General features: G+C 47.9%; 14 protein-coding genes across 25 annotated transcripts; 9 read left to right on the top strand and 5 right to left on the bottom strand.

The window, feature by feature from the left end:
* Nucleotides 1-2,240: 2,240 nt before the first annotated feature.
* Nucleotides 2,241-68,272, top strand: bcar1 (BCAR1 scaffold protein, Cas family member). Of its 3 annotated transcripts, none has more exons than XM_072698612.1 (7): nucleotides 2,241-2,717; nucleotides 43,734-44,354; nucleotides 58,159-58,302; nucleotides 61,089-61,202; nucleotides 61,296-62,477; nucleotides 64,046-64,135; nucleotides 65,861-68,272. In XM_072698612.1, the coding sequence occupies exons 1-7, from the start codon at nucleotides 2,706-2,708 to the stop codon at nucleotides 66,368-66,370; spliced, it is 2,673 nt and encodes an 890-aa protein (XP_072554713.1). In that variant the 5' UTR covers nucleotides 2,241-2,705; the 3' UTR covers nucleotides 66,371-68,272. The 3 variants fall into 3 exon arrangements, with proteins under 3 accessions (XP_072554713.1, XP_072554712.1, XP_072554711.1); XM_072698611.1 differs by lacking the exon at nucleotides 2,241-2,717 and adding an exon at nucleotides 32,537-33,149; XM_072698610.1 differs by lacking the exon at nucleotides 2,241-2,717 and adding an exon at nucleotides 33,310-34,057.
* A 1,357-nt stretch (nucleotides 68,273-69,629) lies between these two features.
* Nucleotides 69,630-71,278, bottom strand: LOC111851941 (leukotriene B4 receptor 1-like). Its single transcript, XM_023827326.2, has one exon. The coding sequence runs from the start codon at nucleotides 71,235-71,237 to the stop codon at nucleotides 70,209-70,211; it is 1,029 nt and encodes a 342-aa protein (XP_023683094.1). The 5' UTR covers nucleotides 71,238-71,278; the 3' UTR covers nucleotides 69,630-70,208.
* Nucleotides 71,279-79,648: 8,370 nt separating this feature from the next.
* Nucleotides 79,649-81,157, top strand: LOC111851829 (leukotriene B4 receptor 1-like). The gene has a single exon (XM_023827090.2). It carries the CDS (start codon nucleotides 79,679-79,681, stop codon nucleotides 80,591-80,593), a length of 915 nt encoding a protein of 304 aa, XP_023682858.2. The 5' UTR covers nucleotides 79,649-79,678; the 3' UTR covers nucleotides 80,594-81,157.
* Nucleotides 81,158-87,511: 6,354 nt separating this feature from the next.
* Nucleotides 87,512-89,083, top strand: LOC140578286 (leukotriene B4 receptor 1-like). The gene has a single exon (XM_072698712.1). The coding sequence runs from the start codon at nucleotides 87,573-87,575 to the stop codon at nucleotides 88,461-88,463; it is 891 nt and encodes a 296-aa protein (XP_072554813.1). The 5' UTR covers nucleotides 87,512-87,572; the 3' UTR covers nucleotides 88,464-89,083.
* Nucleotides 89,084-91,693: 2,610 nt separating this feature from the next.
* nudt21 (nudix hydrolase 21) lies at nucleotides 91,694-94,832 on the top strand. The gene is made up of 7 exons (XM_023827044.2): nucleotides 91,694-92,001; nucleotides 92,152-92,352; nucleotides 92,719-92,782; nucleotides 92,999-93,088; nucleotides 93,553-93,628; nucleotides 94,086-94,200; nucleotides 94,491-94,832. The coding sequence occupies exons 1-7, from the start codon at nucleotides 91,883-91,885 to the stop codon at nucleotides 94,510-94,512; spliced, it is 687 nt and encodes a 228-aa protein (XP_023682812.1). The 5' UTR covers nucleotides 91,694-91,882; the 3' UTR covers nucleotides 94,513-94,832.
* A 368-nt stretch (nucleotides 94,833-95,200) lies between these two features.
* On the top strand, nucleotides 95,201-100,516 carry ogfod1 (2-oxoglutarate and iron-dependent oxygenase domain containing 1). The gene is made up of 13 exons (XM_023827051.2): nucleotides 95,201-95,423; nucleotides 95,623-95,768; nucleotides 95,935-95,981; nucleotides 96,545-96,645; nucleotides 97,170-97,286; nucleotides 97,404-97,495; nucleotides 97,795-97,923; nucleotides 98,426-98,539; nucleotides 98,638-98,717; nucleotides 98,918-99,168; nucleotides 99,256-99,384; nucleotides 100,067-100,125; nucleotides 100,217-100,516. The coding sequence occupies exons 1-13, from the start codon at nucleotides 95,267-95,269 to the stop codon at nucleotides 100,376-100,378; spliced, it is 1,584 nt and encodes a 527-aa protein (XP_023682819.2). The 5' UTR covers nucleotides 95,201-95,266; the 3' UTR covers nucleotides 100,379-100,516.
* Nucleotides 100,517-102,459: 1,943 nt separating this feature from the next.
* On the bottom strand, nucleotides 102,460-112,085 carry hsf4 (heat shock transcription factor 4). Its single transcript, XM_072698609.1, has 13 exons — nucleotides 111,775-112,085; nucleotides 110,117-110,225; nucleotides 109,772-109,899; nucleotides 109,403-109,527; nucleotides 107,900-107,975; nucleotides 107,454-107,521; nucleotides 106,152-106,251; nucleotides 105,819-105,937; nucleotides 105,421-105,594; nucleotides 105,045-105,150; nucleotides 104,878-104,943; nucleotides 104,313-104,400; nucleotides 102,460-103,451 (listed from the first exon to the last, which is right to left on the bottom strand). The coding sequence occupies exons 1-13, from the start codon at nucleotides 112,000-112,002 to the stop codon at nucleotides 103,294-103,296; spliced, it is 1,545 nt and encodes a 514-aa protein (XP_072554710.1). The 5' UTR covers nucleotides 112,003-112,085; the 3' UTR covers nucleotides 102,460-103,293.
* Nucleotides 112,086-113,137: 1,052 nt separating this feature from the next.
* On the bottom strand, nucleotides 113,138-137,208 carry fbxl8 (F-box and leucine-rich repeat protein 8). 5 transcript variants are annotated; one of them, XM_023827235.2, is made up of 3 exons: nucleotides 116,849-116,937; nucleotides 115,874-116,148; nucleotides 113,138-114,656 (listed from the first exon to the last, which is right to left on the bottom strand). In XM_023827235.2, exons 2-3 carry the CDS (start codon nucleotides 116,038-116,040, stop codon nucleotides 113,672-113,674), a joined length of 1,152 nt encoding a protein of 383 aa, XP_023683003.2. In that variant the 5' UTR covers nucleotides 116,041-116,148; nucleotides 116,849-116,937; the 3' UTR covers nucleotides 113,138-113,671. The 5 variants fall into 5 exon arrangements, 4 of the variants coding, with proteins under 4 accessions (XP_023683003.2, XP_023683005.2, XP_072554708.1 ...); XM_023827237.2 differs by lacking the exons at nucleotides 115,874-116,148; nucleotides 116,849-116,937 and adding an exon at nucleotides 136,863-137,208; XM_072698607.1 differs by lacking the exons at nucleotides 115,874-116,148; nucleotides 116,849-116,937 and adding an exon at nucleotides 136,863-137,208 and having other exon boundaries at nucleotides 113,138-114,653.
* On the top strand, nucleotides 116,517-122,363 carry tradd (tnfrsf1a-associated via death domain). 3 transcript variants are annotated; one of them, XM_023827238.2, is made up of 6 exons: nucleotides 116,517-116,601; nucleotides 117,669-117,755; nucleotides 117,866-118,016; nucleotides 119,199-119,479; nucleotides 120,697-120,859; nucleotides 121,627-122,363. In XM_023827238.2, the coding sequence occupies exons 2-6, from the start codon at nucleotides 117,735-117,737 to the stop codon at nucleotides 121,923-121,925; spliced, it is 915 nt and encodes a 304-aa protein (XP_023683006.1). In that variant the 5' UTR covers nucleotides 116,517-116,601; nucleotides 117,669-117,734; the 3' UTR covers nucleotides 121,926-122,363. The 3 variants fall into 3 exon arrangements, with proteins under 3 accessions (XP_023683006.1, XP_072554709.1, XP_023683008.1); XM_072698608.1 differs by having other exon boundaries at nucleotides 116,556-116,601; nucleotides 117,654-117,755; XM_023827240.2 differs by lacking the exon at nucleotides 116,517-116,601 and adding an exon at nucleotides 117,045-117,248.
* A 3,901-nt stretch (nucleotides 137,209-141,109) lies between the features above and the next one.
* gnao1a (guanine nucleotide binding protein (G protein), alpha activating activity polypeptide O, a) lies at nucleotides 141,110-216,036 on the top strand. The gene is made up of 8 exons (XM_023827283.2): nucleotides 141,110-141,687; nucleotides 141,911-141,953; nucleotides 161,320-161,461; nucleotides 201,326-201,486; nucleotides 203,196-203,324; nucleotides 204,298-204,427; nucleotides 211,313-211,466; nucleotides 212,896-216,036. The coding sequence occupies exons 1-8, from the start codon at nucleotides 141,570-141,572 to the stop codon at nucleotides 213,081-213,083; spliced, it is 1,065 nt and encodes a 354-aa protein (XP_023683051.1). The 5' UTR covers nucleotides 141,110-141,569; the 3' UTR covers nucleotides 213,084-216,036.
* Nucleotides 216,037-223,347: 7,311 nt separating this feature from the next.
* cbfb (core-binding factor subunit beta) lies at nucleotides 223,348-246,600 on the top strand. Of its 2 annotated transcripts, XM_023827278.2 has the most exons (7): nucleotides 223,348-223,904; nucleotides 224,532-224,618; nucleotides 226,269-226,385; nucleotides 240,886-241,002; nucleotides 242,402-242,497; nucleotides 242,988-243,035; nucleotides 246,507-246,596. In XM_023827278.2, the coding sequence occupies exons 1-6, from the start codon at nucleotides 223,827-223,829 to the stop codon at nucleotides 243,015-243,017; spliced, it is 525 nt and encodes a 174-aa protein (XP_023683046.1). In that variant the 5' UTR covers nucleotides 223,348-223,826; the 3' UTR covers nucleotides 243,018-243,035; nucleotides 246,507-246,596. The 2 variants fall into 2 exon arrangements, with proteins under 2 accessions (XP_023683046.1, XP_023683044.1); XM_023827276.2 differs by lacking the exon at nucleotides 242,988-243,035 and having other exon boundaries at nucleotides 223,352-223,904; nucleotides 246,507-246,600.
* A 3,144-nt stretch (nucleotides 246,601-249,744) lies between these two features.
* On the top strand, nucleotides 249,745-258,977 carry phaf1 (phagosome assembly factor 1). 2 transcript variants are annotated; one of them, XM_023827107.2, is made up of 16 exons: nucleotides 249,745-250,773; nucleotides 251,154-251,236; nucleotides 251,388-251,471; nucleotides 251,847-251,890; nucleotides 252,134-252,213; nucleotides 252,543-252,637; nucleotides 253,033-253,097; nucleotides 253,205-253,317; nucleotides 253,405-253,538; nucleotides 253,648-253,731; nucleotides 254,358-254,440; nucleotides 254,555-254,598; nucleotides 254,692-254,741; nucleotides 254,963-255,021; nucleotides 255,717-255,789; nucleotides 256,257-258,977. In XM_023827107.2, exons 1-16 carry the CDS (start codon nucleotides 250,710-250,712, stop codon nucleotides 256,344-256,346), a joined length of 1,245 nt encoding a protein of 414 aa, XP_023682875.2. In that variant the 5' UTR covers nucleotides 249,745-250,709; the 3' UTR covers nucleotides 256,347-258,977. The 2 variants fall into 2 exon arrangements, with proteins under 2 accessions (XP_023682875.2, XP_072554707.1); XM_072698606.1 differs by lacking the exon at nucleotides 249,745-250,773 and adding an exon at nucleotides 250,830-251,003.
* A 487-nt stretch (nucleotides 258,978-259,464) lies between these two features.
* On the bottom strand, nucleotides 259,465-262,759 carry b3gnt9 (UDP-GlcNAc:betaGal beta-1,3-N-acetylglucosaminyltransferase 9). Its single transcript, XM_023827265.2, has one exon. It carries the CDS (start codon nucleotides 261,183-261,185, stop codon nucleotides 259,881-259,883), a length of 1,305 nt encoding a protein of 434 aa, XP_023683033.2. The 5' UTR covers nucleotides 261,186-262,759; the 3' UTR covers nucleotides 259,465-259,880.
* Nucleotides 262,760-262,958: 199 nt separating this feature from the next.
* On the bottom strand, nucleotides 262,959-275,370 carry bbs2 (Bardet-Biedl syndrome 2). Of its 2 annotated transcripts, none has more exons than XM_023827279.2 (18): nucleotides 273,778-275,370; nucleotides 272,776-272,904; nucleotides 272,000-272,230; nucleotides 271,738-271,863; nucleotides 271,514-271,576; nucleotides 271,365-271,442; nucleotides 271,146-271,250; nucleotides 268,199-268,285; nucleotides 267,787-267,922; nucleotides 267,562-267,701; nucleotides 267,313-267,457; nucleotides 266,534-266,705; nucleotides 265,632-265,761; nucleotides 265,252-265,371; nucleotides 264,899-265,057; nucleotides 264,655-264,767; nucleotides 264,028-264,176; nucleotides 262,959-263,641 (listed from the first exon to the last, which is right to left on the bottom strand). In XM_023827279.2, the coding sequence occupies exons 2-18, from the start codon at nucleotides 272,890-272,892 to the stop codon at nucleotides 263,535-263,537; spliced, it is 2,178 nt and encodes a 725-aa protein (XP_023683047.1). In that variant the 5' UTR covers nucleotides 272,893-272,904; nucleotides 273,778-275,370; the 3' UTR covers nucleotides 262,959-263,534. The 2 variants fall into 2 exon arrangements, with proteins under 2 accessions (XP_023683047.1, XP_023683048.1); XM_023827280.2 differs by having other exon boundaries at nucleotides 272,776-272,901.
* Between the last annotated feature and the right edge of the window lie 510 nt (nucleotides 275,371-275,880).

Below are 275,880 nucleotides of genomic sequence, written 5' to 3'. Positions count from 1 at the left end.
CATGAACATGGCTTTAACTGTGCTGCATTGTACTGAAGCTCCTTTTAATTCATTTTTTTTGTGGTTGGGGGGGGGGGTCAGTCTTCTGAATCTGGGATGGTAGGTGACTCTACACACTCTGCTACTTTAGGTGTGAGGTGTAGTTGCGTGGCTGTAACACCACCCATGCCCATGTGCCGGCCAGGCTGGGCCCCACCACCTCTATAACACCTGCTGTCGCCTATCTGAGGCTCTTCTGCGTTAATGGACGAGCAGCCTGAAGCTCTGAAAGCTGCTGTCACCCACATACTAGCACAAAGGATCCTGCTGCCGCAGATCTCCGCTTCCTCCCTTCTGTTTTGTTTTTTCCTGTTTCCTCTCTCCGATGATATTGTCACCCCGATGATCCCCCCCCCCCCCCCGGTGTTGTCTGCACTCTGTTTTTCAGGAGACCATTCACTCCCCACTCTCTCGTTCTCCTGCCTGCTCCGCTGCTGTCTGCACCCCTTCATTGTTTGTTAAATCAATAACTGGCTTACGGCTTTACTTTATTAAAGGAGAAACGCAGGAGCGAAAGTAAGAGAGAACGCTCCCTTTAACGTTTCTGTAGTGACCGTATCCTGTGTTTTTTTTTTTTTGGAAAGGGGGAAAAAATAGATTAAAAGCAATCAGAGCAAGTCTTGAAGAAAGGAAGCGCTGGAACTCGATTCTCATTGATCAAATCAGGCTACCCTGTGAAGTCCAACGTCACACACTGTGTGTGTGTGTGTGTGTGTGTGTGTGTGTGTGTGTGTATGTATGTGTGTGTGTTTGTCTGCAATCTGGAGCGGAAACAGCCTTTGAAGGAAGCTGGAAAACAAAATCTATTGTTTGCACAGTGAGATGTTTTTCTTCTTCTGCTCAGACCAAAGGGTTGGGGTGACTTTGGTGGGGGCCAGAGTTCTTAAGGCAGAGAGCAGTGACTGAGTAACCCATCGCACGCGGTACCTCCAGACTCGAAGCTGTTTCCGAGCCGACACACCCTCCCGCCGGACCAAGGCTGATTTATGAAGGGTGAAGAGCAGACGCTTTCATTTCAGTCTGTCCAACGCAGTCATAAGAACCAAAGTGACAACTGAAAGTGTCTCAGACTTGCTTAACCTCCCGCTGTTAGAGTGATGTGCTCTGCTGTGCACATTCCCCCGGCTGCCTGACACTGCTTAAGTGCTCATCAGTCTTAGAGCATCAGCACTGTCTGCACCCCCCCCCCCCCCCCATGTTTGTGTTAACACTGCAAGTCCTTATTAAGTTCTCTGCTAGGTGAGTGCTGCACTCTGTGCCTTGATTACGGGTCTCTCCGCTTTGCCAGTGGGTTTTAGGGTGTGGTGTCAGCACGCATTAACTGTAGGCTATATCAGGTACCAGCACGCAGTGAGCCTGGACCCAAATGATTCAACCCCCCTGCCCGGGCACATGATGGGGGGTGTGCAGCTCTGTGGGTTCGCCGTCTGTTCCTGTTTCTGGAAGGTCATGGGTTTGAATCCCGTGGCCCACAGAGAACATGGATCATCGTTTGGCCCCTGCGCAAGGCCCTTAACTGCAATTGATGAATTGCACTTTGTGCTCTTTAAGTGTTTGGTGTCAAGAATTAGGAGGAAGTACTGCAATTCACGTTTGAGGTTGTAGGATTTTGGATGTAAGTGGCAGAGTAAAGAGCTAAACATGGAAAATACTGCGATATAAAGTGTGGGAAAGTCATTTACTTGAGCTAAGATGACATCTGATAAGCTTTCATGCGCACAGGTTAGCCTGAAGCTACATGTATCGCTGTCAAATTAATAGTGGTTGGCACCCGAGTTTGTGTCTGCTTTTCCATGCCAAAGAATTCACCGACTTGCTTCACTGCAACTTGCATAATCCCTTTCCCTTTAAATACCGAGCCCGCGGTTAACTCCGTTACTTAACATAGTAACCGATACGGGGAAGTAATGGTCTCCTCCTTTAGCTGCTCCTCGTATTCCCTGACTTTGTAACAGCCCAATGCAGCTGTGATTGCTGGGAACTGTTAGCTGATGTTTCTTACCTAGGTGTAGCTTATTAGGATTAAATGTAACTGATACAGTAGCCGAACAGCGCCTCGGGGCCCTCTGATTGGAGGCCCGATTACGGCCGGTCGGCGTGCTCTCCGCCGACATAAAGGCGCGTTCCCTTTAATTCCAGGCTCCGCTGTGTTTTCCAAGCGCCTGCGCTCCCCTCTGGCTGGCCATCCCTTTAAAGCCAACTTGCTGATACCAGCGCGAGCGCAGCCCTCCGCTTAGTTCTGCAGCTGCGTGACATTTACAGCCGCAAGTCTGCGAAGGTTTTTCGGATGCAGTTTGCATAAAGGATTCTGCTCGCTTTGTTTCGTGGGAGAGATTTAAAAAAAGTATTTAACAGCCGAATAAGGTGGCATTTACAAGAAGGAAGAAGTAAGGGGTACCAGTAAATGCCACCTTCATGTGCTGGACTCACTGGGCTGCATTTTAAAGACTGATTCAAGGTGCTTTAAAAATATTCCAAGTCATTATAGTTATACGAGAAAAAGATTTTTTTTTCTTCTGTTTGGATACAGATTTCAAATCATGGAGTAGATACAGATACAGTGGGACTGCGTGCTTGAGAAGAGAATAGCGGTTTTCAGTCGAAAAACGTGAAGCCTTCTGCTCCCATTAATCATAACGCAGAGCGGAAAAAAATCACAGCGCAAGATGTCTGTCCCGGTGAGTAGGTTATAAATTCACCTTCTAATTGTAGCACGTTTATTAATAAGGGCCATTGCTTACTGCATGTTGGGACGTACAGATGTGGGGGTCCAGCCGAGCGTCTGCGCTGGGGTGACTGATTTGGCATGTTGAAAGCTCCCGAGTGTGTTGCGGTAAAGTGTGTGCCCGCCTTCTTCCATCATGCCGTGGGGATACTCTGGTGTCCTTTCCGCTGTGCTTCTGACTTGTCCTAGACAGTTTAAACACCCTGCCTTGGGTCCGGGCAAGGCACAACTCTGCGTGCAGATGTTACCTGGCAAGCTGTCAAAAAGACCCTGGGTGTAGACAGCACACTGGGTGTAGACAGCACACTGGTGTAGACAGCACACTGAAAGGCTCGAGTGCCACTACGTATGTTTATATTCCAGAAGGTGCGATTCACGCTGCGGTCCTTTCACGCTACGTGGTCCACGCAAAATATCCGGACCCTTATTTTTTCAGTGAGAAATTTCTTTCCGGCTGCCTAGCGCGACATGGTGGCTTAATGCTTCCTCGCAAATCGGATCTAGGGTTGTGTGGTCGTTTTGTGGAGAGCCATAGGTTTACCAAGAGATCTGATTAATAGGACATGAGCACCAGCACAGTTTACGACCGAATTCCAATCTTAACTTACTAAACAGTTAATTCTTTTAAAATAGTCATTATGGGGCTTATGCAAGGGTTAAAATGTTATGTAATATATGAATAGCTGACGATTGCTTAATACTTAATGTGATAATTATGATGGGGCGGTAGACCCTTTAATTACACTGAGCTCATTAGTATTAAAAAAAATCTTTAAATAACATTAAGAACTTAAAAACGTATTTTCTATCCTTCTTCTTCGGAGTCCGTAGTACCTGGTTTTTGGTGTGCTTTCTGTTTCTGGGACAGGTGTGCAGGAGGGATGAGCTCACAGCACCGCGTTTTCGATGTGAGGTGTTACTCAGTATTTTCAGTAGTGGCGCTGAAAGTGGTTGCGTGGCCGCTTAACGAGCAAATCGGGACAGGAACATGACGCTCCGGTCCGGCCACGTAAGGTATTACAGCACTGATCGTTTAAAAGGGGGTGTCTGATTTCAGGGCATCGGAGCTCTCGCTGCTACACAAATAGCAATCGAGAGGTTTTGTGTAAGGAACTGGGCTACGCGGTATTTCTTAGTATTATTTTCGCCGTAGATTTTCTGCACTTAAGTCAATGTCGACGGGATAAGGGATCCGTACGTATGTGTAAATTCAGCGTCGTGTCTATTTAACATCCGACCTGTCTTGAATGTATCATCACCGAACTTTAATTCTGCCAATCGCGCTGTACAGACTAGGCTTCATGAATTGCTTCTTGGGCAGAAATGTGCGGTAAACCAGCGTGGTTCTCTGCTAGCGTGGTTGTTTCATTTGAGCTGCGGATTGCAGGATAACAAAGCGTAAATCATGCTGAGGAGACACTTTCATGCTGTGCGATTAGATGGCATTTAGACCATGGGGTAGTTCGGGCGGGGATGGTGCTGTCTTCCTCTGATGTTTGGCTGAGTGCAACAGGTATGGAGCAGGCTAGCCAGCTGTCCAACTGGCCCCATGGTGCCACAGGGTCAGGGGCGTAAATTATGGGGGTGGGGTTGTAATTCCCCCCCCAATAATCATGTCTCCCCCTAAATGGGTGGAGACCTCAACGCTCCCCAGTGTTCAAACCAAAGTTATGCCCTTGCACAGGATTACCTACTATATTGCCACAGGCTTTCGTGAACAGCACTTTATTCTTGCCTGTGCTGCATGATTAAACTGGGGCATCCCTGGTCACATGTGTAGTAGATGGGTGGGGACTGTGTGGAGGAAGATTCTGATTCATCTCTGGTTTGGTACCAGTCATGGGCTGAGGGGAAAAGATGGCCCTCCTCGCAGAGCAAGCTTGATGATTGCAGCTCGTAGGAGCCTACAGTGATATGAGTCTCCTGCCGCTGTCTGCCAAAACAAATGAGTGCTAGTCACAACATCAGCGTGAAAAGATGGAGCCTAAAAGATAATAAGCAAAGGTGGAGCCTTTGCTTGTGGGGGTGGGTGGGGTTCAGGGTCCATGATTGTGTGAGGAAACTGCAGCCTGACCTTGTGACCGCTGGAGCCCCCCAGTGTATCCGGAGACTACAACCAGACCTTGGAGGTCTTGGAGAGCAGAGCAGCAGCAAGAGCAGAGAGTACAGCCTGCTGGCCTTTATCACTGTGCTGCTGGGACGGGCCCCTGTTTCCGGTGCCCAGAGACGCTGAACTGCTCTGGCACCAAAGGGGATGATTCATTGTGTCTCAGCACTGGACCGAGGCATTCTGGGAATAAAATTCACCTCTGAGGCATTCGCCTAAGGAGATAAGAACAAAGGGAATCTGGAGCGGAGCCTCCTGCTTGAGCTGTTGTGGTATATACTGTACGCCTGCACTAATATGGTGCGTGTGTGTGGTGACAGTGCAGTGACAGTGCAGTGACCTGCTCCAGAGGCTCTCTGAGTGCTGATGGTGGCGTCACTCCCAGATTAAAGCACCAGCCACAGCTAGACCTGGCCGCTGGCTCCAGAGGTCCAGTGTTTCTGCAGAAGTGTTCGGTTCCCTCACTGGGCAGCTGCAGGAGCCTGAGCCGGTCACTGGCAGAGAGCTCTAATATAGACCTTGCATGTGGCTGACGTTTGGTAGTTGCCATTGATGATGCCCCACATAGGTATTCGTAATTGTTGCTGAGGTAGGTCTTTTGCATCTCAATATCCCCATTCTGGACTGTTTGTATAGGTTGCCACAGTAACTATATGTCATCATCCTCGCTCCCGTAAACATGTCAGTCGCTGTTGATTGCCCATTCGCTGTTGATTGCCCATTTCCTGACTCAGGCGAGACACTCCCTGCACACACAAACACACAACATTTAGCCTCTTCATTTTTTGTGCTTAATGAGCGCAGCTTCCTTAATTGAGCTACGGCTAAGTAGTGAAATCTAAATCGATGCTCTTTAAGTTTAAGACATGCGGCTGTTATTGTGATATATAATCATAATCTTAGTCTGAAATGTTTAATGTGAGGATTTGCGAATGCAAAGAGTCGCCTGACTCGTGTTGCCTGCCTGTCCTCTCAGCCTGCTAACATGCATCAGCATACAGTAGCAGAATAATAAAACCGCCGGACTTCCATCGAGGGGCATGTCCGATAATTATCTTTCTTTTCTCCGTCCCTCATGGCTTCTGAGGCCCCCCGTGCTGTCAATCTGCCTGATGCCTTCCCCATTGTAGCAATCTTCTCTGGTGCCTTTTCTGTCTCTCTGTCTGTCTCCCTTATCTCTGAAGTCCGCTTAGAAATGTTGGAGGACTTTGAGCTATTTTGAAACACATGAATGAACAATGGGCTCTGTGGGGATGAAGCTTTAGAGCTTTGAGTCCTGCAGCGGAGAAGAGGAAGAGGACAGCGGGCATCTGAACTGTGCCGGCCGTTCACTCTGGGTACACACAATGGACAACGGGACAGGGCTCTCACGCCGGGGCCGTCGGGGGCAGAGTCGTGCCTTTGTGTCCCCAACAGTGGCGGGCATTTCTGTGTGAGCAGCAAGGAATTTCCTCCTTGGGGCGTGGGAGTTGCTGTGTCTACGTGTGTGTGAGAGAGAACCAGGATGTGCCTGCTTTGTATGTGGGAGGGCGACTCTATAAATGTGCAGAATGAAGAAGGAGTTCCAGTCTCGAAAATGCAGCTTCCCTCCTTCCCAGAACCGATGCATGAAGCTGTATAATGTGGCAATTTGGGCATGATGCAGGTATTCCTGCGTGCTGGGAATGTTATCCAGTCAGTTCAGGAGGTTTTCTGGAGGAGAGGGACTTGCAGACCTTGATCCCCTTCAGGAAGGACTCATCTCAGTCTCCACACCCCCCCCCCCCGCCCCCACCTCTCCCCAGAGGCACCGCAGGTGATTACAAACCTCACTGCCCAACTGAGTACCCTGCTCCACACTGGCCCCCATATTGAACCAGGATATCCTCTCGCTGTTTCCATGGCAGCACTGTTTGATTGCATCTGTATACTTTAAGGGAGTTTTGCAGGAAGTCTCCAGCGGAGGCAGTTATTGGTGGTCCCGCACACTCACAGATAGGTCCCACACACTCACAGGTGGGTCCCGCACACTCAGACAGGTCCCACACACTCAGACAGGTCCCGCACACTCACAGATAGGTCCCACACACTCACAGGTGGGTCCCGCACACTCAGACAGGTCCCGCACACTCAGACAGGTCCCGCACACTCACAGATAGGTCCCACACACTCACAGGTAGGTCCCGCACACTCACAGGAAGGTCCCGCACACTCAGACAGGTCCCGCACACTCAGACAGGTCCCGCACACTCAGACAGGTCCCGCACACTCACAGGTAGGTCCCGCACACTCACAGGTAGGTCCCGCACACTCACAGGTATGTCCCGCACACTGAGACAGGTCCCTCACTGTCACAGATAGGTCCTGCACACTCACAGGTAGGTCCCGCACACACACAGAAAATTAGCGAGGTGGCATTGCCGGACTGCGGTGAGGATAATTATCCTGCCCTGTACTTACTGCATGCACTGTCCCCTCATTAATTTCCACCATCCAAATGCGCCTCTCTGTGCCCTGATGCCATTAACGGCCGCTTATCCGTCACCGCTCTGCCACCCTGACACACGTGGCACGGGGACGAGGGCAGTCGGTGGCTTGCCTCGTTACCGTGGCGATGTAGCAGCGGGTCCTACAGCTGGCACTGCGTCTGTGCGGCTGCGCCATGCGTCACGTTGGCAGCAGGGAAGCACATGCAGGAGCCAAACGACATAACGTTTACATCTGGTCACATGACTGATGCCGCTGTCCACGGCAGCTTTCTGCTTCAGCTACACTTACACACCGGCGTGGCCCACATTCATTTCTTTGCTATTACCGCTTTTTCATTTATCCTGTAACATTACATCCTGTTGTGGAAAAAAAATGTCCTACAAATTTGGCTTGGACAGTATCTCATTTGTCACACTGTCTGGACACTTCAGTATACAGTATTTTGATGGTATTTCCAAAAACAACGCTATCCTGGTAAGTTGGGTCCCCCGCAATAAATTCCTTACTACCATTGCATGTTCGAACGGCTCTCGCAAAGCTGGATTTAATGAAAACAAGGAAAACTATATACATGTAATGGGAATTTTACGAGTACTCAATCATAAAGCAAAAGAAGGAAATTTGGGGCAATGTTTAATGGATGATTTAATGATGGCTGACATTCTTTTGTGCTGTATTTCAACCCCCCCCCCTCGAAGCTGCCAGCTGTCAACGGCTCTGTAGAAACAGCTAATCATGCTACACAAGTCTGGTTTGGATGTTGGGTTAAAACAAAACAGTCTTTTTTTGGTCTTCATGGTTGTTTGATGTAGAATGTGGTCTCAGCTTTTGGTCCCGGTTGTGGTCTGTCTCTGTACCGTGTCTGGAAGTTATAGTATGTCACTCACCTGGGCAGGTCCTCAGTGCTGTAATTGCTGTAGAATTTCCGTCAGATAACCGGTGGGTGGTGTACACCCCCCCCCCTTCCCGCCAGCCCTTCACAGCCCCCACGGCTGCCATGGCTCTGCCTTCCCCCCATGTTATCAAACTGACCGGAGATTAAATGGAAATGTGTCATTCCTGCAGCTGGTGGCAGCGCTAATACCACATCACTCCATCTCAGCCTCTTTGTCATGGGAGGCCGGTGATCATGTGATCAGGGGGTGGGGGCAGGACCTTTCACGGCAAACGCTGGGATTATAGTCAGCACAACATGGCGGCGATGTCCAGATGATGTTGCTGCTTCTATCGATCTTCAGGCCTGACCTTTGTGGGTTCATCCAGCCTCATTGATGCTGCATTCAGAATTAGGCTTCCGCAAAGAGACACAGTGACGTCTTTGATTATCTGGCTAGTTGGGGGGAAATGCTTTATGGGCAACAAATAATGGATTTTTTTTCAAGGAACCCGTTATCTCATATGATATATAATTTCCTCAGTCACTTGCCCATTGATGCGCACGAGAAATTCACCTTCCGGTTAAGACCCTAAACGAAATTTTCAGGATACTTATTAGCTGGGATCTCATAACACAAGTAACTCAGGCTGTGTCTGTCTGATGGTTGGACCTGGTTCTCCTCCATAAATAGGGCGTTTCATTCCCAGTGTCAGACAGGGTGGTGTCTATACAGAACTCCCCACCTGGAGAAGAGGCTCGTGTTTATGTATACACAGTACGGGTGGGGGGTGATGTTAATAAACGCTGTTTACCCTGTAGCAATATTTTCCCTGCTCTGATTTCCATTTTGTCTAGTCACTGTTGCTGGTTGCTGGCCACTTTTAAGCACAAATAGTGTTCTGCTTTAATATCCTCAGGCCTGTGGATTTCATAATGCAGTGACACACAGTTTGGTAAACCGCACACTTAATGTGTGTGAAGGGCTGAACGTTAATGTGATGCTTTGAGATGCTGTAGGACTGTGACGTTTTTGTTCTTTCCTCTGTTCTAAGACCAAAGACACATGCACGCTGAGAGCATGGTCTTAATGGTTTTCTTGCCTTATCCGTCATGCAGGTAATTGCTGTTATGGTTCCACAGGTTGCAGATGACTTCATGGACACACTTATTCCCCTCTAGACGGCCTTCAGAACCAGTGCTGTAGGTGGTTCATAAACTGATTATTTTTTTTTAATTAGGCGATTGCCCACTGTAATGGATTAATAACTGCAGTAGTTCAGCAGCTGGCTAACTTTAGGCTCGATTTACTTAGGAAAAATGTATTGAGGGCAGAATGAAAAATTATTAGTTCAGAGAGATAACCAATCATATTGTAGAGGAGGCGGGACCAAGACATCTGATTGGTTGGTCCCGCTTCCTCTAGTTGCCTGGACCACCTCCTCCAAAATCTGATTGATGATCTCTCTGAACCAATCATTTTTTGTTCTGCCCTCAGAACATTTTTGTTAAAGTAAAACTTCCATGAGCTAACTTAAGCTGTTTGTTAAGTCTACTGGTTGGTTAACTGTACTTGGTAAAGACCTAAGGAGCATAGGACAAGTAGAGACCCAAGTCAGCTGATGCCCTGTATCCCTTTATATATCCAGTATCTGAGACTGGGGTTGGACCTGGCTGAACTCATTAACTGTGACAGGTTGAGTAGATGAAACGTGAGGAGATATTCTAACTCTCTAACTCTCATGTCTGTTGAGGTGTGACTTTGGATCAAGGGTGGAGAATCCAGGGATGGCGACACACACAATGTAGGTCCATCAACACACACAGCTCCATTTCATCTAGGTTTGAAGGTTCTCAATTATTTTTAGGCTTGACAATAGGCACGCAGCCCTCCTGGCCGGGCGTACCTCGCTGTCCACCGCCCAGCGCCTGCTTGGAGACCACAGGCTGACCTTTCCTGGAAACTCGGCGTCATGCCTCCCTTGCCTCGGTCGTTTGCATCTCAATCCGCTTGGCTACCATCCCTGGGAGCTGCAGCTGAATTGGTTCTGAACTATGAGGGCAAGCAATTTATTCCTCATTCAGAGTAGATAGCACCTCTTATGAGAACGCAGAGCGACTGGGAGGGCGGACGTAAACAGTGATGGACGGCGGTGTTTAGAGGGAGCACACTATAGGCTGCAGGAAACAAAAATTACGGCGCCTGTTTCCGAGAGAGTGTGCATGTGCAGAGAAGTGGTGTGACTGCGAGGGGGCCAGTCTGTGCCAAATGGACCGAGACCAAGCTCATATTGTGGAGGCAATATAGGTGGTAGAGGAGTACAGGAGATGCTGGTAAAGTAAAGGAATTGGGGGAGGTGTTTTCACAGTACAGGATTCAGCAAGGTGTTTGTGGAGTACGGGATTCAGAGGAGGTCTTTCTGGAGTATAGGATTCAGCAAGGTTTTTGTGTAGTACAGGATTCAGAGGAGTTGTTTGTGTAGTATGGGATTCAGAGGAGGTGTTTCAGTATTGGTGCCAAAACAAATCTGATGGCCACGCCCAAGGTGTTCATGGGGGGTAGGGATGTGGTGACAGTGTGTGTCAACCGGGGAGGTAGGGATGTGGTGACAGTGTGTGTCAACCGGGGGGGTAGGGATGTGGTGACAGTGTGTGTCAACCGGGGGGGTAGGGATGTGGTGACAGTAAAAATTGTCAACCTGTAGCCACGCCCCTGGTTAGTAGGCTAATTGTTTTGTGGATCTTTGAGCATCTTGTGGGGGGCACAGGGAATAATTTGGGGGAGCCCCTCCACCTCCCCATGGTGCAGATACTGAGGTGTTGGTAGAGTACAGGAATCACTATAGGTGTTTGTAAAGCAGCTTCTGTACGGTACAGGAGGTGTTGGTATAATATGATCGCAGGAGGTGATACAGTCTAGGAATGAGGAATCACGAGGTGCTATAATGTACGTCAGTTTTGGGGGGGCGGGGTGTTTGGCCAGAGATGCCCCAGTTTGAATAACTCCAGTGCCAGCTGTCCCAGTGCGTGCTTCTTCTGGGAGTGCTGTGAAGAGCAGCTCGTCCTGGGGGATGTCATTGTCACACTGAGCGCGAGCAGATTACGCGTCATATGCTAGCCCATAGCGTGGGCTGGAAGGGGGGAGGAGGTCGTGGCAAAAAGGGACGAAATTGCTTGATGTGGGGGGGCAGGGGGTGGAGGGGGGTGGGGGGTGCGACTAGGATGCCAGGCTAAGCTGTGCTACAGCCCGCTTCTCTGTCCGCCTCCATCTTCGTACGTGTGTGATGTGCACCCAGCTGCACGACCTGGATGCGCGTGTCAGAGCACATGCAAGCGTGTGGCATGCACTCCAATGCATTGTAAGTAACATGCAAGCGTGTGGCATGCGCTCCCATGCATTGTAACATGCAAGCGTGTGGCATGCGCTCCCATGCATTGTAACTAACATGCAAGCGTGTGGCATGCGCTCCCATGCATTGTAACATGCAAGCGTGTGGCATGCGCTCCGATGCATTGTAACATGCAAGCGTGTGGCATGCGCTCCGATGCATTGTAACTAACATGCAAGCGTGTGGCATGCGCTCCGATGCATTGTAAGTAAGATGCAAGCATGTGGCATGCGCTCCCATGCATTGTAAGTAACATGCAAGCGTGTGGCATGCGCTCCGATGCATTGTAAGTAAGATGCAAGCATGTGGCATGCGCTCCCATGCATTGTAAGTAACATGCAAGCGTGTGGCATGCGCTCCCATGCATTGTAAGTAGGGACGTCTATCTGCAATGTCCTCTCATCTTTGGGGCTATGGTAAAAATAAACTGACCTGAATTAGGTGTGATACACAGTGTGACTGAGCTTACCTCTTACAGCTACAGCAGAAGGTCCCTTGCACCTCACTTGGCAGACATGACAGTCCTCTTTCGCCTGCATTCTTACTACGGATAAATGCTGAATTCTCAAATCTGATTGGTCAGAAGGCTGTTAATTAATTTTCTTTAACAACACGTGACGCAGTGTCAGCCAGGCGTATCATGGTAGTAAATCAATGCATGCTTATCATCTTCATCACTAGCTAATGCTACTTAGCATTCCAGATGCAGAACACAGTTTAAAGTCAGAATCTGAACGGAAATGTTAAATCATTGGCAGAAGAATGTACTTCATTAATAAATGCTTTTCGGGCTCGTAAATGTGAAAATACTGCCTTTAGGTGCAAACGTGTAAGCAATATATCTAGTAACCTTGGTATAAGTGGGTTAATGCACTCCAAGCCGCTACTTCACGCCGGGCTCGTCGTGCTGTGACCCTTACATAACAGCTGTCCCACAGCTTAGGCCCAGACCAGTGCCATCCCAGTAAACGCTCTGACCGGTGTGACAATCCCACCTTCAGTCTAGCGGTGGTGCCCTGCCACGCTGAGCTCCCGCCGCCAATGAGCTTTTATTGGAAAATCGAAGGCGGAAAGTGGCCTGCTGGACCTGCTGGGCCGCGGAGATCTCAGCGCCGTGACCTTCGGTAAAGTGCCCGGCGTTTATCTGGGCGGCAGCGGCTGCCCCACACTCCTCCCCCCGGCTGACAGGATGTCAGGATGTCGCTGCCCTGCCTGCCTTCCTGTTCGCCCATCATTCCTGTTGCCATGGCTCTTTATATGAGCTGGGCGGGGCCCCATGCCCTCGAAATGGGTGAGCAGTACGTGTGCCAGAGGAAGTCAGATGGCCCTAATGTTAGTGTACATGGGGGGGGGGGGGATCGGGGCGAGAGCGTTTCCACGACGTGAAAGTGTCAAAGCCACCCTTCACCTGAGGAACACAAACAGAATAAGGAAACTGAGACGTGGCCTTCAGCTCCACCTAAAATCAGTTTTCAGTGCTTTATCACTTTAAATACACTCTGAAAACAATAGAATGAAATTAATACAATAACAGACTCCTGACTTTGAATTGTCCTGATCAGTTCACATGGGACGGCAGATCATGAAGCATGTACTCAGAGGAGGGGGAGATGTGGAACATGCAGGCTAGGTGGAGCACCTTGGGGACACGGGGATATAGGCAGAGGGCGAGGGTTCGAGTCTGTGGCCCCGTATATGCTTGAATGATTCACCATCATTCACATTTTTAAAAATGAGATACGGTGGCCCTGCAGGAACACGGTGGCCTCGCACCTCTGGGGCTGTGGGTCTGGATCCTGGCCCAGCGGTGCGTGACTCTGGGTATCCCTCAGCGCTTGAGTGAGCGCCAGGATGTCTCCTGTCTCCTGGTACAGCCTGCGAATCACTGGGGCGGGGGGGTGTCCTCGAAAACGAGAGGCCCGGTCAAGGCCCGAAAGCCTCTGGGTGGATATCATCCGGTGCATGTTTTTCCAGACGATCCCATGTTTGGTCACAGGGTGGCGCCGAAGGGGAGGGCGGCAGCGGAGAGTGTGCTGACCCCGGGCCGGGGGGGCCGGGCCGCTGCTGCTGCACCCAGGTCTGCGGTCTGCCTGCTCTCTGATGCTGCCCCGGACCAGGGGCTGAGGTTCAGCTGCCTGCATCATTGTTTCTGGCCTCCTGCTGGTTCGCCTGTTTCCTCTCCTGCTCCTCCTGTAGATTTCTGCAGTGTCCTACATGTTCTTCCTCTCTCACCGCTGGAGGGGAAAAACAGACAAAATGGCCACCATAAACGTTCATCACAGTGCATTCTGCTCGATCCTCTTCAAAACGTGTTAGAATTTCTGCAGTATGTCTGACATGTTTATGATCTCGGATGCCCCAGATATGGATTGAATTTACCAAACTCAACCTCTCAAAATGAACAAACATGTGAGGTTGTGGACAGACTTTACAACAGAAAAATACTGTTTGTCGGACACCACATGTCACACGCCACCAGTTATACTCCACCTTTCATACACCATCTGTCATACACCACTCATCATACACCATCTGTCATACACCACTCATCATACACCATCTGTCATGCAGTCTGTCATACACCATGCATCATACATAACACATCATACACCGTCTGTCATGCAGTCTGTCATACACCACTCATCATACACCATCTGTCATACACCACTCATCATACACCATCTGTCATACACCACTCATAATACACCATCCATCATACACCACTCATCATACACCATCTGTCATACAGTCTGTCATACACCACGCATCATACATAACACATCATACACCACTCATCATACATCGTCCGTCATACGCAGCCTCTCATATACCAATCATCATACACCGTCTGTCATGCAGTCTGTCATACACCACTCATCATACACCATCTGTCATGCAGTCTGTCATACACCACTCATCATACACCATCTGTCATGCAGTCTGTCATACACCACTCATCATACACCATCTGTCATGCAGTCTGTCATACACCACGCATCATACATAACACATCATACACCACTCATCATACACCGTCCGTCATACGCAGCCTCTCATATACCAATCATCATACACCACATATCATACATCACTCATCATATACCACTCATGATACAGTCCCCATCATACATGTTAAACACTTTATCTCTGGTTCAGCCCATGAGGAGTCTCTATTTAGATTTTTGTTCCTGATTCGTGGCGCTCGCCTCTTGTTTTGCTCATATCCGTTCGGCTGGACAAGATAAACTGCCCCAGCACAGACGTCAGAGACGCTCTGACTGCTTTTCATGGACGACGAGTGAAAACAAAAGCACCACAAAAAGAAAGCAGCCAGATAGGTCAGCAGAAAGTGTCTGGAATGTTCTGTCCTGTACATAAATACATACGTCCTGCTGTCAGGCCATACTGTGCCATATCGTGCCATCTCATGCCATATATGAACATACCATGACATATCAAACCATACCGGGCCATACTATTCCATACCATGTCATATCGAGCCAAACTGTGAAGGTCCTGTCACCATGCCAGGCGTGACACCATGTGACACAACACAGAGGCCTTTTCTAAGGACCACAGTCAGCTTTCAGCCAGACATCCATGATTCAGCAAAATGACCCGTTTAGCACTGGGCAATTCAACAAAATGTCCTCTTTGGGCCAGTGTTTTTCGTTAAATAAAGCTGATTTTGTTGCTGGCTGCTGTCCGTGACGTTACGCTCCTCTGTAGCCAGCAAATGAAAAACCCACATTGAGGTACAGCCAGGGATTGGTGTAGCAGGGCTACTTTTAATTTAGGTAATGCATCTAAATGTAGCTCATGTTTATGCATGACTTTGTATTAAGATACTTTTTATCTGACAGTATTTGGACATTATGATGTGGGGTTTGTGCTACAGTAGAAGCGGAATGGTAAGTAGGGTAGCCCTGTTCTGGTCCCACTCTTCCTGTGAATAAATCACCATATTATAACCAGCATCCTGGCCTACTTCCTGAAAGTGGTAGAAAAAACAAATAAATGCATCCTTTCCCCGTTCTTGCTTTGGTTCGATTTTGTTCAGCATGGTGATGGAATCGTGCGGCCCCTTCTGTTTCGCGGTAAAGCCGCTCGTTTGCAAACGTAACCTCTTTGCTAATTTTGCACGTGTGACAGAGCTGCAGGCTTGAGCATGCCGCTGCATCCCTGAGGAAGGTCTCCGCTTTTGTCTGCGTTTCTCCTGATATCTGCAGACAACAGGCCGAGATGAGATTTCCCGATGAAGGGAGGTAGGGAAGAAACTGCAGGGAGATCGGGGGGGGGGGGGGTGTGGTGTCTCTGCGGCCCAGGGATGCTCTGGGGTTCTGGGCAGGGGACAGACCAACAGTCACTGTCTAGCTTTAGGACATTCTGCCGTGGCCCTCTCCAAGGTGACCTAAAACACACTGTTCCACAGGTTTGGAGCCATTGGGTTCTTCCTGTGTTTTAGAAATGGCAAAGAGCCACTTTGAAAGTTCTGGTAAAGATGGCTGCTCTCCGGAACGAAACCAACTAAGCTGAGGAATGAACACTTCTGCCTTCCTGAAGCATATTTGTATTCATATGAGATGTGATTTACATTTATGCTGTCTATGATTGATGTGATGTATTAACGAAACACATTTAAACAGGGTGCAGGCTCCCTTCGGAATTTACAATTCATATGACTCTGTTTGAGTCCGGTTGTTATATTAAATTCTTCCCCTCAGGTGAGCCACCCTGACCCAGTGAGAGGTGTCATCCTGCAGCTGAGCCGGGCTGTGGGACGGTAACGGGGCGACCCGAGCAGACTCCGAACGGCCTGCGTTTGAGGGGGGCGGCGCTGCAGAGGTCGGCTCTACAGCGGCGCTCCCCGATGCCTCAGGTCCACTGGGGGGGGGGGTGAGCCAGTCTGCGAGGCGCGCGGCTCATTGAGGGAGCTGTTTACCTGCGGCAGACGCCGGGTGGGTTTCGCACGAGCAGCAGGAGGGTCTGTACAGCAGTTCGGAGGCGACAGTCATGGTGTCCCAATGCTTGCCGGCCATCGGAGCTCTGATTGGTCGGCTGAAGTACGAATGTTTTTCTTCTGCTGCTGTGTGCTCAGTGGCCTGTTTAATCGCACTGTTACGCACGTTCGTCACACGCTGTGTTAAGATAGCAGCACCCCCGCCCTCCCTGGGATCACACGCAGCTGCCATTTTCATTCCTGCGTGGGGAGGCACGGCTTTTGGTTAGCAGGTGGCTAAACAAGCACGCTAATTGAAGCGTTGGCGAGGAGCATCATTAAGGCACTTAACGAGCGATGACATCAGCATAGCCGGCATGCGGTCTGGCGTGGGGTGAAGCGGTTTCGCTGAGGCTTTGCCAGAACTTGCGATTAGGGGACTCTGGGAAATGTGACAGGGGTGTTGGCTGGTGAATGTTTGTGGGGGGGCGCTGGCGCAGAAGCAGGCGAGTCAGATCTGCACGGTTTTTGAAGGATGACAGAGGCTTCTATGCCTTCTATCTCCCCCGCTCGCTCTGCACGCCAGACGATGTGTCCTCTGCTGTCCGTCACGCCGCTGAACTATGGGCCCTGAGCATTGTGGGTAACTTCATGATGACCATGCCCAAGAGATACAGGAAGATAGGGGTCTCAGCCAATCAGAGGAAGGGAATGAGGCCTGTATGCGCGCTGTCTTTCCCCGTCTTGTTCTTTGTTCGTTATAAGCCCGTAATGATAGCTGGGCCGGTACAGTCTGGCTGACTTGTCAACAACAGACCTGTGTGACAGGCTGGGTGGGGCAGGGAGACTCTATTGTCAATGCTTACATTTAAACAAAGTCACGCGAACGATGTTCTGCCTCGTTACCACAGTAGGTAGTGTGTCTCATTCTGGGAGTGGTGTGCTGCTTGGTGATACAGCATGATGGCCTGTAATCGCAAGGTCGCGTGTTTGAATCCTCTGGTCAGCAGAGTAATTTCACAGTGGGGCCCCTTAACCCCAGCGGCTCCCGGGACTGACTGACCCAGTGTTATGTTATTTTGGATAATAGCATCTGCTAACTAAATAAAACATAAGTCAATATGCGTACACAGAAGCAGCAGGTGCATATGGCAGCTTGCCATGTGTTTATATGTATCATTGGATTTGGGAACAGAATAGTGTGTAAACTGTATGTCCAGTTTGTTGTGACTTTTTGGTTAATGAAGTACCTTGTGGATTCCAAGCCTCATATTTTATTCCTCTGTCTGTCATCTTTAGCCAATTGCAACCTCTAGTACAGGAGAAGGTTGTAACCAGTGTGCGAAATACCCGTCAATATTTGGGGGGGGGGGGGGGGCCCATCTCCCTATTGTTGCACGATACCGATGTTGAGACCCCCTTAAAATTTTGCTTTTGAGGCTTTCAGGGGGTCTCATGGGTTAATCGAGGGTTTCGAACTCAGACTCCCTGTATTTCACACACTGGTTATAATTTGTGTGTTCTTCTTCTGGGATTTGAACCCACAACTCCTGCATTTTAACATAGTGCTCTACCTGTTGAGCTACAGGAGTCTTAATGGGTCTGGCTGGTCTCACCATCTCCACGAAAGAAAAGAGGCTTTGGAACCCGCAGCTGATGGAAGTAAGGGGCGCTGTAGTAACTAGCTGTAGTAACTAGCCCTCCACTGTTCTGGCATCCCCTCCAGGCCCTGCGAGTTGCTTAATTCCTTGAACCCCTTGAAGCCTTGTTTCTCCCATCAGCTCTCCAATTTTAACGTCTTGATGATAGGGGCAAGTAGCTCAGGAAAACAGATTTTGTCTTTATGCACTTTCAGTGGGGGTCTCTAGGTTTGAGCCAGTGTGTGTGTGTGTGTGTGTGTGTGTGTTTGTGTGTGTGTGTGTGTGTGTGTGTGTGTGTGTGTGTGTGTGTGTGTGTGTGCAGATCCGGTTTATATTACATTTTGCGGCCCAAATGTCCCCCACAATGCACTAAAAACCTGTTTTTTGATGTTGTGGGGACCATTTTACCATTTTTCAGGTCCCCACAAAGATCCGTGAATGTAATCAAAAAACTAAAAATGCAAATGTCCTATTTTATTTGGTTACTTATGGTTTGGATAAGGTTAAGGCTGGGTAGGGGTTAAAGTCTTCATGTTGGGATTAGAATTTTCCCCATAGAAATCAATGGAGAGTCCCCACAAAGATGTAATTACAGACCTGTGTGTGTGTGTGTGTGTGTGTGTGTGTGTGGGACAGTACAGAACTTATATAAGGGAAAAACCTGCGTACATTCATCATCCTCAGGCATTATATATATATGTGGCAGCCTAAAGGGCCACAATCATGCGCATTCACACAAACAGCAGCTCTGATTGGCCGCGGGCCGCTGTGATCGTGGCTCGAGCGTGTCGGGGACTTGGGCAGTTTGTGCTGTTTGGAGTGATTTGAGTGTTTGACGGCCATGGAGAGGCAGCAATGTGCCTCGTCCATAAGTTCACAGTTCACCGTTCATGTTGGCATTATACTCCTAATTTGCGGAAAATGTCTTCCAGTCCGTTCCTATGTTACAGCCTCCATGTTGAGCCGATTAACCGGCACTTTCTCTGTGATGATGGTGCCCAGCAGAATGCAGGAAGTCGGCAGGGGATCGACTGGGACCATCAGCTGGTCCTTACGTCACGGTGACGATTCCTGCTGCTGCGGGTGGGTCGTCTTGGTGGGAGTCTGCCGCACTGTCAGCTCTTCTCTTTCCCTGCGATGGACGACCTTGGTGGTCCTGATAAGCCCAGGTGATCTTCTGGTGCCCCCAAGTCCAGTTTGATGGCTGATGGATATAGGGGTGCAGTACGCGTGCCGTTGGGGCTCTGTGCCACCCACCTTGCAGCCTCCATCCCTGGCAGGTCATTTTTAAGCCTCCCCCCCCCTCCACACGAGGGTGGTCCGTTTTTCTGTGGGAGAATCACTAATGACCTGATGTGAAATAGCTCTCAGATTGCTGTGGGGTCCCAGGCGTTCCCAGTACTCCTATCTGATCGGCAGACTCCGGAAGCTGAGCCGCCAGTGCCCTTCGGAAACCCCGGCGGTCCCACGCTCACATTCGAGCCCCGCCTACACCGTTGGCTCCGGATGGAGAACGCCAAGCCCGACGTTCCGTGTCAGGTGATTACGTTATACTAGCATAATGGCTTCCGTCTGTCGACTCGGCCCAGCAAGGAACCTGAGCTGTTATTATTGTGATTGTTATTTTTGGTGTGACATTGAGGTCTTATTTTCCAATTAACCTACTCTACTTCTGAGCAGCTCTCTCAAACTCGAACTCCGTGATGGTCCTTCGGGGAAACCGCGTTCCAGTTCTGGTTGTGCGCTCACTGCTCGGCGCACAATCGGCGACCCTGATCCGAGGTGTCGTGCATGTCTCCGTGTGCTTGGCTGCTCTGCTGCAGGAGGCCAACAGAGGGTGATCTGGAGAAGTTCACTTCCCTCTGCTAAATGGATGTTCTCATTGGGAGTTTGCAATTATTACCTACTGCACAAGCACATAAATAATAGTAATAGGAGAAATTAGGCTATGACACTGGCAGTGGGCAGGATTTCCACACACTGCCAATCACTGCTTGGTTTTACCCAACAGGAGCCAAGAGAGTAACTGCTGAGAAGCAGATTACACCCAGCATTTAAAGTAACATTTATATAAACATTACTTTCCCCATAAAGGTATAAAATATCAGGAACAGAGAGCAACAAACAGCCCATGATTTTAGCTGACAGTTAAACACTCAGCAGCTGATGCTTTTGGCCGGCTGTCAGAGGGTGGGAGACTCTAAACTGGCAATAGGGAGTGCACTGGCTCTTATATTTGACTTCAGGAACTCCAAGGTGTCCTACATTGCCATGTGACCTCAGAGTCACCCCCCCCCCCCCACACACACACACCCTTTCCTTAACTCCCGCTCTGGTCTGTACGCTTTCCTTATCTGTTTACTCATTCTTATATTGCACTGTTTGTCCTGCACATTCTTGTGTTGTCTCGCACCGCCGTCTGTCCTGTGCCCTGTAGCCCTACTCCGCAACTATAACAAAAGAATGTCACCGTGTTCCTTCTGAACACGTAACAAAAAAACCTGAAACTTGAAACTACACTAAACACTGTCCCTTCCCTTCTCTGTTGCCTTGAATGCAGTGTCTGTCCATCGAGTGCCACTGCTGCAGGTTTGTGTTTCAACAGGAGGGACACCAATATTGTGGGAGTTTTGTGTGTTTTTATTAGGGCAGGGGGTTCAGGACTGATTGGGTCCAATGCTGAAACCAAAGCTAGACTCTTGGTACATACCTGACATCCACTCTTTGCAGAATCAGATTATTCCCTGCCTTGTCCGTTTAGCTTCCGCGATGGACTCCCCCAGCCATGAACAGGGTCAGTGGCTACAGAAAATGGATGGATGGGTAGTTTTTTTAATGATTGTTGAGATATTTTCAGCTTATCACTAAGGCAGTGCTGGCAGAGACGTGATGAAGCCCGTCGGCATGGAGAGAACTGAAGCACTTGCATGATTATCATGTGTATACGTTGTAATGACAGGATGAGGATGGAAAAATGCAGAGCGTACTGCTGGGAGCCCCTTATCTAGAGCTGGACTGGACGGGTCAGAGCTGTTGGGTGTGGGTCTCCTTGGTAACTCGGCGGTGCGGGATGAACACGGAGCCCCACAGGAGATTAAACATGCCAGGGCCGGGCTCAAGCCAGGTCTATAAACCCCACCCCCAGCATTTTCATCCCCCCCAGCTCTATGAGTCAGTCACTCCATGTAGACTGTAACTGTGAGAGACAAGCGGGGATTTTAAGATCATGGCCTCGAGGGACGTGTAGCTTTGAATCACCTCTGCCGCTGGAGTCGTGTTTGGCTCCATGACATCACCCTCTGGATGGAAGGCGATGTTGTTACCGTGGCTACCTGATACCCACCTTGTTAACTGACCATAAAAAAATGTCTATGCTCTTAGAACATCTGCTTAGGGGAAGATGATCTTATGTTCTGGGGAAAAAATAAATATTTACTCAGCTCAATAATCCTAAAAAGTTTTAATAAAAAGTATTATTAGAAATATTTGTTTAACTTGCTCTCCAATCTTTACCACAAATGGAAGCACAACATTTTAGATCTTTATCATTTGTTTATGGATTTAATCCTGCTGCAAGTATCGCGTTACGCTAGGTGAACCGTACCATTAGAAAGGAAATGAGTTTTAAATGGTCAGCACTTAAACTGCCGCGGGTTTGTTTTGGATTTGCGGGCAGTGTGTCCCACCTGAGGGCGTCGTCCTGTGGCACGAGCCCCCGTGATTCAGTGTGACACAGGCAGAGGAAGTGATTCTCGTCCTTCCTCAGCCCAGTCACGTGGGACGCTGGAGAGAATCTTAGCTGCTTGTTTCATCTTAGGCTTTAGACTGGTGTTATTTGCTGGATGGGCTTTTTGATAGATATGAAAACTACCGAAATACACAAGGAAATGACAATGACGTCGTCATTCTTCATTTAAACGGCCTTGCTGGAGAGAGAAAGAGAGAGAGAGTTATGAAAATGCATGAAAAATATACACAAAACAGTGAATGTTCTGCCTTCTTGCCATACCTGTCCTGACAGGAACATTGGTGTCATACGACAACATATCCTGCCAGCTGTTCTAACACCTGCCAGATTTTTCTGGAAGCTCTACAAAAGAACAGATTTGACCAGTCAGAAATGGCCAGAAAAGGTTCTCCCAGTAACCTGCTCCCTTTAGCCCCTGGATCTGGCTGTAATGGGTGCCACCTCCCCTCCTGTAGAGGGAGCTGGTTTGGCTTTGTGATGACGTGATGCGGAGAGGTGGTGAGGGATGGTGTGAAGGGGGGAGTCCGTGGAGGCGTGGAGCAAACATCCGTGGGTGCGGTGGGGGGAAATGTGTCCTGACTGCAGGGCTTTAACCCCTCAGGAGAGCAGTGCCCTGCCTGTGACCTTCCCAAGACCACAAACCCGGTTCCTCCCAGGTGGTTCCGGAGGCACACACACACAGCTCTTTCCACTACGTTTCGCTGCGATTAAGTGGGAGAGGGGGTACTTTGGCAGGAAACGGGGGGGCTGCGGCTCGCGGGAACTGGGCCAGCTGGGTCACTGCGTCCGTTCCTGAAACCCAAATAGTGGGAGTGACTTGCACTGCACAGGAGGAGCAGAACACTCGCCCAGGGCTTAAGGAGCTGCCTGCGCAGATGCTCCGCTCCGGGCTGCCCTGGGTGCGAGCAGCCCCCGCCCTGGGCCTAAGGAGCTGCCTGCGCAGATGCTCCGCTCCGGGCTGCCCTGGGTGCGAGCAGTCCTCGTCCAGGGCCTAAGGAGCTGCCTGCGCAGAGGCTCCGCTCCGGGCTGCCCTGGGTGCGAGCAGCCCTCGCCCAGGGCCTAAGGAGCTGCCTGCGCAGACGATCCGCTCCGGGCTGCCCTGGGTGTGAGCAGCCCTCGTCCAGGGCCTAAGGAGCTGCCTGCGCAGACGCTCCGCTCCGGGCTGCCCTGGGTGCGAGCAGCCCTCGCCCAGGGCCTAAGGAGCTGCCTGCGCAGACGCTCCGCTCCAGAGACTTGGCCTAAGTGGAGCAGATGGCTGTCGTGTGTATATATTATGATTTGTTGGGGTAAAGTTAGCTGGGGAAAGCCAGGCAACTTGCAGTGACCCAGATTTAACCATCAACTCTCCCATTTCCAGAGTCGTGATTTGCCCCCCCCCCCCCCGCCATTTACCGCTGAACCATGCCTGCTCTTATTGTTACAGCATTTTGCCCCGCCCCCATCCTAATCCCATCCCATGCTGTGAAGCACGCAGCCTGTGTCTGATGGGAGGGGAGGTGGTTTTAGGTTATGGTATCTCTGATCAAAGACCTCTAGCCACTGGTTGGATCCACTAATGCAGAGCAGAGCCCCCTAGCTGCATGCACTGTTGCGGGGCAATGAGGGCGGTGTGTCTGCAGTGATGCATGCACCTGTAGCACACCCCCCCCCACCCCCCCCACCCCCCCCGTCTGCCTCACTCTGTTTCATCCACCTGTACATCTGCTTGCAGCGTGAAGGAGGCCTTCATACTTCATCTTTCACACATTCACCCAACAGTTTTTTTTTTTTAACGACACAATTTAAGTACCTCGCCCAAGGCTGCACAGCCAGGGATGCCAACCAGCCCATCTGTCCCATAATAGCCACACAATCTTTGTGTAAATACAATGCTCTCGCAGTGTGGATTTAGAGTTTAGATTCTCTGCCCGAGCCCGAGCCCAGACCCGACCCGACCCGACCCGACCCGTGGGCCGGGTCGGGCCGATATTTCCTGCCACTATCTTCGGGCCGGGCCGGGCCGGGCCGGGCTGGGCCGGGCTGGGCGGGGCCATGATCAAGCATTTGTGTGTGTTTTTTTTTTTTTTAAATCATTACTTAATTAGCCTAATTGGGTGGAGAGCTATGCCATAATTATAAATGTAGCTCCCTCCCGTAAGACACGAGCACAAGAGTCCTTTGCATTTAACTGAGCCGACGGTTTATTCGAAAGACAGTGGCTTCGTTATTATCACCATCATGGCAGACGTGAGAACTAAATACAGATACGGAAACACAAAATCAAGCACATTTACTTACAATATTAGCTAACAAACATTGAAATTCAAATGAAATATAAACATAAATAACAATAAAGACAGCTTAGAGAATTCATATACAGTTAACACGAACCTCAGTTAGCATTTACATTTACATGGCTAAATACAACAAACTTAACTAAAACTTAATTAACACATACCTCGTTGGCTGCTTACGGAAGGATTTAACCTTTTTCTTAACCCTTTACTTAAAGTTCGATGCCGAGCACACAAACTGGTTCCAGCAGCAAGCGAACTGGATAAGTGAAAACGTGCTTTTCTTCTAAACGTGTCTCAAAAATCCATTCTGAATAAACAAACAATGCAGTTTACATGCTTCGTCCTTGTTGCATTTTTCATTAAGATAAATCTAAACTAATTTCTGTAGTTCAAACAACTTAGAATTGTAGTTGAGAACGTCTGTTACAACGGCTCACGTATTAAAAAATAGTCGGGTTTAAATCGGGCTCGGGCTCATAATTACAGTTAATGTGTCGGACCGGGTCGGGCTCGGACACAAGGTGCACGGGCTCGGGTAGGGTCGGGTTTAATTTTTTGGGCCCGATCTAAGCTCTATGTGGATTAGACGCTAACGACAGCAGCGACCCCTGGCGCTCGGGTAATGCTGCATAGCCTGTAGCCTCATGCAGGGTCGCGGTCAGCAGCTCAGTGCTGTTTGACTTGCTCATGGGAGTTTTACTTGCGCAAAAATGTTCTCAGGGCAGAATGGAAAATGATTGGTTCAGAGAGATAACCAATCTGATTGTAGAGGAGGTGGGTCCAAACAAATAGAGGAGCCAGGACCAAGATATCTGATTAGTTGGTCCAACCTCCTTTAGTTGCTTGGACTCACCTCCTCTACAATCTGATTGGTTATCTCTCTGAACCAATCATTTTACATTCTGTCTTCAGTAGAACTCCCACGAGCTTTTGACTTTACTCTCACGATAGTCTTTGCTCCTTTGTGGATTCATATTTTCCATAATATGGGGGGGTCCAGTGGCTCATCAGTTGACTCCGTTGCAGGGTCATGGGTTCGAGTCCTTGCCCAGCTGTGCATGTGCCGAACCTGTCCTGCCTCAGTGTGCTGTTCCCGCTTCCTGCCGCCCTGCAGGGACGCCTGCTTCCTCCTTTACACGCCTCTGGATGTGGTTCTGTCTGGTGGCTTCCTGACCGCAGCCAGCTGGGTCACGTGATGCCCTTTCCCCCATCTGAGATCTTGCTGGTGCTTTGGGCCCCTTCTCTCGCCGTGGGTCTCTGGCCCTCGGAAAGGGCCGGTCTGGGTTCACTGGCGATGTGAAGCCTCTGTTTGGAACAGAGCCCAATTCCCCAGGCGGGGACTTCTGTGTTCTCAACCTCTCTCACCTTTTCTCTACGACTCGTTCCACAAAGGGGGGGGAGGCCTCTTCAATTGGCTCTCGTCCGCAGGAAGAGTAGGGCTCACCGTCCTTGTGGCTCTGAAAGACGCTAATGGCCTAATAACAGATCAGCTCTGATTGCCTCTGGTGTTTGTTAGCTCTAATTGTGTTTTTGTAGTAATGTGTGAGGCAGGGGGCAGAGGGTGTGTGTCTGAGAGAGAGAGAGAATGAGTCCCATTCTCAGTGACTGTTAATGATGTGAGAAGACTGAACTGATGGGGGGGGGGGGGGCTGGGTTTAAAGGTGGGGGCTGTGCTGGCTCAGACTCTGGATAGCGTACAACAGCATAGTGTCTGCAGTGCCTGGGGGGGGGGGGGGGTGCTGTTATGGGGGCACATTCCCCGCTTTGCCGATGAGGTGTCAGATTTCACAGCCTCAATCGCCGTAGCACTCCACTGGGAACTTTGTACTTAAGGAGGGTAATTAATTTTACCCCAGAGGGGTCAGCGGTGTGGTTGGGGGGGGGGGGTGGTTGAGGGCGGCTGGCTTCACGCCACCACACGGAGCAGGCGGGGTAGGAGGCAGTTAGGCCTCACTGCACCAGGGTCCAGCAGTGAAGAGATACAGTGAGCTCTACTTATTAATGCGTTTCCCTTAAACAGCTTTACCGAGATGCATCTCTTAGAGGCCAACATCACCCTCGTGCACGGCCAGGCAGACCCACCGTTACCTTTCCAGCATCTGAAGAACATCAGCGGGCTGACATTTATATGTCGCTGACACATCGTGCAAATGAGCACAAGAATAAATAAAAGCCAGTGATGCGGAGGGTGAGATGTAACATGGGGAGTACGGGTGCCAGGATGTCAGTATTAATCACCATGCTGTGAGTATAGAGCGCTCACGTTTCCTCGTGTTACCACTTCAGCTCACTTTCAGTGACGTCTCGCCGTATTCGGTTACGTGTGCATGTGACGTGTCGTGCGAAAAATCCTATTTCAGGGGCGGCCAGTGACTGTTCGCTTGTTAGACTGGCTGCTGTTATGCTTCTGATTCGTCGCATGGGCCGTCGATACGGATGTGACTGAGGCGAATTCGCCCCACCTGCAGTGTGCGCGTGCGTGTGCGTCCGTGCGTGCGTGTGTGCATGCGCGTGTGCGCGTGCGTGTGTTTGTGGCCTGCTGCTGGGTTTGACCCTTGATCTGCATTGCTGTGAAGTGAATCAGACTCGGCCACCTTGACGGGGTCTGGCAAGCAGGAAGTCGCCTTCCTGCTAGCATGGAGTGTGTGTGTGTGGGGGGGGGGTCGCATTCCTGCATTCCTAACAGTGGGGGAGGAAGTTGTGTGTGAGAGCGCGTCTGTATGTGCATAGATACAGAGCAAATTGGAGGCAGATTGCTCAATATAAAGCTGTAGTAATCAATCAAAACACAAAGCTATTTTCTCAGTAAAGCACCGTGCTAGTCAGTAAATACCGTAGAGGTTTTCGATCAGTATAGTACAGTGTTAGTCAGTAAATACCATAGAGGTTTTCGCTCAGTATAGTACGGTGCTAGTCAGTAAATACCATAGAGAGTTTCATTCAATATAGTACAGTGTTAGTCAGTAAATACCGTAGAGGTTTTTGCTCAGTATAGTACGGTGATAGTCAGTAAATACCATAGAGGTTTTCGCTCAGTATAGTACGGTGCTAGTCAGTAAATACCGTAGAGGTTTTTGCTCAGTATAGTACGGTGATAGTCAGTAAATACCGTAGAGGTTTTCGCTCAGTATAGTACGGTGCTAGTCAGTAAATACCGTAGAGGTTTTTGCTCAGTATAGTACGGTGATAGTCAGTAAATACCGTAGAGGTTTTCGCTCAGTATAGTACGGTGATAGTCAGTAAATACCGTAGAGGTTTTTGCTCAGTATAGTACGGTGATAGTCAGTAAATACCATAGAGGTTTTCGCTCAGTATAGTACGGTGATAGTCAGTAAATACCGTAGAGGTTTTTGCTCAGTATAGTACGATGATAGTCAGTAAATACCGTAGAGGTTTTTGCTCAGTATAGTACGGTGATAGTCAGTAAATATCGTAGAGGTTTTTGCTCAGTATAGTATGGTGCTAGTCAGTAAATACCATAGAGAGTTTCATTCAATATAGTACAGTGTTAGTCAGTAAATACCATAGATGTTTTCGCTCAGTATAGTACAGTGTTAGTCAGTAAATACCATAGAGGTTTTTGCTCAGTATAGTACGGTGATAGTCAGTAAATACCATAGAGGTTTTTGCTCAGTATCATATGGTGCTAGTCAGTAAATACCATAGAGAGTTTCATTCAATATAGTACAGTGTTAGTCAGTAAATACCATAGATGTTTTTGCTCAGTATAGTACAGTGTTAGTCAGTAAGTACCGTAGAGGTTTTTGCTCAGTATAGTACGGTGATAGTCAGTAAATACCGTAGAGGTTTTTGCTCAGTATAGTACGGTGCTAGTCAGTAAATACCATAGAGGTTTTTGCTCAGTATAGTATGGTGCTAGTCAGTAAATACCATAGAGGTTTTTGCTCAGTATAGTATGGTGCTAGTCAGTAAATACCATAGAGGTTTTCTCTTAGTATAGTACGGATCTAGTCAGTCAGTACCATAGAAGTGCTAAAAACTTAACACTATAAAGATATTCAAAGGCACAGTGATGTAACACTGTAATATATTATCTTCTACACGCATACATCACTTCAGACAAAAGCGTCTGCTAAATAAATAAATGTAAATAAATGCAAATGTAGTCAGTAAATGTCATGGAGGTTTTCAATCACTACAGCGTTGTGTGAGTGAGTCACTTAACACCATGGAGATATTCGCAGACACAGTGATGTGATGCTGTCCGTGTGACGCTAGCTGTTTATTTTGCAGTGTGGCAGAGCCGGCAGACGCCAGAGCTGTCGGTTTCACTTCAATTTCTCAGGAATAGAACTGGAGAAATCTGTCTGTTAGGGTTGGGAGCGATAGTGAGAAATGATAAGATTATAATTAACGGGGGCAGAATTTTCTTGCTTTTCCTGCGTTTGTGTGGATAAGAATCCTCTGTGTCTCTGGGTCGTTGCTGTGTGGAAACGCGCTGTCTGGGAATGAGGTTTTATTCCTGGGGGCTCACTTACCCAGCATTCCATCTGTTTACACTGGAAGCTCACCCTCCCCCCGGTTTCCCAGGGATGTGGATAATTTCGTGAACTTCTTGCCAAATTATAGTGAAGCTGTTTTAAAACAGCGCAATGGGGAGGAGTAGGTGCTCAATCATGTAAACCACAATTTGTGAGGAAGAGGATTGTTAGTCATTTGAAAAATGCACTTTATAAATTAACAGAGTAACAGACTTTGTGTTAACAGTTTCAACAAATGAAAGCTCTATCTCTATCAGCTATTAAATTACCGTGGCTTTTTTTAGTCTCAAATCTGTATGAGGTTATATTTTATGTGTTTTGCTGAATAGTTGGAATGTGACATTTATAACTGTGATAAAAAAATTGCTGTGAAAATCCAAGTATCAAAAAGCACTACTTTGCACCTACTGTTACTGAGGATCTGTTACATTATTTTGGTACCTGCGTAGAGTGGAGAATCTTAAAAGCTAATATCTCATTTGGATGAATGTAGGAATAATTAGGTTGAGTTTGTGCATGTGCTGTACTTGTGCTGTACCTGTGCCATGTCTGTGCTGTACCTATGCCATGTCTGTGCTGTACCTGTGCCATGTCTGTGCTGTACCTATGCCATGTCTGTGCTGTACCTGTGCCATGTCTGTGCTGTACCTGTGCCATGCCTATGCTGTACCTATGCCATGTCTGTGCTGTACCTGTGCCATGTCTGTGCTGTACCTATGCCATGCCTATGCTGTGCCTGTGCTTTACCTGTGCCATGTCTGTGCCATGCCTATGCTGTACCTGTGCTGTACCTGTGCCATGTCTGTGCCATGCCTATGCTATACCTGTGCCATGTCTGTGCTGTGCCTGTGCTGTACCCCTGCTGTGCCTGTGTTGTACCTGTGTTGTCCTGCATTTCTGTTTTTTAGTATACGATGATGTGCCACGTCATACACAGTCCATCCCAGGCTTTGCGAGTGCCAGCTCAGAGAGCCGGATGTCCTCGCACAAGGACGTACATTGTTACCCAGGGCGGGGGGTTGTGTGCGCTTGGAGATTCCCGAGTGACATCACCAGAGGGCAGCGTGGGTGACCTCCGGCGTCTCTTCACAGGAAGTTGTTTTAACATTCCCGAAATGCTCTGGTGCTGCCTCAGCCTTCTGAGGTTATTTGTTGAAAGGGCTGAAATGACAGCATGAAGCTCACCTTCTCTCCAGTTTGGTGCTGCCACTCCATACGGGCTCGTGACAGTGAGGAGGACAGTCCATACAGAGACAGACGCTCCACACCATCCCATATCGCACTTCATTTTGTTATCATGCAGGTTGACTTTCTTTGATTGTTCTTAGATCTCCCGTGAGAACACAGCCCCAGATGTTCCCTGAATGTTTGTGTGGGTGCTTTTCCAGGGTGGAATGGTGGCTCACAGGACTCACACGATGTCGGCCAGGGCGTGACCGTGTTTGGGTGCACTCGCATCTTCCAAAAATAGATTGGTGTGTTTACCTAAGATTTGTATATAGTACCTTCCTCAAAGAACCAGACTTACAGCAGGTTATAAGTCCAGATTGTCCCCCTCCTGTTGTTCTTGTGGTTATTTCTGCCATATTAATACAGCAAGGGAAGCGTTGTGGTTACAGTGCATTCTAGGATGTCAGCAAACTGCCGGGCGCTGGCTACATGTGAAAAACGTGGCGTGTTTCTCTAATCGCGAAGCCGTAGCCCCGAGGACACAAATTGTCGCGTCAAACGGAGATCCCTCGCTCCCCGTGCGAAACCCTCGCAAGGCTTTGGCGTTGGGGTGCCACGGAAGCAGAGGAAATCAGAATGCAGGCCTTGGTTTGAAAGGAACTAATTATTCCCATATTTTGATATCTTCATATTCTCAAGAGCCTTTTTGTGCTGGGGGCCCGATTGCCTGATGAATGGCCCATACTTATGAGAGACGGGGGGGGACACTGTTTTCAGCAGCCTGTCCTGCGTAGTTGGGACAGAGGTCGAGTGTGCGGGTGGGTGGGGGCGTGGGCGGCGGCGGGAGTGGGTCGGCTGGTCGTGCCAGGGGCGAGAGGTGGCCGTGAGCGGGTCAGTGTGAAGAGGGGCCGGCAGACACGGGGGTTCAGGCCGCGTGTAGGTGTGAGGAATGTGCAGGCAGCCTGATCCAGTAGGTCCAGCACAATGGACTCAGTGTTCTGGACGAACTGTGTCCCCCTCTGGTTCTTGGGGCCATTGTTCCCCCCTCCAGACAAGGGCACCCTCATGAGTGCCAGTGGTTAGCAGCAAGAAGAGCGTCGTCTTTGTGCGAGAGTGTGCGCAGTGCCAATTACGTCAGCAGGACCTGGGGATTGGTCACCAGCATACAGGTTGGCCATAGTGAGCAAGCAGGGGCTTGATGTCGATTAGTCAGTTCCTGAACGTCAACCAGGATTGGAAATGCGGGTGGTATGGGAATGGCTGTGGGTCAGGGTAGGTCTCAGCGGCAGGTGATGAGGCTCTGGAGGACCTACCCTGAGGTTCTGGAGGACCTACCCCGAGGCTCTGGAGGACCTACCCCGAGGCTCTGGAGGACCTACCCTGAGGCTCTGAAGGGTCGCTGTCATGTGAAGAGTGACATGTTGGCATAGATTTGTGTGACTGTACCCATTTGGGGACGTGCCCACGGTCCATGATTCAGAATCCAGGAACCCTTTGGAGATATAAAGGCAGTTTATCCAGCTCCCCCATACACTTCTGTAAGAAGAGTCGGGTCTCCAACCCAGTGTTTAACTGGGATCTCTCTAATGCTGCTTGGCTGAACCCCAGCTCTACCTGAGAGAAAGCGGGGTGCTTTGTTCGGGGACACCTTGTGGGGAAGGGTGTGTATGCACCAGGGTGCACGCTTTGATGTGATGTCATCTCTGCTACTTGATGGATTGTGTCTGGTGCTCACTGCCTGCTCACTGCCTGCTCACTGCCTGCTCACTGACGCCCAGCCGGTTCTGGTCTATGCCACATAACAGCCTGCGGCGAGTGACCTCAGATAGTGGCATCACTAAGTGGATGTGGCATTGGAGATGTACCCAGATGCCTGTGACCTGGTCAGACTCTGACTGACAAACTCATTGATTCGTACCCTTACGTTGGGTGCTTCGCTTCACTTACGCCGACGTTACATAACCTGTAACAGAAATACATTTGCTTTCGGGTGGTTTTGATGGTCTGTTACCTGCTTAGAGTGGGTGGGGAGAGAAGACAGCGCAGCCTCTCCAAGCAGACTCACAGAAGGCCAGGTGCATGAAACCAATCGACCAAGTGAGCGACCACACTGACCATCCAGCCGACCTGAGAGCTCGCTGTGCTAACAGCACATTGCAGATACAGATACCCTATAACAGCTTCCGCTGAGGCTGCAATTCCAGGACTTTCGGCCTCCTGTCATATCGCTGCCACAGTCCAAAGTCCAAATGTGCTCAGTCTGGTGCCGCTGACCCAGATTTACGCGGGACGCCTGTCTCAGCTTAACTTCCCAGTCCCATAGTTTAACCTTAACGCAGAGTTTGTAGGGTTGGCCAGTGACAAGTGGATTTGCCACTAATTATGGGATGGGTAGCTTTTGTTCAAATCCTGTTTTGCTAAAAATCCATGTGTCACATTTCATTTTTCAGTTTCAGTTTTTTCTGAATGCATGTGCATATATTACTGATAACATTTCCGTATCTTTGTGACTAGAATCTAGAAGTGCACAAGCTTGTTTTAATATAAGGAGGACTACATTGGAAAGTCTATATCAACGAGGGTAATTACTTTGAAAAGCTTTAAATGACTTTAATTACTTTAAGGTATGTAGACTAGAAGAAAGAAAAATTGGTTGCGGAACTGGTGGTGATATCATTGCTTTAGAAGTATATTTGCTTTTTAAAGTATCATTGCTTTAGAAGTATATTTATACCTACAAATGAAGCAACTAACTAACAGGGGAAGAAAAAAGTGAAAAGAGGGAACCCAGTGAACAGCGATTCATCTCCCAGCTTCAGATTCCCTGTAGAAACGGCCTCCGAGTTTCTTACAAACTGGGCAGGCATTGGATAAGCCTCATTAGCATAAGAAGGAGGGCCTTGTCCAATCAGAGGCCAGGAGAGACATGTTGGGATTGAGCAGGCACTGAGAAGTGTAAGATTACCACGCATTCCTCCCACCCCTTGGTCAGGAGGGAAGAGAGCAGGAAAGAGGCGGGCGCGAGGTTCAGAGCGTCAGAGTCACAGCGGTGAGCGTCGGCAGAGAGAGGGAACTGGGATACTCTGTTCTTGCCCGGCTAGATAATGCTCCTGGAGAATATGCATTAAGGTCTGTCAGGGCTGCTTGTTTGGAGCTCCGGCGGAGCTTTAATTCCTGGTGGTCACACGAAGGACTACTCCACAGAGTCGTGACCCCCCCAACTCTTATCTGGAGTCGCACAAACTCAAGAAGGGGGAAAATGAACTATCTGGTGAGTGTCATTTTGTGTGCGTGCCTGTGTGTGTCCCATTCTTACGGTTATATGAATGGACTAAGCAGGGGTCGCTGAATACCCCTGATATAGAGGGAGAGAAAGAGGGATAAGAGGAAAGAGGGGAGGAGGAGAAGCGGTGGGTCCGCGCGGGGGGGTGGATGATGGCTGCTAACTTTTTACCAAACTTTTTTCTGTTTTTTTTTTTTACAAGTCTGGCTGTAGCGTGTGTTTTATTTTGTTCAGTCAAAACGTCCAGCTCATTAAATTTACATGAGGAAGCGAAAGAAGAGGGGAGAAAAAAGAAAAACAAAAGCAGAAAAACACACTGGAGAGACCAGGAAACGCAGCCTCCCGGGGGTCGTATGTCTCTCCTGGACCAAAACTTGGCTGGTCGGCTCTGACGTGAAGCCCCGGGTGCCCAAGGGGCACCGTTAAAAGGCATTATTAACATAGAGGCACCCGGGGCGGGGGGCGCTGAGTCAGGAGAGAGCCATAGCCTTGTAGCCGCGTCAGGGAAGGGAGAGGGAGATGTGGGCCAGTGTGGCGGAAGCTGGCCGCTGACGGCTCGTTGCTTTTGTTCGAAACTGCTGGCACTGCGTTAGCACTGCGCTGAACTCACACACGCATCAGGTATTTGGGGGAACTAGCCGGTTCTGTCCAGACTGCTCCTGTGGGGAGGAATCAGGAGTCATCAGGAATGTCCTGCTATCCCTGGGTGTGTAATGGATAGAAGTCGTGTGGCTGGGACGTGTCTTCCGGAAAGTTCACGATGACCATATACAGTAAATCTCATGTGAAGCATTTGACAAAACGGCTCATCGCTCACATGAGGAAAGGGAGCAGCGAATGATGGGAGCTTGGTGAAATCAAAAGATGCAGGAAGAATGAAAAGTATTATAGTGAAGGTGGGTGTTTGCTGGGTGTAGCTGATGTATTTGTCCTGTACAGGAGAGGCACTTTATGTCCATGTCCTGGTTTAATATTTAATAACCTCAGTTTACTGGGGGTCACCCTATTAACAGACTTAACACTGTCAGTGCCAGGAAGAGGCAGGCTTTGGGGTGGGTTAAGGGGCATTTAGAGGTAAAGACTTAAGAGAACCAAGGTCATCCCATAAATGTCCCGCGCCATGATCCGTCACTAGGTCGTCAAGGTTACTGTGCTGTTAAGGGGAGTTGTGTATTTGCATAACATGTTCCTTTTACAGTCTATTTGCACTGATTGTCACAGTTTTTATTGCATTTGTATAGATGGGTGTTTTATTACAGCATCCAACAGATTGTCTCCTTAAAGGTCTACAGCCTTCAAGTCAGCCATTCCTAACCCTAACCCTAACCCCTAAACCTAACCCTAACCCTTAATCACAAAATCCTTTCAGCTGGTGTTGTTTTCTGTCACTTTATTGGACGGAATATGTTTTGTAAGCAGACTTGTAACCCGGTTCCTCAGAAGGTCGCGGGAGTGAGGCCAAGCTCATGGCTCAGATTACCGCAGATGACTGACATGAGTCTTTTAATTCGAGTGTGACCAGGCCTGACGCATAAGTGACTAATGGTATTGTCACGTTGTCTTCTGGGAATCCCCCTTGTTCCAGCCTCCCCACCGACTTTATCATGTAGACCTTTAGCAGGCTGGGATGAAGCCTGGGACTGGCGTGGTGGTGCAGTGGTTAGCACTGTTGCCTCACACCTCTGGGTCTAGGGTTTGCGTCTCTGCCGTGACTCCATGTGTGTGGAGTTTACATGTTCTACCCCTGTCGCTGTGGGGTTTCCTCCACATTCCTCCCACAGTCTAAAAACATACTGAGGTTAATTGGAGTTGCCAAATTGCCCGTAGGTGTTAGTGTGCCCTATTCTGGGTTCTTCCCTGCCTTGTGCCCACATGACCCTGACAAGCGATTACGGAAGATGGATGAATTAAGCTTGTTTTATTGGACTCTTGTTTTAATGAGAGACTGACACGTTCCTTGTGGTGGACAAACATCAGTATCTGTACATTGGTGAGGGAAAAAAAATCGTGAGCAGGACCGGCAAATGTCCAGGAGCGCATGCAGGCGGGGTCGGGGGCTGACCTGCCCTCCGCAGAGCCGAAAGTCCGACCCGCGTCTTTCACAAGTCATTAACGTCACGGAGCTTGCTGGGCAAACAGCGGCCTTGTGCAAACGCTGCCGGCCGGATCGGACAGCACGGCGTCCCCACAATAACCCGCAAAGCAGTGGGCCTCTGTAAATAGACTTTGTGTTTCTCTGTTGTACTTTGCTCGTGGGTAAATTAAGTAGAAGGAGGCGGCGGGGGGGGGGGGGAGAAAATGAACGGAAAATTCATGACGAGAGCCTCGCAAACCAAGGTCAGACCCGCTGGCGAGAATAAACCGATTATCCAGGTAGCGGTTTAATCTCTCTGCGTCGCTGCCGTTCCTGCTCGATCTGCCCTAGGGCAACTGGGCTGCTTAGCCAGGGTCATTAGCGTCGGGAAAAGAAGGAACGTCGACGAATCCCATTTCGCTTATCAGCTTGCGGTGTGAAAGAATGAATGAAAAATAAATAAGGGATGAGAAGCTATTACATGCATGTGCCCCGGGGTCTGGAGTGCCGGCTTCTCCGTCTGCCTCGTGGGAACTTCCTGTCCGCCCGCCGCCTTTGACTGGTACCCGTCATGCTTGTGACGGCCATCTCCCGATCCCAGAGGGTAATCGGCACCATTCCCACCTTACAGTACTCCGGGTTACACCAGGATCCGAACCCTCCTGTGGTCCGGCGCCGGTCGAGTGACCACTGTCGATGACCCGTTCTGTCATCCCTACCCACCATTCATACTGATATTCACATGACTGTTTGTTGTACTTATAATCTTTATTGCTTTATTGTACACTATTTATGAATATGATGATGCATCTTCCCACTTCCTGTATTCGTCCAAATCCAACTGCACCATCTCCTCTCCTTTTTTGTTTTCACTTCACTGCTTCGTCGCTGCTGCTGTGGGACTTTGCGCACAAGTTATTCACTCATTTGTGCTTTTTCCAAGTGTCAAGTGATGTGGTGAATAAAGTGGATTTGATTTGATTTGATTTGCTGGCTCGGATCGCCGCGTCTCGGAAGCTGAGCCTCTCGTACTCACGCTTATGCGCCCGCACGTCTCGCTCGTAACCCTAGCAAAGAGCCGCTATCCATGTCAGTTAGCTTGGGGTCCTCTGCGTCCCGTGTGATGTGCCAAGTGATGCTCCCCCCCCCCCCCCCCCCCAAAATAACACTCTTGATTAGCTGCTTGTGAGAAACCCTGTCAGAGGCCGTCGTGAAGAAAGGAAAGCTCTTGTGTCAGATTTCAGCAACAGCACCAATGTCATGTGACACTGGGGTACAAGGTTTTGCTTTTGCTTTTATGTATTTTACACATATCAAGTGTCAAATCACACAGTAGATGCACAATAGAAAACACTATGAATTATTAATAATACAAATCACTTTAAAACAGGGCAGACCAAAGCCAGGGGATCAAGTACCTTGCAATTAGGGGCTAATTCACTTCTGTTGTCCCTGTTAAACTGTATTACTTTGAGTGATAAATAGGACTCACTTGCACTTGCACTTGCACTTCAGCCTGGGAAGCCTGTGATTGGCTGCACCAATATTATGAACCCCCCAGCATGTTCCAGCCTTGTTAAAAGACATGGACGAGCAGAGGAATTCGGATTGGCTGCACGGTGATTTTTCTGTGCACCATTCAGGTCAGAATGTGCTTTCACATGGATGACAAATTTGACCTCTCTCTGTATTCGGTAACTAGAGGTGGACAGTCCCCACGAGTTACCACTGAGGTACCCTGAGCAAGGTACTGTCCCCAAGCACTGCTCCCCGGGCGCTGAATTAGCTGCCCCCTGCTATGTCACGAAAGTCACATATGGGTCAAATGCAGAGGACACATTTCGTTGTTGCGCACTGTGTGCTGTGGTGTGTTGACAATGACCACTGATCACTAAATTCACTAAATTCACGACCGCATTCTTGGTGATCAGCAGGCCCATGAGGGTGGATTCATCACCACTTGCCACTTCTGGATGGAGTGGTTGAAGATTTCTCACATGACGTTTACGCTTTACGGTGTATCGAGGCCGACCCCAGGGTCTCGCCATGAGTTTGGAGTGATCGGCCGGTCTTTCTCAAACCTGTAGCTAAGAGCCAGTGACCTGAACCACCACGGAATGAGACAGGGGATTCCCCACCCTGTTATTCCTTCCCCAGTCCATTCAAGATTAATCATCACGGCCTAGGGGCACGTGGTAAAGTTTAACTGCCTGTCCTGCCCTAACCCCCACCCTTGCCCGGGGGCACTTGTTTCTTTAGCGAGCTGTTGGTCTGCAGCGCAGTGTGATGGATGGAGTCATTGTAGATAAGGGGCCAAGGTGGCGCCGGGACACCTGGAGTGACAGACAGGAAGAGCTCAGATGAGGGATCTGTGGTTGTCAAGGCAACTGCATCCTCACACCTGTGCCACGCTGCTTTGTCTGTTGGGTGTCGATGAGCACATGGGTAGAGACTGCTGAAGGAGTGGAGAGAATCAGAGTGTGGGGTACAAGGGGTAGGGGTGTCACGGTGTCACAGTGGTTAGCACTGTTATGGGACTGGGGTTCGAGCCCCCACCATGGCTCCGTCTGTGTAGTCCATGTTCTTCCCGTGTGATCGTGGGGTTTCCTCCATTTTCTCTGGTTTCCAACCGCGGTCCAAACACACGCTAAGGTGAATTGGCATTTCCAATTTGCCCAAATTTCCCATAATGTGATTAAAAACCTATAACTTTTTACCTTGTAGGGACAGCTTTTCAGTCCTCACAAGTAGAAACTTAATTTTATAAAAAAAATCTGTGAGTGCAATAAAAAAATGCCAATAGTCTTGTATTTTGTTTGGTTACTTATGGTTTGGGGTTAAGGTCGTCATGTTGGGATTAGGGTTATGCCCATAGAAATGAATGGAGAGTCCCCACAAAGACATAATTACAAACCAAACAAATGTGTGTGTGTGCGTTAGTGTGTGTATGTGTGTGTGTGTGTGTCTGTGTATGTGTGAGTGTCTGTCTGTCTGTGTATGTGTGTGTGTGTGTGTTTGTGTGTGTGTGTGTGTGTGTGTGCGTGTGTCTGTGTGTGTGTCTGTGTCTGTGTATGTGTGTGTCTGTGTCTGTGTATGTGTGTGTGTGTATGTGTGTGTGTGTGTGTGTGTGCCCTGCAGCAGGTTGGGACCCCATCCTGGGTTACTTGGCCAACAATCCTGCACAGGAGAAGCGGGTACAGAAAATGGCTGGCAGGGGGTGGGGGGGGGGGACTGGTGAGTGTCATGTTATTGTGCGGCTTTGAGGATCTTCAGGACAGGACACAGTGCCCTTGATCTTGGGATCACTTGCTTACATGAACTTGTGTTGGCAGCACGACTGATCTCATGTTAAATGTATCATCCTTCAATCGCTCACAGATGGAGACTGGAGATCCTACAGGACTGTCCCAGGTCGCATTGTGAGACCATTAGCAGATCCGTCCAATAGACTGGTCATTAGTGCTGGTCGCTGTGGGAACAGAGCCCAGACGGAGCTCCGTAAGCCTTTCCAGATCCCTGTCCACCGGGCCGGGCGGATCAGCTGTGCCGTCGACACACTCGCGTTCCGGTTTCCCAGAAGCCCCCCGGCTCTTCGGCCCACGCGTTCCGCCAAGCCGCCGGAATGTGTTCCTGAGGTTACGCATTGCGGTGCGGGGCAGGGAGATTCCTGTCCTGCAGCAGACAATATTATCGAGTGTTTAGACAGATTCATTTAGCGTTCCTCACGTCACAGCGGCTGCCGGGGTGTGAACCGGAGTCCGCGACCCATAGTGCTGGTGCTCCCACACGCGGCCGTCTGGCACGAAGCAGGCCTTCAGGAATCTGCAGCAGACCCTGGCGGTGGCCTCAAAGGTGCCGGTGTTAGTTCAGGCCGGGTGCGCGGGTATCGCCATGGCAACATGGGTGTGTGCCAAGCGGCGCTCCCCTGCTTCAGTGTTGCCCGCAGCTGTGTGTTCTTGCCGCCTTTTTCCTTGAGCCGCGGATACCTGGCCATGCCCTGGGGGGGTGCCAGGCCTTCCTGCTGGGGAGGGACGCCAGACGAGAGGGTTTGTCACCATTGAGGGCAGACGGAGCCAGAAGTGACTTTCTGCTGTCAGCACTGGGGTTAGTAACGGCCTTGTTTGGGGAGGGGGGGGGCCTGAGTTCTCCGCATTCCTGAGGGGGGGGTACATGTTTTTGTGTTGTCTAGCTGCCATTCGTCGCAGTGCAAATTGAGTTGTTTTGCGAGACGCGCGGAATGTGCTGTAGCCAGGAAAAGTGTGTAAAAGCTGCAGAATGTGCCAGATCTCGGAGGGGTGGGGAGGGGGGGGGCAATGAGTGTCTCCAGGACAGGTCTGATCCCGCCGGGGGTGGCTGCGGGGGTGCCAGGCAGCCACGCCGCTACTCTCCACTGGTACGCACACGCCTTGATTGCTGCCCCACCATTATAAAGGCATCCCTGTGTTATCTTACGCAAACAGACAGACGGCCGCAGACGGGCGTCAAGATGGCCGGCGGGTCTGGCGTAATCCTCACGCGGCACCAAGGGCCTAGACAGCCCGCAATTGGATTAAAGGCCCGTGATCTGCGGCACGTCTGCAGATTGTGGGAGCTCTTTTGGGGAGGGGGGCCGGCCGTTACCCTGGGCCTGGTCGTCTGCATACTCATCATGTCTCAGTACTTGCCGTTAACCTACAGAAGGCTTGGGTTATGCTGTGTGACACGTCCTGTTAGTTTTGCGCATTATTTCTGATTTTCTCATTAATTGAGGAGGAAATCAAAGGAATGGAGATGCGTGGGACTTTATTAAATGTGACCCGAATGGAGTTTGGGCCGAATCCTGGGCTCCCCGTGAGCTCCTCGCCCCGGATGAGACACTCGCTGTCAGCGTTTGACTTTCACTCTTACAGAGGGTGACTCACTGGGCTGAATTGCAGCAATTTCCCCCGTCGTAACCGGTGTGTTTAATCCCCTTCCCCCGTGCCCTGGAGCTCAGCATTATTCTGGGACGCAAAGCTGGGCCGTATGTGTGTGTGTGTGTGTGTGTGTGTTATTATTGTGGGACCACCCCCCTGGAATGAGCGCAGGAATTCCACTGTGCCCGTGTCACAGGATGAGGTGTGGAGTCACCGAAAGGGGCTTCACCCTCCGAGCTGATAAAGACGTCCAGTGGAGTGGCGGCTGGAAGGCTGGAGCCCCGCAGATGGACGCTCTCGGCCAGCCCGTAACCTTCCTCCCGTCTCACCTTAACGAGGTTCCGTCTCCCGGTCAGCCTCCCCACCCCCCCATCGCGGGCTGGGTCGGGGCCACCATGCAGGGCCCTTTGTTGGTGCCCCTTTTGTGTCCGAGGCCTGGCTAGGTGCTCCCCAGAAGGGAGGGGGCCGTCTGCCTTGAACTAATAAAATCCATTAATGACGGTGGGATGTTTGTTCAGAAAGGGGCAGGGGGGGGGGGGGAGGACAGGACACAAAAGCAGGCAATGAAAGACTAACGGGACGGCATTGTCCCCCCCCGCCCCCCGCCCTGCGTGCTTTAAAGGAAGAGGCATAATAAGGGCCAGTGAGGGTCAGCTGACCTGCCTGCATCCGTGGACTTTACCGGAGTTTGGGTGGGTGGTTTGCAATAGAAAGGGGGACAAAGCTTGACGCCATCATCCCCCCCCCACCCCCCGCCCCATATCTCGCCCGGCTGACTGACCCGTGTGTAGATACATCTATCTATCTATCTATCTATCTATCTATCTATCTATCTATCTATCTAATCTCCGTTTCATGGTTTCTCTGCACCTGCCCCCTCCTCCTTCTCTCCTCCTGACCATCTCCCCTCTCCCAGCCTTCCCCTAACTAACTTTCTCCCAGGCACAACCCCCCCCGTTTGTCCTATTAACCCCTGCCGGACACCCCCCTGCCCCCTTATACATGCTAATGAAAGGGCTTGTTCTCTCTGCCTTGAAGAATTTCCCTCCAAGTGGCAGCGGGCTGATAGCTAGGTGGGGGGGGGGGCTATCGCATGCCCCCCCCGGAGTTGCGTGTATGAGGTTCAGCAGAGTAATGTTGATGCTGTTGCTGCTGAGTGCCCAGGCCACAGGACAAGCTCCTGGCCAAGTGCTGGTATCACGCCACAACCCAGTGGCGGCTATGACATCACCGAGCAGCAAGCCCCGCCTCCGTGCACTGCCTCCCAAGATGCACTGCGCAGACTCACATGGTATCTGTCCTGAGCACATGGCACTTTGGTCCATGCCGATGGTGTGCTTGACGTGGGTGGGCCACACATCCCCTCATTTCCTCCTGGTCTTTTCTTTTCTCCTTCTTCACACACCTTCAGGCAGACCCACTGTCAGCCTGTTCTCTCTCATGGGGGGAGTTTTATTTGTTAATTTGTAAATTTCTCCCCCGATGTCCTTCCCCAAATCACTGAAATCTCTGAGTGAGAGACCCAGGAACGATGGCAGAAGTGGTTCCGAACTGATTAAAAATGCTAATGAGGAGGACGGACGACACGGAGAACGATGTGAAATCGTTTAAAGAAAGTCGGAAGGGTTGTGGAGGTCAGCACCATGGAGAATTAACATGTTCGAGCAGTGTGCCAACCCCTCCCCCAATAAAACTGTCTGTCACTGGCGTCCCCTGAAATTCCAGATTAATCATATTAATTCATCATCCATCTTCCCGCACTTTATGCTGGACAGGGTCACGGGCACATGGATGCGGGCAGACAGGCGAGATGGGATGCCAGTCTGTCACGGGACAGTTAATCAAATTAATCCATGTTAACAGCCATCTCTGGAAAGCATAGCAATGGAATTCTTTCCACCGTGTGACCCGGGTGTGATGCCCATCAGCTCACTGATTCTGGTTCTCTCCAGTACGCTCTCACCCCCCTCCTTTACAAACACTGACCTTTTACAGTCATTAAGTCCCAACTGGCCCCCATGTGACATGACAGTGACACTCCAGCTCTTATGATGGTGTGTGAACCCCCCATGTGTGGAGCAACACGATGGCTGTGGGGGGGAGGGTTGAAGGAACCTAAAACCTGAGTGACAGGAGAGTTAAAAGCCTGTCAGGCAGATGCAGTGTCAGTGAAGCCACACCCCTCAGTGTATGAACTCATGGCAGGGGATGAGAAGGGGCGGGGCAAGCAGACCACAGATGACCTGATGCTTTGTAAACCTCTTTGTCCTCATCACAGCGCCCCCTGCTGTGTATTTGCTTTACAGGGTGCTGGTACTGGGTAAGTATAGACTGTATCTTGCTGTCGGGCCCTTTCTTCAGATATCAGGGCCCCCTTGTCTGCTCCCAGTGCCTGGCTCACGGCCGGGAACGCCGCTCAATCAATGGGCACCTTCAGCTGCTCCTTGTGTCTCTCTGAGTGTCTGACTCTCAGCTCCTCTCGACACTCGCCTGTGACACTGTGTCAGTCTGTGCCTGTCCGTGTCTGTGCCTGTCCGTGTCTGTGCCTGTCCGTGTCTGTGCCTGCCCATGTCTGTGCCTGCCCGTGTCTGTGCCTGCCCGTGTCTGTGCCTGTCCGTGTCTGTGCCTGTCCGTGTCTGTGCCTGCCCGTGTCTGTGCCTGCCCGTGTCTGTGCCTGTCCGTGTCTGTGCCTGCCCGTGTCTGTGCCTGTCCGTGTCTGTGCCTGCCCGTGTCTGTGCCTGTCCGTGTCTGTGCCTGTCTGGCGGTGTCCAGCTTCGCCTGAGCCCGACCGCACACGTCTGCGTGTGTCCCCGTGCCCCCATGTGTGCATCTTGACAGCGGTTGCCCGGCAACTCAGCCACCGTCGAGCCCGCTGTCATGATAGTTGTCATGGTAGCTGACAGAGCGGGCCAGCGGGAGGCCCTGCGGGTTTTTGCGCGCGACACCGGCCGCGCTGATGTCCGACCTTGCCTCTCAGGATCTCCTATGCTGGCGGGCAGGGGCCATTATCCAGCGTGTGTGGCGTTGGATGGAAAGGCAGTGCGGTGACACCCCCTCCAACTGCCCGGCACGGCTGAGCGGGTGCTGGTCCAGCTGCCGGCCATGCCTTGGGCCACGCTTGGCAGGAAGTCTGGGCACTGAGCGGGCAGACGGGGGGGCAGGCATGGAGCGGGACTGAATGTCCCACTTTTAAGTGTCACTGTAAACACTGCCAGTGACAGCATGGGAATATGTCGTTAGTGGGAGGTATGGAAGCCGTGGACGGAGAGGCCTCATTAAGTGGTCACTGCGACCCCCCCCCCCCCTCCCCGGCGGCTGTAGGTGGGGGGGGAGGCTTGCGGGGGTATCGCTGCAAGTCCTCGGCTCTCCTCCTGCCCCCCGGGGCTGGCTGCTGGACTGGTGCTGCGACACATAAACATGTAGGTTCTGTCAGGGGTGTGGAGGTGCCACCATACCCCGGGGGGAGGGGCAGGGGAGGGGGGCAAACCGATGACCGCATCGACGTGTTTAAACTCAGAGTCGCCGCCGGCGTTTAACACGGTTGGCAGAAGTGTCATGACAACAGCGACTGAGTGTCTTTCTCTTCTCCCCCCCCCCCCGCAGAACGTGCTGGCCAAGGCCCTGTACGACAATGTGGCCGAGTCCCCGGACGAGCTGTCCTTCCGTAAGGGTGACATCATGACGGTGCTGGAGCGCGACACGCAGGGCCTCGAGGGCTGGTGGCTCTGCTCGCTGCACGGCCGCCAGGGCATCGTCCCCGGCAACCGGCTCAAGATCCTGGTGGGGATGTACGACAAGCAGCAGCCGGGGCAGCTCGCCCCCCCCCAGCCGAGCGCCTACACCAAGGCCCTGCCTTCCTCTCAGTACACAGCCATGCACCCCGCCTTCCCAGCGGGGAGCCCCACCCCCAGCCCTTCCCCTGGCCCCGCCCCAGGCATCCCAGACACTGTCTACATGCTACCCCCCAACCATGGCAAGCCCTCCACCCACAGCCTCTACCAGGGGCTGACGAAAGGCTCCAGCCCCCTGCAGAAGTCAGCCTCCCCGGTGCAGTACGAGGCCTCAGAGCAGGACGTCTACCAGGTCCCCCCCGGCACGGGTGGCCCCGGCCACGGGCAGGACATTTACCAGGTGCCCCCTTCAATGAGTCAAAATCAGGACATCTACCAGATCCCCCCTTCCATGGAGAAGAGGAGCTGGACTTCGTCCAAACCTCCAGGAAAGGTGAGAGACTACAGAGCAACCAGAGAACCACCCCTCCCCCAAGATGTCAGACAAACACACAAGAAGAGCTGGGGGCAAGTCTTTGGGTGACACCAGGGCCAGATTTTCTGACACGTGCCGTTAACTTGTGAGTCAGTCGACTGCTTGTGAATGAGTCACGTGTAGAAGCCCTGTGACTTTCTTCTTGACCCGACACAGCAATGCTTCACGGGGGGGTGGCTGGCGGGGATTGATGCTCTTTATCACAGTTGTGTGTTTTTAATGCTCTGAGCATCACGCCATCCCTCACAGCCACCCCCCCAAGGCCGGGCAGGGTGGGGGTCGGGGGTGTTAGGAGCTGCCATGATGTCACAGGGCCCTAGACGAAGCAGTAGGGGCGGGGCTGCCACTGTAATGAATCAGGACGAGCCCCCTGGGATTGGAGGAAAGCCTGTCTTGTGACGAGGGGCCTCAGGGAGGCCACACCCCCCTCACCCCCACCGCTCCATATGTGTGAGCGGAGCCGTTAAATCAAGCATAGGGATAAGGGTGGTGACTCAAGGGACACAGCTGTGACTCGAGCCATGATGGCTGTCCCTCTCACCAGAGTCCTCTGTTCCGCACACCGCACAAATCTAGTTTGGTCCCCGACGGCAACTGAATGTCAGATGTGATGTCATAACCGCTGTGCGTGCACAGACACGGACGATGGCGCACATTTACCGCTTACTGCCACCCATTGAGCCCCCCCACTCCAGCCTCACAGACCAGGTGCGGTCAGGACAGCGCTGACTTCCCGTTACAGGAGGCCCAGCGAGTGCTGTGTGGAATTTGGGAAATCCTTTATTAATAGTGTTGCAGACTGATGCAGACAGCAGTTTATTACCCCTGACTCTGGGCAGTTAGGGTGCTATGCTTTTGCAGAACGTGGTGGCGGAGTAGTGACAAGCAAGAGAGGAAGAGGACTTTTCAGGTCAGCCTCTAGATTGCCATCTCCCTGCGTGGCTTTTAATGCATCACTGCTGTGGCAGGTCAGGTTCCTGTGCAATTTAAATCTGCACGCCAGCTCTTCCTGTTTTCGCTGTAACTGAGTGCCTGGTTACTCCCCCCGCCCCCCGCCCCCCGCCTAGCCGCTGATTTCTCATCATGAGATTAAGGGTCTCTGCTGAGAGGGGAATGACAGGCTCAGGGTCAGAGGTCAATGCCACACCCGTATCCGTCTACAGCGATTATCTGCTGCCTGGCCACCCAGGGCTCGGCTTGCCCTTCCTCACAGCAGACTCATGCCACTCCAAATGGCATCGCCCCACCTCGCTGGACCACTGGCATCGCTTTTGCAGTTACCAAGGCAACGGCATCGATGTCCTTCGATTGGTCTGCATTGGAGGGTGATGCTGCCTCCCTTGGCTTTCCCCTAAATTCTGCGCCCCCCACACCGTCAGCAGGTCATTATGTACAGGAAGACGCTCGAAGTCCCTCGGCTGTGACACTGGGCCGAAACAGTGAAAGGGGCAAATGTAAGCAGGGCTAACGCTAGAAGGGCCAAAGTAAACAGTGATAACGATAGTGGGGCTACAACGAGCAGGGCCATTGAGGGTGGTGCTAACATGAGCTAGACTAATGCAAGCTGGGCTAATGCTAGTGGGGCTAATGTGAGCAGAAGTAATGCTAGCAGGGTTAGCATGAGCCAGGCTAATGCTAGGATGGTTAATGCAAGCAAGGCTAATCCTGGCGGGGCTAATGTGAGCAGAGCTAATGGTAGCGGGGCTAATGTGAGCAGAGCTAATGGTAGCGGGGCTATTGTGAGTAGGGCTGATGCTAGCGGGGCTATCACACGCAAAGCTAGTCATGTGAAGTGAGGTTGAGTTCAGCAAAGTGTTTGGAGGCAGAAGGTGGGGTTGGACATTATGGAGCATTTGGAGTAACTCCAAGGATCCACCACCCACTCAACAGGTGCCATTGAAAACCCCCCCAGCCCCCCCCCCCATCAGCTGTGGAACAGGTGCAGACACTGAAGGAGCTGCCCCACACAAGCTGCAAAGCCGCCCCTGTACCCTGGCCTCGGTTTTGGTCCGCTCGTCCCTTGCGTGTCTGCGGTATTCCGTCCTGTACCCCTCAGGTTCCCCCCCCACAGCCCGCATCATTTGACCACCATTATGGCTGACATGACCCAGGTGCCGCTGCAGAAAGCCAGCGGCTGTGTAATTAACATGCTAAATGACGAGACTGTTAACCCGAGGTGACTGGGCACCCCCATCTTCCACATTCGCCGAGCGGGATGTGGAGTAGGCACGCTGGAGCACCAGATGCGCTGGAACCCGGCGAGAGAGGAAGTCCGTTCCGAAGGGGGTGCAGACTTGACTGAATGGCGCAGGAAATGGCGCAATTAGTGGGTTTTTGTTCGCTGGGAACGCAGACTTGGTGGGGGTTTCAGGTAAAGAAAGGCTTTTCACACCAGCTCACTCTTCCAACGTGAAAGACGCTGCTGGTGCGGGGGTTGGGCTGACTCACTGACGATCGTGAGCTGTTTCAACTCCACCGCTGTTTGTGTCGCCCCGGTGTCATGAAACGTTTGCTTGGTGCTGCCTTACCACCTATCCTGGGCGTTAACTGAACGCCAGCAGATCTCCCAGTATACCTGAGACCTGCCTGGTACTCGGGTGGTCCTCTTAGATCCTTATGGTTGTGGTTTCCGTTTGATCCTGCCCTCAGCGATCGGCACCCTGGCAGCCCTCAGGAGCACCTTTGATCTCCTGCACCTTTAGTTGGGTTACTTTTGGTCCGCATCGCCACCTGTCCCTCTCCATGACACTCTTTTCAGTTCATGATAAAATGTTTTTTTTCCCTTGCTCTTTGTAGAGGCAGTAGCGATAGTTTTCAGGGTGTCTGCCTGGAGAGTTAATGTACAACCTCTGGTCTCTTTGAAGTATGACCCCAGGCGCACCTGAATGGGGGGGCGCTTATCTGCAGATCGCTTATCGGCAGGAACATGCTGCGGGGACGGGATATGGACCTGCTGGCCCATGGGAGAGGGAGGTCGAGTACGGCACCAGTCATGGATACCAACTCAACCATGCCCTCCACACCTAGACACTGTGTGCCTGGGTCATTGCATTTCCATAATCCATGATCCAAGGCACAAACTTGGGCTCTGAGGATGGAGCAGGTCATAAATGACGAGGAAGGAGGGGGACTCCTGTGATCGTTCCCTTCAGGAGCTTGTCATTCGCATGTTAGCTAATGTTGTTAGTGTCGCAAAGGATTATGGGATTTTCTTAATGGTCAGTCCCCCCCTTTACGCAAAGGATTATGGGATTTTCGTAATGGTCAGTCCACATTTTGTGCATGCTCCGTGCTTAAGGAGCGCACATCTGAGAGCTCGGGCTCCGGTTCTTCGTGCAGCCGTGACCAGTGGCCTGTACTACGAAGCAGGGTTACTGGCTTATCGGGGAAACTTTCATTGTCGGATTTTAGGTAGTCTGGGCAAAATGTAAGTGAACGAAAATATAGTCCATTTAAACCGTGGTTCCTTAAATCCGACAAGTTACCCCGATAAGCCAGTAACCCCACTTTGTAGTACAGGCCACAGGTCTGTGATTACTCACGCTCAGCACTACGAATGCTGCCATGGAGTTTGCTGCTTTTCCCGAGAAACAGCAGATGTCCTAGAACTTTGACTCTGTCATTAACCAAGACTGGAAAATCTTCTTTGATCAGATGTGTTTTTAACTTCCAGCAGCTGAGACCATTGTTGTGTGTTTTTTGTGTTGCGTTTGGAACGTATTGCTGTCGGCTTTGGTATTCAAGTTCGCAACAGTGATGCATCCCCTGAGATGCTGAGCTGCGACCCAGGTCCAGCAACTCTGCGGAATTTGGCCCTTCCCTCTCTGTGCTCCTGGAAGGTGTGTAAATCCTGCCCCGGCTCCTCCAGAGTCTGCCAGTCAGATCTGGTGATGAAAAGCCGTCTTTTGCAGCGTTTGCCCTTTCAGATGGAGCTCATTTGATTTGCTGCTTGCCCTCAAAGGTCATCCTGTTCTGTAAATACCACCCCCTCACCCCTCCTGCGGGCTGCCAGGGATTGCTGGCCCCCCTCCAGCAAGTGGACAGTGATCCTGGGGAAAAGATGCCCCCACCCCCAGGAACTTGATGACAGGGAAGGTTTGCTTTTTAATTCCTCTGGGGGGGGGGTCTTTTCCCATCCTGTTCGCACCCACAGGCTGAGGGGGACCTTCGGCTGATGTGACAGCTCTAGCTGCGCAAAGCCTGTCACTGTCACTATGATGTGTCCCTGAGCAGGAATGTTCCACAGCTACAAGGGTGGATGTGACTGATAACCCAGTAAAGAGGGCAGTTAATGATGGATATATTTAATACCCCTGTAAATAGGTCAGTATAGGGTGGATGCGTTTGATAGCCCTGTATGTCGATGGTGGAGGTGTTTGATGTCTCTGTACGTAGCTCTGTAAAGGGTGAATGTGTCTGATAGCTCTGTACGTAGGTCAGTAAAGGGTGGATGTGTCTGATAGCCCTGTACGTAGGTCAGTAAAGGGTGGATGTGTCTGATAGCCCTGTACGTAGGTCTGTAAAAGGTGGATGTGTCTGATAGCCCTGTACGTAGGTCTGTAAAGGGTGGATGTGTCTGATAGCCCTGTACGTAGGTCAGTAAAGGGTGGATGTGTCTGATAGCCCTGTACGTAGGTCAGTAAAGGGTGGATGTGTCTGATAGCCCTGTACGTAGGTCTGTAAAAGGTGGATGTGTCTGATAGCCCTGTACGTAGGTCTGTAAAGGGTGGATGTGTCTGATAGCTCTGTATGTAGCTCTGTAAAAGGTGGATGTGTCTGATAGCCCTGTACGTAGGTCAGTAAAGGGTGGATATGTCTGATAGCCCTGTACGTAGGTCTGTAAAGGGTGGATGTGTCTGATAGCTCTGTATGTAGGTCTGTAAAGGGTGGATGTGTCTGATAGCCCTGTACGTAGGTCTGTAAAAGGTGGATGTGTCTGATAGCCCTGTACGTAGGTCTGTAAAGGGTGGATGTGTCTGATAGCTCTGTATGTAGCTCTGTAAAGGGTGGATGTGTCTGATAGCCCTGTACGTAGGTCTGTAAAAGGTGGATGTGTCTGATAGCTCTGTACGTAGGTCTGTAAAGGGTGGATGTGTCTGATAGCCCTGTACGTAGGTCTGTAAAAGGTGGATGTGTCTGATAGCCCTGTACGTAGGTCAGTAAAGGGTGGATGTGCCTGATAGCCCTGTACGTAGGTCAGTAAAGGGTGGATGTGTCTGATAGCCCTGTACGTAGGTCTGTAAAAGGTGGATGTGTCTGATAGCCTGTACCTAGGTCAGTAAAGGGTGGATGTGTCTGATAGCTCTGTACGTAGGTCTGTAAAGGGTGGATGTGTCTGATAGCCCTATACGTAGGTCTGTAAAGGGTGGATGTGTCTGATAGCTCTGTATGTAGCTCTGTAAAGGGTGGATGTGTCTGATAGCTCTGTACGTAGGTCAGTAAAGGGTGGATGTGTTTGATGTCCTTGCTTTCCTGCCTGCTGTAATTACTTCACCACCTGCAAGATATCATTTTCTGCTCTAATAATGGTGAGAAAGACAAATTTGCTGCCTGAAACCACAAGAGAGGGAGCGAGGGGTGGAGTTCTTTAAAACACGCCGGGTTTGCTCTGGCCCTTTCATTACCCTCTCAGTTGTGGGGGTGGGAGTGGCCAGTGACCGGGGGCCCTCCTGCAAGGAGGTTTTGCCCTTGGCACAGATGTCAGCTGCTGTAAACATACACCTGCAGCGGAGGGGGGGGGGAAGGAGCTCGTCCCCATTACCCTCCACACGCCACGGAGCCTCCTCCCCCCAACAGGCCCTTGCCGTCCGCCCATAGACTGCAGCTCCTCGGAAAACTGAGAGGCTGCATTTCCGATCCTGGTGGGAATCGATGGGGAAAATATCCCCATTTTCTGGTGGGGAAATCTGCATGGTAAAATGCTTACATAATTAATGTTGTTTAGCTTCTTAACGGCATCTTTATAAATTAGTTTGGGGTTATAGTGAATTATGATAAATCCTGTATTTGCCATTTGCGCAAGTACTTTGGAATGATTCTCTTCCCCTTGTGAAATATCCCCACAACGTGAGAATAACCAGTTTTTTTGACGTTGAGGTCATCATTGTTGGGATTAGGGCTTTGCCCATGGGAATGAATGGAGAGTCCCCACAAAGATATGAATACAAATGTATGTGTGTGTGTGTGTGTGAGTGAGAGAGAGAGAGAGAGAGAGATGCTCTGGTAACAGGGTTAGTTAACATATTAGTTTTGTAATTACTTTACGGTATAGCAGCAATGATCTACGCCAAGCAACAACTGCATCATAAAAAACATAATTATATGCTATTAATACAAAGGTCAGTGGCAGGGCTGCTGCATGCTGCTGTCTGCCATACTTCACTGGAAACAATGATGCAGTGCTTCTCTTACCCATAGTTTGGTTATTTTTTTCCCCGAGAAGCATTTTGCTACTTCTTTCCCTTTTTGCGATGCAAATTGCCCCGTTTGTTTGTTTGCTGTTGTTTTTTAATCTTCCTCTATTTCCCATTAGGTTGTTGCAGTTTCTAAGCACGCACTTCTTAATCAAAACGTACCTTTGTCATGCTAATAATGTCTGTTGAAATGGATTGAGGTAAACCTGGGGACTGAGATAGAGCGGAGGGGGTGAGTTGGGGGGGGGGGGCACAGTCCCAGAAGCGATGTGAGGAATTTGTTATAGAGAAGTCCGGCTGGAAGGTGGGTTTCAGGAGGCAGGATTAACAAGCCGGGTGTCTCTGTTCCTCTGTAAATCCGTTCTGCTTGCCTGGGCCTGATGCCCCCTCTGATGCCCCCTCTGATGCCCCCTCACTGCACTCTGACCCCAGCTGCGTCGTCTCCCTGCTGTGAGCTCCGTCACCCAGTGTCTGGCCCTGGACGAATGCCCACCTGCAGCCGCCCAGGTTATAGTGCCAGTTCGGGGTCTCCAGTGGCTCGACCCCGACGGTGCCCTCTGCCACGACCACGGGGTGCAGCGATCCTGGTGACCCCTCTGAACCGCCTAACCCAGAGCAACATGCATCCAGATGGGTCTTTACTACACCTTCAGAGCTCGGCCTGGTCCAGATGGAGGACATTCATAGGGCTCTCTAGCTTCTGTTGATGAGGTCAGTCACGGATAATGCTTCTTCAGATATGGGGCCAGAGCGTTCCTCTCCTTCTGTGCAGGTCAGACACAAGGCACCAGCATGGATCTCTGTCCTGAGAACAGTCTCACCATCTAAAGTCATTCACCGGAGAACAATGGCTTTGCCCATTCAGAGCTGAACCCCCCCCCACCACCACCCCTGCTTGGGGACGAGACAGCTTGTGCCACAGATGGGATGTCACCCGGCAATGGGTGGCTGGGATGGAGATTGCCGTAGGGGGATTCATATGCAGACCACAGGAAGGTTGACAGGCAGGCGAGAGTCTTCCTTATTGGTTCTACATCCTTCCTGAGCCCCGGTCCCCTGCGGTTCACCTGTTGTGTTCAGATCTGGATGAAGCGTGATGCTGCTGTTCATTGTCACACTTTCACAATGTGCTGCTGGGCAGAGCAGCAGAAGCCTGGAGCATTTGGGGGACAGTAGTGGGTGAGTCCCGGCCACTTGGGTGACTCACACATATTATAGCTGCTAACAAGATTTAGCAGAGAGCACTTAACCTATGAGGGGTTGTAATTGGTTAGATAGTTACTTAATCTCCATGAGGCAGATAGAGGTGTTTTCATGCTAGACAGCATAATGAAAACAGCTGGATGTACAATGTTTTTATGGTATGAGCCGTGGGGACTGGGCAGAAACATGGCTGCCTTAGAGGTGTTGTGAAGATGAGTTTTCCTCTTCCCCCATAAGCAAAGCCTTTTCAAGTGGTACCTATAAAATATACAGCTTCTCCACAGATGGACAGGGTGTCTTGACCTCATGGACCAGCACTGGTGGCATTTGCTGGGATTCACGGGGAGGTGTGGGCACAGCTGTCTGGCTCATGCCTGCAGTCTGCTGCAGTGTCACCCTATCGGGAGTTTTATAGTGTCCCGTAACATGACGTGGGGACAGCTGTGCAAGACTGATGTTCAGTACCATTCAAAGTCCATCATTGTTCTGGTGCTTTATTGACATCGCCCCTCCCCTCCATCCCCGTGTCCCTTTGTGACATCACTGCAGCTCAATAGAATGTTGGAAGTGACACACCTCTTTCCTTTGTGACATCATAATCACGGCCCATTGGAATGCTGACCCCTGGGCAGTTCCCCATCCAACTCAAGGGTCACTGATAGCCTATTTAAACACAGATAAGAAGATCCCTCAAGCGTTCACCTCCCTTTTCTTACCCGCTATTGATAGTTTAGCTTGGGGGTTGTCAACCCTCCCTATACGACAAAGTGAAATAGATTAGAGCTAAAGATGCCCAACCACTACTGTGTGGTTTTTATATAACTAAGAGCTACAGACAGGGCAGGGGCGCTAGTTACATGCATTCCATGCAGTGCGTGGAAATATCAACACTGTATCTCATCAAGTTTTCCTTGGAACCCTTGCTAGACAGATCTGTAATTCATGCTGTGCTCCACTCCCTCTCCCTCCCCAGGGCATTTTAATTTTGATTAGAAGAGATTAAAGATAAATGCAGAAAGCGGGAGTCAGCCATTTTGAAGTGCTAATGTTATGATAATGGATCCTGTAGTTTTAGTTAATCTGTTACATTATTCTGGGAGCCTCTTCCACTTGAGGTGCCAGGTTAGGAGATTAAGCCAGATTATTTTATCAGACTAGATGATGAGCAGCCCCACACTCCAGATCTCCTTTGTTCTCCATGCATGCAGGATTTACGTTTGCTGCATTTCACATCCCGTATTTGCCCCTTGAAGGCTTGTTAAAATTGCAAGCGGGGTTTCGGGGATCAAGAGGTATGAATCGAGCACACGGTGCTCATTTCAATATGGGAAATCAGCCAGGACGCGCACATCTGCAGCAGAGAGAGAAAACAGAAGCGTGGAAAAAGAAATGGCTGCCAAATTGTCCCTTTTCACCCCGCTTTGTTTTGAGTCGTCACTGACCTGTTTAGTTCACCAACCAAGGGCCTCAATATATCAAAGCTTTCTGGGGGGGCGGGGGGGGGCTCAGGCATATACTGCCTATTTGGTCCTGCCATCTTATCGCCTGGAATAATAAGAGACATGACAGAACAGGAAAGGCCTGCATCTTGTGAGCGGGATCTTCATGTACAGACCATGCGTGACCGTACATTGATCCACAAAATCTTTTTTTTACACGGGCAGATATGACCCTCAATCTGCGGCAGTCTGCCCTGTGCTTAAAGCATTTGGATGTTTACTCTGAGTACTGATGTCATCGCTCATTCGGTGTACTTCACCGAGTTAATAATCTCCCTCCCAAATATGAAATATTAATGAACCTTTCGGGCTCGTTCGTTGTAATGTGCAATATTTATGTGCTTAAAATGCTTACTTGCACTGTCAGCTCGGAGATTAACTGGAGTCCATCGCCTCTCCCGGTCCGGCTCTCCTGAGGGAGATCGCTGCGGACGCGGCAGAAATTAGTGTGAAGGTGTGCACCGGTGAGAGAAGTGAGACGCCGGAGTGAGGCGAAGAGCTGGCTTGGAGGCGACTTGTTTGTGCTGGTACTGAAGATGAGGAGACATTGACCTGGGAAGCATTTAATGAAACACCTGCTGCCGATTCGTTAGCGCGTCTAAACCGTGTCCGCGGCAGCGTGGCAAATGGGGCCCATTACTGGGGGGGGGGGGGGGGGTGGGTGAGGAATGTAAAGACCGGGAGCTGGTCTAGCAAACTGGGGTGGGGACTAAGGGGGGGTGGGCGTCTCATGGTGATAGGAAGATGAAAGCCCAGTAGTTGGCAGTAATGACTTATGACAGGGACGAATCAGGGGTGTCAGCCTGGGACAATGCGCTGCTATTGTCTCTGAAGGAAAATATAGTAGCTAACCCTTAAATCCCTGACATATGCAGTTGTCAGCCCTCCACCTGTTCCCCAGATTTACAGCTGTATGGTTATTAAGCATTTTTTTTTCTTCTTTTTCCTGGCAGCCATAAATAAGCACGGCAGATAGATACAGACACACGCTGAGATGGGAGAGTAGTTAACAAATGAGGCCCCTTGAGCTTTTCGGTTCTCTCGTCCTTCTTGACTGCGCCGTCTTTCCTCGGAAGCTGCCAGGATTGTGGACTCTCCAGATGGAGGTGAGAGGGGCCGGGCTGTCGGAGGAGGAATCGGGCCCCTCTGCTGCGGCATTGTGAGGATTGCACCCAGTGAGGGTGGGGGGGCAGGGGTGGTCAGGAGGAGTAGATTAATGCAAATGTGTTGTCAGGTTTACTTAAAGTGTGAAGACTTAATTACCTATCAAGCTGTAGCTCCCTCTGAGCGGCCATTGATTGTTCACATTGGGAGATGGTGGTGTGAGTCATGGGACACCGATTATGGGCAGATACTGAAGCATCATGACACTTCATTAGCACAGAATGAGGCATGTGCCCTCATGGTGTGGTAGCTATAGCAGATATAATACTGTAAAGTGAGAGTTGAAGGTGTTGACTTTCACTGGTATATAGTTTAATGTGTTGACTCTCTTCGATAGATAAGTTTAACTTACTCAGTCTTACAAGTAGATTGTTTAACATGCTGGCACTCACTGGTAGGTAGTTTAGCGTGTTGATAGTTTAGCGTGTTGTCCCTCACTAGTATATATTTTAAAGCATTGAAAGTTTAACATGTTGACTTTCGCCCGTAAATTGTTTAACATTCTGGCTCTCACTGGTAGATAGTTTAACATGCTGACTCTCACTGGTAGATAGTTTAACATGCTGACTCTCACCAGTAGACAGTCTCTTCACAGTCAAGTAGCTCTCCCACGCAGTTCCTGTTTTAGCCCCCTGTTTTCTCTACTTCACTGGCAGTTCCCAGTTCAGCACCCCAGGGTCTCGTCCAACATAGTTTCTGCCAGTTCTGTTCATAACATTGTCACTTTCTATAGAGGTATAGCTGTGCTCTGTGTAGAGATGTAAGTCTGTGCGCTACATAGAGGTGTAGCCACGTGCTCTGTGTAGTGGTGTATCTCTATGCATAGGTGTAGCTCTGTGCCCTACATAGAGGTGTAGCCACGTGCTCTGTGTAGTGGTGTATCTCTGTGCATAGGTGTAGCTCTGTGCTCTACATAGAGGTGTAGCCACGTGCTCTGTGTAGTGGTGTATGTCTGTGCATAGGTGTAGCTCTGTGCACTACATAGAGGTGTAGCCACGTGCTCTGTGTAGTGGTGTATGTCTGTGCATAGGTGTAGCTCTGTGCTCTACATAGAGGTGTAGCCACGTGCTCTGTGTAGTGGTGTATCTCTGTGCATAGGTGTAGCTCTGTGCTCTACATAGAGGTGTAGCCACGTGCTTTGTGTAGTGGTGTATCTCTGTGCATAGGTGTAGCTCTGTGCTCTACATAGAGGTGTAGCCACGTGCTTTGTGTAGTGGTGTATCTCTGTGCATAGGTGTAGCTCTGTGCTCTACATAGAGGTGTAGCCTTGTGCTCTGAGTTGAAGTGTAGCTCTGTGCTATGAGTTGAAGTGCTGTGCTTCATGTATAGTTGTAACTGTGCTCTACATAGAGCTGTAGCGCTGTGCTCTGCATAAAGGTGTAGCTCTGTGCCCTGCATAGAGATATAGCTATGTGCCCTGAGTAGAGCTGTAGCACTGTGCTCTATGTACAGTTGTAGCTCTGTGCTCTCCATTGAGCTGTAGCTCTGTGCTCTTTGTAGAGGCATAGCTCTGTGCTCTGCATAGAAATGTACCTCTGTGCTGTGACTTCATGCCTGCACTAGCTGAAATTAATTTCTTTTCACAGTTTGCACAAATGTGTGATCCATTTGACGTGCAGCTGTGCTTGGTCCCGCTGGGTTCCCTCCAGATCTGTCACCTGACCTGCATGCTGCTGTGCTACATCTTCGGGGCCACGGGCAGTTTTCTCCCATAATTCAATCACCATTTAATTCGGCTGACGAGCATGAGCCCGGGGGAGCTGTGGGTGCAGAGGAAGCACTCTGCATGCTCACCCACAGTACCCGGGACCAGCTCTGCACACCGTTCTGTGTGAGCTTCCCGCAATGGGGGCTGCCGTCACTCTTATTGGTTTCCATGGCTACAGATCAGCAGCGTAGGCAGAAATGCCATAGCCAGATCCGTTAGCCAGATTACCATGTGTAATCACTGGTCACATTGTTTTATCTGGCGAATGAAACAGCTTTGATCACTTTGAGGGAAAATGGCGGGTCTTTGTGTACTTCCACCCCCTCATTAATAAATAACGTTGTGTCGAGGTTGTCGCTCGGAAACTTGCATTCCTTGCCGTTTTCATTATTTTTGCATGATGGTAAATGCAACTCATTGCGCGCGGGAAACTGGGATACCTTTGGGACTTGTAACCCGAATAGTGCCACTTGACACCAGGTGTTTTCAGCTAAAGATTCCTTGTTGTTGTACATTTGATTAGAATTTCTTCAGTAAAATGACCCGGTGAGATGTTTGGATAATTGCCTCCCTTCTGAGATATAGGGGAGTCTCAGCTCACGGGGGGGTTACAGGGGTGGGCGATAGGAGGTGGGGATTGGGCCTGACAGCTCCTCTGGGATCCGGCTGCCGAGCTCGGCACATTTTCAGCAGTCCACCTCGTTCACGTACGTTATCCTGATGGTCGTTTCTCATGCTGCAGTTTAGTCCGCAGAACTTTTGTGTGACAGCTTTTTCCTGCCAGCCCATAATGCACTGCGCCCCAGCATGGAGACCCCCCACCCCTCCAAATGTGAACGGGAAACCGCAAACGAGCCGTGGAGGTCACACCTCACACTAGTAGACCACCGTAGTGATGTCACACACGTGTCTTCCTGGAACCTTGTGGTGACATTTCAGAATGCGGCACCTTATCAGTCCCACTGCCCTCCTGTCTCACTTCTCTTGCACCCCCCCCCCCCCCCCCAAGCCGTTCTTCACACTTGATTCACATCACAGTCACGGTGCAAGATGGCTTGCATTATCTCCACAGTAGTGGCATGGATCTGCTAGTGGGCTGAGGGTTTTTTACTGGTAATGTTTACCGACGTGGTGTCACATACTGGTGGGCGTTTGGAGATACTGGGCAGCTGAAAGTCGATGTTGCTGCATATCTCATCTTCATTCGTCAGCAGGAGGTCAGGACCCATGACACCAATTTGGGGCCACCTTTCAGACCCTGAATGGAGCGCTGGCCAGTGCGAATCAACAGATGGGTCTTGGCGCCCATGCAGTGAGTGTGGGGGGGGTGAATGCTAAATGCTAAAAGTGTTGGAACCGACTGCTCTGCTAACCAGGGATGCCGGCGTGAGCTAATTCCACCAAGCAGCGGTATGTAGATGTGTGTGAGGAGGCCTTGGTGATGCAAGGTGAGCAGCCTGTACTGCTCCCATACTGTGCTGTCGGTTAGCACTCACGCTAATGCTGATAGCGACGTGCTGCTGGTCAGTGCTTCCATGACGACTAACAGCGCTGGGCAGGGTGCAGTCACACTATCACGGGGACTTCTGTCACCTCGGTTTCCAGTCTCTCTCAGGCTCCGTGACAGGCAGGGCCCGGCTCTAGCCACTAGCCATGGGCAGAACAGGCTGTTGCCCGGGGCCCATGAATCAGGGCCTCCCAAGAGAAGCTTTGCCTAGGGCCTGCTGGTCACAGACTCCATCTTCCCTCCCCCCTCCACCCCCCACCCCCCATAGGTGGTGGTGCCCACTCGAATTGGACAGGTGTACGTGTATGAAACGGGGAAGACGGAGCAAGACGAGTACGACGTCCCACGGCATCTCGCACCATCCCAGGACATCTATGATGTGCCCCCAACCCGGAACCAGTACAACCAGCAGGTAAGAACAGCACCATGAGTTCCATACATACAGCGGACCGGGGGGGCTTCAGTGTGTATGCAGGCTGCATATGGTCATAAAAATTGCATTAATGATTCATGGAGGATGCAAGGGCAAAGTAGGTCATTCTAATATGAATAATAAAAGTGGATATTTTCATCCGGCTGTTCGCAAACCCCTAAGTGGTGGCAGGCAAAGATATTCAGCTCCAGCCTCCCCCAAGATGCCCCAGTCACTGCAGTGTTGCCCATTCAGGGTCTGTCTCAACACTCTCAGGCGTCGCTGGTTCTTCGACCCGGAACCCGTCGACCCAGAGGTCACCTCTGTTTTCTGCTGGCTCAGGTGTCCAGAGCCGTCCTGCTCCCACAGAGAGTTTAATTCCCCATAAATATTTCATGCTGCGCAGTTTGGATCTCGCTGCACGGGTGAGCTGTAGCTTCAGTCCTCTTTTTGGAGGGGTCATTTGGGGGTAGATTTCTGTGTCCGGAGGCAGCTTTTCACAGCTTGGCCTCGGAGAAACAATGTGTTTAATATGACAATAAAAGTCGTACTTCCACACTTTGCCGTTTGAAATGGGAAATGGGCTACGACACCCTAAAGCGGCCCTGAGGAGGGAGGGGGGGGGCAGGGAGCCCAACCCACCGTGACGGGGAGCCCGAGGTAGCACAGACGGATGGGGAGACATAGGGGGCGCTCCTCTGTTTCCATCCCCCTTCTGAGTCTGATGGGGGGTTTTTAATGGCCAGTTTTTCCCCCAAAATCACCTTGCTGATTCCACTCATTTATTCAGCTGCATATCCTGCCGGCCTGGTTCACGTTAAACACCTTTCTCAAGGGTACAACAGCCGGGACAGCTCCTGGAATCCATCCTGGATATACCTGTGTGTCCTTAGTCACTGTGCCACCTGCTGGCTGCTCTGTGGAGAGCTTAGCCGGTGCCCGGCAGCGGGCAGGCAGCTGAACGCCAGGGCCTTGTGGTCACGCCAATATTCATAGGCGCCTCATGGCTGGGGTGGATTCGGTAACAAGCCGTCAGACCCTTTTCATTTATTTATGACACATTCATATGTGGTAGTTCTCAGGGAAACTCACTTCGTTGCGTACATCTACCACGGTTTGCTGAACTGTTGAGCTTTTGATAAATAAATTGATTTGAATTGATCAGATCGGATCTAATCTGATCCAATTCGATCCAATCTGATCCAATTCGATCCGACCTGATCCAATTCGATCCCTGGGAGCAGAGAAGATCTCTCGTGTGGGCTGGGGGACAGATTTACTTCATTTTTCTGGTCAACTTGGAGCAGCAAACTTTTCATGGTGTGTGACTTTGAGGTTCTTTTTACCCATGAGTCTCAATGGGGTGGGGGGGGGTGTTCTATGCATTTTAATGGGGATTAAGGAGCAGCCAGGGAGCCTGTCTGTCACTCGACAAGGGCACACCCCGTCGGTCTTTGGTATTCCTCACGCAGATCTGCATTGATCTCGCACGGCCTCAATCAGCAGAACACGCCTCAGCATGAATATGTATATCGCTGTGAAGCTGACTGCGTACGTGCGCGTGCAAATGCGTGTGCGCGGCAGCGCGTGCGGGCCGTGAACTGGTGTCTGCGTGTTCAAGCTCACGGATAGATTCTGCTATCCTGCGGGGACAGATAACCCCACATGACCCCTCGCGAGAGTATGAAATGTGGACTCGATAGCAAAGCCAGCAGTCGCTTTTCATTTATTTATGGTCTATTCATATTCATATGTAAGTGTCAGCTTGATAAGCCAACTGGCAACTGAATGAATAAATGAATGAATGAACGACTGAATGGGTAATGTCCCGGACTGCACTATACCAGCATTGCTGAAGCCCTAAGCACCTTCAGAGGACAAAGTGTCATGTCACTGTTGCTGCACGTCCTTGACACCGTGGCCCAGGTCTCCTCTCAGGGATGCAAACCAGAAGCCCCCGTTATATTAGACTTGTGCAGTGAGCTGCAGCGGGCATCGGCCCACTTCCGCCGCTCCGTTCCGGGGCTGCGCACCCAGCCCACCGACAGGAAATCCATTCCTCACCGGAGGTGTGAAGCACGGCCTTCCTGCCGCGGGAATCAATGTCGCTGTCAAGCATCCCCCCCCCACGCACCTGAACGTTTCGCCCACTCAGAGCAGACATGCAAGAGCGAGGTGGCAGAGAGGGGATGATAGAATTTTCTGGTAAGACGGTGCGGCTAGAGCAGGGGTAGCCAATCTTATCCGCAAAGGGCCGGTGTGTATGCGGGTTTTCGCTGCAGCTCCCTAATTAGATTACTAATTAGAGGACTGATTGGCTGAAGAGTCCTCACACCTGGGTATGAACAGCTGACCTACAGGTTATCCCAAAAACCTGCATACACACCGGCCCGTTGCGGATAAGATTGCCCCCCCTGGGCTAGAGATTAAGACAGAAAAACAGCCCCTCCCCATTAGCTTCTCATTAAAGTGAATCACGCTGATGAGCTCTTGAGAGCTTGATTTAATTAGCCGCCTTGGTTTTGGGTTCACTCCTGAACTGGCCAGATTCAGCTGCCGTGATTGAACCCGGTCATTCCGCTGCCTGTAGCACCTCCGAGTGTCAGCGTGAGGAATTGCAGCCGGTGCTGCAGTGTCGTGGGTAATTGCTCTGTCTGCGTGATTCAGTGATATCTGGCTGCGTGCCGCTCTGGGACAGATGCCGCGTGTCCCCGGGCTGCCAGCCAGGGCCATGTGATTGTTGTGTACATGTGAGGATGATTTTAACCCTCTTCCCCCCTCTCTAGGTGTACGACACGCCCCCCATGGCCGTGAAGGGACCCCCAAGGCAAGACAGTGGCCAGGAGATCTATGACACTCCGCCCAGCATAGACAAGAGCCAAGCTCTGTCCCAGCAAACGGTTAGACTTTGTCTCTGTACCCCCCCCCCCCAATCCTGGAACGGCCACTTTCGCCCAGGCACTCACAGGTCATGCCTCTCTGCCCCCCCTCAGGTGTACGACTTCCCTCCCTCCGTCAGCAAGGACGTGCCAGACGGCCCCATCAGGGAAGAGACGTATGACGTGCCCCCCCACTTCGTGAAGGCGGCGAGCCCCGAAAGCAAGACCCCAGGTCCCAGCACGGCCCCTGAGGACGTGTACGACGTGCCGCCCCCCACTCTGCCGGGCAGGTGGCCCTCGGACGGCCCGGCTCTCGGCCAGGAGGTCTACGACATCCCGGCCAGCCTGAGGCCTGGTGTCTCCTGCGGGCCCCAGGACATCTACGACTTCCCACGCGAGCGACCGGCCGGCAGTGAAGACGCCGACGACTATGTGTACGACGTGCCGCCGCAGGTAGTGCGTGACGCAGCCTCGGCGACAGGGGGCGCTGAAGAGCTTAGTGTCAGCTTCAAGCGCCTCTCGGCCTCCAGCACGGGCAGCACGCGTAGCAATCTCTCCACCTCCTCCCTGGACCTGGTGCCCGTCAAGGAGTCGTCGTCGTGCTCCTCCTCGGCCGGCGCGGGCCGCCTGAACCTGGAGCTGGAGCCGGCCATGGAGCGGCTGGCGCGCCTGCAGCAGGCCGTGCAGGGCTCCGTCTCCTTGCTGATGTCCTTCGTCAGCGGGAACTGGCGCAGCGCCCAGCAGATGGAGGCCAGCCTCCCGGCGCTACGGCAGGCCGTTGAGCGCGTGAAGGTGTCCGTCGGGGAGCTGCTGGAGTTTGCCCGTGGCGCTGTGGCCAACGCCGCCCTGGCACCCGACCGCACGCTGCAGGCCAAGCTGAGCAGGCAGCTCCACAAGATGGAAGAGGGGTACCAGGGCCTCCTGCAGCACAGCCAGTCGCTGGAAGGCACGGGCTGGGCCCTGGGTGCCCTGCTGGCCCCGCCCCCTGGCGGCGACGACCTGGACCGCCTGGTCATGTGCTCACGGGGCGTGCCAGACGACACTAAACAGCTGGCCTCCTTCCTGCACGGCAATGCCACGCTGCTGTTCAGGAAGGCCAAGCAGCAGCCTGTTGAGGCCCCGGGCAACAACAATAACATCTCAGCCTATCAGACGGGGCTGCCCGAGAGGACCAATATCCAGTCCCGCCCCCTCCCCTCACCACCCAAGTTCACGACAGAGGAGGAGTCCCAGGAGAGGCCGTATGACACCACGGAGGAAGGCTGGATGGAAGACTACGATTACGTGCATTTACAGGTATCGCTCCTGAGTCATGGTCGATGGCACTCTGGTTAATGTTTCATACAGCCCAGCGAATTCACCAGGCACTTATAAACAGGGAATGGTTGCTTCCATTAATCAGTACTGGCCAAGGGGAAGGCTGAGAGGATATTACATGTTCCCACTGCAGAGCCCTAACCCCCTGTAACAGCCTCCCCCCACACTCACCCCAACACCACGCGTCACCACACGCATGCATCATACCCATGATGCTTTACAGTGTCATGCAGGAGGGGACATACTAAGAGTGGCTTCATATCTGCATACCTGCGTGTGGCTATTAATGTAGGACGAACCGTGACAAAGTTGTTGCTTATATGGGTATATGAGGAATGACATCCTTCACTGTATACTAAATAACATCTGACGGCATAGCTTTGAGTGGTGTGTGAGTGCCCTGTGATCTCTTGGCGTTCCATCCTGGGTTGTTCCCTGCCTTGTGTCTATGGCCTCCAGGATATACTCTGGACTCCCTGCGGCCCATAATAATAGGATTAGTGGTTACAAAAGGACGGATGGATGCATGGATGGATGGCACAGCGGTTGGTGCTGGCCAAGTTCTGTGTGTGTGTGTGCTGTGTGTGCTGTGTGTGTGTGTGTGTGCTGTGTGTGTGTGTGTGTGCTGTGTGTGTGTGTGTGCTGTGTGTGTGTGCTGTGTGTGTATGTGTGTGTGCTGTGTGTGTATGTGTGTGTGCTGTGTGTGTGTGTGTGTGTGTGTGTGCTGTGTGTGTGTGCTGTGTGTGTGTGTGTGCTGTGTGTGTATGTGTGTGTGCTATGTGTGTGTGTGCTGTGTGTGTGTGTGTGTGTGTGCTGTGTGTGTATGTGTGTGTGCTGTGTGTGTATGTGTGTGTGCTGTGTGTGTGTGTGTGTGCTGTGTGTGTGTGTGCTGTGTGTGTGTGCTGTGTGTGTGTGTGTGTGTGCTGTGTGTGTGCTGTGTGTGTGTGCTGTGTGTGTATGTGTGTGTGCTGTGTGTGTGTGTGTGTGTGTGCTGTGTGTGTGTGTGCTGTGTGTGTGTGCTGTGTGTGTGTGCTGTGTGTGTATGTGTGTGTGCTGTGTGTGTATGTGTGTGTGTGCTGTGTGTGTGTGTGTGTGTGTGTGCTGTGTGTGTGTGTGTGTGTGTGCTGTGTGTGTGTGCTGTGTGTGTGTGTGCTGTGTGTGTGTGCTGTGTGTGTGTGTGTGCTGTGTGTGTGTGTGTGTGCTGTGTGTGTGCTGTGTGTGTGTGCTGTGTGTGTGTGTGCTGTGTGTGTGTGTGTGCTGTGTGTGTGTGTGTGTGTGTATGTGTGTGTGCTGTGTGTGTGTGCTGTGTGTGTGTGTCTGTGTGTGTGTGCTGTGTGTGTGTGTGTGTGTGTGCTGTGTGTGTGTGTGTGTGCTGTGTGTGTGCTGTGTGAGCTGTGTGTGTGCTTTGTGTGTGCTGTGTGTGTGTGTGTGTGCTGTGTGTGTGTGCTGTGTGTGTGTGCGCCTGTGGTGTCTTTGCATATGTCTGCATTTGTGGATGTGAAATGTCATTTGAGGTGATGCCTGTTTCACACCTGTGGCATTTTCAGGGGAAGGAAGAGTTTGAGAAAAACCAAAAGCAGTTGCTGGAAAAGGGGAACATCATCCGACAAAACAAAAGCCAGCTGGAGCAGCAGCAGGTGTGTCTGTCTGTCTGTCTGCTGTCTGTGCATGATGCTCTGCCTGTCTGGCTATGCACATTACTGTGTCTGTGCAAGATGCTCTGCCCATCTGGCTATGCACATTACTGTGTCTGTGCATGATGCTCTGCCCATCTGGCTATGCTGATTACGGTGTCTGTGCATGATGCTCTCCCTGTCTGGCTATGCACATTACTGTGTCTGTGCATGATGCTCTGCCCATCTGGCTATGCACATTACTGTGTCTGTGCATGATGCTCTCCCTGTCTGGCTATGCACATTACTGTGTCTGTGCATGATGCTCTGCCCGTCTGGCTATGCACATTACTGTGTCTGTGCATGATGCTCTGCCCGTCTGGCTATGCTGATTACGGTGTCTGTGCATGATGCTCTCCCTGTCTGGCTATGCACATTACTGTGTCTGTGCATGATGCTCTGCCCGTCTGGCTATGCACATTACTGTGTCTGTGCATGATGCTCTGCCCGTCTGGCTATGCACATTACTGTGTCTGTGCATGATGCTCTCCCTGTCTGGCTATGCACATTACTGTGTCTGTGCATGATGCTCTGCCCATCTGGCTATGCACATTACTGTGTCTGTGCATGATGCTCTGCCCGTCTGGCTATGCTGATTACGGTGTCTGTGCATGATGCTCTCCCTGTCTGGCTATGCACATTACTGTGTCTGTGCATGATGCTCTGCCCATCTGGCTATGCACATTACTGTGTCTGTGCATGATGCTATGCCCATCTGGCTATGCTGATTACGGTGTCTGTGCATGATGCTCTCCCTGTCTGGCTATGCACATTACTGTGTCTGTGCATGATGCTCTGCCCATCTGGCTATGCACATTACTGTGTCTGTGCATGATGCTCTCCCTGTCTGGCTATGCACATTACTGTGTCTGTGCATGATGCTCTGCCCATCTGGCTATGCACATTACTGTGTCTGTGCATGATGCTCTGCCCGTCTGGCTATGCTGATTACGGTGTCTGTGCATGATGCTCTCCCTGTCTGGCTATGCACATTACTGTGTCTGTGCATGATGCTCTGCCCGTCTGGCTATGCACATTACTGTGTCTGTGCATGATGCTCTGCCCGTCTGGCTATGCACATTACTGTGTCTGTGCATGATGCTCTGCCCATCTGGCTATGCACATTACTGTGTCTGTGCATGATGCTCTCCCTGTCTGGCTATGCACATTACTGTGTCTGTGCATGATGCTCTGCCCATCTGGCTATGCACATTACTGTGTCTGTGCATGATGCTCTGCCCGTCTGGCTATGCTGATTACGGTGTCTGTGCATGATGCTCTCCCTGTCTGGCTATGCTCATTACTTTGTCTGTGCATGATGCTCTGCCCGTCTGGCTATGCACATTACTGTGTCTGTGCATGATGCTCTGCCCGTCTGGCTATGCACATTACTGTGTCTGTGAATGATGCTCTGTCTGACTATGTGCATAATGTTGCTTTTCTGCCTATGCATATTATTGTGTCTGTCTTTGCATAATGCTGCGTCTGTACGTCTGTCTGCATAATGCCGCAAGATGCCATCTCTCTGTGTGAAAGCCTTCTGTCTGCTTGTGCATGATGATGCCTATCTGTCCGTTTGTCTGTATGATGCTGTGTCTCTGTCGCATGTTCCCCCAAATTCGTGTAGCTATAAATAAGGGCTATAAATAATGCTCTCATAAGGGTGACACCTCTCCCCCTCTCACACAGCTGAAACAGTTTGAGCGGTTGGAACAGGAAGTGAGCCGACCGATCAACAACGACCCATCTGGCTGGAGCCCGCCGTCCCACTATGGCGCTTCACGGGGGGGGCTCAGCGCCAGCGACCGCCAGCTGCTGCTCTTCTACCTGGAACAGTGCGAGGCCAACATCACCACGCTGACCAATGCCGTGGACGCTTTCTACTCCGCCATCGGTGCAAACCAGCCACCCAAGATCTTCGTGGCGCACAGCAAGTTTGTCATCCTGAGCGCGCACAAGCTGGTCTTCATCGGCGACACACTGGCGCGGCAGGCCAAGTCGTCGGAGGTGCGGGCCCGCGTGACGCAGTACAGCAACGCGCTCTGCGAGAAGCTCAAAGACATCGTGGTGAGCACCAAGACGGCAGCTCTGCAGTACCCGTCCGCCAGCGCCGCCCGGGACATGACGGAACGCGTGCGCGAGCTGGCCACCCGCACGCAGCACTTCCGCACGGTGCTCACCCAGCTAGCGGCCATGTGAGGGCACCCTTGGTCCCTTCCCCCTCCCCCCACGGACCACTGCCTCCTGGGCTTTTAATCTCCTCCAAAAAGATGTCTGTCAGACTGGCCAGTTGTACATGGATCTGTGTAAATACTCAGGCTGCACTTGGGACGGGTAACAGAAGCAGCATTACTGAAGATCCAGAGAGAGACCGTAGTTTTTAGACTGATCATTATCACCATTACTGCTTTACTGTAACTACAATGATATGAATTTTAATAGTTGCTATTATTATTATTATTATTATTATTATTATTATTAAGGACCGAGCTGAAGGCTGTTTCAGTTTTTAACTCACATATGTAGAAATCCTTAATATGGTTTCCCCCCCGGGACAAATTACGGGAAAAAAGAAAAAGAAAAGCCCCTTCAATCTAAGGAGAGACCAGCGGGGTGTGGAGAACGGAAGACAGGGGCGGGGCCACATTGACAAACCAGTAATAGTGTCTTCAGGTCTGCCATTGTCATGAGACGGGCTCAGCGTGCTAATTAAAGGAGCCCAATTACGCAGATAGCATGTGCTTTAATAGAGTCTCTGCTCCGCTGATGAGATCGGGGAGTGATAACATAGGTCAGTGAGCCTGACTGACTGAGACAAGGCTTTCTAGAAGCTTAGGGGGTAGTGGGGGTCCCTATCGTCATTTTGGAAGCACAGGGGTCAATCAGACCGCTCCCCGTCTCGAACCCCCACCAGCAAAGACATGCCACGCTCTGACCTGCATTGTGGCAATAATCCACACCCCCCAGCCTGTTTCCTAGTCCCCCCCTGGACATCTGTGGTGCCTCCTCCTGCAGGCCAGGGGGTCCCTCCTTCCTGGGGGGGGGGGGTCTTTAGGCAATTATGGGGAGTATAAACAGTCTTCTCTATCACCACACAAGGAAACATGGCACCGGTTTCTGCTAATCTGGGTAAGAAACACATTCACAGCGCAGAGACCCTCCTGCGCTACCATTGCTAATGCTGTGCCAGCGGACCTGCATCAGAGGAGGCGTGGCCGGGCAGCCTGGCACTCGCAGGACCTGCCAGCGGACCTGCATCAGAGGAGGCGTGGCCAGGCAGCCTGGCACTCGCAGGACCTGCCAGCGGACCTGCATCAGAGGAGGCGTGGCCGGGCAGCCTGTCCCTCGCAGGACCTGCCAGCGGACCTGCATCAGAGGAGGCGTGGCCGGGCAGCCTGTCACTCGCAGGACCTGCCAGCGGACCTGCATCAGAGGAGGCGTGGCCGGGCAACCTGGCACTCGCAGGACCTGCCAGCGGACCTGCATCAGAGGAGGCGTGGCCGGGCAGCCTGTCCCTCGCAGGACCTGCCAGCGGACCTGCATCAGAGGAGGCGTGGCCGGGCAACCTGGCACTCGCAGGACCTGCCAGCGGACCTGCATCAGAGGAGGCGTGGCCGGGCAGCCTGTCCCTCGCAGGACCTGCCAGCGGACCTGCATCAGAGGAGGCGTGGCCGGGCAGCCTGTCCCTCGCAGGACCTGCCAGCGGACCTGCATCAGAGGAGGCGTGGCCGGGCAGCCTGTCCCTCGCAGGACCTGCCAGCGGACCTGCATCAGCTCTTATTTGTCTAACGAGGACTTTATCACTCATTGTTACCTTTTTTTTTTTTTTTTTAAGACCCTGTTAATATTCTACACATTAGAATGTGTCAGAAACTCCCTGGAGAGGAATACAACATGTTGTTGTGTGTAAGTTTGAAGCGAATGAGAAAAGCATACAAGAATAAGCACCCGAGCGTACTGGTATTTGTCGTACTGGTATTCTGTTCTCAGATATATGTTGTAAGATTTGAAAATGTTAAGAAATATGTTAAGGACATACTGTGTATTAAGTAACTGGAAAATATATGTTTAATATATTTTCATTAAAAATACAAACTGTAAGCTGTCTCTTCGTCGGTGCCTGGGGGTAACGCCCCTGCTCCGAGTTGTCTTTCCTGGGGAGACGTGGGCCTGAATCTTACTGAACGAGGTTCGCTGTGGCATTTAAGCTGTTGGGGTGACTGGGACAGCCTCGTCATGCTGGGAATGCGGCCAGGGGGGGGGGGCACACAGCCGTTTGGTTATGAGTGCAAGCATCCAGAGAGTCACTGAAGGTGCTGGGTTTGAAGCCCAGTGCTCTAAAGTGCAGCCAGCGCAAACAAACAACAAAAACTGTTCTCATGGTGTTGCTAACATCTGCTTGTGGTTACCAGCTTAATAGTGGGAGGCGAGGGCGTGTTGTGGGTATCGAGCTGAAATGAAAGATGCATTGCTGGGCATTGCCAGCCATAGTCATCTGACCTACTTTCTCACAGAAAGGTCACTGAAACCATAGATTGCAATTCCCCACTGCAAATAAACAATGAAAATGCTAATTATGCAAATAATTACAACACATGTTTTACCCAGACAGGCATCCATTCGTTCGTTCGCATTAACTACCTACCTCAGTTTTAACTTCCTCCTGTATGTGAGGTGAACCACATGGGTGGAACGGATGCACTGATAAGGTGCAAAAAGACAAGCGCACAGCCTGAGAAACCCAAACTGGCCCTGATCCAGCCTCGCCTGATTGGGCAGACAGCGAGCTGCCTGAGAAACCCAAACTGGCCCTGATCCAGCCTCGCCTGATTGGGTAGACAGCGAGCTGCCTGGCTGGGCATCTTCATCCCCAGTGACGTGAACCGTCCAATCAGGGTCCGCAGGGCTCCGTCAGTTGCGTGGCACTGAGCTATTCATTGATAATCGGGGCGATATGAAATCAGCAGGCCAAGAGAGTTAATACTTCAAAAAGATGCAAGATGGTATTCAGTCTATAGATTGTAATTTAACAATACAGTTACACTATTTTGCGGATTATTCCCCAACGCACCACAGTTCTCGAAAGTCAGAAAGCGTTACGCGGACGTCGCTCGCCATTATTAAAATGTTCTTAATTCTACATACGTATACAGAGAGAGAGAGAGATGTGCATATATATATATACACACACATTACATATTATTATTAGTATTTTTATGTTACTTATATCTTTAGTCCAACATCCACATATCATATGTGTTGTTTTAATAAGTTTACATGTGTTTAAAGCGTGTGGGAGGGGTATTTTAAGGCTTAAACTATATTAAAAAAATGTTTAATTTATCGCTGATGGTTCTGGAACGCATCTTCCGCGATAGGCGGGGAATCACTGTATAAGGGGGTTTAAATTTTTAATTTGAAAGGAAATAAACATGGTTTCAGTTTTTTTTGTATGCATTTGAAATAGTATGAACACAATATTGTCTTCACAAAGAAGATTTAAATGATTCAGCATTTGATGATTATATCACAGGAGTGCATTATATTTTAAGAGTCAGAATGATTGTATCATTCTTACATTTAAACAATTAAAACATTATTTTTTTACATTTTAATGCATATTATATAATTTTGACATCAAACTGATTTAAAATAATGTATACCCTGGCAATTAGAAAAGAAGTCATTCAGAAGTTACTATGAGCATTAAACATAGTAACGATTATTAGTGAAAAGCTTTGCCTCCCCAGACACTCAGAGCAGGATAACTGGTTGGACGATGGATAGATGGGTTATTGGTGGGTATCTCTGAATGCAGTACAGAGTAACTGAATTATTTGTGAACAGTTTTTTTAATATAACTGTTATTTTTATAATAAATACATTTTTGGACTACATCATATGGAATAAAATAAGTCATAATAGCTACAAGTATTATTTATCAAAGCAATATAAAACATGTATACATATAAACATATACATAAAATACATACTATTTTTGTATGTATTTTTATATACATCTCCCATAATGTTCTCCTCACTCTTCAGGTGTATGAGCTCTCCTCATACCTGGGGTGTCTTTGGGGACGACGAGCAGGTTAGACTGGGTGCACAGGGAGGGCTTTCGGGAGTCTGTGGGGGGCGTGTCAGGCTGCCTCGAGTCCCAGACCCTCTCCATCTTCTTCAGGAGGCTGCTGCTGCCTCTCAGGTTACGCGAGGCAAGGGCGTACAGGAAGGGATTGAGGCAGCTGTTGAAGAAGGTGAGCGCCCCTGCCAGGTTGCGGAGGTGTTCCCCACTGCTCCTCAGTGCGGTGCTCCCCGACGGCGCCAGGGTAGCACAGACGTGCAGGATGTTGGCCACATGGGAGGGGAACCAGAGAGCGAGGAACGCTGCCACCACCCAGATGACCAGCCGGTTTAGTCTTAGTCTTCGGCTCGTGGTGAAGGGCATCTTTTTCACTCTGTGGATGACGTTGGCATAGGAGATGCCGATGAGCACGCTGGGGACTACAAATCCCACGACCGTCTCCAGCATGAGCAGTGCTACCAGCTCCGTGTTCGAATTGTACCATGGCTGGCACCTCAGCCGTCCGTTGTCAAGGACCAGCTTCCTCAGAAACATGGTCGGGGAGCTGAGCAGGAGAGCCAGCAGCCAGAGGCCACCCAGCAACAAAGTGCTTTTCTTCTTCCAGGTACGCAGCCTCAAGGGGTATGCCACCTGTATGTATCTCTGCATGCTCATGGCTGTGACTGTCAGCACGCTCATGTACACGCAGCAGTACAGCGCATAGGAGAAGAGCTTGCAGAAGGCTTCGTTGTAAGGCCAGTCGCCCAGCAATGCCGGAATCCAAGGCACCACCAGTAACAGGGAGAGCAGGTCTGTGAAAGCCAGGTTCAGCATTAGTCTGACAGTCATCGTGGCTTGCCTGATGTTCCGCAGGATTGCCACGATGACCAGCAAGTTGCCAGGAATCCCCACCAGTGAGCAGAGTGCTAGGAGAATACAGGGAGCCACGTTAACTGTAGGTGTCCAATGGGTTGAGTTTGAAGCATTATGCTGCTGCATGCTTGAGAATGACGCCGACTCAATGGAGCTACAGCATCTGAATGCTGTGCTTCTTTTTCTCTGCCAGCCAAACAGAAATACAAGCTGAACTAGAGGGCGTGTGGCCTTCTTATTTCCCGCCCCCCGCCCCCCTTCACTAAAGCCTTGGCGCCATCTGCTGGCCAATCTGTGTAACACGGATCTGAGGGGAACAGTTGTACGCAGAATCTTCCGAGCCTGGCTTCTTTATGTGTGCTGCATTTTTTTTTTCTTATTTTTAGTAGTTTTCAGGTGCCTTAGGGTGGCATTCTCTTTTATTTCAGCTGATGCAAAAGATCACCCCGACATGTTATGAAAAACGCAGCACACATACAGAAGCCTGGCTCAATAGATTCTGCGTGCAACTGTTCTCCTCACTCCACAAAGCTGACCATCCTAATCAATCCAATCACAGCTGGCAAGACTGTATAAAGCGAAATACCTGTTACCATGGGTCTGGTGGGGATTATAAATATCCAGAAGACGACCAAGACGACCCCGTTTACACTGTGAGAGGCGGCATTTTCAACTGAGTCCATTTTACTACCATACTGCAGACTTTCACTTAACAAAACGACATAAGAGGGCTGAACTAAAATAGAACTTAGAATGGAGCAGCACCTTGCATATTTAGACACCCTGATCCGAAGTGTCAAACAACTGAGAAAGCAGTTCCGAGAGAGCAACTATAGGATCTTGGCCGGATGTCGAAATCGCCCCTACAGCCCACACGGAAATAAACTATATAAACATATATGTTTTAATATAGGTTTTGATATAGGTTTTTAATATATGTGACATACTGTATATAAAATTGGCCGTTTCCTATATTATATGTACATATATGCACATATATGTTCACCTATTATTAAATTATTATTATTACTAAAATTATTAAAATCCATAGCTGCTAGACAACATAAATAAAAGCCCAAAATGTAGAAATTTAAATTTTTTATTTACATTTAGAAAGTGTCTTGTCACACAACGACAGCGTGCACCTGCAGGAGCCAGAATTCAAACCCTCAACCTTCCGATTATGGGACAAAAAAACATAAGTTTTTTGCATTTTTTTTTTTTAGTTAGTTCTTAGTTATTGCCTTGATAATAGAAAATATGAGCTATAGGCATCATGTATGACAGTTGCCAAAGTGAGATATGAGCTAAAATGACCAGATCCTGCCATGAGCTATATAGGAGACATATCTTGTATGTACATATAGGGCTTATATGTGGATATAAAGAAGCAATACAGGAGACCTATATGGCCTGTATATGCACATATATGCACCTCAATTTTGCCTATATGTGGCATATATACGCATATATGCAGCATATATATCATCATATATATGCATATATACTGCATATAGGTTTAATATATGCGCATATATCCTCATATAGGTACTTTCCATGTGGGAGACCTCTGGGTATGAACCTTCTGATCACGGAAACAGAGTCCTAGTACACACTACACAGAGGTAACCGCAAGCTACCGTAAAGCAGATGCACCAGTTAAATTATCCCAGACTGTCAGATTTATAGATAATCCGTGTCCAATAAACACAACCACATCTATTCATCTAGTCGGGTCGACTGCTCGATCGCGAGATGATTAATGGATAATGTTTTGTTTCGTTGGTGGCCATCTGGTCGAACGCGATAGGAAAAATATACCAGGTGGGACCACTCCACCCTTTTTTTAGTCCATCCAAAGTATTAAAATAAAATTTCTACTCCAATTTAAACTGGCATATATTGGGCTTCTTTGGGGTCCATTTGCATTTGTGAACATAAAATTTACCATATCAAATGAACAGATTTAAAATAAAGACATAATTACTATTTATGTTGTTAATAAACGGAATAAACTGTATAGATGAACACCGATGTCCAGCATCATGGCCTTAGGAGCCGCGTCATCAGCCCCGCCCTCTAGCTGCCTGTGATTGGTCAAACAGCCTCCACGCGGACACAGCAGCGTATTTCAAAACTGTCTTGCCGGGTGGGCAAGGAGAGGGGGCGTCCCCGCCGCACCCATCAGCACTAAAAACACATGCGGACAGATTGAACGCAAACATCTTCTACATTCAGATATGTCGGATCAGGCAGCCTGTCATTATCAGGAATAATTCTGACAGGAGCAAAACACCATATAACAACGTTTCTGCAAGACTCTCAGTTATACTTAGATTAATGCCACGACAATTAACACTGCTGCCCACATCGTGGTGAGACTCAAACCATAGCTCCAGTATTATTGAATCGTGCATCGATTCCCTCAAGCATCACACTTAAAATGTTTTTTGATGAAATAGAAGAGTGTGGCGCATGGGCGAACTGGCAATCGGGAGCACCGTGCACACCCTTTAAAATGAGTGATTAGCAAGTAGTAAAAGACAGAACCTCACGTGGTACGACCCCGCTTCACTCGCAGGTAGAAAAGGACCTCCTAAAATAAAATAAAAATAGTACAAACCTGCTTTGCGTGATTTTCAGGGTTGGTGTCACTGATACCAGTCTCGATACCGATATTCAGTGTCGGCCCAACCCTAACAATTAGCCCACGTAACAATAACCCAATAACCGGGAGGATGCGTGTACGGCGAATCGATCGTTCCATACATTCCCCGAGTGTGTGGGCTTCTTCTCCTTTCTTCCCCTGCCCGCTAGTAGTTCATCTCCTGCGTCCTATAATAATAATAATAGTAATTATTATTATTAGTTGTATTATTATTATTGTAGTATTATTATTATTATTACACAATAATAGTAATTATCATTATTATTATTAGTTGTATTATTATTATTATTATTATTATTATTATTATAGCGCTACGCACGCGCCTCATTCCAAAGTTGACATTGACGCGTCATGATCATGTCTACTGAGAACGACATTCTTTAAGTTTTTGGGCACTGTTGGTGTCTAATAAGGTAGCAGAGACCAATGACTTGCTAAGGAGGCTGCCCTTGTTCTATGTAGTTATTATCTTTGATATTCTAAAGCTTTCAGAGCGCACTGACTATAATTTGACCAAGTAGAGTAAATTTTCAGCTGATTTTTGAAATTGTGTAATTGCACATAGTTGGTTACTGTTGCTGAAAGTTCCCATTAACATCAGGGTTGCCAACTCTGAAGCATCTGGCTTGACACTCACGCTTTCAGATTCTTACACAGTGGTGGATGTAGAACATTCTAAAGATTTAGGCAGGTTGGCATGGGAGAGCCGTATGTGGGAGTTCTCATATAGAAATACAATTGTACTTCTATAGATAAATGTAAAAGATCCACAAATACATTTTTCGAATATTAATTTTAATATTATATTAATACACACTGCACCTAGTTTATCGTGCTCATATCCGATGTGGTAGAAATTTATGACAATACAGACGGATGCCTTTGTATGTGACTTCGCTTTATTAATGAGCTCAGGGAACAACCATCTTGCTGCCACCCCCGTGGTATATTCCAAAGATTTTCTGGTCAACATAACCTTTAAAGGGGTACATTCACAGTTTGCGCCCCCTCCTCTGAACCAGATCAAACTGGTTAGGGTAGGGGGTGCCTTTGTAACACACACATGCCTTTTGCAGATTGCATCTTTCAGACATCAGCATGCTGCAGGCCTGGGACACCTGAGGGGGCGTCTACACTTTTGCATGACCTGTGTCTTTGTGGTGTTCCTGCAATGCCTGCTACATGTGCTCGATTCTCACACCTCTGTCCTCCAGTCTGCATTACTTCTAACAAGCATTGTGCTCCTAAACATGAGTGCAGCACTCAGCTCAAACCTCAATTCGTTTCTGAGCCTCTTTATCTCGTCAGTGTCAGCTGTCTGTCATCCAGGCGTTCTTGCAGTAATATATGAAAAATATGTTCCAAAAGCAGTTTATCTAAAAGCTAGTTAAGAAAAATATACCGTCTGTTCAATTTTTCTCTTGCACCGACACCAGGAACAACATAATGTTGCTGGCTCTGCACTACCCCTCTGGTCATGTCTCACCACATTTTTTTTTACAGACAGCTTAAGGCGAAAGTTGTGCTGTGCAGCAGAACATTTCACAAGGATGTCCACATAAAGTGCTTTTGCACGCTGGTTCTCAGTGTTGTAGGGTGAGTGCAAATATACCAGTGCAGACACCCCAACCTGCAAACTCTCATTTCAGGGAGCATTTCTACATTGGTTATACACTCACCTAAAGGATTATTAGGAACACCTGTTCAATTCCTCATTAATGCAATTATCTAATCAACCAATCACATGGCAGTTGCTTCAATGCATTTAGGGGTGTGGTCCTGGTCAAGACAATCTCCTGAACTCCAAACTGAATGTCAGAATGGGAAAGAAAGGTGATGTAAGCAATTTTGAGCGTGGCATGGTTGTTGGTGCCAGACGGGCCGGTCTGAGTATTTCACAATCTGCTCAGTTACTGGGATTTTCACGCACAACCATTTCTAGGGTTTACAAAGAATGGTGTGCAAAGGGAAAAACATCCAGTATGCGGCAGTCCTGTGGGCGAAAATGCCTTGTTGATGCTAGAGGTCAGAGGAGAATGGGCCGACTGATTCAAGCTGATAGAAGAGCAACTTTGACTGAAATAACCACTCGTTACAACCGAGGTATGCAGCAAAGCATTTGTGAAGCCACAACACGCACAACCTTGAGGCAGATGGGCTACAACAGCAGAAGACCCCACCGGGTACCACTCATCTCCACTACAAATAGGAAAAAGAGGCTACAATTTGCACGAGCTCACCAAAATGTCATACGAGGAAAGGTTATTTGAGCTAAATCTGTTCAGCCTCAAGCAAAGGAGACTGAGGGGGGACATGATCCAGGTCTATAAGATTCTAACAGGTTTGGATGCTGTTCAACCGAATAGTTACTTCAGCATTAGTTCAAATACAAGAACTCGTGGCCATAGGTGGAAATTAGCGGGAGAACATTTCAAACTGGATTTAAGGAAGCACTTCTTTACACAGCGTGTAGTCAGAGTATGGAATAGTCTTCCTGATAACGTAGTGCAAGCTGAATCCTTGGGTTCCTTTAAATCAGGGCTAGATAAGATTTTAACAACTCTGAGCTATTAGTTAAGTTCTCCCCAAGCGAGCTCGATGGGCCGAATGGCCTCCTCTCGTTTGTATAGTTCTTATGTTCTTATGTTCTTATGTTCTTAAAATTGGACAGTTGAAGACTGGAAAAATGTTGCCTGGTCTGATGAGTCTCGATTTCTGTTGAGACATTCAAATGGTAGAGTCAGAATTTGGCGTAAACAGAATGAGAACATGGATCCATCATGCCTTGTTACCACTGTGCAGGCTGCTGGTGGTGGTGTAATGGTGTGGGGGATGTTTTCTTGGCACACTTTAGGCCCCTTAGTGCCAATTGGGCATCGTTTAAATGCCATGGCCTACCTGAGCATTGTTTCTGACCATGTCCATCCCTTTATGACCACCATGTACCCATCCTCTGATGGCTACTTCCAGCAGGATAATGCACCATGTCACAAAGCTCGAATCATTTCAAATTGGTTTCTTGAACATGACAATGAGTTCACTGTACTAAAATGGCCCCCACAGTCACCAGATCTCAACCCAATAGAGCATCTTTGGGATGTGGTGGAACGGGAGCTTCGTGCCCTGGATGTGCATCCCACAAATCTCCATGAACTGCAAGATGCTATACTATCAATATGGGCCAACATTTCTAAAGAATGCTTTCAGCACCTTGTTGAATCAATGCCACGTAGAATTAAGGCAGTTCTGAAGGCGAAAGGGGGTCAAACACCGTATTAGTATAGATTAGATTAGATCCGCCTGTCGATCTCCCGCTCCATCGTCCCCCCACTCGTGAACAAGACACCGAGATACTTAAACTCCTCCACTTGGGGAAGGACCCCATCCCCGACCCAGAGAGAGCATTCTACCCTTTTCCGGCTGAAGACCATGGTCTCGGATTTGGAGGTGCTGATTCTCATCCCAGCCCACTCGGCTGCGAACTGTCCCAGCGAGAGCCGAAGGTCCGATGAGGCCAACAGGACCATATCATCTGCAAAAAGCAGAGAGCTAATCCTGAGGTCACCAAACCGGACACCCTCAACGCCCTGGCTGTGCCTAGAAATTCTGTCCATAAAAACTATGAACAGAATCAGTGACAAAGGGCAGCCCTGATGGAGTCCAACCCTCACCGGAAACAAGTCCGACTTATTGCCGCCCATGCGGACCAGACTCTGGCACCAGTCATACAGGGACTGAACAGCCCTTAAAAGGAAGCCCGGCACCCCATACTCCCGGAGCACCCCCCACAGGACTCCCCGAGGGACACGGTTGAATGCCTTCTCCAAGTCCACAAAACACATGTAGACTGGTTGGGCAAACTCCCATGAACCCTCCAGAACCCTGCCGAGAGTATAGAGCTGGTCCACTGTTCCACGGCCAGGGCAAAAACCACACTGCTCCTCCTGAATCCGAGGTTCAACAATCCGGCAGACCCTCCTCTCCAGAACCCCCGAATAGACCTTACCAGGGAGGCTGAGGAGTGTGATCCCCCTATAGTTGGAGTACACCCTCTGGTCCCCCTTCTTAAAGAGGGGGACCACCACCCTGGTCTGCCAGTCCAGAGGCACTGTCCCCGATGTCCACTTGATGCTGCAGATGCGTGTCAACCAGGACCGCCTCACAGCATCCAGAGCCTTAAGGAACTCCGTCCGGGCGGATCTCATCCACCCCCGGGGCTCGGCCACCGAGGAGCTTTTTTACCACCTCAGTGACCTCCGTCCCCGAGGTAGGGGAGTCCACACCCAAGTCCCCAGACTCTGCTTCCACATTGGAAGGCGTGTCGGTGGGATTGAGGAGGTCTTCGAAGTATTCCCTCCACCAACCCAAAACGTCCCGGGTTCAGGTCAGCAGCACCCCATCCCCACCATAAACAGTGTTGATGTTGCACTGCTTTCCCACCCGGAGCCGCCGGATGGTGGACCAGATGGTGGACGACTTCCCGTCCGGAAGTCGTTTTCCATGGCCTCACCAAACTCCTCTCAAACCCGAGTTTTTGCCTCAGCGACCGCCGAAGCTGCATCCCGCTTGGCCTGCTGGTACCTGTCGGCTGCCTCTGGAGTCCCACAGGCTAAAAAGACCCAATAGGACTCCTTCTTCAGCTTGACGGCATCCCTCACCACTGGTGTCCACCAGCGGGTTCGCGGATTGCCGCCGCGACAGGCACCAGCTCCGGTCAGCCGCCTCCACAATGGAGGCGCGGAACATGGCCCATTCGGACTCAATGTCCCCCGCCTCCCCCGGGACATGGGAGAAGTTCTGCCGGAGGTAGGAGTTGACAGCTCCGCCCCTCTCTTCACCCGAGTGTCCAAGACATGCGGCCGCAAGTCCGAAGACACAACTACAAAGTCGATCATCAAACTGCGGCCTAGGGTGTCCTGGTGCCAAGTGCACATATGAACCCCCTTATGTCTGAACATGGTGTTCATTATGGACAATCCGTGATGAGCACAGAAGTCCAACAACAGAACACCACTCGGGTTCAGATCGGGGGGGCCGTTCCTCCCAATCACGCCACTCCAGGTATCACTGTCATTGCCCACATGAGCATTGAAGTCCCCCAGCAGAACAAGAGAGTCCCCAGAATGAGTACTCTCCAACACCCCTTCCAGGGACTCTAAAAAGGGTGGGTACAATGTACAGGTGCCCAGCCAGGGGGCAATAAGTACGCCCACCCCCGCTCGGCGCCTCTCCCCACAGGCTGAACTTCACAACCTTGCGCACCATCTCAGGCTCCTTCCCCATCAGAGATGTGACATTCCATGTCCCAAGAGCTGGCTTCTGCAGCCGAAGATCGGACCGCCAAGGTCCCCGCCTTTGGCCACTGCCCAGCTCACAACGCACCCGACCCCTATGGCCCCTCCTATGGGTGGTGAGCCCATTGGAGGGGGGACCCACATGCCTTGTTCGGGCTTTGCCCGACCAGGCCCCATGGGTATAGGCCTGGCCACCAGGCACTCACCATCGAGCCCCACCCCCAGGCCTGGCTCCAGGGGGGGCCCCTGGTGACCCGCGTCCGGGCAAGGGAAAACGTGTTTCCATAATGTTTTTCTTCATAAGGGGTCTTTTGAGCCGCACTTCGTCTGGTTCCTCACCCAGGACCTGTTTGCCTTGGGTGACCCTACCAGGGGCATTAAACCCCGGGCAACCGTCTGATTCAAAATTTTCTCTACTATTTGTCTGGAAACAAAATTAATTTCTTGGTACTATGGAGGACACCCCCTCCCCCCCAGTGGTGTGATGTCTCAGCTTGATAAAAGGGGAAGTTCATAAACGGAAGAAAGTGTATTTCACAACACCTTGTGATAAATAAGGCTCATTCTAAGGGAGCAGCGCTATATTGTGAGGCTGCTTACACACCATGCTGTCGCTTAACTCCTCAAGCTCCAACCACACCATCTTCAACAAGGGCAACATCGGCCCATGCACGATTGTGGGCCTCTGTTGTTTGGTGGGCATCTGCGGTAACATGGGAGTTGTCATGGTGATAGCTCGCAAGTTCAGGAGAGGCGACAAGAACTTCACCCTGAAACTGGTGCTGAACTTGGCCATGGCTGATCTCCTGTCCCTCGTCACGCTGCCTGTGTGGATCCACAGTTGGCTGTTTGGCTGGGTGCTAGGTGTCAAGGCCTGCAGATTCTTCTCTTACTTGATCATCGGCAGCCTGTATTGCAGCGTGCTGACGGTCACCCTGATGAGCGTACAGAGGTACCTGGCAGTCCTCTACACCAGGCAGTGGATGAAGCTTCGTGGGGCTGGGGAGAGGATATTACTGGCTTCTCTGTGGGGGCTGTCAGGGGTCCTGGCTTGTCCAGCCCTTGTGCTAGGAGATGTGGTTGGGGAGGAGATGCGTTGCCGTTGGAAATACAGCTCAGTGGGGGAGATGGTGTTCACCATATCCATGGAGACATTATGGGGCTTCATCGTCCCTTTCACCATCCTGGTCACTTCTTATGGATGTCTTCATCATAAGGTAAATGATACTGCTTTCTTCAGCAGCCCCAGGTTGACCAAACTGGTGACAAGTATTGTTGTGACCTTCTTCGTCCTGTGGTGTCCTCTTCACGTTGTCAATATCATGGGCATCTGTGGCCTCCTGCTGAAGTCCGAGTACCTGAACAACATCTGCGAGACCGGCTGGGCAGTCACTCAGGCACTGACGTTCATCAACAGCTGTGTGAATCCCTTTCTCTATGCCTTTGCTTTCCGGAAACGTAACAAAAAGACGGAGCAGTCCACGCAATCAACGCAGTCCAAGATAACAGAGTTTACTTAAATATACAGTTCGTCATGCTCCTTTGCAGTGTTCATTTTATGAACTCTATTATTTAAATCCATTTCCTAAGCAATATTCCCGGTAAGGATTACAGTATTAAAATGCTAAAGCAAATTCTCACCATTGCTGTAATATTCAGCTCATTTTTTTCTTTTCAAATATTTCAGTGTTTATGCATTTAGTTTTTATTTGTTCCGTCTATACAATATCGGAATCATATTAATAATGAAATTGTAACAATCATGACAATGATTTAAGAGATTTAAATTTTTGTTTTTTTTGTAATCATCTGATAGGCCATTGTCATAGAACCACAACAGTGTTATTTGAGCGTAAATAATACGTAGAAAGTGAAATGTATTTTTATGGTCCTTAACATTTTTGAAGGGGGTGACTTCTCTTATTAACTGTGACACATAAAGTGAAAAGATTACTATCCTCTCTGATAACATCACCTAAAACACCATATAATTATCAGTATCTGCTATCTGCTTCATATCACTGGTAATGTAGCATGTCTTCTATTGCAATAATAAAATAATAAACATTTTTAATGAAAAAATACCATTATAGTACTGTATTATTTATTGTTACCTCGTTAATGTTTCCTAATTAAAGAAAGCATTGTAAAACAAAGCCTTGATCTACATTTTAATCATTTTAATGTGTTATGCTAAAGACATTTCTAATACTTTCTAAATGCATTACATACACTAATGCTTTTATCAAAAGCAATTTACAGTAGAGGGAATAGTTACAAATTACAAGCGATCCCTGGGACTTGAACTAACAACCATTAGAGTGCTTAGCAGGACGCTCTTTTTACTGAGCTACAGGATGAAGTGAAAAGAAATGTCGTAATCATATTAATAAATAGATCAGGCTTAGGCACATGGTACAACATCCTGAAAATTACAAAACAGGCAATCTTACAGAAAAGAAACGTCAGAGAAACAGAATCTTGTCCTTCGAGAAGGAAGGAAGTCTTTTGACATTGTTCTTTTGCTCTGGTGTCAAACTGTGGTTCATGCAGGCTATTAAAGAGCAGGCATGTGCGGGTGGGTTCAGGGAGCCTGGGAACCTGCCCCTTTGGCCGAAACGATTGAGAGTAACGCCACTTTTAAGGGTCTGCGTGCCTGTCACGCAAGATTTACATGTTAGATTGTCATTGGCCCACACCTGGTCCTTGTCTAACCTCGTTACTTGTGCCTGCCCTTACCCTCTTCCTCTGTCAGTCATGGTAGGGTGTGTTTGCCTGTGTTCCATGTTGATGGCGCTCGCTGTAAACCCCTTCCCGGTTTGTTAGTTAGCTCTGTGTTCCCCTGCTTTTCTGTTTCAGTCCTAATTAGTTTTAGTGTTGTTTGTATTGGTTGCCCTATGTCTGAATAGCAGCATGGTGGGTCCTCATTCCTCATGGCTGCAAGGCACTATTAAAGGGTACCACAATTTTAGATAAAGCAGAACTTTTAATTATTTTAACTTTAACTTTTTTCTCTGACCTGACTTTAATTCAGAAACTGCTGATCTCCTGGGATTTTTCTGCACCATTGTCTCTAGAGTTTACAGAGAATGGTGTAAAAAACAGTCTGTCAGTGGCAGTTCTGTGGGTGGATATGTTTTGTTGATGACTGAGGTTGGAGGAGAATGACTGGACAAGTTTGAGCGGACAGGAAGGATACAGTAACTCAAACTCAGACAAAAGACCACTCCTGTAAGCCAAGAACAACCAACCGAGACTACAGCTGGCACAGTTACACTGAAAGTGAACAGCTGAAGACTGAGAAACTTGATGAATCTCTATTTCTGCCACAACTCGAAATTCAAATTCTGGAATTTTTCAGAGAAGGAAACTTCCCATGATCATTTTCCAGTGTGTGTACGGTTGTCAAACATACAAGAGATCTTGAAGGCATTTAAACTTAGCTTAACACTTCATGGAACAGAAACACATTTCCCTTGCAGACACTAATGAATACAAACATAGCCATGGAAATAAATTAAGAGACCACTCTATATTTTTAAACAAATCTGTATTGTTAAATTCTGGATTTATCTTGGTTCTGCTGGCAGAAGGTTAAACTGTGAGACAAGCTGCTCCAGGCTCAAAGTTTCTAAGACAGCAGTACACAAGAACTGGAGTCACTGTTCACTTCAGCTGCGGCGTTGGATAGGTGGGGGTCTTAATGGTGTGCCCAGATTGCCACCAGTTTCTCCACCTCCAGCACATTTGTGAGCCTGTTGCGGATTTGTGTGTGTGTGTGTGTGTGTGTGTTGCAGAAAAAGAGACAGTTGCATTCAGAGGCATCTGATGTTTGGAAAATTTCTACGATTATTGCTGGAATCAGTATCAAGGCCTTGAATGAGTAAAGCTAGCTAGCTAACTAGCTAATCTATTTTGGCTCATCCATTAGCCACCTTGATGTATTACTGGGTCGCTGATTCATTGTTACATGTTCACTTTTACAATTTAATGGTGTATGAACTCACCACAGCCCGGCCTTGTAAGTGGTGAAATGTATAAAAACAAAAGTAGGTACAAAACTATGTTCTCCAGAATGACAAGCAGTCGGTGGTGCCTCATATATTCACAAAATTCCCATGGTAAAATTTCCATGGAAACCGTCCATAAATTTATCCGGAATAATTCTACCCCTAGCTGTGACATTTAGGTGGAATGATCAGAATTTGCTTTAAACAGCTTGAATCCATCTGTGTTGTGTCATAAGTTCCAGGTGGCAGTGGTGTAATAATGTGGAAAATCTTTTCTTGGTAAACACTGCCCTCCCCCCCAATCCAGTTCAGCAGCAAACGCCAAATACATCAAATGTTTGCCTATTTACAACTGAGTGGTGTGAGCTGTGGTGCCGTCGTCGTACATCATGCAAGGACTTTGTGAACTTACAGCGGGCAGCCAAGTAAAACTGCAGAAACAAGATGTCTTTGTCAAGATGTTCGCTACCGGTGAATTTGATTTGGAAAATGTGATTTACATGTACTGAATTGCAAACGTATGCTTTTTGTTTTATTTTTATTTTTTAAGTACTGTATTTGTATTTTTATATTCCTTTGGGAGAGTACAGTTGTTTAGTAAATAAAAATGTCCTGTTGTGTTTTTATTTGTAAACTTCAATTTTTTAAAATAAATGTCTTTTGGTAAAGACATCATATGTTTGTGTGAAAATCATGTATGCGATTAATGTTCAACTGGACACAGATTTTCTCAATGTAAGATGTTACACATTAGTGATGGCCGATTCGCGAACGAATCGTTCTTTTTAACTCGGTTTTTTTTAGTGAAAAAAACCGTAAGTCTGAACGAATCGATTTTTAAAATTATTTTAAAACGTTTTTAAAACTGATCTTTGGCTATTCAACATCCAAAAGCATTCCCCGCGATTTCGGATTTATTTTTCATGTTCCGTCTGCGCTTGTCTTATCACTTTCTGATTTATTCTTATGTTCGTCACTTACATTAGTCACTTTTGCGTTCGTAGACTTCCGTCTGGTGCCGAGAACACCCGAACGCCCGAGTACATGGTCTCTAAATTTCCCTGAGGGTGATCCGGCTCGCAGGATCCTCATTGCTGGGGAATGAGGATCCAAGTGGCTGGACCAGACCGAGGGGACACCCACGTAACACCTGGCGGCGGCAGATAATTGGCCAGTTCCGAAGAGTGGGACTGGATCCCATGTTGGCCTGGGGGGGTCACCAACTGGGATCCCAAGATGTTTCGCTGTACAGTGGGTGCGGCAGCGCACTGTACCAGTGCACACTTCCCAACCTGACCTGACCTGACCTTCTGTATTAACAATTCAGTTTAGACCAGCTATTGTGTTTTAATGTCCGCATCGCTACAGCAAGACATGATCACTGGAGAAAAGCGCAGACAATGTACAGTATATCCATGTTAAAGTATATAGTATAAAGTATATACCTGTAGGGTAGGGGTACATTTTGTAGACATCAGCATGCTGCAGGCCTGGGACACCTGAGGGGGCGTCTACACTTTTGCATGGTCTCTGTCTTTGTGGTGTTCCTGCAATGCCTGCTACATGTGCTCGATGCTCAGCCTTTGTCCTCCAGTCTGCATTACATCTAACAAGCACTGTGCTCCTAAACATGAGTGCAGCACTCAGCTCAAACCTCAATTCATTTTTTAGCCTCTTTATCTCGTCAGTGTCAGCTGTCTGTCATCCAGGCGTTCTTGCAGTAATAGGCTATATGAAAAATATGTTCCAAAAGCAGTTTATCTAAAAGCTACACTGTAAAAAATTTCACTGTAAATTTACAGCATAATACTGGCAGCAGAGTTGCCAGCCATTTTCTGTATTTTTACAGAAAGAGTACAATACAGTACAATACTGTAATTACAAAATACAGAATGTTATTGTAGAAGTGTAATATTTACAGTAATACTGTAATATATATAATACAGTACATTGCTGCAATTTTACAGAATTATGCTGTGGTGCATACTGCAAATGTCTTTTTTTCAGAAGCAATATTTTTTGCATACCTCAATTGAGAAAATGAAGAAAACTTACTTCTTATTAAACATTTATTTTTTAGAATGCTGTTTAAAATGCAGTTTACATTTTACCATCTTTAAACTATGTTTAGGTATCTTTAACATATTTTTTCTTTCACTGAGCACAATACAGCTATGCTTAGCTATCCTTCAATCTATTTTTCTTTCACTTAGCATGCAGTTAAGAAAAATATACCCTCTGTTCAATTTTTCTCTTGCACCGACACCAGGAACAACATAATTTTGGCGCTGCACTACCCCTCTGGTCATGTCTCACCACATTTTTTTACAGGCAGCTTAAGGCGATGCTTGTGCTGTGCAGCAGAACATTTCACAAGCATGTCCACATAAAGTGCTTTTGCATGCTGGTTCTCAGTGTTGAGAACAGCTAAACACCCTCAGACGGCCACCTGCCATGGGTGATGTTTTTTAAAAATAATTTTCCAATCTGAAAAGCTGAACCCATAACGTTTAAGCAGTGGGTACCAGTGGAGACTGTAGGGTGTGAGTGCAAACATACCAGTGCAGACACCCCAACCTGCAAACACTCATTTCAGGGAGCATTTCTACATTGGTTATATGTATAATTATTTGTTAATTAATTTTCTCTAGTCAGCACACTAAATTACGAAGGCCAATATTATGTATTATTTTGACAATAATATAAGTACATTATACTTTGACTATTTAAGCAAATTCATTATTTATATTCCATTGCTACTTTACAAAAGTCTTCAAGGAGTTTGGTCTTTTCATGACTGCCTTGGCAACTAACCAAGTTTCTAACTAGTGTCTGAGGTGAAATGCGTTTTATATTTTTCTTTTATGGCGCACTCTCCTTCTGCCATGACGCTCCATTGAACCGATAACTTCAGTCCTCGAGAATTTAAATAAAAGCCCGCCCGCACTGAAATTTGATTGGCTTATTTTGCTAAGTAAACCAATCAGGATGCTCTCTGTCTAGCACGGGCTACATGAACAGGCGCACACGCGCGGATCCACACATACGCACGTTCTCTCTCTCGCTCATTCCGTTGTGCACGCGCTACTGTCTTCCGTGTGTGCTGTTGTTTGCTTGCTCTATTTTCCGGGATATTTTATTCCTTTTGCGGGCATCAGGGAGCCACTTCAATATGCGGGAGACTCCCGGAACTTCCGGGAGGCTTGGGATGTCTGCAGTGCTTTGCAGTTCTTTTTGTCTTTACGAAAACGACAGCCAGTTAATTGAATGCTCCTAGAAATCACGCCTTTGAACTTTCGAATTTAACCTACTTTTGGCTAACATTAGGGTAATATTACTCTGATTGTCGCCACTGGCATACAAGCCATGTACTAGTAATTAAACGTAAATTACATTCATTACAAATTTCACTTCACCATAAGAAGCAGCGCAGCTCTGTCGCTCCTCTCCTCCGCACCTGCATGCAGGCAAACAGCAAACGGCGCCGAGCTCGTTTTAGCGCTGTGCTGTAGCTACGTTTTTGGGGGACCTAAGATTGCTTTTACATTTAGATTACTCTCCGTGTATTTTTTGTTTCAGTGACTGGAGCAGCTTCGGGACGCTGTGGCGATTGCTTTTTATGATTAGTGTTGTAGGGACTGAAAAGTTAGGGGGGAGGGGACCTTGTAGAACAGGTGTTGTGCCGAATTCTGCACCCCTGCCGTGAATTCGGCACATCACCTGCCCTTCTCTCACATTCGCGCAAGAAATCTTGCGGCAAATCTATATTATTTCATTATGAATCTAAAATTAGCTACGTCAAAAGCGTTGGGGCAGTTTGCAAACCTTACGGAATATTTACAAGGTAATAAAATGCATGTGCATACTTATCTCGAATTGGAAATCTCGCTCCAGCCAGCTGACTAAATATCATGCCCTGGAATCCCCGTGTTATTATAGCTGTTGTGTTAATTGGAATCCCCGTATTAGTTTTGTTAATTGCTGTTATGTATTTAAGTGCATTTTCTGTGTGAGTTTCCCCAGTCCGTTCATTAATGTCAGTTACTTATTCATGTCTGTTGTTCCGTGTTCTCAAGTGTCCCTACCCCCCCCCCCCCCCCCCCCACAATAAACCCTACGTTGCCCTGACTCCCTGGACTCTTAATTCTCTGCCATGTTTCTGCGAATCGTGACACCAAATTTGGCAATCCTGTAAAAGTTTGCAACATAGAGGGCTATTTTGTTTCATTCAAAATATTCTCTGCTATTTGTCTGAAAGTAGAATAAATTTTCAGCTTATTTAGGAGTGTCTTTTCTTTCTTTCCTTTACGAACTTCCCTTTTTATCAAAGTGAGACACCCCCCACCCCAACCCACCCCTCCTGGTGGGAAGTCTCAGCTTGATATAAGGGGAATTTCATAAAGGGAAGAAAGTGTATTTCACAACACCTTGTGATAAATAAGCCTCATTCTAAGGGAGCAGCGCTATATTGTGAGGCTGCTTACACACCATGCTGTCGCTTAACTCCTCAAGCTCCAACCACACCATCTTCAACAAGGGCAACGTCGGCCCATGCACGATTGTGGGCCTCTGTTGCTTGGTGGGCATCTGCGGTAACATGGGAGTTGTCTTGGTGATAGCTCGCAAGTTCGGGAGAGGCGACAAGAACTTCACCCTGAAACTGGTGCTGAACTTGGCCATGGCTGATCTCCTGTCCCTCGTCACGCTGCCTGTGTGGATCCACAGTTGGCTGTTTGGCTGGGTGCTAGGTGTCAAGGCCTGCAGATTCTTCTCTTTCTTGGTCATCGGCAGCCTGTATTGCAGCGTGCTGACGGTCACCCTGATGAGCGTACAGAGGTACCTGGCAGTCCTCTACACCAGGCAGTGGATGAAGCTTCGTGGGGCTGGGGAGAGGATATTACTGGCTTCTCTGTGGGGGCTGTCAGGGGTCCTGGCTTGTCCAGCCCTTGTGCTAGGAGATGTGGTTGGGGAGGAGATGCGTTGCCGTTGGAAATTCAGCTCAGTGGGGGAAAAGGTGTTCGCTAAATGCATGGAGACATTATGGGGCTTCATCGTCCCTTTCACCATCCTGGTCACTTCTTATGGATGTCTTCATCATAAGGTAAATGATACTGCTTTCTTCAGCAGCCCCAGGTTGACCAAACTGGTGACAAGTATTGTTGTGACCTTCTTCGTCCTGTGGTGTCCTCTTCACGTTGTCAATATCATGGGCATCTGTGGCCTCCTGCTGAAGTCCGAGTACCTGAACAACATCTGCGAGATCGGCTGGGCAGTCACTCAGGCACTGACGTTCATCAACAGCTGTGTGAATCCCTTTCTCTATGCCTTTGCTTTCCGGAAACGTAACAAAAAGACGGAGCAGTCCACCCAATCAACGTAGTCCAAGATAACACAGTTTACTTAAATATACAGTTCGTCATGCTCATTTGCAGTGTTCATTTTATGAACTCTATTATTTAAATCCATTTCCTAACCAATATTCCTGGTAAGGATTACAGTATTAAAATGCTAAAGCAAATTCTCACCATTGCTGTAATATTCAGCTCATTTTTTTCTTTTCAAATATTTCAGTGTTTATGCATTTATTTTTTATTTGTTCCGTCTATACAATATCGGAATCATATTAATAATGACATTGTAACAATCATGACAATGATTTAAGAGATTTAAATTTTTGTTTTTTTTTGTAATCATCTGATTATTGTCATAGAACCACAACAGTGTTATTTGAGCGTAAATAATACGTAGAAAGTGAAATGTATTTTTATGGTCCTTAACATTTTTGAAGGGGGTGACTTCTCTTATTAACCGTGACACATAAAGTGAAAAGATTACTATTCTCTCTAATAACATCACCTAAAACACCATATAATTATCAGTAAGAGTGATACTAATGTTAAATTGCCATTAAATGATTATATGTTAACCTATCTGCTTCATATCATGTAGCATGTCTTCTATTGCAATAATAAAATAATAAACATTTTTAATGAAAAAATACCATTATAGTACTGTATTATTTATTGTTACCTCGTTAATGTTTCCTAATTAAAGAAAGCATTGTAAAACAAAGCCTTGGTCTACATTTTTATCATTTTAATGTGTTATGCTAAAGACATTTCTAATACTTTCTAAATGCATTACATACACTAATGCTTTTATCAAAAGCAATGTACAGTAGAGGGAATAGTTACAAATTACAAGCGATCCCTGGGACTTGAACTAACAACCATTAGAGTGCTTAGCAGGACGCTCTTTTTACTGAGCTACAGGATGAAGTGAAAAAAAATCGTAATCATATTAATAAATAGATCAGGCTTAGGCACATGGTACAACATCCTGAAAATGACAGAATGTTACAGGAAAGAAACATCAGAGAAACAGAATCTTGTCCTTCGAGAAGGAAGGAAGTCTTATGACATCGTTCTTAGCCATGGAAATAAATTAAGACACCACTCTATTTTTTTAAACAAATCTGTATTGTTAAATCCTGGTTTTATCTTGGTTCTGCTGGCAGAAGGTTAAACTGCGAGACAAGCTGCTCCAGGCTCAAAGTTTCTAAGACAGCAGTACACAAGAACCGGAGTCACTGTTCACTTCAACTGCGGCGTTGGATAGGTGGGGGTCTTAATGGTGTGCCCAGATTGCCACCAGTTTCTCCACCTCCACCACATTTGTGAGCCTGTTGCGGATTTGTGTGTGTGTGTGTGTTGCAGAAAAAGAAACAGTTGCATTCAGAGGCATCTGATGTTTGGAAAATTTGGATTATTGCTGGAATCAGTATCAGGGCCTTGAATGAGTAAAGCTAGCTAGCTAACTAGCTAATCTATTTTGGCTCATCCATTAGCCACCTTGATGTATTACTGGGTCGCTGATTCATTGTTACATGTTCACTTTTACAATTTAATGGTGTATGAACTCACCACAGCCCGGCCTTGTAAGTGGTGAAATGTATAAAAACAAAAGTAGGTACAAAACTATGTTCTCCAGAATGACAAGCAGTCGGTGGTGCCTCATAAATTCACAAAATTCCCATGGTAAAATTTTCATGGAAACCGTCCATAAATTTACTGGAATAATTCTACCCCTAGCTGTGACATTTAGGTGGAATGGTCAGAATTTGCTTTAAACAGCTTGAATCCATGGACCCCATCTGTGTTGTGTCATAAGTTCCAGGTGGCAGTGGTGTAATAATGTGGAAAATCTTTTCTTGGTAAACACTGCCCTCCCCTCAATCCAATTCAGCAGCATTTACATACCACAGCCTACGTGGGTGTTGTTGCTGACCATGTGCATAACTTTATGGATGCAATTTACCCAGCTTCTAATGGCTACTTCCAGCAGGACAACATGCCATGACACAGAGCCCCAGTCATCAGATCTAGATCCAACAGAACACATTTCGGGTGGAATGGAAAGGGACATTTGCTCCATGAACATGCAGTCAATAAATCTGGAGAACTTACATGATGCAATCATGTCAACATGGACCAGAATGCCTAAAGAGTATTTAAGTTCCTTGTCGGGTTCATGCCATAGAGAATTTCCTTTTGGAGGAAGGAACTGTTATCCAGGTAATGGACAATAATGTCAGCTAACAAATTCATAGGGAAAGATCATATGATTTAAAATCTATTTTTTGCAGTCATTCCATATGTAATTTAACAAAGAACTAAAGAATCGTGGCCGTTTCTATTTCAGTTGAAATAACTAACAATGCAAATAATGATCAAACCTTACAATACGACTTCATCCATCCATCCATCTTCTGTGACTGTCTTATTCAGGGTCGTGGGGTGTCCAGAGCCTGTCCCACAGGCTACGGGTGCAAGGTAGGGAACAACCCAGGATGGGGCGCCAACCCATCACAGGGCAGCAATACAACCTCAGTTATTTTTAGAGCACGAGATTTTTTTATATGACTACTGAAAATATATATTAAACTACGACTCTGACCAATACAGTCGTCCCTCGTTTATCGCGGTTAATCCGTTCCAGACTCTACCGCGTTAAATGAATTTCCGCAAAGTAGCATTCTTTATTATTCGGCTGCACATGGCATTAAAGGATTTGCGGGGGGTGCTCGAATACATAGGCCTACAGTCCATACGTACCGTAATTTAAATTTTTATTGTAATACAGAGCTGTATAATTGACTCAGACAACCGAGCGCGCGCTGTATCATTTTCACTATCAACTTTTTAATGAATAAATGTAGGCCTATTTGAAAAAACCGCGATAGAGTGAAGCCGCGAAAGTCGAAGCGGGAAATGGCGTGGGATGACTGTATACGGTAATATGATGGATAGTTGGAATATACATAAGTAGGCCAAGTGTAAAATAAATACAGAAAACAAATTCGTTCTTGGAAGACAAGTTAGCAAAACCGATCTTGCCAAGTCTTATACAAGTGTTTTTAATGCATATTTTAACTTTATTGTATCTCCAATCTCTATGTAAAGCGTCTTTGAGTACCTAGAAAAGCGCTCTATAAATAAAATGTATTATTATTATTATTATTTAAGACTACAAGTACAGTCTTTACGTTCTTTGTATTGCGATTCACCCAATATAAGCCTTAAATCGACACATGTTGTCGTAAAAAAAACTGTTGTAAACCGGAAGAGTATTGAATTGTGACCCGGATGTGGAGGCTCTTGATAGAAGGAGGGAAGTGTTATGATTTTATACAAATTTGTACTCTCCGGTGAGTGTTGATTACACACTGACTGGGTTGAGAGCAAGCAGATAAAGCTAGTGTTGCAGTTTGTTCCTGATCTGGTTACGTGAGTTTCCATCATGTCTGTCGTGCCACCCAACCGATCATCAACCGGTTGGCCGCGTGGAGTGAATCAATTCGGGAACAAATACATAAGCACCCCAACAAAACCGCTCACGCTGGAAAGGACCATTAACTTGTAAGTGAGATGTTACTTTATTTAATATAGTGATTATATGCCTCTGGTTTGTTATGTTCGGTTTCTTTGCCTGCCTCCTTCTCCTGAAGTCAGTCCGACATTATTTCGCAGAGGTTTTGGGGCGACCTGACGGTGTTTTGCTTTTCCCAGGTACCCCCTGACCAACTACACGTTCGGCACGAAGGAACCTCTCTATGAGAAAGACAGCTCGGTCGCGGCGCGTTTCCAGCGGATGCGGGAGGAGTTCGAGAAAATCGGCATGAGGAGGACAGTGGAGGGCGTCCTGATTGTGCATGAACACAGACTGCCGCACGTCCTGCTGCTGCAGCTGGGAACCACTTTCTTTAAGCTGTGAGTCGGTGTGGGACCGCGCTGAAATGCACTTTATTTGGCGCGACTTAGTTACTGTCTTTGTAAGATGGTTACTTCTTGGGAATTTTAGGACTATGCTTGGCCGCACTGTTGTGGAAATAGTATCTGAACGAAAATATGAATGGTCAAAATACATACAAACGGCAAAAACCGATTCTCAAAATACTGGTTAATGATAATGGTTAGTTTAAGGTGAAAGTTTCATGTATGTTTATGCCTGTGAAATTAATACTGAATTGTGCATAATTTTTGAAGGATGTTCAACAACTTATCTTCTGCATAAAAATGCTCTTGGTGGCATTCAGGCTTTTTTTTTTTGCCTGAAGTATGTGTTTTGCACTGCAGACCCGGTGGAGAGCTGAACCCCGGTGAAGATGAAGTGGAAGGGTTGAAGCGACTGATGACAGAGGTACTGACACTGCTTAGCTGTGACGGGAGGAGGATTTGGGTGTAACTTTGTGTTGTTGTTTCAGTGGGTACATTTCTCAGAGCACAGGTAAAATTGCCTCACAGGTGTTATCCCAGTGAATAAATCACAATCTGCAATGGCTCCCAGTTATTTACGTGGCTAGTTGCATGGATGATTTGAATCATGGCGCTTAGTGTCAGAATTGTCTGTCTCCAGATTCTGGGACGTCAGGATGGGGTGAAGCAGGACTGGGTTATTGACGACTGCATTGGGAATTGGTGGAGGCCGAACTTCGAACCCCCACAGGTAAATGCTGGGCAGCTCACAAAGCACATGACCGAATTCCCCCATTCTGCTTCTTTTCTAACAACCCAAATCTAGGATTTTGCCTAAATCTTGTAAGCTGCCTGTGTTTCCATCTGCTGGTTCTGAACAAAGTGGCTCAGTACAGTACTAACCTGCACCATGTCCGGCGGAGATAACAGAAGATGGTCAGCGATGGTGGCAATGTGTTTCCTGTAAATTACAGGAAAATGGATCCGTTTTAGGAAAGATTAATTCTCCTTGGTACCATTAAACTGTAGCTGTAGTTTTAGAACAAAATGAAGAATATTGGAGCAACAGTTTATTTTTCCAAACATATCACATGATGCCATGTGTAATGTGAAAGCTGCCATCTTTGTGATCTGAGGGTAGTTGTGATATTGCTTCTTGAAACCACTGATCTTGTTTGACCTTTGACCTTTGACCCCTGACCCCCCCCCCCTCAGTACCCTTACATTCCAGCTCACATCACCAAGCCCAAAGAGCATAAAAAGCTGTTCCTGGTCCAGCTGCAAGAGAAAGGTAAGCACCTCTGGTCCTTTTCCCATACCGTGTTGGCTGAACACGGGTGGGATTGTGTACCTTAGTGCACGGTTATGTTTAGTGGTTAAATATGAAGATGATCATCATTCAGAAATAGTCATTGAATTTCATTTTGAAAGCACATTTGTGCCTTTTCAGTTTCATGCTGGCACTGATAACACAGCTCTCTGACTGGTGATAGTCATTCCCATTTTTTACAGCTGTGCTTATGATTACCCATTTTCATTACACACTTATGGAAAATTGCTTGATCTTTATCTACATAAAATCTTTAAAATGAATCAATAAATCAAAACGAATGCAAAAATTAAAATGTCCACTTTGATATTTTTGGTAAGAAATACTTGTGTGTAAGCAGATGTTATGACTGTGGATGTGTTTCTGACTGTGTATGTGTGTACGTATATGTGTGTGTGCCTGTGTGTGCATGCTGCAGCCCTCTTTGCAGTTCCTAAGAACTACAAGCTGGTGGCGGCTCCCCTGTTCGAGCTGTATGACAACGCCCCCGGCTATGGACCAATCATATCCAGTCTCCCACAGCTCCTGAGCAGGTGAGACATGTTCATTTTGTATTTGCTTCTTTTCAAAATGTGGAACAGGAAGGCAGCCAAGAGTTCCTGGTTAAGCGGGTGGCTGGCGGCCCTATGCTCAGTTCAAAATTCAGCAGAACAAAGGGTGTTTAACCTTAACTTCTTAGTATAACCTATAATATAGTATAAAGCCATTAAAAATGTAAAGCCCATAAGTTTCTGAATGTCATCCAAACAACTATATGCAAGCATAATAATGTGGCAATGAGATATGTGTGCAGTTGTAGTGAAAATGTATTTGGCATTTGTAGGTTCAACTTTATTTACAACTGAGTGGTGTGAACAGTGGTGCCGTCATCGTACATCATGCATGGACTTTGTGAACTTACAGCGGGCAGCCAAGTAAAACTGCAGAAACAAGATGTCTTTGTCAAGATGTTCGCTACCGGTGAATTTGATTTGGAAAATGTGATTTACATGTACTGAATTACAAATGTATGCTTTTTGTTTTAAATTTTTTTTCTTTTAAGTACTGTGTTTGTCTTTATTTTCGTTTTGGAGAGTACAGTTGTTTAGTAAATAAAAATGTCCTGTTGTGTTTTTATTTGTAAACTTCAATTTTTAAAAATAATAAATGTCTTTTGGTAAAGACATCTTATGTTTGTGTGAAAAGTTTGTAAACATTGATCTGAATTTGTGGGCAAATGTTTACGAGAGCAGTTTAGAATAATGAATAAACATTATTTTCCTTATTTGACTAGTGGTTAAAAAAACAAGGGGCCGTTTTACGTGCGTTCAAATAAATATACAAGGGAATTACTTGTATGAGTAAAATCGTCGTGCAAAAATGTTTATTTTCAGAGGTTTTTTAAACCATAATTTTAATCATGTATGCGATTAATGTTCAACTTAACGCCGATTTTCTCAACGTAAAATGTTACACATAAGCCTGTTGGTATACACGCTATTTCAGGCGACGCCATAAAGGATTGTGGGACACGTAGTTTTTTTTTTTTTTTTTTTTTAATGTTGATTACGCAAAATTTCCGCGACTTGAGCTTGTTTAGCACGTTGTTCATCGTATGTTATGACTTCGAAACGCAAGAAAAGTGATGGAACAGCTGCAGGAGGGAAGAAAAAAGAGAAAAGAGAGGAGAACGCGGAAATCTCGGGAATAATCCAGGATGCAGATATAAAAGAAAAAGTGAAGGAAGCCTGGCACAGGAGGAAACCCTTCTCACATGGTCAGTTTATTAGCTGGCTAGCTTCAGAACTGCCAAAAAAGCCCGTAGTAAAAATTCGTCTGTAATACTGACATTGATAACCGATAAAGACCAACGTTAAGCGTTGAAGTATGTCAATATAAAAATTACTAAAATCGATTAAAAGAAACGGCTAGCCTCTCACTGGTGGTTCACAAGCAGCATGACGGTTGCCTTACAGGCGGCTTGGTGCTGGACTGTCAACCCTTCCCGCACTGCGTGCTGAATAACTTCATTCAGAACGAGGGTTTCCTGGAGAATCTACAGAAGGAGCTTCTGGCTTTAAATTTTCATGAGAAATCCAACGACCTGTACAAATTCAAACAGGTAAACGGGGAAACTGCGTTACACAGCAGCCTGACTAAGAATATTATAACAAAGTATATAATAATAAAGTCTATAATACACTTTACTGCTTTTTCATTGTCGGAGGGTGGTTCATTTAAGGCTGATAGTGATAGTGTTGTTAGTGTTTTGAACACTTTCTTGGCAGTCGGATGACCTGAAGCAGAGGAAGGGTGCGCACATACCTGGGTTAAGGTACGTGTACCTTCAAATGATGTGTGCATGACTGTTTTGGTAACAGTGTTATATGCTTGTCATTCCACATTCAGGGAAGGAAGGGGGGTGTGTTGTGCTCCCAATATCTTTGTAGGAGGATGAAAGTCCAAGTCTTTAGAGTCCTGGTGCTCCCTGTTTTGCTGTATGGCCTGAGCCAAAGACTGTGCTCATTTGATACTGTGTTTTTTTGGAGAGTCCTTGGGTCCTTGGCCAATTCCGGAGAGTGGGACTGGATCCCATGTTGGCCTGGGGGGGTCACCAACTGGGATCCCAAGATGTTTCGCTGTACAGTGGGTGTGGCAGCGCACTGTACCAATGCACACTTCCCGACCTGACCTGACCTTCTGTATTAACAATTCAGTTTAGACCAGCTATTGTGTTTTAATGTCCGCATTGCTACAGCAAGACATGATCACTGGAGAAAAGCGCAGACAATGTATATCCATGTTAAAATATATAGTATCTCTGTAGCCAGATTATTGATATGTCAAGTTAGGCCATGTGATCGTTGTATCACAGGGGAAACTCTTGCCCTTATGCAGAACTGTGATCTTTGACCAGTTTCGCCACTGGCTCAGCGATGTGCTGGACACAGAGCTGGAGCCTGTGGTGGACGTTTCCTGTGCCAAGTATGAGTACACAGGTGAGTGGTTCCTCACGATACGCAGAACCTTCCCCTTGCTGTGAATTCACGAGGATACATTGTTTTCCACAGCATCACCTTTTACTCTGACGTTACGTCTGAGAGATGGTGTCTTCTAAAAACAGACACTGTGTACTTTCTTCAGTACTGATTCCTGTGCTATACTGAATTATATACATGCTATATACAGCTTTTCATGTATTATTTGTTGCTATTTTCCTTAATATCTAAACATAGAATATTTCCTGTCCCAGGTGAGCCCGTTTTTCATTCACATATTAACATTCCTTCAATGTCCCTATTGTAAGTGATTCCACCAAATCACTTAACATGCTTGGCTTCAGTAGAATAAAATTTGTATAAGAATTGTTCCTTAAACAAATTGCCCGTCAAACTAATCATTTAATGTGAAGTGGAACTTTTATAGTTGATCTGGAACGTGATGGATAGGGGTTCCTGTAATGCAGTCAGTTCCCCCTTCATGTAGCTGTTGGGTTGTATCAACCACTTTCGTAAACCTACAGATGTGCTGCTGTGTCACGATGACGAACTAGAGGGCAGGAGGGTGGCTTTCATCTTCTACCTCGTCCCCCCCTGGGAGGCTAGTGATGGGGGGACTCTGGACCTTTACAGTGTGGATGGTCAGTACCATAAAGACACTCTTCTATATTCAGTCTCGCTGGTGTCACCCATCACAGGATGGATGGCGGTCTGTCTCGCTAGCAGGGGCCGATCTTCTCGTCTCTGGTTGTTTTTAGAGAACTACCAGCCCAAGGACGTTGTGAAGTCTTTGGTCCCCCAGTGGAACACACTGATTTTCTTTGAGGTCTCTCCTGTCTCTTTTCACCAGGTAGGGGTATACTGCTCTTCACCTGACAATAAACACAGACCCAATTTGAGGTGAAAACGTTGCATTTTCATGGAAGATCTAAAATCCTTCAAATGAGACACCTATCCAGACTGTCGTGAGACAAACCCGAAACTAACAGATGTGGAAAAGTCTTTTGAAAGAAGGTTTATTTTGTGTAGACCACAATATTTGACTGTGACCTAAGTTAAAACACGGGCAGCCGCAGTAGGTGTGCTCTCTCTGCGGTTGTGCTTTCTCTGCGGGTGACTTACCTGTGCTTTTGCTCTCCTGCCACACAGGTGGCCGAGGTAATCTCAGAAGACAAGTGTCGCCTGTCGATGAGCGGCTGGTTTCACGGCACACCTTTGGAGCGACCTCCCCGTTATGTGGAGCCAGCCATCCCCCGGAACCCGCACCTCCCTCGCGATGTAAGTGGAGGCTGCTGGATGGGCTGCCCTTCCCTGGTTCCATCTCCAGGCCTGTTTACCTCAGAGCAAGGGTCTCAAAGTGTCCTATTCAAACTGGGCTGTGACTTTTTTTTATCATTATAAAATCTGGCACACCGAGATGAAAAACAATGTAACGTCATTCCGCTAATGAATGCCGGTGAGGCTACTTTTTTGCAGCTGGGAGGGAGCAAAATCATGGACTGTCTGGGGATTCCTGAGGACCGGGTTGAGAATCATTTGTCTAAATCAGTGTCTCCCAATCCGGTTCTCAGGGACCCACAGTCGGTCCATGTTTTTGCTCCCTCTAAGTTCCCTGCTAAACTCTCTGTGGGTCCCCAAGGACCAGATTGAAAAACACTGGAATAAAGGATTTGAAGAGTTTCGTGATGATCAGAGACAATGTGTATAAATGAAGAGTAAAACAAGACGTGAAGAACTTTTTATGTCCACTCACAGTGCTTTTGGATCTGATCTTCTTCAGGAGGAGCTGCTGCTGGAATGGGTGAACCCTGTGTACCTGGACATGGCCTACCAGGCACAGATGCAGGAGGAGTTTGAGGAGAGCTCTGAGATCCTCCTCAAAAACTTCCTCAAGGTCAGTGGTGGGCCTGATGACGGTCATCGCTGCACCTTCACGGTAGCGGAGTTGGTCTCGGACTGGTCTCCTACACGGCTAATGGGAATTCTTTACAGGAAGACAAGTTTAAAGAAGTGAATGAAGCCCTGAAGAAGACTGAGATCCAGTGGACCAGAAGGGGCCCTCCCAATAAGAGGTGAACTCCACTCACCTTCCCACAATGCCTTTCGCAGTGTTCCCAGATAGATTCTGCCGTTTTGGGAGATTCCTATGTTCCAGAATAGCCTGTTAAGTAATCCGTTACTACATTATATGCGTCAGTCACAAAGAATCTTATTGGTCAAATTTTGTGTGGGATTTTCTGATTGGTGCATCGTCCTACGAATTGGGTTGCAGGAACTACGAACGGGCTGAGCTCCAGGCCCTTCCCCCGTGCGTGAGCACGTGCTGGGAGCTCCTGTCTTCCGAGGCCTTCTTCCTGTTACTATCCAACTTCACGGGCCTCAAACTGCACTTTCTGGCACCTGGGAGTGACGATGAGGAGGAGGAGGAGGAAGAGCAGGACTGTGCGGCAGGATCGACTAGGTCCCTCGAAGCAGCAGCACCGGAACAGCAGTGCGGCAAGCGAAATGAGAGGAAAAGCAAGGGTGAGCCACCACTGATGAGGACACCTCTGGTTTTCAGGCCCTGTCGGCTGTCCGTTGACCTTTGACCTCTGTGCTTCGTTGACCCAGAGCCTAGCACTCCAGTGTGCAGAGGGGAACTGCGCCGCTGGGGAACGGGGGACTACACCCTCATCCATGACACAGACCTGGATAACATGGAGTTCGCCCTGGACCTGCTGCTTTACTGTGGCTGCGAGAGTGAGCACTGCATTCTACCTCCAGGAACATTAAGAGGCAACCTTCAGGCTACCAGTAGCTGTCCTTAGCCACTGCACCCCCAGCTGTCATTAGTTAGGATAGCATATAATAGACATAGAGATTAGCTGTTTGCGGAGTTGCCCTGTTCAACTGGACCCATTTAGGTGGGACAGATAGTTTCATTTCAAGGGAACTGGCAGTAGTGACCTGATATTCACTGTCAGTAAAAAGGGTACCAGTTTGTACCTTTGCTTGTCACTGGGGCTGTACCCTTAGGGATGCCAGTTGTACCCTTAGCTGTAGGTAACTGTACCTATTAAGATACAGAAATTGACTATGAGGAGCATTTTTGTACTATTGATGGTACATTAATGTTTCAACCTTGGGGATGTTCCTCAGAGTGCATTTCTGTACCTTAAAAGGTATTATTACCTACAGTTAATGGAACAATTGGCGGACCCTTGATGGTACAGCCCCAGTGTCAAGCAATGGTACAAATTGGTACCGTTTCTTTTTTTTGTGATATTGCTGATACCACTGACTTCTCGGAAACTGAGTTTGGGGAATGAGTAATTTGGAGACAGATGAGGGAAAGTTCAGCTGATGAATGAAGGTGGATTAAAGGAGCAGGTTTAAGTGAAGTAGCTTACAGATGGAAACTTCTTCCGGCGTGTTGTTGCAGATTGGCAGTCTGACCTTGGAGGATTCACGTCGTACATCGCCAGCGGAGAAGATGAGGAGGTGAGGTCTGAATCCCTGCTACAGGGACAGGTATTATCAGAGAGCAAGGTGCCCCAATGTGCTTTTTCTTGCTGTCTGCTGTGGGTTTTAGCTCCTCACGGTGTCCCCAGAGGACAACGCCCTTGGGTTGGTCTACAGGGACAAGGAGACGCTCAGGTTCATCAAGCATGTGAATCACAGGAGTTCCCAGTCCCTGGAGGACGGCCCTGTCCGGAGACATTTCTACGATTTCTCTTTTGTCTATTATGAATAAATGGACCCTCTCTGTCAGGAAGATCTCCCCTTTGAGGACAATGGTCATGTGGTTTACTGTAGAGGAGGTCAAACAGGATGGAGCTGGTCAAAGCTGTATTTTTTGAATTACTGCCCAGTAAACCCACCAGTGGCTACATGGTGTTGCAGAAGCTTGTCTTTATTATTGACTCATGTGCCATCGGTCTGAATGACCCTACAGTGTCCCTACAGGATGTAGTGGTACCGTAATGAATGAGGGCATGACGTAAGTTTGCAAATTACAAATGTGCCGTTTCAAAATCATCAGGCCTGAACAAGTTAGTTTTTTTCCCCATTTATTCATTTGTTCATTTATTACCAGTGAAGATAAACACAACTTTGGTATGTAACTGGCGATCCCGTAAAGCATTCTTCTTTTTTTGAAACCGTAAAAAGTATTATTTTACAGTATCAGCATTCCTAGTGCAATTTTTCTCATTGCCACATTTCCTTTGTGTGTACAGTCCAGTGAAGCAATTACTTCATTCCATACATTCCAGTGGTCATTCTCATATTGCATCAGAGTAAGAACTCAAATGTACTGCATTGCACAATGTTCCATTTTTAAATCAATAACACAAACTAAGAAATACTGGGTGTGACGTGAGTGAAAGCTATGAATGAAGCGCTATTTTCTGGGATTTTTTTTATTTGTTTGTAGTCATAAAGTGACAAAGTGAACAATTTACAGGTCTCCAAACAGTGAGATCTTAGTATTATAGTACAGCAGAAACTCTGCTTGACACCGTACATTGTTACTTTTATCAAAAATGTAAGCTATACAAATGTGTGCATATGTATGTGTGTGCATATGTATGTGTGTGTATATATGTGCATATGTATGTGTGTGCATATGTGTGTGTGCATATGTACTGTATGTGTGTGCATATGTGTGTGTGCATATGTATGTGTGTGTGTATATGTATGTGTGTGCATATGTGTGTGTGCATATGTATGTGTGTGTGTATATGTATGTGTGTGCATATGTAATACACTCATACATATTCAGCAGCAAACCATTTCTAACATAAATATGACTACCCTGTAGTAGAATATGTGCAACGTCGGCTGAATTCCTCTCATTGCAACCATTTCTCAGTCTGACAATGGTCACAATTCAGTGTAACATCTCAGAATAAAAAACTCCTTCTCCTCGCTAGGTTGCTACAAATAAGTCTGAATACATCAACCCTTGGTCTTGCATTCCAAAACAACTCCACCCTCCCGAAGATCAGTAACCATGACAAAAGAGCCTGTGTTTGTCATAGGGTGTATTCAGGGTTCTGGAATGGTAGACTGTAAGAGGTGAGATTAGTCTGGTGGCCATGACTAAAATAAGGAGAAATCAACAATAGCAACAATGCTCACAGAGGTGGATAGTTCAGATCCAAAAAGTAAAAATCCAGACCAAGATTTAGTTTCAACCCACCAGTTATAGTCACAGTCACAGAGTACTCAATTGGTTGAAACAAAGTCTTGGTCTGAATTTTTACTTTCTAAACCGGAACTATCCACCTCTGAATGCTCATTTGAGAAGAGATTTCCTCTCCAGTCAGATTTCTGAGGCCACGTTTTGTACTCTCACAGTTCGCCTCACCTGGTCCAGGCTGTACCGAGGTGCACAAACATGTATCATCTTTACTGAGATGGAAGATAGGGAGTGATGGGCTCTTTTCTACCTGATGTCTACTTTCTGACAGCTGGTCAGAGAAATTTCTTAGTGCAGTGTTTCCCAATCCTGTTTCAGAAGGGAGCTGGGAGGAAGCAAAAGCTGTAGGGGGGTCTGGGGTTATGGTGGTCTGGGGTTATGGGGGTCTAGGGGTATGGTGGTCTGGGGTTATGGTGGTCTAGGGGTATGGTGGTCTGGGGTTATGGTGGTCTGGGGTTATCGTGGTCTAGGGGTATGGTGGTCTGGGGTTATGGGGGTCTGGGGTTATGATGGTCTAGGGGTATGGTGGTCTGGGGTTATGGTGGTCTAGGGGTATGGTGGTCTGGGGTTATGGTGGTCTAGGGGTATGGTGGTCTGGGGTTATGGGGGTCTAGGGGTATGGTGGCCTGGGGTTATGGTGGTCTAGGGGTATGGTGGTCTGGGGTTATGGTGGTCTAGGGGTCCCGAGGACCGGATTGGGAAGCGCTGCCCTAGAGAAGTTTTTCGTGAATGGACATGGTGAAACGATCTATCAGTGTTTTAACATATGTCACTCTAAAATATATACAGTAAAGCAGTATATCATGAACTCCAGTATGACAAGCAGTAAATATTTCAAAGTTCCTCTGCAGGGCACCAATGATAAAGGAAAAAATTGAGCAAATACAGACATAAAATATAGTGTCTTCAAAATCAAAAAGTCAAACCTTTTACATTAGGTGCCAACACTATAAACAAAAAAATTATATATCGAAATATATACTATGAAACAAACGTTTCCCAGGAAAAAGTATAAATCCATTCAGTACAAATTAAAATCAAAGTCCCATCAGTTCCACTTGCAGTGTTATAAAAAGGTGCATCAGAACTTGAGCCATGAAGACATGAATCAACTTCAGTTAATATCTACCTCCCTGTACAATGGTAGCCTATGTGGTTTGATTCTCACCATTCTAACAGCAAGCATGACCTGACTAAATTAGGTCAATACGAGACCTCTCCGGAATATGATATAGTGCCATTTATGAAATGGTGTGATGCATAAGGCTCTTGTTGGATTTCAGCCTTCCAGTTGGAGTCCTTGCTGAGTTCTTCCCGCATTCTAGTCCTGTAGGCTTAGATTGATCCACCATCCGCCTGGAAATCAGGCAGCAGCATGGTGCGATCTCCCAGACACCAACACTCTGCATCCTCAAATTATAAGGTGTTGTCGTGTTTTCCTGATGGATTCTGCAAAACTTTATGACTCAGAAGATGAAAACATCCTTAATGGCAGGTGGGAAAATGTGGTTCTGAACAATGCCAATCCTCCCAGTCAGGTCAGGTCCAGCTGTTCTGCAACATTCACAAATGTCAACCTCCAGATCTCCTGTGACATTTCCTCTAATATTCTCTTCCAGGTGTTCTGTGTAAATAAGACATTAAATTAAACGAGGAACTAGTCAGAAATCTTTAAAAACAGTGACTTACTAGTATAGTGGTTTGAGTATATAATCATTTAATTCCTTAAATGTGTTTCACATCCTTTGCAGGATTATGTTTGGTTTACACAAGCGCTTTCCAGCAGTACAATACGCTGCCCAGCCAAAAAAAAAGTTGCCATTTGAATTTATATCAGTAAATACTTAAAAGCCAATGACTGGATCATTATTACAGCTCAGCTACGTTATGCAGCAATAAAGGTGAAGTCAGCTGAGTACCTGAACCTACTGAATGACCAGGTTACACCTCCATCCATCATCAGTTGGTTGTTTTCTTCCCTGTTGGCATGGCCAGGACAAGAATGCCAACATTCATTGGGTTCAAATTGTCAATGAATGGTTCAGGAAATTGAGGAATCATTTTCAGGCGTGACTTGGTCACCACAGAGTTGACTGTAACCTCATTGAAGGTCTTTGGGATGTGCTGAAGGAGGCTTTACGGAGTGGTTCAACTCACTTGTCAATACAGGATCTCAGTGAGAAATGAATGCAAATTGGATGAAAATAAAGGGTGAGACATTGCAGAAGCCTGTGGAAACGATGTCATGACAAATGTGGGCCATAATCAAAGCTAAAGGCGGTCCAACGAAAAATCGAAATGACGACTTTTTTTTTGGCCAGGCAGTGTAGGATATGTTTGTACTGGGAAGAAGATGACTGATGGCCGTTCATAAACTGACATAAAAACAGATATTTACCTGGTGATTTTCTCAGGCTGTACTTGCTGATAAAATTCCATCACTCTTTTTTCACTTAATTACAATGTCCTATGTTATGAGCCGTACCTCTGTACATTGCAGCCGGAACCCATTCAGTCGCTTCCCTCAAGTCTTCACTGTCCCTCACCGCCTCCACTGCTGAACATGTCTGGATCTTGCTGTTGAAACATGTACTGAAATGGAGCAAGAGATTCCAGAACTTATCATGAGCTCATCACCTAAGCCAGTGTTTCCCAATCTGGCCATCGGGGATGCAAAAACGTGGACCATCTGTGGATGCCCATGGACTGGACTTGCAAACACTGACCTAAACCATCGTTAAATGTTGACTGCCACTAAGCATTCAACCCTGGACAATTTCATTTTAAAAACTGTCTATAAAATATATTGTTCTGTTAGTAATCCTGCTATTCTGAAATTTAAGTTAAGCTGCAATCTATTTAGACCATGCTGGTGTTTCAAGACACTTAATCACAGTGATGAGAGGAAGGGCTAAATCAGATTAAAGAAATTACTGATTGTTTAGATTGAAAGGCAACTATCATATACATCAGCTTCAAGTACTGCAGACTGCTGTACTGCTTTTATACACCAATCAGGGCAACTACAAAGTACCTAGCCAGTTACTCACGGATTTCAAGTTGGCCTCTACGTCTGTGAAGTTCCATTCACTCAAAGGAAGGTTGGAATTAAATGGCTGTTAGGTAAAATGGGCAGAGTCAGTGCCTAGTCAGTTTACTTTGTGGTGCTTTTTTCTGTTTTTGCAGACAGGAAAACACCATGTTTGGTTTCACTCACGTCCACAGTGCCTGTGGGATCCATGCCCTGCTGATGCGTCCTGAGGAGCAGTTGTAACTCCTCCAAACTCATGTCCATGCTCTCCACGTTGTTCTGGATCTCTGACCTTAAGGGAGCACACAGTTAGTGTTCTCAACCCTCTGAGCATGCAAACCCAGACTGCAATTTGCCTGCTTACACAAACTCAGCCCTTGCCGCAGTATAATTGCAGGGCCTATTTATACCTCTAGAGGGCATCAGAGACAACTTCTATAACATCATGACATGACTCGTCTAGCATTTTTAACGTTCTGTACAGTGTGTGCTGGCATATTTGGGAGTGTGTATATAAGAGTGTGAGTGCGGTGTGTCAGTATAAGCCCCAGTACCATCTGACCTCTCCAGTTGTCTTCTGCCTCTCTTCTCCCCAACTCCAGGACCATGACCCTCCAGGATGGACTGCACCATGGCAACAGGCAGAACGGGGGGGTCAGCGAATGGGATTCCTTCGCCTCGTGCGTGAACCCCAGGGCTCATTGGCTCCTCCTTGATCAGCATCTGGCATGTCCCCCTGCACTGGCAGAGATCAGCTCATCTGTGGGATCCTATTCCTTTGCATTTGTTCGTCTCACAGAATAAGACACAGTTAATTTTAACTGAGCTTTCAGTGTTAAATTATGGCAAGTTTACATGCTAAGATCAAAGCAGAAACCATGGTGGACCAGATGTTTCTTAGTGTCACTGGAGAACTTAAGGACACTGCACTGAAATTTTCTCCACATTCAGTCTTCTCACCGTAACTGCTCTCCTGGCATATTCATTGCACTGGACTGCGACATCTCAGTAACACCTGATATGAATGGTCCTCCAGCTAGCAAGCCCTGGCCAGAACATTGGCTAGTTTCAGCAGAAGGCTTCAGAAAAGATGCGGTGTTAAAGATGCTGGAAGTTCCAGAGGTTATTTTGCCCTCTGGTTGGTTAGGCTTTCCTTGACTGATGGGATTTGATGGCTCCAACAAAAGAATGAACACATGTCAAATGTTAATGGCAGAGTGTGAGGTGGAGTCCCTTAGAAATCTCAGTATTATCTCCAGGGACAGTGTGAGATACGCTGGCAGGAGAACTTACAGGGTGGATATAGTAGGGCTCTTGTAAAGGCTCCATGAGAAGATTGTGGCCATACTTGGAGACTGGGGGGCTGCTGGGTCCATCATCTAGCATCAAAGGTCTCAGAGGCAAAGAGACGAACCAAAATCATTTCATGGTATACATAGCTATATTCGTAATGTTTCAGAAAACTGACACTTTTTAGCGGAAAATCCTAACTGTGACAAATGTTGAGCTTTATTTTTTTTAATGCTATACTGAGTGACATACTGACAGGTTTTCACTCTGCGGTACCTGTCAAGGGGTAATAAAAGACTTTATTAACTCAGTGCTAAATTTACTGTGACAGTCCAATCCCTGTGCTTTGCCAAGTGGATGACAAGTAAGTAAGGGGGGGGGGGGGGGGGGGGGGCAGTCAGCTCGATCCGCATGCCACCGTTTTTTTGCTTTCCAGAGCATCTTATCATAACTTGACTGAATGTGTACCTTTGTAGGCCTGAGCTTTTGGAATTCCAACACTGGCTGGGACATATCTCAGGTAAATAGTCAGTTAAAATCTGTAATTTTGCAAATAAGAGCAGTAGAAGCAGAGAACATCATCAAATATCCATCCATCCATCCACTTGTTTAATACAGAGTCACAGCGGAGGCCTGGAGCCTGTTCCAGGCAACAATAAACCCAAAAGAGAAAAACACCATGGAGGTGATGCCAGTCCATCACAGGGCACATACATACACACTATGGGCAATTCAGAGACACCAATTTGTCTAAATGCATGTATTTGGACAATAGGAGGGAAGCAGTAGAAAAGCAAAGCAGAGAAAACGCACAAAGACCACAGGCAGGATAATTATCCACAACCGTGGAGGTGTGAGTGTTAGGGTTGGGTTTAGGGTTAGGATTAGGGTTAGGGTTAGGGTTAGGAGTGTCGGCATGACTTTTTGATGTAAGACTTTTCCCCTGGCTGGCTTTTTATAAACTGTGCAGAATATGCTGTATTGAACTCAGCCAGAGCGGTAGCTGAGCTTTACTCCAGGGCCCTGGAGCGTGAGATGCAGGCCCCCACTGAGGCTTAACCCCCCCTGCTCACCTATGCTGACAGGGCACATTAGGATGGAGGGTCGCGTGCCCCAGGTTCAGTGGGTCGCGAGGGGAGGGAACAGTCAGCAGGTCTGACTCAGCACTGCGGCCCATTCATGCTCGCCACGGCTCGTCAGCTGACCTTGTCCAGCTGGATTGGGCTTTCGCACGTCTGTGTGTGTGTGTGTGCATGTGTATGCGTGTGTCTGTGTGTGTGTACAGGAGCCCAGCGATGTACTCACAGCTTCCTCTTCATCGCAACACTGTTCGGCAAGTTCGATTGCATCTGAGTGAACAGGAACTGGATCAGCTGACAAGCCAAGAGCATGATGGGAAACCCAAAAGAGTTAATCAAGGCCAAGGAAGTAAACCACACACATACATATGCTGCCACACATGGGCAGACAGGAAGTTGGTGCCACAGAAATGATTCAGCAGCAGAGACATACGCTAACACACCAAATCACATTGTCCTGCTCTTTCAAACATAAACTTGTCAGCACAATTGCACAACAAAAGATAAAACAAATGTTCTTGCAAAACAGACACAAGATATTGCAATAATCAGAGATGAACAATGAAACCATCATGATTTCTGCCAAGTCAAGGAAATCAAAGCAGGAAGTGTAAGCAAGGATGGAGAAGCAACAGCTTTCTAACTGGTGGACTGGAGGCCCAGTCTCCTCACCTTGTTCATGACCTTCTGCTGCTGCGTGAAGTTCTGCCTCAGAGACACCACCTCTCTCCACAGTACTTCGTTCTGGCTACAAAAACACATCAGTCGCACCAATTACTGCCGAGGTCCCGGTCCCTGCTCTTTGGAGCTCTCTGTCACTCTGTCGTCTGAGTGTCTGTCTGGAAGTCGCTCTCCTATCAATACAGTAACTTGCTATGGCTGACTCTGCTTCCACTTCTCTCCAGATCCACACTTCCCATGTCTTTGCTATCCCCTTCAGCATCCATCTCTCTCTTAATTGTGTGTCTATGTGTATCTGAATATGAAGAGTCCTTGCTGAGTGCTTGTCTGGAGGGGACAGGAAGGGTGGGGGGGACAGATCCTTCTCATGCATCTGATTCATTGTGTTGTCAGGTGGAAGGCGTCTGGTGATCCGCAAGACGGGTGCCATGCTCTATATAATACAGAAATATCAATAAATATATGTTTTGCAATGAAAATTTAAATGATGAAATAAAACACTGAATTTCTGCTGCTTTGTGCATTTAGGATTCATCATCCAAGACCTCTAGTGCTGTTAAATAATAATGCTCATAAAATATTACTGTCTGCAAAACTTTAATGGCGCTATTTTGTAGCTATGCCCAGGTTTCCAAAAATAGCCCCATCTGTGTGAGCGGGGCGTGTCAAATCTCCATGTGGACTCAGCGTGATTACCACCTGATTCTAGAACAGCAGCATACAAACGGTTCACCTGAGCTACCTGTCCTGAGTGACCACCTGACTGGATTCACCTGACCCAGTTTTCAGGGGGGTTGATTGTTCTGTTGACTGGGGAAACACAGTGGGCCAGACCACTGCAATTTATGCAGATTTGTAGCAGTAGCCACTGCACCGGGATGGTGTGATTCCTCTTTGATGCATTTATGTGTGTGTATCTGTCTCTATCTCTCCTCTACAACATCTACAACCAGCACCATGTGTGTGTATCTGTCTCTATCTCTATCTCTCCTCTACAACATCTACAACATCTCCAACCAGCACCATGTGTGTGTATCTGTCTCTATCTCTCTTCTACAACATCTACAACATCTACTACCAGCACCAGGGTACCAGGCTGGGATATGCTCTGGACAGAATGCCAGGCCATCACAGGGCATATACACACTGCACTTCACTTCACTTCAGTTTAATTCAATTCAATTCAATGTTATATAGCGCCTTTCACAACGGAGTCACCAGAAATGGTGTGTTGTAATACATTCCTACATCATTTATACAGAATATTACAAAACAGGGAAAAAGAAATAATAATAATAAATGAAAGACAGAAAGCCAGATGACAATGAAGGAGAGAAACCAAACACTCCCAAGTAGGGAGGAAAAGAGCTCTGTGGCTCCAAGGTCAGCTGGCTGCCCAACTGCATACTTTATGGGTAATTTAAAAGCACCAGTTAGCCAAACTGCATGCCTGTGTGACGCGGAGAGAACGTGCAAACTCTAAGCTGCACTTACTGCTTCACGTCCTGCATCTGACACTGCATGCTCTCCTGCTGGGTACGCAGCACCTGCACCTCGTACAGCAGCTTGCTCAGATCCTCCTGACGGACCTTGGTCTCCTCGCTCTTCACAATGGACACCTACGTGTACCCGAGGGGGGAGGGGGGGCACACTGAGACTGTGGCCTGTATTGACAAACTGGTGAGAGATTCGTCTTGCTTATTCGCATGTGTCAGCGATCCTGCCTGAGCATTTATACAAGCGAGTGGGTCTGCAACTTGGTCTGTGCATATCTATATTTTCATTCACCTCGCTGTGATTTTTATTCATGGCTGCCTGCTTCTACTTTCGTTCCCATTTGCCTCCTTCTGGACGCCGACATACCTTCCTCTTGATGTGCTCCAGCAGGTGCTCATGGCCCTGCAGAAAGTAGAGGTGCTGAAACTCTGTGTCGTCCCTCTCGGGCTTCACCAGACCACTCTGCTCGATGTTCACCACTTTCCTAAAGCCATCTGCGAGGTACAGTATAAGCTGAGCGATCACTGTGCATTGACAATCATCATGGGATGCTAATCACAAACGGTTTTAAACCATAATTAGCACACAAATAAAAACTCTAGCACACAAACTGTCCACTTGACAGGCTGCAGTGTACGGACACATTTCTGCATCTGTGTCAAATCACTGCCATGACTCCCTTGTTAAAATCCTTTAAAGACTGGTACTCACACATGTTAAGCTGACGCACAAAGCTGGCCATATTGTTATGTTTAAAGTACTTGGGTAGAACCTCTTTGGCAAACCTTCCCTGATCAAACACGTGGAAACTAGTGCCGGTCTGGGGAAGAGAACAAATTGAAGAGATTCAGAGACGCTTGTTATTTCAGCACTCAGGAGTTTGAAGATAGTGAGTTTCAGTGGAACATCTGGCCGGGTAGAACCAAGTAGTACCGTGTAGCTGGACTAAATGTTCTTCTAAAAGCAGATGTTAAGAAACTGGGAAGAAAAATATGGGGAGATGTACTGTATTATTCTTAATAGGAGCATTGTATACATTGCTGATGATCTCCCTTCATTTGATTCAAATAATAATGTACAAACACGGCACAGCTATTGTTCCCGTCTGTTTTTGTGTTGCTTGGTTTGGGCAGCCTAGATCAATGGACAGGTGAGTAAACTGTACACACTGTGGTTATGGTTAAACTGTGCCTGTATGCACTGGTGAACCCAGTGTCTCTTTCCATTGTGCAGCGTCATGCTGAAGTGTTGTCATTGATCTTTCCTATCACATGTCAACAATCTCTTTCCTCTAAGGTATTCTTCATTGCTTGCATTTTATCCCTAAATCACAATACATTGCACTTCTACTTTCATGGATGACAGCAATATCTATAATCTTTTAGTTGCATGTTCTCAGAAAGCCAAATATAGTCTAATATTTCATATTTGTGCTCTCTATTATACAAAAATAATTGTTCTGCAGCCTTTCCCCCATGTTTACGAACAGAGAGCAGTGCATTATTTATCGTTAACAAAAACAGTATACTGTGACTGTAATGACATTATGAAATTATTTTTCCTCTTATTGGAATAAAGTGATGAAAAGAAATGCTCACCAGGTACTACAGAGTGAGCCTTGCTCATGGACGCAGAGACGACCGTCTATTTGCCTGAGTTACGGCATGAAAAAAGCTTATATCATATTTGTTGCCGCCTACCTTTTAATATCATGTTGTCAAGTTTCTTACTGTTTACTTTAAGCGGATAAACCAGCACTGAGGCAGGTACATTGTGTAAACACACGTGTATTTTAAATAAAAATAGCATATAACATGGTTTTCTAAATATTTAGAAAATAATATTAAAATATTAAAACACAAGCGATAAAAGACAAAAGGATTTTTTTATATATTAATCATTGTTCGCATACTTTGTCTTATTAAATCGGGATTTCGTTACTTGAAACGAATGTATCATTTTGGCAGTTTTTATAAGAACAAACACCTGTATCCACTGCAATGAAAATCTTGTGAAAATAAGGTATATTTCACCTCAAACCCCAGCCAGAATCCTCAAATTTTTAACAAGTAAACCTTGACCTGAATGTTCATCCTGCGTTATTCGTGCCACTATACTTAAAAAAATTTAAACTTTCTCCCAGTCCTTCCTAGGCTGATCCATCCCTAGTACATAGCCTGTGAGAGTATCTAGGCTCAGTACATGGATACGGAAGCAGGACTAGCTCAAATATTCATCTCTTTTAGATCTAGCCAGATATAGCTAGATAAAGCAGAATAATATATTGAATTTGTTAGCAGAAGCTGCTATTGGGATCTAACCAAAGTAAAGTGAGACAGTCGCAGCCAGAACTCGGGTCAGATACCCACTGTGCTCCAGCAGATGAGGTGACTCGTCTCCGGGTCCTCTACCAGGGTCCAGAGTTTAGTGAGGAAGGCTGGGACATTGCTGCTGTAGCTGCCGTCCATTCCGACTGATCCGGGGGACTCCTGCATGGTTCTGCTGTAGCTGCCGTCCATTCCGACTGATCCGGGGGACTCCTGCATGGTTCTGCTGTGGCTCCCATCCATTCCGACTGATCCGGGGGTCTCCTGCATGGTTCTGCTGTGGCTTGCAGGCCGTTCGGAGGGGGGCGCAGATGCGCTATGCGACCGCTGTGCGCGTTCTGCCGCGGAATGCCTAGGGTCCGCCGGACGCTCCTAGTCCATCTTGTCGCCCACTGGGCTGTGCCAGAGCTGACTGAGGCTTGTGCCGACCCAGTCACTCCGCCGTATCGCCCCCCTCCCTGGCCCTGCTGGCCGGCGTCAGCACAACAATGGGGCCCCCGGGGGCGCACAATGCTGGCCAGCTCAAAGCTGGGAATAATGGCCCTGAGTCACGCACACTTGGTACAATGGCGCATACTCACTCGTGCATGAGCCCGCCAGGATGGGACTGGGTGCCGGAGGGGCTGCAGGCTGCTGAGGGCGTCGAACATGAGACCCCACATTTAACCCGAGATTCCTGCTCAGTGAGTCAGGCTCTCACGAGCTCAGCCTGCGTCGGATGGGGTCATTTTAGCCACCCAGGTGCCTAGCCTAAGCTGTCAGGAGGGCTTGCCATGGGGGCGTACATAGTCACACGTTCCTGATAGGGGCATCAGGGCCACTTTCAGTACTTTAGGGCAGTGTTTCCCAACCCAGTCCTCGGGGAACCCCCCCGGACAGTCCACGTTTTTGCTACCTCTCAGCTCCCAGCGCACCTGTACCAGGTATTTGGTGTTCCTGATTGGCTGGGAGCTGGGAGGGAGCAAAAACGTGGAACGTCCAGGGTTCCCTGAGGACTGGGATGAGAAACACTGATGTAGAGCTTATACACCTTACAAAGGTAGCAGGTTCAAGTCTCAGAAGGGGCACTTCTGCTGTATTGTTTAGAAAGGGAGCCAGAGTCACAACAAAACTGTCTGCTGTGTAAATGGAGACAAACCTGCAATTTCCTTACTTTGCTAAAAAATGAACTGTAAGAGAAACACATTGGCAGTAACTCTGAATGTGATGAGGTCTACGGACTTCGCTTCCCCTCAAGCTTCCGTATTAGTCAAGGGGGGGGGGGGGCTGACTGTGAACATATGCGGGAAATTCATTCCAATTTCAGGTCATCCTTTACCCTAATCGATAATTAATGATTATTAATAATTAAACCAAGGCACACTTCATCACACTTCAATGAACTATAACAATTACATCAACCGAAGACAAGGAAAGAAGGAAATTTATTTGCATAGTGCAAAAACACAGTAGCAATCATAATAAAATCTGCTTTTGTGCATAGATTAAGAAGCTTCCTTGTCAGCACCAGTGTCTGACTATAGATTACAGTACAATCTGCAGTCAACACCAAACACTGTTTGACTACAGACTACAGTGCAAAATCAAGTCAACACAAGTGTCTGACTATAGATTACAGTACATTCTGCAGTCAACAGCAAACAGTGTTTAGTTATAAACTGCAGAGGATCATGCAGTCAACAGTGAAATGATTTGATTGTAGTTTACAGAACAGCATGAAACCAATAGTAGATGGTGTTTCACCATACAATAAAATTTGATTTACATTTAGTTCCCAAATTAAATTTTCTATATAAATCCCAGTATCAAATGAAGTCTCTTATGGTTACAATGTTTGTAGTTTTTATTTGTACTGTGAATGCAGGGCTTCTGCAAGATGTTAGCTGGGTTGGCAACCAATGATCTGAAGTAAACTTTCATTTTGGGGTCATCCTTCATGTCACTTGATCACTGTACAAGTCCAGGGGTGTGGCTCCTTGCGTGTCTTTAGCGTGTACCTCCACAGGTGTGGACACTTGGTGCAGAAGGCCTGCACCACGCCCTGGGTCACCACGCAGTAGCAGTGGATCTCCCTCAGGTGCGGGCAACTGGAGGCCAGGCCCACCAGCGCTAGGTCAAGCTCTGCAGATGAGGTTGTCTGCAGCACGAGCTTCTCGAGGGTTGTCCCGTAGCTGGCGGCCACAAAGTTGACCTCGTTCACCAGGTATGTGTAGGTAAGCAGCTCCAGGTCACGTATGGGGATGCTCGGCTGTAGAATCTTCAGGAACTTCTTGGCGGGCAGAGTGTGGTTGAGGATAACGTTTACCGACAGGGAAGGGTGTCTCTTGTGCAAGACCTCCCAGAATCCATTGGAAATAGCCGGCACATACTTGTCAGACCGCTCGCAATACAGCTCCAGAAGCTTGAATGGAGCTCTTCCAGGTAAGAGTAACTCACTGAGGACCTTCTCTGACAGACTGGCATAGAAAGCCCCCAGGACCTGGACCTTGGGGCAGGACACCAGCAGCTGCTGGATCGTGTTCACAGTCACGTTGCACACCAGAGCCTGATTGTTGATGTATATCCTCTGCAGGTCAGGGCTTCGCTGGGCGATGTTCCTGATCAGCTGGTCGCTCAGAGTGAAGGGCATGTCCCTGAAATCAACCTCCCTGAGTGACAGGCCACTGGCCTCGTTAAGCAGCACGGCTTCTATGCCATGGAGAATGTCTTCACCGGAGTAGAACAGGGGAAATTCACCCATGCAGGATACGCTCAGTTTCTGGAGCCGGTTGCTCTGGTCTGTTGCCTGGCTCAACACTCGCAGCGCCATGTCCCGGTTCGCCACATCCTTCAGTTGACAGACGATGATTTTCAGGTGCTTGACCATCCCCAGTAGGTGGCAGAAATGCTGAAGGCCGTGGTCTTCAGCTCCAGTCTCACATCTGCTGAAATAAAGCAGGTATGAAATACCCAAAGACAAAATCTTTAAGGTGAGCTGATATTCTCTAGATATTTTTTTCACAACCGCTCCTTGGAGGTCCCTAGACAGTCCACATTTCTTGGAGCTAGGAGGGAACAACAATGTGGACTCATGGGTCCCAGAGGACCGAGTTGGGAAATATTGCTGTAGATTCCCCTGTAGTTTGGAATTACCTGAGTGAATGATTGAATGAAAGAATAAAATTTATTGGCCATATAAGTTCATTCTTATAAGAAATTTGTCTTGGCATAGTGCGCAGTACAACTGCAGATGACTTAAGTGTGTGGCTTAGGGGGCTAAACTGCTATACCTCTAATCTGAAGGTTGCTGGTTCAAGCCCAGCCTCAGTAGAATAGTCATGTCTGTGGGTCAGTTTGCCAGAGGATCAATAAAGTATCATTATACATGAAACATCTCAGAATTCACATAAAATAGTAAGTAAGTTAAAAGAGGTCAACATGCAGTGCTGCACCCCAGCAACACTGGGCCACTATTATGTACGTATGTGGCTGTTAGACAAGTTTTAACACTTTCCTCTTTATTTTAAAATTCACGTCTCTACACAATTAAACTCTCAGTAAACCTGTGTGACAAGATTTTTTTAAGTAGTGTTTTCTGGGGGCTGGGGGCTGGGGGCGGCTCAGCGGGTAGCACTGTTGTCTCACACCTCCAGGGTTAGGGATCTGAGTCCCGTCTTTGCTTAGTATGTGTGTTCATGTGCGTGTTCTTTCTCCGTCAGGGTTGTTGCATTCCTTCTGCAGGCCAAATATGCAGTTGGGCTGACTGGCATCTGTAAATTGTCCTGTGAGTGTGTATGTGCCTTGTGATGGACTGGAATCCCATCCAGACTGTGCCCCATGCTGGCTGGGATATGGCTTTAGGGTTTCCGTGGTTAGTCATTAAAAGATGGATGGTTTTTGTACAAGCAGTACTTTTTAAAACAGACTTTTAAAATATATACAAATTTGTTAAGCCCCTAAAATATACCAAAAATAGAGATTAACTCTGAGTGTAGGCAGGATAGAGGACTATTTTTTAAAACTCACTTAAAATGACGTGGTTTTGAATTTATCTGGTTTTTTTATTTTTGTCTTCTGAAAAATAAAATACAATTTTCATAAAAGGTAGTCTATAAATATCTGCCAATGTACAAAACATACAGTTAATAGCAAATTCACTAACCTGACTTCGGTGTAATACCAGACAGAAGGGTAGTTCATCGCCTGGGCCCATGGCTTACAGACTAAGGAAGAGTTGTACCTGTCCCTTAACGGGAGGTAGGAGAATATGTTGGCGAGGACTTCTTCAGGAAACTTCATTTCACAGCCGAAACGGAGTGTTTTGGTCATTTCGCACCGCAGGGACTTTTTTTCACGAATCAGGAATTTCTGTCACGTCTCCACCGTAGGAACTCTGCCAAATTGTAGGTCGACACCAGGAACTCGGCACCAGAACCTCTAATTAGGTGCCAGAACATCGGTGGGAAAGCATCTATTAGTATAACTGCGACTAAATGCGTCTAAGTACCAAGTCATGCGGAAAACAATTCCGCATCTCTTTGTAATGTATTAACAGTCTGACCGGTTCACGGCAACCTTTTGAATAACATCTGTAGTGACGATGTATACGTCAGCCACCGTGTGCATTAAAACAAATGAGCTGTAAAATGTTTAGTAGGCTACCTATATCAAATTCATCGTAACAATGTAAATCAAAATGAAAGTTTTTCCTTTTACGTCAGTAAGAAAATGTTGTCCGGTAACCAATCAGAAGCCCAAGCGATTCTCCGTACGAACCACGTGATATGTACAAAGTTCATTTTATCCAATCGGATCTCTTCTAACTAGCCTACAGAACTTATGCATGTTCAGTAATAAGTTGAATGCTGTTTATTGACACAAATGTGTATGGTAAGTAAGTCACATAATAAAACGATAAAAATCTCGTACCGCAGAGGGCTTTGAATGATGGTTACATTAGAGAAACGACCGTTGACTACTAAAATTAGCTAATTAGCTTAGGTTAAAGTGTTACTTACAGGGTGTGAAGGTTAGTGGGAAAAAAATCTTACAAAAACATGTTTAACGGACAAAACTACGCCCAGTTCGTAAGAAAGCTGCTTTTAATATCTGAAGCCTAGTTCAGAAGAAAACTTACTTTTTACAGTGTTGTCTCATAACGTGTCTTAGGACGGCTCGGCGCATTTTGGGTAGTTTTAGTATCGTAAGGTGAAATTACTGACGCCTGAGATTGGAGCCGCGAGTGTGGTCGTATGGCGGCTGAGCTTGGTGACAGCGGGGACCTGCGCTTTAACCCGCCGCCTAGGTACTTCGTTCTCCGAGATCTTCGTGTCGGCCCTTCACCCGTTTCCTGTGCTTCAGACGGGCTACTCCGGATACCTATATGTTTGTGGGTTAACGAAAAGCAGCTGTGTGTAAAGTTACTGTCCTTTTCTCTTTATTTTTTTAATCCGCATATTCTCAAAATGTCGATGTAGGATTTTATTGTACTGCTGTTTCTTTTACTTCAAGTACGCCGATTGAAACGCTCTTGTACTGTACGTATCACACAACAAACATTGTGTTTGTTTCCTGATTAGAACCCTATTTGCTTTCGTTTTGTCATAAAGACATGTGCATCTATTAGAAATTTATAACTGAAACTGTTTTGGCCAGGCTTGGAGGAAGCTTTGGTCTGTGAAATAAGTAAAACGCTGAGGATGTGTAAGTTTGGCGCAAAGATGTTGGGGGGTTACTCAAGGATAAAAAGAATGTTGTAAGTGTGTTATAAATACCTGACAACGAGTTTAGAAGTTCTTTTTGTCTGGGTTGAGTTTAGCTTTATATATATATATATATATATATATATATGTATGTATGTATGTGTGTATATATATGTATGTATATATGTGTATATGTGTGTGTGTGTGTATATATATATATATATATATATATATATATAGCTTAATGTTTTTCAGCTGGGGGTCATGCAGCTGTAAGAACAACTGTGGCAGCTAAAGTCACCTGACAGTGATGCTCAGACGATGGAAACACCTGAAGGAAAGGTAACAACAAAACATCAGGACTGTAAGGGGTCGGAGGTAGAATAAGAGGTATTATACGAAAGATTTTTCAAGGGAATGTTTGGTTTTAATATCCTGTGCTCTTGTTTCAGAAAATGAGCTCCAAGAGTGTGGATGGTGTGTGGTTGGGGTGTGCATTCCTCTTCGTGAAATCTGCTTGCCCAAAGGTGAACTTGCCGGCATTGTACAAGGATCCGCAGAATAAATATAGTCTTTTCAAAGTCATCAAGCTGACGCTTTCAGGTGGGTAGCAGAGAGACTGACAGTCTGATACCACAGATCTGAACCACAACAGTGCAGCGTTACACTTTACGCAGTGTAGTATTCTGATTTAAGATTGATAGTTGCACAGCTGTAGATTTCTTTGAATCACTCTTGGTTTTAAATACCTTCTACTCCTTTATGGATTGCTGTAAAACATGCAGTGATGTTTCAGTGATTTATTTTGGGATGTATGTTAGTCACACAGGTGCCACAGTGATTAATCCAGACTCATAATCCATCAGTCATCTGGCCACATGTATGGCTTTTGAACCAAGGTGCTTAAAACTATGTCCGTGCAAACAGAAATAAATTGTAGTTACTTTGAACAAAAGAATGTTAGTAAGTACAATGCCTGCTTCCCCAATGCGAAATTCAGCAGATCTCATAATGAGCTTTTTGAAGTATGCTCTGATACACTGTCAAAGATTGATGTTAGGGTGCTGCGGAAGTATTCTGGTTCAGTTCCAGCAGCAGGATTGTTTGACAGAGCTGTGAGGTTCATGTGAAACGGCTGAATTACTCTGTCCAGTAGGTGGATCCACTCAGTAATTAGGTTAAAGGTTTTAAGAGCAATGAAGCACCTCGCTAATGGAAATATAGTTCCCTTGGACAAGGTCTGGGACACTGGCTGCATTAGATAAGGGTCACTTGTCTCTGTACTTGGACTTGCTCCCCTTCTAGGTAGCCAGAAGTTTGCAGAAATTCATGAATTCCTGGAATACTGCAGTTTTACTATAATATGTTAAATTGTGCAGTAGATTTTTAAATGGTTGGAATTTAAAAATGTGGAGGTGCATATTTTCTTTGTGATAAATTCACTTTGAATGGCTGAAGTTTTGGCATTATAGCGAAGTTGTTAAGATGTTCTTTATGGTGTTCACCATGTTTTGTACTTATGGATAAAATTCACTGGGTCTAGCATTGTCATCTTGTTTGAGGCATGGTAGTGGGACTTTTCCTCCAATTTCCCTGGCCTTTTTATTGTCAATGGTTATGAGTGTGGTTGGTCATCCTTGCCTGTAGGTGGTGCTAAGTGGCATTGATTGTTAATTTAATGTGCCAAACCAGACCTCTTACCTAAAGTAGTGCAGTTTTGATTTTGATTACTGTTTAAAGAGCAGAATGCTGATCTGTTTTTCTACACTTCTTTGCATGCTACAGACACTGCTGGGGGTCTTCAAGGATACGAGATCCTGAAGCTGCACGATGCAGACCCTCTCCTGGGCATTGAGCTGAAATTTATGAGCAAGGTGACATGCCGACAGTTCCTGGAGAGCTACGCCACTGCTGCCGTCAGCCAGGCTTTCACGCAGCACACCCTGCGGATCCTCTCTGTCTCAGAGGACTTTAGAGTGGAGACTCAACTGAAGGCTGGGGAGAACGTCTTGGATCTGTGTCTTACCAACCAGGATCTCTGCCTCTCCTACATTCACTCCTTACAGGTGAGGGGACAGAGCTGTCATCTGGCTAGCAATCCACAGGTAATCCGCAGGCCAAATGCGAGCCTGGGAACCATTGTGTTGATGTGTAACTTAATAGGTAAAGAGTCATAGGAGTCCAAGAAGTGCAGCAGTTTTAACACAATCTGCAGAAGTAACTGCAATTAAATCTCTCTGGTAAGAGCATTCCACTGCGCTGAGTGAGGGTGTAATGTGTGTCCCGTTCCACTGCGCTGAGCAAGGGTGTATTGTGTGTCCCTTTCCACTGCGCTGAGCGAGGGTGTAATGTGTGTCCCATTCCACTGCGCTGACTGAGGGTGCAATGTGTGTCCCGTTCCACTGCGCTGAGCAAGGGTGTAATGTGTGTCCCTTTCCACTGCGCTGAGCGAGGGTGTAATGTGTGTCCCGTTCCACTGCGCTGAGCGAGGGTGTAATGTGTGTCCCGTTCCACTGCGCTGAGCAAGGGTGTAATGTGTGTCCCTTTCCACTGCGCTGAGCGAGGGTGTAATGTGTGTCCCGTTCCACTGCGCTGAGCAAGGGTGTATTGTGTGTCCCTTTCCACTGCGCTGAGCGAGGGTGTAATGTGTGTCCCATTCCACTGCGCTGACTGAGGGTGCAATGTGTGTCCCGTTCCACTGCGCTGAGCAAGGGTGTAATGTGTGTCCCGTTCCACTGCGCTGAGCAAGGGTGTAATGTGTGTCCCTTTCCACTGCGCTGAGCGAGGGTGTAATGTGTGTCCCGTTCCACTGCGCTGAGCGAGGGTGTAATGTGTGTCCCGTTCCACTGCGCTGAGCGAGGGTGTAATGTGTGTCCCGTTCCACTGCGCTGAGCGAGGGTGTAATGTGTGTCCCGTTCCACTGCGCTGACTGAGGGTGTAATGTGTGTCCTGTGCTGATGCATCGTCCATCTCCCTCTAGGAGGTATTTTATCTCTCTACTAGTGCTACAAATATTTTCCCTTCCTTAATCGCGTTCTACAGACATTTATGTAAGATATATTTAGACAGCTGTTATCAAAACAGCGATTTATCAGAAAGCCTGCACACACTGTGACTGCGTCCACTTGAAATATTTGTGTCGCTAAGACATTGTTGCTAGGCAACATACAGAGAAGGCAGCTGACCACTGTTGGACTGGGGTCCCCAGTCCTGGTCCTAGCATCATGATGTAATCTGCAGGTTATACTGACATGCGGAAGTGACATCATTGGTCTTTTGGCAGCCCGTCCGCCTACGGGATGATGAAGTGTCCCAGCTAGAGAAGCAGCTGCTAAACTTGACCATAGGTGACCGGGACTCATCCAACAGCTTCCCGTCTCAAGTGTCGAGACCAGAAGCTCCTGCTGTGCCTAGTAACTGCTTCACGTTCCAGAAGAAGTTGTTTGGTAAGATGTTCAGGGGAATGTGTGGTTCTGACTGCGTTAACACCATGGCAGAATTGCAAAACAGCTCATTTATTTAGCATATGGGTGTCATTTTACTGTATAATAAGAATGTAAATGAGAGAGAAAACTGGAATCTGCCATCATCTGATGATCTCACTTATATAATTGCTATTTAAATAATGTATCCTAGTGGTCATCTATTGGACCTGCAGCTAAAAATTGAAAATCGACCCAGGTTAGATTTAATAAGTCAGAATGATTTATTTTTATGCTATTAAAGACACAAAAAAATTCGAATCATTTTCTTGAACTGTTTTTAAGATACAGCTGCTGGGATGCTCCTTCACCTGATGGGTGGGAAGCTCGCTCTCATTTTGCTTTGAGTTTCCTGAAAAACGTAACCAAGTGTAGCGGGTCTCTTGTAGCCTTCTGTGAGATAATTGAGAGTGAAATTGACCAGTATTTCTCGTCAAACCGTTGAGATCTTGACTTTAATTTCAGTGAGATTTTTGAAAGAAACAGCAACAGTAAAAATATCCTTTATTTTCCTGGAAAAATAAACGTATTTAAAAATATTTAAATGTGACATATGGACAGAAAAATGATCAGTTGAATCTGTAGTCTGGGTGAGTTTTGCTCCAGTCAATATGTTGGCCTGTTGCTACCTACTTCTAGGATACCGGTAAATATATATTTTTTTGTACTATAGAGCCTTGATCCTTTAGAGAGGCACTTTTACTGAATCTTTTTAAAAACATGCTTTTCAGTCGATCGCCAGCTGACACCGACCGACCACCAGCGCTTCGCCACCAACATCGGGCGGGACTGGAAACAGGTCGGCCGTGCGCTGCAGAAGACGTGCCGGGCGCTGAAGGGCCCCACCATCGACAACCTGGCCTTCGAGTACGAGCGCGAGGGCATCTACGAACAGGCCTACCAGCTGCTCAGCCGGTTCATCCAGGCCGAAGGGAGGAACGCCAAGCTGGGCCGGCTGATCAAGGCCCTGGAGGAGACCAAGCTGGTCGGCATTGCTGAGATCATGCTGGAAATCCAGTCCAGGGAGTGAGCGGTCCCATTCCGATCAATTACGTCTTTTTGTGTGTGTGCGTGTGTGTGCGTGTGTGTGTGTGTGTGTGTGTGTGTGTGTGTGTGTGTGTGTGTGTGTGTGTGCATGTGTGCGTGTGTGTGTGGGAGGGAGGGAGGGATTTGGACCAGACCCACAATGGTGACCAAACTAGTTTTACCAAAAAGACAGTTCAGATTTCACTCCTCGCTCTGTTTTATCCTCCAGTTCTTCTTTCCTGTTTTCTCATTTTTGTATTTCCGTTTCCCATTAATGAGCGGTGAACAAATCCTGATCAATGAATTCCAAAGGGTATCACGTGATGGTCTCTCTGAATGTTTTTACATTTTTTTTATCCTCCATGTTCCAGTTCTGAATTGTGAATTGTCAGAGCACTTAAAATCATGAAGTATGTTCCGAGTAAAATGGGATTTAATAATGTCATGTTGTTGTGTTTTTAATTGTCCCGTTTTATTTTTGATGGAGGTGTGTGCCTGTAGTTTAAAAATAGCTGTGGCTCTATTTTTGGAGTTATTAAACCTGCCGCCTTTCAGATAGGGCCGCCATGAGGATGTTGGGGAGCGGGCGACTCGACGCTGTGTTGGCAGAGGCTCTGTCAGGGTGCGGATACCGGGCAGCTTCATGCGAGATCCAATCTGAGAAGCTCCTCGTTTTCTGATTCCAAGGGCTCTTCAGAGATTTGGGGCTTCATAAGCATGTTGGAAGTGGAATAAAGATGAGGCACTGCATTCCCCCCCCCCTGCCCTGCACACACCCTCTCATGTTTTGGAGGGTTTCTGTATGTGCAAAGCAGGAGTGTAAAATATCTTGGTGCACAGCAGGAGATCGGCAAGCGTGATGCGCCTTCGCTCGGAGGGCCGATACTGCTGCAGCCGCCAGCTAAGCATTCCCTAACCTTAAGCACATCTGTCACAGGCGTTTAATTAAAATTTCTGCAGTGTGAATATCACAAGAAAGTTTATTTTAAAGCTTGTGAGACACGGGGGGCTAATTTGAAGCTTTCCATTGAGAGTTTATTTTTGAGAAGTATCGCCAACCTCAAGCATCATTCATCTTTCAGCTGCTTTTTTTTCCCCCTGTACAGGATCTGAAACGCCTTCTGAATGACAGAAAAGGTACATTTCATTAGCAGATGCTTTATTCCAAAGCGAAATGCAATTAAGAAATCAGGGTCAGACAGGCCCTGATGCAATTAAGGTTAAGGGCCTCACTCAAGGGCTGAATGATGACATCACTCTGCTGATGCTGGGATTTAAACCAGCAATCTTCTGATCACAAGCGCAGTAGCCTAACCTGCTGAGCCACACAGCATCTCCAAACACCCCATCAAGCCTGGGTTCTTTTAGGCCAGGGGGGCTTCAAATATGCCTTTTTAACTGTACCTGTGTGGACTAAAGAGAACAAACATGAAAGGGTCACATGACTGGCAGAGGTAGAAAGGGTCACATGACTGGCTTAGGTAGTGGGGGGATGTGGCCTAGCCCACTGTGTGCCACATTTTGTACAGAGGGTGAGTGTGCACCAATGTTCAGAACAAGATAATTTTACAGTCAACTTCATCTGATCGCTAAGGGCTTGATAATTACACCACTGGTTGAAATGGATGTGTGTTAAAAAGAATAATATTCACTGTCCTGAGTCCTCGAGAGTGGAATTAGGAAGACTGACATGGAGGTTGAATCTGGAGGTGGATTTGATTGCAGGGTTGGGACCATTCCAGAATGCATTCATCAATTCCAATGCAAATCAGGAAATGGAACTGGAGTTGGGATTGGAAGAAAAAACTATGGGGAACAGAGTTGGAATTGAATTCGAACTTCAGAGACATTTTAATTCCAACTCCAGTTCCATTTCCTGATTTTGAACCTTGTTTGATTTGGTTACATACCCTCATACAGTATAGTGAGCACATGCAGGAAGTCTTTGTTTCCTAGTCGCTTGACAGTGGGCTCATGATTGCTGTTACATGGAAAAGAAAATTTGAATGAACAAAAGAGGGCAGAACAGATGGAGGAAAGAGAGAACATGGTGGTAGGAGGGAGGGAAGTGGGACAGATGGGAGAGGGAGATATGCACACAAGCAGGCTCCACGCCGCTGCTTCATATGACTGCAAGCAGGCAGCTGAGTGGCGTCTCCTGCTTTTTGAAGCCCATTCGTGACTGCAGCCGGACCAGGACCATTTCAGTGGTCACATGACCCAGACTGTATATTCAGATTATGGTTGTGGCTCTCTTTGGGTTCAGTGTTCAGCCGGTCATGGTTAAGGGTTTATGATGGTTTATTGTTCAAAAAGAAAAAAAAACAACTATAGATGCATGTAGTCTGGATTGGGGGTCTCCAACTCCAGTCCTGGAGGGCCCCAGCCCTGCACGTTTTTGAGGTTCCCTACATTTAACACCTGATTCCACATCTCTGATCATTTCCACCCATTTCTTCAGTTGAATCAGGTGTGGTGGAACAGGCAGAGAAGTAACTTTGCAGAGCTGGGCTCTGCAGGACTGTAGTTGGAGACCTGTGTCCTGGATCATACTTCCTGGTTCTGTGACTACCTTCTAGACCAGCACACCTGGACCAAACAGTAAAGCAACAGCAGAAATGTTGGGAGCTCAGAGCCCCGTTTCCCATCGGAGCCCAAAAGACCACCAGGAGCTGATTGGGATCATGGATTCGTTTATTAGACTGTCGCAATCACCTGTGCCTCTGCGAGGTTATGATCCCGCCATTAATAATGTTAAAAGCATATCCTAAGCAGCATTCGATTTGTTTAGGGGTATAATCATTTTCAGTAGACCATGATACTAATCTCAGTAAGTACACGGTCCATTAGCGAATGGCGTAAGTCTTATGGAAGTATTTATTTGTGCGTGTTGTGCTTGTATGTGTTCAGCGTTGATGAATTGAGGGCCTTTTATAAATATAATAAATTCCTTTGTCATATATATTATAGAGTGGTTGCTGTTTGCAGCCTGTCACTGCGGTGAGCTGGGAAGTCATCCCTGGTTTCCGAGTCTCAGATGTAGCACCTAGTAGCTAAGGTGTGTCTGGTCTCAGATGGTTTTGATGGACATCAAGCAGGCTTCCTATGTGGTAGAAATGAGTCTGACCTGAGTCACAACACTCCAGCTGATGGGCTAATGTCTACAGCCTTGTTGTGCTGTGTCTTCTTCAAAAAATGCTTCATCAGCCTCCAACACCCTGACTCACCCTGGCTGGTTGACTATGTTCTCTCCTTGAACACCCCGGGCTCCCTATTTCGGTATGACTCACTTTCTAAGTATACAATTTGGGAAAATCCCCAAGCCGAAGTTGCTCACTCATTGTGGCTCGTTACGCCAGACGCCGATTTCTATTACTTCCTCACAACCTCCTAATCAGGGCTGACCTCTGTCTTTCTGTAACTCCACTGCACAGTGCGGTCTATCCAGGTGAAAGATTTTAAGGTGAAATTACCAAGCATGGTGAGAGAGGTCTAAAGGTGCTACACAGCACACAAATGAAATGAAATGGAGCATCTCAGAATAATGCATTCTGACTACAAGCTCTGAAAACATTATAAGCTTTTCACCCTGGGAGTCAATCAATATCAGGCAACGGCGACCATTTCTGTCACAACAGCCTTTATTTAATGCACCTCGCAGAGAATCTGTGCGGCGAAGCTGGTACAGACTGGATTAGCGTGGCGTAAAAGTCGGGCCATTTACCTGGGGTCTTTACTGCTCACTGGGTCACTAACATGCATATGTTCTGTTCTTTCTAACAGACATCGATCTGTTAACTGCCAGACAGACTTAATTTAGTGAAGTCAAAATGAACTGAAAGGAATTGTGCCGGATTATGGTTTGACATTCCTTTATTGATGAACAGAATATTATTATTTCTTGTTGGGTCAATACAATTGATTGAGAAGCCCTCGATAATGATGAAGTTCATTCGACAGGACAGAAGGATTTATGGAACGTGGCAATTTTACTGCAGTACAGCGTAAGCAAGGGTCTTTGAAGGTGGGATCTGCAGAAACATCTATCTGCGGACATGTTCCTGCAGTGTTTGCATGCCCAAAATAGCACATAATGTGTCGTATTCATTTGGTATTGCTAACAAGGCTTAACAACTTATATATATATATATATATATATATACACACACACACTATAACTTCATCAGAGTAGCCTAATTCTTCAGTGTCACACAACAGCACCATCATCAGAGCAAAAAAAATTTAATGGGGAACTCCCACCCCGCCCTGGTCCTTGGGGCTTAGTTATTTATAAAATCACGCATTAGCAGTAGGGGCCCCCAGCTCATTTGGTGGTCCCTGCTTTAAGGAAACCCCTCCCTGCCTTAGGCTCCCTAATGGTCCAGCAGGTCATGGCAGGAATTAGGAAGGAGCACATAGAATGATCTTTGCCACTCATCCCAATGCTAAACTGCAGTGACGGCAAACTGAGGCTCATGGGATGGAATTCTGGTCATGTGACCCATTACTGCTTCCTGCCCGCATGATGCTGCAGCTCCTTTTATAAACACACTTTAGCTCCCAATTAGTCTTCATTTTCTTTTTCCTGCTGTGTACACAGAGGTTTTTTTTTAATCTTTAACCGATACAGATTTTTTCTGTTGGAGTTATGGATTTAACACCATGGACAAAAATCCATGCAGTATATTTTCCTTCATTTCCTTTGCAAGAAACATTAGGCACTCAAATGCTCTCTGTTCTTTCTTTCTTTTTCTCAGCCATCTTTGTTTGGTAAATTTATATATATATATATATATATATATATACACACACACACACACACACACTATAATGCATATAACTATCATTACACCCTCGCACTGCATAAGTTATTTATGATGGGTTGGTAAATGAATATTTGAGCATGTAGTAAATCTGGATTGATGTGGACTTTGATGTATTTACACATTGTATAGATCCTGTACCTGTAGATGTGGAGTATTTATTTATATACACAATTTGTCCTCATGTGCCACATTTATTCAGTTAAAAATGCTTTAACCTGCTGTCACCAATGGGAGAAAGCCATGTTTTATTTAGGAGTGTGCTGGCAGGACACTTTGGGTGCATGTCTGTCCGACTCCCCCCACTCTCGCATGCATTATTTAAGTAACGGCTCTTAAGTATAACCCACACCCCCCCCGAAGCACTTCCTGGTGTCCCATGGAGCTTGGTTGGTGCCCCCTCCTAAACGTGCTCACAGAGGATGTGCAGGAGCAGCCACGGCGTCCAAAGGGACTTCAAAGCCTCACCACGTCCCCTTTGTCCCTCTTCATTTGATGTGGCGATGGATAGAGAAGTCGAGACGTATGGAGGACACCGTGAACACGTGCTCTGTGCAAGGGGCTCCATTCCTTTTCTCCGTATATAGATTTCCGTACGGTCATTTGGAGGGTGAGGGGGAAAACATTTACTTGAAGTGTTTTTCCGTTGTTTTCCAAGGTATTAAATATGAATACAGTGTGGGTGGATCCCAGCACCAGTCGAACACGCGACACAGGCTGTGAGTGACATTAAAGTGGGCAGCAAAGGTTATGGAAAAGCAACATCTGGCAGTTAATTTTCCGGAGCCGGCGATGGGTTCCCGGCTCACAGAGATGTGCCCGATCTCGCTGGCTTTATTTTCAGGAGGGTTATTGGTGAGATGCTGAATCACTGCAGTGTTAAACCGACTGCTGGTATTTGCTTATGGGTTACTGGGGCGATTCCCAGAATCCATAGGAAAACCTTCCGACATCCTGTCTAGAAAACACCATTTTCAGTTGCTGTTCTTTCCTGGCACCCCAAATCCATGCCACGCCGCTGACGGGAGAACGCTGGCGGGCTGGGAGTGCCGGTCTGCTTTCGCTGTGTCATATGATGCCCACCCGCACGTCACCATCTTGTAATGGTAAATTCATGAGTTACACAGGGAAATGGCCTTTTTTGTACATCCGTCACCGAGAGCACGTCACATGGGCAAATTCATCAAACTGCAGTGTGGAGTCCTGGTTACAAGCTGTCCCTCTATGCAGCCCTTGTCCTGATCTTTGTTTTGTCCCCGTCATTCCGTTTCTGTCTCTTGATGACACGTTCATCGAGTGTTCCCTGGGATTGGAGAGTATTTAAATGTCCATATTTTGAAAGGATTTATGGGATTATGGTGGTGAGGGGGTTTTCTCTGACTGGTTTTCACAGCAGTGGGTTCTTTTTATCTTATAATTTTGGTTTGACACAATAATGTTACTGTTTTCAGGAACGCCATGATTTTGTTTGCACGCAGACCTTCACCTTTTAATTACTCATCCCTCTTCTGTGACCATTTCTCCAGTACAGGGTTGAGGTGAACACCTGGCAGGGGACACACTGGGCAGGATGCACGTACCTTTTAATCAAATCACCTCACAGCGTGCTAAAGCACACATGCCCAGGCATATTCTCCTCTCCTCTCCAGCAGCAAATCACACTTCTGTTTATTTGAACACAATGCAAAAACCAGACACATATTTTGTTGTATTATTCTCAGACTAGTTGTGTAACAAATGCGGGGGACACATCAGGACATTTAAACAATTTAATTTTTGGGAATGTTCAAAAAGGGCTGGTTGTGCCATTATAATCCTTTTGGTAACATTTTGCTTGAATATCATCTATAATGCATCATAGATTCCTTCACGATTCCTTTATTATGGTTGGCATAAGAATTAATAAGGCATTATTAAAACATTATAAAGCAGTATTAGAACTAATAAAGCATCTTCTATTGAGAGTCATATCAGGTATTATAGTGTTGATTATAATACTGCATATGGTCCAATGAAGCTCACATCTATAATGCAGTTTAGATACCTTCATAATGCATTATAATGGTCCGTATAAGACTTAAGGTTGCTTTGTACTGCATTATAAAGGTACTGATAGTACATTATAAATGAGAGCTTCATAAGGCAGTCATAATGCATAATAAACATGGATATAATGTGTTATAAATGATTATATCTATGTTTATAATACTTTATGACTGCATTGTAAGGTGTTATGAATGTGTTCATAGACTCTTATAGACCTGGCATTCACAGGTCCTTCGTTCTCCCTCATGAGTTTCGACTGTTCCCACTGAACAGAAACATCGCTGGTCTCTTTCCAGGTCGTCGCCCTGCTCTCATTAAGCCTACCATGCCTATGGGATTAGCAAGCTTCTCAAGTGTTCAATAAAATCACTGCTGTGCCACATGGTCTTTCCATACCTTTTATGGAATGATTTTAAAAAAATAAATGATGCCGTGCGGAGCCCAAACACGGCTGCGACACCACTGTAAACAGCCGGCAGTAATGGCAGCTCACAGAGCCCCATCCCGCACTGTGTCTGGGGGCAGCGGGATTGTGCCCGATGTCTTTCTGCTTTGGTGAAGGAACTGACTTCCTTTGTATTATATATATTGCACACATATAAGGCATGCCACGCCTACATATATACATATATATATATGTGCGCATAAATATGTGTGGGTATATATATACTCACACGCACACACAGGTTTGTAATTATATCTTTGTGGGGACTCTCCATTTATTTCTATGGGAAAAACTCTAATCCCAACATGACAACCTTAACCCCTATCCAGCCCCAGCCTTATCCATACAATATAACCAAACGAAATACGAGACCTTTGGCATTTTTTTTTTTTTTATTGCATTCACAGATCTTTGTGGGGACCTGAAAATGGTAAAATGGTCCCCACAACATCAAAAAACAGGTTTTTAGTGCATTGTGGGGGACATTTGGGCCGCAAAATGTAATATAAACCGGATCTGCACACACACACACACACACACACTGGCTTGGTGATAACTCTGACCTTTGACCCTGCTCCCCCTCTCTATCTTTGCCTGCCTGGATCTCAGATTCACCCCTGTAATGTCATTAGGACACTCTGTTTTAAAACACGCACTTAGCCAACAATAAGGTCCAGGTTCTTCACGGGGGGCCCCCTAACATTAGCCACGGCTGCTGGATGAAATCCATCAGGAATGAAGAGCAGCGAGAACAGAGTGTGGAAAGACGGGCGTGTGGAGACGAGGAACCCAGGCTGGAATGGGGACACGGACAGGCCGCGGAACCCTGTGACTTCCTTCAAGGTGCCTCGTCCTGAAGACCAGGGGAACATGTGACTTCCGATCTACTAGGAGTAACAGTTAACTATTTTTTTCCTCTCCTCCAGACATTGCCTTCCTCACGTGTGCATGTGTGAAAGTAAAGGAGTTCAGCAGGTGACTTCTAGAGAGATTAGTTTATAAAAAGTAGTGGAAAGGAGGAGGAAATTAGATCTGGGGCAGAGTTCCTTGAGAGGGCCATCGGATAGGTTTATAGGTCATTTGTTGTGTTTTCTAAGTGAAAATAATATGTGAATTGGCTGTACGCAATGAAAAACTTAAGCCGCTATTATACATTGGCCTGGTAACATTTTCAAATGGACACAGTCCAATTTAAAGTTTACTTGATTTATTGCTTGTATCAAAAATAAATCTTTCGTAGCTTGTATGTGTGTAATTTGAAAACCATTTACTATCTAGATCTAATCACCTGGCCAGGTGTCTGACATCTTAATGTGCTGACTTCATGGGGGGTGTGACGGTGATGTTATCTCATTAAAAAAAATAAAAATAATAATAATAATAAAAAACAATTAATCAATGGGTCATAGGCAACAGAAGTTTCAAGGCCAAAAACAGGAAGAGGAGATTGATCTCTTAAAGTTAATATCGCAACAATGTAACGGTGTTCAGTGTTTCGAGTTTTCCAGGCATATTAATGAAGACCACAGGCTCAAAACCTGAATGTTCATTTCAGAAACTAAGTTGTATAAAAGCAAGCAGAGTAACTGAAAGATGTAAAACCCAATATTGGTCAACTGCTTAAACTGAAATCTCTATTAGCCCTGTTTAACACTGGGAACCTAAATGGCTCCTGGGGATGTGAGGTGGTGCAGGGCCTCCATTCCCAGGACATATTTTGGTTGGCCATCTAGGCCGTCATGGGCTCTTCAGCAATGTGAGATAGTGGTTTTCAGGTGGAAATCCCCATCGACCAAAATAAAAATGAATGCTGAGCAGAAACGAAAGTGTGGGTTATACCAAAGGCGAGAGAACTGCATTGCTGCAAAACACTGCTTCAGTTGCTGTTGCACTGAGGGCAGTTTGTTTCTCCTTCCTGTGTGATAAAGCTGAACATCTGTGTTTCAAACGCAGGTCTGCAAATGGGCCAAAGTGCTCCTTGTGATAAATACCGGCGTGTGCATATCAGCTTGTCATATATGGAGGAAACATTTTCACATAGCAAAACCACCAGTGACTTGAGTTAACAGGGATGATTCTAGGTAGATTTTCAGAATCCCAGCTGGCAGAGAGTCACTGCTCTGGTTAGGGAGCTCATCGTGGATTCTGTTTGTTGACTTAATTTGATTTTTTTAGTGACAAGGTGTGCAGCCCATTGATAGTAAATAATGCACTCAGGAAGTGATGACGTATGATGGCTTAAGGTCGCCCCTGTCCCCTGCGAGTGTGACTCTGCCAGATGCCTGTGGTTCTTGCCGTCACGCTCTTCGGCAGCAGTGTCACATGACTGCCAGCGCCTTGCTTAAATGCTGGCTTTTACAGCTCCGTCTTCATCAGAGATTGGATCCACAGTATCTCCGGATACTCTTTCAAGCCTATCCTACAATTGTCCAGTAATATCATTACTGTAATGGTCCTAAAAATACTTCTGCCTTTGTGTCAGTGTGAACTGTGCTATTTGGCATCAGATAGCAAGACGAAAATTATGTAAAATTTGGATCTACATTGGAGCTTAGCTCGCTAATGCTAATAATTTTTAAGGCTGTGACACTAATGACTTATGAAGCTAGTCATTTTGGAAGTCCTGCATGCTAATACACTCCATTAGCAGTGCATTTTAAAACGTTCACTGCTTTAATTCCATTCTTTGTCATCCTTTTTGTATTTAAAAGCCAGCAGCTGAATTTTGGTGAACCAAGGGATGAAATACAGACACGCAAAGCAGAACAAGCTACAAAACAAACATGAGCACATCTACAGTACAACTGAGAGCAACATTATATATGAGTGTGTTATTGCTGGAATTTTCTGCTCAGGACTGAATGTTTGAGAGCAGTCCGCAGTCACCAGACATCAGGGTGAGGTAACTTACTAGTGGACCTGGAATTTCAGCTTAAATTGTTTGTTAAAATTGACACTGACCTTCCAGGCAGGTGTGGGGCAAGAGGGCCAGTTACACGGAGATCCACATGGTGACAGGAACCCAGAGATCCACATGGTGACAGGAACCCAGAGATTCACATGGTGACAGGAACCCAGAGATTCACATGGTGACAGGAACCCAGAGATCCACATGGTGACAGGAACCCAGAGATTCACATGGTGACAGGAACCCAGAGATCCACATGGTGACAGGAACCCAGAGATTCACATGGTGACAGGAACCCAGAGATTTACATGGTGACAGGAACCCAGAGATCCACATGGTGACAGGAACCCAGAGATCCACATGGTGACAGGAACCCAGAGATCCACATGGTGACAGGAACCCAGAGCCCCAAACTCTGACACTTATGGATATTTACCTCCATCATTTCCCCACTGTAGCTCTTCACCTTGTACTCGATGCTGGTCACCTTTACAAACCCTGTACTAAATGTCTGTCATTCTCATTAGGGCTCTGTTTAAATTAGAAATTTAGTTTGTCTTTGAGATGCTAGAATTAGTTTGTACTTGAGCTGTGTGATTTGTCTGCTGGAGTGACTTCATGCCAAACTGCCCCCTCATTCCACACCTGCCCCAAACTGCCCCCTCATCGTGCACCCTCCACTGCACATTAGCCAAGACTAAAAACTTTGACACCCAGAAAAAATATGCTTTTGCCCAAAAATGCTAAAACCTAAGTAAAGTGCTGCTTATAGTGAAATATTTGCATCCATTAAAAAAAACATTTTTTTTTCCTTACTTGCAAAAAGGATTTTCCAGGATTCAGTGAAACAGTAGACAATTTAATTTTCTAATGAATATCATCTGGCTACACTTAAAATGGTATGGAATGAACCTTCAGTTGATTGCTGATTGATACTGTATGTATATCATTATCCCCTTCGACTGACAAAGTCATCCTCAAGCATTTTAAAATCCTCTAGTGGGTTGCAGAAGAATGCATCATCTGCATTTCTTCTATGATATTACCCTGATGTCATGTGTAGTCAGTGTTACATTCAAGTCATCATCATGCAGTATCTATTGGTGGATGTGGCTTCACATCAAGTATCTGTTAATGGGTCAGGCTACACATTAAGCAGATGCTGATCAGTGCAGTAGAAGTAGAAGTTGATGGGTGTGGCTCTCTGTGCAGTAGCTGTTGATGGGTGTGGCTCTCTGTACAGTAACTGTTGATGGGTGTGGCTCTCTGTGCAGTAACTGTTGATGGGTGTGGCTCTCTGTGCAGTAACTGTTGATGGGTGTGGCTCTCTGCGCAGTAGCTGTTGATGGGTGTGGCTCTCTGCGCAGTAGCTGTTGATGGGTGTGGCTCTCTGTACAGTAACTATTGATGGGTGTGGCTCTCTGTGCAGTAACTGTTGATGGGTGTGGCTCTCTGCGCAGTAGCTGTTGATGGGTGTGGCTCTCTGTGCAGTAACTGTTGATGGGTGTGGCTCTCTGTGCAGTAGCTGTTGATGGGTGTGGCTCTCTGCGCAGTAGCTGTTGATGGGTGTGGCTCTCTGTACAGTAACTGTTGATGGGTGTGGTTCTCTGTACAGTAGCTGTTGATGGGTGTGGCTCTCTGTACAGTAGCTGTTGATGGGTGTGGCTCTCTGTACAGTAACTGTTGATGGGTGTGGCTCTCTGTGCAGTAGCTGTTGATGGGTGTGGCTCTCTGTGCAGTAGCTGTTGATCGGTTGGCTTCACATGCAGTATAGGTCCTGATGCATGTGAGATCCTGGCTGCCATATCAGATGCATTAAAATGAATGTTGGGTATAAATGCTATACGTTGATGATGATGAAATGCCACTGGCTCTCTGCATATCACTCCCCCACCCCACCGCCGCCCCACTTTTCATCTCCCCCTGCTTCTCATTCCATACCCAGAGCTTCCCACTTTCCACCCTACTGCCCTCCATCCTATGTCTTGTGCCGCATGGCCCCACCCCATCACCCCCTGCCCGGCTGGCACCCTGCCCTGGGCTGTGCACCTCCAGTCCGTCACACTGCTGCAAGTTCTGTTCGCCCGCCCAGGCAGTCATTAGTGTATGTTCACGGCGATGCCACATTAGGGATAATCTACGTGCATTACTGTTAGAATAAAGAGGATCGAGTGGCCATTTCCCAGAAAGAGCCCCTGCCAAGAACTGCCTGTCCCTGAGAGCCTGTGCGGAGGAATGGGCTGCAGGGCAGGCATGGCCGGCCAAGGTGCAGAGCGAGACCTATGATGAACGCCGCTTATTTTCTGTTTTCAATACTTCCCCTCTTCCAGCTTAACTTCCTCTTTATTCCAATCCTGCTTTCATTTTCACCGCTTTGGTGTTTGAGCAAATGACAGCTCAGAGGATGGATGGTGAATCTGATGCATGCATTTCAAGTGCTGGGTTTTGCTGATGAGCTAATGCAAGGCTAAGCCGAGCTCATCGTTTGCGCTTTTCAAATCTCTCTGAGTTCAGCGCTGTACCTGTACTGTGCGTCACAGTGCATGTCTGGTGGTAGAAATGAACTCAGGAACTAGGGTTTGGCAGTTTGGAGAACAGAGACCCCGCCCATTGCATTTTTGAGGGATATGCCTAATTGTTGTTGTAACAACAAACTGAACCTTGCATGGAAACTGGGACAGCGGCTTCTGGCCTGTGGAAACCCTAGGGCTCCAGGTTTCTGTAAATTAGATTTCCAGCTGGAGAAACAGGTTCCCCCGATCAGCCCATTAGACACATTCACTGACTCTCCCAGCATCACGCCAGCCGCTAGAATCATGTGTCTTCCGGATCCTTGCCTCTCCCATCTCCCTCACTATTCCCCTGCCTCTCCATCTCTCCCCCCCCCAATGCCTATCTCCTACTGGCCACTCTTATGAATGCTAAGTGGTGGGTTTAAGGTCACACATCTCTCGTCCTTGGAGGACTGTGGTCCGGACAGATTCGCTCTGTGTTTCCGTATCTCTCTTCACTTCACGGCCGGTGTTCCTGCGGCGCTCCCTTCGGCTGTGCGGTGCGCAGGCTGTGAGCCCCGCCTGGGCATGGAGCCACCGTGTTCCTCCTGGCCTTTCCAGCCCAGCCTCAGCAGCACAGACACAGAGCCGCACCGGCCTGGAAAAATCCAAAGTGCTTATTGTCTGCTGCTTTATTTTTGATCTTCCTGGCAGCTGGAGCAAATAGCAGAATAGATTAGGGGCTTAAAAAGTAAGGTGTAGCGATGGCCCAAATAGGCCAAGCTGCACGGTTTGGGTTTCAATTGATTAGGGTTAGTGTGGATTTCCTTTGGGCCATGCTACTGCTGTCACTGCAGTCACATTATATGTGTCTGAATCACTCTAAAGCATTAACAGGTATGTCACTTCTGGTATTTCACTTCTGACTCTGTCTATCTATCTATCTATCTATCTATCTAGTCTTTGAAAACAAAACTTTGCAAATCTTTGCCATTATTTGAAGTCTCTTCTTTTCTGTTTTAATGCTGTACAGTGTGAAATGGAACAGGAAGGTCCAGTCGACTTTGTGAGGCACATCTCACTCCGCTGCCTTGGGGGGGAGGGGGCAGCTGTGACATCACTGACCTCACTGCCTCTCAGAGGAAGGTGATTGGTCTGAGTGGCAGGAGTATGACTGAAAGCCAGGATAAATGTGCAGAGCCGTGACAGAGGCCACATCCATAGTGGCCACTCTGGGCTATAAGTTTAACGTTTACAAAGGTCTCAAAATACAGAGGGACCAACCTTATCATTAGCCAATGATATGTTTTGGATCAGTGAGAGGGCACTCCAGGGGGCCAATCAGCTTTCAGCTGGGGCCAGTCCCCCTGTGACCCCTGCCCTGTACACACCCCTGACAGCAACAGGAAATAATATAAATAATTACCATATAAGGGTATGGAACAGCACAGAAATTTATCTTTGAAGCTATCAAGTCTTGATTTTCATAGATTCTGAGCTGAGTTTCTCCCAATCGATCAACAAAATTCTATAATGCATATTCTGAAATATGATATGTTACACAATACTTGACAGTGCATCTAGGAAAGGTTTTCAAAGATAAAAGAGGAAAATTAATATGTGACACTTTGGAAAATTGTGAATGCACAAATGTTGACCACACTGTTGATCACGGTTGCCAGTGATGTGTTAGATAGTGATATACAATAGCAGTTGAACATCGGCACAATGAGTTCACAATTCCAACAGAAACTAGTCATCAGCCATCATGCTGTGTCTTAAATGATAGCTTGTAATGGAAAAGTAAGAACAAACACAATAAGAATGACAGTGCATCTCTGTTACAAACCGCAAATTGTCATTCACCTTTTGCTGTAAATTGCATAGCTTTAAAATCCATCTGAACACTAATTTTACAATTAAATTCACCCAAAAATCTCGCTTTAAACATGTCACCTTAGAGTTCCGAGCTGGGAACCTGAAAGGATCAGAGCAGTAAACAAACTGTCCTGTCAGAAACAAAAGAGAGCAGGATGTGAGAACGTCTTCAGTCTGGTGCGTTGTCAGGTCAGTCGGAGTCCACGGTTCAAGCTGTCACAGCCTGAGATTCTCCATATCCCCACCAGTCCATCATTTCGTCGTGGATTCACCATTACACTAAATAACTCAATAGTAGCATCATCAACAACTGTCAAACACTTTGGCGTTATGTTGACAAAAACCTTACCTCCACATAACAGCTGCAAGCTGGTCCAACAGATTCATAATTGATGGATCCACCCGTTGCTCGCAAAGGTGTCGGCCAAGTTGCTTGTCCCAGACTGTAGTCATTCCTCACCCAACCTTCTGCAGCTCCTTCCTGGCTGGGCTCCTGACATGCCACGGTATATTTCTCCACCTAACCCAGAGTTCTGCTGCACAAGATGTTTTCAACCTCCCCAAATGCTCACATCTCCCCCTGTCAGGTCTTCCTCCATTGGCTGCCAACTGAAGCAAGTATCAAGTTCAAGACCTGGGGATTGGCTAGGTTTCCAAGGAAACAACATCGCCGTACCCACAAGGTGCCATCAAACCCTACACCCCTTCAAGGACACTATGTTCCTCTATAACAGGTTGTCTGAAATTTCAAGTTAAAATATTTGAAATCTAAATCATGCCTATTTTTGACCTCGACATGGAGAATCAAGCCTCTCCTGAACTTGATGACTATAAAAGCCTTCACAATATTGAAAAAGGAACTATTTTCTTCTGAGCACATGTAAGTTCTGAACTCTTCATGACTTTCTTTACAGTTTTTGTCTGTATAGGATGCAATTATGTTGACTGCATTAAAAATGTATCTGCTGTTTATTAAATCGCTACTCTATTATGTTTCATAATGTTTTCCTTGTATTTGGATATTATACCCATATTTCACATCACAAAGGAATCAACATTGCACATGATTTAATGAAGATAATAATTACATATGTCTGTTGATGCTCTCTGGTGCATCATGCACCTATTATTTGGATTGACCTGTAAGGGAAAGTTATATATAATAAATAAAGTACTGCATTGCTGTTCTGTAAACATATTAAACTCATTATTAAGAATGTTGGTTCTTTAATAAGGTGTAGCAAAGATACTAATAAAAAACTCCAAGCTTGCACGTTCTCAAAAACAAGATGTATCTCTGCACATCACATGGCTACTACTCACTGATCCTGGTGCACATTCACGAGGATGTGACTGAGTCACACCTCAGGTGCTCCCACGACAGCCCGCCGTCTCAGAGCGTCGCCGGTTCAAACCCCAGGTGGCCTCTGCTCTAGCCCCCTAGAGCATCATGATGATGAAGTCCTTATTCTTAATTGCCCCACTGAAACATCTACTTAAATACATGGGGTAAAACTGAGTGACATGTCTGCTACAATTATTAGCATCATAATATACATACATACAAACGGGGTCTGCAGTTACATTTTCAGGGGCCCCAGGCAGCTGCTACTCTGCCTATAGTTGGAGTCCGCGCTGTTTTCATAGAACATTAAAAATAAAAATAACAGAAGGAGAAAGAGGAGTGGAATTTATAATATTGTGTAATTTTTTAGTTTGAATGGTGTGTTATTCTGGATAAAAAATTGACCAAGCAGATCCCGCAGTCCGATGTGTGTGAGGCGACCTCACATCTGAGGCGTCTGGTGCCCTTTCCTGTCCCTCAGGTCATATTAGATGCTCTTTATCTTTTCTTTCTCCTTTCTATTTAGGCAGTCAGAAAGGGCCTCACCTACCAAAGCAGCACTGCCCCTCCCTCGCTGCGGGGGCCTCGTTCTGACAGGGATGCCTAATTCTGTACTTGTGTTTGAGAGGTGGGGTCGCAGTTGCCCTGGATTTCATTTACCGAGAGTGGGGGGGTGCTTTCGTAGCAGATTAGGCCGACCACACAGGGACCCTCAGTGACACTTTCACTGGATCGAAGGCAGACTGGCTCATATCTCATGTGCTTGTTTGACACAGAGCTCTTTGTTGAGCAAACAAAACAATTAGGATGCTGCAAAGCAGGGCTGTTGTCCCTCAGATCTGAAAAATGTCATATGCCCATCTGAGTAAGTGTTTTCCAGCAGCACAGTGCTGTGTCCTGCTTATTTTAGCTTGTGAATTCAGCAAAACAGAAAGGGTCTGTGTGTGTGTGTGTGTGTGTGTGTGTGTGTGTTTAATAGTGTTACAAAATATGACTTAATGCCTGATAATCTGCACTGAGCACCTAAAATGATTTCTGTTTAACAGGGCGGAGGGGGCGTTCAGATTCTTAAATCAATCGTTCCTTTGTACCGCACTACACAGTACTTCAGAGCGTATTTCTTACATATACATGCACATATGATTTATATTTACAGTTATTTATCTGAAACCTGAACTAAGGAGAAATGTAAATAGAGTAAGAGCATCAAACAGGGAGCATGCAATCAGTAAACGTGTTCCTGTGTGACTTGGCTCTCTAAGTGAGCTATCACTCTGAGGTAACATAATCCAAGAAACAAGGTGCCAAGAACGGCAATTTGGAAAGGAGGCTGAGTGAGCGGGAGTGTCGCCCAGCGCCTGCTCCGCTGGGGAGCCTGAATCCCAGTTCTGCTCTGCGTGTGTGGAATTTGGATGTTCTTCCCATGTCTGGTTCCCTCTGCCAGTCCAAAGACATGCAGATAATTGAAGCTAACTGACCTTGTAAATCTCCCACAGAGCATCACTCTTGGTCTGCATGTATCTGCCTAATGATCTGGGCTCGCTCTACCCTCTCGGGGGCTCCAGGCAAAGCTTTACTTGGGAGGGCCCCCCACCAAAAAAAAATGATGATCATTTCACTTCCTTCACAATGCAGGTAATTGGGGGGGGGCCCTAGGCAACTGTCTATTTTGCCTATAGCTAGAAGTGGCCCGGTCTATGACAGGCTGGTGTCCCGTCCAGATTGTACCCCTGCCCTGTGTTGCTTCAGATAGGCTTCAGGCCCCTATATCCCTGACTGGGATGGATACCCCCCCCCCCCCCCCCAGTACTCCCATAAAGCTTTAGATAGATTATGAAGTTTGAGACCATGTAACCTCAAATAACCCCATAATGTGGGGAAATACCAGCCACTACATCTGAGAATGTGATTCTTCCGTATACATGCTCATGGGATATTAATCAAATTTCATCATCCCCTGTGATCACACAGCAACGCGCCCCTCTGTGCTGGGAGGCGGGGTCAGGCAGGCCGCTCATTAATATTAATGTATGTAATTCAATCTCCAAAACTGTTACAGGTTCGCTGATCGTAATTTGGTTTTATGAATTGCGTTTTGAATCACCGTGGGCATCAGAGGATTCCTGCCTGTGTCAGGACACAGTTGGGGGACACACACCTTTATTACTTCTGTTGATAAATAGGTGCATTTGCCTCAATCTCGCTACTTTAGGTTTAGAAAGTCTGCCCCATTTTTTATAGATGTGATCCGATTTGTAAAGATGGCAGGCAGTTCCACTGTACTTAACGGCCAAAGTAATTCCCCTTCGTGAACACAGAGTAAGGACATTAGTCATGTGGTGGACTCAGATGGAACACTAAAGTCATGTATAATCCAGAGAAAAAGCTCACCTGGGGCAAGGCTGTGAACGCCATTTTAAAAAGTCTATTCAGCGTGAGAACAGTCTGGCCCAGTTACTGCAACATGATCAATAGTCAAGCCTTCGGATATTTATGAATGTGAGTTAGTTCTCCAGAGAGGGGAGAGCAGGGAAGACCACCCTATGGGCATGTGTGTGTGTGAGTGTGTGTGTGTGTGTAGCACCCCGTGATCCTGACCATCAGATAAGCAGACAGAGGCAAGTAAAAGTAACAACAGCCAGTTTAATTCTCAGATGCAAGAAATATCCTTGGAAAATGAAAAAAATTGCTCAACTTGGCCAAAAGTCATCCTGCCTTGTGGAACTGACAAAATGGAACTGAAAAACTAAACACATTAGAAATGCATTAAAATGCTAGATATATTGGTAATGCATAAAGAACAACTACTGACATATTTTAAATAGAGAAAAATAACTAAAATAAACAAAACATTCTTAAGTATTTGAATTTTATTTTAAACAGGGCTTAATACGAAATGTGGTGTTATTATTATACTAATATAAATAACACATTTTTGTCACATTTAATGATGACAAATATCACCAATACTACATCTGCCTATATTCATGAAGAAGGCCACACCTTGCTATTATTGTAAGCATGCATGTGTAGCTGTTACGTTCGGGCTGTTCGAAGTCAGTCTTAATATATTGACAGGTATTATTTTTTTCAGAGCAAAAGCAGATGTTTTAAAAGTAAAATCCCGTTCACTGCGCACAGAAGAGCCACATTACGACCAGGTTCCCGTCTGTGCTAAAGTAACAGTTATTCGCACCGCGCGCGCGTGCAGCGCTTTTCGGACGCGTGCATGGGCGCGCGGTGAGGATGCTGGTTCGGGCTCGCCGGTTCACATGGGCTTGACGTCAGCGGCGCTGTCAGTAAGTGCCCAGCTTTCCCAGCCGCTGCACGCGCCCTCCTTCCCCTCCATTGTGCGCGAGCCGAACGATGCGATCGCCCGCAGCCATCGCCGCCGCCCAGTAGAGACCACCAGCCCGAAAGCCGAGCGCAGCCGCCCTTCCAAAGCCGAGACAGCCGCGGATATACGCCCTCCTCCAAAGCCTCTCCATTTGCAGTCGACCGGGTTTTAATGCTTTAGCTAGTCGCCGTGTGACAGAGCGAGAGAGGGGGAAAGAGAGCGGTAGAGAGAGAGAGGGAGAGAGAGAGAGCGAGAGAGAACGAGCGAACGCGTCCGAGAAAGGGGACAGGGAAGAAAAAGGAAGGGAAAAAAGGATTACCCGTTTTTAACTTCGTATATTTTGGAGAAAGAGAAGAGCCGAGGGTCGCCTAACCATGGGATGTACACTGAGCGCTGAGGAGAGGGCGGCTTTGGACAGGAGCAAAGCGATCGAGAAAAACCTGAAGGAAGATGGAATCACTGCTGCAAAAGACGTGAAATTACTCCTGCTAGGTAAGGAGGAACTGGCGACTCGGCTCCGTCTCCAGACGCTGCCTCCCCGGCTGTCATGCAGCATAATACACCGGTTTGCACTCTCTTGCATTACACCACCGCCTATCAACAGCAGCAATAAATAAGGCAGGATTTTACAAGTGCTATTAGTGCGAGCAAATCTTGCACCAACAATCCTAATGCTTGCATCGTTTTTTTCTTTCTTTTTTTTTTTGTTTAACAGGGGCAGGTGAATCGGGCAAAAGTACCATCGTCAAACAGATGAAGTAAGTGTTTTGGGTTAAGTGTCTTTTCGCCTTTAATGTGGGCTTGTGTCGCCCCCGCCCCCTCCCCCTTGCTGTCCCTTCGTAGTTTGGATGGTGAATACTAGGATCCGCCATATTCTCCAAGAATTATTCTTTGGCGGCGCCGCATACATGTCGGCGGATCATGTTTTTGAGTCCTGCCGTTTAAGGAGAGCAGCAGAGGGTGACAGCGGGAATATGTGCTGTTCACTGTAATGGTGCTGAAAATGAAACCCCGTAAGCCGGTGCGGATTGCCGTCCATCCGGAGCCCGTTAACGACCAGAACGCCAACCGGGTGTCGTCTGCGTCCCAGCAGAGTGCCATTAAAATTCACCTCTTCCAATTAATCTTAATGCCATGCTTTTATCTCCCTGAGCTGTACCTTGCCCCTCGGTGTTTGATCTCTTGACGCGGGGTTTTGGGGTTGACGCTCTGCCATTTAATTTAGAAGATCCTACGGATTTAACGCAGGCGGAGAACATGCGATCCGAGCTGCCTCTCACTGGAGATTCATGCTTTTCAAACAGCAGTAAAATCTGGACGAGCTTCGCTTAACATTTGGTGGGGGGGGGGGGGGGGGGGGGGAAAGAATAATTACGTTTAAAATTGTATTTTCCTAATTTCATATGTATTTGAATGCAAAGTAGCGCCTGGTGTACCACCCGAACCACCTCTAGTTTTACAGCCATTTTAATTTTCACGTTGCACGCCCAAGTCACTCCCTTTTTTGCCTGCCCAGATACAGTTAAATGATGGATTCTGACAATATTGTATTTCCGAATAACACATATTTACCGAGGATAACCGTTAAACTTATGCTGCCGTGTAAGCTCTTTGCAGAACAGTACATTTTCCCGTTGTATTTGCTGCATTCATCTACAGATGTCTGCAAAACTGTCTGAAGCTGAAATGTCAGAAAATCACGACCGTCGGATTTTGAGGCCCATTTATTTGCAGGCTTTATGGGTGCTTTCAGTGCCGTCCGATTTAAACACCTGATATTAAATGAAGGGAAACAGACTGGGGTTTCAGACACCAGGAGAAGAAACGCCTTTCAGCTCCCAGACTTGCTGGATCGTTGCCATTTTCGGAAAGGCTTCTTCACAAACCAGTTCAGAATCAGATTCTTTGCATGCATATCGATTTTTCGGTGCACCAATTCAGGGTTTTCGTGCACACTTTGTGCGGAGATATCAGGTGGTACCGGGAACCTTCAGCTATAACGAGATCTGATTGTCGGATTACAGAATTTCAGGCGCTTTTGATGGTGGACAGCGCCCAACTGAACCTGTACTCATTCGTTGTTCTTCGGAAATGCTCGGGCCTGTTCGGTTTACTGATAGGCTTCGCGCTTTCACTCAGAAATCCCGAAACGGATTTCCCACTCAGACGGACTGTGAGTGCAGTACAAAAAAGAGGGAGAAATTGGAACAAAATGAAAAGATATTCGCGGCCACGAATCACCGTGTGCTGAATTAAGGTTAAACGCGTGATTTGCACTTGATATTTTGTGGTTTAAATCGCGAAAGCAAGAAATAAGCTGGTGTTGCAGTCGGTCTGTATTATTATATGTAAGTATTTTTCTGTGCTGTAATGGGCCTTGTCAAGGCGATGCAGTGCTATTCACATTCTGGCTGGCTTCATCCTTGCATAGCTCAGTGCTCAACGTACATACAGATGGATACCCTTTAAAAAAGATGAGATTTCCAGAATATATGCACTGTGTATCCTTCCATCCATACATCCGTCCATCCATCCATCCATCCTTCCATCATGTAACTGCTTATCCTGGTCAGTGTCATAGGGAGGGGGCATAAGGCTGCGATGCTAGTCTTTCAGTGGACACACACACACACGCTATGGGCAATTTAGACATACCAGTTAGTCTTGCACTGCGGGAGGAAGCCAGATTACCTGTTGGAAACCCGTATAACCTGAGGAGAACATGCAAACTCCAAACATGCATGTCACCCCTACACTGTTTATGCAAAACACATTTTCATGTGGTTGGGGGGAGGGGGGGGTCGTCACTTGTGATGTGTACAGTGGTGCTGTTATGGGAATCTTTTACTTTTGGGGTAGAGGAACAGGATAGTACAGAAAGCTTGGAACAAAGTATAGCAGGAATATATAATTGTACATATAAGGATGTATAACTGAATTAGTTAAAATTACCTATTTGCAGTATAAGGGTGACGGAATGTGCGAAATGTACAATTCGTGTTGCTAAGAGTTACTGAAAATTGATGGCTAGTTTTTGTCATATGGGAAGACGTCACGGTTTTTGCAGTTTTTTTCTTCTGTTCTTTTGTATCTTTTTTAACAACAATAGTCAACCAAATAAGGTGCTTAGATGAAGCCGCGGGTTTATTTCTGAAGGTAATAGACGGCGTTTATAAGTTTCTGATAGGAACCTGTGAAACTACGTCTCTGGTGTGACGAGTGGCTTGGAGCTGCTGGTTAGACTCTTTCCTCGGGGACCTTGTCACTGGGAAGGCTGCTGTCCTCCTCTTGTTGTTGTTATTCTGTTATTACGTACAGGGTAGACGCCTCGCGTAAGCACTCGGTGGAAGCTCCGGTTTTTGCACTCTTCTCGACACCTTTTTTTTTTCTTAAGTTTATTGAAGTGTAGTATCAAGTTAAGGGGGCCAGCGCATTTAAAAATGGAGCTCTGGCGTTGGCAGTGAGGATCGCCGTTGAACGCAGCGGCTCTCAGACCCCCGCTTGTTCGGTGTGGTCTGTGTGGTCTGTGTGGTTATGTCCTCTCCGTATATAGGTTACTCAGTCAACTCGAGGGCGTTAATAGATAACCAGTCTGCAGGATCCGTGGCTGTCAGGTGTAAAGTCCAGCACCCTGATCGTTGTTCTGCGATGTTCTCGTCAGCTGAACCCGGCCAGAGTTGTTTTGTTGCGTTATCCCGAGACGAGCATGTGTACGGGTACAAGTCACTGTGTTCACCTCTGTTCCCGGGTTTCATTTAAATTGAAGTTCATCATGGATGGTTGTAATGTGCTCTGTGAACTGGGTACCAGCAGACTTGCTACAGAGCTCACAGCCAGTAGGTCTGCTCTCGCTGGTCTGTTGTTCCCTCCATTAAGTATCATAAACATATTGGGCCATTAATAGCACATTTAGGGTGAGCTTTTAGAGCTTTTGTATGAATTTACCTGTTTGAATTTTTGTAACATACAGAAGGATCTCTTCAGATGCATTATAGGATGAGTTTCTGGAACAACGGCCTGTGTGTCTGAGGAGTTCTTACTGTGGATGCGAGGAGGCTAAATCGGCATTCACTTCAGCTTGTCTTCACTCACGCATAGGTACGCAGTCCTTATATAATATATTTTCGATGGAACCTACCCTGGAATTTTAATGCGAGGGAGATTGGCGGTCTCTAGTCACTGAGCCCGAAATCAATACCCGAAGAGCGGAGAGGTGATTTTAATGAAAGCTTAAAGCCATCGGAGGAGGCCACTGAAACGCGAACAAGCATGTCAGCTACCTACAGCACGGATAAAGGTCACGCTGGTGTCTTGGATTGTTTCAGCATCTGCATGCTCCTCCATAAGTGTGTGCGCATGCCAGTAGTGCGTGCTTGTGTGCTTTAGTCTCACATAACACGTCACAACCGTGAATTTAACAACCTAGTATTGTGGAATTATACGATTACTAAAAACTGCTAGGAAACAATAAAAAAAAATTACTTCCCCAATCGAATATCCCTCTTTTTAGTGTTTCAGAAAATAGTAATTTTATAAATATTACTGCATATATAACTCTCTATAGTCAGAAAATGTTTTACTATGAATTAAGAATGACTGAATTGCTCATGCCATTTATAAACATGCCTTAACAAACAAGCCCCCTTGGTCTTTTTTTCATTATTTTAACTCCACTTTTGTAATTTAAGTTAATTTAAATCTGACTTTCTTTGTCTTGATACACTGGTGAAGGGAAATGGGTGCTTTTAAAATTAATGCAAACAAATATTATCTGTGATCTCAGAGTGTCCCGGTGTCACAGAGGCCCAGTTGCTCTTGCAGACCGCAGAGTGCCTCGTGGCCGTGAGCAAGTGTGTGAGGGAGAATGCACAATGATTACGAGGCCCTAATGGCAGCCGACCACGGCGGAAACTGTCTGCCTTGCTCTTGTACTTTGTCTTTAGTGTTCTGCTTTGTGAGTCACTGTAAATAATTCATGAAAGGCAACACTGTGATTCTGAGAAAGCGAGATAAGGAAATCTACGCGAGTCACTCTGAGTATTCATGAACCAATACTTAAAAAAATGATATTGGTCTGGAGAAAGGGCATGTGGACCGGGCACCTTCTCTGGTGGTTCCTGGTGCTCATCCTTCAAAGTCAACTTTATTGCCATTGTGTGCATGCACAATAAAATGAAACCTTTAGCCTTGGGGACCCTTTGGGATAGCATCATTTTCCAGTTCTTCCTAATCCTACATGTCTAATGTGTACCCCAGGAACTGACAGGATGTCATACTGTCCCTTCTGAAAGGTTCCCAGCTCGTAAGGTCACGTGGCATGGTAAAAGCTGTCACCTTGTGCATAACCCTGCTCTGGTGGCATCTTTTGTACCCATTACAACATACTTTTTGCTATATAGCAAGGGGATATACACAGGTGGGACTACAGGTGCACACTGGCCCCAGCTGAAAGCTAATTGGCCGCTGGACTGCCTCCTCCTCTGTCACTCATTGATTCAAAACATATGATTCGCTAATGACAAGCTAACGATAAGGTTAGCCCCTCCGTTTGAATTATGTCCTCTCTAATGTCCCCCACCATAAAAAATCCTAGAAGCGCCCCTGATATGCAGTACATGCAATAAAAAACGCTGGAGCCCCTGATTTCATCTCAGCTGACCCAATGCTCATAGTCTCCTAGCAACACAATACAGTCACTTGATTGGCTCAGCCATTACTTAGGTGTTAATAGGCATAGTTTTTATGTTCCCACTAAGTGGAGCCTTTGCAGATTGCATTCTGCATGTCTGTGTTCCTGTGGGACTGCCCATCCCAATAAGCCTACATCATGCTTGCCCTCACCATCACCAATCAGTCTTATACTCCATTAACTGGTCCAGTGATCCAACGCCTCTTCATCTGATGAAAGCGTTTTTAACGATGCCGCGCACCTGTGCTGGGTTCTGATGGAGGGTCGTTTTTACGGGATATGTAGAGATTCGGAGATAAAGCAATGCTAATTTCCGGTAGCCTCGTTAGAGCCCCAATTTGGACCAAAAGCTTCAGTGAAGTTGTTCGGTTTAATTAAAAGACGCTTCAGCTGAATGATCTCACACAATGACAATGTTCCAGTTTGAGGTCTGATGCTTTTACTACAAGGTTTCCCATTCAATCCCTGCACTTATAGAGACGTAGTGTTCTGCTAACATCATACACTGCTGTGTCACGAAGATAGGATGTTGCTGTTTGGGTTTTCGTCGCCGAAGAACTCCCACTCCGGGGTAATGTGAGACGGCTTTGTTTTCGTTCGGTTGTCTCATTCAACTTTGTAGAAGATTGTTCCTATCACGCCGAATACGCAATTGCAGAATCCCGTAGCCGGCACTGGGGAGATGAGTCAGAGGGTCACAGATGGACAAAAATCGACAGGGCAGATGTGTTCAGCCCGGCGGTCTGGGTGCCACGGAACGCACCTAGACCTAGTGTGAATCGGCTAATTACATTCTCTCACTCCCAAATGATTTGAAAATTACTCACTCTAGAGCATACACATTTAATATTATGGGCTGGCGCCCATACCAGGTGGTACTCTGCCATGCTTGACAGACTCTAGAGTGCAGCTTGAGTAAGTTGTTATAGTTATACGAATATATACATAATTCAGAAGAAGACATCGCATTTACTGAATCGCCAATAGGGACGTCAGACCTGCTTGAACGTCATTAATAAGGCTGGATTTCTTGGCCTTCCGCCCCCCCGAGGGCTAAGCTCCTGGTTGTCTTCATCATACCTGTTGCGTTTGCATGGGGGGTTTGGGAGGCTTAGGGAGACAGCCTCTGCCACCTCTGAGGGACACGGGTCTCTTCACTTCTCATTGATCGTGCCGTGAAGACGGTTCCTCCACAGCCAGAGGTGTGTGGGGTCAGAGCCCATCTCCTCATGTGCTCCCTTCTGGAAGGTCAGCTTGGCCGGGTGGGGGGTGGAGACTCACGCACAGCATGGCTCACTCTGGGTAGACCGCGGACTCAGCACCTTATGCTCATACCTGGAGCTGGTCTTGCTTTAGCTGAACATTCAAGATGACAGAATGCAAATGTGTTTCAGAAAACAAGCCTATTCTTATCCCATTACAAAAACCAGAACATAGTCAACATCTACTATGTCTCCTGCTTCCGACCCTGTGCTCACCATAGGTTCCCCTCAGTTTGAATAGATGAATGGATGGATATATTCTAAGAATATGCACTGTACATGTTACAATGTTACAAAATGCAGAAGAAATTATTCCCTGGCTGATTACGTCAAACCTGTCAGGTTCTGTAGTCCGTTTTAACAGGAGCTTAGTGTGTTCTGACTCCTGGTGCCCTGGTCAAAATATGCCCCCCCCCTGTATATGTGGGAGCCACAGACAGGGCGGCGATATGCCGGGAGCCCAGGGTGCCGGTTGGACATGTGGTCGCCAGTTTGACTTGCTGATGCCCCCGTCTTGTCCAGTTGCAGGCCCTGACGCTGCCCCTTGGTGGAGGACCCTGGTGCTGCTGGTGCAGCGTGTGCTGGGGAGGCCGTTGGGGGGACTCGGTGTCCTGGCCTGCAGTGGCTGGGGAGGGCGTTGTGGGGACTCGGTGTCCTGGCCTGCGGTGGCTGGGGAGGCCGTTGTGGGGACTCGGTGTCCTGGCCTGCGGTGGCTGGGGAGGCCGTTGTGGGGACTCGGTGTCCTGGCCTGCGGTGGCTGGGGAGGCCGTTGTGGGGACTCGGTGTCCTGGCCTGCGGTGGCTGGGGTGCAGGGGGGCCTCATGCAAAACCCTCACTCTGTATCTCTTTCCTTTTCTCCCTCCCTCTGTCCCTACCTTCCTGTCTTCCTCTCTTCTCTTTCTACTTCCATCTCTCCCTCCTTTTCTTCTCTGTCTGCCTCTCTGTTTTTCTGTTCACACCTCCCTGCTATCCTCCATCCATCCCCTTCTTTCTCTCCATGCCTCCTTCTCTCTTTCCCTCTCCATCTGGCTTCTGGTTTCCCTCCTTGTCACCCTCCTTCTCTCTCCCCCCACCCTCTTCCTTCCCTCTTTCCCTCCCTCTCTCGCTCTCGCTCCCTCTGGGCAAGCCAAGCGCCATCCGCTAAACAAGCAAAGACTCTTAACAGGCAGTGTCTCTCTGGCTTGGGCACATCATGCTTTTTATGTACCAGTCCTCCCCCCGTTCTTTTCTTATTTGTTGCTTGAATGAAAATCTCATTAGCTCTGTGAGGAACACTCACCACCACCGGTGGGGAGGAGATGGACAGAACCAGCGCTAATGGAATCTGGAACAACTCCTCCTTTAATGGTCCTGTTTTTTTTTGTGAGGACCTCAGAATTAAGGAGATGCTGATTGGTGCCTCTCCCGGCCCTGTGCGCTGTTCTGTAGCCACTTGGGTGAGTGTGCGACGGGGCTGTTTTTCTCCGAGGATGCTTGTGTTTCCATGGGCACGTCTGAAGGGAAGAACAAGAGAGACTTCTGGGCTTCTTGGACGTACGTCCATGGCAGTGTTCATGGTCCGGCTTATTGGAGTGATGTTTATATTTTCTGACTGCTGGAGAGATGTTCACAATCCAGCTTGTTGCCATGGTGTTCGCAACCTTCTCAAGCTTTCCGAGAGATGTCCACGTGCCAGATTGTTGCCATGGTATTCACAGTCCTCTCAAGTTTTTGAAGAAATGTCCACATTGCAGCTTGTTGCCATGGTACTCACAACCTGCTCATGCTTTTGGAGAGACGTCCACGTTTCAATTTCTTACCATGGTGTTTAAAACCCTCTTGAGTTTTTTGGAGAGGTATCCACATTGCAGCTTGTTGCCATGGTGTTCACAACCCGCTTGGGCTTTAGGAGAGATTTTCCACTCCAGCTTTTTGCTATGTCGTGTATAGTCCTCTCAGGTTTTTGGGAGAGATGTCCACGTTTGAATTTGCTGCTGTTCACAACCTGCCTAGGTCTTTGGAGAGACAGCCATATTCCAGGTGGTTGCCATGGTATTCATAACTCTCTGGAGTTTTTGGAGAGATCTCCACATTCCAGTTTGTTGCCATGACGTTCACAACCGTCTTGGGTTTTTGAAGAGATTCACATTCCAGGTTGCTGCCATGGTGTCCACAATATCTCTCAAGTTTTTGGAAAGATGTAACGTTCCAGGTTGTTCTAGTGGTGCCTGACTGCTTTCCTGGTTGGCTTCCCTATAGGATGAGCGGCCTTACCTTCTCCAGCCCTCTGTCTCTGTCTCTAACAGGCATAGTCTGTGTCCTTGTCCTGTCACTCCTGTTCCTCTACTGTTGCCATTTGTCTCTGGAGAATGATGTCACTCCCGAGATAACCGTGATTCGCTACAAGTAGTTGGAAAGCTATTTAGCAGAACCAGTTCTAGCCAGGTTTGTTGTTAGCCATTGTTAGGGATACTACCTAATAACAACGCATACAAACACTATAGTAACAAGTACACAGATAGATGTTGGACATTGCTTTTCATATGACCGATTTAATGAGACACAAATAATATGTAAGTACTAACAGACAGTATGTAACTACAGCTTTCACTTCTGTTGATGACGGGTGCAGCCATCTTGAATTCAGAGTTTAGGGTTGTGTAGATTCCTCCGACTTTCCAAGTCAGAATTCCAACTTCAGGGGACATTCAAGTTGAAATTTCTGACTAAGAACACAGAAAATTCCCAGTTCAAATGGAATGTGGCATTATCTTCTCCTTAGTTTTCCCACTACTGGGCAGGGTGTAAATACAGTATAGGTGTATTTACTGGGCAGGTTAGTCATTGAGTGGGATAATCACTAGACAGTGTGGTAGTGTGGGAGTCATTACTGGGGGGTTAGTCATTGGGTGGGATAATCACACGACTGGGTGGTAGTGCGTGGGTGGTGAGTTATTTAATTAGGTCTCCCCACTGCAGCCAGCTGTCAGTGACTGGGGGCGGGGCTTTGAGGTGTGTTACAGCTCCACTGCTGCTCCCTGGCACATGGGAAGTCCATGTTCGCATAGGCAGCGATTTCGGTACGTCTCCATCGTGTGGCCCGTTGGGAGGGGGGGGGTCGCAAGGGACGGTGGTGTGTTGCTGCTGAGTCACGGATGCTGAAGATGATTCCTAGCTGCGCGGTGCAGCGGCCGGCCCGGCTGAGCCTCAGCCCGTCTCTGTGCTCGGCGACAGTGCTGACACACAGTCTGCCAGCTTTACGGCACCCTGGGCCCACGGTTCACACACTTTTCGCTCACTCTCTCTCTCTCTCCCTCTCTCCGGCTGTCATCCGCTCTGAAATCTAATTTTACCACTCCCTCACTCCGCCTTCGCTGGCCACCTGGGTCCCAAAATTCACGAGAGGTCAGACGTCGGCAAAATAGATAATTTTGGATTATATCCCCATGGGATGCGATGGTGTGCCGCACTCCTGGGATGGGGTATCTAATGTGTGTTACGGCGAACCCTCAGAGTACCACCTGGACTGTCGCTCGCGGTATCTCTCCGAGCCGCACGCGCTGTCACGCACCCTCACTCCACACACACATATTGAGACACTCAGGGCCGACGCCCCCTCCCCCATTACCATCTGTGCGCGTCTCTGGCCCCAGGAAGGCCGTGAGTGTGAGCAGCGGGGCAGTCGCTGCTTGGCACTCTTCACATCAGTCTGCTGAAAGGCCACTTTGTTCCTGGTGCAGTGAGGAGCGGTTGGGGGGGGGGGCACAGCACTGGGTCTGGGTGCAAGAGAAACACGACAGCTCATCGGCCAATCAGATCTCTGGCCAATCAGATCATCAGCCAATCAGATCTCCAGCCAATCATGTCACCAGCCAATCAGATCTCCAGCCAGAAGCGACAGCTCACGCGAAACAGGCACTTGCCCCTCAGGACAGATCTCTTCTTTAACCTCTTCATGAGTTTAAAAAGTGCGATGAAGGGCCATTGTGTGATGTGATGTCAGATAAGAGGACCGACGGGAGACAGCTGGCTGGAAAGCTCTGCACTGCTGGGGTTCTCAACGAGGGGAGTGCAGGAAAGAGGACAGCACTTAAGGAACCAGGGACCTGTTTACGAAGGAAGTTAACTGTGTACAGTACAAAAGGCGGGATGTACCATCTCAAAACTTGAATAGACATGAATAGACGATGAGGAAGTGCAGGAATGATGGATTTCCATTAAGCCAGGGGTGGCCAATCTTATCCGCAAAGGGCCGGTGTGTATGCAGGTTTCTGGGATAACCTGTAGGTCAGTTGTTCATACCCAGGTGTGAGGACTCTTCAGCCAATCAGTCCTCTAATTAGTAATCTAATTAGGGAGTTGCAGCGAAAACCCGCATACACACCGGCCCTTTGCGGATAAGATTGGCCACCCTGCATTTAACAGACACATGAGATCATAAAATCAGGGTGACGCAGCCCTCTGAGCCTCTCTGACCTCTGACCCTGGATACCCTCCACACCATGGTGGGGATTAGTAAAGAATTATGTCCATTTACCTCCAAAGAGCTGCTTTCCTTACATCTCTCTGATTAAGACAGATTAGCATCACCTGCATCCTTTTATCCTTAACTTACAGGTTTTATGTATTTATGTACCGGGATGCCTTATTAGAACTGTTCCGGTTAAGTACCTTTCTCAAAGGCACAACAGCCCAGTCTATACTAGGACTAGAACCTTAAACAGTTAGCGTACAGGTCTGTAGCTTTGCCCATTACACAGGGAAGCTCGCGGGCAACTGGGTTGCCAGAGAACAAAAGACATCTGTTGAGCCGTGAGCTCATGTTTGGACTCTGAGCTGATCCGCACTTGGGCAGGCTGGGGGCTGGGTGACCCCTGCCCCTCAGTAAAATCTCTAGAGGACACCATTGTCATTCCCTGGGCTTCCTCAGCCAAGAAGGGGAACGTAAAGATCATCAATGCTAGTACAAGAGAGCGGACGGGACCGTGTGACTGAGTGTTACATTGATGGTTAGGTTTAGGCCTTCCTGAGACAATAAAAAAAATCAGCTATAAACACTGACAGATGGGTGCAGGAAGGGGACAAAAACTGAATATGAGGGTAAAAAAATTAAACTGGGGGGCCGCAGGCAAGTATTGGGGATTCTGGGGGCGAAACATATCCCGCCACACTGCGCCCGTGAGATCCCACGGCACCGCGCCCATGAGATCCCATGCCACTGCGCCTGTGAGATCCCACGCCACCGCGCCCATCAGATCCCACCGTGCCCGTCAGATCCCACCGCACCCGTCAGATCCCGCCGCACCGCGCCCGTGAGATCCCATGCCACCGGCGCCTGTGAGATCCCACCGTGCCCGTGAGATCCCACCGCGCCCGTCAGATCCCACTGTGCCCGTGAGATCCCGCCACACCGCGCCTGTCAGATTCCGCCGCACCGCATCCGATCCCGCCACACCACGCCCGTCAGATCCCGCTGCACCACATCCGATCCAGCCACACCGCGCCCGTGAGATCCCACGCCACCACGCCCGTCAGATCCCGCCGCACCGCACCCGTCAGATCCCGCCGCACCGCACCTGTCAGATCCCGCCGCACCACGTCTGATCCCACGGCACCACGCCCATGAGATCCCACGCCACCGCGCCCGTCAGATCCCACCGTGCCCGTCAGATCCCACCGCACCCGTCAGATCCCGCCGCACCGCGCCCGTGAGATCCCATGCCACCGGCGCCTGTGAGATCCCACCGTGCCCGTGAGATCCCACCTCGCCAGTGAGATCCCACCGCGCCCGTCAGATCCCACTGTGCCCGTGAGATCCCGCCACACCGCGCCTGTCAGATTCCGCCGCACCGCATCCGATCCCGCCACACCACGCCCGTCAGATCCCGCTGCACCACATCCGATCCCGCCACACCGCGCCCGTGAGATCCCACGCCACCACGCCCGTCAGATCCCGCCGCACCGCACCCGTCAGATCCCGCCGCACCGCACCTGTCAGATCCCGCCGCACCACGTCTGATCCCACGGCACCACGCCCATGAGATCCCACACCACCGTGCCTATCAGATCCCACCACACCGCGCCTGTCCGATCCCGCCACACCGCGCCCGTGAGATCCCACGCCACCGCACCCATGAGATCCCATGCCACCACGCCCATCAGATCCCGCCGCACCGCGCCCGTCAGATCCCGCAGCACCGTGCCCGTGAGATCCCGCCACACCGCGCCTGTCAGATTCCGCCGCACCGCATCCGATCCCGCCACACCACGCCCGATCCCACCGCACTACACTCGTCAGATCCCGCAGCACCGCACCCGTCAGATCCCGCAGCACCGTGCCCGTGAGATCCCGCGCCCCGTTTCCTTCTTCCTGAAGGGCACTAATTGCTGCAGGTTGTGACGGTGTTTACACAGCGCTACAGCATAACCTTTACCTGGTGCTGGAGCAAATTGGTCTTCGTGTTGCTGCACTCCCAGTGGCCCCAGGGCCCTCGGGGCAGCTCGGGGGGGGGGGCACTCCTGCTGTAAATTAATGCTCGGGGCGCACCGCTTTTAATTAATTGTTAATTTTAGCGGCAGATGGAATGGTCTGTAACCTGTCTGTGAGGAGTTATGGGGCTGGCTTATGCCACCAAAGGTGCTTTGATATCTTATGATGATGCTGGAGGGGGTGTTCTACAATATTAGATTCAATGGAGTATGAGATTGGCTATCCTCACCCTGCGGGGTGGGGCCCGAAGGGACAAAGGCAGGATGGATAATCTGCTTCTCGCTGTTCCATGTTTGTTGGTACCTGTGACAAAATGTTAGGTTCAGACTACAGTGATGGTTTGATGGCTTTAAAGGAACAGGCCGTTATGAATAAGAAATGTTGTATCTTAGTTGTGTTTTTGTTAAGTGTTCCTAGGTGGTATGAGGTCGTCTGATTAAGGTGCAGCCATCAGCCATCAGGGCCGTTAGTATTGTCGCATTAGCTGTTATGCTGCCATTGTCATGCATTTATGCAGGGTCTTTAATAGGGTCGTGATCACTTTATGTATCATCAGCCGTATCATCGCAGAGGAACCTGTTACTCATCACAGGCAGAAGGTGACGTTCCAGAGTCACGTGCGGCTCACCCACATGCAGAAATATACCCAATGGAAAATCGGCTACTGAGCAGCTCCCCGAAGGTCCCACCCCCTCCCGGAGCTCCCCCACCAACCGGCTGTGATTTACAGCAGCAGTCTCCGCCCCTCTCTTGGCGTTCCGCCTTCATGACGCCCCAGCAGGGCGCTTTCATGGGCGCGCCGGTCACAGAGAGGCTTGTTAATTTCCCGAGCTCGTGAAGTGGGATTTTCCCCTGTGTGAGCGGGTATCTTAATTACGCTTCTCGGGGAAGGCGTTGTTTAATTTGCTTTGTACTTGTGAAAGAAATCCCAGCATCCCTGCGCCCAGCAGGCCCACTGGAGCGGCAGATTAAAATCGCTGGCTTTGTGTATGCTCCTCTTTACCTACTCCATCATGGAGGCGTCTCTTATGGTCTGTATGGTGGTTGAAAATGCCTCTTATCTGGCTCTTCTGCATTGTGACACTTCCAGGCCATAACTCCAAGCCCTTCGGTCGTTGCTAACGGCGACCCTCCCCTTTCCGGAGTCTCTGCAGACACAGTAATGACGGATAGTACCACTCAGCATTCTCTCCTAGAGGATGGCGTCGGCAGAGAGTAGGGGGGTGGGGGGCTGTGTCCAGGCTCTGGGATTAATCAACTGCTCTCTTTGGGGCAAAGTGAGGTCCAGATTTTGGCTGGCAGCTAATGGACGGTGCTAATTGCATTATTGTTAAATTATGTACCTCGTCTGCCAGACGCGTGCACACGCCTCACAGTTTATGAACTGGGACGTTTTACTAGAAGCATGTTTTATTGGAAACTTTACTGCCCGACGTTAGCGACGACCTGCAGTCCCGGGCTAGAATTCCGAAACAGGTGTCCCGGCATCGTGATGGCACGGCAATGAACCCTCCAGTAAATTCATCTCAGGCCCTGCTTTTAGGCAGAGAACGGGGAGATAATGCTTAGTAAAACTTAGATAAGCGGTTAAAATTAGCGCTAGCCGCTACAAGTAGCCTGTCGGAGCGCGAGGCTGCCGACGCGCTGCAGAATCTCACTGCGTGCCACCTTCTCGGGCAGCTGGCCGGCCCGCTGAGTACGTGGCCGGGATCGCTGCTGTCTCCCTGTCATTCTCTCACGCTCCCTCTACTCCAAATAAAACGAAACATTAACTGCTGCCCTCGGATGTTGTGCTAAAATTAATCCCCGCTTTTAATTATTAATTAGAAAGTCCAGTGTTTAACAGCAAGGCTGTTGGCTGCTCTTGCATCGTATTAACACTGACCGGCACATTTAAAAGCCTATGTTTCATGAAATCTGTACTTGATTCTTATTGACAGTCTTGTTTATGTTCTTCTAATTTCAGCTGCTGTGTGGAAAATTGCATTTGATTTTGCCAAACGATGGTTTGCACCTAACCGAATAACGAGGTCCAGTACAGCTCAGACGTAGCAGGAATTGCAGAGTTCTTTGATATGTTTGGTTTTATCAGTTTACCATTTAAGTTAGAACAGCATGACCCTCGCCTCAATAATTTATGTTTAGAAAATGGATTGATAGATGGATTTATGTACTGTATAGTATTATGCTAATTTACTAGGCTTTTGTTTCTTTTGTAATTTTTGGTGTGCCAGATAGATTTTGTGATACAGAAATCACTTAAAAAAAGGTTTTTGAGAAACGGTCAGTTTTGCTATAATTATTGTAAAATGTCTAAAACACGGGTATTTTGCATAACACTGGTCAACAAAAAATGTTTTCATGGGTCAGCAAAAGGGGTTTTTTCTGTACCTTTTAATCCTAATTTAAGAAAGGCTCTGAATTTTTTTTCTCATCCATAGTTTTACACAATATCGATGGTATATAATTCCTTATTAAGAAAGTATGGGCATATTAAGAGTAATTTAGGAAAATTATTTTTATTTTTAGGATTTTACCGGAGAACGCACTGTACTGTAAGTGTGTTTTGCCCAAGTTTACAGGCTGTAACATGTATGAACATGCTCTCTCTCTGATACAGAAAAACAATACCGTGGCAAGTGGAGTCCCAGTTTGCTTGCTGACTTCCGCTGGACCCTTAGAGGAAAGTCACAGAGGCCACGTCCAGCAGAAAATCATACACTTTTACCATCAAGCTGACTGGCTTCCATCACGCACATACACTGTACATATAGCGTGAGGCTTAATTGTCTGTCATTCAAAATCCTTGCTTGATTGGCAAATTCTGATTAGATCCTAATTCATTACATTACTATAAGATTCACCTATTTTGATTTGTGTAACAAAAAGAAAGTGGTTTGTTGGCTACTAGTCCACTATTCAGATATGTATGACCTGCTGTCCCATCTGATTGCGTGACAGTTTCCCTTATGTTGATTATCAAGCCTAAAAATAGCCCTCCTGCCCCCCCTCCCATTAAGAGGGCAGAGAGTTAGTTTGTGGGGGGGGGGGGGAGTGATGACAGCAGCCATACTCTGTAACATTGTCAGGACAAAGTATCCAGTCATGTGCTTCTTCAAGAAGTTATCAGTGTAGGCTGGTCATCTGGGTTTGTGTGTGTGTGTGTGTGTGTGTGTGTGCGTTTGTGTGTTCATGCACGTGCAGCCCTGGGTGTACGTGCCATGTTCCGGTTGGCAAACTGTATTTCTACATACCCTGTGCCCCCTTCCTGGTTTTTATGTAACAACGCAGCCAAAAATACAGCTGAACCCATAATGGTTTAAACAGTCAACAGCGTGGAAGAGGTGCAAGGTGTTTGTGGCAAAAGAGCCACGGGGAATTTTCATGGACACGGAGAGCCGATGCGCAACCTCTTTGGGTCCTGTTGTCTTTCTGCGGCCGATACTGCTGAAAACAGAGAAGTCTGTCTCTCAGGAGAGCAGCAGACAGGCCTAAAGGCCCAGCATCCCTCAGCTGCTTACAGCCGTTATGGTTCAATTCGCCCTCGGCCCAAAAACGGGAACCGGAGCCCAGGACAGTCCAGCAGAACCGGCTTAGAGGAGGCAGGGGGGCCCAATGAGAATCGCTGAAGGTGAAGCGTCCGTTAACATGCGGGCTGCGAAAAGCTGATTCCGTCACCCCCCCCCCCCCCCCCCCAAGCATGCCTTCCTGCTCTCTGCCTCTAGCCACTCGTCAGCTGATGAGTATCCCCATGTCAAGCTTGCAGAGTCATGGAGGGGAGACGTTAATGAACCTCATTCTCTGCTTCCCTGGGTCTTCTGTGTGGTACTGTGGGTTTTGGGTGGAGCTAAACGAGAACCAGGGGGGTGAATACGGGCATTTCATGGGCGGAGCCCAGGATATCACTGCAGAGCGTCCCTGGGAATTCGCTGAGATCATCCATGTTACCTACTGAATATCAGTATGACGATGTTAGAAGGTGCTGGCCAGGAGTTCAAAGTGTGCAGAATCTGGGTCTTTGATACTAACCACTTAGCCTGACACCGGGCCCTACACTGGTATGAATGGTTCCGCCCCAGCTGTGCCCACTGGACTTTGCCCTGAGTCAGCCTTGCCCCATCCAGGGTCGACCTGTCATATGACAGCTCCAGGTCCCGTAACGTTCCTATAATGTCACACTGCAGTTGCCATGCCAACGTGATGCCATGGGAACCATACAATAAGGGAAGGAAGGTGAAATGGGGAGGAGAAGGAGAGGTCTGAACTGCTGGAGACATGAGGTTCTCAGGTGGCACCAGATCAGCTACAGAGTGAGCGAATAAATCATACAGGTCATCTAGAGATGCAGTAGGCTGGAGTTAGAGAGGATTCACTATAGATATAGATATGGGTTATGGACACATATGCATAGAAACACAAACTCAGTAAATAAAATTCAGGGATGGTGAGACTCAGGAGAATAAACACAGAGACTTGGTAGATTATATATACCGCGCAGGCACACAGGCACGGTAGATAAAGTATACTTGTTCATGGACACGGTAGATTAGGTACATCATGCAGAGAGACAGACAGACAGATGCCCTAGATAAAGTATACTTGAACACAGACACAGTAGATGGCTGACACTGATAGACACATTAGACTGGACATCTTGACATGACAGCTTTGCCTAAGAGGAGATTGCTTTTGGTGGGGGGGAGCTTCCTCTCTTGTGCTCTTTAGACATGAAGGGAGATTGCTTGAGACTCTCGTACCCACATCCTGCTGGGTGACCGCAAGCCGTCAGCTGAGAGACTGACTTTTCACATGTTCTCGCTTTTTTAGTAGACACAGAACGTCTGTATTGATATCTCAAAACGATTATCATCATATGAATAACTTAGCAGCTCTCTGAGTGAAAACAGCTTGGCGTTTTTGATGGCGTGTTTTCTGTCCATGGTAACAAGCTTCCAGGTGATGAGCACTGGTGAAAGATGCAATTAGGAGGAAGATCCGTGGCGATGTCATGGTCAGGGCCACAGTGTTACCAAGGCGACTGCGAGGAGCGGCGGGTGAGGGGGCGTGGAGGAGAATCAGCAGAAAACACCATCAAGCCCAGCGCAGCTGGGAAGTGGGTTACAGTCTGGCGCCGGCTCTGCTCGTTCGGCTCCGATTGCTGTTCCATGTGGGTCTCCCGGTGACATTTGAGCAGCCCAGCGGCGCTCGTGAGCCTGGATTTCCTGCGCACTCTCCAGGCCGCATTATTAAAGATACTCAACGTCCTCTGGCTGGTGACAGGATAAACCGCCCGACATCTGACAGGCCCTAAGCAAACGCTGAGTATTTATCGCTGAGTGGCGCGTCAAAATTCTTCACGGGATTGAGAGGGTGGTGCGCAACATTTTAATGAGTCGACTTAGTCCAGGTGTTTACGGGGCTCTCATTACTCAAGCGTGTAGGTGGGGGTGGGGGTGGGGGTGGGGGGGGGGGGGGGGAATGCACTGCCGTGACGATAAACGCAACGACCAAAACAATAGACTTGCACCTGTCCCCAGCAGAGATCTGTGAGCGATGGGCCAACACGCTTGCAGAAGGCACCGGGAGGTTCTGTGTGGTCTGCGGAAGGCCCTGGGAGGTTCTGCGTGGTCTGCGGAAGGCCCTGGGAGGTTCTGCGTGGTCTGCGGAAGGCCCTGGGAGGTTCTGCGTGGTCTGCGGAAGGCCCTGGGAGGTTCTGCGTGGTCTGCGGAAGGCTCCGGGTTTGTACCTGTGCACTGCTTTCCTGCACTCGCTGAGCCTCGCACAGGTTGTGTGTGACCCTGTAGCTGCCCAGTGGTCCCTGGTTCCTTCATAGTGATGTGTGTTCAGGCTGAAAGCAGTGGTCTGCGAGAGCGTCGCGTGTGTTTACGACGCCGGCCGGCCGGCTGGGAATGTGGCCGATTACGACGCCGGCCGGCCGGCTGGGGATGTGGCCGAAACGCTCGCCCCTGTCACGCACCTGGGCGGGCCGTCGTCTGAGAGGCGACGCCACACACGAGACTGTGACCTTCCCCCAGCGTGTGTGACCGGTGGCAGCCGTGGTCACGTTTTGTGGCTCAAGAGAAGGAACGATTTGCGTCATTTCTTGCCAGTTTTAACCGATAAAATACTGCGGTACATTTCAAATCTGTGAATTTAATCTGTTAAGACAGCGTATGGGAGGATGAAGTATGATCGAGAGCAATTTGAGGCATGTTAATGTGCAAAATCGCTCTGTAAAATGTGTAAATGTACATAAGCTGGCCTGCAATGCAGTGGCCGCAAGCTGGCAGCTGCAGGGATTGTGTTCAATTTACATAACATGGCAGTTGCTGCCTTCCTTGACATTGTCGATTTCTCCACCATCAGCATTACACATTGTAGCATGACCCAGCCCCTCTGCCCCTCCAAGGTCAGTTGGCATTTGAGGGATCTGAAAGAGGGTCAGAGATCAACCCTGCAATAAAGGAATCACACAGAGGTGGCCCTCCATGTTAGTCGCATGTAAATAATCTAAATGCTAATCAGTCGTACACTGGAGTCTTGTGACCCTGCTTACAAAACCTCGTCATATTTGCAGTTTGGCAGGGAGAGCAGAGGTGAAGGTGCACATATGGGGGAGGGGTGAAATTCTGCTACTTGTGTGCTGGGTGGATAAAATGACGTTCCTGAGGAGCATGTCCATCTGACCTGCCGTGTTTTGGCAGGATCATCCACGAGGACGGCTTTTCTGGGGATGACGTGAAGCAGTACAAACCCGTGGTCTTCAGCAACACCATCCAGTCCCTGGCGGCCATCGTGCGTGCCATGGACACGCTGGGCTTGGAGTACGGGGACAAGGAGAGGAAAGTAAGTGTCTCTGCGCTTTGCATCTGACCCAGGGACGCGTAGCTGGCCGCTCATCCACATACTGTAACTCCGGTCAGCTATGTAGAATCGATACAGCGCAGTGTGACTGACGGCTGTAAGTATCAGAATAACAGAATCGGTCAGTCAGATTCAGCTCCTTAACCCAGGACTGTTTATTGACAATAATTTAATTTAAAGTCGTATCACAGCAGATCGATCATCTTCATTCCCATGCCACACATAAACCCAGATTCTCATATCTGTAAATGATCAGTCACGTACCCCAGAGGGTTGGGCACACGCAGTTACAATCATACTGGAATGGTTTATTCCCAGGTGTGCACACGTCCACACACACATGTGCACGCCCATACATACACACACACACACACACACACACATGTGCACGCCCGCACACACACGTACACGCCCGCACATATACACACACACATGTGCACGCCCACACACACACACACACACGTGCACGCCCGCACACACACACGTGCACGCCCACACACACGTGCACACCCACACACACACACACACACATGTGCACGCCCACACATACACACACACACGTGCACGCCCGCACATACATGCACACTCACATGTGCATGCCCATACATACAGACACACACGTACACACCTATACATACACACACATGTGCACGCCCATACATACACACACACACGTGCACACCTATACATACACACACATGTGCACGCCCACACATACACACACACACATGCACGCCCACACATACACACACGCACACATGTGCACACCCATACATACACACACACACACACACACACGTACACACCTATACTTACACACACATGTGCACGCCCATACATACACACACATGTGCACGCCCATACATACACACACATGTGCACGCCCATACATACACACACATGTGCATGCCCGCACATACACATACACACATGGACTCTCCATTCATTTCTATGGGCATAACTCTAATCCCAACATCGTCGACAACCTTATCCCCTACCCAGCCCTAACCTAAACCATAAGTAACCAAAAAAAATACTTTTTGCAAGATTTTTGATTGCATTTACAGATTTTTGTATAATTGCGGGTATCCTTGTGGTGACCGAAAAAGGTCCCTTTTAGGTAAAAAAAGTTACAGGTTTTTATCACATTATGGGGAAATCTGGTCCCCACAAAGTAATAATTACAAAAACACGTACACACACGAATATATACACACACAAGAGCGCACACACATACATACACACAGACCTACACACAAATACATACACACAGACCTACACACGCATACATACACACAGACCTACACATGCATACATACACACAGACCTACACACAAATACATACACACAGACCTACACACGCATACATACTGTACACACAGACCTACACATGCATACATACACACAGACCTACACACGCATACATACACACAGACCTACACACAAATACATACACACAGACCTACACACGCATACATACACACAGACATACACACAAATACATACACACAGACCTACACACAAATACATACACACAGACCTACACACGCATACATACACACAGACATACACACAGACCTACACACGCATACATACACACAGACCTACACACGCATACATACACACAGACCTACACACGCATACATACACACAGACATACACACAGACCTACACACGCATACATACACTCAGACCTACACACGCACAGACATGCTGCACAGACATACACACAGACCTACACACGCATACATACACTCAGACCTACACACGCACAGACGTGCTGCACAGACTCTTTTTCTCGAGTTCTGGTCCATGTCAAGTGGAGAAAATCAAAACAACCTGACAGGCTCTGAACAGTGTCAGAATCGTCACCCCTCCTGCACTTTTTCTTAGCATTGTTATACGCCCAGCAGGAATGTCCCCCCAACAATGCAGGACTGCATGAATGGTTTTTAAAGCCTGCAGAATCACTGTACGCAGTAATGCGTGCGTGGGGGCCTGCAGATCAGCCTCATGGGGATTCGTCTGCGCTAAATGTCTTTGATAATCACCTGTTACCCTTTATAAATATGCAAATGCGCTTAATTCATATATAATTATGATCGTGGCCTTCGACTGGACAGTCAGAATAGAAAATAGATGGATGATTTGTTGTATTATTGAGGCCACATTCACTGTAAGGAATACAGGATATAGGAATAACGCCAGGAAGTTCAAAAATTCATAAAATGCATAAAACACAAAATGTGAAATTGCTTTGATTTAATAGTTGTGATTTCAGCACTGCCGCTGTGGGAATTAATTAAAGGAACACTTTAATAATGCTGGGTTTTTTTCCACGCAATGTTATTACTGCTATTTCTATTTACTTACATAACAGCCGTTGTTTGGAGGTCAGAGTATGAGGAGCCGCAGAAAGTGGAGCATTGAGCACATTAAATTGAGTGTCTCTATAAAGCATTAGGGTTAGGGGCGCTGCTGGGTTGGGATTAGGGTTAGGGGCGCTGCTGGGTTGGGATTAGGGTTAGGGGCGCTGCTGGGTTGGGATTAGGGTTAGGGGCGCTGCTGGGTTGGGATTAGGGTTAAGGTTAGGGGCGCTGCTGGGTTGGGATTAGGGCTTGTACAGCTGTAGCCACATAGCCGCCACAAAACGACTTGAACAAATCCGTATGCAAATTCCCCTTTCCGGTGGCTAGCTGCGTGGCTGCTGTGCGTTCAAGGTGACCTGGAACCGAAGCGCTATTCACATCGTGCCCCGTGAAGACGGCGGCACATGTGCCGCTAAGCCGACCGCCTCTCACGAAATGACGACGCTGAGAGTATCATCACACTCTCGCCTCAGTCAGATAGCGTGGCGATCGCAGACAGTGATTACTGAGGATGCACTCCCATGATGCACTGCATGCTGAGGAACCCGAGCAACTTCCTGCCCCCATCGATGTTTAACTGCTGTTATGAGACTCAGCCCTCCAGCCTTCATCAGAAGTCATTTCATTTGGATCAAGTCTGTTTCAGTGGTATCAGATGTGTTATTGGCACCGATTGTAAGGTTGTCTGTTCCTCCAGCTAAAACATTCACTGTCCAGTTACACCTGCATGCAGGGAGCAGCTATGCATGAGCAACTGAAGGCCTGAGGAGATGGGTGGGGGAGGGGAGTGTGTTATCCAATCAGGAGCGGAGAGGATTACCGAATGTGTCACACTGACCCTTTGGCCCATTTAGGAGTTAGGTGTGGCCAAGTTGGCAGAGATCAATGTCTGCTGACAGCTAATTGTCTTTCCCTTAGTCACACAGAAGACAGTGACAGAGGTCTGGAGAGGGGTAGCAGAACATGACAGACAAACGGGAGTCTGGGGATGGCTGATGAGGAGGGTGAAGAGTTAGGGAAAACATGCTGTGTTGTTCATGACAGGTGAACAAGGTTCACACTGACGTGGGAATTTCCATCCTTTCTTTCGGGGGGCTGTCATGTGCGCAGGTACGTGCAGGTACAGAGGGGCGTGACTCTCCCCCGTCTCCTGATCTGGTTGACAGGCCTGGCTAATGCATCTCGGCACTGGGGCATGAAGCCACCCTCCCCCTTTTACAGTCCACCAGGGATTAGTAAACAGTGATTCACAGTGTAGCTTTAAGACCTCTGCTCGGTCTGCCATCCGTACTACCCGTTTTAGACCCCTGAGCCCGGCCTGCCATCCGTACTACCCGTTTTAGACCCCTGAGCCCGGCCTGCCATCCGTACTACCCGTTTTAGACCCCTGAGCCCGGCCTGCCATCCGTACTGCCATCTTCAGACCCCTGAGCCCGGCCTGCCATCCGTACTGCCATCTTCAGACCCCTGAGCCCGGCCTGCCATCCGTACTGCCATCTTCAGACCCCTGAGCCCGGCCTGCCATCCGTACTGCCATCTTCAGACCCCTGAGCCCGGCCTGCCATCCGTACTGCCAGCTTCAGACCCCTGAGCCCGGCCTGCCATCCGTACTGCCATCTTCAGACCCCTGAGCCCGGCCTGCCATCCGTACTGCCATCTTCAGACCCCTGAGCCCGGCCTGCCATCCGTACTGCCATCTTCAGACCACTGAGCCCGGCCTGCCATCCGTACTGCCATCTTCAGACCCCTGAGCCCGGCCTGCCATCCGTACTACCCGTTTTAGACCCCTGAGCCCGGCCTGCCATCCGTACTGCCATCTTCAGACCCCTGAGCCCGGCCTGCCATCCGTACTGCCATCTTCAGACCCCTGAGCCCGGCCTGCCATCCGTACTGCCATCTTCAGACCCCTGAGCCCGGCCTGCCATCCATACTGCCGTCTTCAAACAGCATAGCAGTGCAGTTTTGCTGCCCTCCCCCTCCGCTAACTGTCTCTTTCCACTCTCATGCCGTTCCCGTTTTGTCTTCCTCCCTCTCGCCGCCTCGCCTTCTCATCCCTCAGCGGGGCCCTGTCGACACTGCCTTTGATATATCTCTGGCACTCTGGCCTGTTGCCATGGCCACCCAGAGTCTTGCCTCCCTTCTGATACATTCCGCAGGCCTGCCCTCAGTCAGGAATGTCACTTATGTGAGGAGAGCTTACAGACCTCGAAAATGCTCTAGCATCCGGAGGGAAACCGAGATTCAAACACTCACACTTGTGGTTTTTTTGTTTCCTCTTGTAATCGGTATCATTTACTCTTTAACCTTGACTGTTTTTATGTGCCCTTGTGGGTGTCCCTTGTCTTCAGTAGACTTGTGTTCCATTATATTTATGATTTGAAATTCACCCATTTGTGTCACCTGAGAGTAAATATTAGCGCCCCGGTGTGTATTCCCGGTCGTCTTCTGCCACCTCTCATTCTCTAAACTCCACCAGTACAGCCAGTAGTGCTGGCATTCCTGTCCCGTTCCTTCCTTTATCAGACCCCGAGAGAATTCCTCCTGAGCTGAACATAGCGAGCCCCATTGGACAAAGACCGGCCCGCGAATGGCTTCCGTAGCACCCCTTGGCTGCATGACCGAGGACTCACGTAGCGCCGCAGAGCTCAGATCCGGCAATGGCTGACAGAGACTGACCGCTATGCATATGCTAATTCACGTAGGAAGGACAAAACGGAGGCCTGCGTGGGAATTAGCAAGGAGAAAGGGTCCTTTTGGCCGGGAAGAGGAAGAGAGAGGCAAAACCCCTTTCAGAAACTGAGCCGGCGGCCTGATGGAACGTAGCAATGCAAGCGCACATCACACACAAAGAGATAATGAAGCACGTTAGTACATACTTACAGGCTGAGGGGGAATGGGAGGCCCAGACCTGGTGTTACTGCAGTAAAAGCTGCAGGGAGGCCCAGGCCTGGTGTTACCACAGTAACAGCTGTAGGGAGGCCCCGGTCTGGTGTTACCGCAGTAAAAGCTGTAGGGAGACCCCGGTCTGGTGTTACCGCAGTAACAGCTGCAGGGAGGCCCCGGTCTGGTGTTACCGCAGTAAAAGCTGTAGGAAGGCCAGGTCTGGTGTTACCGCAGTAAAAGCTGCAGGGAGGCCCAGGCCTGGTGTTACCGCAGTAACAGCTGTAGGGAGACCCCGGTCTGGTGTTACCGCAGTAACAGCTGTAGGGAGGCCCCGGTCTGGTGTTACCGCAGTAACAGCTGCAGGGAGGCCCAGGCCTGGTGTTACCGCAGTAACAGCTGTAGGGAGGCCCAGGTCTGGTGTTACCGCAGTAAAAGCTGTAGGAAGGCCAGGTCTGGTGTTACCGCAGTAACAGCTGTAGGGAGGCCCAGGTCTGGTGTTACCGCAGTAAAAGCTGCAGGGAGGCCCAGGCCTGGTGTTACCGCAGTAAAAGCTGCAGGGAGGCCCAGGCCTGGTGTTACCGCAGTAACAGCTGTAGGGAGGCCCAGGTCTGGTGTTACCGCAGTAAAAGCTGTAGGAAGGCCCAGGTCTGGTGTTACCGCAGTAAAAGCTGCAGGGAGGCCCAGGTCTGGTGTTACCGCAGTAACAGCTGTAGGGAGGCCCAGGTCTGGTGTTACCACAGTAACAGCTGCAGGGAGGCCCAGGTCTGGTGTTACCGCAGTAAAAGCTGTAGGAAGGCCAGGTCTGGTGTTACCGCAGAAAAAGCTGCAGGGAGGCCCAGGCCTGGTGTTACCGCAGTAACAGCTGTAGGAAGGCCCAGGTCTGGTGTTACCGCAGTAAAAGCTGCAGGGAGGCCCCGGTCTGGTGTTACCGCAGTAAAAGCTGCAGGGAGGCCCCGGTCTGGTGTTACCGCAGTAAAAGCTGCAGGGAGGCCCGGTCTGGTGTTACCGCAGTGAAAGCTGTAGGGAGGCTCCGGTCTGGTGTTACCGCAGTAAAAGCTGTAGGGAGGCTCCGGTCTGGTGTTACCGCAGTAAAAGCTGTAGGGAGGCTCCGGTCTGGTGTTACCGCAGTAAAAGCTGTAGGGAGGCTCCGGTCTGGTGTTACCGCAGTAAAAGCTGTAGGGAGGCTCCGGTCTGGTGTTACCGCAGTAAAAGCTGTAGGGAGGCTCCGGTCTGGTGTTACCGCAGTAAAAGCTGTAGGGAGGCCCGGTCTGGTGTTACCGCAGTAACAGCTGCAGGGAGGCTCCGGTCTGGTGTTACCGCAGTAAAATCGGAAGGGGAGAGCACCCTCCTCCCTTGCCATTCCAACCCAGCCTCATTAGGTGTGAGCAGTGGCGTCACTATGCCAGGAGGCAGTTGGCACCCAGTCAGGCACCAGCTCTGTCCCTATTGACATTGTGGACCCCCCCCCCCCCTGCCCCAGGTATAAAGGGCACCATCCTCCACAGGCAGAGGGACGTACCGTGGGTGCTTTTCCTGGGGTGAGGGGGGAGGGGATGACTCAGGGAGACGCTGGTTCCTCATAATGACAGTGGCACAGTAAACAAGCAGACTGCTACAAAGGACAACACAGCTGCAGACGAGCACACGTGACGGGGCTGCCTTATTGGCTTATTTAGCAGACGCTCTCATTAAAAGCGACAGGCATTTTTAGGGGAAAGCCGGGTCAGACAGTCCCTGGGGCAACTTAGGGCTGAGGACCTTGCTCAAGGTTCCAACCGTCAAATCACTCCGCATGCTTTGGGATTTGAACCGGTGACCTTTTAATGACAGGGACAGCATATTAACCCGACTGAGCCACACCGCCCTCCAACACATAGGGTGGGTCCCGGGTTTGCCACCCCCCCGCCACCATGGCTAACCAGCTGCGCTGTTCAGCTCTTTGGCTAGATCACGTTTCGTGTAGGTGCTTTATTAAACGCTGCCTCGGACGCCCATCGCCGCTGAGGCCGCTGTGTGCTATTGGCCCAGGACCGGGGGGGGGCACCGCGACCCCACAGACATGAGAGGCTATCGATGCGAGGCTGGTGTGCTTTGAAGGAGTCTCCCAGGTTGGCAGGTATGGATTTCAGCTTAACTTTCTGAAGGTCATTTTCGTTTCAGGCATTTGGGTCCTATTGACCTGAGAGAACAAATATTTTCTGACTGTTTGAAAGTAGTTTCGATGCGTGGCATTTGCATGTGCACGTATGAATATTCAAAAATATATTTTGCCACTGTCAGATCTATGATCTATGAAGTGAAGTTTTATTTCAAACGGTTTCCTGTCTGTCTGCCAGATGCCTCTGTAAGTAGTTCAGTCAGTAGTAATACAATGAATCAGTTTCTTTAAGGGAAAAGCACATTCCAGCTTTACTTGTTTGTAATACATGTACCCACATTGAAGTGGTTATCAAAAGAATGTTAAAAACACATACTGACCTTTTAATGGCTTATTAATATACCTCAGTGGCAGTGATAGCATCATGTGAACCATATAAAAGAGCATGATCATTTACATTTTAAGTGACAATAAATATGGAAATGACGTAGTTTAACGGATTTGTATCAAAGGTTATTTTTGACTACAGCCTGAATAATGCTGGATTTTGTGCAAATGCACAGGAGGTTATGCTGTGGTAACCCTCACAAGGCCTGACCTTTTAATTATTTCTGTGAAAAAACGCTTTAATTCAGTCTTCTGCTTCATCCCAGTTGTACATCCTGCTTTGTGTCCTTTGTGTATATGGGGTTTGAACATCCTTGCATAAAAATGTTTTATTTTTGTCGGGTTGATCACAGGAGGTGAACTTCGGGGTAAAATGTCATTTGTCGTGTGGCTCTTGGGGGTCATGTGATCCGAGGCAGAGGTGGTGCCAAAGGGGTTAGGGGTGGGGCTTGCGGTGTTCTTCACCGTTACTCTGCAAATGTACTTTGCCTTGTGTTGGACTGAATATGCAGTTTTTGGTTGCACTCCAGCCCCACTTGTGAGAGAGGAAGATGATGCTGCCTAATCATCGGTTTTTAAATTAATGCCAAAGAGACAGAATATTTCACTGAGGCATTTAATGGGCTCCTTACCTGTCAGGTTTGACTTGAAAACCTGTTCGTTCCCATCGTCATATTTGGATGGATTTTCACCGTATTAATTAAAATATTGACTAGCCAGCACACCCCTCTGTAAGTGCAGGGCTACTGTACATGCAGACCTTTTTTAGGGCGAACTGGCTGTTTCCCCTTCCAGGCAGTCTGTCGCTGTAACTTACCTGGGTGACGCCATCCTGTCCCAGCAGAGAATATCCATACGTGACTCGCGTCATTATCCTTGCGTTCGATGCTTCCTGATGAGGCCAGAGGTGGTCGCTAAGGTGATAAACTGCAGAAATCACACTAAATAATGAAAGATTTATGCAGGAATATTTCTGGTATTTTCATTATGCTACATGCCAGGGGTGTTGGAGGGGTAATGACGCAGTGTGCACCATACTGTCGCGGGAGCTGTCCGGAGGCTTCTGAATCGTTTCTTCATGACAACAGAGCCCTCCCTTAGGTCTGATTGTGCGTCACCCCCCTGACTGAGCTGATTGTCTGTCCTTGTATCTCCAGTGTGAACCTCAGAAGCACTGCCTGTGGGGTCTGCAGAGTAGGGCTCGTGATCAGCTGCTCCACTGCCCAGTGCTAATGCTAATACTCTGGTAACACTAACACCCTGCTAGCGCTAATGCCCTGCTAATGGTAACAGCCTGCTACTGCTAATGCTAACGCCCCGCTAGCTCTAAAACTGCTAATGCCGACACTCTGCTAATGCTAACACAGTACTAATGTTAGCGCTCTGCTAATACTAACATGGTGTTAATGCTAGCGCTCTGCTAATGCTAACACGGTATTAATGCTAGCGCTCTGCTAATGCTAACACGGTATTAATGCTAGCGCTCTGCTAATGCTAACACGGTATTAATGCTAGCGCTCTGCTAATGCCGCAGTCATTTTCTTCTGTGGAACGTGGCCTCGAGTTGGCAGGATGCAAAAATCACTGCTTTCTCAAGAGCTCTGTTTTTTTTTTTTTGCGCTTTACTTAATCACTTTGCACAAAGCATGGGTCAGGTGCCTTTGCTTAACGCTTTTTGCACTTTTTTACTTACCCAAGTTCAAATGTGACGCATTTGCTCTCTCGATATGCGCTGCTGCCAACCCAGACACATACTTATGATGTCACTGAACCTCACTTGACACCTATGGGCTGCTATTCTTGCACATCACTCCAGTTACCCTTAGTAGTGTGATCCATAAGGGAGCTGCCCTTGGATTCCCCCGGCTGGCTGACCAAGCCAAGGCTCTGTAGCTGAGCTTGCAGGCCTTGTGTCGGATGGAGAGGCACGGGAAATCACACGTCCAAATTTAGTACTTAGCGGCCGGGAGGAATCCGTGGGAAGCAGGCTTCCAGTTTACACCTTTGCTTAAGAGGCAGAGGACTTGGTTACGGAGCATAAGCAGAGCCAAAGAGCAGCGTGAGGTCGATAGACGAATACCTGCTGGACTCTGCCGCTTTAGTGTGGGCGTGCTCCCCCGAGCAGGCCAGCGACCAGCCACTTCGCCTCTGAGTGTGGCTGCGGATAGACACCTCGAGTGCTGATTCATCAGATAAAGACTGGAGCTGTGTGCCTTCAGAGCGCACCGGCATTCTCTGAGAACGGGGGGGGGTGGAGGGAGGGGAGTCGGAAGTAAATGGAGAGGAGGAGGAGACAAGGGGCGGATAGAGGAATGAGAGAAAGACAGAGAGAGAGACTGGGGTAGGTGATTTCACCCAGCTGTTTTGCGGAAGAAGAATGTGACATTCAGCAGGAGATGTTACCTCGGGACCCCTGGGACAGCATTGGTCAATTCCAGTTCCTCCCAGACATGTGACTGCCTGTGGTATACACGGAGCGCGGGGGGGGGGACAGCTGTAACGTACTGTACGCCATGTTCACCATGTCCAGGAAGATGCTGCTACGTTGCTCAACATCCCAGACATCAACTGCTGCCGTTTAGTTTCCCATAATCCTTTGCTCTCCCCAGTGCACTGCGTCTCACTGCCAAGATGAGCCTGTTTTCACACGTTCTATTTTTGGACAGAGGTGTTTTTTGCTCACAGTTCTGAAGCATGTATTATATCCAATACACATCTTTTTGAAGAGGATGAGATTAGTTGTATTTGAATTGGGCGTGACCTGCTTTTCAGGAATTTTCTTTATATTATGATAATAGATACAGTAAAGGTTGCCAAATGTTGTAATTTTACAGATATGACATCCCAAATGTATTGGTGGACAGATGTGGAAATTTTGGCCAGTACAATCACTGATATATTTTTGTATGATATTGCCGATATCGTCACTAAGCTCTGCGCTCCACAGATCTGTAGTATTGAAACCAATGTCAGTGAGGTTACTTATTAAGATGCCATGATCTTATCATGCGGCTGGTGCGATGTCAGAGAAGCAGGTCCGACTTGGGAGATTGTAGCTAGATTCTAAGTGAATGAGCCAGCAAAATTCGTCATCCGCTGCTGCAGAAAATTGCATTGTCTCCATTATTTTAACAGTTATGTCTTTAGTTCTGCTGCTGCTAACTTTGAATATTGACTGAAGTTTAAATATCAACCGGCAATATTGACCAAGATTTGACATTGATGCCAAAATCATCTCTTTTTTTTTGAGCATTTGCCAATACAGAAATGTTTATTGATATATCGTGCATTTGTAAGCTAATGTGTGTTTTTACACATCTAGTGTAGTCTAGTATAGGTCTGATGAAGCCTTCCAGGCCGTCTTCAGTCCTACGCTATAGCAAGACCACGGTAGAAGCAGATACAGCCAATGCTCCGAAAGACATACCACCTTATGGGTTGGATTTTCATCCCATCTTTGGTGCGGCCGCCCAGTCATAATGGGCCCCCTTGCGGATTCCCCGTTAGTAGAGCTTGATTCTAGGCCGAATCAAGAGGCTTGTGTTGCAGTGCCTGTTGCCAGTGATGTACATTGGGGCAGGAGAGGCAGAGGAGCTCGGGGTCGGCCGGTCAGTCCTATAGGTGATCACTGGCAGTGATGCTTGGGGGGGGGGGGGTAATGTGTCTGTAAAAAAGGGGGTTAGGAGAGCAAAGAGTTTTAAACGGTCATGCTGCTGATTTGACCCCAGAGTGTGGCGTAGCGATTCGAGCCACAGCTGAAGAATGTCCTGGCGTTTGGGGTGCTGGCTGGCTGGAAGCTGAGCGGCGTGCATGCGCCCCTCGAAGCTGGGGAGTAGCAGTGGGCGATATGACCTACGATTATTATCACGGTATTTTTCACTTTTTGGGTGGTGACGGTATTATATCACGGTATTTCTTTTTTGCAAGTTTTGGGAGGAGTAGCATGTCTTGTCCCTTTATGTAAATTAAAAAAACATTTTATGATATATTAAGTACATTTTAATTGCCATTACAGATGGGTATGGGCAGTCTTATTTTGAAAAGATATAAAAAGTGTCATAGCTAATGTTTTCTCATATTTTTATAGTTTTTGGAGCAACAAGCTGCTTCAGCCGAAAACAGCACATTTTACAGTTCATTTCAAATTAAACGCAGGATTGCCAGCTTTGGTCAGCAGGCTGCATGGAAATTTTACATTTGAGACACATTCGCACACACATGCACACGCATTTACATGTATGTAATTGTTTTATTACCTTCTAAATAGTCTGTAGGGTTTACAAACTACCCTGACGCTTTTGATGTAGCTAATTTTAGGTTTATAATGGAATAATATAAATTTGCCGTAAGATTTCTTGCATGAGCGTGAGTCTGAAAGCCTGAGCGTCACGCCCGATGCGTGAGAGCTGACAGCCCTGAAAATGAATGTTTTTCTTTTCACCTGAGTTGCTTCGTATAGAAATAACATTACTTCATGCAGTTGTTAAAAAACGCAAACTTTGACGAACATGAAATCACCAATAAACTACGGCTATTTATCCAACATTTTATAAAAAACTTTTCAGCTTTACGGTTTCAGGACGGAGCAGCCAGTCTTTTAGGGACATTACGGCTTTTTGGTTGAGGGCGTTAGATTTGCTGCTGTTATTAACACGAATGACACATTAGTGCAAACAAAATGGCTGCGTACGTCTTGCTTGGAGGTTAAAGAAGTTGGACATTCATTGGTATGGGTAAAGGACGGTAACGTTTACCATGCATCTTGCATGAATACAGCTGCGCATATATATGCTGATTTAGAGAATATGTTTTACTTCTTAATTTGCTGCTATATATGGAACCAGGTTGTTTTTGTTTAATGTGTAAAATTACAAAAATCTGTTCATTTTGAATTTATTCATTTTCAGCACTGCGTTGGAGTGCATTTAGTAACAAATTACGCAACGCAGATAAACCGGTTACATATACTATTTAAGGACTTAGTATTTAGATTACAAATGAAGCCTTGACGAAAATAAAATGCTTTATTTTTTATGAATAGGCTGTTGTATAATTATAATGTTGAATTCTCGCGGTGTTCCGCTACAGTGTAAATCCATTTTGCGGCAGACAATCACACAGGTAATGACTATGACACCGGTGTACCGCCCACCCCTACTGGGGAGATATTGTCAACACGACCTATGGAAGGGTATCTTCTGCTGGGGAATTTTGGGAGCAAATTAAGCTAGGGAGCATGTGGGTCAGACAGACTAAACATTTATAGACTGCAGGCAAGGCCTGTGGTGTGGGAACGTGTCTGTTAGGGCTGAGAGCTGTTCTGTAGGAGGGGCTACTCTCACAGAACCTAAGACAGCTTGCAGCATCCAACCATAAGCACTTATCCTGGGGAGGATCACGTAGAACCTGGAGCCCATCCCAGGGCGCAGTGGGCCCACATGTACACAGTAGAGATACCGTTTCAGATAATCTTGTTTTTGGGGAGTGGGAGGAAACTGGAGTACCTGTAGGAAATGCATGCACATGTGGCAAGAACATGTAAACACCCCACACAGACTCCATAGCCCATAGCCATAGCTTTACCCACCACCATGCCAGGTTTCTGCCTGTGTAGGTGTTGTAGCAAGCCCTCTTCATATTTTCTGCATTAATTTAGTCTGCTTTATACCTGCATGTTGCTGTGTGTAAACGTGGCCCTGCCCCTACCAGACACTCCGCCCTCTGGTGGGTGTGACCCTGCCCCTACCAGACACTCCTCCCTCTGGTGGGCGTGGCCTTGCCCCTGCCAGACACTCCGCCCTCTGGTGGGTGTGACCCTGCCCCTACCAGACACTCCGCTCTCTGGTGGGCGTGGCCCTGCCCGTACCAGATGCTCCTCCCTCTGGTGGGTGTGGCCCTGCCCCTACCAGAGGCTCCGCCCTCTGGTGGGCGTGGCCCTGCCCCTACCAGATGCTCCTCCCTGTGGTGGGAGTGGCCTCCGAGCACCTCTCTCTGCACTGTCCAGACTGATTTCTGGGGGAAATGGATGCCAAACTTGCTGCAGATTTTCCACCAATGTAGTTCTGTCTCTAATGCAGGGGTGTCAAACTGCAGTCCTGGGGGGCCGGAGCCCTGTGTAGCTTAGTTCTTTCCCTGTTCCATTACAAATGATTCAGCTCAACAGCTATGTGGTAATTAGCACAAGAAGTTGAATCAGGTGTGTTAAACGAGGGGAAACCCAAAAATGTTTAGGGTTCCGGCCCCCCAGGACTGGAGTCTGACACCTGTGCTCTAATGAGTGGAACGCTGATAAATGGCTGGAGCGCCTGCGCTAATGGCTGGCGTTCCGTGACCCACCGTGGGTGAGGAGGACTTCGTTAGTGGCCAGTGACACACTCGCGTCGTGCCACTTTGCCGTTTGATTGCTCACTTGTTTTCGTCTGCGGCTTCGCATTCCCCCCCGGGAGGTGGTGCCGAGGTTCCACCACCTCGGATGGGGTTTCACAGTAGTACAACCGTGTTAGCTCACTGACGGCTCTCATCTTGAGTTTCCTCAGGCCACAGCAGAGCCCACTCAAACCCAGTAAGGGGCGGAACCAGCTAGAAACCGTGCTGTGGTGAGGGTTAGACTTGTTCTAGAACATCTGCTGGCAGTGCCACGAAACTATAGCCCACTACATGCCCCCTTGGGTCCCTTGGGTTAAGTCTTTTAAATTATGCCTTGGTTCTGTGTTCTGGTTCTAGAAGCAGCGATTCTAGGTTCTACCCTCTGCCTGTGTGCCTTAGAGACACCTACACTCATTGTTTTCACCACATGTTCTTTCACATTAAGCTCTTAGTTCCTCTACATACACATGGACACACTGAGGAGAATTCCTACAGAGAGGAACAAAGTATTCTATGTGTATACCTTCATCCAGGCCCACGGAACGGTTCTGGGTCCAAGTCCATGCAGGGGGCCGCATTGGTACATCTGTGAGTCAGCTCTTGGGGGAATGAATGTCAGGATCCTGCCGGGTCTGTAGACAGGCCTGTGTTGTGTTTTTCTGTATGACTGTGTGTATCTGTCTGCTCCAGTCTCATGGTCCAGTAGGAATTATAGATTTTCTAAAGAATAAAAACAATGATTTCTGGCTTGTTGGCCTTCGATTGGGAGGAGCTTGATGGGCGGGAGGTGGAATGGAAGAGGAGCATTTCCCTGCCCCGTGACTGCACGCTGCGAGTGCTGTGTGAGGGGAGATCGTGCTCCTCTTTGCTGCTGCTCTGCTCGCCGTGTTTCGCCCGTTCCACACTGAGGTCCTACGCATGAGGTGTTGAGGCAGCCGCCCATAACCACACATGCACCCAAACAAACATCATGCTCAGCCTAAACAGAGATGTGCGACACGTAGATTATAGTCTGCCGTTTGCTGAATGACAGCTGCAACATCTTTGGTGGTCTCCGCCCAGATTTCACTCATCTGCCCACTTTCTGCCTAGACAGCCCTATAAAATATTTATGGTCGGGGGGGGGGGGGGGCGGACGTGGAGCAGAAGTTTCTGGGAGCTGTGACCTAGATTCACCCTAGCAGTGGCATTTTAGATTTCACTTTTAATGATTTCGATGATGATACTGATGATGTTCTACCAGCAATCGGTGATTCATTGGAGCCACGCAATGCAGGAAGTAGGTGTTTCATCTCGAACTCGGGGATGGCAGTTTGGGGCCATGGAGCCACACGCCCCCCGACGCCCCCCCTGCTCCATCTTCGATATACGATTAAACCCCCAGCTTGCCAAATTACTCCAGAAACAGGGGCTGAGTGATGGAGACAGGGAGCAGGTTCCAATTCCATGGCTGGCGGGGTGATCATATCAGTGTTGGGTCTTTGAGCAAGACCCTTAACCCCAGTTGTTAAAGGGACACTGGAAGTATGGCCGGCCCTGCACTTTGACCCCATATGTTGCTGACACCGGTAGATGTGTGTGTCTCATAGGAGAGAAAGATGGGATATGTAAAGACGAACGACTGCTATTGGTTTAGCCCCTTTTAAAACACACTCCCTATGGGACCTACTCTTGCAACCCTAATCTCTAACCTGACACCGACAACAAGGCTCAACATTACACACACACACACACACACACACACACGTGCACGCTCACACACACACACACACACACACACACGCATACACACAGTTTTCATTCTGACTCAGATTGATGGACAGACACCTGCCCTTCACAAAGACACACAGATCTCTTACACAACCACCGGTTTTAGCTTCCGGAACCAAGGAGCGAAAACAAGCCGACCTCAAGGTGTTATCGATTACGTTTCTGTTTATTAGCAGCTGAAGGTGACTCTAACAGTCTCTGATTGCCACGGGTCACAAATTCGAAAAGGGTTCGTTCAGGAAGGGTTTCTGCATGTGGCTTGTAGGTGAAATATTCTCATGTGCAAGAGAAAACCACACCTTGATTGCACTTTCAATTTTGATCCATTACTTCTCCATTTTGTGGCAGGAGTTTCAGTGATAAAGCATCATTACAGTACAGAAAGCCACTGTCCTGAGACTCCTTCTGCATCCCGTAATACAGCCTTTCTTACTGGCAGGATGGTGTGTTTACCAGGTACACAATGTTGGCAGTGTACTTGTCAATCAAGTTTATGAAAGTATATTTCCAAGGGCTAATTCTCACAGAGTTTTTGCCAATACTGGGAAACATGGGGAAGTTATTCCTAGACTCCTGGTGATCGGCCAGCAGTCACCAGAGAGACAGTTTGTTGTCCGTTTTCATTATTTTTGTCGAGCTCAGCTCTGTTCATGCCACCTAAGCAGGTAGTTTCTAGAAGTTTCATGGGGAGTCTGCGGAACCACTTCACCACCTAACTGGGGTATGAGTTAAGCAAAAGTACATCGGTATTTATTATGCTGATGTACCAATGAAGGGTAAAATGACCACATGTTGGCCTTTATTAATAGCTTAATCTGGTGCAGGCACAATTGTTTTATGTTGTACCAGGAAAGCAGACGTCACTGATCATTGATATGTACTGTAGAACCTCAATGAACCATTTTTTAAAAAATACCAGCAATACCACAACAGCACTAACAGACTTCCTGAGTATCCAGCTACCCATCTCCTGGACCGGATCCTGAGCGGTTTGGAGGAATTTTGGCCCTGCCACTTCCTTCAACCTCAGAAGGAGTCTGTCCTCTAAGCATGTGTCCCAGCATGCCTCAGGGCAGAGCTTAAAGTTCTTGTGGAATAATGCTTTGCTGCAAGAGTTTGTCTTTTCCGCAATTACCCTTTTCTTCACTGCATAATTACAGTATCTGTAGGACCTGAGGAAACTTCTAGAATGCACAGCTACGCACAGGGCAAAACTGCTATGGGGTCATTGGCTCCGAGGGGCCAGGAGGCGAAACAGTGCTGATCTAGCTTCTTGTCAGAAGAAGTGGGTGTGGTCTGTTTGTGGTCTGGCGCAAGGGCAGACCACAAAAATACCATCAGTATTTGATGCATCTGCAAGAAGGAAGATGTAAGAGTGAGGGATGAGTGAATGGTGCATGTAGAGACAGTGACCCCTTGTGTAGAAGCACCTTTCACACCGTGTGTGTATCTCTCAGCCAGTTGAACCCCTTGGGGGTAATTGTTAACGGGGCACTTGTTGGGGTCATGTTTTTCCAGCAGTCTGTAAAGGGTGTTTTGGTATAAACAACTCCTCTGATTTCTACAGCAGAAAATGTAACATTAATGACGTTTAGAGAACATGTGGTGGTTTTGGGGTAGTACAGGTATTTCTGGAGCAATCGATGTAATGTGTAATTATAATATCAGAAACAATAAGCTGTCATTCAACTTCATAACTGTGGTGAAGCCCAATGCTTATCTTTTCAGCTCTTAGTCTCTAGCTTTGACCTCCGTTGAGCCGGATCCGTCAAACCGTTGGTCAGCGTCTCCATGACCGCAGCAGCACTGTGGCCCTCACCGGCCGCGCCCTCAGCGTCACTCTTGCCTAATGTGGCCTTCCGGCCTCGATGGATGGTGCTTGTGGTTTTACTCAGCGCTTCAGCTGAGCCTTCATGTCCGCCTTTCATCCTCCCCTCGGGGAGCAAGTCGGAGATCCGGAAGTGCAGCTTAGCAGATGGTCAGAGGAGCATGGCTGAGCCCACACTGGGTGAAGGTGGCCAGCTCTGTGCGACGACTTTTTATAGCTAATAACAGTAAAGTCGCCAGAGGGCCAAGAGCATGACCAGCAACTAGCACAGGATAATTACAAGCATCCATAAGAATACCTATTAATATCTATATATTCGCTCAAGGAAAACGGGGACCAGCTAGGTGATTTAGCCGAATGAGACTGCTTGCAGCATGGTTTACTGGAGGAGGGATGACATAGGGTATGCCACAAGTTTTTTAGCAAGCAAGTTGATGTAGGATACACTTTAAGTAACATAGTAAGCAGGTTGGCGTAGAGTACACTATAATATAGTAGACAGGTTGATGTAGATAAACTAAGTTATATAGAAAGCAAGTTGATATAGGATACACTCTAAGTAGTATGGTAAGTAATATAGTAGGAAGGCTGAAGTACAATACACTGTAGTATAGTATAGTATAGTATAGTATAGAATAGTATGGTGTAGTAGGCACATTGGTGTAGGGTACTCTGTAAGCAGTACAGTAGGCAGGTTGCTGTAAGTTGTTCTGTAAGTAATATAACAGCAAAGTAGACTTGGACGGTTCCTCAGCAGTGGTTGCTGTGACTATGTGTAACCATCACATTATATCCCAGCATGCCCTGCAGCGTTAACATCATTCTGTCACTTGCTGCCGTGTGAGCAGTGCCAAAGCCCTACCGCCAGATGAGCTGTGTGTAGGCCGGTGTCGGGGTGTGTGTACGTGTTGCCTTGTTTGTTTCAGATCTTTCTCTACTTCAGCACAAGTGTGTCACAGAGGTCTCTGCCGATCACACGGAAGTTAGCCCTGTTCTAATTAATAGTCCTTCTACTGCAGGTACAGTAAGAGCCAGACTAACTCAGATCATTCCAGATTCTCTTTTTTCCCCTTTAGTTTACATTTTATAATGCCATTTTCTGAGCCAGATGCTTTTAAAGGCCCCTTCAGATCATTCCTTCTGATTCAGATCAGCCCCTTTTAAAACACAAGAAGCTAAATCTTTCACAGTGGAGTGCGTGGGTTTGCGGAATTATGCTTTGGGGAGTCATGGAAAATATTGTTAGGAGCAGGAAAATCTGGGATTGAAGCTTTTAGTCTGTTCATACATATCTAAGAGAAACCCACTGAACCGGTTTTATAAATGAGTACTTGAAGAGGCCAAACCTTCGTAGTCCTGTGTGAAATTCCCCTGAGGGATTGTCTCCACTCCACCTCCACTTATTTCCCTGTTTATAATTTGATGGCAGCTTGAGGTCCCTCAAGTGGTTTCCAGACCAGCAGCACCAAGCCTAACCCTGCCACTGCCCTAAATTACTTTTTACAGTGCAGCGCATTTGGCTCGTCGATGTCCATCGAACAGAGCGCTGTCTGGATTACACTAAAACCTGTATTGGTTTTATCCATCATTCAGTCCTCCTAGCATCTAGATCCCAGTTACTGCTGGTTGGCTAACAGCACAGCGCAAGGGTCATGGGGGGTTGGTAGTAATGGCCCTTGTTTATTGGACATTTACATTTTGTTTTGAATTTTGTTTTCATTCTTAACAGCCTTGCCAAGAGCGTAAATGTAATAGATTCAGTTACCGCCGGCCTCTCCGACTGTTTGTTAAAAAAGGATTTGGGGGGCTTTTTTTAGTTTCAAACCGCCTTTATGTAAGCTGGCCAATGTCGTCATGCCCCCCCCCCAGCTGGATCGCTCTGCCGCTGCTGCACCCTCTCCTCTCCAGTCCGCAATTAGCGATCAGGCCTGAATAATTCACAAGGCTGAGGAATACCCCCCGCGCCCGTGCCCCTTGCCAGCGTGCAAGCACCGTGCTGGCATTTACTGCCTAATCGATACCCCGTGTGGTCTGAAGCCACTAATTGAAGGTTAGAAGGAAGGTAGGTGATTCAGGCTGCCCCCCCCCCCCCCGGGCTGCTGGGGAGGCACCGTCCCCTCCTCCCCACCCCACCCACATGTGTGGCCCCTTTTAGTTATCTCAACTTATAAATATTTGATCTGCTCCATAGCGCCACCTGCTGGCCAACATGGGGTAAACAAGGCGTTACGCCACCATATACGGCGAGGAATGGGCTGGCAATGCCAGTGTGCCGCTGGCACGCTGAACTGAGGAGAGAGATACACCGGAGGAGAAAAATACATCCCGCCCTCCCCGTCGCCATGGCAGCCACCGTTGCCGCAAAGGGTACTCGGCTCAGGAGCGAGTGTGGCACAAAGAGAGAGCACGAGATAATGGTGATATAGTCCTGGCGATGACATCACAGATAGAGGGGCCCAAACACCCAGGGGCTTCTCCCCGCCAGCCTGCATCACGGCCGCCATCGGTCAGCGCATCGCCGCACGCCTGCCTGAGGTTCTCGCTTCTGCAGTACTGCTCATACCAATCGGTATGGCCCAAACAGAAGACCCGAATCCCTCTGCGTACATGCACATATGGCGTGATACTTTTACGACCCGCAAGCTGCCTATTTTTGTCAAGACTTTTTCTGGTGTGAGTTATTATTTTTTTTTCGTGTCCTTTAAATATTTATTTAGTGCAAATTCATGCATATCTGAATGCGGCGTGATTGCCGTGCGGCTAATTCATAATGACTCTTTCGGCGAATTAAAATGGCTCCTAACCTTGGGTTTAGAGGTGGGTTATTTTTATGTATGCAAATAAGCTCAAGTGGAAACGCGTTGCTTTGCTGTGTGTGAGTGTGCGCCGTGCTTAACAGCCGAAGACACCGCAAGGTCTGAACTGTTGCCTGGCCAATTAGTGGCCCATGGGAGGAACCAGTGCATTCTGGGAAAGGAGACACACACTGGCTGCCATATCAATTTCCCCCCTTGCCCCTGGTGACAGAATTCTTGTTTTCTGCACACTGTCAAGTCCAAATGAACATTAAAAATACTCCACACCTCTGGAAGGAGTGAGGCCTTCTTGGGTCTGGTTCCTGTTGTTTTAGCCAGGAGAGTGATTTCTTGTGAGTGTAATATACGTAACACCTTGGGCAGGAGTATTAAATGGGCAGGAGTATTAAATGGGCAGGAGTATTAAATGCGCTTTTTAACGTGGCTCTCCATCTGGTTTCACAGAACTGCCATGTATGCTGCTACATACTGCTTCATGACATCCTGCAGCACAAACATCACCGTATGAGAGTCTGACTCGAGCAAGGAGTTGTTTTCATTTAGAATTATACTTTTGCATAGTAGGTCACATACACACACACACACACACACTAGAATTTAGAATTTATATCGCCAGCATTAGTATGTGTGTTAGGGTAGATACCCGTCTGCCTGTCTGTGTGAGGCTATGTACCTGTCCGTGTGTCTGTGTGAAGATTTATACCTTATATAGACCTGTCTGCCTGTCTGTGTGAGGCTATGTACCTGTCTGTGTGTCTGTGTGAAGATTTATACCTTATATAGACCTGTCTGCCTGTCTGTGTGAGGCTATGTACCTGTCTGTGTGTCTGTGTGAAGATTTATACCTTATATAGACCTGTCTGCCTGTCTGTGTGAGGCTGTGTACCTGTCCGTGTGTCTGTGTGAAGATTTATACCTTATATAGACCTGTCTGCCTGTCTGTGTGAGGCTATGTACCTGTCTGCCTGTCTGTGTGAAGATTTATACCTTATATAGACCTGTCTGCCTGTCTGTGTGAGGCTATGTACCTGTCTGTGTGTCTGTGTGAAGATTTATACCTTATATAGACCTGTCTGCCTGTCTGTGTGAGGCTATGTACCTGTCTGTGTGTCTGTGTGAAGATTTATACCTTATATAGACCTGTCTGCCTGTCTGTGTGAGGCTATGTACCTGTCCGTGTGTCTGTGTGAAGATTTATACCTTATATAGACCTGTCTGCCTGTCTGTGTGAGGCTGTGTACCTGTCCGTGTGTCTGTGTGAAGATTTATACCTTATATAGACCTGTCTGCCTGTCTGTGTGAGGCTGTGTACCTGTCCGTGTGTCTGTGTGAAGATTTATACCTTATATAGACCTGTCTGCCTGTCTGTGTGAGGCTGTGGACCTGTCCGTGTGTCTGTGTGAAGATCTATACCTTATATAGACCTGTCTGCCTGTCTGTGTGAGGGTGTATACCTGTCTTTCCTGTCTGTCTCTCTGTGTATCTGGAGCGCCCCCCAGGGGTGCCCTACAGTAGCTCAGCTCTCACCTTCAGCTGTCTGTAGCAGCCCGGCCCTTTTCCTAGGCACTTTGTATATAACCACACCTTGGCAGTGTCACGATGTGCCATCTGTGCCCGCTGTGCCGGGCCGGCACTCCGTCCTCTGAGGAGCCTGTGTGATGGCATGTCGCGTGCCGCAGCGAGTGCAGGCTCCTCTTCAGGCACTGCCGTTTTGGGGGCTCCCTGGGTGCTTTTGTGGAACACCCCCATGAGTAAAATACCCCACAAGGAGCCAGTTCTCTTGTCACAGACTTGCTTTTTGGTTTTGTTGCCATGAAATTGATTACCCAAGATGACCGATCAAGGCAGCACCTAACCGTGTTAGTCTGCATATCTGTGTGTCTGAATGCACATGATTCTTAGTACTGCCACAATCTGGGTGTCTCTGACAGAAATACATCTATCTTCCAACTGCTTATCATGGTCACTTATCCTGGGAGGGGGGGGGGGGGGGGGGGTTGGGTGATGCCTATATCAGGCAGCACAGGGCACAAGGCTGGGGTGCACCCAGGACAGGATGCCAATCCATCGCAGGGCACACACATACACACACTATGGGCTATTTTGAAACTCTGATTTACCAATTGGCAAACTTATTCACATAAAGTTTCACTAATTAACAGGAATGCTAAATAAAGGAACCGTCCTGCACTTATTAATAGCTCGCCATAACAGATAAATAGCCCCAGCAATGGCTGATGTATTTCAGCACGAGTCACGATGACCCCCTTTCAGACGAAAATTAAATCGAGAGGCGAGTGGCTCAATTTGCAGGTTTCCGGCGCGAGCCGAACTCGCCGCGGAGAGCGGGACTGGCGACGGCCTCACGCCAAGAAACCAGAGACGCGCCTGTGCCTTTGAATTATTCACGCGATAAAATGCTACGTCTATCTTGAGATTAATAATGAAAGGTTAAAATGGGACTTCCTCCCCGGAGGGCATGCAGTGGACCAGAAAGGGTTATTATGCTTGTTCATGTATATGTATATATGAATGGGACCCTCCCCCTGGTCCACTGGAGACGACATTAAGGCCGTTGGCCATATGCAGTAAGATTCTTATTCATCTTCCTTAAGTGCCTCCATATTGATTAGAGAGGATAGTGGAGATGGGGGTGGACTGATGTAGAGGGGGGTTAGCAGGGGACAGTAGCGGGTAAGACAACAGTCCTGCTCATGCCTGGAGTCATAATCCTACTCTTGGGTCTCTTCCTTTGTTCCGCTGTGTTGTCTCTTTTGGGCTCACTCTATCCTCCTTTCTGTGTGTGTGTGTGTGTGTGTCTGTGTGAGTACTTCACCACACCCGTCTGGCCGCCATCGCTAATTCCCGACGAGGCGTGCGGCGGCCGGGCAGACGGATTGCCCGCAGCTCTAGGTTAATGTACTTTTCTATACCCAGGCGGCAGGAGACACGACATCCTTTTTCCGGTGGGTTCCGCGGGGCCACTGGATGCATTGGGTCCCGTTGGGGTTCACTGGGAACTTTGCGTATGAGAGGCGGGACGAATTGCAAGGATGGCCCGGATGGAGGGAGGAGATGGAGGGAAGTGATGGAAAACGTGAATGTGTGTAGGAAGGTGTAGCTGAGCTGTGTTCTGACCACTTTCTGCAGAGTAAATGAAGGATTGAGACACACATGCACATGTTTGTATTCATGTTTCTGTGGGGACCGTTCATCCATTTCTATGGGCAAAACCCCAATCTCAACAATCCCAACCTTAAACCCTTAAACCCTAACCATAAATAACCACACAAAATGCAAGATTTTTAGTTTTTTGATTGCAGTCACATATTTTTTTTATTAAATTGAGTTTTCTCTTGTGGGGACTGGAAAAATGGTCCCCACAATGTCAAAATAACAGGTTTTTATCATACTCTGGGGACAAAATGTCCGCACGGTGTAATATATACTGTATATGTCCACAATACTGCAGGTGTGTATATTCCTGCCCCTGAATGGTATAATATATTCATCCAGGACCGTTGCCTGTGGACCTGAGCTTTGGATTGTGTGGTAGAGACACTCGTGTAGAACCCACTCCCTATCTGGGAAAGCCAGGTTCAGCGCTGATGGATGCCCTAGTGTGCTCTTGGTACCTATTTTCAGCCCTGCACTGCTGCAAAAGAAACTTGGCTGCATATAGAAGCCGTTCCATTGCATCTGCGAATTCGCACGCCGCCACTGCACACTTTGGGGCTTCTGACATAACTTCGGCGTGGTTTCGGTACACACGATAACTGGGCCGGGCTCAAACTATCTTTCTCTTTTGTTGGTCTGTGGTGCTGGGGTAGGTGGTACGGGGCCTCAGCGGGGGTCTCCTCGCTCCTCGCACCTCCAGGGTTGGCTCTTCGAATGCCACCACCACTCGGTGTCTGTGGAGTCCCTAAGCTCTCCTCGTGTCGTGCGGGACGCCTCCAGCCAGCCCGCTTTCCTCCCACAGTCCAAAGATGTGCACTTGAGCTAAGTGGCATCACTAAACCCACCCGCGTGTCCTGTGATGGGCGCACCCCTGCCTTGTTCCCTGTGCTGCCTAGGATGGGCTCCTGACCTCCCCTGAAACCCTTGGTGGGATGCATGGATGGATGGATAATCCAACGTCCGTGACACTTGTGTCTTCTGGTTCACCGTAGTGTCTAAGCTGATGCCGGGTGCCATCTTATTGAAGACTATATGGCTTCATGACTTAATGGTTCCTTCAGTGATGTCCTGTTGCAGCAAATCTAAGGGAGATCAAACTATGACCCTGTGGTTCCATGCTTTATCCACCAGTATGAGCTTCTCTAAAATGTAGTGATCAGTTCCTTACTGATATGACTTGGGATGAAAAGCCATAGAAACGGTCCCCACTCTGCTTTTGACCATGGAGTGCTTTTTGAGAACTTCAGGGATCAGGCTGGTGGTTTTGGGCAGCCATGTGACAAACTTGCTGGGTCCCCATAGTGAGTGACAGACTTCATCTCTGCCACTTTGTGCCATTTGTGTTTGTCCAGGGTCAATTCTGTCTTTCTGGGGCCCCTGTTTGTTATGTGTTTTTTGATTTTCCATCTCTGGTCATACAGGATTTTGGGATATTTGCTACAGTTTCAGCATTTTTTGCCAGTTATATTCAACAATAGCACGGAATCATGGCATCTCTGACATCCTTACACTTCACTGCTCAGATTTATCCTGGATTGGCCCATTTCGAAGAGGACCCTCGCATTTACCTCAATCAGACAGCTGGCCCTCATTATCCCCTTGTAGGTTCAATCACCTTGCAGACAAACAAATTAAAATTGTTGGTGTATCTCAGGTTCATTCTAGCAGGAATCTGGGAAAAAAATCTATTCGAAAAAAATACAAAATGCTACAAATCAGATGGGAAGCAGTATGAAGCTGCTCTTTGTAACATACATAATTTACATTAACCTGATGTGTTTATCCAAACCATCCTGCAGCAGAGGTTATGGTTAGGATTTAAATGCGCTCCTGGGATTCAAACCCACAATCGTTTCATTGTTATGCTATAGGAACTGCATTACATGCATATTTTATTGAACTGACATTTCCATAGTGACTCTACAGCTTTTTATAGCCAACCATCCATCCATCCATCCATCCATCCTATGTCCACTTCTCCAGTACAGGACTGCAGTGGTACTTTTGCTCTTTGGAGGGTAGGTGTCACAGCACTACAGCAGGTCCATCTTGAGACTCAAGCATTTACCTATCGGGGTCTCAGTCAGCTTGATTAATGTTTGCTGTCAGGGGTCCCTGGTGATTTTGCTGCCCTCCTTGCCTGCCAAGGGCGCTCCCTCATTATACCCCCCCCCCCACCCCCATAATGGGCCTGAACCAGTGGGCATCTGTCCCACCTCATACACAGGACCCCCAAGCTCTACACACCTTCTAGTTTGGTCCATTCCAGTGATTCTTGGGGACTCCCGACTGTCCATGTTATTGCTACAGGAGGCTGGGAGGGAGCAGGAACGTGGAGCGTCCGAGGATTCCTGAGGACCAGGATGAGAATCACATTCTTCTGTACCTCTAAAGATCCGGGATCCCTAGTTCTTCTCCTGGGGGGGGGGGGGGGGGGGGGCTGGTGGCTTTGAATTTGCAGACTTCCGTTCCATTCTTGCGCTTGATTCCGGGAGATAATTATTTCTGCAATTGACCCATTTCAGCCTTGCCTCCGCTGAGGTTCCCAGGACGGCTGATGTAGGCAATACCTCCCCGGCCCTCGAAAAGAGGGCGTCGGTGCACGTCCGAGCGTCTCCGGGCCCCCAGCGGGCCAGGGCCACGTGGGCCTCCTTCTGGGGCTTTTATTCAACATTATTTTTAACCTCTTCCCATAGAATAAATCCCCCCTCACCGTCTGAGGACAGACGCCATGCGCCATGCGCCATGCGGTGCGTCACAGTTGGCTATCATTGAAATGACATTTAACCCTTTCAGGCTCAAACTGAGTTTTTGTTACTAAAGGACAACCAAGACCTGCAGTGGTACTTTTGAGTAAAAAAAACTCATAAAATATGTATCTGGGGTAATAAGGTAGTTAGTTTTTAACTGTTGCAAATCAGCAACGCCTGCCTTGAGAGGGTTAATCACCATCCACATCAGCGCTGCTATTAGCATATAGCCTGGATGTAATAATGGTTATTTGTTCCCTTACTCCATGTACCTGTATTGATTTTAAAAAGTCGGGCTTATCAGGATTCCCCTGTAACTAACCCCACATCCCGGCTCACGTGGCTTATATTTGCTGATGTTTTCTCAGGTGAATGATGCCTAGGTCTTACTCCAGGTCAAAGCAGATCGGGTGTTACGCAGAGACCAGGAGCCTCTGTCACAAAGTGAGATTTGTTGGTTAGCTAGATAACTTGTTGGATTTAAGGTGTCCCGGTTTAAATGAACCTGATCTTTCTTACATTTAACCCAGACTACCTTAAATCCGACAAGTTATCTAGCCAATACAAATCTCACTTTGTGATACAGGCCTCATGCTGTAACAGGTGCCCAGAATGAAAAGATTGGAAGGAAAGGTTAAAACCCTGAACCTAAATGGCTTAATATTCCTTTGGCGCCTTGTGGATTGAATTCAATTACAGCTCCAAGCAATCGGGACTTTGCAACTGAAATGGTTCGAATGATTATATGCAAATGTAGGTGAAATCTCAGAGAGCACACGCCAAGGTCAGGTGACCCCCACACAGCCCATGGTGTGGGTGGGTGTCACTACCTCCTGCATGACGTTTGCCACATCTGGGTAGATGTCAGAATCAGACAGGTGGTGATTGGGCGCTGCCCTTCTTGTGTAGAATGAGTATGGGGATGTCAAAGAAACAGGGAAAGGCAGTCTCATAAAATAATAATCAGTTTTTTTTTCCACTGTTTTTTTCCAACTGTTTTGCAACTCCCAATTAAGAAGATTTGCAACTAGTGATGCAAGAAAACAGGAATCTGGAATGCAGTGGAAGGGAATATCGCATGCTGTCAGTCCATGCCTGCTGTTTTCCATTGTTACTCAGCTGACTTGCAGGCAGGTTTCAAAGTCTCATTCCTCCCTTCAGCACTTGCGGCCCCAATTAAAAAGGTCTAGAAGACTCTGCTTATTTTAGCCGGATCTGGGAAAAGGTGGCGCGCCGTGGCGACGGTTATATTTGATCTCGCTGTTATTCCCTTGATCTGAGTGTGAATCTCTGCCGCAGGAGCTGAAGTTGCCTCCACCGGCAGTCAAACAGAAACACGGAGTAAGTGGGTCATTGGGTACCAGTGCCCTTTTCCCGGAGCTCAGAATCATGACAGGAAAGATAAAAAGACTCTTCAGGTTGAGGACAGAGTCACTGGATTCCAGTGAGACCAGCTGCCTTGTGGTTTCTCTCTTCCGTGGAATTTTCTGCTGAGGCTCGTTGCTGTAGATGTGCCACTTCCACTGGGACCTGAGCAAGTCCGTGGAAATCGGGATATCTGATTCACGCCACTCCGGGTGAGTCCCCGCGGTCACGGTCCCACTAATGCACCCGCCGTTTACATTCATCTCTCCCCCTGTCTGCAGATGGAAAGCAGGACTCCTGCCCCCCCCCCCACACAAGTGGGTGTGTGACATGCACTTCTGCTGCGCGGGCGCGCATATGAACGTGTTAGGGGCTCTCTGTGAACTGTGGGCTGTTTCCGGGATACTGCCATGTGTGTGTCTGGGGTGGGGGTAGGGGGGGTCGTGCATTTCCCTAAGCCATCGGGATGTAACAGCAGGGGGGGCCACAGTAAAGACGGCAGGGTTTCCCAGCAGGCCCTGCTCCAGTCCCACTCGATCCGCCATCCAGTTGCCGAGCCTGGTTTGATGCACGGCCCCCATCAGTATTAGCACCTCGTGCCCCGACCTCTTGCCTCGACCACCCAGGGATTTGAGAGAGGCATGAACAAGCCCCTCTCACCAAAGATGGATGGGACTGAATGGCCAATCAGCGAACAGTGTTGAGGAAGACCTTAGTCATGGATGCGCTCTTCAAACAATGAGGGCGTATGGCTCTATCCAGCAGGAAAAGGAAGGGGTTTAATTAGGAGGGAGTCTGCAGGGAGTCAGCCCCGTAGATCCGTCTGCCCCGTAGATCCGTCAGCTCCGGAAATCCGTCTGCCCCGGAGATCCTTCAGCTCCGTAGATCCGTCTGCCCCGTAGATCCGTCAGCTCCGGAGATCCGTCTGCCCCGTAGATCCATCAGCTCCAGAGATCCGTCTGCCCCATAGATCCGTCTGCCCTGTAGATCCGTCAGCTCCGGAGATCCGTCTGCCCCGGAGATCTGTAAGCTCCGGAGATCCGTCTGCCCCGTAGATCCGTCAGCCCCGTAGATCCGTCAGCTCTGGAGATCCATCTGCCCCGTAGATCCGTCAGCTCCAGAGATCCTTTTGCCCCGTAGATCCGTCTGCCCCGTAGATCCGTCAGCTCCGAAGATCCGTCTGCCCCGTAGATCCGTCAGCCCCGGAGATCCGTCTGCCCTGGAGATCCGTCTGCCCCGGAGATCCGTCTGCCCCGTAGATCCGTCAGCCCCGGAGATCCGTCAGCTCTGGGGATCAACGCCGAGCTCTGCTGCCAGACGAGTCTGAGTCACATGTGAACCAGTAGCGGGACCCTGGAGTGGAACTTGAGCCCGATGTGACGTAAGAGCGGCTTGCTGGAAACGAAACGGCTGTGTGTGTCGTCACCGCGAAGCGTTCGGAGAGGGGTTGTCTGGTTGCTATGGCGACGGGGGCTCTGCCTTTCCTGCTCTGACAGAAAGGTGGATTTAAACCTCCGGGATTAGTTTGGAAGCCAGCCTGGCGTGTGGAGGGCCAGGAGGCGCGGCCCGCAGCGAGCTGGGTGTTGTACTGCAGCCATGCAGGGTAGCACTATACTCAGGTGTCATCCAGCATATAAGCCAGCAACCCCCGGCTCACGCAGGTCCCCGCGCTGTCTGTTGCTGCGTTAGCATTAGGCTACATGCCCCCTGATAATGCAGCGCTTAGCCGGCGCTGCTTGGCACGGAGTATCACGCGCACGGATCAGTCAAGGGGCCCGTTTCCATGGTGCGGCGTCGCGGCCGGTCCGAGCCCGGGAACGTGTTTGTTTAGCTTGGGCATTAATGGGTCCATTCAGGTCACAGACTGGTCCTGATTGTTCCAGCGCGAGCCGACCCTGCACCCAGCATTGTGCCAGTCACTCAGGCCTCTTGTTTTCCCAGCTAAGGACACTTTATTCCCTCCTGGGCTCCGTTTCCTTTCATTTTTCCATACACTGCGTTCTGCTGCTAAGGAACGGCCAGTCGCCATAGCGACAGTGCGCTGTTGATGCTCGCCGGGCTTACGGACAGCTTGTGTGATCGCAGGGGCCCTCGATATGCCTCTCTTTTGTGTTTTTTTTTTGTTTTGCTATTTTTGTGTGCGCTACGCAGGGCCGTTCCGCGTTAAAGCCTCTCTCGGCGACACCCTAATTGGGTTTATGACGGGGAGGGGGCTGTCTGCACGTATGCGAGTCCTCATCCATGCGCCCTGTTATCGCTTCTACGCCAGCACGATGGCGATAGTGGTAGGCGGAGCCTGCCGGTGACGCACGTGTGTGTGACGTGTCCGTCTTTTGCCTGTTGCCGGGCACCGGAGCGCCGTCTCTGTCCGTCAGCAGCGGCACGGCGCGGCCAGCGGGCTGTGGGGAAACGCTGCGTCAGCCCTTGGTCAGCAGCGGCCCTGCGGCCCAGTGCTTCTGTATCCAAATGCCCGTGGAGATAGAAGGAGGTCTCACCTAAAAGCCTTTAAGGCAGGCGCCTGGTTCTGTTTCACCTTGGCTGCCAAGGTCAGGTAAGGTGGCAGCTACTGACATGAAAACATCTGAGCTGATTTGTGTTTTCATGCCCGTTTGCCGCCTGATTGCTGCCATGTGTACGTGTGAGTCGTCACGGTGACTCCAGGCCTTCTTACTGACCCCCCCACACTCCTCTCTGGATTCCTTGCTTCTCGTGTTGTCGTCTCAGACTCGAGGCTGCAGCTTCCTCCCGGTGATCGCTGGAGTTGCCGTCAGAGCCTCAGCAGACACTGTGCGTCTGTGTGAGGCTGCATCCCTGAAGCTGAGGAGATGGGTCCCACCACGTCATCCTCAGTGACTAAATTCATTGTGTTTTCCTTCCATTTTCATCAAAAGCACAACTGGAAGGTTGAGTCTTGACTCCTGGCAAACGTTTAGCTTTTCACTTTGAGGTGTTGTTCGTTTCAAAGGTTCCCATCTGACAATATTCCCAAAATCTTCACTGTTTTTTAATTGCCAGTCTGTGTCGTTTCACCGACTCTGTTAAATAATTCCCTTGGTGCCAGTGATTTTTTTTCCAAAACACATTTACATTGCAGGTGGTTACCATGGCAACTCCATCCTGTTGCAAGGTGTTAGTGCAGGAATAAAGTGACTTTATAAACAATAATACTCCTTTACAGCTTTCTCCTTTAATAAGTCTCTGGACACGCCTGCCTGGGCAATTAAGCATTAGGGTTAGACCAAGTTGACCTTATCGTGATCTGTTTCGGCACGGGGGACACTCCTGCACTCTTGAGATCTGACTGAAAGATCTTTGAGTTAATTTATCCTTTTTTTCTGATCAAGGCCGAGCTGTGTGGGGGGGGGGACGGCATTAGCACATCCCACCCCATCTGGCCACGCCCATTTCCTCCTAGTCCACTTGGGCTCATCCTTTCTGTATGGGATCTAATTTGATCCCTTCATTCATCCATGCATTTTCTTGTCTGCCTGGCCTGTGCAGGTTTGCAGGGGACTGGACCCTATCCTCGAGCTGCCAAATTGCCCATAGGCGTGAATGTGTGTCTGAAGGGTGTATGTGCCCTGCCATCAGCTGCCACCCCAACCTGGGTTATTCCCACACCTTGCACCCTAACCCAATCAAGTCCTCCCACCAGTACCATCCATTTAGCCGGGACCACTAACTCAGCGGTGCCAGGGTAGCATGGTGCTGTGGCACCCACAGGCCCGGGGTGGTGCCCCCCCCGCAGCCATGTCCCTTCCGCCTGGCTAGGCAGAATCCTGGTGCCTAATTGCTGTGCAGGGCCCTGTCGGGGCCTGTCTTGCCTCCCCAGTGCTGATTCTGTTTGTTTTTCACCACCTGCTCTTGATGTGATCGCCAGCCCTCTGGGGGCTCCTCGTAGCACCTGTCTGCGGCGTGCCAGGATGCCCCTGGGGGGTGGGGAGCATAGATTTGGGGGTTTTGAAAAACAACCCATGGAAGGAAAGGGGGTGGGTATTCTTCTAGCATGCCGGAGCGGGGAGGCTTTGGGAACAGCGGCTGGCTGTTCCACCCGCACCCCACCACAAGCACCACCATGCTCACTGGTTTCGGCTGTCTGTCCGTTGCCCGGGGGGGTGTGAGAGTGACTCCAGGCTCACTGCACCGACACCTATTAAAAGGTGGGGAGACTGTCATCAGCATCACGGCCTTCGATGCCCCCCTTCATCCTGGGGAGTGGGGGCAGGGTGCGTCGGGGGGGGCAGGGTGCGTCGGGGGGGGCAGGGTGCGTCGGGGGGGGGCAGGGTGCGTCGGGGGGGGCAGGGTGCGTCGGGGGGGGCAGGGTGCGTCGGGGGGGGTAGGATGGTGGGGGGCGCTAAAAATAAAGCAAGTGTGAAGAGAGAGAGGCTGGCACTGAGCCAGCAGTGCAGTGCATACTGCAATACAATGGCAGGCCTCCATAGACAGGCCAGGCGGACCATACTGCAATACAATGGCAGGCCTCCATAGACAGGCCAGATCCCCAAGCCCAGGACCTGTGGAAGGAGGGAAAAAGAGGGAGGAAGGAAGAGAGGGAATAATGAAGGGAGGGAGACAGGAAGAATTTATTGTCTTTTAGTGTCCTCTGACTCTTACCCAAATCTCAGTGTGCATGCTTATGTATGTGTATGTATCCGTATGTATGTAAGTATGTGTGTGTGTGTGTGTATGTATGTGTATGTATGTAAGTATGTGTGTGTGTGTGTATCCGTATGTATGTATGTGTGTGTGTGTGTGTATCCGTATGTATGTAAGTATGTGTGTGTGTGTATCCGTATGTATGTAAGTATGTGTGTGTGTGTATGTATCTGTATATATGTAAGTATGTGTGCGTGTGTGTGTGTGTGCGTGTGAATGAGTGGTCCCCATAAGGATATGTTTACCCTACAAGTGCGTGCGTTTGTGTGTGTGTGTTTGTGTGTGTGTGTTTGTGTGTGTGTGCCTGTGTGTGTGTGTGCCTGTGTGTGTGTGTGCGTGTGCGTGTGTGTGTGTGTGTGTGTGTGCTTCACGGAGCGGGCGGGCAGATGCCTCCCACACAGGCTCGCTTCACTATTAGAGAAATTGCTCCATTTCATTCTCTGTCACCTTACATTTTGCATCTCTGTAATAATGTAATTGCAGGCCAGGATCACTTTTATAATGACACTCCCCCCCCCCCCTTGGTGACAGCGCCTGACCCACATCCTCCTTCACCTTCAGAACAGATCTGAAATGGACTGTAATGTCACCGGCTTGTGGCTTTCAGAGGGTGGAGCTCATACGGCGTGTAACAGGATATATACTCAGGCCAGAGCGAGGTGCCCCCCCAGGCTGGCAAAGACGGTGGCCCCTCCAGAGTCGGCAGGAGCAGTGGCCCCCCTGCCCTCAGGCCGGCGAGTGAGGTGCCCCCCACCCCAGGGTTGGCGAACGCGGTGCCCCCCCCCCCAGGTTTACCCAGGGCGATGGCCCCCCAGGCTAATGAGCGTGGTGGTGTGGTGGTCTCAGCCCCTCCCTGGTCCTCCTTGTGACTCCTCTGTGCCTCCCAAGGTCCTCACTTAACGACTCGGTACAGAAGGCGCCAAACACACTCTGTTTAATAGCCGATTTAATGGTGCCGTGCAGAGAGCTGAGCACCCCGAGCAGGGAGGGCGAAGACGCGTGAGCTTTTTACGCCGTTTCGGGGGGGGGGGGGGCTCACGCTGGGTGAGGAGCTCTCACAATAGCCAGGCGATGGCCTGCGGAAGGCCTGCACGCGGGTGAGCTTGTGCCCTGGGGTGGTGCAGAGCTGCCTCTATGTAAGCGATGCCCCCCAGCTTCCTGTGGGGGAAGCCATCTCCCTGCTCCCATTTGTGGGCATCTATATTTAATTTAACACTAAAGTACATTGCAGATTACATTATCTGAGTGGAGGTACAGGGAGAGGCCCATAGCCACAGTCCATTACTGTGCCCTGTGTGTGTGTCTGTGTGTGTGTCTGTGTGTGTGTCTGTGTGTGTGTCTGTGTGTGTTATGCTGGTGTTTCTGCTAACAGGCTGCTTCACGGGTGCAGGATATCCTGCACTGACCTCACGCTGTACCGAAACTGCCTGACGTGTTTCCATTATAAACTCCTCGCTACATGTTACACGCTATCTACAGAGAGGACTCTCATATGACCAGAACAGATTGCGGCTTCACTTTTACAGAGGGTGGCAGGGGTTGGGGGAGCGAGGTGAGAGGTGGTCAGAAATTTATTTTCTGCAGTGAAATGGGGAAAAAATAGACACCCCCCCAACACTGGACTTTTTCCATTGTTTTATTACTCATCCCACTCTCACGTGGTCCTTTCTGACCTGGTCTTTCTTCATTTTATTCATTCTGACTCGTTTTCCTGACTTTACTGCAGGGACCACGATACCTTTCCAGTGACTATCAGTAACTCTGTGATACCTTTCCAGTGACTATCAGTACCTCTGTGATACCCTTCCAGTGACTATCAGTACCTCTGTGATACCTTTCCAGTGACTATCAGTACCTCTGTGATACCTTTCCAGTGACCATCAGTACCTCTGTGATACCTTTCCAGTGACTATCAGTACCTCTGTGATACCTTTCCAGTGACTATCAGTACCTCTGTGATACCTTTCCAGTGACCATCAGTACCTCTGTGATACCTTTCCAATGACTATCAGTACCTCTGTGATACCTTTACAGTGACTATCAGTACCTCTGTGATACCTTTACAGTGACTATCAGTACCTCTGTGATACCTTTACAGTGACTATCAGTACCTCTGTGATACCTTTACAGTGACTATCAGTACCTCTGTGATACCTTTCCAGTGACCATCAGTACCTCTGTGATACCTTTCCAGTGACTATCAGTACCTCTGTGATTCCCAGGGAATCTGACAGATTTGAAGTTTCCAGACGGCCGTTGCTTTTTTAGCTGAGAAGGTGCCGCTTGAAGGAGACCCCAAAGAAGCAGCACATGTGCCGATGGGAAGCCCCTCCATCGTGGGTGGGGTGTGGTCCCCCATTACTGCCTGCTAAGTGGACGTATCCCTGTCATCAATCTAGATCAGGAACTGAATCCTTGTGCTCAGTGGCTAACGCCAATTAGCGTGCAACTGGAGCGTCCGGCAGGAAAGCACAATAACAGTTAATATTTCATCAGATCAATAATTCATTGGCCTCGATGGGAGGGAGGAACAGGGATGGCAGAGGGAGAGACAAAACGAGAGAGAGAGAGCAAAAAAGAACGTCTGACTACAAGCACATTCCCCAGGAAGGGCCTGGTAACCATAGCAACCAGATCCAGCAGTCATGTGGTGTAGCAGATAGGAGAGGGGGCGAGAGAGAAGGAGTGACCTGCGAAAGAGGCACAGGGAAAGAAGATGATGAAGTGACAGAGGGAGGGGGAAAGAAGGAAGGCAGGGAGACGGTGATTTCAATCAGATTTAATTATTGCTAAAAACTAAGGATAAGATGTCATGACACAACAAACCTCTTAGTGAAGGCATACAGACAAAAAGAGACGGGAAGGCCTTGTCTGATGGAGCATGGGGGGGACACAGAGCGAGCTGGGGGGGGGGCACAGAGCGAGCTGGGGGGGGGGGGCACAGAGCGAGCTGGGGGGGGGGGGGGCACAGAGCGAGCTGGGGGGGGGGGGGCACAGAGCGAGCTGTGTGTGTCTGCTGGTGATGGATTTCCTCCATGTCAGCCTTATAGCTCCTAGGGATGATTTAATTGCACTGTCCCTAGGGGGCAAGAAGGGTGGAGTTCCCTGTGCTTTTCAACCAGTAGAACCAGGAAGGGTGGGGCTCCCTGTCTGCTTGCTGTGTTCTCCAGGGAGCAGAACCAGGAAGGGTGGGGCTCCCTGTCTGCTTGCTGTGTTCTCCAGGGAGCAGAACCAGGAACCAGGATGGGTGGGACTCTGTCTATACTTTCTGTGTTCTCCAGGGAGCAGAACCAGGAACCAGGAAGGGTGGAGCTCCCTGTCTGCTTGCTGTGTTCTTTATGGAGCAGAACCAGGAACCAGGAAGGGTGGGGCTCCCTGTCTACTTGCTGTGTTCTCCATGGAGCAGAACCAGGAAGGGTGGGGCTCCCTGTCTACTTGCTGTGTTCTGCATGTAGCAGAACCAGGAAGGGTGGGGCTCCCTGTCTACTTGCTGTGTTCTCCATGGAGCAGAACCAGGAAGGGTGGGGCTCCCTGTCTACTTGCTGTGTTCTCCATGGAGCAGAACCAGGAAGGGTGGGGCTCCCTGTGTACTTGCTGTGTTCTCCATGGAGCAGAACCAGGAAGGGTGGGGCTCCCTGTGTACTTGCTGTGTTCTCCATGGAGCAGAACCAGGAAGGGTGGGGCTCCCTGTCTACTTGCTGTGTTCTCCATGGAGCAGAACCAGGAAGGGTGGGGCTCCCTGTCTGCTTGCTGTGTTCTCCATGGAGCAGAACCAGGAAGGGTGGGGCTCCCTGTCTCCCATCAGGGAGAACAGTAATGCAATTGTTTGACCAAAATCAAAACTATAAGAAAATCCAGTGTCCAGGTGTTAGTATGGGTGAGTTGTTCTCATCCAGGAATCCAGTCAGAGATGTTTTTTTCTTCCGGAACAGAGAGCAGCACTCACTGTCTGTTACTGCCGCAGTATTTCAGTTTCAGGCATCTTCTGCTCCCCCCCCCGTGGGACGACAATAGATAGGGGTTTTGTCGCCAGGATACACTTCCCCTTTTGGAGGGTTGAACTGAGACACTGTCGTCAAGAGCCAACCGCAGGAGGGGAAAAAGATCCAAGTCTCTCTCTGTTTGAGCTGTGACGTCTTCAGTTACTGGGCTTTAGTCTGGTCCAGTGTGGAACGTAGGACTTGAATGAGTGTGCAACGTTCATGCTTGCTCACTTAGCCTGACCTCTTCTCCAGTGCTGTATTAGAGGTAGTAGGAAGGAAAATGCAAGAATTGCTTGTCAGAGTAGGACCCTTACTTATGCCGCCGATAATTGATAATCTTCTCATTTTTGTTACAGCAGGAGATTGTCACTGGAAATTCTGCTATCCAGCGTGGCTGTAAATAGCACTACAGTCTGACAATTCCAGGCTTGGTGTTTGAAGCACTCTGTGAGTGGACTTTGCAGGCTCTCCCCATGTCCTGTGGCGAGTCTCAGATTTTCGCTTAGCATGTACGTATCTTCCCTGGCATCTCTACCAGTCCTGTCTTTCCTAATAGGCTCCAGGCTCACCACGACCCTGCCCTGGGCCATTGATTACGCAAGATGGATGGATGGATCTTTGTGAAATGTTGCATGTAGCTAGATTATAATAAAACAGTATACATAAAATATGGTACCTCTGTATAATGCTTCTCAAGTAAAAACCATAAATCTGTGCAGCTGGGTGTAATGGTGGTTTTCCACAGCAGTCTGTACGAATCAGTCATATTGCAGTGTTATTCAGAGAGTCTCCATCACCAACCTCCTGATTGTTACCACAATCTGCCGCCCGCTTCGGCTGGTCGAGATGTCCCCATCTATCACACGGCGGTCACGGCCGTCGGCACATCGATTTGCCGGGACCACACCGATTACCGAGACAGAGAGACTGTCTGTGGTCACGGGACGGTCTGCCACCGAAATGCCACAAGGTCAGGTTTAGGAGACAACGCCCAGAGCTCCTTTTATGTACTTTTCGGGGTGGAAACGCATCTCGTAACGTTTCTAATGAGTTCCAGATTTAGGGGATTAATTGAATGTATGACGTGTCTCTCGGGTGCTAATAGCGGCTGTTTGTGCTCTGTAGGTGTGTAGAGGGAACCAAAAATAAAAAATCTGAATGCTAACATTTACTACTGATAAAATTCTTAGCTCCTATTGTAACTAATAGCATATAAACATTTTAAATTACATTACATATTAATGTTTATTAGAGATGATTAATAACGTAACATGTGGGTAAAAGTGTGGCTGGTCTGAGATGACAGACAGCTGCTTGGGTCTTGGCTTCGCTCGTCCTTTATTCATAAGGGCGAATTAACTTTGGTGACTGAAGCTGATTCCTGTTGAAAACCTCGGATGAATGCTGATTTAGAAGCCCTGACAAACCACTTTTGTGTTGCACACGAAAACCTGAGATTAGATTGATCTTATTGGCATAATACTGGTGTCACACTATAGCAATGAGTTAACAGTACAGGAGAGAGTCTTACCCACATGGTGGGTAGAATGAGGTGCGCAGTGCACACTTGTGCAACACCTTGTGTCGTATTTCCAGTTTAAAATATGCCATTTGTTACCTTTAATGAACGTTCAACTAACTCCAACCGTGTTTACATTGTTTTGCTACTGTAACCATGTTACCTGTGTTAAAGCCTGTATGTTTTCATTACTTAGACTGTTTAAAGACTCTTAGAACTAAATGTTCTAAAATGTCACTAAAAGTTATTTTTAGATTCTTCAGTAAATTTGTTAACATTGACGACAGTTCCCATCAACACGCACTAGGTGGTGACAATGTGCTGCATTTTTCACACTACAATGTGTCTGTATTCCGAGGGTATTTTGCATGTCTGCGATGGCCACGGGGCAAAAGAAAAGCTTGTTTTACATGCTAGTCAGCAAGTGGAGGGACACTGGTATGTTAATATGCCCTTCAGTCCAGCAGGGGGCACCGTGACTGGTGCTGCATGAGCAGTGAATGTGGAGATGCCACCTGGCATGAAATTCGGGAAGAATATCAGCATAATACAATAACATTAATATACATATTAATATAGATCTTTGGGGAATGCTCTGTGGACGGGGCAGCGTGCACTGTGGGGGCTTCACTGCGTGTGGCCAGGGGCATGGGTGCAGTGACATTTTCTGGGCATGAGTCCAGTCAGATTTAGCCAGTTTAGCGAGGGGGCAGTCATGCTATAAATGAAGGGTGTATGAGCTGATCGTGACTCTGCCTTGTATCCATCAAGGGTGGGTGCTCTGTGTCTTACTGTAAAATTTAAAATAACAGCATTAAAAGTATAGGGTTTTTTTTTTATATGCAAGATACTTTCAGTTGCGTTGTGCAGTTTAATTAGCGACCGCAGCGTCTTTGATTAAAACAGAGAGGCGCTCGGGATGTCCCCGGAGCGGCCGGCTCTCGAGCGTGCAAACAGGCCGCAGGTGCGGCTACATGCTGATAAACGCAGAGGCGACAGAGGGCCTCTTTAAGGGGGGTGCCACCGCCTTTACAGCACCGACCGCGCCTGGGGAGGAGGGCACGCCCGATGGGGGAGTGTCCGCCTGGCTGGATCGGCATCTCCGTGGTGCCGCTTCCCGCGGAGCCCTGCTGGGGACCTAAGGTGACAGTGACGACTGTCCGCTGTCCGCCTGCCTCTCTCACTTTCACTCTGTACAGTTTGCTTTGGTTTCCCGGTGGTTTCATTTGTGCTTCACTGATCGCCCCCACCCTCTGATTCTCTGACCCCCCCATTGTCAAGCTGTCTGCTGAATAAGAGCAGTGTGTGTGTGTGTGTGGGCAGACAGGCCTTGCACCATTTTTGCATGACCCTCCAGTATTCGGATTTTAATCTCTTCCCCCTCATTCGCCCGACCCCTATCTGTTGGGGGCGGAGACAATGCTGGTTGGTGGAGGGGTCTACCAATCGCAATCGACCCTGATCCATGGCGTAAGAGACTGCAGACTCTAATCTGACAGGTGTCACATGGCCACCAGGGATGGGCCTGGGCCAGTCTGAGTGGGACAGGTCTGGCTGTTCATTACACCCCAACTCAGATGGGCTCTTCATCACAATCATCCTCGGCCCTGTGCAGCGTGCGGAAAATGACAGGTAGTTTAGAACAACCATCATGCAATGCGCACTTAAGTGTCTTTAATGTAAATGTAAGCAAAACAGTTTCTGTATCTGGGATTTGCATAAACTGTGAGCGAGGGCCCGGGAGCGCCCTCTGCTGTCCGTATGGGGGAGTCTCTGCTGAGTTTGCAAGCACAGGAAGCGCTTATCCACCAGCGTGTTGAGTGTTCGGTATGGTCTGCTGTGTCACAGCCCTAACGGCCCCCCCCCCCCCGATCGGCAGGCTGACGCCAAGATGGTGTGTGACGTGGTGAGCCGCATGGAGGACACGGAGCCCTACTCCCCCGAGCTGCTCTCCGCCATGATGCGCCTCTGGGCCGACTCCGGCATCCAGGAGTGCTTCAGCCGCGCCCGCGAGTACCAGCTCAACGACTCCGCTCAATAGTGAGTACCGGGCACGGCCACTGGGGGCTGCCGTACGGTTTACACCGCAGGGTGTGTCTGACGGAGAAGTATGTGCGGATATGTGTCTGTCCCCTTGTGTGTCACCATGAGGGCTGGAGCTGTCAGTGCAGGTACTGGGATATGAGGCGTCACCCCCCTGGACAAAGTGACTGGTTTGTTTTCATTAGCCAGTAAATGCACTGGGTGGATCCTGCATCACACAGGTCACTGTTTCGGGTCGACTGGAACTCTCAGGCAGCCCAAATTCACACACGGAGCCGCCCACGTGCCGATCCGCTTCAGTCAGCGCACCCTCCCCAGCGACGGGAGAGCGGGAGCAGTGGGACATGGAAGGTCAACCCGTGGCTGAGATGCCCGCAAGCCCATGTGAAGGTGTCAAAGGTCAAAGGTGACACGACAGAAATGAAACGTCAGCAAGCCCTAAGAAGACAGGCTCTGCTCCGGACACCCAAACACGGCACGGCAGGCCTCTTCAGCGCCCCCATCTGGACAGCAGCTTCCACAGACAGGGGGCTCCAGTGAGCTCACCTCAGTCTCCAATAGCACACTTTGTAATCGTTGAAGCCAAGCTGGGGGGGAGGCAAAAAGCTGATTACTTACAATATTCTCTGGCCCTTCCTCCCCCATCTATCTTTTCCCCCCACTGTTAATGCCAAATTTGGGGGCACAAATGAAGAAGCGTGTCCCTGTTTTCAGGGGAGACCCAAATAATTGCAAGCCTTGGTAGTTTTAATTGTGCATAACCAGGGAATGCTGAGCATTCTGGGAAAAGACACAATGGTCTGTTTGCGTGCATCGTCGGCACTCCTGGAGCGTCCCCTGGACTTCGCCGGGACCCGGGACCTCATTAGAAGGGATGGCAGATGTGTATCGTCATGGCTGCGGGGCTGCAGCGTCGCCGCACTCCTCCAGGGCTTGGGGTTTGAATCCCACCCCCAACCGGAGTCATCAGGGCTTCCGCAGGGAACACTGCTTCTCTTCTGCAGTCCCAAGACGCATATCTGGTATCTGTGCACTGCCCAGAGTGTGTCACTGTGTCTGTGTCCCGGCCATGGCCTGACCTCCTGTCCAGGATGTACCCCTCCCCTGTGGAAGGGCCCCAGCCCCCGCAATCCTAACCAGGATAAGCAGTTAGAAGATGGATGATCTTGCTTATCCCTTTGGGGCGGGCAGCCTCCGCAGGCTGGGGGGGGGCTGTGGTACTTTCTATGCTGATGTCGTTTTGCCTTCCTGGCACAGACGGGTAACACATTGACGTTTCCATAGGATAACAGCAAGTAAGGTCACGCTTTCAATTACTCAGGTTAAAAACATCAGATTATCTCTGATTTGTTAGTGTCTGCGCATATTTTAATGCAGACCTCTGTATGTTATCGTTTCACCATTTTTAGTTCTGTCAGGGGTACATGTCAGTTTTTATATCAAGCTGCAAGCCCAGCATTGGTTGGCGGAGATTGTAGTTTATTCTTCAGTGCTAAGCCATGCTGGTGTGTCATTCGTTTCAGTCGGCTGCCGCTCTCTTTTTCACGGAATATTTCGTGCTGGTCCGATATCTTCCATTCTGCTGTCTGGAACGTTCTCCCCATAGCTGACGTGTACAAAGAACATCAGCGTATTCTCTGATCTTGACCTAATCTTTTTTCTTTTCTTCTCACTCTTTCCCTCTATTTTTATCTTTCGCTCCCCAGCTACCTAGACAGTCTAGACCGGATCGGCGCCGCAGACTACCAGCCCACAGAACAGGACATTCTCAGGACCCGAGTCAAGACCACGGGCATTGTAGAAACTCATTTCACCTTCAAGAATCTGCACTTCAGGTAGGACTCCGGCCTCCACGGCCCCCTCCCACCCCCACTACAGCCTTTGAGGTTCTGAGTGAGTTCCAGATGTTGGCCCAGACTTCCGTGGGGGATGTAGGCAGGGGGCTAATGGTCCAGGAAGGACCCCTCACGTTCATATATCAGGCCGCCGCTCGCTGCACTAATGGATTTCCGCCATCTGGACCCAAATGTGGCGGGTCACCCCCCCAATTCTAAGAAAGTGAGAGAATGGCTGTGTTCCACGGATTCCACATCCGCGATATCCGGCACTGAGTCCAGGTTCCCAGACTCCCAAACTAAATCTGAGCCTGGAAGGAGAGCAGCCGTATCCTTCTTCTGGAAAACTCACCTTGACTAGACCCTAAGATTGACATCCTGTCTGTGGGGACATTGCAGCACAGACCGGGTGACACACTGTGATGTTATTGGCTGATGCTGTGGGGCTGCAGCTCCCATTGGGCTCAAAGACATTGACAGTCCCCAGAAAAAACCCTGCAGTTGGACTCTAGAGCAGAGATCTATCCTCTAATGAACTAAACCTGAATTATTCTGTCGCATTAACGGGTGGATCTGTAGACCCCTGTGGGAGAAAAAGTGACTTTAATGTGTGTCATTATAAGTTAATATATGAGCTTAATTATCAACTAAAGAGAAAATTGCAGTTTGAAAAGTTTGGGAAGTATTCAGACATGTTATGTTTGTGAATATAAGGCAGTAGGATGACTGAGAGAGTTAGAGTTTAAACTGTGAACTTTAAATGTAGATCATAGTTAGATAATGAGGGCAGAATTGGATTAACATCCATAAGGAGACCATTAAATCATCCTGCTTCAATTTAGCTGTTGTTTTTAATGATACATTTTGACTCAGGTGGTCGATTTTAATATTTGGAGCCAGTTAGTCATTTTATTGAGCTGACAGTTCCGATGCTGGTGGAAGAAACCATGAATCCAATACCATGTGCCTTCAGGCTGTTTGATGTCGGAGGTCAGAGGTCAGAGAGGAAGAAGTGGATCCACTGCTTCGAGGACGTGACAGCCATCATCTTCTGCGTGGCCCTGAGTGGCTATGACCAAGTGCTGCATGAAGATGAGACCACGGTGAGTCATCCCCGGGGGCTGCCCACGCGAGGTATAGGTACTGTGACCAAAGCGTGGGGGTTGGGGGTGCTGTGCCGCACGGTACAGACCATGGGACACGGCGGAAGGTCAGGGACCGAAGATGTGGGAAAGATTCCTGCAGCAAACTCCGGTAACACAGTGACGACACACTCGCAATGCATATAACAGAAAGATGCCGGTAAACGTGTGGGGCTTGTGTCACGAAAAAGTGTACAGCTGCACATCAAGACACACAAAAACACCATGCACACGCGCGTGCCCCCATGTACACCATCAGGGTCTGCCTCTATGGCTCTCGTTTACCAGATGTCCTCCTGTCGCAGTTCAAAGTACAGCTCTTTGGAATCACCGGGTATCAAGACGACAACTGGGGGTGTTATAATAATCAGCGTGGGAGGGCAGACACAGACTGTGTTGGGATGGGGTGGGGCCGCGAGCCCGTGACGACCAGCCCACCGGAGACGGCTCCAAGTGTCCTGGAAGAACCCAGAAAGTTGCCCGGCGTGTCCCCGTTTGCTCATATCAGGAGACGCGGTACATCATTATCTGCTTCCCATTTTTAATTTCTCATTTTCCTTGTTCCTTGTTATGAATCTGCACAGAGAAGCAGCAGGAATTAGTAAGGGAAGGGTAGCATGAGAGCTGGTAGATGGAAATATCATGACTGGGGGACAATTTGTGTTTGAGAAATGAATCTTCTTGAGATGTACGGCCCTCTCTGAAGGGCTGTACAGATTTTGACCTCGTTTACATTTGGATTTTTTAATTTTAGAAACATTGATAATGTCAGATAAGCATTCTGCCAGACAGTGACACACACCCTGATTCCTGACACCATCCTGCCTGTTAGTCAGCTGCCCAGGGACATGCAGACTCCTGGCATCTTCACAGATTAGTGCCCTTTTTAGCAAAATCTACTGCATACCTGCCCTTCACACAATGTTACTGAGCGGCTTTTATAAACCCTTAAGTTGTGTCTAAACCACAGTGAGGGTCCATTTACCATTATCAGAGTGAGGGTGTATTTGCCATTAGCACAGGGAGGGTCCAGATTGAAGGTCCTTTTGCCATTAGTAGAGTGAGGGTCCATTTTCTTTTAGCAAAGTGAGGGTCCATTTGCCATTTACAGAGTGAGGGTTCAGTTTGAAGGTCCATTTGCTGTTAGCAGAGTGAGGGTCCAGAGTGAGGGTCCATTTGCCGTTAGCAGAATGAGGGTCCAGAGTGAGGGTCCATTTGCTGTTAGCAGAGTGAGGGTCCATTTGCCGTTAGCAGAGTGAGGGTCCATTTGCCGTTAGCAGAGTGAGGGTCCAGAGTGAGGGTCCATTTGCTGTTAGCAGAGTGAGGGTCCATTTGCCGTTAGCAGAGTGAGGGTCCAGAGTGAGGGTCCATTTGCTGTTAGCAGAGTGAGGGTCCATTTGCCGTTAGCAGAGTGAGGGTCCAGAGTGAGGGTCCATTTGCTGTTAGCAGAGTGAGGGTCCATTTGCCGTTAGCAGAGTGAGGGTCCAGAGTGAGGGTCCATTTGCTGTTAGCAGAGTGAGGGTCCATTTGCTGTTAGCAGAGTGAGGGTCCATTTGCCGTTAGCAGAGTGAGGGTCCACCTCTGTTGGGTATCATCGTCTGCTGTCTCTCTGTTGATCGCTGAATCATCGGCTCTGCACCCAGTACATTCTGCTGCTCATGCCATCTGCTGGGGCTGACTGCTGAGCTGCTGTGAGGAACCAACTTCCTGTTCGGTCAGCATTCAGCAGACATGTGCACTTCAGATTCATTCAGTCCTCTCAGTATTCGAATGAACCGCATGTCCGGCCGTAAACTTCAGACGAAATTAATGGAATGAACGTCATTTTTGCAATACAATGTTGTATGACGTGAAATCACTGCAGTGATCACTGTTTCAGTGCACTGCCTATGCAGGGTCCCCGAGACGAACCTTTTTGTTTGTTCTGATCCCAATTGGCTGACATAAATGTGATGCCGCGGCGTTGGTCAGCAAGACTAATTATGCCGGTACCAGCATGCTTTGCAACGCACCACACGTTAAATAGTGTAAATTAATATGTGTATTTGTATATTTCTATTAAGACTGAATGTCACATTTCTGTGACGTTGGTCGTGAAATGCGTGTGTTTCGTAACCGTAACCATCAGTGTTATTTAAATCGTTGGCTTCCTTGTCTGTGGTGCATCTAATATTAAACCAATACTGGCTGTTAATAAAGAGACAAACTTCTTCTTTAAAAGAGCTGTCATCTCTGTTATTAAAATGACTCACACACTCGCCACAGTACGTTTATTTACACTCTGTGTGTGGGTCTGCACCCTCTAGGGCTGTGACGCGACACAGAACCAACGAGGTGAAAGCATTGTTTTGAGTATGCGGAAGATTGCCCACGGCGTTGTGTTTGATTTCGTTTTGTCCGGATGTCATTTTGAAGTATACAGCCACAGTAAGTCCTCATTAAAGGCCTTAAAAGCAAATATTTGTCATTAAAACCCAGGAGAAATACCTCAGTGTGAATCAGTCCGCGGTACATTGTATGTTCTGTTCAAGTCACTGCTACATAGATGGCAGGCAAGGCAGCTGGACACCGTACCCATGGACTGACAGTTACAATAAGGGCTTGTGGGGAGGGGGCAGTGCAACCTAGACACTGACACTGATGGTCATGGTCATTCTGGGGGGGGGGTGGAGAGTCAGCGATGCCTTGAAAGGCGTCTCTCCTGTTGCAGAGTCTTTCCCACAAAACAGGTTTTCCTGCTGCAGGGACTTGCAGTTTCATAAGGTGAGGAGAGCGTCAGTCAGCACGTACACATGAAGTATGGCGGCTTCCTTTACTCACCGTGACAACGCGCGTGGATCTGCATGCGTGCCTGCTTGGGCTTTACTGTAAGGCCGTGATAAGCATTGCTACGGTGACGGATTCCTTTTGGGCTCCTCCCTTTTGCCTGCGTGTGATTGGCTTCAGCTTACCTGCTCTTGACTCTCTTAGGCTGTCCTTGGAAGGGGTGGGCGGAGCCACATATGCGCCTCAATCCACTCAAGTCCCGCCTCCACTCCAAGCTACAGAGCCCCACTGCGCACTCAACTCTCACTTTCCATTATAACCAATCATTACTGTCCATGGAAGGGGTGGGCGGAGCCACATATGCGCCTCAATCCACTCAAGTCCCGCCTCCACTCCAAGCCACAGAGCCCCACTGCGCACTCATCTCTCACTTTCCATTATAACCAATCATTACTGTCCATTTAAAAACCCGACTCCAGGGCCATCAAATGCCCTCGCACGTGTAAAACAACTATAACTAAGTTAAAAGCATTCTGTAGTTACGCTGTGAAACATAATAGTTTTTAAGGTTACTTCCAGGATTTTTGTGTCTTTGTGATAGTATTTTCAATGTATTCAGAGGCCCCTGTAAAGTGCCCCCCCAGTCTGCCCCATGCCCCTACTGCACACTCTGATTTCACCCCTAAGAATTCTCACCCTGCCCCAGAAACCTTCCCTCTTCTTCCTTATCCTCCCAAGTGTTTTTTTAATTGAAATTGGCCATTCCTCCCGGCCGTCCTCTCTAACTACCGCCTTTGCATGGATGCACTGTGGGTCCCATAACATGAAGGCCAAAGGAGTCACCGCAGTGACGGGGGGTGCCATCTCACCTGAGGCATGAAGATCCCCCCCCCCCACCCGATTTCACCCCGTTCTATCATCACAGCAGATTTATATCATGTATCCCCTGCCTGGCCATGTAATCATGAGTTAGGCCCGGTCAGCTTAAATGTGCTCACTCTAGCACTGTGACTAGGACCTCTACAAAAAACAATAATATGGCATCTGGGTAAACAACAGATGCCTGATACACTTTCAAGGTTGCTGGCTTGTCTTACAGTTGGCTCAAAATCGCAGCACTTGTCTAAGTCCTGCGCTGAGGTTGTTTTTGTAAACATGAGCTTCGGACTTGCCCTGGGTGTTCCGATCCTCATTAGTCAAACCCTTTCGGATTAGCGGGTGCAGCTGGAAGTGTCAGGTGACCGGGTGCTTTCTGTACACAGAAGCTTGTGCATCCGACCAGGAAATAGTTTGATGGTATCCGTGACAGGCAGTGAGTTAGAGTAGCCACAGGCTGCGTCTCTGCCTGTCAGGAGAATGCTGGTCCTGAGAGCCCTTTCTGGATGCGTGTCTTCCAGGGCATGTTGGTAATTCATCCAGCCAGGTGGAGGGAGCCAGCAGGCTGTGCAGAGTTTGTCATTTGCATGCCCAATGGCCGACTGCTTACCCCGGAGGAAGTTCATTTGCCCAGTTAACCACGAATAACAAAGATACTGGAAGTTGTCCGGCCCATGAAACAGTGAGTTTGGCCCTAATCCAGCATAAACCAGCAGCACCTGTAATCGAGGTAGATCATTCACAGGAGACCTGAGCATCATGATTCCCAGTAATTGTGATGAAGCTCAGCACCCACCTCTGTGTCTTAAAGACCGTTTTGGGTGCTGTTCATTATAACCAAGTGCAGGTGGGATGTTTCCAGTGGTCAGTCTTATCATAACAGGATGACTGGTTTCACTCTCGTCTTCTGCTCTTTCTTCACCCTTTTACCCCTCTGTTCTCCGTCTTTTGTCCGCTTTGCTCCTCTTCTCATATCTTATCTGCCAGACCTTTCATCTCGCTCTCTCTTGCGACTGTAATCTCTCCCTCTGTCTCCACCTCCTTCTTATCTGTTCTTCCTTCTACCTTATTACCCCCAGGGAGGTGTCTCCCCACGTGCCCCCATGTGGCTGTTGGGATATGTATGGACGCCCATTCTGGGATCTGGCCCTTCGGCGACGTGGCTAGAGAAAGGAGCACTCGCATTACAACGTGCAAACCGATAGCCGATTCTTTTTTACGTGCCAGGAGCAACTGGCACGATACGGAAGAGAACCTTTTGAAACCCGCCTCCTGTACCGAGCGCAGCAGGTCAGAACATGAACCGATCACACAGGATGTGTTGGTCCCCGTCCCAGGTGATACGCCAGTGAGAATCACTCCAGCTGCGAAAATAGGTTAAATGGTTCAGCTAGACAGCAAAACATAGCGTGGGCCTGGGCGTCGTTAATGATGTCGCTGTGTGAGCTCTGAGGACGGACCCCGACCCACAGCGTGGGCACGTGAGCTGGCACCTGTCTCCCCCTGACTCCGCGGCCCGTTTCCCAGAAGGCGGTTCTGACCCCGCTGCCAGGCTCGTCCAGCAGAGCCAGGACCCCCCCCCCCCCCTTGGCAGGACACCACAGAGTCACCAAGCCTGGATTCTGGGCCTTAGAATGGGACTGTGGCACCTGCATATAGCCCCCCCCCCCCCCCCCCGTTCTCTGGTGTAGTACAAAGGGTTGTTAGATCCGCGTCAGCCTTTATTGATTTTGAAGGAAACTGAGCGCCACACCGTGCAAGTTTCAGGGGCGCTGTCGTCTGTCACAGCCACAGCGCGCCGCAATCTCGCGCCCCCCCGGGCTGGCACTCCTCCCCGGCAATGCGGCACTGGCCCCTCTGAGCAGCCGGGCTCCTGACTCTCCGGCTCCCTCATTTCTGCTGAGCGCGGCAGAGGGCGGGGGACAGGGCCCAAGGCTGATGGGTAATTTCCTTTAATTACCTGCAAAGGCGGAGTAGGGATTCTTATGCTGGGCTCAGTGCTGACGTGGCTGTCAGCCCTCTTGTGGCCTCCCGTATCCCCCCCCCCCCCCCCCGCCGCCATCTTTGGCATTGTGGCTACAGCTCACACCAGCAGGTGGCGACGTTGCTTCCTCGTTTGAGCGGCAAAACCGGCACACATCAAAACGTGTGCCCACGCAAAAACAGGAACTGCGATAGATTTTCACAGGGTGCAGCGTGAGGAAGGCAGTTTATAATGGTGGGTGTTGGCGCACGTGTTATGTAGAGGCCTTCGAGTGATGGATGAATGGATGGATGGATGGATGAGAGACATGAGAGAGCCTCACATTTCAGAGCAGCTGGTTTAGCCCATGCAGCATTTATAAAAAATAAACAGAGTAAAGGGCAGTCTTTGTGCATGTGTTCCCAGATCTAGAATGTTCTCTCTTGCTACCCACACACACACACACACACACACACACACATGAAATGTTTCCAGCTCCCTAAGGCACCATCATGGTGTCAGTGATGATTTCATTCTTTGCTGGTTACCTTAGTTTACTTTATAATGTATTTTTAAAGCAGAAGTATCTTTAATATTTTACAGGCCTGTTTTAGTGTTTTTTTATAGTATCCTGCTGAATTAATGAAAAGGGTGTGTGGATAGATGCACGTGTGAAGCCAGTCTGCAGCATCCAGCCAGTACCCTGCTGTGTGAATGGTCCACATACTCTCTTTCGGGCATAAGAGGACCCATAATTCATACAGATGTGCCACCCTTACCCTGTACTTATTGAGGTGTTTTTTTGCAGTGCATCTTTGTTCCTTCTTCTCAGACATTTGACCACAGCAGTGCCATGTTCTCCACTGTAATCCCAGCTGGCTTTTTGGGGCCTTTCTGATGGGTGGAAGTATTATATACCGCAGACATAAGCCACACCTTTTCATTGGATGAACTCATGTGACTGACATAATGAGCTCCACCCCTTAAGAGAGTCATCAGGCTATACTATTACAGCCCTTTGCTCCCTGAACCTTCACTGTCCTGTCTGACCAGAGCTTGACCTGACCTTTGACCTTTGTCTGGGACCTGTGCCAGTCTCTCTCTGGGATTTAACCAGTTCTACTTTATTTTTAATTTCTGGTGCTAACCTTTCCCCTCTCTCTTCATCTTCTCTCTTTCTCCCGCTGTCTCTCTCTCTCTCTCTTTCCCTCCATTTCCTTCTGTTTTTTTCTCCACTGCAGAACCGCATGCACGAGTCTCTTATGCTGTTCGATTCCATCTGTAACAACAAATTCTTCATTGACACTTCCATCATTCTCTTCCTCAACAAGAAAGACCTGTTTGGTGAAAAGATCAAGAAGTCTCCTCTGAGCATCTGTTTTCCCGAGTACACAGGTAAGTGAGATAGCGAGCCCAGTGCCTGTCGGCACCCCCGCATGAAAACCGCCGCGGGGTACAGAGGCGGGGGCCACCCACAGCGACTTCCATCTTTCCATCCCCGGTGAAAATGCAAACACACTCAGGAAGGCTTTGAAGAATGTTCCGGAAGGGGGTGCTTCGCACTGGCCTGCTTCCTACTGCAGCGGAGGGATACACAGTCACCCAGCTTCCCCTGCTGCTCCAGCCGGCCTGCCAAGGAGCAGGCTGACAGGATGCTCCCTGATTGGCTAGTCTAGCCAGTGCATTATGGGTAGTGAGCAGGAGGTTGTGCCGTAGTGGACATGGTCGGGGGGAGGCATAGCCAAGGCAGGACGGACTGGAGTCCAGGCCACACGTGTTCCCAGCGAGGATGGGGTGCCGCATGGTGGGGTGGGGTGCGGTGCGCTGGGGGGGGGGGGCAGCCCAATTCAAACAGATTTGTGTCCCAGCACAAAAATATTTACATATGTACTGGCGGGCGTTAAAATAATTTATGCAGCATTTTTTGTTTATATGACGTGCCACAATTTAAATATTATGGCTATATATTTAATGCAGCACAATTATGAGAAACGTTTTTTGGATTAAAAAAGTTTCAAGATAATTGAATATTTAATGCATTTGGGTATTTTGACGCGTCACTGTAATAATAACATGACACTGGTTTTTGTGGCCTTGCTGTGTTAAACACTCGTCAGGGTTGGGGTGAGCAGATGTGTCCATATGGAGTCCTGCTGATGAACCTGTACGTACATAAACCTGGGGCCAGGGCAGGCCAAGGACACAGCGGCCACCAGGGGGCGCCGCCATCTGATCAGCCTGTCCGAATAGGAAGGAAGATGACAAATGACAACTAGATTAATCACATTATTCTGACGGCCCCTGCAAGGGTGGGGCCGGCCCTGCCGGGGGCCGCTTGAATACTCAAAGTGCATTTTACTCTTTAAATGACAGGCTGCTCTCCCTGCCTCACAATGACACTAATGCAGCCTGCTGTTGTCAGGATATTTAAGCTGCTTTCCAGAACCTTTCCGTGTGACGCGGTCTGAGCAGACGGTCGGGTCTTGGGCGTCACCGGTGCACTCAGCCCCTACTCACGCCAACAGTCACATGACACCTTTACTCCCCATAGCAGAAATGATATACTATAATTGTAGAAAAAATGAAACATTTATGAAAGGTATTTAATGATATTAGCAGTCATATTAATCACGTGAAATTCAGTCAGTTAGATACATTTTTATGTAATAATTAAAGAGATTGTGAAAACGTCGCTCTGGGTGGCATGTGCTCCAGTCATTCATACTGGGCATTTTCCAACCCCCCCAAGCAGAGAGTAGAATCTCTCCCATGGAAACAGGACTTAACCCCCCTCCCTTCCCTCTCTCCCTCCTCCTCTATCCAGGCCCCAACACCTACGAGGACGCGGCTGCTTACATCCAAGCACAGTTCGAGAGCAAGAACCGCTCACCCAACAAGGAGATCTACTGTCACATGACGTGTGCCACAGACACGGGCAACATCCAGGTGGTGTTCGATGCCGTCACCGACATCATCATCGCCAACAACCTGCGAGGATGCGGCTTGTACTGACCGCCCCCCCTCCCTCGCTCAACTTGTTTGGTTATGATTATTATTGAAAATGCAAGTTGGTAAATAATAATGATAATTTTAAGAAAGGCATACATATATAAATATATATATATAATAATGTTTTTAGTTTATCTCAAAGAGCTGCCAACAGAACGGATGTCTTATGGAAACCCAGCCCATAATAGTTTTAGGACAGCTTAGGTTTTTGGTCTTATCCCCCCCCCCCCCCCCCCCACTTGCAGTGTCTTCTTATTTTAACAAAACAGACATTTTATTTTACATAAAGGAAATGTGTCTTCTTTTGTGTCTTTTTTTTTTAATGTTTACTTGTTAATTGTATGTATATTTATTTCGTGAGTATCAGCAAGGGGACTATAACCTGGGCACCTTTTGCCTGAAAATATTAGGTGATTTTGATAATGATACAATGAGAATTACAACAATGGAATCGGTCACAATGGTTTTGGTGTCAATGGTAGATGTAAAGACTTACGGTAGCAAATTCAGGTGAAGTACTGGGTTTTTGATGTATCGCTTACTTTGGTCCATGGGACTGGGTTTATACGGTAATCCTGTCAGTTCTGTTCAGCTATTTGATGTTTTAGGGATGAAAAAAAAAAGAAAAAAAGTGTTTTTTTTTTTTTTTTTAATTATTATTATTTGAGGACACACACACAGGATCGCAGCATATCAGCTTGTTCAATTTTTAACTCGTGGATGGAAATCCTCCCAAGGGGCAGGTCTGTCACTCAGGCACGCCAGCGCTCTCATTGGCTGCGTGCATTTGGAGGCGGGACCACAGCGCTCTGTATCACCCCAGCTGTTACGAGGCCTCTTAGCCAAGTCAATTTCTCTAAGTGTCATATCAGTGCCAACCTTCTGAAAGGTGGGTTTGGGAATAGCGCTAGAAACACTAGGTTACAATAACAAGAACCTATTAATATTATTGTGCAAGAAGCGTATACTTTTAATTGTCATTAATTTATGAATTAATTTATTTATCCTCAGACCCGCCCGACCTTTACGCTCCCCCGACCCTCGACTTCCTACCTCCCATCATCCGTCTTTTCTCGTTGACTTCCTGTTTTTTGACTACAGGCTGGGCTATATGGCGTCTCCTGCAACTGACCCTGTCACTAATAGCATGACCTTTGGCCTTTGTATAAAGAAATAAACAAATAAATACTTCAAGTAGAAGATGTTGCGGAAAATGGAAAAAAAAAAAAACAAAAAAATAGAAAATACAAAACTGCATAAAAAGAGAAAAAAAAACATCTCATGGGATAGAGGGAAGGTTGGGTGACAGCCGTCACGACCAGTAAAAGTGATGCTTTGAAGACCACAGTCACTGGTCTGTGTGTGTCTTTAGAACACTATAGATCTGGTCCTATAACCTTTACAAGTTGAACAAAAAATAATAATTAAGAAAAATAATAGCAATCACAATTACATAAAACCAACAGTACAATTGAATGATATTTCCTGTGCTTTGTAGATGACAACATTTCACCCCCCCCCCCCCCTTTTCTTTAAAAAGCACTCCAAGGGTCCCTCCGATTCAGTCCGGATTGTTCTCACTGATTTAACCCATGTTGATGTGTAATGAACTAAAGCGACCCCTTTGCCTGACTGCCCCGCACTGCAGCGCCTCTGTCCCGGGGTCGTCACGGTGACGGGCATCGATGTGGCTGTATAGATAGGTTTCTCCTCCGTTTCTGGGAATCGTTCTTTAACACCTTCCAAGTCTGCACAGAAAAGCACAGCATTCACTCACCTGTAGATTTGGAAAGACGTCTCTCTCTGCTCCCTCTAAGCCTTTTTGCTCTGGAAAAAAAAGAAAAATAAATAAATGAAAGAATACTGTGTGTTATTACGTATTCCAGTTAGCCTTTCTGTTCCTCACCCATTTACTTTTCGTTTTATTCCAGTGAATGCTTTTTGTGCTGCCCTCCCCCCTACCTTTTTAGTGAATGGTTGTTCTTTCATGTGGGATGTTTGTGCTGAAAAAAAACAAAACAATCGAATGTAGTGTTTACATTAAAAGCCACAGTTTTCATGACAACCACATGCAGCATGTTGACTTTTGATTGCCTTCTGGTGCCGTTGCTGGGCTGATCCTCCGCTCGCACATCAATAATCGCAGACGCCCCGTTAAGGCCATGGAGCTGCATGAGGTGTGCACCAATGGGTGTCCACACACCCCCCCCCCCCCCACTGGCTTGCTTTCCAATCCGCACCCACGCAGCCTCATTTACTGTAAAAAAACTTTACATTGGATCCAAAATACAGGTTTCTTCATCATTTTATGCAAAATGGTAGTTCTGTAGTGTAATATTTTGTATATTCCTTGTAACGATTGGGGACCCTTTCATTTACGCTGTCTGTGAATGACCATCATGTAACATGTATGAATATCAGCATTTTGCTCTCGGAAAAAAACACATGAAATGTAAGTAGCAGCTGAAACGCTTCTGTGTCCAACTATATTTTCTTAGAAGTTTAACAGAATTTATGTACAGTTTGCAAAGATGTTTTTTTTCTTCTTTCTTATGGGCCAGTTCACGCCAGTGTGTCGCCGCAATGTTTCAGGTCTCCACGTACCACACTGCCGCCCCAGTGAGTCCTCATGTGTCTCTCACTGGGTTTTAAAAGTTACTGGCGCTTTGGTTGGCGAGTGAAGCCATTTTCTGTTATAGCAAGGAAATTATGAGGAGGGAGGTAGGCTCTGCTGAAAAAGGGCCCAACTGCCCCCTGCTGGTGAAAGACGCAAACAGCAGCAGACCTCCCTCTGAGGGCTCTGCTCCATTTCACCTTTAGAAAGGACCATCTCTGCGATTAAGCACAAACAATAAGTTTAGTGAAGCACAATTTTCTTTTTTTTTTCGTTTAGTTCACGTGGTGCTTGTAAACATTTATCCTATGTGTTCTCGAAAATAAAAGAGATTGAATATTGTTTTGAGTTATTTAGTGAATTACATAATATTCAATCAGGGCACCGGACGGGTCGGTGAGACATGGAGACACCGTTCGACGGGACGCAGGCTCCAAAAATAACACTGAATTATACCTGACTGAAGACGGAGACAGACGGCTTAAAAGTCATGAATGAGAGCCAGTGAACCGTAATGAACCGGTTTATTAACGCTGCTCCCGACGTGTGTCCGCTGCAGCCAAGACGATCTGCAGACGGCAAACGCAGCAGAGGAGTCAGAGGCGCAATAATGCGACCTTCGGTACTGATCTGTTATATAAATCGTTCCCGAGAGGCATGAATTTACACCAAGCAATCGTTATAGACATCGAAAAAGGTACTAAGGTCTCTCTGGATATTTTATGCTAATCATGGCCAGTTGGTTATCTTTTCTTACTGTGATTGTAGTTATGTAATTGCATATTTATGTTGGAGGTAGATCAGCTGTGTTAATTGTCGCCAGTTTACCTTCTGATTCAGTTAAGTCTCTTGATTGACTTTTTACATATAATAATTACTTGCAAATGATTACAGAACCAGCTCCTTCTGCATATGACGTGTACAGTATATTATCGAACGATTAAGTAACTCCATTAAAGATGCATCAACAGATGATTGCATAGTTTTCCAAAGCAGCAGTCAGCGCATCATTATGGAAGGTTTGCATGGGGGATGCTTGCTATAATGTCATCGATAGCAAATATTTACTTTTAGGGGCTGCACGGTCACCGTCTACCTCCAAACTTAAAGAGTGCCTACGATCACTACCTCCAAGGTCTGAATCCCACTATGATGGATTGAGTTTGCATGCTCTTCCCGCAAGGAAATGCAGTTAACCCAACCGGCGTCCTTCAATTACCAGTAATGGGAAAACATGGAAACCAAAAACACGGATTTTTCAAATATAGAAGCTCAAACGTCGCACCCGCCAGTCACGTGGTATGTGCGTCGGCTACGTTTGAACGTTTCATTAATTAGGTCATTGAATAAGATTAATGGCACGCTTCTGCTCCAGTAAGCCGTCTTCGGAGAGTATATCCAAATACATATATATAAATCTATTTTGATGGTTGTCTCTGCGCGGTACCTAAAAGGAAACGTGAAATAAGAGCATTCAGTGTCTAGGTTAAATACCCCCACCGCGCCCTGCCAGTGCCTGGCATCATATGCCGCGCTATTTTTTGCCCGTTAGTGCCGTCTGGCTGTAGCCTGGAAACCAGTGAGTGAGTGCATCCACAAAATTACTCCCGTTTAATGTATAAATTAAATTATATGTGAAGAAACATAGTTTCTGAATATTTTATTTTTAAAAGCTCTATTTAAAATATTCAAAATAGGCCTACTAAATGAGATGTGAAGCTAAATTCTTTGCTTGAAAGAAAAATGCGTTCAAAAACTGATTTAATACTTTATTAATTTAGTTCGATATACATTTCTGCTTTTTTGTATCTGTGGGTGACATCTCGAATTTTGCCACTGTTTTAAATTCAGTTTGGCATGAAATGCTACAGTCATTTAAAGGCTGACGGGAACCTAGACAGCGTGTATCCAGCTGTAAGTCTCTGAACTTCACGCGGGGTCCAAGAGCCCAGTGATTTATTGGGCAACACCGATGTCAATCAGTCCGGCGTGTCGCCCCGCCAGTGACAGAGGCTTCCCTGCTTTGAGGATCCCTCTTCTTCCGCATCTGCAGCAGACGGTGGCAGAGTGCAACGTAATACTGAAGCTATTATCGGGGTTAAAAATGGATTGTGTCTTGTGATCCTCAGAGTGTTATTATCACGTGAAGCGTGTGAGAGGTGGGAGGGGAATGTGGCTATTTGAAGCTCACGTTAAACATGTTTAGGAGTACACATGACTTTGTCCTGCAGTAGTTATTGACCAGACAACACCTTCACGGTTGCTATAGATATGAACTTGAGGGTCCTATGTCGCCCCCTCCCTCTCCAGTGCAGAACCTTACATTTAAATGAAGGGCATTTGGTTTGTTTGTAGCAGAGTGACACTAAATATGACACATAGCTAAAACGTAATATCACAGGAATGAGGACAACTTGTCAGGAACAATTTGGTAAATGGCATTTGTTACATTTGTTACAATTTACAATAGCACATTCACAATTGACAACATTTTTACCGATTAATAAATCCACCTATCCATACACCTATCCATCCATCTGCAAATCACGTCCTTTAGGACTTAAGATGATTCCAGGGGCCCATCACTCAGGGGCCCTAAGAAATTTGGAACATGATTGGATTGGTGTGGTTTGGGGACCCGATATGACATGCTTACACGGAGCCCAAAATCTCGAGCTTTGCACCTGTTCAGGTTAAGCGCCTTGTTCAGCAAGGCATGCCAGGTTCTTACACCATAAAGCAGCCAATGTACACTATCTTTACACTGAATGCTGCCTCGTAGGTGTCAGAGTGATCATTTGGAGGTTACACACAGCTTTCTGGGAAAGTTATTCTTTGTAATTATATCATGTTTGATAATAAATGCGGTAGGAATGACCTGAAATTCCAGATTCCTTACAGAAACAGAATACATGTATACCACCAGAAGATTTCATATGTATCTTAAGGTATTATTCTCGGTCTCAAACACAAGAGAACGTGTTTGTATCTTAAACTGGTGGCCAGTAGCACATGCTCAACAAACCATATCTTTTTAGATCAGGACATGGTTTTCAGACTAACCTGATTTAAATATTAAAAGTCCAGGGTGGATTTTACAGGTCAGCTTACAGTGGAATCTGCACTACACAGGCCTTAAATCTTAAATCTACCTTAAATCAATTAATTACTTTTCCCCCAGATACAGTAAATGTATAAATAAGTTACATATCCCTATGTAATCACTATTGTCTCTTTTTTTTATCACAAAAGTATCTTTTATTTTTGCCAGAAACAGGCTACATGGGAACCGATGTTAGGTAAATTTCTTAATATTACAAAAATTATGTATTAATTACAAATTAAACTGATTTATATGCTTTTTTCCTTGTCTGTGTGATGTTTCTCTTTGTCTTTCACTTCCTGTCTCACACATATTTTGGTAATATAACAATAAAATGACGATTTTTAATGAAAAATAGAGGGGTTTAAGTAAAGACACCATCTGTAGTTTTTAGCTCCTATTTTATCAGCCCATTTTAATTTAGTTGGCTACTTGGCGACTAATTTAATAAGCCTATAACGAAACGTAAATTGTTGTGATTTCTATCCGTAAAGTATTCTTAATAAAAATTGATGTTTTTGAAAAATTCTGGTGGGGGGGCATCGAGTGTTGTAATTCTTGCTCTTTCGGGAAAACAAGTAATCTTATATTCTGTTGATTTTCTCTCTACATGGCATCGGTGAGTGAGGTATGGCGCCCTCTGCGGAACCAGCGATGTAACTGCAGGTGTGAACTTCACAGCATACGCGGCTTTGTGGAAACTATGAACAGAGCGCTGAGTCTTTCATCCTCAAACCCTCTAAGTACGAACTCTGGTTTCAATATCTGACGGCTCAATTTCAAATTTCAGTCGTTTTCACTCTAGCGTGTTATGACTTGCATACTTGTAGCTATATTTCAAGTTTGGCGGATTTTTCATTACTTTTACCTTTAGTTTCAAAACCCATGTAACTTAAGTCACGAAAATATAATTTTCTGTTTTGCGAATATGCATAATAACACAGTTTAGTGTATATTATATTTCTTTTCATATATCAGTTTCATTTGGCAAACAAAGCAACAGTCATGTCATAAAATAATTCGTTATTTTTTTCTCAGACTTTGACATTATTATAGCCTGCAATTAATTACTGAGCATACCGATTGTAGCCTATCCAAAATATGGTGTTAGTATAAAACAAATTCGACATTTGCTTTAAAAACAAAACGGTCATGCGTCTCAAAGTCTGTTAATTTCCTGACAGTCAAAGTCACTGCGTTCCCGGAGCCGCCCCTTCTGGACTTTGATGTTATTTTGTTGTCAAGCTGGGGGAGACGTCCGCGAATGTCAGGCCGACTGACACCGCTGCCAAGTCGGTCTCGAATCGCGCCGTCTGGCTTGGCGGCCCCGGCTGCGTGGGGGCAGCCCCCGCGGCACCATTCCAGGGCCCCCGCAGCACTTTGCTCACCTAATGGTGTTTATACGGAGAAGGCGGGGGGGTTGGGGCAATGCCGAAATTACAGTTTCATCATTTAAACCAGGTGTTTGTTACTGCATGAACTACTTTGTGGTGAGATAAACTAGGACTATACTTCACCTGATAAACATTTAGGGCGTCTTCAGAATCTAGCACTTAAACCCCCTTTTCTTGATGCTCCTGTAATTCATATTACAGGACGTTTTCGGTGGGCGACGTGCTTGGATCCTGGACGGCAGCTTGTTTTGCTCGCCGTGCCCGGGACCGTCTCGCCCACGCGGGCATCATGCGGGCATCATGCGGGCACGGAGCGGCGCAGCCCGTCTGGAGCCAGTTTGTTTTATCGCTCACACACCACGAGTCTGTATACGCGGGGCGCGATGACGCACTTGGGCCGCTGACAGCCGAACTAGCGGCCGCTGCGTTACTGCAAACCTTTTTACCGTCTCTTTGGGAGCAGCTGAAGGGGAGTCATTGACTTAATTTAGATTTAGTTTATGATTTCTAAGGTAAAGCAAACCCCGGTCAGCACCCGAGGAATAGATAACCCAGTGGATGAATGTGCGTAGAAATCTGGCAGATAGAGTGACCGCCAGTCGATGAGCGACTTTCTCTTTTTAGCTCCACCGGGCCAACTTTATACTGTATATGTCATTCGGAATCCCCCCCCCCCCCCCCCCCGACTCTTTTCCTGTCTGATTTATTGATAGCCCGTAGATATCTGCATTTAGAAAACAAACGTACTCCAGCCTGCTCGTACACAGTTTTTTTCAGACCGCGGTGTTTTTCACACTGCGCCCTGCGCCTGAACAGCGCTGTAAATATTTTATTTTATCGGAAATATGATCCCCGGAGCCCGTATAAAGAAACCTTGACATCCAAAAATCACAAAAAGGAGACATTTTGTCAATAGTGGTTCTCCATCTTTCTCGCTGCTGACAGATGCAAAATGAATTATGCACTCTTTTGGGACGTGCTGTTCCTTTTGTGAATACTTTGTGTTTTGGAATGGTAACTACAATTTAGGTAGGCCTATTCATTTAAATACTTCATAAAAACATTCCAGCGATTCATCTGGGAACACTATTGTGTTTGTCTGTAACTGTTTATACAATGTTAAACTTTTAGGAAACGTTTCGCACGAATAGCTGAAGAAACATCTCATGACAGGGACCCCTTAACAACGCAAAGGGGGGAACAATCGACGACCCGTTTACTGTGGCGTAAGCAGAACATTTTGATTAGGGTAGCTATCTAGGGCCAGTTATATTTTGGGGGGTGGCACAACACATGGTTTCGCTTAGAAAATAATAGATATTTCGATTTTATTATTTTGATATGGGCTGACACCAATCTAATGGTGGTTCGGCATTTACCTGATCCATCGCTGCGCGTTTGTATCCATAATCAGTCGTGTTGGACTAAACGGGAGATGCAGGCGGTGACATCACCTCCCAGACGCCAATGACAAGCATTTCCGAGTAAATATTCGCTCATTTTAACGCGCGGATAACGGTGGGGAGCAGCACAATACAAGTCCCCCAGAATGTCTATAATCATTTGATGATAAACATGAGGCACGGGCACTGCAATACGTCATTTTAATTCAGAATGTTTTGATAGGACTTATCAAGACTGCATTCATAAGAGAACCCATGCAACAAATATCTTTGATGAGTTCTTCAGCTGACTAAACTAGGCAATTGAAAATCCGTTTAATGTCAACAGGATAATGAATACTAATGCAGAAAATCAATATACTCCTCTGTATTTGCATAATGTTTCACCATTTTGGTTTATCAACAATGTCCATTTTTATTACAGAAATTTAGCTTTTAATGTGACAAGTATTTTTTTCTTTCAAATAATTTAGTTTGAAGTAGTATATTAGATGTATAGGCTTGATATATATTACATATAAGCTACTAGATAAATATTCGATATATAATGTTATTTATGGCTATATTTCTATAGCTGTATTGCAATACTTAAAGGAAGAATAATTATTGGAAGTCCTGTTTTAATGTTTAAAACTCCACAATCAAACATTCTATCACATCGGTCGGTATCACTTTTTGGCTTTTAAAATAATATATAATACACAATGATTTTTTTATGCTTACTGTGCCACGAAATTTTAATCATAAAATGTTAAAATAAACACTTCACCAAATGCATATCTATTGCCGTTGAATAATTACTCTATACGTGATTAGTTCTGTGGACACGTATCATATATATATATATATATATATATATATATATATATATATATATATATATACGTATCACATATACAAACACACACACGTGTGTGTGTGTGTGTGTGTAGGTGTGAATGATACACACTCACATACACACATATACATAGACTAAATTTCTTAAATTACCCTCATTACCATATATGGCTTGGTAATACAACCATCTTTATGTGAATAATAATAATAATAATAATAATAATAATAATAATAAAAACACTAAATCTGAGAAATAACCTGAATTACAATTAAAACGCAAAAAAATCAATTATGATCACAGCCTCATCCTACTTCATCATTGTACAGGATGATCTCTGTCACGTCACATTTACATAGTCACGCGCTGAGTGTGCAGTCCCCGCACGCGCTTAGGGCTCCGAATCCCGGCGGTATTTCACGTTCTCTCCCTGCTGTGCGAGTTTCCTTCTCCTGTTTTTCCCCTATAGTCCGAAGAAAAATATCAGGGTAAATTGTCAACTGTATATTGCCCATACTGTGTGCGTATGAGTTGTCTAGCCTGCTAGGATGCAGCCGTGCGTCTCGCCTCCTGGCGACACTGTCCAGGATAAATGAAGATGGATGGATAGACATGCATAATTCCTGTAGTTTAACAATCTACTCAATTAACAGGAATTAATATTGATACAAAATGTTCATTTATAATGTACCAACTTGACATCCTGACATTTTTTTTCTGCTTATAACAATTTAAAACGGAATTACTTCAGGATGATTTTATGGTCTCCTCCGCTACAAAAATAAATGCATTCCTTTCGACTAGGTTTGGCGCTGTTCTATTAATTATAAGAAGGTCGTTACAGTTATTTAGTTGGCTGTATTCAATTTACAGCGTCCCACACTGATGAAAAGCCCGAACAACTGAAAGCACGCTTGCGCGCTTCCCTGAGCGCTGGTTAGCTGCGCGCTTGCGCACTGCGGACCTGTAGTGGCGAGAATTGTGAATGGGGGGTGCCTTTTGGGTGTGCAGTCATAAGTCGGGCTCGGACGAGCCAGGAAGTAACTTCGAACTATGAAGAGAGACGGTTAAAGTGAGGCGAGAAGCTTTTGTTGTCAGGGGATTGAACACACGCCGCTGATCGGAAAGGAGTCATAGCCAATAGCAAAAGCCACCCATATTGCTCGCAGTGGCCAAAATTGGCCTCAGTAGCTGGGTTTTGAGACTGGGGAAAAACAAAGCACTAGTGCATTATAGCGCAGTTTACATCGGATCATTGCTGTAGTGAGTCACTTAAAACCAGGCAACGTATACAAGAGGAAGGAAGAGAGTACAAGCGCGACCTGCGGGAGTCCAGCGTTTCTCTAGCGGCGTGACAAATAAGAGAAGGCACGAAAATTGATCAAATAATATTTAAGATGCCTCGGGTGGTCCCGGATCAGAGAAGCAAGTTCGAAAACGAGGAATTCTTCAGAAAGCTCAGCCGGGAGTGCGAGGTAAGCTGAATAAATAAGTAAGTTACCAAGTGGCGGATACGAGTTGGCTAATGCGAATACGAACAAGGTTAGCTTGCTATATTGCTATAATTTATAACCAGTATATGAAGTTTAGCATTTTGTATTTTTAATGCGCACGCTCTATAACGCGAAACCGAACATTATTTAAGTCTGTTATTCAATTATAATTATTGCTTGGTATAAACTTCCTGTTCTTAAGACGATTGTGTTTCTTTTTTTAAATAAAACAATATGGATTTTTTTTTCGCTCATCCTGGGTCACATAGCGAGTTTTGACAGTGTCCTTGATGTACAGGCTGTAATCGAAGCATGTGTCAGATCGTAAGTTTCTCGCGTGTCCGATCGCATGCGTTTTGAATGGCAACCACACAGCAAAATACCACCATTTTTAATAGCATGCCGTTTTAAGATTTTGTTTTCATGATAATGTTTACTGAGCTCGCTGCTGAATAGCCTGGAAGTAAGAAGGTTATAAGTGCAGCTTTTCGTACCGCTTTTAATACCCTGCGAATTAATGCAAGTTTCTAATGTGGGCCATTTTTATGTATTGCGTTTTAAAAATGTAAAGAATGATTTTTTCATTTCTTCTCCCCCTTTTCTCCCCAGATAAAGTACACCGGTTTCCGAGACAGACCCCACGAGGAAAGACAAGCAAGGTTCCAAAATGCTTGTCGGGACGGACGCTCGGAAATTGTGAGTTTTTATCCTTTTTGGGAGATATTTACTACACTGTCAATTAATACTAACCTCAGTCGGTAAAGCAGCATCAGGTCTGAAGTATCATATTGCGAAGTATAATTACCTGGAAACTAGACAGACTAGTCACAGTGCAGGCAATAGTTTTGCCATTTTTCTTTCATAATTTAAATAAAGTAACGAAATGCTGTATGTGGGATTGCGGAGCTTTGCAAGGGAGTCCCACATGTGTTCAAACGCCTTTTGTGTAAGCTAATTCCTTTTCAAGATGGTTAATTAAACTCTTCCGGATGTTTCCACTAGAACTGACTGTTAAGGATACGGACGTTGAACAATGAATGGAAGCGCGGCTCTGCGCTCCGGCTGCGGCTCCTTTCTAGCGGCACCAGATAACAGCCCTTCCGCAATTCGCTGCCTATTTCTGCATTTTCACAAGCTTCTCCTATCACGTTATCTTACTGGTTTACTACACATTTCATAATATAGACTGGCTTAGTTTAAAAGGATCTAAAGTAAGGGGTTTGTTATAGCGGCAGCCTAAATAAGACAGTGATCCTTATTATCGCTGTTTCTGTTTTATGGTGGCGTGAATTTGCCGGGAATAAATCTCAGCCGTGCGGGTCGCATTTTGACGACAAAACCTAAACTGCATTGTCATACAGATGAAAACTGATTTCCAGTAGTTTAAATCTTCTGAAAGCACAATACTTAATAAAATATCTGTACCTCACTTTAAAGTCAAAGAACATAACAGGTTTATACGTTTTATGGATGTACTGTATAAGCCTTTTTCCTGTCTATTCCTCTGCCCCCCCACCCCTGATTTTCCCGTCTAACTAATTTAATTATAATTCCGAGCCATTTCTGAGTCTGCATGACGAACAGTCCAGTCAGGGTCGCTCTCTCTGGGTCTCGCTAATTTCTCTATAGCTACATCATTCTGTTTCGGAGCTGAGCGTCTTATTATGATGGTGGCTTGGAAAGAACGCTATTTTTTTTTTTTTTTTTTAGCAAATAGTAAGATGGAGTTTTCTTGATAGGGTTTTCTGTTTTGCTATCTTGTGTGTCTGTTTCCTTTTTGAAATAATTACTTAATGGTGAGTAGATTGGGGGAAAATTAACAATTAACATTTGAAAACTATTTCTGGCCAGTTGTTTGTTCTGAGCTCGGTTTTTCACACCAAACCTTCCGGATTCTGTTTTCTTAATGCTAGTGGAAGGTCTTGTCTAAAATAATGTATTGATTTTTTCTCCCCCCCCCCCCCTCCCCACCGCACCTCCTCCCGCTTTCTCCATTCGAGGCTGTATCCCATATCCCATTCTGCCAGCAGTGAATGTTGGTAAAATAGAATCAGATGTGTGTAACTCAATACTTCAAATTGAGAAAATGATGACTCTTGTGTTTTTTTTTTCCTCCCTTCATTTTTCTTGCTGTTCTTTTGCTGTTGTGAGAACTGCTGCTTGGCTCGGGGCACCCTCTCTCTCTCTCTCTCTCTCTCTCTCTCTCTCTCTCTCTCTCCCTCCCTCTCTTTCTTTCTCTCTCTCTCTCTCTCTCTCTTTCTCTGATGTGAAGAATAAATGACTGGCTGCATAATTTATGTTAGGCCTTGCTTTCTGATCCTCTTTGTATTGATTTCTCCGTAAAAGGCTTTTGTGGCGACGGGAACCAATCTCTCGCTGCAGTTCTTCCCAGCCAACCTGCACGGGGACCAGCGCCAGGCTCCCACACGAGAGTACGTCGACTTTGAGCGTGAGACAGGAAAGGTAACCATTTCTATACTCTTCATTTCCCCCTCCTCCTCCTCCGTACTACATAATCTCCTCATGAAACATTTCCTGGACGTTTGTCTCCACGTTAATCTTTGTGAGCAGATGCCGTGTTTATAAATATTGATGTAACAGGGTGTCACACATTCTAAGGGGAGTTTATCATCTTCTTAAACTTTAACAAGCTAATCTTGAGTGGAGTGGAGAAAACAAAATGCCTAGTCCTGCAGGCGTATAAATCAGGAGCTCCACTGGACATTTTTGGAAATTAATTTAAATATATAGGCCTACACACACATACACACACACAGAAATTGTTATCGAAACCATACATAAAAATGTATTAAAATGACTCGCACTGAATATCACATCGAGTAAAGTTTTCCTGTTGTTTCATTTGTCGCATGTAGCGAATGTGCTATAATTAATGTTTGTCTGATATTGTCAATGTATCACATGTGTTGGAGCTAAAGATCTCCTTACTGTCCAGTAAACAATTGATGGTTATCAGCCCTGCTAAGAAAATGAAGCCCGACGTGTTTGCTAAAGCCTACTCAAGGTAGTTCACAACGCGTTTAATTGGCAAGATGTCTGCCAGATAGATAGATAGATAGATAGATAGATGGATGGATGGATGGGTAGATTTGAACACTTTCCCTTTTCAAAACCTCACATTATCACGACCTGTGTCATATGTGAAGATTAACACCAACAAGCAAACACACTTGATTACGATTCTAAGTATTTTCCGGCCTGTGGTATATCTGTCAAGTGTCATTGCATCAGTGATGGCCTCAGTGAGGCAAAGGGTCGATGGGTCTTGACTTCCTGATCTTTACCAGTAAGAGGGGCTGTAAATAATTTATGCTTGTCGCTGAACAGTGTCTGGAGGGCCTAGCGCTGCGGCAGGGGACCCGGGGAAGGTGACTGCCCTCCATCACCACCAGCATAGCTGTGTGTTTCCTGAGTGAATAAAAATAAAAGCGAGCTGGAAGAGAGTGCGTTCGTGCGCGTCTGCGGCAGGGAGCTCAGCTGGACACCAGAGCTGGAGGCATCTTCTGCTGGTTCGTGAGCAGAGGCCCTCTGCCCGCTGTGCCAACCCCTCGGTCCTGGGATCCCGGGGGCGTTCGGTTTATCAGACGGTAACTCCGTCTTCGGCTTGTTTAACAGGCTTGTGAGAGAGGTGAAGTGTGGTCTGAGATGCTCTTCCATGAAAGCGTAAATATTATGACCCCGGGGGAAGCTAATGAGCGTTGGTCAGGCCGGCGGCTGGCCGAGTGCAGACCATTAAGGGACGCCACGATTCCGCGTCCCATATGATGTTACAAAGCGGGAACGTCGCGGAAATGGGTGCAGGCGATCTCTGCACTGGGTATCCGCTACCTGTCGATGTTCCTCTCTTGTTACGGAACTGGGCTCGGCGGAGAAGTAACCAAACACATGGAGTGAGTCATCTCAGTGCCCACGACACGCTGCGGCCCAGCTGTCTCATTATTATTATTATAATGATCATTGTCATTATTATTTTATTATTATTTATTAGTTTATGTATTAAATATAATATTAATTATTATTATTTCGTTTATTTATTTTAAAAAGGATGGTATGGTTCGGCCACTTGAGCTGCAGCCGTAGGCCTTGTTCAGTAAACTCACATCATGTGTGAAAATGGTTCCGAAGTGAGTAATAGACTTGTGTAAGAAGTGGGTGGGTGACACCTTGACACCGCAATTCTAATTCCTCAACTCACAGGAAAAAAAAAAAAGGCTGAAGTATTTTGGCGTCGGGGGAACTGTGCGTTCACATGCTTTGGCAACCTTGGGACAGCGTTTCCATAACCGCCCGGGCTTCCGTGCTTGCGGACCTTCCAGACGGGGTTCGGAGGAAGAGGAAAGTTCTGCCACAGCCGGCTGTGGGTGGCAGTGGGAATTTGCGCCCCCACTGCCCCGCAGGCACTGGGCCACCTCTCTCCCCTGCACTGGATTCCGGTGTTTACTAACTCGGTCATATGTGCCCACGGCGCCCACGCTCACATGCCGACGAAGGCCCACGCCGCGTTCGCCCGCACATGGGCGCCTGGGTCCCCCCCAATGCCGTTCCACGCCTCAGTGACTCTCGCAGAAAGCCGGCCGGCTGGCCTTCTCCAGTCGGAGCCTCACAGCAGGGACTCCGCCTCTGATGTGGTTCCTTCACTCTTTCTCTCATGCGCGCTGCTCCTTCCTCTCAGCCTCCCACCCCCACCCCCACCCAGCCCTCTCTGGGGACTGAATTAGCGGTAACGTTCCCCCCCCCCCCCCCCGTTCCAAAACACAGCCGTGCCAGAGGACCGGGGCCAGTCAGAACTTGGCAGCTGGAGGCTGACGGTAGTATTATCTGCACGGAGCGGCAAGATCTCCTCCAGAAGTGCCCTGCGGTGCAGCTTAAACACAGGCTCCGAGTGTCACCACCGGCTAATGGGAGCCAGCTGCGTGGGAGGTTAATTTTAGCGGTAGCGCGGGGCCTAGGGGTGGAGGTGCGGTTAACCCTCATCTCGCTGCCCTCTTTCCACCATGGCCTCGTAGCTGGGGGGCCGTGCTCCTGGTGCTGGGGGTCGTCCCCTGAATACAGTCCGTGCCTGCAGGGATGCCCCCTCTTAAATTTTGCAGTGTTCCCAGTCTCAGCAGCTGGCCGGGGCACTGCCGGCTCGCCGGGAAGATGTGCCGCCCGCCTTGCGTAAACACGGGGAAGTGGATCGACGCCATCGCGAGAGGCCTCGGACGGAAAAATAAGACGCCGATGAAAGGAGCCATTGTTTCTGCAGGAGTAACTCGCCGTCCTGCTGGTGTGCGACCGTGAAGTGCGTCTGACGCCTGCGTGTGCGGCCGCGGCCTCCAGCCCCCGCATGCCATCCCACGCCGGGGCCATTTGGCCAGATTAAGCCCCCGCCCGGGCTCCTGTTTTATGGATCTGGGATTTGAGAGATCATCTGCTGTCTGTCTCTGCTCCTCAGGGGTAACTCTAAACCTCCTGTGTTCATCTTGGCATGGGATGGGTTGGGGAAATGAGGGGGTGCACTTGGCCCAAGACTCGACTGGAAAGGAGTGGAGTATGAGGAAAGAAAATGAACGCCAATTTTGATTGAAGAGGCGCTTTAATCTTAACCATGTACATCTCCTCCAACGAACTCAATCCTCTTGAAATGGGAGACTCCCCAAGCACCAGGCTTGGCCTTCAAGGACATAGTGGATCCTCAACTTGGCCTCTTCCTTTTCCTCCTCCTCCTCCTCCTCCTCCTCCTCCTCCTGCCTTTCACCCGTGGCGTACCAGCCCCTCGGCCCACTCCCCAGGGTCGCTCCTCTCTATGGCGGTATGTGTGGTTTCTCGGTGGGGGGGACAGGGTGGATTTGAAAAGCGAGAAAAAATCCGGCGTAAATGTCGACGCCAAGAAGTTGGGTCGCGTCCCCCCGCGCTGAAACGGCAGCGGCTGCTGCTATTGATATTGGCCGGGCGTGGAGTTGGTGGCGTCGTGAATGTTTATGTTCAATAAAGAGGACAAAAATGGACGCAAATAACAGGGGCAGAACCACTAAAGACTTGTTGAATATTATTCTTGATATGAAAAACGCAAACCTGATATCTGTTATGCTAAATCTCCGGTTGGTATTTTGATTTTTTTTTGTCTTCCCCCACTGCCGCTATAAATCTCACTCTGTCTTTGTGTAAGAATGTCTGCTTGGGGGCAGATATGTTGGAGCAGACTAAGTAAATGAGTTGATTATGAAAACGGCTGCAGACTAAGGCGTCACCACAGGAATTGGAGTTAATAGTTTTGTGTTAAAGCTTGTTCCCGGGAGCTTGGGGCTGAGGTGCCTGTGTGTCTGTGTGTGTGTGTGTGTATCTGCACATGAGTGTGTGTGTGTGTGTGTGTGTGTGTGTGTGCGCGCGCGCGCGCGCGTGGGTGTTCTGCGCAGCCGACTGCAGGAATGCACTTTCATATTCATGAAGGGCTGCGGATCACAAACACGCTGTCAGCTGTTTGGCGTCGGCTTCACCAGAGAGGAGTAAAATGCAGGCGGCAGTGAAGGGCTTTAATTTTGCCCACTGTTGTTGACAAGTTATTTAAGGAAGTGAAATCGGGATCAGATGTGATTACCACTTTACCCCCCCCCCCCGCCACCCCCGACATGGATCCTTTGTCCTCGCCATGCATGTCCAAATGATTCGGCACTGGATTCCGGAACGTCTCCGTCTGCCGGGAGTCCAGCGAGTGCCGGGCGTGGTGAACCTGGTATGGTGTGGTGGGGGGGGGGGCGGTGTTTGGGGAGGGGCATTGTGTGCTTAATGAGTTCATCATGAGCCCCTGCCCTTAATGAGATGCACAGCCGGGCCTTGTGGGGGTGAAGATCCGGTTACGAACGGGCCCGTCGCGGAATCCTGCGGTCACCCCCCCGGCGGAAGTCGCTCTACCGGCAGAACACTTGTCGATGACATCATCAAAGTGAGTCCCTTAATTGATTCCTGCTGCGCTGTCATGTGCTTTATGCGCCAGGCCCCGCCCACTGCCATGCCCGCCGCGTTCTACAGATCGTTAATTGTTTTGTGGAAAAAATATGCCGTCACTGTAGTTTGTCATCCCCTGACCCTGTAATTAAATGGAGAATGTAATGCCATAAAGGGCCAGTCATTAAGGGGTTTGCTAGAAGCTCCTTTTACCTCCTGCCGCCATCGTGTGCTGAGACTCAGGCCAGTCGCAGGGCCTGACAGTGCTCAGTCTACCTAAGCAGCTCTTCAGAAGATGAGCGTGCAGACTTTGAGGCTCACAGTGGATCTGGCGAGGCTGCCAGTCACTTCCGCGTACAGGGGTGGACAGTTCAAGTCCAGAAAGAAAAAAAAAACCAGACCAAGGTTTTGTTTCAACCAACCAGTTGAGTACTCGGTGACTGTGACTCTTTATGCTCAACTGGCTAGTTGAAACAAAATCTTGGTCTGGATTTTTCCGTGGCTCATATCCTACGGCGGCTGGCCAATGCTGTCGTGGTCCTTTTCATCCTTCGACCGTGGTTTGTAGCATCCAACCCTGCCGTTTGTCTGTCGCTGACTCTCTGGGTCTCCTGAACACGTGGTTCATGTGCATCTGACACAAAGAGAGATGTGTCCTTCTTTTCCATGCCATCAGCAGTGCACGGGTGAACTTCTGATACACTTGAGAAATGGGTAAGGGATTCCAGAAAGTTCTGTCTGTGGGTTTCAGTCCGGTAGCTTTTATCGACGTGAGCTTGATGCCGCTGCCCCTGATAATGGCGTCTCTTCATAACGGGAAATAATATTGGGCTCTGTTTGCGCTTGGAAGTCCCATTTCTCGTGCTGGAGAATGTGAGCGTGCATGATTAATTAATCACCCGGGACGGATGAAAGCCTAGAGCGTTAATGTGCGGTGACTGTTCCTGACAAACAAGTGAGTGTATTTTACATGGCAAGACGATTAGGGCCCACACCACTGAAGTCAATGGAATTCCAGTACTCTGTGTGTGTGTGTGTGTGTGTGTGTGTGTGTGTGTGTGTGTGTGTGTGTGTGTGTGTGTGTGAGCGGGTTTACCTATCCTTATGGGGACACAATGTCCCCATAACGTGATAAATATCTGTTTTTTTTCCCTTATGGGGACCGGTTTTATAAATATAACTCTATTTTATAAAAATCGGTGACTGCTATGAAAAAACTAAAAATGCAAAAACTCTTGTATTTTGTTAGGTTACTTATGGTTATGGTTAGGGCAGGGTAGGGGTTAAGGTTGTCATAGTTAGCGTTAGTATTTTTCCCATTGAAATGAATGAGCATAAGGATATGTTTACCCTACATGTGTGTGTGTATGTGTGTGTGTGTGTGTGTGTGGGGATTATGTTTATATTACCAAATGTTCCCCACAATGTTATAATAACCTGTTATTTTCACAACATGGGGACCATTTTTCAGGTCCCCACAAAGATCTGTGAGTACAATCAAAAAACTAAAAATGCCAAAAGTCTCGTATTTTGTTTGGTTACATATGGTAAAGGTTAGGGCTGGGTGGGGGTTAAGGTTGTCATGTTTGGATTAGAAATGAATGGAGGTCCCCACAAAGGTATGAGTGTGTGTGTGTGTGTGTGTGTGTGCGCGCGCTGTCTCTCCCAGTGTGTAAGTCTGCGTGTTTCTGTCTGCCTCTCTGTGCGTAGGTGGCTGTAATTAAACTATTATGAGTGTGTGGATGTTCCAGCCGCCACTGGGGGCTCTGGTGTATTTAACACTCATCTTGCTTTTTTCTCTGGGGGGGGGGCGGGGGATCTGTCACCGGACAATAGATTTTCTTTCACTTTTATCTCCTCACATGGATCCCCTGAAAAATGTAAATTTCATGCCATATCAGAAAGGTATGAATTAAAGCCTGTGACTGGGGGGGGGGGGGGGGTGGCGAGCGATCGATGAGTACGGACGTCACGGCACTCGCTCAGTGATGGCGTGGAAATCAATGTGGGCCCGGTGTGCCTCGCCCCAGCGACTGGGAGGATGCGGAGGAGATTTATCTTCGGGAATCTATAACAGTGCAGGGATTATGGGTGCAGAATGGGACAGTGATGCATCGAGCTTCGTGCAGTGCGGACTTGTAGGGTCCAGAGGGGCCTCCCCCTCCCCCCTCCCCTCCTGTCGTGACTCGTCGATGAAACGCGAGAGGACGCTTCAATGCGGTCAGGTGTCACTCCCGCTTACACGCCCGCTGTGGATGGATGGACAGAAAGCCGGGGTCTTCCCACCCCTCTAAGATGGCACCAGACGTCGGCCTTTAGCGGGGGGGCCAGATCGGCACCCCCTGGCCCCCAGTGGTGAGAAATGTGGCATGTGCCCGCCGACGGCCTCCCTCCGCACTGTCCCAGGAAGCACGCTTCTCTGTACCTCCCGGTTTTTTTCTTCCCAAACTCCCCCCCCCCAACATCTGACTGTCTATTTTTAGTTTTGGTCAAATTTAAAATGTACCCAAGACAGTCGGGTCTGATCACTCAAACTGCAGGCAGGGACACAGATAATTTTCCCCCTCAGACGTGACTCAGCTGAGCATCTATTACGGGTTATACGGCTCCCGTTCCTCATGCTTGGTTATCGGGGGGGTGTGTGGGCTCTGTGGGTTAGGCCTCTGTGATCGGAAGGTCGCCAGGTCAGATCCTGTGGCTGGTGTGGTGGTTTCACCGTCATGCCCCCCCCCCCCCCCCCCCAAATGCTCCAGGGACTGTCTGACCCTGGTGTCTCCTCTTCATGGACATTCGCCAAATAAATAAATGTAAGTGGTTCTCCCATCTTCCAGGGTGGACCCACGACCCGGTGTACCGATGCCCGCCAGCTGTGAATGTGTCTTTCTGTACAGTTGGAGCCATGAATATGCCCCCCCACCCCCCCAGCGTGACTTCAGTCACATTCTGATGTTGCTGTGGTAGGAATTTCAGCAGACTGCTGGTTTCCTTCCCCTCTTGTTTTCTATGCCGTCTGTCTGGATGGGAGCAGCATCGGCGTAAACAGAAAACGCGCCGGTATTGTTCTTCAGATGCTGCGTGGGCGTCTTTGTGGTCGCCCTGATGCCGCGACCCGTTCCAGGTGGGCAGAGCCCGGGGCCGAGGGAGGGGCCCGGAGGGAGGGGCCCGGAGGGAGGGGCCCGGGGCCCCGTGTAGCCGTTTCGGGGCAGTTACATGGCCCGTCTGCAGGCGTGCACAGCCTTCCTGGTTAATTTGCTTAAGGTCTAAGATCATTATTTCATATAATTGATATCATGTCAGTTTTCTTATATATACATTTATCATTTTAAGTTGCTGGTTGGTCCTGCCCCTTCCACCCCCCCCCCCCACCTCGAGCTCCTGCCCAGGCGGCTTCCGGGCCCCATCCATTGGGATTTACACATTTGTTTGCTTGTCTCTCTTGCACAGGCGCGACGCGGCCTAGCAGAGGTGAGGGTAATTGCCGGCTTTATGGCAGGTTGGGGGTTGGAGTTGGGGGGGTAAATGTCCTTTTGTCTCTGTGGCAGGTGCTTAGGGCGGGGAGGCGGGGGTATGTGCACATGACAATAGTGGATTGGGTTACCTCCAGGCACCCCCACACCTGGGCCTGCTTCTGTCCTGTCAGATTGTGGGGTTGGGGGGGGGGGGCAGCAGGAATTAGGGGGGCCCTGTTTAAAGAGATATATATTATTTACCTTGTGGCCCCGAGGCATCTGTGAATGTAACAGATGTATGGATGTCTTCAGGAGGCTGCCGACTGGTGCCTGATGGGGGGGGGTGGTCACTTTCGCACGCGTGTCACTTCCTGTCAGTCCGACGGGCTGGCCATGCTGCTTGGGCGTCTTCACACAAGTAGTGGACCCCCGTTTGGGGCAGTTAGGAGGCACTCAAATGCTCTGGGTATTTTGGAAGTGGGTGGGGGGGGGGGGGTGAGATGCAGGGGGCGTGGCAGGGGGGGTCATGGCCAGCTGTTCCTCTGGGCTGCTGGAGGCTGAATAATCCAGCAGGCTTTGTTATTAGTCATTGGTTACTCAGCAGTTGGGGAGGCTGCAGAGAAAGGCCTTCTGGTGTTTACCGCCAGTAAGGTTGGGGGGGGGGGGGGGGGGGGGGGGGGGGGCGTCGGCCCCAGTGGGACTCTGACTCGCATCATGACTCAGACGCCTGTGTGAATGAGGCACGCCACACTGTACAGTGTGAGTGGGCGCATTAACTGCTGTAGTATAATGAGCTCCTGCTCGCCAGGTCGCATTGTTCCGCGACCTGCTTCTGGCATTCGCACCCGCGTTCAGGGGAAAAAAGCACGCACACGCTTAAATGCACTCGGGTGCGCAATGAGAACCAGTCACTCACAATGTGCTCGCATTAAAACCACATGCTCACACACACACATAAGGAAATCACTTGCAAAGTGTTGGAAGGCAATTCCTTCCTTTATGTGTGTGTGTGTGTGTGTGTGTGTGTGTGTGCTTGTTTGTGTGTGTGTTTGTTTGTGTGTGTGTGTGTTTGTTTGTGTGTGTGTGTGTGTGAGATCACATGTCTCTTTACAGGTTCACATTAGCCTATATTTGCCACCGGGGGCATGGGGGTGGTGAATAACTAGTCTCGTTCCCATCTCCAGCCTGTTCCATTTTTTTTTTGGGGGGGGGGTGGGGATCTTCTTGTCCATCCTTTGTAATAAGGCCTGTCCCCCTGAGGTCCGCACGTCCATCAGTGGGAGTTTTACTTACATAAAAATGTTCTGAGGGCAGTAGGAAAAATTGTTGGTTCAGAGAGAGAGCCAATCAGACTGTAGAGGAGGTAGGACCATCCAATCAGATGTTACTCTAGTTGCTTAGACCCACCTCCTCTACAATCTGATTGATTATCTCTCTGAACCAATCATTTTTCCTTTCCCCCCCGGAACATTTTTGTGTAATACTGCTGTGAGCCTGTCAGTGTCCTAACTCTCACTCCCAAACATACATTTTCTCTACATCCTAACATAAACCTACTACTAGCTGCTAAATTGCTGATAAAAAAGAGCTCTTCACGGTGAAGGAGATGCACGAAGGATGCTTCCGAAGGCCTAAAGGTGTCTTTCAACCCCTGAAGTAGCCAGAGAGAGCAAGCCGAGCGCTCCATGCCTGTTTCACACCAATGCAAAAAAGCAGAAATGCGACTGACTGAGTGACCACAGCAGGTCGGCTGTGTGGGGGAGGGCGGAGCGGGGCGGGGCGGGGCGGGGCGGGGTCACTCATCTTCCGGGTGGAGATCGACACCCCCCCAGGGCTGCCCCACCCTGCTTGGCCTGTTGTACGCCCTGGTGTGGGATGTAGTACAGTGGAACATCTGTATGTGACTGCAGTAATGCATCTATCTACTGGCAGCCTCTGCCCATGTCTTGGCCAGTTTTGGTGTGTTTTGGATTCTGGAGAATATTCCGCTGTAAGCCTCAGGTAATTTGGGAAGAGTTCATTAGGGTCCAGGGACCAGTGTCATGGTTCTGGATGTGGACATCAAGTACAAATTTGTGAATTTGTGGTCAAGACCATGGCCTGCGTTGAGGGGCCCCATTTTGAGGGTCCCCCTCTTGTGGGCCACTTCCTGGCTCCCTTCCAGTGCTTCTCTGTTTAGGGTTCCATGACCCAATGGATTCCGGCACGCTGAGTCTGGTTCTGGCGGTTATCCGCCACTTCCTGTGAGGGAGGCTGCCCCCTCTCACGGCCCTGGTCCGGTTGGTCCCGCGGGTTTAGTGTCAGGGCTGCGGGGGCCATGGCGACCCGCTGCTCAGCCCAGTCACTGAGCCCCCCCTTCGCTCGCCTGCTGGTTTTCTGACATCGATGTCACATTTGCGGCTTCGGTCTTGTTCTTTAATAAGAGGCGTGCCGCCCCGCAGCAGGGCATGATGGGAAGATCCTCCACCACATCAGCTCATATTTATTAATAGCACACATTGAACCTCTTCACATGTGTAGGGCGGGTTTATTTACCAAAGTGATCTTAACCCAAATATAGTGTGTATGTGAGCGTGTCAGTGCGCCCGTGTGTGTGTGTGTGTGAGTGTGCGTGCATGCGCTCTGTTACAGTGAGAGATGTGGGGGTTGACGATCTTGTGAAAAGGAAGTCTGTGGTTCAGCCGTTTTTGTGCTCGCAGCCATATTTCTTCCCCGTTTCTCTTTGCAATTTCTGTTCTTGTACGTGTGAAATGGACCAGCGTTGAGTTCTTTTGGCTCAGATGGGACAACAACGGACCAGGCCTAGGGTCCTGATGGACTGTGGATAATGTCTTGCATGATAATGGGCCCCCTAGTGCATTGTGGGGGAAGTGCGGTCCAGGCGCTGTCATAAATGTATCTTCTGTTTTGCGCTGGCTTAAAATATCTACGAAACGGGAAACGTGATCCATGTGCGAGGGGGGGGGCTTAGCTGTGTCTGCACGTGACTGGCTGTGGCTGAAAGAGGCAGGTTTCTCTGTTCATTTTTAATGTATTTGTTTTTATTAGGGATTAGAGTCTAAGTATATTTACATATCTAGTGCTGCCTGTGTGCGTGTAAATGCACCCCCTCCCCCAGCCATTTTTGCAGCCTCACTGGGCTACTCTCATGCTTCTTTGCCCCCCCTTCCACCAATGCAATGCCCCCCCCCCAATCAAATCCATCCCCTTTTTCGTGGGGGCTCAGAAGAAGGAAACGTCTCTTCTGCACTTCCTGCCGCATTTGCTGCGCGGGTGTGTGTCTGCGCCCGCATGCGCCGGCGTCGCAGCTCGGGGGCCGCAGAGTGTTCGCATCCCTGCTCCCGCGGGTGAAGCTGACTGTCGGCCGTCTTTCCTGCTGCCGTCGGGTCGGGGTGGGGCACTGCGACGGCCCGTGGTGTAGCGCCCCCCCTGACCTGTGTGCTCAGAGGCCTGTGAACAGCCTTCTGGATAGGAGGCTCTCTCTACGCACTGCAGCTGATTGGAGATTGGGGAAGCTGTCCGTTAACTTTCAGCACATAAATGCTTCAGCTTCTACCCTGGGGGGTGCTGTAGGGCCCCACCTGCACTAGGATGATCCCGTAAACCTTTATAGACAATGTTAGCTTTCAGGCTTTGTGCCAAAAGCTGTATGTTGTAGTGGTTTTTGTTTCAGTTTTACTTGCAGTTTCGCTTGACAAAAAGGGGAATTTTCTTTCTGCCTCAAACACTCCAAGTAATTTTTGAAATCTCATGTTTCTCATTGTCTTGGTACCTTTTCTTCCCACACTGCTCAGCTACGACCCTGATTTCCTCAGTACTCTGACGCATACGAAGGAAATGTATGTCTAGTCTCGAAATTCTTGACAAAGGTTATTTCGTCGGCACTTCTGAAGGGCTGAGCGGTGGTTCACTCGTTATGCCCGTAGAGAAGGAGGGTAATTTAAGGGCACAAAGCGTGTGATGAAGTAGCCATCAAAAGCGGTGAAGGCGTTTAATGCAGCTATAAAGGGCCTGTCCTCCGATGTGGGTCTGATTAGAAGCCGCCTTGTTTTCATTTACCCAGCGTGGCGGTTTCCAAGTAATCAGGGCAGGCTGTCAGTGAATCGAGGTCGCCCATACAGGGCAGCTCGGGGACACTGACCCAGTGAGGGGGCTGTTTTCGGCGGGCGCGGGTGTCTAAATTTACTCCCTGAGGCTGTTGTGGGTGATGACAGGGGGCGGAGCCCATCGGGGTGCGTCTGTGAACGCGGCCTCGCCGCGCGTCTCCCTGCAACTCGTCCCGCCAACAAAGTTCACGAACCTTTCGGCGGGATGCTTCATTTGCACCGTGGGCAATATGGTCCCGTCAGGATGACCCCATCGGCCACACCAGAAAAGACGATGCTGTAATTTAAGCCAGAAGGGGACTGGGACGCATGGAAAAGTGCAGCCATACCTTCTCGCATTTCTGCTCATTTCCTTTGCAATGCCTCCATTTTAATCACGCATTCTCGCCCGCCTCGACTCGGAGGAGCTGCGACTCGCCGTTCGCAAACGGAGGAGCGCTTGGTCATGTGACCACATAGCCGCCACCTCCTGTCCGTCTGTGAGGAATTAAGGCGCCATGACTCGATTCCATGTCCCTACCGAGCGTATAATGGGCACAGATAGATGGTTACATCTCTATTTATTTATTTCCTTTTAAGAATAAACAGACTCCTCTGAATGGGCCTGTTTTGTTCCTCCATCTCGCCAAAAGCCAGTTCAAAGACTCGTGTTGGGCTTTGGCAGCTGGAATGGAGTCTCTCTCTCCAAACAGAGTCCTACTGTTAACCCACCGCCCCCCCCCCCCGGTCCCACCTTGACGTACAGTGCCTGCTTTGAGCCCCCAGCCCTCTCCCCTGATGTGTATATATATATATGTATGTATGTATGTATGTATGCATGTTCTTTATGTACATACACACCCACATGTCCACATACACAGCTGTGAACAAACACACACACACACACACACACACACACATACTGCTTTTCGCCCAACCCTCCCAAACTGAAAAATGGTAAAAATGATCCTTTTAAGTGTTTTTTGTGGAAATACTTTGTTCTTGCCTGTGTACAGTAAGTGCAGGTGGGTCCTTGCCTATGCCAGCGGGTCCCTGTCTGCGCGAGCGGGTCCCTGTCTGCGCGAGCGGGTCCCTGTCTGCGCGAGCGGGTCCCTGTCCCTGACTATGCACTCTGTGTGAGCAGGTGTATCTTGTCCTGGTAAACACAAACACAGGATGCAGCCTGATGAGATGGACAGTGACAGGGAGATGGGGGGGGGCGCAGACTGCAGGAAGTGATTGGCTGATGGCAGAAGGTGTGGAGCATGTAGAAGTGTAGGTGCGTGTGTGTTTGTGTGCTGAAAGCTGAGAGGTTGAAGCAGACTCTGTGGGGCACTGACTGGTTTGCCGAACCACGTTGCTCCCCCCCGCTGGGGAGGTGATGATGGACTCCCCCCCCCCCCCCCCCCCCCACCACCACCACCTCCTCACTCTCTCAGCTACAGAAATAAACGAAAGGCCACACACAGCCCACCGTGCCTAGATTCCTGACCCTCGCCGCCGTGATATTTCTGTGGCCGGGGGCCATACAGACCCCCCACCAAAAGGACGAGTAGCCCGTCTCCAGACATGCAGCCTGTATAAATATACAACGGCATCTCGGGACGGAAATATCACTCTAAATGAAGTGGGGGGGGTGAGACGGGAAGGTGAAAAGCTGGATCAGAATGTGCATCTTCGTGTGCTACAAGAACAGCATCAGCCTATTTAGTCCGCAAACGTCTGGCTTGTAGTGGCTCACACAGCGGGGTGGGTGGCGAGTGTGCCCCCCCCACGCACACACACACACACACACACACACACACACACACACACACACACACACACACGCACACACACACACACACACATGCTAATCCCAGTCAGGCTCTCATCTTTCACCCCAAACACGGCGGCTGCGCTCGTGGAGACGGATGCCTAAAAGGGGCGTGTATTCGTCACAGCCGGACACCCGGACGGCAGGGGAGGTCGGCCAGGGGACAGGAAGCGGGGCTATCTGTGTCTGTCTGCCTCATGGCTGCGAGGTCAAGAGGTATCCCGTCGCCAGACAGGGACGCCTGAAATAAAGTTAGTAGTAGGCAGGGTGAGTGTCACTGGCCGTGGGTTTGTGTTATGGTAAACACAACGGCACTATAGCATGTGTCTGACACAAATATCAATCAATAACCCAACCCTAATATCATTAATTAATTATTCTTAATTGATTAATTATTTTCCAGCTGAACACCTACGTTGGTCCAGTACTTCATGTTGACATTACGGCCTCCACGATCCAGCCTTTCGTTGTCTCGCTTACACAGCAGCATGTGCATCCAGTGTCTGCCGCCTAGGCAAATCGTTGCCAAGGTGATGTGATGTCACCGGCACGGTGGCAGTGAACAGTGACTGTACGGACAGTGACGCCCGTTTGTGATGTGTCGCTCTGCGTAGCGTCGGCCCGACCCGAGGACGTCGGCTTGATGCTGTCGGGCGTGTCTTTGGCAGGTGTATCTGAAGGCGCCGATGATCCTGAACGGTGTCTGCGTCATATGGAGGGGCTGGATCGACCTGCAGCGGCTGGACGGCATGGGCTGCCTGGAGTACGATGAGGAGAGAGCACGGGTACGTACACCGCACACACACTCCCACACGTACACCGCACACACACCGCACACACACCGCACACACACTCCCACACGTACACCGCACACACACCACACACACACTCCCACACGTACACCGCACACACACTCCCACACGTACACCGCACACACACCGCACACACACCGCACACACACTCCCACACGTACACCGCACACACACTCCCACACGTACACCGCACACACACTCCCACACGTACACCACACACACACCGCACACACACCGCACACACACTCCCACACGTACACCGCACACACACTCCCACACGTACACCGCTCACACACACTCCCACACGTACACCGCACACACACTCCCACACGTACACCGCACACACACTCCCACACGTACACCGCACACACACTCCCACACGTACACCGCACACACACTCCCACACGTACACCGCTCACACACTCCCACACGTACACCGCTCACACACTCCCACACGTACACTCCCACACGTACACCGCACGTACACTCCCACACGTACACCGCTCACACACTCCCACACGTACACCTCTCAAACACTCCCACACGTACACCGCTCACACACTCCCACACGTACACCTCTCAAACACTCCCACATGTACACCGCACACACACTCCCACACGTACACTCCCACACGTACACCGCACACACACTCCCACACGTACACCGCACACACACTCCCACACGTACACTCCCACACGTACACCGCACACACACTCCCACACGTACACCGCACACACACTCCCACACGTACACCGCACACACACTCCCACACGTACACCGCACACACACTCCCACACGTACACCGCACACACACTCCCACACGTACACTCCCACACGTACACCGCACACACACTCCCACACGTACACCGCACACACACTCCCACACGTACACCGCTCACACACTCCCACACGTACACCGCACACACACTCCCACACGTACACCCCTCACACACTCCCACACGTACACCGCTCACACACTCCCACACGTACACCGCACACACACTCCCACACGTACACCGCTCACACACTCCCACACGTACACCGCACACACACTCCCACACGTACACCGCTCATACACATACACCTTGCACCCACTCGCAGACGTACACCCACACCTCACACCCATTTACACACGTACACTGCACACCTCCTCGCACACGTACACCGCATACGCACTCACATACATGCACTGCACTTGCACACTCTCGTCTGGATGTCGGACAGACCCATGGCTTGGCCTGAAATAATGTCTTCACACTGCTGTGAGGGTTACAGTTCTTTTCTCTTTCCCTGCCCTGTTGTATCTGCATGTGCGTGTCTGTGTGTGTGTCTGTGTGCGTCTGCGTGTGTCTGTGTGCGTGTGTATGCCAGCATGAGGATGCCCTGGCCCAGCAGGCCTATGAGGAGGTGCGCAGGAGGAACCGAGAATTCGAAGACAGGGATCGCTCCCACCGTGAAGACCTGGAGGTGAGAGGGCGGGGCCATGCAGGCTGGGCGGGGCCTTCACCAGCCAGAGGACAGCACACTAAATTTCGGGTCGATGCGGATCTGTCGGGCTACATCCGCATGTTTCGGGCCCATATTCAGGTTTCTGCTTATGATGTGCAGACCGCTGTGATACTTACATGTGTGTGCGTGTGTGTGAGTGCGTGCACGTGTGTGTGTATTGGCCTAATTGTGTTTCTTCAGCTGGACATGCATGCATATGTTTTTGTATGTGTGTATGTATAAGTGTGTGTGTGTGTGTGTGTGTTGACACAAAAGATCTGCATTTTATCCACTTGTATTAAATAACTATTTTCCCTGGGCCACCTACAAATTTGAAATGGAGCATTTAGATCTGCCAAACGTGTGAAGAATGCACGCATGTCCGTCTGCGTGTCCCCGTTTGACAGGACATAACATCGCGCTGAACTGCATTCCAACCAAAGTTGAAAAACCAAATTGTGTTTTTTAGGACCCTGTTGGATCAAAAATCTGGGACTGATGGGATTCAAGGACGAGGGTCTGTCCTTCCTGCTTTTCACTCTCAACTCTGTCATGCACTTAACATGTGTGTCTGCACGCGTGTGTGTGCATACGTGTATATTTATATGTGTGTGTGTGTTTGTGTGTGTGCCTCCACATGTACAAACTCCAGGCCTGATCGAGCAGACACACATGCATGGCTGTGTGTGCCGACCTGGGAATGCGTGTCTTCTCCGTGTGCCTGTGTGTGCATGTGAGATGGGAAATGTACACGCACATACATACATACATGCATACATACATACATACATACAAACACGCTACTGCTTGTGGTGGCGGTTTGAGATGCAGGATTTCTGAGGGCGCTCCCTCCCATGCATGCAGCCTCTGAGAAACAAACGTATACATTTTTCTGTGGGATACGAAAAATGTATCATTAACATACTGACCGTACTTGAGGTGATCTCTGTGACACCTAGAGAGCAGAGACTGACTTTGAAGGCAGGGATTATGGGTAATATGTACATCTTATTGCTCGTTTTAAAAGGGCAGGGGTCTCCTTTACTAGACTGAAGGTCAGCCAAGGTCAGGTTCCATTGCAAGAGCTTCCTTTGCTATCCAGGCAGGAGTCCATCGCTGGGGTTTAGGGGCTTCCTGTGTGAGAGGAACTCTGTCCGATCTCCAGGCTCCCCTGGGAGGTGCGCTGACATCCTCTGTGACGGTAACGCGGCGCATTGCTGGGAGGAAGCGAAAATTCCTGAGTGGTCATGGAGTCGGATTTCTGTGCCGTAGGGACACTAACAAGGAGGCAGATCCCCTTCCCCCCCATGCCGAGACCTAATGGAAAGCAGACCTTCCCAACCAGCATCCTGCCTCACTGTGCCCACCCCGTCCCTCTTATTCCTGCCACCCCCGCGCCCGGGGGCGGGCGGGCGAGGTCCTCCACAGCTTGGCAGCACGTGATCCCCAAAAGGAGTGAGCCGGAATCTTCCCTGGATGCTTTTCACGGGCGCTCACTTTTCGGAGACCCGTCGGAAAACGTGCCCTTAGGTTTTCCTGGGACCCGTGGAGTTTCCAGTAGCAAAAGAGAGAGAAAAAAAATGCCCCAGAATGAAAATGATTCCGGTTTCACAGGAGAAATCCTACAAAAAGAAATTAAAAATCTAACGCAGCTCAATCTGTTCCGTAAGCAGCCTGCAGTTGTTTTTTGTAACGGGCCTCAAAGAAAGACTTGGCTGTGGTTCCTGGTTTGAAATACGGGCCGTGGGCGTCTGCGCTCTGTCTGTGCGGAGACCCTGCGCAGGCGTGCACAGGAACACCCTGACTGTGTATTTTGAACTACAGATGACCGTTAGTGGAAATATTACTGCCTCTGTTTTGTATCCATAAATGCCACAGCAGCCTTTTACCACTGTATATAAAAGCTGAAGAGGTCCCACTTCAGATCGAGGTTTTTTTTTTTTTTTTTTTAAACCTATTAATTATACACCTCCTCCCCCCAAAGCATATTTTTCCCATCAATCGCTTTGTTAAATAAAACAGCAACACGGCTTAGGTCTTGACAAAGGGTCCTTTGGCAGATGCCGGCGAGCTCCGGCCATGTGGGACCTGGAGCGGAGTGGGGGCCACTAATGGAATTCGGCGTGATAGACACCGACGGGGGGGGGGGGGCACATTCATCATGCGGCCCCTGGGCTGCAGGTGGACTAACTGAGTGAAATATGCGCCACCATCCAATGTATTAATATGCCATTAGTATTGATCTCCTTGATTAGCCCCCACCCTGCATCTGTCCGGCCCAATCCAGGCGCTATTGACCTGCAGCGGGGCTGGATGGGCTGCCGCCAGACCCTCTGATCGATACATCAGCCCCCCGCATGCTGTGTCAGGTGGTTTATTTAACATCTTTGGCCGATTCAGGCCCCCACGGTGTGTGCTAACATAGGCCTGCACTGTCCTGAGCTGTAGCCACTACTTGTGTGGCCTGGGATTTTAACACCCCCCCCCCCCATTTCACCGAGAGTGCAATAACAACCGGTGTTTCTTGGCAGGGGCAGGTAGCTGTACTCACAAAAGCTGCCTTTTGCATGTGAGGCCGTACATGCAGAGTAAGGATTTTTCCCCCTCCTTCCGTTTCTCCAAGGGGGGGGGGGGTGCACGTGGTCAGAGGACCTCCCAGGTGTGACCGTGAGTCTGTGCGTGTTCACATGCATGTGGTTTTTCTGTGCATGCACGGGTGTGGATGTTCCCGGTGTTTGTGCTTGTGACTGCATGCATTCTTACTTACCTGTGTGTGTTGTGTACGGGCAGATGCGTGTGTGTGTGTGATAGGTATGCAGTGCAGAAATGCCTGTGTATACAGGTACACAGGCCCTGAACGCTTCAGTAGGCCTTTCAGATTCCAGCCTCTGTCGTTTTTCTGTTTTCTCTTTTACTTCCTAAAATTGCTCTCTTGGCCAGACTGTGTAAATAATTATGCAGGCAGATATTTTGTTTGGCTAAAATAGTTTTGAACCCCCACCCCCCCCAATAAATTAATCATCTAGAAACATAAATGTAAACAGTAGGACAAACAGCGATTATAGCTGTATTTCAGAGCTTAGGCAATGTACCTAGCACCTCGATCTTAAATATCATTCAAACATGTTTTCAAATTCTCACTTGAGTTTTCAGATCGCTGGATTTAGTGACATGTCTTTGTGTGTGTCTGTCTGTATGCATATGTGTGTGTATGTTTTTGCAAGTGGTTATGAATGTGTTCATTGTTAAAATCAGTGTTGGAGTGATGGCATGTAGCCTTAACTCACATTAACGGCATGTTGACTCAAAAGTATCGGACTCGCTTTGCATATTAAAGAGCTGTAACGTCATTTATCTAATCATGTGATTCGGTACAAATAACAGAATGCGTTTACACTCTGGAGAGGGCAGGCGCTTCGGGCAGCGGTCCCACAGCGAGGTTGGAGTTTGCTGTAATAGTGGGATGATGACACCATAGTGTGCCAGATATACAGCTCATGCCCTTGTCTGCCGGCCTGTCTGTCTCTCTCTCCTCTCTGCCTGCATGCCCCTGTCCCGACATCTATGTTGGGAGTGATTAAGACGCAGACATAAACACATGTATCTCTGACAGGCAGGCAGTCATCCCTTTATTTTTAAAGGGGCAGTGTTTAAGACATCCTCCTGTTGAATAACTGTCTGCCCCTCTGCCCCAAAAAAGAATATCACTTTTTAGGCTTGCAGCCAGTGCCCTCCGATTTTCCCTGGGGGACAGTCGAGGTGCTGTAGGTGGCCGGGGGGGCCATACCTTGGCCTCTAGAGTCTGTACTCACTGCCCCTTGTGTAGCACAGCACTGTGATGTATATTCTGCGTTTGTGTCATGTGACAACTTCTCCTCAAACTGAAACATGAGAGAGACAGAGAGAGCGTCCAGTCCTTCATTTTTTTTACGTTCTGCTCCCAAGGTTCGGATACTAACCTTCCGGACTCTGTTTCCGTCTCACGCAGGCCAGGCGGCAGCAGGAGCCCAGCCCCGGCTCGAACATGGGGAATGCCGACGACCACAAGATGCGCTAACAACACGGGACACGGGTGCGGGGGGGGGGGGCTTAGGGGCATGGGGGCGAGTCATGTGACCCTCACACCATGGCCATCTTTCAGTGTGGCACCGAGCTGAATATGGAAGAGACCAAAGTTCAAGGGGCTGGGGGGTGAGGGGGAGAGTGGGGCGAGTCATTGGTCATTCTTCTTGGGGATGGGGGGGTTGGTTTTATGGTGTGGTGGGGGGGTCATTGGGGTAGTAATGCAGTGGGGTTGGCAGACTTTCCCCGATTCCCCCCCCCCACCCCGTTTCTTGGGTGTTTTTGCACTATGTGGCAGACACAGTTCAGTTCCCACAATGCCTGTTGTATGCATGGAACTCCTATCGATTCTTCTGTTTTCTTTGTCCCCTATGCAAGCTTTATTGTTTTCAAGCACTATTTTAATACAACAGCATTTCTATTATTTTATTAATATTTTGTCTAAAAAGTCAGGATGTTTACTTTTTTTGTATTTTTGATATTTGTAGGTCAGTTTCCTGATTTAGAGTTGGATACAATTAAGATGTAACAAGGTAAAATGTTTTGGAACTTGTTTGAACATCAATATAAACTGTATGGATATGAAACATTTTAAGATAAAAGCTGCTGCTTTATGAGGTGAAAAGGCCTTTTTCCACACTTCAATCAGAATATTCCCTATTTTCTCAAATTTATCTCTGTCTCTGGTCACACATGACTCGACAGACGTAGAATGGGGACTGTATCTGATTTGGGTAAATAGAACAGGATGATAAATTGGTTTACATCTTGTTCATTTTGCTGCATTCGAGTAAAGCTGTTGTTCTGTGCGGAAATCTATAGCTAACAGGGTAATATGTAACATTACTACAATGTCGTTGTATTATCATTCATTTCATCCCATCAGTGACGCAAAGGTGACATTTTTAGGGTAAATACGGCAGCTGAATGCACAGAATTGAAATTTGGTTTGGATCCTCAGCCATCTGTGTTCCTCTTCCAGTTAACCCAGAACACTTGAGCGCGGCTCTATAAAACGTGCACGTTTCAATGTTAACAATCAAATGTAATTGTTTGCCTTCCGGGTGGGAATGGTTACAGCACTTCCTTCATGGGCCACTGTAATAAATTTGTATCATCGTAGTAGTAATTCAGGTGTATGCATGCCCCCTGGTGGAAGGAGTAGGTTCATGTACTGGAAGCTCGTTGCCTCGTTGCTGAGAATGCATTGCTCTTTGGTTTATTGATGGCTGAGTGATCAGTCATTTGTTTTGGCTGGGAATTTGATGTAATGGATTGATCTGTTTTATGTACATCAATGCATGAACTTCACTGTGCAGGTTAGAGGAAAGGTACATATTGTAGAATTTTTTTCTCTTGGTTTTGAAAGTGTTCTAACTGGTCCGAAACTGGGGAGGCTGGATATGAGCCTTATGAAGGTGGTTGAAGGAAAGCAATGAATGAGACTCGGGTCTTGGGTCTTACCTGAAGGTTTTTATAAGAATGTGGTGGTGGTGGGGGGGAGATGGACTGTGATGCAAGAGGCAAGTGGAAGTTAGGTCTGCGTGAGGGGGTCCACGTTTGATTACTGGTCGAGAGTAAAACCAAATCCCCTTTTGGGTTTTAATTTTATTAAGATATTAAATTTGAAATTTTCAAACTTGATTTACTTTCAACTGAATATTTGGAGGAGAGTCCATAACAGGAATGTGATTGAAATTGCATAATCCTTAAACAGGTCAGAAAGAACATTGTCATATAATGATTGACAGACAGGGGGCGTCGTTGTGTAATGTACTTTACGTGCCTGTGAGCAGTCAGTGTAGTTTTTCCTTCACCCTTTATTTTTGTTTATTAAGTCATTTCTGGAGTGCTTGACCAAGTTCACAACTAATTAGCATGTTTTGAAATGATCTATCAATAAAATGACACCTGGATCTATGCCCATGTCTAGTTTACATATTAAAACTGAAAGATTATCGTGTATTGTCCATTTAACAATAGCACTGCTTAATCATTTGTTAGATGTCGGAAACTATTTAAGACCTACCTCCAACTTATACCAAAAAGAAGTTTTGGGATTTTTTTCCACAGCTTTTGTATGTAATCCTGTATCTATGTAATAATGTTCCAACAGGGTCATAGTATTGTTAGGAAAACATTATACATATCCGGGGTTGTATGTGCATTTTCCCCACTTTTTTCCTTACCACATATTGGTATTTGCAGTCAAACTGAACTTTCTCAGCCAAAGAGTTTGGCGAACATCTAGGTACAGATGATAGCCTTGGTAGCCGCGACGGACAGTGTCGCCCCCTTCCTCAGGGCATTGGCCGCTGCCCAGCGCCCCTTTAAAAGCCTGCCCTATACTCATTCATCCCTTCTTAATGCTGGCATTAAGGCCGGGAGTTACACACAGTTAACTGTCTACTGGAAAGCTTGCCTCATCTTTTTTTATTGATTAATTTTCTTATTTGTTTAAGTTATTGAAGCAAACGGAGCTTTGTTCAGTTTTCAGGTTCGGTTATGAAGAAAAGACAATGTGTACTTCTGTTTTTCCTGTTTTTCAATGGTTGCCTTATGTGACAAAGATCGCTTTCGCTACATTTTACTTTGTTGGGGAAATGACTGATTCTGAAGTGTTTTTTTTTTCTTTTTTCTTAATAAACTTGTATCAAATTTAACAGTGTGTCTGATTTTAAATGCAAACGTTCACCATTTTACATCTTTTATTAAAAATACCTTACATCTATTTTAAAAGTATGATACATTTTGTAAAGATGCCCATTTAAAGGCTAGTGCCGACAAACTTACGCGAACCTTTATTTACTACTCCACATGGTTTCATTATAGACGTGTCAGAAGACACTCATGAGATCAGTAATAAGATACGGTTTGAAAATGCATCGGTCTCTAGCAAACAAGAAAACAATTATAAATTATCATGATCAATTCAGAAGCACAACAGCTAAATATGATCCGAGGGAATATTTATTACATGTTACGTAACCTGCTTTGTATGACCTTTATGAAATGTAAAAATACGCAATAAAACGAAAAGCAGCGGCACGATTACGAAATCATAAGCTTTATTTAAGTCACACGTCTCACAACCCCTGGAGCACAAAAACACGTGTCCGTATTCCCAGGTCCACGGCTCGCTGGCGGACCACGTGACCAGGAAGTATCTGCGTCATTCGTACCGGAAGTCAGTATCAGCTGATTTGAACTGTTTTTAATGGGAATAGCTGCTGCCGCCGCTGGGAGAATGTGCTTATCGCCTTTATCTTTAAAACACGAAAAATACACAAGCAAATAAGACAAAATTCCGTGGTAACCTGACATCACAGATAAATGTTGAAGTTGTAATTTTGCTACGTTATCTGGCCGAATTCTGTGTAGCTGGCCAGCTAGCTAACTACGTTACTAGGAAAAACAAGGCATGAATAAATACTAGATACTATGTACAGATGTCGTGCCAGGTACAGGGACAGTATTTTATTGGATAAAACAGACAAGGGCATTTCGTAATTTATTGACGAAGACAGCTGAGAAACTTATTGGGTAGCAATAAGAAGCGGGTGTAATATTGATCACATCGTTAACTACGTTTTATTATCCGACTGTTTGAATTTTTTTAACATAAATCTGTGAAGCAGTAAATTGCCGATAACGTTCTAGTGACTGACTGGAAGCGGGTGAAACAGAAGACGAGGCTTTTAGATACGGACTTGGCGATTTTGAGCACTGGGCTGTTCTGATACTGATTAACATTTTTATTGAATTGACGGGGCCGTTCCTGCTGGTTTTTACGTGCCAGTGTGTTTTTGTGTATGCGTATTTTATTAATTATTAATCTTAATAACAGGAACGTTAGCTAGGTTGTTTTGTGTTATTTAAACTTGGCAAACAGCGGTGCCACATTACCGGGGCGGCAAAGCGACTCTGCTGCAGGGAGCCTCCGACTTTTCTTCCGCTGCTTAGGTGTCACGGCGTTGCTTAAACGTGACTGCTGTTAATGTCGCCGATCCCGACGGTCTTCGAGGACTAGTTCCCGTCGAGGTGTTTTGCCGGCGTTGTTTGTAAGCTAAGCCTAATAGCCCGAGTTCAGGCGGGGAAGCGAGCTGAACACCAGACCACCAACTCGCCAATGCTGGATCTGGAGGTCGTTCCGGAGAGATCGCTAGGAAATGAGCAATGGGAATTCGCACTAGGTGAGCTGGCAGTGTCGTTATGCCCTCATTTACACTACAGACTGATGCTAACCGTCTAGCAGGGACTTGTGGAGCAGCAGCCACATAGCTGCATTTAGGTGCAGTATTTACATACACATGGGTGCCTGGCGCTATAACGGTATTTGGTTTGCTTGGTTGCCAGTAAACTTGTTGACGGACGTTGTTTAATATTTATTGCAAGTGCAAACTTCATAACAGTTGTACTGGAGGTAAGATATGTGTAGTGTCTGTTTTTGTTGGCTCCTTAATGAGAAACCGGAAGTTGAGTGTTTACAGGGGTTTGCGTTTGCAATAATGTCTTGATCGCTTTCTCGCGTAAATACGGCAATGTTTTAAGCTATTCTTTCTGCGTCTTTCAGGGATGCCATTGGCCCAGGCCATCTCCATTCTGCAGAAACACTGCCGCATAATCAAGAATGTGCAGGTCCTTTACAGTGAGCAGGTTAGCGGGTGCATGTCATGGGCTGGTCCCAGGCTTCGTGCAGTACTACACTGTGTTGACTTTGTTGATTTCCGAGAGGAAACTTATTGCTACGTGCTTGTCGATCACATAAGTATAGAACTGTACTAAAGTCCACTGTCTGTGTTCTTAGACACCACTCAGTCATGACCTCATTCTCAACCTGACTCAGGATGGAATTAAACTACTGTTTGATGCCTGTAATCAGAGACTGAAGGTGAGACTGTAGATGTTATACTGTCCGTGTGCGAGATGGTGATGTTATCCCTGTAGCATTCCTCGGAGTCTTTCAACAAACTGCGAGGTGTGTTTGTTTCTATACGGTGTTAATTAATACTTTTTTAAGTTTCAACTTACTGAATGTCTACTCAGCATCTCGTGCACATTAAAAATGTTCTGTCTCTTTAAGAGCGAGTTAATTTGCGAAGTACTGTTAGTGTGAAAGTGATGAAAGGCCACCTTGTTTGTGCTCCAGTTCTGAGGCACAAAAGCCATTTATTGCATGTCTTTGTTTGATTGTTCCTACAACATGACCTGTAGCGACACCCAGCCGCTGCCTCTGAGTGACTTCTTGTGCCTTTGTCCTGTGTAGGTAATCGAAGTCTATGACATGACTAAGGTGAAACTGAAATACTGGTGAGTGGTCATGATATTCTCAGCCCCACTGATAAACAGATGACGCTGATGTTTATTGGGGGGGGGGGGGGCACCATTTCTTTGCCTCTTTATTTTTCCTTAACTGGCCCTTGTCCTCCTTTGAAGAAAGTGGTGTTTTCTTATTTAATTTGCTTCAAGGCTGTGAGGTTTATTCTTTTACGTAGGATGTGCTTATAGGATGTTTACGGTACCGCTTGGTAATGTGCTATCTCTGTTGGGCAGTGGAGTTCACTTTAACTCTCAGGCTATCGCACCCACCATAGAACAGATCGACCAGTCCTTTGGCGCTACACACCCAGGAGGTAAGAGGTCTTCTCTGTCCTGTGTGCTCTCTCTCTTATTTCGCGTTCGGTTTCTCTTCATTGATAGTAACTACCTAGCAGATTACAAATGTTGTCATTTCCTCATCAAATTTGCCATTAGTGTTGTGTCCTCTGTGCTGTAATTGAATTAAATGAGTCCATAAACTCTTTTTCCCTTTTCTACACTTGGTCGCCTGGGATACATTACTACTTAAATCTCATCATTAGTGCTGTTATTGTTGTGCGGTGGGGGCGTGGTCTAAAGCACTATGCATAATGGGACGCTGAAGGATTATGGTTCTAAGTTGAATGGGGCCCACCCTCCGCAGTTTACAATGCCGCTGAACAGCTCTTCCACCTGAATTTCCGAGGGCTCTCCTTCTCCTTCCAACTGGATTCCTGGAGCGAAGCTCCGAAATATGAGGTGAGATTCCCGGCTGGTCCAGTAAAGTCATTTTGTCAGAGATGTTTGTCCTTAGACCTTGTCTGACCATTCTCAGTCCTACTTGTATGGGGTTCATTAAAACTCTGTTCCCCATAAGACTTCTTGATATATTAAGGATTTTATATACTGAGTTTACTGTTTAATCTCTGTGGTTCTAGTTTGGTTTTTAAGTTAAATTTATGTTCAGTAAAATTAGTGGTTGCTGTGATTGTTTTTTGTATGGATGTGATGTGTCTGTATATACGAGTAATTTCACATGTAGCTTGTCAAAAATGAGTGGGCTGGTAATTGGACGATGCAAAGTGAAAATTCGCACAGCCCATTAGGTTTAGCTGTTTTACCTTGATGGCCTAACTTTTTCCACTGGTCTGCAGATTCCTCATGGGGCAACAGTGAAGCGCATGTTCATTTACACCGGGAACAGCTTGCAGGACACCAAGTGAGCACCCGTATTTACCCTCCCCTTAAATAGAAAAATGATACTGAACCCCACCCTAAGGTGTGTGTGTTTACTAAGACCCGGATCCTTTGCGGTGGCTGTTTCAGGGCTCCGGGGATGCCTCTGGCCTGTTTCCTTGGCAACGTGTACGCGGAGAGCGTGGATGTCTTAAGGGATGGGGCTGGCCCACTAGGCCTCCGACTCCGCCTCCTCACGGCAGGTACCCTTAACCTAAATCTCCACATTAGCCTCGTGCTTGCGCCCCCATGTGCGTGTTTACATGTTCTCTCTGTGGTTTCTTCGACAGGATGTGGGCTGGGGGTCATGGCAGATGCGAAGGTCCGCACCCTTGAGAGCAGCATCTACTTTGGAGACTCCTGTCAGGACGTCCTCAGCGCTTTGGGCTCCCCACACAAGGTGTTCTACAAGTCCGAGGATAAGGTGCGCAGAAGCTGTCCTCCTGATCCGCTGCTTCCTTCTCTTCTGATGATGATGACTGTCTAGGTTTCATGACTGCGGACTTGAATCCCATCCCCATTTCCTTTTCCAGATGAAGATCCATTCCCCCTCCCCACATAAGCAGGTTCCCTCCAAATGCAACGACTACTTCTTCAATTACTTCACTCTGGGAGTGGTGCGTATCAGTGCTGACATGCTGGGTTAGGGTTAGGGTTAGGGTTGGGTGCCGTGGTGCGCTGAGAGTTAGCCATTCTCAGTTAGGGTTAGGGTTGGGTGCCGTGGTGCGCTGAGAGTTAGCCATTCTCGGTTAGGGTTGGGTGCCGTGGTGCGCTGAGAGTTAGGGTTAGGGTTGGGTGCCGTGGTGCGCTGAGAGTTAGCCATTCTCAGTTAGCGCACCACAGCACCCAACCCTAAGAGTTAGCCATTCTCAGTTAGGGTGCTGTATGCTGGAACTGTCAGCTTGGTGGCTGGATGCTAGCATTTAGCGGCGGTGCTAGCCAGAACTGCACAGGCAGAGGCCAAATTATTTAAACCCGCAAAACGGTTTAAGATGTCTTTAGGATGAGCCTTTAGAAGTTAAATCAAAGAGTGTAATTATGCAATTTATTGTAATTAAGGAGCAAATCAAACTTCAGGACATATACCTCCGTGTCCCTCTGATTTGTAATGTGTTTGGCTGACACTTGATCTGCCATTTTAAATATGTAGATATAAACACAAGGTGAAATTTAGTTCAAATTTTAGTTCTAAAGTATCTGTTGTTCTCTCTTTTCCCTCCCCCTCACCGCTGCTCCAACTCAGGATATATTGTTCGATGCCACTACGCACCTAGTGAAGAAGTTCGTCCTCCACACCAATTTCCCCGGTCATTACAATTTCAACATGTAAGCAGCCTGATCCTGAATGAGGCTTTTACGTGTTCATCAAGTAGGCTGAGTGCAAAGTTGTTCACTGCAAATGCCCTTCATGCTCATACATGCCCTGCCATCTTGTAACAGATACCACCGCTGTGATTTCAAGATCCCACTTGTTGTGAAGACTGGTAGGTGCCCCCCCACCCCCGCTGCAGAGTGAGTGTGCTCCGTCTCCGTGGCCCACGCTCTCTGCCTCACCTGTGTTCTCTGGCCTTCTCCAGAAGGTGCTGAGGCTCAGCCCGAAGACTGCATCCTGACCACCTTCAGCAAGGTAGGAATCCCGCGTCGTCCTCGACAGGATCTTCCACCTCCTGCCTCTTCAGGTTCACACTGGGTATTTGCATGCTGAGGTCATGTCTGACGCCTGTCTCGACGTTGACTTTTTGTGTTCAGCATTATGAAGGTGCCACTCTCAGCTGCAGTGTTTGTCCTCTGGGGGGGGTGGGGTGGATTAGGGGTGGTGTGCTTGACAGCCTTTTGTGTTTCTTACAGTGGGATCACATTCAGCAGCTCCTGGGTCATCCTATGGAGAAGCCTGTCGTCCTCCACAGGTGAGGGCCGAATCAGTAGGTTGAATTGTCCCTGGGTACCTGCAGGTGGTGCTGTTCACTTGCCGTGTGAAATATGGATTGTGTGGAAGCCCCTTGCCCTGTGTCCTGGCCCTCCACTTACAGCTCTGCTGGTTTTGCTTCTTTAGCCGGTCCATCTGATATGCAGCTCTGACAATCGTGGCACCCTGCATTTCGCTACAAGCCGCTGTTCTGTACTGAATGGCCTCTGCCTTGCTGATAGGTGTCCCCCTGTGTGGAAACCATCCAATCATATATAATTTAGGACAGGGGTGGGGAAGTGGAGGGCCGGTGTGGGTGCGTGTTTTTGGGGTTTGGGGCTTTTGGGGACAGTGGGTCCGCAGGACTGGAGTTGAGAACCAATGTTTTGCTATTGGCTGACTGAGAGGTCATCCCAAAAACCCACCCCCACACCGGCCCTCCATGGAACAAGACCCCCACCCCTGACGTAGGAGATGTATAACTCTCATACCTTCTGACTGGGGCTGGACCAGAATTAACATTTGGCACAAGATTGGGGTTCCCCACCACAGATTTTCCCAGTCTGCAAACTCATGCGCCCACTGGGATTCTGACCAGAATTCCTGATGGTCAGACAGGAGCCAAACAGCGGCTCCAAGGACACACCGTGTGCTCTGGGCTCATCCTGTCTGATGTGTGTGACCTCTGACACACAGGTCATCGTCTGCGAACAACACCAACCCTTTTGGCTCAACCTTCTGCTTTGGCCTGCAGAGGATGATCTTTGAGGTAAGACTTCAGGATGATAGTATGCTGTGTGTTTGTGTGTGTGTGTGTGTGTGTGTGTGGTATAGGGTTCCCCAGTAGGCCAAATCCAGCCTGTGAGATTCTGCGATCGATCCATCCATCCCCTGCCCCCCCCCCTCACTCACCAAATTTTATTGATGACACCCCCACCCCATCAGTTGGTAAATATTAAGGAGATGGCCCTTGGATTTGTGTTACTGACGGAATTGGTCCATCAGGGAATAATTAGGAACTGCTGCTCTAGTATAATATCGAGTTGAATCAGTACATATAAATCATCCCTCTGGCTAAGCAGCTTTGCGTGATCAGCGTGGACGTGTGTGTTTGGCTGTTTGCAGTGTTTTGTGTGTGTCGTCATCAGCGTGGACGTGTGTGTTTGGCTGTTTGCAGTGTTTAGTGTGTGTCATTACAGTAATGTGTGATCTGAAAGTGCCTCCTGCTGTTTTCAGGTGATGCAGAACAAACACATCGCGTCAGTCACCCTGTACGGCAGCCCACGGCCCAGCGCCCAGGCCCGAACCGGGCCCCATGCACATTGAGCCTTTACTCCCCCCCCCCCGCATTTACACCCATCCTGCCCCCTCTGAGTTCCGTCCACATCTAGAGGAACATCACAACAGTACAGTGTGCCTTGATTCCCACCGTCGCGAGAAGCTTTCCGCAAGTCGCCCCGGTTTTTCCGTTCTGTGCCCTCCAGGGGGTGCTGATAATAGTCTACTGGCAGCCTTTGACCTTTGGGAACACCCAGAGGTCACCCTCCCCCTCGTCCTCAGCCCACCAAGCCAGGTACACCAGTACTGAGTCTCTGTGACCAGTATGCCTCTCCCGCCATCCTCACATCATCTGTTCTCCGCCCCCTTTCACCCGTTGCATGTCCAGTGTCCACAGGAATGGCCAGTCAGAGGCGGATGTGTGTGATGTAAAGCATGCTTCTATCTGTAGGAAGTGGCGTTATTTCTGATGCAATGGCGTGAGTCTTGCTCCCTTCGGACAGGGAGCTTTGATCACACGCGTGAGCTTGGCGTACATGCAGCACGTCGAGTACCAAGTGACTCGCGTTCGCTAACACACAGAGTGAGGATCTGCTCATTTTAAGACATTGTATAATGTTTAGTGACTATAAGCACAAGCCCCCCCTCCCCTCATAGTGTCATCAGAGACAGGAGTCTGTATAGCTCTGTCCCGAACGCAGCGTCGATGATCCCCATCGCCCTCCCCTCACCTACTACCCTGTAGGTACATTCTTCTTTCCTTCAGTGTAGTAGTTTAAACATTTGCACTAAAATATACACGTTATGTACTTGAGTCTTATTTCCACTGAGGAATTTGTGTTTCCATGAAATAGGAAATGGGTTACATTATAACAGCTCCCCCCCCCCCCCCACGGCCTTCACTTTTTAAAGCTAAAATTAGAAATAAAGGCATAATCAGACTATTCTAACATGTGAAGGTTTTTTTTTTTCTTGTTTTGTTTTTGGGCTTTAAAATAAACAACATTCCCATCGATTCTTTCAGAAACTGCACATAATGTCCCCCAACCATATTTAATCTTAACTCATTCATTTATACCAAGTACTTTGTTCTCCTCATGATTAAAAAATGTCTAATTATTATTATTATTATTATTCTTGAAATGTTCTTGTCATTAATGAAATGATCAAATTGTTTTTGCATAATGCTTTTAATAGGGTTTTTTAATGGAACGTAAGTCTGGCCTCGTTCTGTTTTTCTGTTGAAATGTTCTGCCAGGGAAGCCTGGCGTGATTCGGCGCAGCGAAATGTACAGATCTGTAAATATGACGTCACCTACCTTTTTCGTCATTTTAAAGAAAAAGCATTTTTAAAAAGGTTTTACGATGTAACCCTGCGTTGCGTAAAGCGCAGAAGATGGAGATATGGATTCCTTAGCCGGGGTCCGTCTCCAGGGATGTCCGTTTGGGATGGGGGGGGGAGCCCCTAGTGCCATAAACCGGCACTCGACCTGGTCTGTTTGGGGCGGCCTGCTTTAATCCAAGCTGCAGAGAGACAGCTTGCGAAGCCTATTGGTTCCCCGTAGCCCCGTGGCCCCCCAGGACCAGCCTCGAGTGCACCTACCCCCGGGACAGTGTTCCAGCATCTGTGGCTGCAGCCGCGGAATCTTTTCCCATTAACCCCCATCTTTGGCTTTTCAGTGTTCAGAGTTTCCCGATTCCATTGCTTGCCGTTACAGTTTTTTTAATTTTATTTTTATTTTAATTTAATTTGTTTTAAGGTTTGCAATGGAAGGCTGTACTATAGTACTGGCTGTGCTTACTGCGAAAAAAAAAAATGGGGGGGAAAAATTAAAAAGTAAATTTGTGCCCAGCCTGTGTTGACATTCGTTTAACAGAAATAGTGAAATGCATTACATATGATGCGCATGAACTGTCACCATGTGAGATTGTGAAGTGCGTGTGCTCCACAAGACAGACAAATGAATCTTTCGCAAAAGAGAACAAAAAGAAGGACAGGGGGTTGTGCCAAAGTCATTAAGGGCTGCTGGATAAGAAAGGCCACTTTCAGCTCCAAGCCGGCCACTTTCAGCTCCAAGCCGGCCACTTCGCGTTCTAGATTCAAGAATGCTTCTGGGTTACATATTGACTTACATCTGTACTTAAATTTCTCTGCTTCAAAAAGTTATGCTGTCAGTGTTTGGGGATTATTGTGTGTCCCTTTCCAACACCTTAGCTGCTTTTCTAGGGTGTGTAAATAATTAAAAGGATACTTCCCATAGGCTGGCCCTGTGTGACCACAGCTTCTGGAATCTTCCAGCAACATCACTGTGGAACTGTCACATGGTCATCGCAGTGACAGTCTCTGTGTAACCAAATGTCGCTGTAGTTTTCATCAACAGCCTTCAGGTGATTGGTTTATAAGACAATTCAGGAGCGAAATGAAAGCTCACCTCATCTGGTAGGTTTCCTCTCCCCTGAATTTTTGCTCTCTTTTGCCTCAGGACACAGACTTGCCCCTAAGATTGTAACTGGGAGACGGCAGTGCTGTCTGTCTAACCCAGAGCAAAGTTTATGTAAACGCATATATTCTCTCTATTGTATGTACTCACCCTTGCAAGCGTAATTATTTTGTGGATTAAGTACATTTTAACCCATTTCTGGAAATGGGGCTAGCCTTGATTAAAATGATGAATTCAATTTATGGATTGTTGTGTTTTATGTTTTTTACATTTTTACTTGTGTATAACAGTGCTTCTCGAACCAGTCCAACAGTCCCATGTTTTTGCTCTCTCCCAGTTCCCCGAGAGTTGGGAGGGAGCAAAAACATGGACCGTCTGGAGGTCCCTGTGGACTGGCTTGAGAAATGCTGGCTATCCGTATGCCACCAGCCGCCAAGAGCGGCAGTTGCGTCGGGCCCTCCGGTGAGCATGTCTGAGGCAATAAATACCGCCGGGTGAAATTTGCATGAGCTGAAATGAACTGCACACTCTCACCGTGTTGCAGGAGCGCTGTACTACCTGATCGGAAAGAGCCATCCCTTCTGTGATAACCGCTACATCTGCAGTTCTTAAGAACGGCTCATTTGTTTTTGCTGATAATCCTGATTCCTGTTACATTCAATGCCGTAATAAATGTGTAAAATACATGAACTGTGAAATCTATCTACCTGTCAGGTCTAAGAAATTTGTTTCAAAATGGAGGCTTTCACTGTTTTTTTTTTTTTCCTTTTCTTCGTGGAATAACCATCTTTAAAAGTGACCACAAGATTATAAAAATACATTTTGAAAGAGATTGGTGTGCAGCTGCAGACTCAGCAGACTGTGGTCACTCGTGATTTATTGTTTACAGCGTTGCGCGATTTAAAATGTAAAGATGCGGCGTCAACGTGGGTGTCTGTTAAGCCTGCACTGCATGCTGGCGGGGGCCACGGCCCATTCGCACTGCCAGTGGTACAGCTTTATAAACACTTATTTTAAGGTAGTCCTTGTTACACAGGTAGTCTCAGAATTTGCACTGCCATGTGGTGATTTGTAACTGCCAAGCTCAAGGATAATGACATGCTGTATGCTGTTTGGGTTGGTCTGTGGTGGACTGACGTCTTCAGTGTCTCACGAACGCCTGGGATGAGTAGTCTTGGTCAGAGGGGGTGCCCATCGCCTGGGGTCCCCCCCTCCACCTGAAGGGCCTTGCGGGCTGCGATGGCCGCGTGTGGCACAGCAGCCGGGGGTCGTGCAGGAGCCTCCACATGAGCCAGATCTGAGGAACAGTCAGGCTGTGGACCACCATCAGCTCTCTATAGAAGCAGGGATCAAAGATCTGCAGGTGGGGGGCCGCCGATGGCCGCATGATGCCGAAAGTCCGGAAGCCGTCGTGCCGGACGGGCCGGAGGCCGAGCCGCCGCAAGCACATGCCCAGGAAAACATCGTCGATGGGAAACAGCTCCACCTGCTGGCAGGCCAGGTGGAGCCGGCGCGCTGTGAAACCCGACATGACAAAGCCGCCGCCCCCAGCATACGACGGATAGATGCCCAGGCCGTACATGAGCTCGGGGATGAAGTACTTGCTGGCTTTCCTGCGGATTGGTCGGGCGTGCACGATGATGTCGCCAATGAAGAGGTCCTTGCTGGACTCCTGCCCCTGCAGCATCTCCAGGATGTTCTCCACGTTGACGTAGACATCGGCATCGCCTTTGAAGATGAACCGGACACCCGGGCAGCGGCGGTCCACCCACTGGAGGAAGTGTGTCTCCTTCAGGGTAAGGTTGAAGAAGGTGTCCTCGAAATCCCAAAGCAGAATGTCCCCAAACGACTGGCTCTCATAAGCCAGCAGCCGGTCCCACATCGGGAGTTGGGTCTGGTTCTGGGGCACGCCGAGCAGGAAGACCGTCCGCACCTGCAGCCCACCTGGAAAGGCACGCTCTTGGCCCCAGGTATGCCTCACCACCTGCCGCTTATCGAAGTCGGCCGCTACTGACTTGACAGCGATGAGCAGAAAGGGCGCCTCCCCCGGGCCCCCCGAGCACTTCCCCGGCTGGTCAATCAAAAGCCTGAAGTGCCGACAGTCTTTGTTCCGCAGGTACTGCTGGAAGTCGAAAGGTGGGTGTGTCGCTGCAGGTAAACCAGTAGGGGGCTCCTCCTTCCTCGGGCTTACCCTGGGCTGGACTGAGGCCGGTGCTCGGGACTGGGTTTGGCAGGTGGCCCGATCGGTGAGCCTGTTGGGACCTCGTACCAATGTCCGTCTCTCATGCGTGGCTGTCAGGGCAGCTGGGGGGCTGGTGAGCCTCTCTGTTAGAGGCCAAGGGTTCCGCACGTTCTGGAAGCCGTACCAGGAATACAGCACCAGACAGAGCAGCAGGAGGATCACGGTGCACAGCACATCCCCCTTCAGGTGGAACCTCCTCATCATTCAAAGGTCAGTCTGGCTCCTGCCTTAATACTCACAGCACTTCCAAACCTCCCGACGTTAAACAGGCAATTTCACGTGGATTTATCCAGTGAGGATTGCTTCATACTGAACTTTTAAGTCCGGCTCATATTCATTGCACTAGCATAACTCAAAGAATCCCTGGAGACAGATATGTTACGGAATGGTTGTGTGTCCAGCATTAAAAATCCTTTTCACCTCAAATTCACTTTTTTCTTTTTGGTTTTTGCCTGTGTTGTATGATGTTAACAGACATGTCTGTGGTGTTTGGGGCGGGGCTTGTCCCCTTAAAGGGAAGTCTTCCGTCAGATGTCCACTGGCAGGCCCGATTTTAGCCTGGGAAACACCAGTGGGTCAGAGTTCAGTTTTGTTTTTTTTTGTCTGATGCATACATCTACACTGACTGGCTCCTCCCCAAGATGACTTTCCTACACTTACTTGACATTCTTTGTAAATGTACGTCTTGATTCGCAAAGATTACTGATCTCATGCCATTTGCTGTGCAAGTAAATAGTGTTAACACTTTTAAAATGCCCGACAGTCGGCAATTTCAGCAACTCCCCGATGGTCGTGTTTTTATTTCCTCAGATCTTGTTGAAGTAGAACACGGCTGCTCCAGGTAAACGTGTCAGGTTAGTATCAGTATTACTGTTCATTACTTTTATATTTAAAAAGGATGGGAAAGTCTCCACATAGTTCATACGTACTCATCTGAAACAGCAGTGGCACATCTGTGAGCAAGTTCTGGTTAAACATGTCCATGTGTTTATATTCGTCCATTCACGAAAATTGTTAAAAACGAAGATTATTTAGGCGATGATCTACCGCTTATATTTCATATGCTACTCAAACTATTAAACTTGCTCAAATCTACAAACCAATTCACACTCAGTCTTTAATTCACCTCTGCCAAATACGTGCTGGGACGCTGGTCTTCTGTTTTGCATTAGTGACCGCCAAAAACAGTCATAGTATAGCCGAGAATTTCCAAAAATGCAGACCGATTTAAGGAGATGATGTATTTCAGCAGCCAAAATCTGCCTGAATACTTGTAGCGATATACTTGAAGTGTGAGGGTTAAGGCAGTGAAACCAAGATCGAGGCTCGTTCTGGTACTAAATCCGGCCTGCGTTAAAAACCTTCCGTGCAGTCGCTTATTGCCGGGATATACTCAATTTCATTAAACATAATTGCTAGCACCAAGCCATATAAATCGTCGCAGGCATTCGTCACGCTTACCGCAATGAAAAAGGCGAGTCGCGCACGCAAACGCGGCACAGCTGCCAACATCTGGATCTGATTGAAACAGCTTTTTTGAACGAGCCTTTAAAAATTGTAAAAACTAAAGTAATAATTGTTATTATACTTGCACAACTACCTGATGCGTTTGCGATCACTTCGTCTCCCCCTGTAACTTAAGAGAAGGCGTGTTCGCCAGCGTCCCTCTTTCCAGCCAGAATCCCTCTGCACGCCAGATGCCAGCGAGGCAACCGGAGACTTACGTGCAGGCGATTGGGCGCCTAGTTATGGGGTTTGGGCTGCGGAGCTTTGCATCGTTTTATAAGCTGCGATAACTGTTCCAGGATCGGGAAGCATACCATAAATCATGTCGCCGTTAACGCGCCACTCAGTACTTGTACAGAGTTTCCAGCCTCGCCGTCCTGTCGACATGTGGTTCAAACAGTAGAATGAACAGTGGTTGAATCCTGGTATTATTAGTAGGAAACAGGAGGAAAAAGTCATTTAGCCGTCCAATTAGGATTTCACCGTTAGTCTATTTTAATATGTCCAATATACTCGTTAAATCATCCATATAAATGAAAATTACACCAGTATTTCACATAATTAATCTTTACTCGGCATGTGAATATTCCAATTTCCAAGACCCAAAGTAAGAAAGTCGTAACATAAGATTGTTACTAAATTCAAATGAATATTATATAAATATCACAGAAATATGTATATACACAGACAAGATTACTGTTTATAAGTTTTGAAAAGAACCACCATTGATGTTCTTGCACGTGACTGGTGATCAGTGTTGTGTTTCTTTGGCTGCAGCAGCATGTTCATGACGATTCAGTCATTGTCACTCAATGGCTCCTCTAAGTTGCCTAGATGTCCTCCTGCGGACCTGCACAAGCTAGTCTTACGAAGACTTCTTGGCTTAAGGTAACTATCAGAGCAGCTTCCATGACCCGAATGGGACATGTCCAGTGCCAGTCTGGGGGGGTCTCTCTCCTACAGCTGCCGGCAGGCTTGGTATCATTTCCGGACCAGAATCTCCACTCCCCCATGTAGGGATTTCCGAGGTACCAGCAGTAGTCTTTCTCAGGAAGAAGCTGTACCTGCCCTCATGATCTTGAAAAGGGCGTTGATGTTGTTATTCCTGATGGCATCTCGACATGCTGTGATGACCTGGGTCTTGGCCCTGCCCACTAAGGGACAGACAGAAGAACCAGTCTGACATGGTAAGATCCAAAGGATGGATACATATATTCAAACCAGGGCACCATAAACTCACTGCACGGCCATGGAACATCTACGGTGGTAACTTCTGACTTTTTGATGTTAGGATTCCCCAGCATATAGTAAAGAGGTTACCATACAGCAAGAAACATGTTACTGGGCTACTGGTCAGTGTCTCAACCTATTCCTCAGGGATCTGCAGCCAGTCCACATTTTTGCTCCCTGATTCAGGTATGTTGGGAGCTGGGAGGGAGCAAAAATATAGACTGTCTGAGGGTCCCTGTAGAGTGGGTTGAGAAACTCTGCCGTAGGGAGAGTGTTAGGGACAGGCTATGCGCTCAGCCTCAATGCTCACCCCGCAGCTGGCCGGCTCGCTGGATGGCCTGGTTAACGGACTTCAGGCCGGCGATGAGGGTGTTGTGGTTATTGGAGCGGATCTTGTATTCATTAATCAGGTCTCTGTTCAGGTTATAAAGCTCGACGTAGCGCTTTTTCATGTTCCTCCTGAACATAAAGTGAAACGACTAAATATAAACATGAAGGAGGAGAGGCAAGACTCTGAAAGCTCTTTCTACTTAGTGTCCTAAGCCAAGCTATGCCGGCTCTTTGCCTGCTATATGCTTATGATGCACTGCCTACCTTGCTTGTATGTCACTTTGGATAAAAGGGCTTACTGAATAAATAATGTAAATGAAACTATTCCAAACCTCAAATTTTCTCAACTGAAAAATCAAAAACACTAGATATTTTTTCTTCCCAATCGAACCCTTCTTATTGTCAATGTAGAACTGAGGTGGGTAGATTTACCAGGTGAACCCAATAGGAACTAAAAGTGGGTTAAACTCTTCAGTGCCTGATAATACATTACAATCCTCCCCTGTGAACCTCAATTCTGCTACAGCTACCTGTAAAGCCACTGCTGTGTAGGCAGGTTCATGAAAAACATGCCTCGACGTTATTCCAAACACGCAGTGTCACTTACATGTCACCCATGAGCCTGGCATCCTCTGCCTGCACCAGCATGGTGCGGATGTGGTTCGAGTGGTCGGCCATGTCCGCCGTCAGCTTCTGATGGACCTTGTGGTAGTCATCCACCTACAAAGCAAACGGGGAAGAGAAATCACTAGATTAAGTATCTGTGGGCTGAATCAGACACCCCTCTGCATGACTAAGCATCTCAGAAGCCATGGTGGACGGTGTGAACAGAGTGCGGCGTGCGATTCCACCTCAGCCAGGGTCACCCGCAGCTCCTCGAAATACGCAGGGAAATCTGCTTCAACCTGCAGCTCGTCGATGGCCAGGAAGGAGGCCAGGGACTGGACGAGGTCCCCGGCCAAGTCCATGTTGTCAGTCTTCAATGTCATCTGGAACGAGCCGGAAGGACCCTGTCGAAACAGGGAGCAGTGGCAACAGCTTTTAGTAAAAGCCCTGATGGTGAGAAGTTCGGGCTGTAATCATTTTCGTTTTGTAATTTGCCCTAATGACTGTAAATACAGCCTGACACTATGCATTTACAGTCTACAGGGTCAAGCTCGGTTGCGTACATCAGCTGGTTCTGAGCGCTTCTAGAACACGGTACCTCCCCACTGGACTGCATGCTGATGCTGAGGAGCCCCCCTCCACGCAGGCAGGTGAAGGTCACGTCCGGGGAGCCCATTCCCTCTGGAAGCAGGAAGTTCTGGTTTAACCATATGACAACCTACGGAGAATGAGAGGGCGTCACAAATCACACCAACATATGAGGAGTTGGGTGGGGGGGGGGGGGGGGGGGAGTCTAGCTCAGAGACAGTGATCAATGGCACCCCTACAGTCTATACCCCTGAAAGTACGACAAGAATTTCTCCAGTGAAACATCTGCCTTTACAAACAGACTGAAACGCCGTCAGTTTTGATAAATGGTGAAAACCAGACTGAGAGTGTGACAGAGTGAGAAGCTCCTGGCCTGGGAGTGCAGTTTACCCTCTGCGGCCGGTCGTTGATGCTGAATGTCACTCTCCCCGTGGGCTGGCTGCCGGCGGCGTCCACGTGCAGGTCATACATGGAGAAGCGGGGCAGTTGCCGCGTGATTTCAAACACGTGGAACTGTGTGCTGAGAAGGAGAGCCGCAGAGTTAGCACGCTGACATGGAACCGCGTGCCGAGAAGGAGAGCCACAGAGTTAGCGAGCCGATGTGGAACCGCGTGCTGAGAGGGAGAGCCGCAGAGTTAGCGAGCCGACGTGGAACCGCGTGCCGAGAGGGAGTGCCGCAGAGTTAGCACGCTGACATGGAACCGCGTGCCGAGAAGGAGAGCCGCAGAGTTAGCGCGCCGACGTGGAACCGCGTGCCGAGAGGGAGAGCCGCAGAGTTTGCGCGCCGACGTGGAAACGCGTGCCGAGAGGGAGAGCCGCAGAGTTAGCGCGCCGACGTGGAACCGCGTGCCGAGAGGGAGAGCCGCAGACTTAGCGCGCCGACGTGGAACCGCGTGCTGAGAGGGAGAACACCTCAAAAACAAAAGAATTGAAGGGTGTCCATTAGTATTTATTACTTGGTGTTGTGTAATTCATAACCCATAGTTCCTCATGATTCATTCATCAAATTCATACATTACCAGTCCATTGCTATCAGTTACTGGTATACATGAGTTCATAGTTTGTCGGTTAATGGTGACACCTGGTTTTAAGCTTGCTTTCAGATAAACAGGTATTACTTGGGGAACGGTGATTTGAGCTCATTGCCATGTCTGTTACTTTTAAAGAAAATTTCTATATTTTGAGTTCCTTCCATCAGCAAGCATGCACTGGGTTTCATATGCACCTTCTCCTCCCTTCCAAGAAATCTGAAGATAATTTCTGTGGTCTGTGATGTGGAGTAAAGCACCTACCTGCTCCTGCCCCCCACGAAGGCCTTGATATGCAGGTCCACCGGGATGTCATTTGGGGGGATTATGGGAACGCGGATGCAGCCCGACAGGTGCTGGGCGCTAGGGTGCACCACATGACTCTCCCCCTCGAAGATGCCCTCTGCGAAAATCAGCACCGCACGGATGATGGTGTCTGGATGGGTGGAGACTGATGGTCAGGTGACGGCGAAGAGCCAATGAGAACGCAGAACAGGTAAGCATGATCAAGTCATACCTCCAGGACATCATGTGAACTCATAGAACTACTCATGGTTTAGAGTACATTATGCTTTTTCAGGGTCTGGGCTAACATGGCCTTTCAGTGATTAAAAGTATTTATCTTACAAAGGAAAACTCGTCAAAGCACTGTAACTGCATATTATATTAAAATTCAATTATGACCAAAACTGGGTCTCTTAGGCTCTATTTTATCTTGTGCCAAAATATCTTATTTTAGCTATGGTTGATTTTGAATGACTACAGTACCATTTACCTACCTACTGTATATACAGATGGACAGTCAAAAAAGCCCTTTTCTCACTTTCAGTGACAGTGTAGTTATTGCATTTTGCCATCAGAGGGCAGTGTTTGCCAGGATCAGTTTACCAGGTCAGAGGAGGCGGTTCAATCCCCACGACTTTCCAACCATGAAATATAATGAAGGTGCTTTCTCCTGAACCTCACACTTCCCAGAGCATGTAGTAATCGTGTGTAGGTTTAGCTCAGAGGCTAAACAGCAAGCCTGCTTTAAGGTGCATTACCATTGGGTGTTGAGATGTTCAGCTCAATGTGGGCTTTCTGAGTCTCTGTGGCCGCTTTGACTGAGAGGGCAGTCTGGAGTTGTGTGTTTGCTGGGATGACCCCCATCTGATTGTCCCCCTCTGGGCCTGGAGATCCCTGGACAGCCTGCAAATGCAGTCAGGCAATGGTTTGGACAGACCCAAGGCTTGTGTTTTATAAGTAGGTGCCGCAGTACCTTAGCGGTTGTGTGTGCATCTGTCCTTCAGTACCTTGGCATTCTCCTGATAGTTGCGAAGCTCCAATAACAGGTTCTGTCTCCGTTGGCTCAGCTCACGGATGAGGTCCTGCTCCACGCTGCTGTCCATCAGGCTGCCCTTCATCTCTTTGCTGGCTGGTAGGTAGCCCCGCACTCGGACACACAGCATGCACACCAATCACATAAAACGCCTAGCGCTGGAGATGCACGCGGCTCGACTGGATGGACCCTCCTCTACCTTCTCCGTCGACAGAGGTGCAGATGAGCTGCATCTGGCCATCCATCCGATAGTCGCCCTCCACGATACCGGCCACCGAGGTCGAGAAGTTGTCTTTGAAGATGACCTCGCCTGTGCGGTCACTGCGGGCATCAATCTGAGACATAAAATGGAGCTAAGTGCTACGCCTCCACGCTAAACGTGTACCATGATTGGATTTGCAGAACAGTAAAGGCAGAGTGAAAAATGCTGAGGCGGCAGCATGCTGGGTTAGCAAGGAGCTCCGTGGGTAAAGACATGGTTTGACCTCCTTAGTTCTAGTCCCGTGTGAGCCCTGGAACCTGAACCGCTCTAGCGTGAAACTGGAAGCTGCGGTAGGGAGAAGATGTTTGTGTGAGCAAAGAAAGGGCTCCGGCAGTCCAGCCGCACTGACCTTTCCATTGGACCAGCCTGTGATGAGCTCCACAACCCCGTCCGCATTTAGGTCAAATGCATGGATGCTCATCGCGTGATTCTTAGACTGCAGAAACACAAAGCTTCCTCATTACTGGTCATTACAGAACACAATATCATTTTTGAAGGTTCCATCCGATGCTAAAATCGAGTATCCGCCAATACCAAAACTAATATTTTTTCTCCTTTATCAACTACTTCGCATTAAATGAGATATTTGTGCCAATTAACATGGCATTAGTAGTGTTTGTTGTTCAAGTATGATAAGAAAATATAATGGTCATGTTGGCCAAACACCAGCTATGCCACTCTGCTGCAGGAAGACATCTACAGTCAAAATGATTTACACAAATCTGATTATTTGTTTTGTTCAGTAACACCTTTCACAAAAACGAACAGAAATATTGTAGTGCAAATTGTGCAATCTGTTCCCAAATGAGATATAATAAATAAATCAATCTTTAGTTGACATTTAGTTTGTATAAATTTTACCGAGTTCAGCCTTAGGAAAAATGATCAGTAGCCTTACATACACTGCACTCTGCAGTGTTGATCTTTTCTTCCTTCAGAATAGAGTACAGTAAGTATTTCCACATAGCCAATATGACAGATTTGATGCAAATGCTGCATAACAGCTAACCGCCACGTGACCCTCACTTCTGTTTACAGTACGTCTCGCTAAAGCTACAAGCATTTCCATGGTTTTCAGGCTAGACCCTATCTCCGATGAACATCGGATTGGTTTCCTACTCCCCCTGATATCAGGCCCAGAACCGATAGTGGGTATCAGATCAGAGGCATCTCAACTGCTCATTATTAATTACATCCTTTTTTATCAAGGCAGTGCGCCTTCCCTTTAACTTGAAATGAGATGTTATTAATGTTATAAATGGAGGTAAAGCCTGACCGGTCAGAAAAGGACCACAATCCAATACTGGCTGGAATGTGGCTGGATGGGAACATGCAAGCTTTGGTCTCAGGACGCTTTTCCACCACACCAGGTACCATCATCTTGCTGCAGTACTTTCATTTTTCCATTGATTTCTGGTCAAGTATTAGTACCAAATGTTCCAGAACCTAAAGCAACAAACCAGCTGGGGTACTTTTTTTGGTTCTTTGGTACCTTGGGGTGGGACTTGAAAGCGCTTTCTTTGTCAACTGGTCATGCAAAGAGCCTGCCTCTAAACACAATACAGCCGCTGCCTTGAAAATAGTTACGATAAAGTAAAAAAAAAAAAAAAAAAAAAAAAAAAAATGATAATACATTATGTAGACAAAGGAAGATATCCAAGCTTTATTTGTGACCTGGTCAGAAAAACAGATACTGCAAAATCAAGATGGCAAAACAAGAAAAGGTATTTTGTGTGATATACTATGAATTTCCAGATATCACAATGTGATTTTGTTGTAATAAATATTGGGGAACTTATAATACAAAAAAAGAGTTCAACATAAATTTCTCGCAAACCCATCTAGAAGTGATTTAAATTGCAAGGATGAAAATAATTATCACCATTTCGTGAAACGCAATGCAGCGCTCATGCAAAAGCACCGAGGTAAACTTCCAACTGGTTTTTAAAACTTGTATGTGTATATATTACATAATCCTAAAAATGAACAATCAGTAAAACTGCAATGCTTGCTAAGTTTTGTTTCCTGTGACAAAATAAAAATGCTATAATGTCGAGACAGTATGAAGGTATGAAAAGGCCTGGTTTAATTTCTATAATTATATTTTCATAGTTTTACTATAACTAAATTTTCAAAATATTCTTTGTATTCCCAATTTTGTTTTTTTTTATTCATTTTTCCCTGTCTTGTCATATGCCTGAGAGCATCTGACCAAGACAAATGCAAGTATATTTGGCGAATATATTTATCCTGATTTCTCATGTTCTGCCTGAGTGTAGATATCGGGAAGCTTTTCAGGACTGTTATATATCACAAGCAGCTAGATTTTTAACCTATTATGACTCTTGTTTCTGCCCATCCAGTCTGACAGCAGTAAACACTCAGTATCCAATAATAGCCACAGTATTGTGAAAATCAGACACCTTAAAAGCGTAGCGCTCTTACAGTCATGAGGGATCCATGGACTTTCTTCCTGTTTTTAGACATCGATGTCTTCTGACAACCCACAACCCCCCCAGCAGCTGATTCTAGCATTTCTGTAGTGCTGTGATGTGCATTTTGTTGGTGTGTCCTGGAGCTACTCGCTCTGTGGGAACAGCTGCTGTTCCTATCCTGAGAATTTGCACATGAATCATTCCTGTGGAACCCCAGTCACATGAGAGAACTTGTTTTATTTTTTTGTTTCTTCCTCCTGTCTACTACTCATAGCTAAGCTTATTGTTTGACCAACTACGCGATATGTACTATATGTAATATGTACCAGTTTACATGGACTGGTCTCTCTGAATTGTCTATTGCGTGTGACTATGTGTGACTGTGTGCCCTGTGATTGGATAGTGCCAGCTCATGTTCTATACTTTATGGGATAGGCTTAGTCTCACCATGACATCACGGCATAGAATATGGGCCTTTCTCAATACCAAGAACACAAAGATCGTAATTGTGGTCTTCGTAAGATCGGTCTGGCTAACTTGCCTCCCAAGAACGAACTTGGGGCGCAGTGAATCATGGGATTGCTCTCGTTTGACGAGCATACAACTGATGCATCCTGGATATTTGGGGCAGGGAAAGACTGACATCTGGTAATTTTTGCCGTCCTCTGTACTTCCGTTCTTAAGTATTGGAACTGGTCTCCGGCGATGGAAGATGATGTAAAACGGGTACATGAGAACACAAGTATAGTCAAGTACGCATATTGAGAAACAGCCTATGTGTGTAAGGTAAACAGATGGGTTGAAAGGATGCCGTTTACTACAGTTGAATTTCATTATATGCCATTGGCAAAAGTGCAGTACCTTAATCCTCCAGTAGCGGGCGGTACGGTCATACACGCCCACGGTTCCATTGGCCAGAGCATACCCAAACCGGCTGCCATGCATGTGACAAAGAGATGTCACCGTCTGAGGAGGAAAAAGGCATCAGCGTCCAAACTGCAGCACGTACCTGTACACAAATCATACTGCAGTGGCGACAATGGCATTTCAGAACAGCACCAGAACAGCCGGGATCCATACCTCATTCTCCGTCATCTCAGATATCAGTTCATCCTCTTTGAAAACTCGAATATCGAAGTCCTCTGATCCAACGAGTAGCTGGTGACACCAGATGCTCATTAAGGATTTGCATGTATTATATTTTCAATACGCTGATTCTAGGTACCAACCTCATTTTTTCCATCTCCAGTAAAGTCACAGAGCATCAGAGACCTCACGTTATCCCCAGTGACCTTAAGAAAAACATTTAAAAAATGTTTTGATCATTTATTTCTGAACAATTAAGTTAATTCAAGTTGGTAAAATACAGGCATACTGTGTCAGATGCATTATTCTATAAGGTTTCTGTCCCATAACAGAGGGTAGGAGATTATCACTGTGGCTGGAATCATACCGTCCAAAACAGGTCATTCCCTTGGTGGTCAAACCCCTGCAGGGCACAGTTCCCCCCAATGATGGCCAAGGGTGAGGGAATGTCCCCCAGGCTCCCTAAGACGATTGCATTGGCCCCATCTGCCACCTACAAGACATTCCAAAAACATGCCTTTCAAATTACCGCTAATCATTCGGCTTGCTGATCCAATTGCGTGAATCAATTCAACGTGTTTGTATAAGACATTGCCTGAATGCATGAGTGCCAGTCACGCCATGCCCACCTCTTTGTAGAAGATGTCTGCATTGTCATGCACGTCGTAGGCCAGCAGGGTGCTCTGTGAGCCCACGAGCAGGGCATGCCCCGTCCGGCCAGGCCCCATTGCGCCGGCTGTCAGGCAGCTGACGGCCTGGTTGATGTTCAGTAGGGAAATGTCGGAGTCCTGTGCACTGTGCCTGAGCCGGTAGGCGGGCTGCCGCCGCTGTACGCGGGCATGGGGGTTATGGATGAACACCTGGAGGATTAAATATTCCTTACTAAACAGCTGCAGCATTGCTCTGAGCCGAAGACGGGTATGAAAAGACAGGAGCGGAAATGTGACTTTCATTTAGTCACTGCTTGGTGTTAAATAGCCAGCCCTGCAAGTAGCAATTAACATCAAGAAGTAAATTTTACATTTATATTTTATTTTTTCAGCAGATGCTTTTGTCCAAAGTGACGTGCAATTGAGACAGCAGGGTCAGACAGTCTCGAGAGCAACTGGGGGTTAAGGGTCTTGCTTAGGGACCCAACAGTGAAATCACTCTGCCCTGGGATTCAAACCGGCGACCTTCCGATTTTGTTTGATTAGCTGATAGAAGGATGCTACAATTAGCAGGAACATCTTTAATAAGAATAAGCCACAGGAGTAACAGCAGCAATACTGCTTACTTTAATCTACTCCACATGTGGATGCTCCTTTGTAGATTCACGTGCAAAGTTCTCGGAGCTGAAGATTAATTAAAAGTAAGGCTGGGCTGTAAAGCATGTCTCCCACAGGCCCTAGAAACACAGGCCTACCTTTCCTGCCTGCGTGGCCGCAGCAAGACAGGGGTGCACCCCGTCAAACTTGCCCACTGTCACCATACGTGGGTTGATTTTGTGGTTGAGCTTGAGAGTGAAGATTGGCACCAGCATGGCTAGACGCTACTGATGAAGACAAGAGCAGGTGTTTGAGGGAACAGTTATATGGCAGCATGTCCGGTGGTGTAGATATTTTCTTCTTGCATCAATATTCTCTCTAGTTGGTGCACATGTAACTGCAAACCTTAAACTATAGTATCAGATAGTGAAGAAATATACTAACCCAACAGTTAAAGTTAATGATGCCCTGTCTTGAACCAATGGGTCTCATTGAAATACTGATACCAATACTGAATATAATAATAAAAAATACACCCTTGTGTGGAGATTTTTTTCAATATTTGCAAAAACACTGCTGCTCGACCCCTATCCACGTGCAGTACGCTGTAAGGCTCCGTTAGACCCGCAGTGAACGGATGCACTGCCAGACCTGTGAAGCATTCTCGTCGCCGATACCATATTTTCTAACCGCTCCCATCATCTGTCTTCGTTTAAGCCAGATTTTTTTAATTGGATCTACCTTACCCACAAGAGATTAATGTTATAAACTGTTTAGCCTACTGAAGTACCATAGCTAGCGACTTCAGCTGTAGCTTCAGTTGCCTAGCAACGTACTACAGTTTCTCAAACCCCTTTAACTACAGAATCATTGCTTGGTTCTCTTCCGCATCACTTAATATAAAATTAGCTACAACCCACCAGTTAATTTCATAGTTCCTGAAACGTCTACTAATAATAAACATTTACATGCACTAAATTAATTTCAAGTGGATTAATCTCTACAGTCAGGACATCACCAAGGTAACAAGCTTTCAATACGTATTCGAAAATCAAGTTATCCACAATATGTTTTTAGTTCGAATATTTAAACTATTCCGGAAAATAATAATAAAGTGCGCCGTTCGATTGGACGTTCGATAAAATTTAAATATTTCTTACCAGATAGCTTGACTGGACGCAGCAGGCAGCCTTCACTTAAGAATATAAACACACAGCAAACGCGTGTGGTTCCGCCTTTCCCGAGAATGAGTGACGTCACTGCAAGCCGCTTTGCAAGCGCATATACAGGACTGTAATCTTAATGACCCATTTCTCCTTCTTGCATTGCTTTTCGGTTTTTTTCAATTGTAATAATTCGTATATATTTCAGTTCAGAACAGTGATCAAATCACCTCAAAGTGTAAAGTTCAGATACCATAGAATTAACACCGCAGACAGCTGCTTTAAACATTTTATACAGCGCCTCTAGCGTCCAAAAGTATGCAGTACAACATGGCGCCGCATGAGCGATTATCACATTGTTTAGTAAATTATAGCATATCATTTAGTTGAGGGTTTCTCAACCCAGTCCTCGGGGACCACCAGACGGTCCACATTTTTGCTCTCTCCCAATTGCCAGGAATTGGGAGACAGCAAAAATGTGGACCGTCTTGTCCAGAAACCCTGATTTAGTTCATAGTTCCAACATTTTTTCTTAAACTGTCAAATTCAATTCAATTGAATTTTATATAGCGCATTTTCACATTACATTGTCTCAAAGCACCATACATTATCCCTGCCCAAAGCCCCCAGCGAGCAATCCAGAGGATGTGATTTCAAATGCGAAGAGACGTCATTTTGATTAAACTTCAAAATTTCCGTAAGACTTATTGGTTAACATTCATGTTTCAATATTAAGTTAAACACCAATGGCCGAATGATACTTCAGGTTCTTTAGTCTACAAAAATATTGTAATTTACAAATAAGTAGACTAAAATGCTGCAAAATAATAATAATAATTTGTTAAATTGTAGGTGCTCTTGTAAATGTTTTCGGGAGGATAATACCTAGTTTTTTTTGTTGCCTTGTCTGTTATTTGTATGTTTTGTGTGAGACCTATAATACATTTCTTATATTGATAATAGAATTCTTTGTAAATTTTCAATGTATTTCGTTAAATTATCTTAATTGGGAAGCTTTAAAATAGTACAATAGTGATGGTCATTTTTGCATCAGGAGGACTGCAGATTATCGGTTCATACAATTATATTAATAATTGTAGTACACACTTGGGAAGAAAATATGATGTATGGATATTAAATGTTTAAATATTTCGAATGTATGAATGATTTGACCCAAGTTAGATCGACTGTAAAGGAATTTTAAACTTCCGCCGTCATCACCACCATCATCTGGGATATAGCTGACGTGTTTACATACAACACACTATACACCAAACGAGGCGATATAATGGTGTCACATCTCAGACTGAGTGCACAGTCACAGCGGGCCGCGTGCATTGCCTTTGTCATCGATTTCCAAACAACCCACGATGAATCATCTATACTGAATGAACCGTTCACAATACTGTGTCACCACCTTTTCTCACCACCACAATTTGCACTTGTTTGCCGTATTGTTCTTTAACTGCAGGGGCGTCGCTAGGGCTGTTTTAGGGTAGCTTTAACCCCCCCCACAAAAAAAAAATTAAATTTAATTAAACGAATGTACACTTTAGTTCCCATTCGTTTAATTAAAATTACCCCCCCTAGTAGCGGCTTAGTAACTTCACAAATTCCTAGTGACGCCCCTGGCTTCCAGTAATGTTTGTCCACAATTCTAACAAAACCTTTTTGTTGTGCAATACATTGGCAATGGATTTCGTGTGCAACATGTTTTCGTGTGCAAAGTAGTCTGCAATCATGGCTTTTCACTCGGTACGAAGGAGCTGAAAACTATATAAACCCAACGATCAATCGTGCAGGCACCAACTCTACGCAGAGAAGACGCATATTCATAATTTTCAGAAAGAAGAAAGAAAATTAAGCCACATCTAATGGACCCCAGTGCCTGCTCCTGTGCCTGCTCCAAAAGTAAGAACCTTTTTTGTCTTTGTTATCCAGAATACTGCATTTGAGGTCTGAACTAAGCAAAAGTTTTCACAGTTGACTTTATCATTTAGGTTTATGCCAAGACTTAACCTGGATCCGTTTGTATTTTAGATGGATCTTGCACCTGCGGTGGAAACTGCGACTGCACGACGTGCAACTGCAAGTCATGCA

The sequence above is a fragment of the Paramormyrops kingsleyae genome, chromosome 13 (genome assembly GCF_048594095.1).
Source record: "Paramormyrops kingsleyae isolate MSU_618 chromosome 13, PKINGS_0.4, whole genome shotgun sequence".
NCBI classification, from domain to species: Eukaryota; Metazoa; Chordata; class Actinopteri; order Osteoglossiformes; family Mormyridae; genus Paramormyrops; species Paramormyrops kingsleyae.
This window is presented reverse-complemented; position numbering and strand designations above follow the sequence as displayed.

Excerpts from the sequence above, each read along its gene's own strand:
- bcar1 (XM_072698610.1), top strand. The coding sequence starts at position 34,037 with ATGAAAAGTATTATAGTGAAG. Across the intron at positions 44,355-58,158 it reads CGTCCAAACCTCCAGGAAAG|GTGGTGGTGCCCACTCGAAT; the intron begins GTGAGAGACTAC and ends CACCCCCCATAG. Across the intron at positions 61,203-61,295 it reads AAGCTCTGTCCCAGCAAACG|GTGTACGACTTCCCTCCCTC; the intron begins GTTAGACTTTGT and ends GCCCCCCCTCAG.
- LOC111851941 (XM_023827326.2), bottom strand. The coding sequence starts at position 71,237 with ATGCAGCAGCATAATGCTTCAAACTCAACCCATTGGACACCTACAGTT.
- LOC111851829 (XM_023827090.2), top strand. The coding sequence starts at position 79,679 with ATGCTGTCGCTTAACTCCTCAAGCTCCAACCACACCATCTTCAACAAG.
- LOC140578286 (XM_072698712.1), top strand. The coding sequence starts at position 87,573 with ATGCTGTCGCTTAACTCCTCAAGCTCCAACCACACCATCTTCAACAAG.
- nudt21 (XM_023827044.2), top strand. The coding sequence starts at position 91,883 with ATGTCTGTCGTGCCACCCAACCGATCATCAACCGGTTGGCCGCGTGGA. Across the intron at positions 92,783-92,998 it reads TGAAGCGACTGATGACAGAG|ATTCTGGGACGTCAGGATGG; the intron begins GTACTGACACTG and ends GTCTGTCTCCAG. Across the intron at positions 94,201-94,490 it reads CTCCCACAGCTCCTGAGCAG|GTTCAACTTTATTTACAACT; the intron begins GTGAGACATGTT and ends TGGCATTTGTAG.
- ogfod1 (XM_023827051.2), top strand. The coding sequence starts at position 95,267 with ATGACTTCGAAACGCAAGAAAAGTGATGGAACAGCTGCAGGAGGGAAG. Across the intron at positions 95,982-96,544 it reads GCGCACATACCTGGGTTAAG|AACTGTGATCTTTGACCAGT; the intron begins GTACGTGTACCT and ends GCCCTTATGCAG. Across the intron at positions 99,169-99,255 it reads AAATGAGAGGAAAAGCAAGG|AGCCTAGCACTCCAGTGTGC; the intron begins GTGAGCCACCAC and ends TCGTTGACCCAG.
- hsf4 (XM_072698609.1), bottom strand. The coding sequence starts at position 112,002 with ATGCAGGAGACCCCCGGATCAGTCGGAATGGATGGGAGCCACAGCAGA. Across the intron at positions 110,226-111,774 it reads ACCTCATCTGCTGGAGCACA|ACCGGCACTAGTTTCCACGT; the intron begins GTGGGTATCTGA and ends TCTCTTCCCCAG. Across the intron at positions 104,944-105,044 it reads ATCCCACAGGCACTGTGGAC|CCATTTAATTCCAACCTTCC; the intron begins GTGAGTGAAACC and ends TTTACCTAACAG.
- fbxl8 (XM_023827235.2), bottom strand. The coding sequence starts at position 116,040 with ATGACCAAAACACTCCGTTTCGGCTGTGAAATGAAGTTTCCTGAAGAA. Across the intron at positions 114,657-115,873 it reads TGGTATTACACCGAAGTCAG|CAGATGTGAGACTGGAGCTG; the intron begins GTTAGTGAATTT and ends GCTTTATTTCAG.
- tradd (XM_023827238.2), top strand. The coding sequence starts at position 117,735 with ATGGAAACACCTGAAGGAAAG. Across the intron at positions 119,480-120,696 it reads CCTACATTCACTCCTTACAG|CCCGTCCGCCTACGGGATGA; the intron begins GTGAGGGGACAG and ends GTCTTTTGGCAG. Across the intron at positions 120,860-121,626 it reads GTTCCAGAAGAAGTTGTTTG|TCGATCGCCAGCTGACACCG; the intron begins GTAAGATGTTCA and ends CATGCTTTTCAG.
- gnao1a (XM_023827283.2), top strand. The coding sequence starts at position 141,570 with ATGGGATGTACACTGAGCGCTGAGGAGAGGGCGGCTTTGGACAGGAGC. Across the intron at positions 204,428-211,312 it reads TGCATGAAGATGAGACCACG|AACCGCATGCACGAGTCTCT; the intron begins GTGAGTCATCCC and ends TCTCCACTGCAG. Across the intron at positions 211,467-212,895 it reads CTGTTTTCCCGAGTACACAG|GCCCCAACACCTACGAGGAC; the intron begins GTAAGTGAGATA and ends TCCTCTATCCAG.
- cbfb (XM_023827276.2), top strand. The coding sequence starts at position 223,827 with ATGCCTCGGGTGGTCCCGGATCAGAGAAGCAAGTTCGAAAACGAGGAA. Across the intron at positions 223,905-224,531 it reads AGCTCAGCCGGGAGTGCGAG|ATAAAGTACACCGGTTTCCG; the intron begins GTAAGCTGAATA and ends TTTTCTCCCCAG. Across the intron at positions 224,619-226,268 it reads GGGACGGACGCTCGGAAATT|GCTTTTGTGGCGACGGGAAC; the intron begins GTGAGTTTTTAT and ends TCTCCGTAAAAG.
- phaf1 (XM_023827107.2), top strand. The coding sequence starts at position 250,710 with ATGCTGGATCTGGAGGTCGTTCCGGAGAGATCGCTAGGAAATGAGCAA. Across the intron at positions 253,539-253,647 it reads TCTACAAGTCCGAGGATAAG|ATGAAGATCCATTCCCCCTC; the intron begins GTGCGCAGAAGC and ends TTCCTTTTCCAG. Across the intron at positions 255,790-256,256 it reads TGCAGAGGATGATCTTTGAG|GTGATGCAGAACAAACACAT; the intron begins GTAAGACTTCAG and ends TGCTGTTTTCAG.
- b3gnt9 (XM_023827265.2), bottom strand. The coding sequence starts at position 261,185 with ATGATGAGGAGGTTCCACCTGAAGGGGGATGTGCTGTGCACCGTGATC.
- bbs2 (XM_023827279.2), bottom strand. The coding sequence starts at position 272,892 with ATGCTGGTGCCAATCTTCACTCTCAAGCTCAACCACAAAATCAACCCA. Across the intron at positions 271,251-271,364 it reads CTGAGATGACGGAGAATGAG|ACGGTGACATCTCTTTGTCA; the intron begins GTATGGATCCCG and ends TTTCCTCCTCAG. Across the intron at positions 267,702-267,786 it reads CACCTCTGTCGACGGAGAAG|TGCGGGGCTACCTACCAGCC; the intron begins GTAGAGGAGGGT and ends TGTGTGTCCGAG.